The 288,358-nt window shown below is 39.8% G+C and overlaps 1 protein-coding gene and 1 pseudogene across 9 annotated transcripts; one reads left to right on the top strand and one right to left on the bottom strand.

The window, feature by feature from the left end:
- Window positions 1-122,512: 122,512 nt before the first annotated feature.
- On the bottom strand, window positions 122,513-251,843 carry Tdrd3 (tudor domain containing 3). Of its 9 annotated transcripts, XR_383170.3 has the most exons (15): window positions 251,173-251,843; window positions 210,903-210,987; window positions 209,199-209,264; window positions 195,785-195,945; window positions 193,181-193,322; window positions 190,560-190,631; window positions 187,138-187,287; window positions 182,322-182,462; window positions 181,673-181,829; window positions 180,734-180,859; window positions 161,415-162,262; window positions 156,251-156,376; window positions 144,495-144,581; window positions 128,500-128,624; window positions 122,514-122,764 (listed from the first exon to the last, which is right to left on the bottom strand). XR_383170.3 is itself a non-coding variant. In NM_172605.3 (14 exons), the coding sequence occupies exons 1-13, from the start codon at window positions 251,211-251,213 to the stop codon at window positions 128,508-128,510; spliced, it is 2,232 nt and encodes a 743-aa protein (NP_766193.3). In that variant the 5' UTR covers window positions 251,214-251,438; the 3' UTR covers window positions 122,513-122,764; window positions 128,500-128,507. The 9 variants fall into 9 exon arrangements, 8 of the variants coding, with proteins under 8 accessions (NP_766193.3, XP_006518974.1, XP_006518973.1 ...); NM_172605.3 differs by lacking the exon at window positions 144,495-144,581 and having other exon boundaries at window positions 122,513-122,764; window positions 251,173-251,438; XM_006518911.4 differs by lacking the exon at window positions 144,495-144,581 and having other exon boundaries at window positions 122,522-122,764; window positions 209,199-209,260; window positions 251,173-251,413.
- Gm33121 lies at window positions 226,331-226,829 on the top strand (annotated as a pseudogene).
- Window positions 251,844-288,358: the final 36,515 nt, after the last annotated feature.

Here is a 288,358-nt window from a genome sequence, read left to right as displayed (position 1 = left end):
TCCTTGTGTATCCTCTCTTCAATCACATGAAATCTTTGTTCTTTCTTCCTAGGATATCCTCAAGGCCTAGAAAACTGTTCTGTGGCTGTGTAATATATTCTGACAAAAGCGACTTTAAAGAACTTTATTCATGTGACAATTTTGTCACAGTCCATCACTGCAGATAAGTCAAGGTGAGAACTTGAACTAGCTAGTTAAATCACAATCCACAGTAGAGAGAGAAGAGCTGCATAAATGCTTATCTATGTGCAGCCTCATCTCTCTATATAGGTCAGGACCTAAACCCAGGGGATGGTACTACCCACAATGGGCAGATCTTCCCACTTCAACTCACATAATTAAGACAATCCCTCACAAATATATCCATAAGCCAACTTGATCTAAACAATCCCTCATTGAGACTCTCTTCCCAAAACTTCTAGAGTCTGTTGGGTTGATAATTAAAATGAACCATTATAGTGATAGAAGGCTTTTTTGTGTTACAACTGAGAGTGGGTGCACCAATTCCAAGCATACTCTCTTTGCTAAAAATACAGCCTATGGCTGCACCTTGAAACTACAAGGAGTACCTTGAAAAGTTGGTCCAGAGCTGGACAAGCACTTCCCTCTACATGGCTTATAACATGTAGAGAAATGAGCACAGAGGTTGGCAGAGATAGCTACATGCAGAGACATGAGAAACAACAGAAACATGAGAGCCAAGAAAACATGGAAACATGGGTAGACTTTGCTTCCTACTGTCACGCTCAGGTTATAGAACGGTTATCTTCAACCTATATGCAGACCAGGAAACAGAGATTTGGGATAACTGCGGATTATTAGCTTTTATGTGGTTGATGAATAATTTTGAATATGAATGCTAAGACATCATCTAGGAGCCATTCGAATGTCACAATTCAGTTGAGAGCACAAATTTCTTATTGACACCTAAGAAACTGGTAAGATTACCAGTTGTTGTTCTCCTGGAATGGAATATATGATTTTGATATCATGTTTATCTTGCATTATTGAAGAACTGAGTCCAGAACAATTTTAACATGGCAATAAGTCTGAAAGTTATCTTTTAGATAATAAATCTACACATGAACACTAACATCATGTGAACCTAAGACAACAGTGACTTGAATACAATTAAGGGGAAAAAAAGATCAGAGAGATGGGAAAGGAGTATGTTAACAGAATTGACAATATCTTGTTCATAGTATCTTGATCTGCTTTAACTAGTGACTAATAGTAGAGTTCGAAAGTAGATTAAAAATAAGCTGAGCATATAAACTAAACTGTATCAGCTTGATAAACTATTATCAGCCTAAAATAACAAGATCCACTTTAGATAGGTCTTAACTCCATTGAAAAATGTGACCCCCTACAAAGTCCAATTGCTCCTGAATACCATGAGTAGCCCTACCTTTGTGTGAGAGAAATCTGTGGACTCAGGGCTGACCTGCACTGCCTCTGGTATTTGATAGTTTTAAAGAAACATTTGAGGTACCACCATTGAGAGGAACTATGCATTGAGTGGCAAGTGTTTTCAGACAGACAACTACATGCTACAGATTTATTTTCACTTGTGAGTCAGAATCCACTGCCACTAGCTTTCCTGGGTACACTCTCGGGACTCTGCACCAGCGTCTCAATAATGCTGCCTGCCCCTTTCAACATAACACATTATGGTGACAAGAAAAGCTAATCCCCATGAGATAGCAGTGCTGTAAAGCCAGAGACCTGTTTCTCGCCTCCATATTTACAGTTTTGTTCCGTGGGAAGGCATGGCACGACACTCATTCTTGTCAGTCTCTCAGGGACAGCAGCATCCCACAACCCTTCCCTGCTCAGCTACTCATTTCCTACACAAGCAGTACGCCCAGAGAGCCCTGAGAAGCGGGGAGAACACAAGCGAGAAAACGTTCTTGCTCTACATCTCAGTGCTATTTCTGACTAAAGGGGGCTTTAATTTTGTAGTGTGAGGCATTATTAAATATCCTATATAAGCTAATTATTGAAATCAACAAAATTAGTTAGGTAATTCAGTATGCTTGTTACTCTGAAAAGCTTGTGCACAATAGATAGTGATACTTCACACATAAACATAAACTCTAATTACAGTAATTACAATGCTGGGTAAAAACAAGGTTTGTTTATAAATGCCTAATAAAAGTGAGCATCAAAGCATCCCAAATGAACACACTGGGCCCTGGGTAAGCAACAAGTCTCTTTGTCAGGTTATTTACAGATGCCAAGAAAACAACGTTCCTTGCATATTTCCTTTGGCCTTAATGATCCTGTCTTGCTGCAAACAGTTAAAGCTAAACTTACATTTTAAACTGGGGGTGGGGGGGCAGGTCAAAAGAGAATAAATTGATGCCTGTGTTTATAAACCAAAACTAATTTTGCTTAATTATCTCTGACAAGGCTAATCAAATGAAGTCAGTTTTATGTCATGAGACATCTTGCTCATCTGTTACAAAAACAGGTTTGGGCCAAGTGAGGGAAAAACAGAAGTAAAGTGAATATTGTTTATAAGCTCGCTTCAAGGATGCATTGGAAGTTATATATAATGCCTTAAGTAAGTAGGGTGCTATCTAGAGAAGAGAGATTAGGAAAAAGTAAGATGCAAGAAAAAAAGAACAGCAAATGATAATAAATGACTGATGATGGTTCTGTGATTTAAAACAAAACAAAATAAAACAAAACAAAACAAAACAAGAAAACTTCTGTTTAAATGTCAGCATTATCACTGGCGCTACGATTTACATTTAAGTGGTATCAGTGGTAAGGGGATAGGATTCAGAAACAATTCCAGAATGCTACTGGCTGCAGCTGGAGGACTTTTTCACAGAGATCTCCACTCAGATGAAGCTGAGGTCCTTGACCTTGTCACAGAAGAGGATTTCGGAGTGGGCCTGCATAAAGCATACCTAGAATTTAGTGAGACTGTTTGTTTGCTTGTTTGTTTTTTGAGACAGGACCTCAATCCAGGGTTGCAATGTAAACCCATGATCTGCAATGGCTAAAAAGTGGATTAAGACACTCCCTTTACCACAAACAGTTTTGTTGGTGAGATTCCTACCAGGTTTAAAGCTGAGAAAGAAGAAAGGCCACATCACTTGCATCTTCAGCACAATTCATTGTTATTTTGACATTCTTATATGAAATGTCTCCATGTAAAATAAATTTGTCTATGAATAAAACCTTCACAATTCCTACTAGTTGTGCTTAAACTCTAGACTGTTGGCTCACAGAAGTCAATCAGAATTTGGAATGAAGGACTCTTTTACCTTCCTACATCCCTTTAATCTTTTGCCTTCCTATCCTGCCTCAAATCATACTTCAATTATGCTGGTCATAAGATGGCTGAGCTCATGAGAGAGAGAGAGAGAGAGAGAGAGAGAGAGAGAGAGAGAATGAAACTGTCAGACATAACGAAACAAATTCAATGGGGTGATTCACCTTACTTTATGTGAGGTGGGGGGAATTTTGGAAAGATGGTAACTACATAGATTCATGCATGTAGATTATTATTCAAAATACAATCACATCACTTTCTCCTTCCCCTTCTCCCTTTGGACCTTCCCAAACCCCTAGTTCCACTCCTTTATTCCCCTCCTTTCATATGGATGGCCTATTTTTCTTGGTTATTAACATTCCATGGTGTGTGTGTGTGTGTGTGTGTGTGTGTGTGTGTGTGTATGCAACCTACAAATTCTACTTTTGTGTATGTGTGTATGGTTTCTGGGCTCACTATTTTGTATTGGATTATCAGTTGATTCATCCTTAGTAGTCTATCTATCTATCTATCTATCTATCTATCTATCTATCTATCTATCTATCTATCTCTGTGTGTGTGTGTGTGTGTGAGAAAGAGAGAGAGAGAGAGAGAGCAGTTATTACTTGCCTATAGTTCTTTATGCAGGGTTGTAAGATCCTTGTAAGATCTGTTCCCCTTCTGAGTCGACAAATCTGCTACTATTGCTATTATTTCAGTCTTGTTGATGCAGCCATTTCGATGAAAGACTGTTTTACAGCAAACATTCTGTCATTCTGTATCTCACAATATTTCCACCCTTTGATGAAGGGTGGTAACTACATACATCCGTGGGTATAATAAAAGATTTAAAATGCAGATAGAAATTATTCTAACCTAGCAAAGTGGTGGTAGTAGATTCTCTTCTAAGACCCATGACCTCACCATCCCTGGGAATTTAGCTTAGTTTCTAGGCGAGGCCATGAATAGCTCTTAAGTTCATCTAGACAGTTGCTGGGTAACACCCATATGTGAGCGCTACCGATTATACCTTTAGGGATATCTGGCCATGTTGCTCATGGCACAGATTTCACTGTTTGAGTGAGGCTGTTGACTGCTTTCTTCTTTTGGAGGCTTGCAAAGTATTTTCTGCTACCACGAAAGCTAGACCAGAGGAAGGAGGTTTCCAGATTAGATTCATTTTGAATTATAGATATCCCAAGAAGTTAAAGATAAAATAGAGTGCTATAAAGAAGTAGTGGGAAAGCTAAAATAGGAAGATTAAACTGGTCATGGTAAGAAAAGGTAGAGAAAAAGAGATAATTTTTTAAATTAATTTATTTATTTATTTTACTTATTCCCTTTACATCCTGCTCATTCCCACCCTTCTGGTCATCCCCTCCCACAACTCTTCTTCCATTCCAGCTCCCTTAACCCTGTGAGTTGGTGGGGACCCCGTGGGTATCCCCCGACCCTGACACTTCAAGACTCTAAGAGGCTAGGCATTTCCTCTCCCAGTGAGGTCAGACAAGGCAGCCCACCTAAAAGAACACAGCCACCTACAGACAACAGTTTTTGGAATATCCCTGATTCCAGTTACATGGGACCCACATAAAGACCAAGCTACACATCTGCTACATACGTGCAGAGATGGGCTGGGGAAGCTAAGTCCAGCCCATATATGTTCTCTGAGAGCCTGAAGGGTCTAAGTTAGTTGACTCTGTTGGTCTTCCTGTGGAGTTCCTATCCCCTTTGGACTGAAATCCTTCCTCCTATTCTTCTAAAAAGATTAATTAGTAATAAGAGTTCCCAAGCTCCATCCACTGTTTGGCTGTGGGTGTCTGTATTTGTCTGAGTCAGTGACTGGGTGGAACTTCTCAGAGGACAACATACTCCTGTCTGCAAGTGTAAGAGTATCCTAAGTAGTGTTAGGGATTGGTGCTTGCTCATGGGATGGGTCTCAAGTTAGGCCTGTTATCAGTAACCATTCCCCTCAGTCTCTGCTCCATCCACACTGCCTCCATTTCTTGTAGACAGGATAAATTTGGGGTTGAAAGTTTTGTGGGTGTGTTGGTATCTCTATAGCTCCGCTGGGGTTCCTTCCTGCCTGATGACAGGAGTTGACCTCTTCAGGTTCCATACCCCAATACTGTGAGTCAAAGCTAAGGATACTCCCATTGATTCTTGGTCACCTCCCTTATCCCAGATCTCTGTCTTTTCCTGGAGATGGAACCCACCTTCTCATGCCTGTGAGGTGCAGACTTCCATTCATTTTCATGGTCATCTAGCCATCTCTCCTGTCCTTCACCACACCTGATCCTGAATCCCCCATTTCCCTCCCCATCTCTCTTCATTTCCAGTTCCCTTGCTCTGTCTGCCTCTTGTGCCTATTTTATTCCACCTTCTAAGTGAGATTCAAGCTTCCTCATTTGGACCTTCCTTCTAGTTTAGCTTTTGGGGAGTCTGCAGAATAAAGCATGGTACCTGTATTTTATGGCTAATATCTACTTATAAGTGAGTACATACCATGTATGTCCTTTAGGGACTAACTTATCTCAATCAGGATGATATTCTCAAGTTCCATCTATTTGCCTGGAAAAATCATTATGTCTTGGTTTTTAATAGAGGAATAGTATTCCATTGTGTAGATGTACCACGTTTTCTTTATCCATTCTTCAGATGAGGGACATCTAAGTTGTTTCCAGTTTCTGGCTATACAAATAAAGCTACTATGAACATAGTTAAGCAAGTGTCATTGTGGGATGGTGGAGCATATTTTGAGTGTAGACCTAGGAGTAGTACTGCTGGGTCTTGAGGTAGAACTATTCCCAGTTTTCAGATAAAATACCAAATTGAGTTCCAAAGTGGTTGTACAAATTTTCACTCCCACTAGCAATGAAGAAGTATCCCCCCTTGCTCCATATCTTCACCAGCATGTAATATCTCTTGAGTTTTTGATCTCAGCAAATCTGATAGGTGTAAGATAGAACCTCATAGCTGTTTTCATTTGCATTTACCTGATGGCTAGGGACTTTGAACATTTCTTTAAGTGCTTGTCAACCATTTGAGATTTCACTGTTGAGAATTTTCTGTTTAGTTTTGTACTCCAGTTTTTAATTGGGTTATTTGGATTGTTGGTTTGTAAATTTTGGATATTAGCCTTCTGTCAGATGTAGGGTGGTGAAGATCCTTTCCCATTCTATAGGCTGATGATTTGTCCTATTGACAGTGTCCATTGCCTTATAGAAACTTTGAAGTCTCATTTATCAATTGTTGATCTTAGAGCCTGAGCCATTCTGTTCAGAATATTGTCTCCAAAATGCACTCAAGGATATTTCCCCACTTCCTCTTCTATGAGATTTAACCCCTTCATGTTAAAAGTATTAAAGAAATCAGGGATACAGGGCACATTCCTAAACATAATCAAAGCAACATACAGCAAACTAAAAGGAGTGAAACTTAAAACACTTAAACTAAAATCAGGGACACTCTCTCCCTATCTATTCTATATAGTACTTGAATTTCTAGCCAGAGCAATAAGGTAACTAAAGGAGATCAATGGAATACAAATTAGAAAAGAAGTCAAAGTATTCCTGCTTGCGGATGTACAGAAGCGACTGCAACACTTTTTTTTATTATGTATTTTCCTCAATTACATTTCCAATGCTATCCCAAAAGTCCCCCATACCCCACCCCACTCTCCTACCCACCCATTCCCATTTTTTGGCCCTAGCGTTCCCCTGTACTGGGGCATATAAAGTTTGCCTGTCCAATGGGCCTCTCTTTCCAGTGATGGCCGACTAAGCCATCTTTTGATACATATGCAGCTAGAGTCAAGAGCTCCAGGATACTGGTTAGTTCATAATGTCGTTCCACCGATAGGGTTGCAGATCTCTTTAGTTCCTTGGATACTTTCTCTAGCTCCTCCATTGGGGGCCCTGTGATCCATCCAATAGTTGACTGTGAGCATCCACTTCTGTGTTTGCTAGGCCCTGGCCTAGTCTCACAAGGGACAGCTATATCACGGTCCTTGCAACAAAGGCTTGCTAGTGTATGCAATGGTGTCATCGTTTGGAGGCTAATTATGGGATGAATCCCTGGAAATGGCAGTCTCTAGATGGTTCATCCTTTTGTCTCAGCTCCAAACTTTGTCTCTGTAACTCCTTCCATGGGTGATTGTTTCCAATTCTAAGAAGGGGCAAAGTGTCCACACTTTGGTCTTCGTCTTCTTCAGTTTCATGTGTTTTGCAAATTGTACCTTATATCTCGCTATACTAAGTTTCTGGTATGATATGTACTCCACTTATCAGTGAGTACATATCATTTGAGTTCTTTTGTGATTGCGTTACCTCACTCAAGATGATGCCCTCCAGGTCCAACCATTTGCCTAGGAATTTCATAAATTCATTCTTTTTAATAGCTGAGTAGTACTCCATTGTGTAAATGTACCACATTTTTTGTATCCATTCCTCTGTTGAGGGGCATCTGGGTGACTGCAAAACTTTTACCAGAGAACTCCTACAGAGGATAAACACCTTCATCAAGGTGGCTGGATAAAAAATTAACTCAAGGAAATAGATTTTTATAGAAACTACCTAAAATGTATTTGTGTATAAAACAAATTTAAATTTAGTTACCATATGATGGTGAAACAATCCATCACAGACATCATATACTACCAAGAAAGATCAATACCAGAAATGAGCTACATCTTGTTGAGTCATTGACCAAAGAGAACTTATGTACTCCCCCAAAATATCACAGGCTATTTGCAAAGCTATTGGTTATTTTTCACACCGTGATGTCATTAGCCCTATTGCTAAAGACACCTCTTACTTCACTGAACACTGAGAAATTGAGCAGGAACTCAGCTAGAAACTTGGTCCCTATTGATAAACATTAATGGTGCTTGAAAGTTCTTTGCATACTACTGTCAATTTCAGCCAGCTACAAACCTGTGACCTATATGGTAATACAACTGCAAGATATACTGATTCAACTATGACCCAATATTATGGGAATAACTAACCACTTTTTAAATTAGATTTTAGGCCCACTCCATGAAATGGACACTGATAAATTGGCCAAGAGCCATAAAGTAGTTAAATCATGAACATAGGAGGATACCTACTTCCTTTATCAAGCTAAAACAACATAGCAAGCAAATGGCCCCTAATGACATATTTCTATTTTTATGGACCAATGTCCTGCTTTCCTCTTATCAGAGAAGTCTCCTCTTGCAGTAGAAGGTAATTAACATAGATACCCTATGACAACTAGACAATCTCAGAGAGTGAGCAACTTTGGAGAACTCATTCCTAATGGAATGTCTTCATCAAACCTATCCCCTCAAGACTTAGCAATTTATGGGGAAGAGAAGTTGGAAAGGTTGTAAGAGCCAGATGTAGCAGATAACTCTAAGGAAACAGCATCTTCCAGACATAACAGGACTAATACACATATGGACTCACAGAGACTGTTGCACTGTGAACTAGACATGCACATGTTCAAACCAGAAAAAATTCACAGCATCAAGAAGGATAGGTGGACACAATGCCCCATTCCTCACCAAGAAGCTATTTGCCATTGGCACCTTCTGGGAAATCAAAAGACATTCTTCTCCAATGGAGTGTCTCTGTGTATATGAGCCACACTCTAAGTCTGACCCCATACCCAGGAGTAGTTGAGCAACACAAAATGGACTCCATGTTTCTGTGAATGTCTTGTTTTGATTTGGTGATTTTGGTTCTTTTCTTTGTTTTGCTGGGGTTTATTTTGAGAGAGAAAAAGACTGTGACGTAATGAAGTTGGGTGGCTAGAATGAGAGAAACAAACTTGGAGGCATTGGGAATAGAAAAATATCAAAATATATTATATGAGAAATTAATAAAGCAATAAATAAATATGTAAATAATGAAAAGAGACTACTTTTTTTAAAGGATTGAGACTAAGATGTTTATTTGCTTTTTCCTATTAAAAGAAATCTGACCCATTGGTGTATTGGCTGACCCATCTTGAGAAGAAGGTAAAGAAGACAGATTTAACGATTTGTCAAGAAATAATCTAAGACTATAAGAAATGAGTTAGTACAACTAGCCAACCATATGATATTTCTATTGATGAAAGATGGGAAAATATGGAATCAGTAGGACAATAATTGCTCATGTATAAAAAGAAGTTAGCCAGGATTTCTAGATCTACTAATTCATGATATTTAATTTGTTAAAATTAATCCATTTCACAAAACTATAAATGAACAATAAATGAAATACTTATTCTGCCTTTGTTCTGTAAATATAACCCTGAATAATTACATGTCAGATGCAGGAAAGGGGCTTAGACTGCCCAGGGGTGCAATAGTGGCATAAATATTATCAGGATTACCAACTCCTTTCTCAGACTTCAGGCCCCACTACACAAGTGGAAACTCAGGCTTTATGCTATAAATCTAGCAAACATATCATGGCTAATATGCTCAAGGGCCTCAGGGATTGATTCAAATACTATTTATCACTCTGCTAAATGAACATAACAGCAAACTGCTCTCTAAATACAGATCTCAATATCTATAGATTTGTGCAACTATCAAACTCCATTAGAAACATTTCTTTTGTGGTAGATGATGTTAATCATAGAAAGTCACAACTGACCTTACTTACCTGAAAGAAGATCCCCATAATTAAAGAAAGTAAGTACCACTAGGATATCCTGGCACAAATGAGTCTTCTTCACTCATCACCTGCAGGTTCCATTACCGTGGACCATCACAGAAGATGGGGTAGAAGGATTGTAAATGCCACAAGTTGAGGAGGACCTGAATAAGACTTTGCTTATAAACATGGCAGAATCACGGCACACATGAACTCACAGTGCTTGTGGTCACCTGAACAAGATCAAGCTAATCAATATGCCATAATGTGGTGGGTAGTGACTCGCAAGCCCTCACTAGTATGGTTGACAGCTTCTTGGTGAGGAGTCAGCTTTCCTTATGGGTATAGCTCCTAATAGACTAACCACACTCCAGTGGATGGCCTCACATCTGAAGGATTATTTTCAGTTTTTTTTTTTTAAAGACTACACAAAATTGAGAGGGGTAGTCAGCTGGGGATGGATGTCAGAGTAGTTGATGAAAGTAACAATGATAAAATGATCAATGATCAAATACATTGTACATAATTCTCAATAACAAATAAATACTACATTAAAAAAGCACATATTCTTATACTTGCTAGTTTATGCTGCTCCCCCTCCAACAAACTAGCAGATCGATATTTTGAGAGCTAATATCTGCTAACAAAAGCAAAGGCAATCAGACATTCTGTGTTTCCTACACTCTTGTCAAAACATCAGCCCTCTAAATTCCACTGCTGTTTTTCAGGATATAGAAAGTTAAGAAAAACATGAGAAGTTAGAGAAGAGAATACTGTTAACAAAATCCAGACAATAGGAAACTGCAGCTTAGATCATCTGAGCTCTTGATTGAGAAAATTGTAAGGAAAAGAAAAGGGTGAGATGTCATATGTGACTGGGAATCTAAACACATCAGTGTTCTTATAGAAAAAGGCTTAGGCATGATTCACAAAGACATAATCTCAGGAAGCAAATTGTAAAGTAAAATGCAAGGATATGATTTCTATAAAATGTAGAATACTGGATACCTTGACAGGCATGCATGTTTGCAACCTTAACGCGTTTCAGAGGTGGCTGGAAAATCAACATCTCTTGTCCTAGGTGAAAATTTAAAAGTATTTTCTTCTTTAAAAAAAAATTGATTAGCTATAGCTACCAGAAGAATGAATATGAAAGTATAAGAAAGTAGCAGTGGATTCACAGCAGACAGCAGGAGCTGTATGAAGACTCTGACACCTAAGGGGATGGAACTAAGATTCAAAGCTCACCTTCCACCTCTGGAGAAGGCCTAATTAATACTGAGGTGAAGTCCAGCAGCAGGCAGTTAGCAGAAGGTACCCTCTCTGCCCTATCTCTGTTTGTTTCAATTTTTTTGTCACAGCATATTTTGAAGGATTGGGCTACTGTGGATGGCAGGATCATGGAAAGGAAAATTTATCCTAGGGAAATTCTACTTTAAATTGACATGAAGAAAAACATTGACCTCAATGCTCCATCATGTCCTGTGAAAAACAAGAAGCTGGAATTGAAATCTTTCACAGCACTTTATTCTACTGGGTGTTTTTCTTTCTGTATGCCTAACTTATACAACAACAAAATATTTTGTATGATAACATGTTGTTATGTATTCTGTAACAATATATGAAAATACAGTTTGATGAAATGAAAGCCTGAAGCAAATATAAATGCAAATGCTTAACACAAGACAGAAGAAGATGAAAAGGGAGGAGACTAAATTACTTGAGTTGAACTAAAATTTAAAAAAAAGAAAAAAAAAAAAAAGAACATGCTCTGGCTACTTCCCTTTGCTGATTCCCACTGTCATCCCTGAATACTAACCCTCATATTACACAAGGACACTGTTATATCTTCAACAATCAAGACAGTGTGGCTTCTACAGCCCCATGGGATTCTATGGAGGTCTTTTCATCATCCTGCCTTTCTACCTCACAGGAAACCTGGATTGAGAAGAGGAAAAAAGGGAATCATACCACTTACCTGGGCCAGAAGAAAGATACACAAACTTTAAGGAGTTCAGGGGATCACTTACTATGGGCAGAAGTGCCATGAGATGAAGAGAGAGCCTTTCCATAAAGAAGTTCCCCTTCTACTCAGGTTACAAGATCTCAGTCCCAGCGCACAGAGCACAGACAGTTCAGGACCTCTCCCCCCTGTGAGAGAATTTCCTCCAGAGGCCTCCATCCCCTTCCCCTGCCCCTTGATCTTCCTTCCCTTGCAGCACTTACTGTTGCTTGCTCCCCCCATTTAGTTGGCCTGCAGAGGTTTTCCCTGGTCCTTTGGGTAATGAATAGAAAACGCACTTCACATTTTTCCTGGTGATCTAGGCTTAATGGGAAATGTCCAAAAACCAACCAAATAGTCTTGTGATGAGAAAGACAAGCCTCACACTGACACCCTCCCATTATTATTTTGTTACAGGTGTAGCCCATGCATCTCCATCTTTAAATTACATTACAAAATCAGAAGTTAGTGACTTGAGATCTGTGAAGAAGGGTAGAATATCCAGAAACTTAATGACTAGAGCCCCTTGTGCATATCATACGTATCCTATAGCATGTGTGTTTTAAAACATATTACCGTGCCTTAAGAAAGCCCCAAGAAAAACAGCATTAAAAGGAGAAAATACACAGGACAAACAGGGGGACTCTGAGATACAGCAAGGTTGATTTTTAGAGCATAGTTTTACCCCAATTCTAGGCTGATGTCGACTACAAACTCTCCATGGAGAATTATGTGCCACACACCTGCAGAAATAGTCTTAGCAATCCAGAAAGAACGAAAATACACCCAGAATTAGACCCAAGCTTTCTGAAGCTTAGTTTAATCTTCTTGAGATTATTCCCAAGTTAAGAAAAAAGTGTTTTCCTAAAACTTTGTTAAAAGAAAGTGGAAGGGTTTCTTTAACTTTTCACAGAACTGGCAGGATCTTTGTAGTACCTAAATTCTAAGAGGCACACTGATACAGGTACTGGAGTTTTCTAGTTTGTTTCCCCCTTGCAGTAATAGACATCATGACCAAAACCAAAATGGGTTAAAAAAAAAAAAAAGAATTATTTCATGTCACTTATTACAGTCCATCATGAAAGGAAGTTAAGGCAGGAACTCAAGGCAGGACCTTCAGCAAAAACCAAGAAGAAATAGTGCTCACTGACCCTTTCCCAGGCACACACTCAGTTACCTTGCTTATGTAGTTTAGGTCCATCTGCCTAGGAATACCACTGCCCAAGATGGACTGGAACTTACTATAGCAGTTAGAAATCAAGAAAATGTCCCCATAGGTATACTAGATATACCCACAGGCTAATCTGATGGAGGCAGTCCTTCTGCGGGTTCTTTCTTCTCGGTTGTGTCGAGGTGAAACCAAGATTAGCCATTGCATGGGGATATAAGTGAGATGTGGGTACAGTCCTCACAACCACAGTCTCAAGACAAGACTTCCATAAGACAGGGAATACCAGGAGTACCAGAAGAAAGAAGGTAAGCAGTTAGGTTCTGAGAGAAAGACAGGTAGCTTGCTGAAGGAAAAGAATTGTGAGCCAGGTACAGACATGAGTGTTGGTAGTAAAGGGAAGAATTCAGAATAACCAAAGGACATTTTGTGTGCTTAGAAAAGCTTTGAGCATTGGAATTTTTAGAGTATTCTACAGTATTTGAGGCTGGAAAAGATGGAGATTTCACCAAGGAAGGGGTTTGAGAAGCCCCAGCACATGCTTACTCCTCAGATATGAAGAGATGGTCATATTTATAGTGTATTGTTCTGGTGGAGAGAATTGTTAAGAAAAGCAAGTCTGTCCAGGGCTACACAGAGACACACTGCTGAAAGAAAGAAAGAAAGAAAGAAAGAAAGAAAGAAAGAAAGAAAGAAAGAAAGAAAGAAAGAAAGAAAGAGAAAGAAAGAAAGAAAGAAAGAAAGAAAGAAAGAAAGAAAGAAAGAAAGAAGAGAGAGAGAGAGAAAGAAAGAAAGAAAGAAAGAAAGAAAGAAAGAAAGAAAGAAAGAAAGAAAGAAAGAAAGAAAGAAAGAAAGAAAGAGAAAGAAAGAAAGAAAGAAAGAAAGAAAGAAAGAAAGAAAGAAAGAAAGAAGAGAGAGAGAGAGAAAGAAAGAAAGAAAGAAAGAAAGAAAGAAAGAAAGAAAGAAAGAAAGAAAGAAAGAAAGAAAGAAAGAAAGAAAGAAAGAAAGAAAGAAAGGAGAGAGAGAAAGAAAGAAAGAAAGAAAGAAAGAAAGAAAGAAAGAAAGAAAGAAAGAAAGAAAGAAAGAAAGAAAGAAAGAAAGAAGTAGAGAAAAAAGGAAAAATAAAGAAAGAAGAGAAAGGGAAAGAAGAAGAAGGAAGGAAGAGAGGAGGGAGGGATAGAGGGGAGGAAGGGAGAGGGAAGAGAGGGAAGGAGGGAAAGGAAAGGAAAGGAAAGGGAAGGAAAGGAAAGGAAAGGAAAGGAAAGGAAAGGAAAGGAAAGGAAAGGAAAGGAAAGGAAAGGAAAGGAAAGGAAAGGAAAGGAAAGGAAAGGAAAGGAAAGGAAAGGAAAGGAAAGGAAAGGAAAGGAAAGGAAAGGAAAGGAAAGGAAAGGAAAGGAAAGGAAAGGAAAGGAAAGGAAAGGAAAGGAAAGGAAAGGAAAGGAAAGAGCAAGACTAGATTCCCAAGACAATTTTCCAGGCTGGCCCAAGCTCCACGCTGGTTATTCTCTAGGTAGAGAGATAAAAGCAGTACCACAGATGTGACAGGTGTACAAGTGAAACCAAAAGGAAAAGAAAACAAGCAAACCTGTGCTGACTGACTTTGTCCTTTTCCTTCATGTGTCTTTTACCTTAAGACAGTCTCTAAATCTGAAAAGTAAATAACATATCTCTCATGAAAATATACTACACATAAACTTTTAGTTTATTGCTTAATGTAAAAGACTAAAAAGTAAATTGAAGTTAAAAGAGCATGTGTTTTCAAACCAGTCCCCAAAGCTTTTCCATATAAACATGTTCACCTCTTGCTGCTTGGTTGTAGAGTAGGGGAGCCTTAGTTTAAAGATTGATTTAAACACCTTTAAACATCTATGAGTAATAGATTCTATGTTTGTAAAATCTTAATAACTATTCTATCATTGGAGAATCAAATGAGAATACAGTCTCCCTCCATGGAACAAAATGTCTTCTACTCATCTATTTTGATTTTGTTTGTTTGGTGCATAATTGTGCATATTTATGCAGTGCCATATGATATATAGATGCATATATACACAACTCCTTGATCAGATCGCAGTATTTAGCGTGTCTGTCCTCTATATTTGTCAGTTCTTTGTGGTGTAGACATTCAGAGGTATTGCTTCTACTTGTGTTGAAACATATAATACACCTGTATTAACTTTAGTCACCTTCCTCTGCTTCAAAATATCACAATTTATCTCTAAAATCCAGCTCTAACTTTCAACCAGCTGACCAATTTCTGACCATAATCCCTAGGCTCCCATCCAACCTCTTATAGTGACAATTCTATACCACACTTCTGAAATGAATTTTCTTAGATTCTACATATGAGAGAGATCATGAAAAATATACCAGATTTATGCCATTTATATTCATCTTTCTCTTAACAAAAAAGAAGACTATCTTTATTCAAATATATGTGCATATACATATATTATACATATAAAATATATTTATAAAGCACCAAAATTCTCTTTCTGAAATTAAATGTGTGTGTTGGCTAGTTTTATGTCAACTTGACACAATCTATAGAGTCTCTCCTGAGTTATCTTTAATCTTTACATTAGTAGCCATTTATCTAACAGGCCTGGGACTCCAAACCAGCTTGTCTGGGGCACTTGTCTGTCAAATCTAAATTGACTATTATAAAGTCTTATTAATAGACATCAGAATCATAAAAATAAACCATTTCTAATGCAACTAGCCAATTAACAGGAAAACATTATAAATGAAAATATGTTATAAATTTGTGGTAAAAAGAAATCAAGTCTCACTGTTAATTTTTCAATTCATAAAGAAAACATGGAAAGAGAAAAAACTCAGAACAGAAGAATATTATATATAAGTGAAGTGTTTAATACGTTACTGAAACATTTAAGCTGTAACAAATACAAATGTACAAGAGCACAATATAAACAGATCCATGAATTATCAGGAATTAAGTGCACATGGAACTTAGTATGTAAGAACGATAGCATTTACATGACAAAGAAATAACTTATTCACAGATTATCTGGGAACTTAAGTACCAGTAAGGAGAACTGCAATTGAATTATCTTACCCCTTACAACACAGCAAATCCAAGGTAACACAGATTTAGCTGTAAAAGACAAATCAAAAAGAAATACAGACGCAATAATTTCATAATCCCACACTGGAAAAATAACTTCTTTCCAAATTTAACTCAAGCAAGAAAATAAGATCAGCAATAGTACAGAAAAAAAGGTAGATTAAATTATAATGTTTTAAATTTGATACATAGAAAATTTTAGCATAATTTAAATCAAAAGACAAATAACAAATTGACTAAGAGTGCAACATAGATTATAAGTAGTGTAATAAGATTCATTAAGATATAAAAATCTTTCCTAAATCATCAAGAGATACCTACTATCATACAAGACAAATAGTTAACAAATACATGAAGTGTCAAAAATATTAAAATAGAATTTATGTGATTACATCTATGTAGAAATGTTTACATTGTTAACTAAGCTGTCCTGTGGCAGAGAAAAAAACATTAAAACAATTCAAAATTAATGTGCAAATCAAGCTTTTAATTGCTTAATACAACATTAGAAGCAAGGGCCTAAACTGGAATTTCTTCCCCAGCCCCTTACAACAGTTCTTCCCCATAGCAAAGCATCAGTAAGGACAATAGATCTGCGTGGAAGGGGTCCCAGGTAAAAGGCCTTAGAGACCCAAGACTTTACAAGGCAAATTAGGAGCTTCTATGCTGTGGTCAATAAACCCTGATGCAACAATGCCTTAATGCAACAAGGATTTCTCATTGATATAAGTGTCTAACATGAGCCAGTAGCTCTTCCATAACACCCAAAAGTCATGCAAAGGTCTTTCTTCCTTTGCTACATTATCCATGAATAGCTACATTGCCTTAGGCAGGAAAAGTGTATTCTCTTTTTTTCAGCCATCACTGGCCACTTCAGTGATATGAGTCCCCTGAGATGCTGAGACCTTTATGATGAATTTCAGCCATGTTTACATTTCCTTGGGAGATTCTGTGACTGGAAGACTGAGTGCCACTGCTTCTCCAACACATTCTTGTCACTGGAAGATAAGAAACATTTTCTGATCTTTAGATAAAAATTCTTTAGAATAATTCACTGGCTCCCCGCCCCAATTATTAAGGGGCTAAGGATACATGTTAGTGGTAGAATATTCACCTGGGTGCATGAAACCTGAGTGAAGTATGTACTTAAAATTTTTAGCAAATTAATTAAAAGCAGGTTACTTCCATTTTTTTTAAAGGCAGACAAGATTGAAACTAAACACAAATATTAGCGGTTGGATCCTAGTCAGCTTGCTTTGCCCACATGGCAGAGGCATTTGCTCTTGTCTTCCAGGCTTCCCTGGTACTTGGTTGGGCTGTCTTTGCCAAAGGGATGTAAGAAGTGTATCATGTCAAGAGCAAAGCAATTAGACAGCATAGTGCAGCATTCAGTTCTTACAGTGGTAGCTAGGAAGCCTACAGTTTGACACAACAGAGTTACAAAATTCTGGAAGCTGGAAACTCTGAGTCAATATTTGCAAGAAAGCAGCTGTGGAGGTTGACCAGATGTCCACTGCACTTGCATAGATGAGAAGTCATACTGCATATGTTAAGTCACTGTCACTGAGAGTCTATTTGCTACCATAGCGTAGTCTTTTCTCCACCGACAAAACTGTTCCCAGCTTCAGAATAAATCTAAAAAGTCAGTTTTCATGTAATTCAGTTATCTACTTGTATTATCTATTCTATATTATAGTGAATGTAGATGGAAAACTGGTGAGTACTAGATGTGATTAGTACTTTTGGCTACTTTATGGGTTAGTTTTCTATCACCTTTTCTATCACCCTATTTCACGCTAGCATACATCCAACACTAGGTAGGAAAGTAAGAATATTAGAGGGGATGAGGGGGATGATATCATTAGACTAATCCTGCTGATTAGGGTCCTTGGGACGAGTTTGATCTTCACCATCAGGGTATCTAATTTATTCTCATCTCTTTGTTTACAACTACCTGACAACTTAAACAACAGCAATCAGCAACCATCAGCAGTATCAGCAGCAGCAAGAACAGGAGGAAGAGAAGAAGGAGGAGGAGGAAGAGAAGGAGGAAGAAGAGGAAGAAGAAGAGCCTTTCTCAGGGCTCTAGCATTTATATCCCCTTTAAAGTGTCCCCAGCAACCCAAAAATATATACTTGCAGAAATTATCTGCAGCTGGCAAAATCACACAAGAAAATCATACAAATTGTAGTCAGCTGCTGTGAAGCAGCCCCATATCCCACACCTGGGATTAAAGCAAAAAACATATTCCTATAATCCCCCCCTCTCTCTCTCTCAAAAACAAAATGAAAATCAACACAAATGAACAAAACCCAGCAAGACAAAAAGTATCAAATCAAATCAAATACTCACCACAAAAACATTGAGTTTTCTTTGTGTTGAGCAACTACTTCTAGGCATGGGGCTTACCCAGGAAGGTGGTTGACATTCCCAGTGACACTCCAGTGGAGGAACCTGAGTTTGCCTTTCCCAGGAGGGACTACTTGTGATCCCTGTTAAAGGTGGAACTTTAGTGCCCTCTCTCACTACTGGGAATTTGTCGGATTTGGCAGGTGAAGTCCTGTCAAAGACTTTGTGAGTTCATATATGTGTTTCAGTCTTGTTGTATCTGGAAGTCATGGTTTCCCTATGGAAATGAGTATGTGGGTTCATCAAAAAGTTGAAAATTGATCTGTGAAAAGATCCTGCTATACCACTTTTAGGCATATATCAAAAGCACTTGACATCTTACTACAGAGATACTTGCTCACCCATGTTCCATTATGTCTAGAGACATAATGACCAGAAATCAGAAACAGACTAGTTCTCCATCAAATTATGAATGCATAATGAAAATATGATACAGTCACACGATGCAATATTATTCACCTGTTGGAAAAAAATGGAATTATGAAATTAACAGATAAATGGACGGAGCAGACAATAGTCAGCCTGAATGAGGTAATGCAGACCTAAAAAACCAATTTTGTATGTTTTTTCATATATTGAAACTTTAGATATGTGTGTTTCGATATAAATAAGCATAAATATTAGGTGTAGTAAGGAACTAGGGTAGGGGATCTTCTAAGGAAAAGGAACTAGAGTACAGATTTAGACAGAGATAAAGGGGAAACTAGAATAGAAGGATTAAACGAGCTTGGGAAACAGAGGACAGGGGAAAGCAGGAATACAGGGCAGGATGACTGAATCTAAAAGACTTTTGAACTCAGATGGAAACCAACTATTGCAGAAGTTTCCTAAAATATGTATATATTTGAAAGGAATTTACAGGAATTTTAATGTCAGTAACATTCAAGATGTGTGGCCCAACAGTTCTGTAACCTGAGCAAGTGCTTGAAGCCAGATTTTCTTAGCTCTGATATGCTAGTTGGGAAACTGGATAAGTTACTCAACTCACTCTGCTTCTGTTTCCTGAGAAGTGCAATGGGGAGCTAACTCAACAGAACCTCCTCTCCATCTGCTGTGAGAACACAATGTGCTGACACAAGTGTGTAACCTGTCTGGAATGGTGGATGTTTGCAGAATTAGGTAGCTTTAGGAAAATTATAAGACTTTAAACACAGTGGTTACTGAATGATATTAATAAACTAAGAAGTAGTCATTCCCCAGTAGTTTCATGACAAAGGGAACTAAGAACAAAGCTGAGTAGCTATGGCACCATCAATGCCAATCCATTAACTGTTCCTGTGCCTCTTTCATTTAAAAAACCAAAAACTTCTTTACTGTTCAAAAAGGTCTATGATAAGTGCAGACATTAATAGTCTATCAAATTCATGTCTATAAGAGGTACTGCCTTGGTCCCTTCCGCCCTACTCGAGCACCGGGGTACCTTGCCAGCAGAGTTGCCCGACACCAGCAAGGGCCCACAAAGATTCCCCACGGGATCCTAAGACCTCTGATGAGTGGAACACAGCGTCTGCCCCAATCCAATCGCGCGGAACCTGAGACTGCGGTAAATAGGGAACCAGACTACCCGGGCCTGACCTGGGGCACAAGTCCCTTCTGTCCCACTCGAGCACCGGGGTACCTTGCCAGCGGAGTCGCCCGACACCCGCAAGGGCCCACACAGGATTCCCCACGGGATCCTAAGACCTCTACAATGCGAATCGATCCATACTTATCTCCTTGTACTAAGGTCAAATCTAAGTGGATCAAGGAACTTCACATAAAACCAGAGACAATGAAACTTATAGAGGAGAAAGTGGGGAAAAGCCTTGAAGATATGGGCACAGGGGGAAAATACCTGAACAGAACAGCAATGGCTTGTGCTGTAAGATCGAGAATTGACAAATGGGATCTAATGAAACTCCAAAGTTTCTGCAAGGCAAAAGACACCGTCAATAAGACAAAAAGACCACCAACAGATTGGGAAAGGATCTTTACCTATCTAAATCAGATAGGGGACTGATATACAACATATATAAAGAACTCAAGAAGGTGGACTTCAGAAAATCAAATAACCCCATTAAAAAATGGGGCTCAGAACTGAACAAAGAATTCTCACCTGAGGAATACCGAATGGCAGAGAAGCACCTGAAAAAATGTTCAACATCCTTAATCATCAGGGAAATGCAAATCAAAACAACCCTGAGATTCCACCTCACACCAGTCAGAATGGCTAAGATCAAAAATTCAGGTGACAGCAGATGCTGGCGTGGATGTGGAGAAAGAGGAACACTCCTCCATTGTTGGTGGGAGTGCAGGCTTGTACAACCACTCTGGAAATCAGTCTGGTGGTTCCTCAGAAAATTGGACATAGTACTACCGGAGGATCCAGCAATACCTCTCCTGGGCATATATCCAGAAGATGCCCCAACTGGTAAGAAGGACACATGCACCACTATGTTCATAGCAGCCTTATTTATAATAGCCAGAAGCTGGAAAGAACCCAGATGCCCCTCAACAGAGGAATGGATACAGAAAATGTGGTACATCTACACAATGGAGTACTACTCAGCTATTAAAAAGAATGAATTTATGAAATTCCTAGCCAAATGGATGGACCTGGAGGGCATCATCCTGAGTGAGGTAACACATTCACAAAGGAACTCATACAATATGTACTCACTGATAAGTGGATATTAGCCCAAAACCTAGGATACCCAAGATATAAGATACAATTTGCTAAACACATGAATCTCAAGAAAAATGAAGACTGAAGTGTGGACACTATGCCCCTCCTTAGAAGTGGGAACAAAACACCCATGGAAGGAGTTACAGAGACAAAGTCTGGAGCTGAGACGAAAGGATGGACCATGTAGAGACTGCCATATCCAGGGATCCACCCCATAATCAGCATCCAAATGCTGACACCATTGCATACACTAGCAACATTTTATCGAAAGGACCCAGATGTAGCTGTCTCTTGTGAGACTCTGCCGAGGCCTAGCAAACACAGAAGTGGATGCTCACAGTCAGCTAATGGATGGATCACAGGGCTCCCAATGGAGGAGCTAGAGAAAGTACCCAAGGAGCTAAAGGGATCTGCAACCCTATAGGTGGAACAACATTATGAACTAACCAGTACCCCGGAGCTCTTGACTCTAGCTGCATATGTATCAAAAGATGGCCTAGTTGGCCATCACTGGAAAGAGAGGCCCATTGGACACGCAAACTTTATATGCCCCAGTACAGGGGAACGCCAGGGCCAAAAAGGGGGAGTGGGTGGGTAGGGGAATGGGGGTGGGTGGGTATGGGGGACTTTTGGTATATCATTGGAAATGTAAATGAGCTAAATACCTAATAAAAAATGGAAAAAAAAAAGAGGTACTGCCTTAGGTTAGGTTTCTATTGCTGTGAAAAACAACGATGACCAAAGCAACTTGAGGAAGAAGTGGTTTAACTGGCTTACATTTCCACAACACTTTATCATTGAAAAAAGTCAGGACAGTAACTGAAACAGGGCAGGATCCTGGAGGCAGGGGCTGATGCGGAGGCCATGGAAGGTTTATGCTTACTGGCTTGCTCTTCATGGCTTGCTCATTCTGCTTTCTTATAGAACTTAGGATCACCAGCCCAGGGATGGTCTCACCCACATTGGGCTCTGTCATCAATCACTAATTTTGAAAATGCCTTACAGGATTGCCTGTAGCCTGATCTTATGGAGGCATTTTCTTAATTGAGGCTTTTTCTCAGTGACTTTCGCTTGTGTCAAGTTGACATAAAACTAGCCAGCAGAGGGACTTTTTTGTGGGGAAAAAAAAAGGAAATTTAAAAAAAAAAAAAAACTGATTGTAAAACCCATGGTCAGTACATCAACTAGAGTTAGCTACTAATTTTAACTTGTTTAATTAATTTTAATGGTTTGATTTTAGAAATGGATAAAATGAATTCGAGAAATATTAACATTAACCACCTTTAAAAGAAACAATGACAGGGCTAGAGAGATGGCTCGGTCAGTAAAGAGCATGCTACAGAAGCACAAAGATCTAAGTTCAGATCTCCACCATATATGTACAAGGGTAGCACAGTGGCTCACACTGTAATCCCACCAGTGGGTGGGTGGAGACAAGAGTCTCCCTGAAACTCAGCTAGCCAACAATCATGCTGAATAGGAGAGTTCCAGGTACACAAAGATGAGGAACACAGCTCAGATACCTAGAACCCATAAAATCCCAGGTGGGTGTAGCATCCTGCCTGTAATTACTGCCTAAGAGCATAAACACAGAGAATTCCCAGAGCATGTTGCCTAATGTAACTAGTCCTATTGGCCAGCTCTAAGTTTGACTGAGATTCCAAGAGACACTGCTTCTGTGAGTAATACGAAAAAAAGGTAGAGAATGACTTTCCACATCAGCCTCTGTCCTCCATGTCCACATACATGTACAGGCATACACATCCATGTGAATCAAGTGTGAATACAAAACAAACACATGTGAAAATGAGAAAACACCAATCAATCAATCAACAGATGTAAACTAGCCCAACTGGACTTTATATTCAACCATATGATTATTACAAAATGTAATACACTGAAAAACTGAAGGAGAAAAATAGACTCGATGGGTAACTATGAACCTGGAAATTAATAAATCAGAATTTTAAGCATGAGTTTAGCTCTGATTTGCATTATGTAAACCTTCATTTATTATTTTGGGATTGCTCGTACTCTAACAACAGAAAAAAAAACCAGAGCAATTTGTAAGGATATCGATCCTACCTGCTGCTGGAAGATGCAGAAATTGTCATAAAGTTTGCTGGAATGGCAAGAACCAGAATATTTTTTAAAAAGCATAAAACCATAATACAGTGTTCTATTCATATTTTAATAGCAAAGTCCAGCATTGCTGTGAGCTAAAGAAAGAATAGAATCACTTGCAATTGAACAATTGATGAAATTTCCCAAGCTCAGCTGTATCTCATTACACCAAATCCTTAGTTACTAAGGTTTGCAACCATTATAAGAAAAGATTACACTGTTAAAAAGTATGCTGACTTTCCCTCGCCCTGAATTATCTCACCTGCTTGGTTCCTAACATCATTCGAACCCTTCTAAGGTTAAATAGTGTGTGTGTGTGTGTGTGTGTGTGTGTGTGTGTGTGTGTGTGTGTGTGTGTGTGTGTGTGTGTGTGTGTAATCAATGTTCAAAGTGAGATTGAAGTTCACAAAATGTGAAAAGCTATTCTCTTTATGGCAGCAGAATTCTATTCCACTGATTCTTTTTCATGACATTTTTAAACAGCTCCTGTTTTATTTAAACAAAAATAAAAGTCTGATGCCAGGATATTGGTATTATAAGGGGCAGTGAAAATTATTGCATTTCACAGTAGACTCTTTCATTTGAAGTGGTGATCGAACCAATTTGAGATGTTTATTCTTTATTCTACAGCAGAATCTAGAGACCTTACACTGTGCTTTTGTGTGTAAAAACCACTCGGCTTCTACAAGTTTACAGAAATTTTATTGTCTAGTCTGTGAGCCCATAAAACAGCATCCAACTACACGATGAAAAAATAAAGAAGGCAAAAGCATCAGCTCCAGCTGTCAGCTCTGTATTTTTTCCCTGTAATTCATGTCAAATTCATCTCCTAAATATAGACCTGATAATGAAATTAATTCATTATTTCAAACATACCAGAATAAAGTAGGAGAGGCCAACAATAGAGCAAAGACCAATTTGAGATCCACATAAATGTGCTTGATTTTGACAAGCAGCCACACCTTAATCTGGTTTCCCCAAATGATTCCAAGCTATTAAAGCAAACAGAGTAGGAGGCAGAAGTTTGTGCAAAGAGAGACTGAACAGAAAGCTGTACACTGGTTAAGAGTCAAGTCTTTAAAAATGTAAACTCATGCAAATGAGTTTTAACTTTAATCTACTGAATATTTCAAGCCAGAGTCCAACATATTAAAGTGAGTGTTTTGGAAGATATTATGCCTTACAGTCAGAAATAGGAATCAAAATGCTAATATTTAATCTGGGAGACATTAATGAAGCTAGGACAGACCAATGACAATGAAAAGTAGAAAAATTAAAATATTAAAAATTTTTGATGTGTGGATGCATCCAACAGTCAAGAGCCACTTTCTCGGAAGCTGAGAATGATAACACAGATAGGAAGTCTCCAACACTCAGAATTTGCATTTTGTCTATCACACTGCATAACTTAGTGCAGAGAAATGCTACTGATAGGAGACGTCCAGAACATCAACTATGTGTCAAGCAGTGTTTGAGAAACTAATACAACACTGAAACAAACTCTACTTTAAAAGGGTGAATAAACAAACTGTGGTACATCCAGACAGTAAAGTTTTATTCAATAGGAAAAGAAAGAAAATGATGAATATACGAGCTATTAAGCCATTAAAAGATACAGAGAAAGTTGAAATGCAAATACGTTTAAGGGAAAACTGCTGTTGTGCAGCTATAGTCTATAAATGGAGACATTCCTTCCTAGAGAGAAAAAGGAACCTTATGAGACTCAAAAGACAAAACTTAGAGGACACAGGAAGTTCACAAGACCTGCAAGATTCACAAGGACTCTCCCAGGATTATATAAATAGTAACATATACTAGCAAGAAGAGCCTCTCCCACCAACAGAGCTGCTTCCAAGCTATACAGGGAGCCCCTAGAATTGCAGCCAGCATTGGGGGGTCACAGTACTTCACTGAACTCTTTAGTGATGCGTACCCCAGAACTCTTGACTCTAGCTGCATATGCATCAAAAGATGGCCTAGTCGGCCATCACTGCAAAGAGAGGCCCATTGGACTTGCAAACTTTATATGCCCCAGAACAGGGGAACGCCAGGGCCAAAAAGGGGGAGTGGGTGGGTAGGGGATTGGGGGGGTGGGTATGGCGGACTTTTGGGATAGCATTGAAAATGTAAACAAGGAAAATACCTAATTTAAAAAAAATGTTCATAGTGGAAAAAAAAAAGAAAATGTAAACGAGGAAAATACCTAATTAAAAAAAAAAAGAAAAGAAAGGCTACATTATTTTAATTATACTTCATTCTGTGAAAGAAAAACCTGTGAAGACCATAACAAGAGAAATGGTGAGAAGCATTTGAGAATTCTTCACAGCATTTACTCAGTTTGTGAGCCTAAAGCTGTTCTTAAAAAGTCAATCCTATTTAAAATATAATCACCACTTATGAGAATTAACACTGATCAATAGTTGGAGAGAGAGCGATAAGTTGGAAAACAGATGGTTTTAGATATTGGAACAAATCCTCCATAACACTACAATGCTGGATATATGACATGCCACACTTGTCTAAAGCCACAGTTAGACAACAACAGAAATTAGTCCTACAGATTCTGGACTTTGGGTGATTATAATATATGAGTTCACCAATTGTAACAAACCTATCAGTCTCATGTCAACAACTGATAGGGAGACAGAATAAGCAGAAAACCATATCTGCAGCAGAATTCTGTGCTGTGTAACTATCTAAAACTTCCTTAGCAATGTTTCCAGGGGAGAAGAGTGACAAACATTCATATATTCAAGGAGAATAGGTTCATGTTTTAGAAGAGAAACACAAAGTGTACACAAAAATGAACCATCTGATTGCCAGTGTAGTAGCAGGAGACTAAAGAAGTGGTTACTACTATATATAAGTGGGTGGCATTGACTATCAATAAAGTTACTATTACACATGTGAAAGAATGTGTGTGTGCTAAAAATTCTTGTTTGACTTGTGATCAGGATCAACCCTTTGTGAAGTTTGTTATAGGCTGTGACAAATAGTAGTAGTAGTGGTGGTGGTGGTGGTGGTGGTAGTAATAGTAGTGATAGTAGTAGTAAATAACAACAACAACACTAATAACAACAATAATAATAAACAGGTATAGTACATATGTTGTATAATATTGATATAGTATATAACAGTATGTGTGTTATTTATAGTATATAATAAATTTTAAACATATATGTAAATATTATACATATTCTGTGAAGGAAAAATAAAGAGTTAGGAAACAACATGGAGAAGAAGAGCTACTGTGATCATGGAAAGCCTCACTGATTCAGTGATATTTAAGCAAAGACTTAAAAGAGGGTAGTATTGATATCTAGAAAAATGTACTCCAAAAAAGTGATGGAGATTATGCCAAAAGTCCCTTTACTTTTTGCTCAGTTTCACTGAGGAAAAACAGATATTAGGTCTCTGGAGAAAAGACATGCTTGATGTATTCAAGAAATGGAATGAAAACTGGTATTACTGAGATGAAGACGCAGAGAATTCTGGTCACACAGGTAGACAAAAGTAGACTACTCTGGGGATAGAACAGTCAATCATCATGATCAAATTCCAGTTTTAACCAGTTTACCCCCTTGAGCTGCTGTGGTAGTTTGAAAGAAAATGGCACCCATAGGCTCATAAGAAGACTCACTATTAGGAGGTGTGGCCTTGTTGGAGAAGGTGTGGTGGTGTTGGAGGAAGTGTGTCACTGGTGATGGGCATTGAGTATCTCAGATGCTAAAGCCAGGCCCAGTGTGGCACTCTTTTCCTGCTATCTGCAGATCCAGATATAGAACTTTTAGCTACCTCTCCAGCACCATCTCTACCTGAGTCATGCTTCTGGCCATGATGACTAGGATTAAACCTCTGAACTGTAAGCTAGCTCCAATTAAACGCTTTCCTTTAGCTGTCTCCTGAGAGGCCCTGCCAGAGCCTGACAAATACAGAGGCAGAGGCTTGCAGCCAACCATTGGACTGACACGGGGTCCCCAATGGAGGAGTTAGAGAAAGAACTGAAGGAGCTGAAAGGGTTTGCAACCCCATAGGAAGAACAATATCAACCAACCAGACCCCCTATAGCTCCCAGAGACTAAACCAGCAACCTATGAGTACACATGGCTCGAGCTGCATATGTAGCAGAGGATGGCTCTGTCAGACATCAATGGGAGGAGAGGTCCTTGGTCCTGTGAAGTTTCAGTGTAGGGGAATTGAGGGTAGGGGGGACGGAGTGGGTGGGTGAGTGGAGGAACACCCTCATAGAAGCAAGAGGAAGGGGGGTGGGATAGGGGGTTTCCAGGAGGGCAGGAAACCAGGAAATGGGTTAACATTTGAAATGTAAATAAAGAAATATCCAATAAAAAAAAGAAATTTAAAAAAAAAAACAGTTGCTGTGGCCATGGTGTCTCTTCACAACAATGGAAACTCTAACTAAGACAGCTGCTATCTGGAAAAAAAAAAGGCATTAGGAAAGGAAAAGGTATAAAACCATATCTGAACCAAGAAGAATGATTCAAACTTGATGACAAAGCTGTATAGCAGTTTCCTATAAGCTGAAACATTCTTTTCAGGGAGAAACAAGTTAAGACTCATGAACTTCTAAAGGAAAGCTTGTGAAGATTCAGTAAGTAAACCACTTATAAGTCTCAAGAAGTCCCTGAAATTTACCAGATGTCCAAGCCCCATTCCTCCACAATGTTACAATCTCCTGTTGAGTAGAAGAGACTCTGACATGTCAAGTTGCCTGCAAGTCATGCAGAAAGCTTGAGAGCTCCAGTTTCATGTGTCATAATCCATACTGGGGTGGGCTCTGGTAAAGTATCTACCAATAAGATCCACATCCACACTCCTGTAAGTAAAAAAATTAAAACTTACAGTAATAATAATCAATGGTTAAATAAGTTGACCTTTGATGGACTCTTTCTTTACTTTGGTCTATCATTGCTTCTACATGTAAGATGAATAGACATATATTTATACCATCCCCAGGAACAATGTTATATAAAAGACAATTATCCAGGCAAAATATGATAGTCTTTGAAATAATATGGTAAGGATGTTGAGAAGAAATTCTGTATACATGGATATACAGAATATTCTGTTGCCTTGGAGATGAGATGCCAAAGAGAGACATCAAAGACAATTCCAAATTTTTGGTTCCAGCATCTCAAAGTCTTGAATAAGTATTCACTGATCAGGAGATGAATTTAGAAGAAAGAGGTTGGAGAGTGGGAGCAAGATTGCATATTGGGTTTTAGACATATTTATGGTTTTGCTGGCTATTGAGAAAAAGATGTTAAGGGGACTCTTTGAGAGAGGATTCTGGAGGTTGGAATTGATGTCACAGATTTGGGAAACATTGGCAACACAAAAATAAATAAGGCTATAACTAGATGAGCACACCTAAAGAACAGAGGTGAACACATGGAAAGATAGACTTTGAATAACTGAAGAAAGGGTAGCAAGGAGCAATGATCAACTAATGGTGAAGCAAAAATTGAGTAGAGTAACTCTCCAGGTGTGGTGGTGTATCCTTGTAACCCCAGCACAGGGGTCACTGAGAAAGAAAGATGGCGACTTAAGACCAGCTTAGGCTAACAGCAAGACTCTGTCTCAAAACAACATTTAAAAATGAAGAACTAGAATTCCTTGTTGAAATTAATATCAAGACATTAAGAGGCATGGGAAGAGCCATTGTTGTGAAAGGTAACAGGGAGAAACCCGACCAAAATGGATTGCAGAGGAACAAAGGGAGAATTGAAATCAAAGCCTGTAATGAAAGGCTTTAAGTAGTTCTACCGCACCTGGAAATACAGACGCTTGATTGTAGCTAAAATGTTATATGGGACTAGAATTATACGTTTAAATTTAAGATAATTATAATTTGTTTGGATAGTAGGATTGATATAATAAAAAAAAATGGAATCTACCACCAGGTAGAGACATGTCATGTCTCATCCCCTAGGAATTAGCCTAGTTGAGCAGCTCAAGAACTCGGCTAATCAACCATCTTTCTGAGAGAAGGGACCACACCTATATATGGACCATGCATTTTTCTCTCCAGAATTCTCACCACCTGGCCTAGCTCAGTCCTTACAAATCACCATGAGGTTCAACTGAGTCATCTATCCTTTCTGAGCCCTCAAAATAGGTTTAGTATTCCTCTTTTTCTTCTCTTCTGGCTTTTTCCTTCAGATGCTGGCCAGAGAATAAGTATGCTTTTAAATTCCACAATGTGGCTAACATCCAGGCTGGCTTATCTGAATAGTATGGGTTGGATTTTTGTTTATTTATTTGTTTGTTTGTTGTAAGTTGTCCTGGGTGGTTGAGAGTACTTTCTGTGACTTTTGTCACAGAGCATGTGAGTAATAAGCCCCCAGAGGAGATCCCAAGACTTCTCTGGCTCAGTTGCGTAACTTTTACTGTCTCGACAAGATTAGTCACTCCAGAAAAATAACCACAATTTTTTACATACAGGTTCATTGGCATGAGAAAGACTAAGTTGCCAGATGACTGGCAATAAATAAATACTAAGTGCAATGAGAGAAACAGTACTATATGCACATCTTCAAAGCAAACCTAATCCGATCCAGGAAGAAACTGTTCCAGCCCCACATCTTTGCCACCCAGATGGTGCTATGGTTGTAGCTTCTTCCATTCTCCAAGTAACTTATTTGAGACTTCAAGGTCTTCTCAAGCCTCATCTCAGATATATCACCTACGCTTAATATGAGACTATTGCTAAATATACACTGTAGTTCCACTAAGCCAAAGAATAAAGATATAGTGATGTTATCTATAAGGTCTAGTATAGAGCTCAATAATAGTTAAAAGTTGTTTCTTAAAAAGACCATTGGTTATCTTCAGAAAGTAGCACCTTTTATTTCAAAATTCTAAATGTCAGTGACACTATTCACCCAGAGCAGCTCCATGGAGATCACTGTACCATCAACTACCAGCAGACGGATTTGTTAAGTTGAGCAGTGTAGTAGTAGTAAATCCATTGTCATAGCAAGTAATTCTAACCATTGAGTGTCTTTTGTTCTAAGATGCTCCAAACCTAATAGCTTTTTCAATGATTTGACCAATAAGCCTGGATATCATGTCTAAATGAATAATTTACTTCTCGAGTCCAATATCACCATTATTGTTGTAGGTGATTCACAATTTGTCTTTGTTTGGAAAGATTACAGTATAACACTAGGAGGTCCATAGTGTGGACATGATGCAGCGGGCTGCTGGAGCACTGCTTTCCCTGGCCAAAGTGAATGAAAACCACTCAGAATTCACTCTGTCTGAGTCACAGCTGTTGGACATCTCTGTGTCACCATTGATGAGCTCACTGGTTTCACACGTCATTTGTGATGTTCTGTTTTTGATTGGCCAGTCATGACAGCCATGGGACACCTCCCCTCTCCATGTGTGTGTGAGTGTGTGGAGAACTTAGAAACTGACTGTTGCCCTTTATTTATGCAAAACCACCTCAGAATCCAGTTTACCCTATGCTGTCCAGCTTCTTCCTTGGGAAAGCCTCTCCTGTTCTCTCTCCTCCCCACTCACTCCCTCACACCTTTCTGTTCCTCACAGTCACCTGCTTCCCTCAGAACCGACTCTATGGGAAAAGACAAAGCTCTGCCTACATAGAAGACTTCTTTATTTTAACCAAAGTTACTGTTGTTTACAGTGAGTTGGGGGAAAAACGGCTTTCCTGGACCTTGCATCAATGGGATGCCACATTTCATAACTGTTTTTAATGTTTTTTTGGGGGGGGATACAAACAAAAACAAAACAAAACAAAAGAAAACATTAAAAACAAAGTGACTGCTGAGCTGTGTGATTTGTGGCTGTCCATTCACAATCTCACGGGAGCCAAGAAGTTTGCAGTTGTGAGCAGACCCTGTTCACTGGAGAGTCCTGTAAACATACTGTAATGATGTCTCACATGGAAATGAGAGAAGACACTGGGTCAGCAGCAAACTGTAGTTTTTAAAAGTGTTTTTAGTTAAATGTTGAGGAGGAAAAACAAGAAAGGCTTTCCCCCAAAGTATCCTGTGTGAACCTACAACGCCCTGACCTCTTTCTCTCCTCCCTGATTGTATGAATAGCCCTGCGATCACCTCTTAGAACTGGTTTTAACCTTTAGCTGCAGCGGCTGCGCTGCCACGTGTGTGTATACATGACATTGTACATTGCATATACCCTTGAATCTCCACAGTTTGGTCCACTTCCCAGCTACCCCTTTATAGTATGGCAAGTTAACAAGTTGATGACCTGCACAAAGCTAGACACAGCTCTTTAATCTCTTGCCAGACATTGCCCCTCTTGATTCGATGCTCTACAAATCTCTGTAAAAGGCCCTTGCTGTCTCAGCAGCCAATCAACTTAGAGTTTATTTTTTTCTGGTTTTTTGTTTTGTTTTGTTTCCTTTCTAATTGAGTTGTGAAAAAGTTCTAGGTTCAGCGAAGTTCCTAATGAAGAAACACAACTGAGATTTTTTTTCAGTGATAAAATCTGCATATTTGTATTTCAACAATATAGTTAAAAACTTGATGTAAATTCCTCCTTTTTTTTCTTTTTTGGCTTAATGAATGAATTTATTCAGTATGCAATCTTTATACTATATGTTCCATGTGTTAAGCAAAAATGTACATTAAATCTTGGTAAAAAATTACAGTAGAAGATTTCTACATTTGGAGCAATGTTATTTCCTATCTTCTATCTTGAGAATGTTTTACCAGGTTGCAACATTAGTCAAATTAGTATAATATCATCAATTAGTGGAGCAGCATGGAATCAAGAGGTAATCAAGGCCCCCTTGGACAGGATTATAACAGAATTGGAGAGAAAATTTAACTCTGAGGAAAAACACTGAAGAAATATGTTTTTTTTTAATTGAAAGCAGACTTCCTCTGATGATGTTATCAACATGAATACAGGGAAACCCTTCCCATCAATCAGTGTGTCCTTGGGGACTTCCCTAGGGAAAGAGAACCAGTGGGAGAGACAAAGTAAGGCATTGGCTTATAGGATTGTAGGGCCCGGCCCGGCTAGGTGAGTGAGAAATTCCTGGGGCAGACTGTAAGGAAGGGCCAGCTTATGTGATCATGCATAGCTTCATGCTGATTCTACAGGGAAAAATTTGTCTTCACCAGGGAAGCTTCATTTCTGCTCCTCGGCTATTTCAGTGGCTGGTTTGGATATAGCCACCTGATCTAAAATAATCATCTTTGCTTAAAGTTCTTGTGATTTGGTGAGTTTTGTTTGTTTGGTTTTGTTGGGGGTGGTGGTTTGGTTTGGTTTTTCCATAAGATCATACTATATTGCTTAATGTGTTCCTGAATTCATATTCCTGCTCCTTGACCATCTAAGTTCCTAAAGTGACAGATGAATATCACATTCCTGTCTCTGGCTATGGATTTTAACAAACTCTTCAAAAAAATCTTTACAGAAAAAAAAAACATAGATATTTCAGTAAATAGCTGGATACTACAGCCTATCCAAACTGCATAGTGGTTGCCAGGAGCTATTACCTTTCACTGGTAAAGGAAAAACACCTGGAAGTTTCAATTGAACTCATCACTTAATTACGTGAAGATCGATCACTTGCCTGCAAGTGCCTCACAGGTGAGTTGAATCAGGAGCGACAGGAATTACAGCTCCCTTTCAGCCTCCCTACAACCTCCTCTCCAGGAGTCCCGTGTAGCTTTCAGAGCATCATTTTTAGAGATGTAGCCATTCCACTGGATTCCAGGCAACCTTTCCTGCACTAATGATGCTCTCAAAGGGCCTGGGAAACAATGTGAGGAATTTTCTATTGCCTAAATAGGACTCCAGCAAGTGTAAATTCTAGATGAGGAAAATAGGCATTAGGCATGCTTGGGCCACCCTGTGACGGACTGGAGACAAAATTCCATTACTCATCTCTTTGATCCTGAGGGAGTTTAAGTCACGAATAATTAGTGTCTGTTCAGAGCCAAAAAGTAAGCTGTCTTGAAAGCTTTCCTTGCCCATTGCAGTCACCCAGGTGAGTAACTGAGTGTTTCTTTAAGGAAAAAAGAAAGGCTTGTAGTATCCTTTGTGACTGGGTAGCAGAACTCTTCCTCCAAAGATTCCAGTCTCCCTTCTATTTATGAATCTCTATTCCTGTGAACTGGTTCAATCCGGGGCATCATTTCAGATTCAGACAGGAACCCAAACAGCAGGAGGAGGAGCCATCTTCCAAATTCCCTCTAGGTTCCTCCTCTTGAAGTTGCTCTCAGGGGCTGACCCCAACACAAACTCTTGGAGGATGAACTCAAACCCTATCATAACTGTATCAGACCACCACTCAGCTTTGTTGTAACTACAGTAAGACTACTGCTAAAAAGCCCTGGGAGCTCTTGCTTCATTCATATCACGTACTGCCCATTTATTTCCATTCAAAAGACACCATGACCAATCAGCCAACATCAAAAATATCAGTACACCAAACAATTCAGATGACTATTTTATCACTACACTTTATAATACTCACCATGGCCACTTTGTCTCATCTGCCCACTTGACCACTGACTCTGTCCGTTATCCTCATTAAATTCCCATTTTCCGCATTGAGTTCTGCTCAGGGTCCCTGAATTCCTATTACTCCCCACTGGATTCACAGAGTTTATTTCTACTCCAGTGCTTCCTCTCTCTTCTCCAACTTGCAGGAAAAAAAATTACCACAAAGCCTTTCGGGGGGGGGGGTTGTAAAGTTCTTGCCACTAACAACACATTCTCAATGCCCTATTTTCTTAGTCTTATGGCTAATGGAAAAGGAAAATTACCTAGTGTATAGTAATTTTCTTACATATATTTTTTAGTGTGTGTGTGTGTGTGTGTGTGTGTGTGTGTGTGCATTCAGACCTCAGCATCAGCATGGGAATAAAGGATAACTTGTAGCAATATGAACTCTTCTACCTTGTGAGTTTCAGACACAAATTCATGTCACGGAGCTTAGCAATGAGTGCTTTAGCCCACAGAGGCCTCCATCTGAAAGCTTTATTTCTGCATGTCACAAGATAAACTCTCTCTTTTATAGCTTGCCACTTTGCCACTTTACCATTCTGTACTCATACATAGCTATCTCTCTTCCTAGCTGTGAGGATACCTACTCAATCTTCAGTACCTAAGTAACACACGTCACTTCTTTTGTGTCTTTCTAGGGTTTTCTCAGTGGAAATACAACTGCTACCTCCTTTGGAACCTAGATTTTCCACTGAAGTGATATCATTTGGGTACCGGGTATTTGCACTGCTATACCAGAATACTAGGAATTGGGTACCTATAAACAACAGGGGTTCCTTTTTCCCAGAGTCTGGAAACTGGAGAGTTGACAATGTAGGAGCCTGTGCATCCAGAACAAGGCCCCTATACTCTTTCTGGTCTGAAGACAGTTATTTTCTCATTGCAAATTCCATCATTTATACCACCAGCTCTCAGGCTCAGGGAAAATCATAGAAGAGTGAATTGAAAGAGTTTAAGAACTGAACGTTGAAGAGAATGGTGCAGAATGCTATCTTCTAGCCTTGACATAGCCAAAAGTCATGAACTCACAGCAGCTAAAGTTTTGTGGTCAAGCTCTGAACAAAACATTGGGCCTGTTAAGAGACAATTGTGGGGCATTACCTCCTAAGGCTGAGTTGCTTGTTTCCAAGAGAAGCTAGGGGAAGTCCAGGGGTTCTACCAGGTTTTAGTGGATATTTCTAAATGTGTGTTGACAAAGGCAGACCTGGATAAAATCAGTGGGTCACAAGAAAAGAAAGAGAGAGAAGGAAAAATAGAGAGAGAAAGAAAGAGATAGAGAATTCCAGAAAGACATGAATGTATGAATGAGACATGCAGGCAGAGAGGGGATGACAGTGTTGGAAGAGAGATAAGGGAGGATTAAGGAGTCATAGTAAACCAAAAGCAAAATGCAAAGATTTCTTTTGTCTTCATATACAAACAGATATGTAATACATAACACCACATATAATATATATGTAATGGTTAAATTTCAAGTAAAATGTTTAATTACATAAAAGACTCATCTCCTTTAGGGATGGCAGTAGAGAAAATAGGTAAGAAACAATGTCCTGTGCTAATACTGTGTCTGTACATTTTCTTCTAATTGTATCTTATATTTGTTTACTCTCTTGTCCATTTTCTTCTACTAAGCTGTAGGCCTTAAAGAACAAATCAAAGTTTCATTTGTAGTCGGGCCTGCAGTACAGTAGATGCTTAAATTCATGTTGGATGACCTAATGAACGAGTCACAGGAAGGATGGTTTGCAACCCCAGAATGAAAGTTCATGTGTCTGGAAAGACATTTCCCGTTGAACACTTCTTTCCGATTCAGAGAGTTGGGATTGAAGGGCCTGGGAAGATCACATTCTCACCCCAGGCACAAATCCCTCTTCTTCCTCCCAGGAAACTTTGGGAGAGAAGGAGTTAGGGATGGCAAATGCTCGAGAAACTCCCATTCCTGAGCTAATCAGGCCTATGGGACACCCCCCAGGGAAGCAGGTGACTGACTGCTCTGCTCTCTCCTCTCTAACCTTTATAGTTTTTAATTTGGGTCATCTTAGACCAGGACCATGAGGGCCATAGTTATTCAAGTCATCACTAAACTGCAAAAAGCCACAACCAAAATTACTTTCCAAGTGAGAAATAGCTGAAGTCCAAAGACTACACCCTCACTGATAGAATGCGTCCAGGAGGGGGAAAAAAAGGCAGGAACATTCTTATCAAATTGGATTTTCTATGTCCCAAAGGCAGTTTTATTTTTGACAGGGTTCAATACAAAATACTTCCACAGATGAAAACGTCTGATTCCTAGCATTGCCTTTACCCACAGTCTGTGGTAGGGAAACATCAAAAAGCCACTGGGTGCTCATTAAAGGCTGCCCTTGAAAATAAGATACCACTCTCCACCAGCCCACTGTAAATAGAAAGACTGAGGAAAGTCTTCAAGGGTTTTAGAACCAAGCAGTTATCCAGCCAGCCGCTGCTGGCTGCCAACAGCAACCGTCTCTCAAATGGGAATGTGCACTTGGCCGCAGATAAAGAGATTCTGTGTACCTGATGCAGCAGATGATACTACACTGCAAATCAGCTCCGGTTGAGGCAGCTTTTCTTTCTCAGGGAAGCCAGGCTGGGAATTCGTAGGTGGAAAGCAATTAACCTTTGAATACAAACATGGAGAGTGGAGCTAGAATTGACCTCAGGAAGAGCCGATTCTATTGCCTTGTCAAATGAGAGGCATCCTGAATCCTCCATGGCAACTCTGTGTACAGGGAGAAAAAAGGCTCTCTCAGGACATGCCAGGAGTCACTGGACTGCTATGTTCTCCTCAGATCAGTACAGCCTCCAGGCCTGCATCCTGTCTGTGCTCCACAGCAGCTGGAGACACTCAGGCCACTACAAGTTAAGCAGGATTTGAAGGGAGAGAGATCTGTATATCCTAAGCAGGTCGGTAAGTGTGACTAGGCTACAGCTCTCCAAGAAGCACAGACCTTCTGGGTTGGAAATCCAAGTTACAATATTGAAGAAGTTACTCAAGTAAGACATGGATAACCAAATTTGTTCCTTGGCTCAGTCAATGTCTATCTGTCCACGATTATTTTTAGCTTAATATAACCAGATATTATAAATATTATAAAATATAGATATAATTAGCAGGGGTATTATAATCTTGTTCTTGGTCCCTGGAAGCTTACAGTCTAAAAGGTTGCAGGTGTATACCAGAAACAAACTTCTAATCTATTTCCTTCTGAATCAGAGAGAGCAACCAAGAAAATACAAGATGCTATCATTGAGAATGAAGCCTTTGTTAGTTTCAACAAGATGGTGTTATATGTTTCCTTCCAGGTTGTTTCACCCTGAATTTCTAATTGTAGTCAGGCGGTGAAGAGAACCTCATCTTATGGCCTGGTTCCTTTGGAATCTAGAAGGGTGAGGTTCTCCTGGGTATCTTGGGGGAAAGTGAATGCATAAGAAAAGAGAAGCTGTCTCTTTGTTATGAGACTCCAGATACTCAATATTATACCCCAAGACCTTCAAGGACATGATAGGAGTATCTATGAATCCTGCATGGCACTGTTGGGAAGCCATGTTAGTGAAGCATTTGGAGTGGACAAGAGGACTCTTTCATGAAGTACAAATGGCTGAAATGTAGGGAATGTCCAGGATAGGCAATGCTGGGAACACCTACAGTAGTATGTTGGGGCTTGTCCTGTAGCTCCTGTGCCCAGGAGACCCTGCCTAGGAACCACCAGGACTTTCTGTAAGATACCTTCTATGCTACCTAATGTATAGCCAGCAGCTACACACATGTACAGGTATATGAGTGTGAGACAGGATACAAAAGGACTCAAATTTAGCATGCTACTATGTATGTGACCTAAATCACACTGCAGCAAAGTTCCTGCATTTATACAAATCTTTAAAGCAACCATATGATACCTATCATTGAATAAAGTGACTTCCTTATGTGCTCTCTTGCACACATCCCTAGTCTCCTCCTTTGTCTACATTCGATAAGAGTCAAAGACTTGGTATTACTTACCTCATATCTCAAATACCTTTCGTAGGAAAGAACTAGCAGAACTGTGGGCATCTGTCTCCTCTGTTAAGTGGTAACCTACAGCCCAAAACCATTCAATACGTCCCACAAGGAACATGTAATTATTCTTCCTTTCTATGGGTTCTAAAGGTCTCTCCATAAATAAGACTAAAATAAAAACTGTTCATTCTTCTCGTCCCCTCGTTTTTTTTATGATGCTGTTTTACTGCCTGGTATGTTTTTCTCACTACCTTGTGGTCTGTGTAGTTGTTATTCTAATATACCAAAGGTCTGAGTTTGAGCTTCAGATGCTATTAACAATGTATTTCTTGCTACAATCGTATTTGATATTCATCTAACAAGTGTGAGGCCTATAATACAGAGGATTATAGACATTATCAAATCCCTTTGAAGATTACATTTCCGTTATTCACAATGTCTTTTACTAGGAAAGTACTTTGCCTCACAGAGTCCAGAGATGACATACAGGTGGTTATTACCAAAGGGTTGAACATTGCATAAAGTGAAAATATCAATTTGCAGTTGATTTCCAGTAGTTGTTTCATGTTTCTCTATTTGATGCCTGAACATAAAATATATTCCTCTGTACTGTGAATGAGACGCTGTGGATGGGATGATGATAAGGGAGAAAAACCATCAGATAAGCTATTACAGAGTAGCAGAAAGAAAAAAAATGCCTAAGAATGAGTATCAAAACTAAACTGTCTTCAAAAGTGTGTTGAGTCAAGGTACAAGGTTACAAGATTATATGACCAAATTACAAAATTCCAAAATTAATGTTTGATTTTCTTTAGAAACTTGAAAGTCAACTCAATGAACAGAGTAGAGTGACTTAGTAGCCTTTGATGCCCCTGCTAGTTTCTAGAAAGAAGCAATAATGCAAAGAGGAGTAGACTCAGGGAGAACAAAAATGATCTTTAAAGCTAATCACTCCCACACTTTCTGATTCCTCTGCCAGCAAACACACCACACGCTTTGGGGAGAGAATGCTCCTGGTAGCTGGCATGATGAGAGAAAAGATGCAAATCACATAAAAGTATGGTTACTGAAACAGTCAAATTAAACAGTAGGCACCAAGTGGCCCCAAGATTTAGAATCTGACCTCAGCTTGTATTTAAAGCAATCTTATAGCTGCTCGATAGTAATCATCTCTCAGTTGCAGCCCCGAACCTCAGGCTGCCCCTGTCTACTTTGTTACTGTTTGCTTTCCTGTATGTGGGCAAGACCTAAGCATAGGAATAAGTGGGCATGGACTTAGGCATAACCCACAGCAGTGCATGCAGAAATGCACATATTTACACATATTAAACATGCTTAGTGAATACTTATAGTTCATTGGGAATATCTGTAAATTTCTTGACTACTGAGATGTCCACAACAGTAGCTGTAGAAAGCAAGGGATCTACAGATACTGATTAAAAGCAAAAACATAGTGCAGAAGAAACACTGAATTTTCAGACAGAATGCCTGAATTCAAGTTTGGACCCATTTCAATCTCTTTTCCATAAAATTGGGATAGTATTCCCTCCTTGGCTCTGCTCTTCCCTTACAGGCCTCCTGACAACAATAGTAACTGTTTCAGTAGGAGTAACATTGTCATTCAAATGGGCATCAGTCGCAGGAATAGTGGCAATACCATGTGGGGATTACACTGATTATACGTAGTATAGTAGGATGAATTCATCAGCCTGTTCCATTTTCCTAGGAGCCACATAATTGGCTAAACACACGGAAAGAAGACAGAATCCAAACTCCAGGGATCAGCAAATAGGAAAGAAGTCAATAGAATAAATGTTTATGCATTTAGATTTACATCATGGTTTCCATTTCTTGTCAGATGGAAATGGTCTCCCATGGGAATAATTATCTGCCCTTCCACATGTCCCTTTCCTGGGCCATCTACATCAAACACATTTCTTAGCCTGGATAACTTTTACTTCCTTTCTCGTTAACTTGGGTTCATCTAAGTCAACAAAGAATTCATTGATTCACCGGCTATACACCAAGCACTACATGAAACCTTGGATTTCCAAGATAAAAGAGTCCCTCCTCTCAAAGAATTTCCTCCTTTTTCCAGGAAAATAATTTTTAAAAGCCTCCAAAGGGACCACTTTGAAGATAGCTGTAAGCCTACTTTGTGACTTAAACACTCAGTTTGAGATGGAAGTTCTCATATCTAAAACTTTTCTGAGACTATCTGCATCAGGAGAGCAAACACATAAAACAAGATGCCTACGACAGCTGACTGCTAGCTGTGGATATTAATTATATTAACACTTTAGCGTTGCTTTACCTCTAGAGTATTTTATTGTAAAAAGTGAAAGAAAAAAAAAAGTCAAACAAAACCTTCAATGGAGTTAGACCACTCTAGCTCCAAATGGTCCAGCAGGAGAGATTGATAAAGCTATGAAGTTTCTCAGTTTTCCTGCTGCTAAAATTAAGAAAAAGCACTTTACATAGTAAACTAGGTTGCTATGCCCATTAAGTTCTACTTCCTTTTTTTCTTATTTCAAATTTTATTTGTTTGTGTTTTCTTCAGAATTTTTAACTCACTATTGAGTTCTATATTCATGTCCTGAATTGTTTTTCTTATGTTATTCAACACTGTGTGTTTTCTTAGATGCCCTTTTCTGCATTTATTCATGTTCTTTTTGGGTTCCTTGAAAACACTAAAAAAAGTTATTTTTAGATCATTGTCTTGTGTGTTGTTTAAGTTGCTACCTAGCTTTATGCTAACTTGACATAAGCTAGAGTTATCTGAAAAGAAAGAACCATTATTGAGAAAATGCCTCCAAAAGTTCAGGCTACATGCAAGCATGTAGGGCATTTATTTTCCTGGACTCTATAAGAAAGCAGGCTTAGAAAAACATGAGGACCAAGCCAGTAAATAGCACCAAATAGCCCCTGCATCAGCTCCCGTCTCTGGATTAAAGTCCTGTTTTAGCTCCTGTTTGAGTCTGATAATGAAATACAATATGGAAGTATGAACCAAATAAACCATTCTCTCCCTGAGTTGTTTTTGGTGGTGTTCCATCACAGTAACCATAATAAGACAGTTACCTCAGGGAGCAGATGGGGAATGGGACCATAATAGCCCATGGTTATGGAGGAAGGGTGGAGGGAGCTTCAACTCCAGACACTTCAAACATGAGGACAGCATGAGTTGACTACCTTCCCATCCTAGTGCCATAGACCCAGCTCTCCTAACATCAGCCCTAGTAAGAACTGATGACCCTGACAGGGTCAGGCTTCTTTTCTTGTTCGGCCTTACTAACCATTCCCTTACCTCCAACTCCTGAGTATGTAGATGAAGCATCTTCCAACACTCCTGCCCTGACCAATGGTACACAGCCACACTAACCTTGGCCCAGAGACCACTACCTACCCAGGGACGTACCACCTGCTCCCCCATCTCCCATTAAACAAAATCAATTCTCCAAAGTCTTTCCTGGGTGTTTTTTGGTTTTTTGTAGCTGTGCACTCATCACCAACCAAGATCCTGGCTGTACTCTCCCACCTGCTAAGATTCCCTCCTTCCAGTCCAGCCAGATGCTCATGGGCCTGGCTATCACAGGGAGGGAACCAAGGGTGGCAGTTGGGGTACTAGTTTTTGAAGGAGATATATCACTCTGTGTGTGTGTGTGTGTGTGTGTGTGTGTGTGTGTGTGTGTGTGTGTGTGTGTGTATGTGTGTGTGTGTCTGTATGTCTGTGTGTCTGTGTGTACATATGTGTTTGTGTGTGTGTGTGTATTTGCAGTGGGACCTCAACACCTGCAGTTAGGTGGCTAGTTGGGTCTTTCGGAATGGATATCTGTCCCATGATCATTTTGATCTCTGTTGTTACCCAAACCTGGCAATTTGGGAACAGCTGGGTAGGACTTGATATTTTCAAATTTGAGGTCACTGGATGTTCATATGCAACTGGGATATCAGAGCTGGTCCTAACTGTGGGGTACAGCTTTTGATCATGGGAACAAGCCCTCCTTAAGGTTAGCAGGTTCTTACTGTGAAACACACACAGAGTGGTGCTTGGATGGTACAGGACTTGGGAGGTGGGATGGAAGGCTACTTGGAGAAAGGTAGCATGGCTTAGCATCCAGCCCACAGATAAGTGAAACATTAGGTTTTGGTGACTGGGCAATACAACCTGAGGAAAGCTTATGGACATTAAAGTAGGTAGCACATATAAAGCCTGTGCCAGGGTCCCAATAAATAAAGCTGTATAACACTTTTAAAGTGTTAGATTCTATTATTTCATGTGAAAGAGTGCTTAAGAAAAATGAAATAATTTTATAAATGGAAACTAGATTTCTAGAAAGATCTTTTAGAACAGACTGTATACAAATCATTTTTTTCTTTTAATTTGACATCTTTCCTTCATAGCCTCACAGAGCGAGCAATAAGCTCATTAAAATTAAGTATGCTTTAATAAAAGACGTTTAAAGTTTGCCAGTAAGATGAATCATCACAGAAAAGTCCAAACTCCTAACATAACACAACCCTGTACTTCTAGAGATAAAATGCTAACAAAATGAAAAATTAAAGTGCAGATTAAACAGAAGATTATATAGCATATATAAATAATTTGATCAGCTAATACAGTCATTTGAAGAAGTTGCTTATAATTTAACACAAACCAAATAGAAAGTAGAAAGTGCAGATTTTCACATTTGAAAGATAAGATCAAGAGAATAGAAGCACCACACCGGGCAGTGGTGGCGCACACCTTTAATTCCAGCAGAATTAGGAGGCAGAGGCAGGCAGATTTCTGAGTTTGAGGCCAGTCTGGTCTACAAAGTGAGTTCCAGGACAGCCAGGGCTACACAGAGATACCCTGTCTCAAAAAAAAAAACAAAAAACAAAAAACAAAAAAACCAATATTAAAAGAGAAAACGACTGATATTTTCAAATTGATAAGACTCACTTAAGAATCTGATTCAGAACAGAGACAAAGTTTGGACCTGAGACAAAAAGATGGTCCATCTAGAAACTGCCATATCCAGGGATCCATCCCATAATTAGCCTCCAAGCGATGACACCATTGCATACACTAGCAAGCCTTTGTTGCAAGGATGGTGATATAGCTGTCCCTTGTGAGACTAGGCCGGGGCCTAGCAAACACAGAAGTGGATGCTCACAGTCAACTATTCAATGGATCACAGGGCCCCCAATGGAGGAGCTAGAGAAAGTATCCAAGGAGCTAAAGAGATCTGCAACCCTATCGGAGGAACAACATTATGAACTAACCAGTACCCCAGAGCTCTTGACTCTAGCTACATATGTATTAAAAGATGACCTAGTCGGCCATCCCTGGAAAGAGAGGCCCATTGGTCAGGCAAACGTTATATGCCCCAGTACAGGGGAATGCCAGGGCCAAAAAATGGGAATGGGTGGGTAGGGGAGTGGGGGGGGGGACCTTTTGGGATAGCATTGGAAATGTATTTGAAGAAAATACGTAATAAAAAAAAAGAAAAAAGAAAAAAAAACAGACAGCTACCTTCAGTAATGGATTTGGGTAGCACTAACAGATCAAAGCATGTGATGACATTTAAAATCACAGATTCAACTTGTCATGCATTACTTCCATTTTGAGGCCATTAGCTGAGGCAAATCAAGAAGCAAGCCCAGATTCAGTGGGGTGGCAGAATATATTCTTCATGCAGATCATCGCAACAGTAATGACAAGGAAACAAATGCCAACAAACTATATGAAAAACAAACAAGACTTTCATAATAAAGTGAGATAAATTTTGTCTGTAAAAAAAAAAAAAAGAAAGAAAGAATCTGATTCAGAAATGACATATATTAAGCAAAAACAAGAGGGAGAAAAACACAATGAAGCAACTTCAGACTACCAGATGGAGTAGGACTAACCAACACGGAAGGAGAAAAGACAAATTACATAAGAGGAAACTACCAAAGGAATCAAAGACAATTTTAACATTAATAATGGGGTCTGGAGGAAAATCAAATCACATTATTTAAATGATTAGCAAAATACCCAGAATGATTGGAGAAATGAGAAAACTATTTCAATAAATTTGAGAGTGCTTGCTGCCAAGAGAAAGCCTGAAGAAATGTCTGAAAAAGGGACAACCATTAAGAAGTAAAATTCTCAGAAGGAATGTTCCGGATTTAAAAATTGAGTAAGTGATGGTTAAAAAAGCAAAAGTAAAACTGTAGTGCTTCAGTGGCTCACCCTAAGGCAACTATTGACATGAACGCTTTTTCAGACTAAAGATTTTAACTCTAGACTCTCTGTAAGACACTCAACGAAATCGTCAAATAATTACGATCATTTTAGTACATTATCAGACATCTTACACTGAGCCCTATTTATTAGTAGAGTCATAGAAGAGAAGCAGATTTCTCTCACTACAGTTATGTGCCGTGTAGCAGGTAGCAGGCAGTTAGCATTCTGAAGTGATGATGACTAACGCACACAACAAACATGGATACAGTAAATTCTAATTTAAGATTACATTAAAGTGTTAACAGAAATAATGTAAACAAATTCAAGATATACTCTGAATGTATAATTAATTTGTAAATAAGCCAAATATGAAGGGGAAAGTCATAGGATAATAATATATCTATAAAACAACCAGAAAAGCAACACAATGGTGGGGGTAAGTCCTTATATGTGAAGAATAACCTCAAATGGAAAAAATTCAACTCTATAATAAAAAACAGAGTAGGTGAAGGGATACATAATCAATCATATTTTGCCTATTCAAGCTCAATTCTAACTCTTATGACATATACAGACTGAAAATTAGGGGATGGATAAGGGTATTCCATGCAAATAAAAATTAAATCTAGAAAGATCATCTATAATTAAATCATTAAGAAAAAAAGAGTTCAAACTGACATCAATAATAAGTGGCCTAAGTTAAAATGAAGACATTCCAAATTAATTGCCCCAAAATAGGCCTCATCGGGCTATTAAAAAGGACAAATGAAGCCCATGAGGAAGGAAAAAATATATAGATCAGATTAGAAATAAGAAATAGAAAGAGTAGAAACAAAAATCAATAAAACTAAGTAGTGTCTCCTCAAAACCATAAACACAATTAATAAACCCTCAGATGAAGAAAAATACAAAGAAGGTTCAGATAGAAACATAAATGAAAATAGAAACTATAACTGAGGCTTTTGAAATGTAAAATAAAAGAATTATTACAGAATGATTATGAATAATTATATGTCAATAAATTGAATGAAAAATTATTTTAAAAGAAATAAACTCGTAGAAAGATATAACCTACCACTATTGAATAAAGAAACAAAATAAAAGCTTAAATGGGCAAATAAATAAAGAGGAAAGTAAAGAAGTAATCCGAAACTTTCCAAGTCACACAGTGGTAATGCATGCCCTTATTCCCAGTACTTGGGTCTTGCGCGCGCTCGACTGGCCAGGAAGAACGACGCTGCAACAGGATCCTTCTGCACACGTTTATTGGGAGAGCTTGATTGTAGAGGCGAAAAGACCCTGAGCCCAGAACTGGTGCTGCTTAGGCCTAGGAGAGGCGTGTCTCACATCTGATTAGTTAACTTGTCTTGGCAAAAGAACCTTCACTGCCTATGTATGTGTGGTGGCCAGCAGTAGCCAACTGCCACTCTGCAACTGCCACTCTGCAACGGCTTCCCACACTTGGGAAACAAAGGCAGGTGGATCTCTATGGGCAACAGACCAGCCTGGTCTACAGCATGAGTCCCAGGACTGTCAGGTCTACACAGAAAAATCTCTGTCTTGAAAAAAAAAAAAACAAAACAAAAAAACAAAAACAAAAAACAAAACTTTCCACCTAAAGAATACATAGTTCATAAATGAGTTATACCAAAAAACAATCGAAGGAAAATTAATGACTATACCTCTTTCTAAACAGTTAGTTAGAGGGAATATCCCAAAGATATTTAACGAGGCCAGCATACCTAAGCCAGACAAAGAAATTGCAAATAGATAGATAGATAGATAGATAGATAGATAGATAGATAGATAGATAGATAATAAATAAAACTAGACAAATAATATTATAAAACTTTCAATAGAGTACTAGCAAACAACATGACAACACCCCAAAAGAGTTAGACATTATAACCGAGTGGAATTATCCATGATATGCAGAACTGGCTTCATATATGCAGCCTAATACTAGGAATGTAGTCGGCAGTAGAACACATGCTTAGCATGTATGAGTTCCTTATATTCAATCTCAGCCCTGAATAAAGCTGAATAAAAGATAAAAACACATGATCATCTAAAATGATGCAGAAAGCACTTGTCAAAGTTCATTGCAGTTTCTTAAAATTTTGACAGTTCATGTGTAGTAGTTATTTAACATAATAATTCTACCTATACAATAAGCTCCAGATAACTTATCTATCCCAGCATCTAAGAGATAAAGACAAGAGCAGGATAATGAGGCTAGCCCAAATTCCATATCATATTTGAGCCTAACCTGAGATACAAAGGTCCTTGTCTCAATAAATACAAGAGAGCTGGAGAGATGTCTTAGTGGTTAAGAATACTGACTTGTTTTTCTGGAGGTCCTGGGTTTGATACTCAGTACTCACATAACATTCTACAATCATCCTGAACTCCAGTTCGAGAGGATCCAATGCCCTATTCTTACCTTGGGCATTAGGTATGCATGTGGTACACACTTACATGCAGGTAATCCATGTACAAATTTTTAAAGAAAAGCAAAATAGGGAGAGAAGAGGGGGAAGGGGAAGAAAGGGAAGGACAGGAAAAGAAGAAAGAGGGAAGGGAGAGGGGAGAAGAGGAGCTAGTATAATCCTATTTCGTTCTGGAAAGAAATGACTCTCATGATCCTCAATCACTGTGCATAAATTCAAATGTCTTCATTTTGCTTCTCAAATGTGTAAACTTGAGAGCAGTGGTTCTCAACCTTCTAATGCTTCACCCGATAATATAGTTCCTCCTGTTGTAGTGACCCCCAACCATAAAAGTATTTTATTACTACTTCATCACCATAATTTTCCTAGTGCTATGAATCATAATGTAAATATCTGATAAGCAGGACACCTGATATGTAACTCTTACGAAAGGGTCATTTAACCCCAAAATGGTCATGACCCACAGTTTGAAAACCAGTGGTTTTGAAGGACATAAAGTTATACCTGACTGATCCAAAGTGCCTCCACTGATCATTCGTATAAACAGAAAAAAGCAAAACCAAGACTTCCAAAAGTTCATGAAAAAAATCAAGAAAATATATAAATATTGGGTAAATGAACGAACACCCTCTCCTCTCTCTAACAGTGGTTGAGGACAAACGATTATCACAAAAAGATGAAGAACTATGAATGCCTGTGAATTTCTAAGGGGAAAAAAACCCTTTATGTCACAGTCTTCCAAATGTTCTAGAGTGCATGAAATAAAACCAGCAGTGTCTCATTGATCTCACTGAGTGTTGAGAATACATTTGAATGCATATGACATCCATTAAGACTTAGCTTATATATTTTCTACCTATCACACCCTCAGAAGCCACAAGAACCACGTGAATTTGAATTTGCTTATGGAGAAGCTGGGGCCAAAGTGTGGCACTTACTTGCACTAAGTACTAAGCCCATAATGAGTGCTTTATAGTGGTACTAAGTTTATAGCACACAGTTTGTCGTATTCTTAACCTAACTTCTCACCTAAAGTTTCCTGAGTTGCTTTGTTAAACACCTTTCTAACCCCTGGGAGTCTATTTATCTAGTCTGGGGTGAATTCAGGGCCCCAGCAATTTTTTGCAGATTCTCCAAGAAATTCTAATGTGTGCCTTCAGCTTCTGGTTACACCTATGAGTGTCAAGTCTGACCACCAATGTGGCTCACTGCCACCAGGGACATTAAGAAGAGCAGAGGCTAAAGTACCCTCTGCTTTTCTGGAGACCACTGTAAGGGCAGCAGTTAGAAGTCTCCCTTCCCTTCAGGAGTACAAAGAAGCTGCTTACAAGCTTGCTTACCTAGCCTCAGATGGCAGCATCCTTCACGTGGAGCAGCCTTTGAAGAGCAGGAAGCTGTCCTCATTCTATAAATTAGACTTGGGGGGGGGGGGGAGACAACAAGGGGAGAAACAGAGTCCCCCATCTGAGCTAAGCATGAAACATATTTTTGCTTTCAACACTGCTTTCCTAATCCTCAAAATTCTGAGACTCAGGGGGATTGTAATTGATTTGTCAAGGTCAAAGGACCACAGAGAAAGAGCCCTGGGGACCTAGTACAACCTGTTTTTACTATGCCACATTGCCCTCTAGGGTGGCAGGAGTTTATGGCAGGTGCTGGAAGTAAACAAATTTGAAATACCTGAGAGCAGAACTTCACTAGTAGACCTAATTGGCTCTGATTGCACCTTCCTCTCTGCACTCCTTTTTGTGAGTACCACCAGCTTGGCACGGAACTCTTTCTGCCTTTTGTTAATTGCTAGCTCATGTGTTTTCAGCTAATTGCCTTTACAAGCAAGCTCAGGCAAGGCAAAGGCATTCCCGGATATTTTTTAATCTACCTCTGCTCTAAGTTGCCTTAGAGCAGTGCTTCTCAAACTGTATGTGTGAATCTCCTGGGGCCCTCGTGAAAGTGCAGATTTCAATTCAGAAACTCTGGGCGGCATGTCAGACAGTTCAGGATTTTCTAAAAAGCAACAAGGGGATGGTAATGCTGCTGGTGAGAAGGTCTCTCAGAGAGTCGCAAAGAGCTAACCATTCTAAATAAATGGTGTGTTAAGCTCTACCTGATGAATTACCGGTTATGCCTGTGGCTAACATTTGCCATACACTTTATTTCTAACTGACCAAATTAATAATTAATAAGACTTGTATAGTCATCCAGTGTCCATTCAGGGGCTCTTTATAGATTGATTACTTGATAAGTGATGATCTACATACAACTGCAAGTGAAGCACCCAAAAGAATATTAACTGACCAGATAATTGTTGGTATGGATGTGTGTACCTGTACCTGTGAAGGCCACAACTGTTTTGCTCCTTGAGGGCCAGCTTCCTTTTCTTTGTAAGGGTTTCTCTTACTGCTCATATTGGCCTGGAGATTTTCTATTAGGCTATCCTGGCTGGCTGGAGAGCTCTAAGACTCTACCTGCCTGGGTCTCCCAGACACTGAAATTGTAGGTCTGAACCACCATGCCTAACTGTTTTACGTGGGTCCTGAGAATCAACCTCAGGTCCTCATGCTTGCTCTATAAGCAGTTTATTCGAATAGCTATCTCCCCAGCCCCGATGATTATTTTAACTTAGAATAGCATCCTACCCCTACAAACACGATGTTGTTTCTGTTACCATTAGACTTCTTCATGAGTGGTCATGGTGCCTTTGGGGATGCCAAGTCTGGAATTCGTCTGATAAGACACCTTCGGTAACCTCTCCAACTTACTCAGAGAAGTCATTAAGAAAACAATGGCCTCAAAGAAAGCAACCCTGAGATGAAGACTATGCTGACATTATACTTTTCAAAAATTCATCTCTTTTCAATAACCATCTTAAACAAGACTCAGAGTCCTGAGACAATCTAAAAAACAGTCCAAACAGGAACTCATTAACAAGAAATGAATTTACACATGCCACACAATTGCTTTCTTCGTCACAAAGAAATATCATACTGTTAATTTCATAGTGGAATCAAACAATGTATATTGTAATAAGCATGATGAAGTTCAGCAAATACTCCAAGATATTGTAAAGTCTGGCATGCACTCTCATCCTTCAGTGTGTCTTTCCTTTCTAGAGAAATTGACTTTTCTTTGGTTTTTCCAGTCAAGATTTACTCCCTTTCAATGACAGCAGAGTTAGAGGTAACAATTTATTCACATGCTCTTTTGTAAATATTTGTTATATGAAGAAACTGATCTGTAAGACAGTCAAGACCAGAAGATCTGATACTTGGTTCTCTAAAATAGGCGAAGCCAGGTGAGACAGGTTCTCAAATCCTCCTAATTAGATTTTTCCAGGCTAACTTCACAAAGAGAAAGAGGTAAACCAAAGATGTTGTTAATACTTCGATGTGCTTTAGGAAAGGGTGCCGTGAGCACACCAACAGACTGCCACTCCTGAGTCCCCATAACCTTTGGGTGATACCTGTGCCAGTGTCTATTAAATCACATGCCACGCCTCTTGACGTGTAAGTGATCCACTTATAACACCCTTAAAGGGATGGATTAATGGATGGATTCTACTGCTCCAAATAAGCGTGTGTTATGAAGATTGAGGACTAAGTTAGACTTAGTAGATAGTCAGTAAATGCCCCATGCATTTATAATTATAATAGCCAGCTTCTGGCTATTATAAATAAGGCTGCTATGAACATAGTGGAGCATGTGTCCGTCTTACCGGTTGGAACATCTTCTTGATATATGCCCAGGAGAGGTATTGCTGGATCCTCCGGTAACACTATGTCCAATTTTCTAAGGAACCGCCAGACTGATTTCCTGAGTGGTTGTACAAGCTTGCAATCCCACCAACAATGGAGGAGTGTTCCTCTTTCTCCATATCCTCGCCAGCATCTGCTGTCACCTGAATTTTTCATCTTAGCCATTCTGACTGGTGTGAGGTGGAATCTCAGTGTTGTTTTGATTTGCATTTCCCTGATGATTAAGGATGTTGAACATTTTTTCAGGTGCTTCCCTGCCATTCGGTATTCCTCAGGTGAGAATTCTTTGTTCAGCTCAGAGCCCCATTTTTTAATGGGGTTATTTGATTTTCTGGAGTCCGCCTTCTTGAGTTCTTTATATATATTGGATATTAGTCCCCTATCCGATTTGAGATAGGTAAAGATCCGGAAATAAATGTTTTTATTAAAGTGAAGTTCACATAGAAAGGCTTAACATCAAAGTACAATATCATTGCTAAATGATTCTAACAACAAACTAAGAACAAAAGATGAGACAAAACAAGAGAAAATATACAATGTATTTCAAAGTTATTTCATATTCTACCCATAATTGCCTTTAAAGAACTAATAGGTTTGGCATCCTGTTAAGTGGGTTACACTCAATAAACTCTCAGGTTATGGTGAGCATATTCTGTAAATGAAAATACTCACTTCATAATCCTATTTTGTATGATTACACTGTGAAGGCCCACAGAAACACCCATGGGACTTGAGGTAATTTCCACATTTTACACACTCACACTTCCATTCGCAGCCTAGGGCATGTTAGAACGCAGCCAATGTTCTCTGCATCGCTTTGCTTTCTCTCTGCACTGAGGTCTGGCACATTAACAGTTCGTATAAGTGATCGTGGTCTGGGGTGTCCTCTGGTTTACTGTGGACTTTGAGGTTTTGTTTTTCCAAAGTCACATGCTTGTCTTTCTGTTATTTATCACACATAGCTTTGGCTTTAGTGTGTAATCTCCTTCTAGATGCCTGCGAGACCTGTTAGAAAGCAGGAAATGAATGAGGAAAATACTTGTGAACAGTGACAAGAGCTGTTTTTGGTTGGTTGGTTGGTTGGTTGGTTGGTTTGTTGGTTTGGTTTGGTTTGGTTTGGTTTAGTTTTTCAAAAATTCATACATACCCTAATTCTGGTTTCACTCATTTATATTTCCTAGTAAAATCCAAAAGCAAATATTACTGCTGGTGGCGCAAGCAACTTTCCATATATTGACAGTAGATTTTAGTCTATTTCAAGATGGGTCCCTGATTTAAAAGAAGGTATCAATGCCTTTGATGCCAGACAATTCTTAGACTCCCTTCAGTCAGTCAACTACTTGATAAATTCCAAAGGCTCAAACAAACAAAAGCACCTACCCCAACCATAGCACATCCCCCATATACTAACTGCTTTGCCCTTTAAGTCATGGATGATCTAAAATTCCACTACTAGGGCTCCTTCTCTTGGCTTTAAGTTGCCCTCCACTAAGACACTGATAGTATTTGCCTTATGAGCTAGTTGCATATTTATATGTTCTAGATAATCCATCCTTCCCCCCAAAGAGCCACCTCTATAGGTGGCAATGTAGGAACACTGGAGGAGATCATAAAAACCTATGCCTGGGAGGAAAGCTGAAGCAAGAAGGCTGTTATTATGGACCCAGGAGTCAAGATGGCCTCTTCAAGGTTTGACCTAAAGCCTCAGCAGGGCAAGGTTTGTACAAATGAAATCATAAATGAAATAAAAATGTTCTAAGTAGGCTAGCCCAGAGCTACTGTACTGATGCTATATTTAAAGTCTAGACCTTTATGACTGTGATTGTCCTTTCACTCCCAGGAATGGTTCAGAGGAAAGTCAGACGACTGGAAAACAATTCGCCTATTGGAGAATGTTACTGTGACAGAGAGCTTCTGTAGACAACTGATGGTCTATTGTAAACCACCAGTAAATAAATGTCCTGGAGGTTAATTTCCAGGTATGTGATTGCAGTACAAACATAGGAGAGAAAGGTGGGGTAGACTGTTGGGCTTGCAGCCAAATTCTTTCAAATAGCATGGACCTTGCTTAAGCCATGGGAGTTAAGGACTCTCACTGGTCCAAGACAGGAACACTGCTTGGCCACCTAGAGACCTGAAATTTCCTCATCTGTATATTCAATTCCTACTCCCCTTTTGCTACAAGGGGGTTTCTTCCAAGTTGATAGGAAGGATATGTTCACTTTATCTACGCCTGGTTTATACTTCCTCTCATCCTGAAAACATTCAAATCCATCAAAATCCAAGCTTTGTAAGAAATCCATTCCTTGGTCCACCCCATTATAATAAGCCATTTGACAACTATGTCATAGGGAGAGCAGATTCCAGAAAAGGGAATCAAGATTCTGGATAAGCTAAGATCAGTTGTCTAGCAATCTTTTCTAAAAGCCTGTGACCTCTCACAACAGTGATGTGCTGGGACCAATTCACAGGTGCAAATTCTACCTGCCCCCTGTATTCAGTAATGTTATCCTGGAGAAAAAGAAAAAGAAACCATGTAGCATGAAGGTGGCAAATGCTATATATCATAGCTTCTTTTCCTCTCAGACAGCCAATTTACCAGCACACCACTGTCACATACGTCTTCATGATTTGTATTGAAACAGATATATCATATACCAATGCACAGTGAAGCACTACAGGTAACCTTGGTATTCTTTCCTTCATCAACACAAACACAGGTGAGAAACCCACTAGACATGTTTAAATATATTATTCTATATTTAAGAAAGAAAATAAAGCAAGACATGGTCATTACTATGGGTCAAGTCCATATCTCATATTCTATACAAAATATGTGTCCTCTATAATCACTATGAAGCTAAACATGATTTAGAGGTGTCTTTAAAAATCTACACATTTGCAGGGGGGATATGAAATAAAAGCAGGTAGCTTTCTTTAAGTACATAAGACATAGTATAAAGCAATTGTTGTTATGCAGAAGACTGACAGTATGTGAGAAAGGGTGAAGGGAAGAAACAAGGCATAGAATAAAGGACACAGGAGAGGGAAAGGGGGAGGATATAAAAACAAACAATTAGATATCTGAAGGGACTGGTATTGAGCACAAGATACCCCAAGACCAAGTTCTCAGTACAAAGGAGACTTATTTGCCCCAGAGAGACAAAGGGAGAAAATGAGAGACAAACACAGGAGATAAAGAATGGGGGAAACAGGAAAGGGAACAAGGGAAAGGAAGAGAGGTATTTATCCAAAAGGGACAAAGAACTACTTCTAGAGAGGAGACAGACATGGCCCATAGGCAAATGACCATTTATAAAGAAACCATGTGTTAGGATGAGTTGGTTAAGTTTGATTAGGCATGTTAATTAAGGTGGCCAAAGGAGGGGGCGGGGTGTTGGACTTCAGTTCTTTGATAGTCAGCCTCAGGAGGAGGAAGTGGCCAAATACAGGAATGTACTTGGGGGACTATATTTAGGCATGTATTCTAATGGTTTTTAGCAAGGCAAAGGAAATGGAGAAGAAGAGAAAGGCCAGTCAGAGACATGTTTGCCATGCTTAGGCTGTCTAGAGCCTCTTAAACATCAATCAAAGATGATATCCCTCTACTGAAAACAAACAAAAGACATATTAAATAAATACAAACCCTCTCATTCACTAAACCAATTGTGTCCAAATGTATATACATAAACATGCATATATATACACACACGCACACATATATATATAAAACATTAAGTATAAACAATAAGACACAGTCCTGACTCGTGCCTCATGAACTGTGCAACTTTGTTAAAGAAAAGCTTGAGGAAAATGTCACTAAACATCTGATTAACTAACCACAGAATGAAACTTCTGCCTCAAGCTCAAAACGTAAGGCCCAGAAAGGTAATTCATGGACCGTGAGGCTCAGTGGCACAATGCTTACATACCATGTACAATGTCTGGGTTTGAGCTCCAAACATAAAAACATAAAAAGAGTAATATCTCAATCAAGACCTGAAAAGCAAAACAAAAAATACTGAACTGTGAACCATAATATTCATTGTCAAATTGACTGGATTTAGACTCGGCATGGAAACACATCTTTTGGTACTAATGTAAAGGTGTTTGCAGAGAGTTTTTACTGACGAAGGAATAACCACCCTAAATATAGGTGATTCCACCTTATGGGCTAAGGTCTCAGTCTGAGTTAGAAGAGGAAGAAGTAACCTGCTCCCCGCTATTCGGCTGTCTGTTGCCTATGGATGCAAGGTGACCAGCTTCCTCTTGTTTCTGCTGCCAGCCATTCCCCACCACCATGGACTGTATCCCCACAGAATGTGAGCCAACATAAACTCTTCCTCCCTTACGTTGCTTTTAGTTCAGGTATTCTGTCACAATAACAAGTAAGTTAACCCCCCCAATAGAAGCAAAAAGAGGGGGAGAAAAAAATTGTTGTAACAAGTTTTACATACGTGGAAGAATAATTTCCCATTTGCCTGCATTATGAGATGAAGAATGAATGCCAAGAACTTCTCTGTTTTTCATGGAGACTCTTCTTTCACTGTTTCAAACGGGCAAAGCTTGGTTTCCTATATACAAAACCCTGTTTCGTTACTCTGAAAAATGATAGCACATTGCCTGTGGGTGCTAAAAGCTGTTTCTATGTCCTTACTTTAATTAAGTATTCTCTGACTAAAAATGAGTCTCTCACAAGTGTTCTCAACAGATTGCCCCTGCAGAATTCCAAGTAATACATTGATTTTCGATGTTGTAAAAGGTATGTAAATTGAGATCTAATGTTGAAGCCATTTCCCTTAATCCAGTTTTAGTTGCTTTTATTTCTCCATTGCAACATTCATGTCTCCATTATCATCCAGTCTTTCTATCATTAATTTATTCATGTAGGTTTATAGCACATGTTCTATCTGTTAAGAACAGCCTTGGGTACTTGGAATTGATAGAAGTTGAAGCCAGAGCTAAAAATCAGAAATAAACTTTTGTTTTTCTTGAGAATTTACTTGAGAAAAACTTTGTTGTTAGGGGGATTTGCTATATTCATCTTGGTTACTTTATTTTCCATTCCCATTTAGAGGATCAGTACTAAAAAGCATGAAAGACTAGAAGAGGAAGAAACAAAAACAGCCATCTTCCCAACCAAGAAAAGTCTTCGTCTAAGATTTAGTGACTAGAAATGTGTCACGCTGCAGGATAGTTTTAATGACAAATGCAGAACATTATCAAGATTTGTACTTCTCCCTCCTAGCTGAAGTCTCCAACTGAAGAGACTCCTTAAAGCAGGTCCAGCCTCTTCATTCTGCTACTATTGATACCATTTGCATAAGTACCTGTCATTATCCCCTACCCGGTGCCTTCTTTCCAACCTTGAACATTTCTTCTGGATTCATTATAATTAAAGAGCTAATGTAGCCGTTCAAGTTCACATTGTCAATGACCATGTAATCATCCTCCCGAGTGGCCGGAATTCCTCTCTCTTTATGAGGTTACAATTAAATTCCTTCCAGCCATAAGGTCAAAAGAACCTGGAACAGTTAGCCTTCCTGGTGACTAATTTTCACACCTGCATCTCTGACACATATAAAATAAGACCTCTTAACTGGAAGGTGTCAAATTAAGAAATAATATACATTTGACTACACCTCAACTGAAGTCAATTAGACATAAAAATTAAAGACTGTGGATTCTTTTTCTGTCGCTGGAAGTGATGCTTGACACACTGGTTATCAATTTAAGACACATCTGTGTCCCTTAGAAATGTTAAAGTAATTTGTGGGTTAGAAAAGATTTAAATAGCTCAAAGCCTGGGAAAGTACTATCAGAGAGATTAAGATAACTTGCTCATGTCCGCTCCTGCTAATAACATCTATCACTTTATTTTTTTTTCCTCCGTCCCTAGATTTAGACTTGTCTAAAATGGAGTTAGCCACACTTCTGCCTTTTGTATTTTGTACAAGAGTCAGATTATTAGATCACTATGTCTAGCTGAATGCAGAGAGCAGGTTTAGCCTCTGCCTCTTAAGATGTATCACTGGCCAGTGAAAACTTCCTCTTTGTCATCCTGACAACAGCTGTGCCCCCCCCTCCTGAATTATTTCAGTTTTCTTCTACAAGCATCACACACCGCTGCCGATTCTATATGCCTTTGCCTTCCAGGACCAGAGTTATTTTCAGCTCTGACGTTATTTTCTAGAAGCTTTGCAAATTTCTGTTCCATTCAAGATCACTGTCGTGTTCCTGTCAATGCACCTGAAGGAGACTGCCTATGGTGGCTTCTATGCCACTAAAGACAGTAGCTATTATTACACAGAACAGACATGAACAACTATGCTAATCTTATTGTATATGCTACCAGGCTTTGAGCCGTTTAAATTCTCTTCTGGGGAATACGTGGTATTTATTATGCAATTTCTTTCCATCCTATCTGCTGCCTTTTCTATTGTCTGTTTATCAGTATTCTACTACGGTCCACAATCAGATCAACATTTTGAGTGTCTACATATTGACCACAGTGATGGGATACACACTGGGTCCTCAGAGCTCAGTATCATTGTGCTTGAAAAGCAACCAGTAAGTTAATCACCCTAAAAAATTCTTTTCTGGCTGATAGCAAAGGATGGGCACTTTGCTAAGTATCTGGAATTTGATGCAGAAAAGAGCCATGCCCTAGGCTCAGCAGCAAAGCCCAGTCAGTAGACTTGCTTGCCTGCCATACATCAGGTCTTGATGTCCTACCCTTCTGGAACTTAAGATCTGCTATGTGTGACTACAAGAGTGGTGATACCATCACCATAGGCGGCTCATGATCCTAGAACTCCAGGCAAGAACTGACAGCCAACTGCTGTGGAACTGAAGTGAGCAAATGAACTCACAGGATGGAAAGTCGGCTTCTAAGTGAACCGCTCACAAAATTCAGGAAAAAATATCCCTTCTTTTCTAAGTATGTTAAGGAACCTGGCCTTCTAAGTTAGAAAATTCTACAATTGTAACGCACACTCTAAGAAGTAAAAAACAAAACAAAACAAAACAAAACAGCAACAAAAAAAAACTTCCTTTTAAAAGTTTTATTTATTTATTTATTTATTTACACCCCAAATGCTACTCCCTCTCTTGGTACTCCCACAGAGTTCTTTCCCCTTCCCCTTCTTCTCTGAGAGGATACCCCCACCCCCAGCTATCCCCCACCCAGTTATATCAAGTCTCTGCCAGATTAGGTCCATCCCCTCCTAATAAGGCCAGACAAGGCAGCCACGGAGACTGAGCTGCGTGACTACTACATACATGTCTGCCGAGGGTGGGGAGAGGACGAGAGCTTTGTTCTAGCCTGTGTATGTTCTTCGGTTGGTGGCTCAGTCTCTGAAGGCCGCCAGGGGTCCAGGTTAGTTGACTCTCTTGGTTTTTCTGTGGAGTTCCTATCCCCTTCAGTGCCTTCTGTGCCTTCAATCCTTCACCCAGCAATTCCCTGACCTTCATCCGATGTTCGGGTGTGAGAATCTGCATCTGTTTCAATCCGCTGCTGGATACAGCCTTTCAGAGAACTAGGATCCTGTCTGCAAATATAACAGAGTACCAATAATAATGTCAGGGATTGGTGCTTGCCCATGTTGGGCTGGTTATTGGGTGGCCCATTCCTTCAGTCTCTGCTCCATCTTTTTCCCTACGCGTTTTCTAGATGGGACAAATTTGGGGTCAAAAGTTTTGTGATTGGTTTGTGTCCTATCCCTCTAAAAGAGGGATCCTGCCTGGTTGTAGGAGGTAGCCTCTTCAGGTTCCATGCCTCACTGTTAAGCATCTGAACTAAGATCGCCCATATTGACTCCTGGGAGCCTTCCCCATCTCAGATCTCTAGGACTTCCTAAAACTTCTCCCCATCCTTCCCCCAGACACTGCCCTCCCCCAGCGCTAACTTTCCACTCATTCTCTTGGCCCTCTGAGCCTCTCTCCTGCTTTTCCCCACACCTGATTCCCCTTCCCCCCACTCGCACCCAGATCCTTCCCTCCCTCTGCTTCCTATGACGATTTTGTTTCCTTTGTTGTTGTTGTTGTTTCCTTTACAAAGTGTGAAACAAGCATCCTCACTTGGGTCTTCCTTCTTGTTTAACTTCTTTGGGTCTGTGGAATTTACCATGGGTATTCTGTAATTTATGGCTAATATCCACTTATCAGTGAGTGTATTCCATGCATATTCTTTTGGGTCTGAGTTACCTAACTCAGGATGATATTTTCTAGTTTCTCTTTTTGCCTGAAACATTCATGATGTCCTTGTTTTTAATAGCTGTATTATATTTCATTGTGTTAATGAATCACACTTTCTGTATCCATTCATCAGGTGAGGACATCTGGGTTGTTTCCGGCTTCTGGCTATTATAAATAGAGCTGCTATGGACATAGTGGAGCATGTGTCCTTGTGGTATGATGCAGCATCCTTTTTTGTATATGCCCAGTAATGGTAGAACTGAGTCTTCAGGTTGAACTATTTCCAATTTTCTGAAAAGCCACCAGATTGATTTCCAAAGTGGATCTAACAGTTTGCAATCCTACCAGCAATGGGGGAGAGTTCTCCTTTTTTCCACATCTTCACCAGCATGTGTTGTCACTTGTGGGTTTTTTTGATCTTAGCCATTCTGATTGATGTCAGAATCTCAGGGTCATTTTGGTTTGCATCCCTCTGACTAAGCCTGTTGAGAACTTCTTTATGTGCTTCTTGACCATTCAAGATTCCTCTGTTGACAATTCTGTTTGGCTCTGTACCTCATTTTTTAATTGGGTTACTTGGTTTGTTGGAGCTTAACTTTTTGAGTTCTTTATATATTTTGAATATTAGTCCTCTGTTGGATGTAGGGTTAGTAAAGACTCCATTTAATCATAAGGATAAACTAAATTCAAGTTCCTAAGCCCTAGGGGAGCTTGTTATAGCTGAACAATTTCCATTGTAAACAGTTGTCTGAGTGCAGATATCTCAGGGGCAACTTTTAAGGAGACCGTTGTCTGAGTTCAGTCATCTCTAGAACAACTTCTCCATCCCGCTGTCAGGGTTATGTTGGGAGCCGCCCCCACATTCGCCGTCACAAGATGGCGCTGACAGCTGTGTTCTAAGTGGTAAACAAATAATCTGCGCATGTGCCAAGGGTATTTCTTCACCCCATGTACTCTGCCTTCCCCGTGGCAACAACTCGGCCATGGGCTGCAGCCAATCAGGGAGTGATACGTCCTAGGCGGAGGATAATTCTCCTTAAAGGGGACGGGGTTTCCGCCATTCTTTCTCTTGCTTGCGCTCTTGCGCTTTTGCTCTCTGGCTCTGGCTCTTGCTTCTGGCTCCTAAAGATGTAAACAATAGAGCTCTTGCTCTGGCGCTCTGGCGCTCTGGCGCTCTGGCGCTCTGGCGCTCTGGCGCTCTGGCTCCTAAAGATGTAAGCAGGGGGCTGGGGGTTTTGGGGCTTGCACGCTTGCCCCTGAAGATGTAAGCAATAAAGTTTTGCCGCAGAAGATTCTGGTTTGTTGTGTTCTTCCTGGCCGGTCGTGAGAAAGCGTGCAAGAGTTGGTGCCGAAATCCGGGACGAGGAAATCCGAGACGAGAAAATCCGGGACGAGAAAATCCGGGAAGAAAAAAACCCGGGACAAGAAAACTCGGGACGGGAGTTAACCATCACCGGCGCAAGGAAGATCCCTCATTCCGGAACCAGAACTGCGGGTTATGGTAATGAAGGTTCCTGTAAAACAGACTGTTGAGAAGGATTCAACTGCGTGAATTCAGAACTCTTCAGCTGGGGAACGGTGGTAATAAAGTGTTCCCGCATCACAGACTGTTGAGAAGGATTCAACTGCGTGAATTCAGAACTCTTCAGCTGGGGAACAGGGTACCCGTAAGTATAGCTTTACAAGGTAAGTCTGGTCTTGAACTTTCTAACGAAATTCAAGACAGTCTATCAGAAGTAAAGTGGGGAATAGCTTTACAAGGTACGCCTGGCCTTGAACTTTCTAACGAAATTCAAGACAGTCTATCAGAAGTAAAGTGGGGAATAGCTTTACAAGGTAAGTCTGGCCTTGAACTTTCTAACGAAATTCAAGACAGTCTATCAGAAGTAAAGTGGGAAATAGCTTTACAAGGTATGTTTGGCCTTGAACTTTTTCTAGTGTTAGGAGCCCTTTTGTTCCTTTTCACATGTTATCAAGTGGTTAAGGCAGGGCTAAAAATTCTAGATGAAATTCAGGACAGTCTATCAGAAGTAAAGCGGGGAGAGAGAGTAGGAGCAAAGAGGAAATATGGTACACAAACTAAGTATACAGGCCTTTCCAAGGGTCTTGAACCCGAGGAAAAGTTAAGGTCAGGTAAGAATACCTGGGGAGAGATTGGAAGGAAGGAGAAGGAAAAAGAAAAGAAAAAAGATCAATTAGAGAAGCCAGTTCTTAGTAGTTCTGAATCAGATGAAAAGGCTATTAGGGCCTGGAAGGCGCTCTCCCGAGCAGGTGAAGCCACTGGACAACTAACAAAGATCGTCCAGGGACCTTAGGAGTCCTTCTCAGATTTTGTGGCCAGTATGACAGAGGCAGGCTCTTGCAGCCTACAAGGTCTTATTGTCCACCCTGGAGTTGTAGATCAGGATTATAAAGGGGAACTTCAGGTTCTCTGTTCTTGTCCTCAAGTTGTCTTTTCTACAGAATAGCTCAACTAATAATTTTGCCAAGTCTACATGGCTGTTTTTCCTTCCTCTGGTATTCCTTGAGCCGCCAGAGGGATCGGTTCTACTGAAAATGATTCTGATTACTTAATAATGCCTTTAGATTGTTGTCAAATTTTATCTACTCATGTAGGGGTAAACCCTCGTGGCGTCAGGCCATTACAGGTCTGGCAAATGGATGTCACGCATATTTCCTCCTTTGGGAGAAATCAATATTTACATGTTTCTATTGACACCTGCTCTGGTGTAATGTTTGCCACACCTTTAACAGGTGAAAAAGCCTCACATGTGATTCAACATTGTCTTGAGGCATGGAGTGCTTGGGGGAAACCCAAACTCCTTAAGACTGAACAAAAGTTTCCGGGATTGTGTGTTACTTCCATTCAGTATGAGAAATTTACTAGGGCAGCTAATTTGTCGAAAAGTCTTTTTCAGTATATGTTACAGAATTGGATGGCTGAATTTGAACAGATCCTTCGGGAATTGAGACTTCAGGTCAACTCCACGCGCTTGGACCTGTCCCTGACCAAAGGATTACCCAATTGGATCTCCTCAGCATTTTCCTTCTTTAAAGAATGGGTGGGATTGATATTATTTGGAGATACACTTTGCTGTGGATTAGTGTTGCTTCTTTGGTTGGTCTGTAAGCTTAAGGCCCAAACTAGGAGAGACAAGGTGGTTATTGCCCAGGCACTTGCAGTACTAGAACATGGTTCTTCCCCTGATATATGGTTATCTATGCTTAGGCAATAGGTCGCTGGCCACTCAGCTCTTGCATCCCACGAGGCTAGTCTCATTGCACGGGATAGAGTGAGTGTGCTTCAGCAGCCCGAGAGAGTTGCACGGCTAAGCACTGCAGTAGAAGGGCTCTGCGGCATATATGAGCCTATTCTAGGGAGACATGTCATCTTTCAAGAAGGTTGAGTGTCCAAGTGTCCTTCTCTCCAGGTAAAACGACACGGGAGCAGGTCAGGGTTGCTCTGGGTAAAAGCCTGTGAGCCTAAGAGCTAATCCTGTACACGGCTCCTTTACCTGCACACTGGGGATTTGACCTCTATCTCCACTCTCATTAATATGGGTGGCCTATTGCTCTTATTAAAAGGAAAGGGGGAGATGTTGGGAGCCGCCCCCACATTCGCCGTCACAAGATGGCGCTGACAGCTGTGTTCTAAGTGGTAAACAAATAATCTGCGCATGTGCCAAGGGTATTTCTTCACCCCATGTACTCTGCCTTCCCCGTGGCAACAACTCGGCCATGGGCTGCAGCCAATCAGGGAGTGATACGTCCTAGGCGGAGGATAATTCTCCTTAAAGGGGACGGGGTTTCCACCATTCTCTCTCTTGCTTGCGCTCTTGCGCTTTTGCTCTCTGGCTCTGGCTCTTGCTTCTGGCTCCTAAAGATGTAAACAATAGAGCTCTTGCTCTGGCGCTCTGGCGCTCTGGCGCTCTGGCGCTCTGGCGCTCTGGCTCCTAAAGATGTAAGCAGGGGGCTGGGGGTTTTGGGGCTTGCACGCTTGCCCCTGAAGATATAAGCAATAAAGTTTTGCCGCAGAAGATTCTGGTTTGTTGTGTTCTTCCTGGCCGGTCGTGAGAAAGCGTGCAAGAGGGTTATATTCCTAGGCCTAGGAACAAACACCTATCCCACTTCTCCAAACATTTTCGTAATTGTTTGTTAACTGGTAAACAATGTAGACATTGCTGTTATCTAAAGCAAGATATATAAGTTGTAAAAATATATAATCAATTCCCTGTTGTCCTCTAATTAACTATATGCAGCTGACCTTCTCCTTTGTCCTCTTATCATTCTTAGTTAGCTCTGGACCTAACATCTAAGAGAATGAATTAAAAGCCAGGTGCCCAGGATACTGCCCAGTCTCTAATGGGTCCCCCCTTGCTTAACCCATGTCAAAATACAATTGGATAACACTGCAGCTCACCCCAGCTAACCCCAGCTTCCTCTTTGCCTTTTGTTCACATCCTTTAAACATGTACATCCTCCTTTTGGAGATGTGATTTAGATCTCAAACTGGCCACCTCCCTGAGCGCTCAGAAAATAAAGCTTTCACTTTTAAGCTTCCATATCCAAAGTGAGTTTTTTCAGCTTTCACACTAAACCCAACAAACATTAAAGAGACTCTATTGCTAAAGAGAAACCAGGAACTTTTCACTGGGACAATAAGAAAGTTTAATGACAAGACTACCCATCCAGGGCTCCAATTTATAAAATGTGGACTCATTAGAAAAACTTGCATTTGAAAAGAAAGTACTCACCAAGCTTCTAGGACAAACCATTCTAATAGATCCATCTGGAGAAGTGTTTTCCCAGATTTAACCTCAAAGGCACACAGAGCCCACCACATCTGTGACCCAAAGGGGCCAGGCTTTATTGGGGGATAATAGTAAATTTCAGTATCTTCCATGTGATACTGATTTTTTTTAAGCATACAAATAGGAATATTGCAGATGTTTGCACAACAGTTTCAGAAAGCTGCTAAAGCCACACAGCATGTTATAAGATCACACTAAAGGCGTGCAGTTCCCAAGTAGGCTGTACATGTCTATGAAGGTTAAGTCTTAAACTACAGTGGATACTGTGAGATATTTGAGATGTCAGAAATGTGAAACACCAGCTAAGGAAAGTAACAAGCACCAAGTGGAGCCAGCCAAAGAGAGAGGTCATAGTTGTCAAAGGCAGCAGTGATGGGAGGATCGGGGTTGCCAAAACCCACTGAATCCTGTTAGATGCTAATATGAGCTGATCACTGGAGACTTGGAGCTGCAGTTCAGTGTTTGCCTTGCTGAGTTTCCATTTCGTCTTGCAATGTTGGTTTCCTGCTTTGCAACAATTCTTCCCCTCTGGAAAGGAATGTTCACTCTGTGTCATTGGTTATTGGAAGCATGTAATATGGTTTGTTGTTCCCAAAAGTCCCTTGAGTCTGAGAAAGGACTTCGGAGTTTGAATTTTGGATATTAAAACTGTTAAAGTCTTGAGGACTCTTAGAGATGGATTAAATGTACTTTTTTTACTATATGTGTCTTTTAGGAGACCAAAGGTGGACTATTCTTCAATAGAGCAATATATCTGATTTGTAGTGATAAGGAGTAACTTACGGTGACTAATCTTATCAACATAGATACCCCCCAGAGCTCATGTCTCTAGCTGCATATGTATCAGAAGATGGCCAAGTCGGCCATCATTGGAAAGAGAGGCCCATTGGACTTGCAAACTTTATATGCCTCAGTACCGGGGAACGCCAGGGCCAAGAAGTGGGAATGGGTGGGTAGGGGAATGGGGGAAGGGTATGGGGGACTTTTGGGATAGCATTGGAAATGTAAATGAAGAAAATACCAGATAGATAGATAGATAGATAGATAGATAGATAGATAGATAGATAGATAGACAGAAAAAAGAAAAAAGAAACATCTAAGGCACCTGTGTGTCTGTGAGGTATTTCAAAAGTAAAGAGACTAAACCTGAATGTGGATGTTGCCAACCTATAGACTGTGTTCTCAATAGAAAGAGAACAAGGAGAAAACTCTTCTAGTATCACCACTACCCTTTTCTCTGCATCCTCGTGCCAACCAGCATTCTCATGTTCCTGTCACCAGAGCTGAGAGCCACTTTCACCATCATGCCTTCCCAACCTCAGTCAACTGTGTTCTCAAGTCATAAACCCAATTAAGCCCCTTCTCCTCTAATTATGTCTTGTCAAGTATCTGGTCATATCAGTGAGAAAGTTAACTAGTATAGTAACTAATGATAATGTACAATTTTATGATCTCATATATCGTGAAGTTGAATTTAAATTTAAAAAGCATGTTTCAAAATTTTAGAAAAGAATATTTTTAATCTGTTCCATTAGGCATGCTATGACGCAATTTTTTATACTAAGGAAGAGGAAGAAGAGGAAGGAATGGGACAGGAGGAGTGGTAACACTTCATAAAATTATTAGACTTGTGGACCATGCTACCAGAGGAACTGGCACAGAATTGATGAGGCAAAGCAAGTTCAAAACCAGGAAATCTTAGAACTTAAGACTTGTTTCCATGACTTCCTCAGGAAACATACTCAGAGGACCTCCAACCAAGTTGTCCCAGTCAGTCAGTCCTGTACCCAGCATCTGGAACTCTCCATGGTAATGAGGCATCTCAGAAACCTTTGACTTCATTCAATAGACATTCTCTCCCTGGATATTCTCACGCCTATCCACCAAAGCTATATACCCCTTAATTCACCCCGACTAAAATGTATCCATTCAAACCACCCCCAAAAAAAGAAATCCGAGCAAGCTAAGATCATCTCTGAGAGCTGCTTCATTAAAGGTCATCAGAGAAGGACTTTGTCTAAAAGAGCTGTCTTCCCCCTCTTGTACCCCACGTTTGCTCCCAACCATGCTAGGATCCTGCTCATCCTGGACTCCTCTTTCCCCTTCCAGCCTGGCTGGCAGCAGCACCTGACACCCCAAAAAGAGAGATAGACTGCAGACCCTATCCATTCTGGACTTTGCCATGTCCTTGCTGGACTGAAGTACTGGCAGTGCCCAGACAACCCAGAAAGGAGACACAGAAACATAGCATTTATCCCATACTCCACTTCTCCACTATGGACTGGCATACAGAGGCAGGCAACACTTATGAGGGAAATGTGGTCTTCAGACCCCATCCAATCTGGATGTCATCTTGTCCTCTCCAAGACAGTGCATCGGTGGTGTCCAGACCCCCAAGAGTAGAGGCATATCCCGGCACCACAGATTAATCTAGAATCACCTTTAACAGTCTTACTGAATACGTCACTATATTTCTCTCTGGAATTTTCCTTGCTTTGTACACCTCAGAGATCTGTAATCACAAAATACTAATAACAGAAAGGGCATTTAAAATATTCTATGAAGGTTTTAGAAGACAGTGAACTGAGATCATATATAAAGAGCTCAGAAGTACAGAAGTTGTAAGTAGCATACACAAGCATCCAAACAACAAACTGAATACCATAGGGGAACTATCAGGCTCCATTTAAATCCCAGAAACCTGAGGAAAAATGTATTGAAGGAACCTCCAAAGAGCCAAGCAAGACCCAGTGATAGTGCCCCAGGCCAAACAAAGGTGCTCAGGAGTGTGATCTTCTATATAGTTTACAATTAAGTGACATAAAAAAATTTAAATGCCAAAATATTTCTATGAAAGTAAGAGACATAAACCCGTGAATAGACTTCGGTCCTCCCAAAGATCATAGGAAAATTCAGTCTTATTATAACAGCTGGGAGTGGAGCAAAGAAAAAAAGAGGGCAAGTCCACAAAATCAGGGAAACAAGAGAAGGGACAAGAAGTATAAATAATGAAATACATGAACTTCATGGTTTACCCAGGATCTATATCATCAACAACAACAACAACAAAAACAGACTTAGTGTTATATGGAAAAACAAACAGTGTGATATGGAAAAAGACTCAGACACCCAATAGGGTAGAGGATAGATATTAGCTGGTTTGAGACAGCAAGAGCAAAATGAACAGGGATATTGCCAATTCCTTTTCCTCCTTTGCTCATACTCCCATTTCAGAAAGAATGTTCCCTCCTCACATACCATATGTTGGAGTTACACAAACGGCCAAAACTCAGCAGACCTAGCACCACCAAGCATGTTTTATCACAGAGAACATGAGGTTTATGCCAAGCCCATGGGAAACAGCTTCTCTGTTACCACATGTGGGATCTCAAGTACCTCAACTGTTCATGTAAGATGGGGCTATGAATCCTAACATCATTGGGTAGTTGTTATTTATATTATGTGGATCATTTAATATAGTGCTTGATGTGTAATAGGTATTCAATACGTGTTTGCTTTCACCCTTTAATTTACAAAACAGACCCAGTACAACAAGATAAATAATAATGCTACAAGAAGAGTCCAGAGTTTGTTTAATGATGTATTAAAAGTGCATTCATGATTACCATACATTGGAATAAAAATGAGATTGGTGCTCATTACATTTTTGTTGTACTGATTTGGGGCTATTACAGCAGGGCATCTCAGTCTAGTTAAACTGGCCTACTCTAAAGATGTTTAACCCCATGTTTGTTCTCTAAGGAATATAGTTTGAATAATAATACCAGATGCCTGTATCAATGAAGCATGGCCATCTTCACCTTCAATTTCTTTAGGCCAGTCTGCAAATATGAACAGAAACTGTCTCATTTGGAGAAAGTTGAGATAAGTTTTAATCACAGGAGATTTCACCCAACTATCCACCTCTTAACTGCCAAACTAACAAATGTTCCCTTTTGTTTGGAATTTTCTAGGTTTTAGCACCATCCCAGACAAAATCCGATACATGTTGTTACTACACCACAGAGTCTGTTCAAGGACCTTTCCTTAAGATTCCCATGAATTGGGCATGCCTGGGTCTCCACTAATTCAGGCATGAGAGCTGATTGGACTTCCTTGATCAATGGAAAGTTACCATTACACCTTAGTCTTTAATTGATATAGCAAAGCCTCAAAGAGGAGAAGTCTTTTCCTTGTAAAACTAAGCTCGTGAGGACATGCTGTGTCTCCTTCTGGGATCTGCTTTTAAATAGGATTATGGAATAAAAGAAGACAGGGAAAGAATTCGTCTAGATACTCACAGCTAATTAGACCACCATACCAACTTAACTTTGCAATGAAAAGCTGTCTTCTGAAGCTGAAAGACAAGCGGTGAGGCAAAGCACCTGCTTAGCAATAAACACAGGTACAAGGCTGACTTAACAGATGAAAATGAAAGGCAGCCACCTAGACACAGTGAAGAATTCATTAACATTAAGCCAGTCAGATTCCATTACCATGAGCTTCCACCAGCACAGAAACAAGGTGGGCATTAGCTAAGTCTTTTTGATCATCTGGGTAAATGAAGATTTTTAACATGAAAGCATCCATTGCTATAAGATCTACTGGTCCCAATTACACCAGCCAGGGAAGTGATTCTGGTGCACTATTGATTTGTTTCTACGTGCCAAACCATTGATGTCATGACTGGAAACTCCTTAACTGATGGGCATATTTATGTAAGACATTAAAATAAAATTAGTAGAGCTAATAATCAAGCAATTCAAATGTACAAATAAATACTTCAAAATTTGAAAGTTTTCCTACTCCAATTTGTGCTACTTGCCTAGGATGCTGTTTATCACATAGAGTTCACTGACAACTAAAGCTTAATTTAGATCTGATAAAACTGAGCCCATAAAAAGGAGAAGATAGCCTATGGTTGTTTTGTTATTTTGTTTGGATTTTGTTTTTCCTTTCTTGTTGTTGTTGTTGTTGTTGTTGTTGCTGTTGTTGCTGTTGCTGCTGCTGCTGTTGTCATTTCTGCTCTGTAGTGTGAAAGAGATTCTCTCTGTGTAGCCCAGACAAGCTTAAATCCACTATCATTCTGCCTTAGCCTCCCCAGTACTAAAGTAACAAGTATGTGTGCCACTTAACCTGGCTTATCTTTTGCTTGATTGCTTGTTATTATCACAACTAGATTTAACCATAATAAGTGTGTTTTAGCCAACTCCCTGATGGAGGTTTACTAAATTAATTATAATCTCATTGCTTGTGATTCTATTCTTCTGAAGACTTGAGTATCCTCAAGACTCTTTAGTTCAAAAATAGTAAATGAAAAGTTCCAGAAAACAAACACTACAGCAAACCCCACAGAATTTCAAATGCACACTATTCTGGGCAACATGATGCAATCTCATGCATGGGTCTGTTCCAGCCAATACAGTGAATCTGGTTAATTCTAGAGATTTCCTGTGGCTATATTGGGTTATTTTTCCTTAAGGAGTTTCCCTGTCAAATGGAATTTTTCAGTTGCTTTCATGAGGAAACTGTTACACACAATCACTTGGTTTTCAAGTTGACTGTCCCCACTGTTGGAATACCTGTATGCAAGTAACTGTTGCCTTAGCTAATCATTCTCTCATTGCTAAAAAAGTGTGATGCAAAAGAGGTATCAGGATATAACAAGGGAGGGCAGATGAAGTCAGGTGCTATCTGGAGACATACTGCAGGCTAAATAAGAAACATTGCTGTACAAATAGATTTCTAGGCTAAGTTTCAGGCATCCAGTAGGAGTGTTGAACATTCCCCTAAGACAAAACAGACCACTGAGTGTGTTGCAGTAAATCTCCTCCCAAATATGCCCCAGCAATGAAAACACAACACAGTTAATAACATGCTGCATGCCTAGATTGGGCAGATCTACCGCTATACTATCATCTTCCACAGCTTATGAGAGCCCTTAGAAATTGTGGATTCTCCAGGCCATGTGCTTCTGCTCTGCTTTTCTTCTTCCTCCTCCTCTGCATCCTCTCCCTCTTTCATTTTCTCCTTCCTCTCACCTTCCACTCCACCCTTCTTTTTATTTGCCCAGTCATCAGCTCTCCTTTGTTTTACAAATTAAGGTGGGATGCAGGTTTATATGAAATCACCTGAGTTCTGACGCATTCCTTGTCTGCAGCCACTTACAGGAGAACAGAATTAACATCAAATATAATTAGCCCAAAGGCTATCCACCACACTCTTTTTAAAAAAAAAATATTTTAATTTAATTTTATTTTATTTACATGTCAAATGTTATCTCTTTTCTGTTTCCTCTCTGCAAACCCTCTATGCCACCTACCCTTACCCTGCTTCTATGAGGGTGCTCCCCACCCACACACCCCCTCCTGCCTCACTGCCCTAGCATTCTTCTATACTGGGGCATCAAGCCTTCACAGGACCAAGGGCCTCTTCTCTTATTAATGTCAGATAAGTCCTCTTCAGCTCCTTCAGTCCTTCCCCAACTCCTCCACTGGGGTCTCTGTGCTCAGTCTGATAGTTGGCTGCTGAGTCCACTCTTACTGATGAGTACGGGAACATGGCAAAGTACTAGAGTTGTGTTTTGGGTGGGCCTGGGTGTTATTCTTGTGAACCAATCCCCTAATGGATAAAGGAGTCAATCACTGGGTGAGTAGGCAGGACGTCTGGGTTGGACAGAGGAAGAAAGGAAGCAGGAGAGAGTTAGGCCCTTTTGGAATGGGGGCAGCATAAGGGTAAGATGTACCTGCTAGAGTTACCTGGTATCAAGGTGGGCAAGGGTACACCACCAGAGGAATCAGATTTTAATAAGGCTTACAAGATTAGGTTTTAGTTGTTGCACCCAGAGATTGAGTTACCATTGTTTCTGACCTAAGTCTGTATTACATTTTCCTTCGTGTGCTGGCTTGTCTGGTTTCAAGAGAGAAAGGTATGGTGGCAAAGGGTGGGTTTGCCAGATGTGACCCACAAAGGTCATGGGGGATTTGAAGCACGGGGTTGGTGTGGTAGCAACTGGCCAGTGAGAACCTAGCAAGCTATGTGGAGAGACTGTAGAGTTCTGAGTCAGAGTCTCTATGAGCTAAAAACTGTTTGGCCATTGTGCATCAGTGCATGGTCAGCCAGGCAGCCGGGGCAGAGAGTTGGAGGCACAAGCACAGGGACGTGCTGGTTCAATTTTTAAAAAATATTTCCCACAACAGAGTTATAAACAAAATACTAGAAAATATAATGTGAATTAATCAATAGTAACCAAGGAAGCAAAGAAAAGGTAGAAAAACCTGACTTCTCAGGGCAACAGTAACGAGAAACTTTATAATCCATCCTTTAGAGCTAAACTCTTATGGCTCAGAAGCTGGCTGAATACTGCTTAGAGAGCAACCCAACACCAAGTTTTCTTTGGTCAGCTGGATAGGCAATTCTCCCTGTGTGTGATCATCCCAGTAAGATCAGCTCTTACTCCCTTGAGGAATTAAATGTGATACAGAAAGAAAAGAAAAGAAAAGAAAAGAAAAGAGAAGAGAAGAGAAGAGAAGAGAAGAGAAGAGAAGAGAAGAGAAGAGAAGAGAAGAGAAGAGAAGAGAAGAGAAGAGAAGAGAAGAGAAGAGAAGGGCAAGGCAAGGCAAGGCAAGGCAAGGCAAGGCAAGGCAGAGCAGAGCAGAGCAGAGCAGAGCAGAGCAGAGCAGAGCAGAGCAGAGCAGAGCAGAGCAGAGCAAAGCAAAGCAAAGCTGAAGTAGGATTTACCTGAAAGTCTACTTACAAGGACCCCTGACAATTCTAAACCTCCCTTCTTGTCCCTAGACCCTGCAGTTCCAGTAAACAGGCAGCTTTCACAGAGCTGAAGATTTTTAAGAAAACTTAAATGACTCTCCAGCAAATACCTAATGATACTGGTATTTAATAGCTCCAAACAAAACACATTTCTTCACAATAACTCCTAGCTAAAGCCACTTCTCAGTTAGCTTTATTCTAGGAAAGGGGATAACATTTGAAATGTAAAACAAACAAACAAAAAAACAAAAAAACTCCCCAGAACCTTTGGATATCTCCTTATGTATCAATAGAGAGCCAGGGAGCACTGGCCATTTGAGAAATCCTCCAACATCCAAGAAGCAAAACAGACAGATTGATTTTTATCAGAAATATTTCAGATCAAAAGTGTTTCAGGCTTTGGAGTTTTGTATTGTAGACTTTCTGAATATATATATATTCAGAATATATATATATGACACAAGTCTAAATATAAAATATACTTAAAGGCAATGTTTAAATGTTTTTTATGTGCCTTCATTTTTAATTGAAAAAATGTATTATTGACAAAATATTTATTGAAAAACAATTATTTGATTATGCTTTCCCCATCCCCAACTTCTCCCAGATCCTTCAGACCACCCACCCAACTCTACCCCTCTGTCTTTCTGTCTTTCTCTCTGTGTCTCTGCTCCTCTCTCAAACAAACTGACAAAAAAGGAAAGAAAAGAAAGAAAGAGAGAGAGAGAGAGAGAGAGAGAAAGAGAGAGAGAAAAAGGAAGGAAGAGAGAGAGAGAGAGAGAGAGAGAGAGAGAGAGAGAGAATGCATAAAGCTACAGCATGGAAACCCTTGTAATATTCAAGCAAAAGAGCAGTAGAACGAACAAACAAACAAAAACAACAGAGCAATATGAGGTGTGCCTGAATGTCTACTGCATCTGTCACATGAGGTGAAATGTGAAATGTTCCACTTGTGGTGTCATATTGGCATGTAAAAGTTGGAGATTTTGAAGCATTCCAGAGTACAGATTTTCAAATAAAAGATTCTCAAACTATACTAGAAATAGAGAACTTTTAAGTGCAAAATCTGTAACCTAAACAGAAGATCTCAAACTGTACTGGCTAGTTTTGTGTCAACTTGACACAGCTAGAGTTATCACAGAGAAAGGAGCTTCAATTGAGGAAATGACTCCATGAGATACAACTGTAAGACATTTTCTCAATTAGTGATCAAGGGGGAAAGGCCTCTTGTGGGTGGGACCATCTCTGGGCTGGTAGTCTTGGTTCTATAAGAGAGCAGAAGCAAGCCAGGGGAAGCAAGCCAGTAAAGAACATCTCTCCATGGCCTCTGCATCAGCTCCTGCTTCCTGACCTGTTTGAGTTCCAGTCCTGACTTCCTTGGTGATAAACAGCAGTGTACACTGAATAAACCCTTTCCTCCCCAACTTGCTTCTTGGTCATGATGTTTGTGCAGGAATAGAAACCCTGACTAAGACACAAACCAACTAAGAAAGCTGAAATATGCTAAACTGAAAACTAAGAGATCAGAGATGTTTAAATCTGTGGTTTGAATTTTGTCTTAAATATATAAAAGAAATAGAAGACAATGACAGAAAATAAAACAAAACTATGGAAATAAACCTAAGAGATTCTGAGAGAACCTATCAGAAGATCTAACCTAAATCCTATTTCCATGAATCAAAGGAAGGAGGAAGAACACAGAGATCCATCAAGTATTTCTTAAAGCATCTCCATGGTTTTGCAATCCACCCACAGGAGGAAACATCTACAGGGCCCATGTCTATTTTTAGCAGAATTCTGCAGGAACTGAGTAGCAATTATTCCTTTCAATACATATGCATGTCTCAACTTGCTAAACTCACTGCACCCCAACATCTCCCTGACACCAACTAAGAGCCATGCACTGTTATATTTATAATTTTAATAGTATACTGTGTTATACTAGCAATAAAAATCAAATTATCTTTCTATATCTGTGGAATAAAAAGAAAAATTAAGAGAAGTGAATGCTTCAAAAAAAAATTTGGTCTCTCATGAACACTCCTATATATCCTGCCTGGACAAAGTTATTTTGGTCCTGATCCTTTAATAAACCTGTTTTGTCTAAACCTAATTTTGAATAATCTGCTTGTGTCATCCAAGACATTCTCTGTCACTGGGACACTAATAATTTGCATTCAATGCAATCTTGTGTACTTCTCTATCATTCCATTGGTCTCAGAGTACCTCAGGGCCCATTTTAATACGTGTGAACAGGTTATTCTGGAGAGAGTCCAATCCTCAGCCTATCAAAGTCTATGGCCTTGGTGTCTTTGTAGATGTCATGTTAAGATGAAATCACAACAGGATGGAGTGAGTCCTCAATCCCTAAAAGAAAAGGGACAAGAAAAAGGACAGGAGAGATGACTTAGGAGTTTACATGCTTGCTTAGCACACACAAATAACCAGCTTGTCATCCTCAGAATCCATATATAAATAACTGGGTAAGCATTTTCACCTACTACACCAGGAACTTCCACGTTAGACACCCCCTCCCCCCAGTTCTCCCCCAATCTCCTGTTTGCTATATTCTCCACTTCTCTGAGTTTATGCACTGCCCCCTGAGTTCTATTGTCAAGCCCAAGGCTGTCAATTGAGGCCTGCTGTACTAGGAACATTCTTCCCAGTAGACCCACCTTCCTAATACTCCACCAGGAACATCCAGATATAACCAGATGCCTAAAGAACAACATAAGAACACAATCAAGAAAAGCCAGGACAGGAAGCAGGGTCGGGGGAGGGTATAGGGGACTTTCAGGATAGCATTTGAAATGTAAATGAAGAAAATACCTAATAAAAATTGGAAAAAGGGAAAAAAGAAAGAAAGAAAGAGAGAGAGGGAGGGAGGGAGGGAGGGAGGGAGGGAGGGAGGGAGTGAGTGAGGGAGACGGAAGGAAGGAAGGAAGGAAGGAAGGAAGGAAGGAAGGAAGGAAGGAAGGAAGGAAGGAAGGATGGAAGGAAGGATGGAAGGAAGAAAAGTCAGGGCAACGTGGCACCTCCAGAACACAGGTATACTACTACAGCAAGCCCTGGATATCCTAATACAATAGAAGCATGAGAAAATGATGGTAAAGCTAATCTTATAAAGATGACAGAAGCCTTTAAAGAGGAAATAAATAAATCTCTTAAAGAAATATAGGAAAATATAATTAGTTGGGGGGGGGATTAATAAAACTCTCCAACAACAGAAAATGCAAATAGACGCAATAAAGAAAACACAAATTGAAAAGGATCCTGAAGATGGAAAACCTAGGGAAAAGAACAGAAAAAACAGATGCAAGCATCACTAACAAAATAAAAGCGATGGAAGAAATAATCTCAGGCACAAAAGATACAATAAAAGAAATAGATATGTCAGTCAAAGAAAGTGTTAAATCTAAAAAATTTCTGAGACAAAACATCCAGGAATTCTGGTTATTATGAAAACAGCTGATCTAAGAATAATAGAAAGAGAAGAAAGTAAAGAGTCCCAGCTCTAAGGACCAGAAAATATTCTTAACAAAGTCATATTTCCCCAACGTAAAAAAAGAGATGCCGATAAACATATAAGAAGCTTACAGAACAGAACACCATATAGATTGGACCAGAAAAGAAAATCCTCCTGCCAAATAATAATCAAATCACTAAATCTACAGAACTAAGTAAGACTACTAAAAGCTGCAAGGGGAAAAAGGCCAAGTAACATACAAAAAGCTCTCAATCAACATAGATGGAGAAAACAAGATATTCTAAAAAAAAAAACCAAGTTTAAAGACTATCTACACACAATCCAGAAAATACAAGAAATAAATAATTCACTCCAGCAAAAAAAAAAAAAGGGAAGCACACACTAACACCACCAACAGCAAAATAATAGGAATTAACAATCATAGTTCATTAGTATCTCTCAACATCAGTGGACTTAGTTCCCCCATAAAAAGCAAAGGCTCACAGAGCAGGTGTGAAAAGAGGATCTATCATTCTGCCACATACAAAATATGCACCTCAGGAACAAAGATAGATATTACTTCAGAGTAAAGGGATGGAAAGTTTTCCAAGCAAAAGAATGCAATAAGCAAGCTAGAGTAGCCATCCTAATATCCAATAAAATGTACTTTCAATGAAAATTAATCAAAAGAGATTCGAAAGGTCACTTCCTACTGATCAAAGGAAAACATCCACCAAGATGACTTCTCAGTTCTGAACATCTATGTCCCAAATGCAAAGACACCCACATTTGTAAAAGAAATATTATCAAAGCATAAATTGCACATCAAATCCTATTCATTAATAGTGGGAGACTTCAACACTCCTGCCTTAGTTAGGGTTTTACTGCTGTGAACAGACACCATGACCAAAGCAACGCTTATAAAGACAACATTTAATTGAAGCTGGCTTACAGGTTCAGAGGTTCAGTCCATTATTATCAAGGCAGGAGCATGGCAGCGTGATGCAGGAGGAGCTGAGATTCTACATCTTCATCTGAAAGCTGCTAGAAGACTCACTCCACATGCTTAGGAGGAGGGTCTTAAAGCCCATGCCCCCACTGACACAAGTCCTCCAACAAAGCCACACCTATTCCAATGAGGTCACACCTCCAAGCAGTGCTACTCCCTAGGCCAAACATATTCAAACCACCACAACTCCACTCTCGCCAATGGTTAGGTCATGGAGACAGAAACCAAACTGAGAAATAATGAAACTAAAAAATGTTATGAGTCAAATTGACCTCCCAGATAGCTACAGAACATTTCACCCAAACAGAGAGGAATATACATTCTTCTCAGAATCTCATGGAACCTTCTACAAAACTGATCATATAATTGGTCACAAAGCAAGGCTCAACAGATACAAGAAAATTGAAATAATTTCTTGTATCTTATCAGACCACCATAGATTAAAGTCAGTCTTTAGAAACAACGAAAAGTCTACAAACTCATGGAAATTTGATAGAACCCATCTAGGAAAGGCTTTGGCAAGCAAGTGCGTTTCCTGGATATGACCCACCATTTTGCATAGCAATCATGGGTGCACTCGGGAAAGGCACAGCCCCAGAGACTTCATCCCAGGATTATTTCTTGTTGCTGATATTCCTTTTCTGTCATTATAAGATAACCTAACAATTCCTGGGCATCAGCAAACCCAATTGGGCAAATTTTCTGCAGATCAACATGAAGATGAACTTCCATGAATTAATGCTGTTTATGTGAATTAATGACTTTATAGAATTCCTGATTTGATTCAAATATTTTAGGAAGAAAGTTTAAGGAGATGGTTTTAGTTGTTTTGCCAGAAAGATATAATGCAGTTAGAATAAAGAATAGAATGTACCCCCTCCTCATAGAATAGTAAGTGAAGAATGCATAATTAGGAATACAGTGAGCTTTCATAAATTACACTAAGTAGAGAAACAGGCTTGAGACAGATTTGTGATCAAAGAAAAACATTCATTCTAGGTCAGGTCCAAGGATGAGGCCACAGGTGTGCACTATGATAAAGAAAGGCTATATTTAACTGTTGCTTTGAACTTATAATGGACTTATAGAATGAAACTGCTTTAAAGTTACAATTGACATCTTTCTGTAACTCCCCTTTTGTGTAACATTACATCTATGAGGTAATTTTATGAAGAAGTTTTGTCTAAAAAGGTATAAATTGTCAGAAAGAAGAATTTGAATGACTGTTGGTGTTCTGCTCCATCTACCAAATGTATATATGTCTTTCTGTCTCTAAGTATGTACATTCATACATATGTAGTTATATGTGAATGCATATAAGTATGCATGTGTGCTGTTGAAACAAGTGGTTGGATCCAGTGTGTGTGTGTGTGTGTGTGTGTGTGTGTGTGTGTGTGTGTGTGTGTGCACCTGATTTTCTTCCTTTCTTTTCTCTGTGACTTTTCCAAAGGTCATCAGCAAGAGAGAGTTAAATTGCCAGAATCCATCAGCTTTTGGCCACAGAACAATTAGAGTTAAATTGCCAGAAACCATCAGCTTCTGGCCCCTAGACCAATAAGAGAGAAAGGCAAGAGGTCATCAGACTTTGGTATTCATTCGATGCTGTGTCCCACATAAGTATCTGATCCTGCCTGGGATATCCCACAGCAAAAACTGAACAACTCTATACTCAATAATCAATGGGTGGAGAAAGAAATAAAGAAAATTTTTTTAAAAAAGAAATAAAGAAATTAAAGGCTTTATGGAATTCAATGAAAATAAGTGCACAACATACCCAAATTTATGGGACACAATGAAAGCGGTGCTAAAAGAAAAGTCCATAGCAATAAGTGTTTTCATAAAGAAATTAGAGAATTCTCATACCAATTTAAAAGTACACCTGAATGTTCTAAAACAAAAAGAAGCAAACACACCCAAAAGAAGTTAACACCAGGAAATAGTCAAACTCAGTGCTGAAATCAACCCAATTAGAAACAAAGAGAACAATTAAAAGAATCAATGTAACCAAGAGGTGGCTCTTTGAGAAAATCAACAAGATAGACAATCCCTTAGCCAAACTAAATAAAAAGTAAAGAGAGAGTAACCACATTAACAAAATCAAAAATGAAAAGAGAGGCATAATAACAAACACTGAGTAAATTCAAAGAATCACTAGGTTTTACTTAGAAAACCTGTACTTCACAAAATTGGAAAACCCAAATGAAATGGAGGATTTTCTAGATAGATACCACTTACCAATGTTAAATAGAGATCCAGTAAACTTTTCAAATAATCCTATAATCCCTACTCAAATAGACTTATTAATTAAAAGTCTCCTAACCAAAAAGGTCCAGGCACAGATTGTTTTAGTGCGGAATTCTACCATACTTTCAAAGAAAAGCTAATACCAATACTCCTCAAACTATTCCACAAAATAGAAACAGAAGGAACATTGACAAACTCATTTTATGAGGCCACAGTCATCCTGATTCCTAAATCACACAAAGACTCAACAAAGAAAGGAATTTTCAGACCAATTTCCCTAATGAACAGTGAGGCAAAAAATACTCAATAAAATACTCAGAAACTGAATCCAGGAATACATCAAAATTATCATCCACCAAGATGATCAAGTATGCTTCATCCTAGAGATACAGGGATGGTTCAATATATGAAAATCCATCAAGGTAATTCACCATATAAATAAATTTAAAGAAAAAAATTCGTATGGTCATTTCATTAGATGCTTAAAAAGCATTTGACAAAATCCAATACCCCTTTATATTAATCATCTTGGAGAAATCAGGGATACAGAGGCACACCTAATGATAATAAAAGCAATATACAGCAAGTCAATAGCCAAAATCAAATTAAATGGAGAGAAACTGAAAACAATTCCACTAAAATGAGGAAAAAGACAAAGCAGCCCACTCTCTCCCTATCTACTCAATACAGCACTATAAGTTCTAGCTAGAGCAATAAGACAACTAAAGGAAATCAAGGCAATGCAGATTGAAAAGGAAGAAGTCAAAGTATCACTATTCACAGATGATAAGTTAGTATACGTATGTTGCCCCAGAAATTCTACCACAGAACTCCTACAGCTGATAAACACCTTCAGCGAAGTATCTGGACACAAAATTTACTCACACACACAAAAAAATCATTATCCCTCCTGCATACAAGTGATAAACAACTGAGAAAGATATCAGGAAAACAATACCATTTACAATAGCCACGAAGAATAAAGAACATTCTGATGTAACTCTAACCCAGCTCCTGAAGGCGCTGCATGGCGATAACTTCAAGCCCCTGAAGAAAGAAATTGAGGCCGATATCAGAAGATGGAAAGACTGCCATCCTGATGGATCAGTACGATTAACATAGGAAAAAAATGGCCATCTTGTTAATAGAAATCCACAGATTCAATGCAATTCCCATCAAAAATCCAACACAATTTTTTTACAGACCTTGAAAAAACAATACTCAACTTCATATGGAAAAACAAAAAACCCAGGAAAGTTAAAATAGCCCTATATAATAAAGTAACTTCTAGAGGTAGCACCATCCCTGATTTCAACCTGTATTCCAGAGCAATAGTAATAAAAACAAAAAACAAAATAACAACAACAAAAAAAGAAAAAAACCCATGGTATTGGCATTAAAAAGAGACAGGTTGATCAATGGAATTGAATCAAAGACCCAGAAATAAATCCACATACCTATGGACACTTGAAAAAGCCAAAACCATGCAACAGAAAAAAGAAAGCATCTTCAACAAATGGTGTTGGTTTATGTGGATGTTTGCATGAAGAAGAATGCAAATAAACACATATCTATCACTTTCCACAAAACTCTAGTGCAAATGGATCAAAGACTTCAACATGAAAGCAGACACTAAAACTAAAACTAATAGAATAGAAAGTGGGGGTCTCTCCCAATCCACACCAGCCCCGGGGTACCTTCATCTGGAATAACAAAAAACCTAGGATAGCAAAAACTCTTCTCAAGGATAAAAGAACCTCTGGTGAAATCACCATGCCTGACCTAAAGCTTTACTACAGAGCAACAAATCCATTTTTATCTCCTTGTACTAATGTCAAATCTAACTGGATCAAGGAACTCCACATAAAACCAGAGACAATGAAATTTAGAGGAGAAAGTGCGGAAAAGCCTCGAAGATATTGGCACAGGGGAAAAATTCCTGAATAGAACAGCAATGGCTTGTGTGTAAGATCAAGAATTGACAACTGGGACCTCATGAAACTGCAAAGCTTCTGTAAAGCAAAAGACACCGTCAATAAGACAAAAAGGCCACCAACAGATTGGGAAAGGATCTTTACCTATCCCAAATCGGATAGGGGACTAATATCCAATAAATATAAAGAACTCAAGAACGTGGACTCCAGAAAATCAAATAACCCCATTAAAAATGGGGCTCAGAGCTAAACAAAGAATTCTCACCTGAGGAATACTGAATGGCTGAGAAGCACCCAAAAAAATTGTTCAACATCCTTAATCATCAGGGAAATGCAAATCAAAACAACCCTGAGATTCCACCTCACACCAGTCAGAATGGCTAAGATAAAAAATTCAGGTGACAGCAGATGCTGGCGAGAATGTGGAGAAAGGGGAACACTCCTCCATTGTTGGTGGGATTGCAAGCTTGTACAACCACTCTGGAAATCAGTCTGGCGGTTCCTCAGAAAACTGGACATAGTACTACCGGAGGATCCAGTAATACCTCTCCTGGACATATATCAAGAAGATGTCCCAACCAGTAAGACAGACACATGCTCCACTATGTTCATAGCAGCCTTATTTATAATAGCCAGAAGCTGGAAAGGACCCAGATGCCCCTCAACAGAAGAATGGACACAAAAAATGTGGTACATTTACACAATGGAGTACTACTCAGCTATTAAAAAGAATGAATTTATGAAATTCCTAGCCAAATGGATGGACCTGGAGGGCATCATCCTGAGTGAGGTAACATAATCACAAAGGAACTCCACAATATGTACTCACTGATAAGTGGATATTAGCCCAAAACTTAGGATACCCAAGATATAAGATACAATTTGTTAAATGCATAAAACTCAAGAAGAATGAAGACCAAAGTGTGGACACTGTGCCCCTTCTTAGAATTGGGAACAAAACACCCATGGAAGGAGTTACAGAGACAAAGTTAGGAGCTGTGACGAAAGGATGGATCATCTAGAGACTGCCATATCCAGGGATCCACCCCATAATCAGCTTCCAAACCCTGAACCATTACATACACTAGCAAGATTTTCCTGAAAGGACCCAGATATAGCTGTCTGTTGTGAGACTATGCCAGGGCCTAGCAAACACAGAAGTGGATGCTCACAGTCAGCTAGTGGATGGATCACAGGGCTCCCGATGGAGGAGCTAGAGAAAGTAGCCAAGGAGCTAAAGGGATCTGCAACCCTATAGGTGGAACAACATTATGAACTAACCAGTACCCCAGAGCTCTTGACTCTAGCTGCATATATATCAAAAGATGGCCTAGTCGGCCATCACTGGAAAAGGAGGCCCATTGGACACACAAACTTTATATGCCCCAGTACAGGGGAACGCCAGGGCCAAAAAAAATGGGAATGGGTGGGTAGGGAAGTGGGGGGGAGGGTATGTGAGACTTTTGGGATAGCATTGGAAATGTAATTGAGGAAAATACATAATAAAAAATATTAAAAATTTTTAAAAAAGAATAGAGATTCTACTCAAGTGCTATTTAATTTTTAAAAAAAAAATTATGTACACTTGTAGCTTCAGCACACAGCAATGTTAACATCTTCATGTTTGTCAGTTTGTGGTTTTATGAAACTCATAAAATTATTCTATAAACAAACAAACAAAAAAAGAACTCAAGAAGGTGGACTACAGAAAATCAAATAATCCCATTAAAAAATGGGGCTCAGAGCTAAACAAAGAATTCTCACCTGAGGAATACCTAATGGCTGAGAAGCACCTGAAAAAATGTTCAGCATCCTTAATCATCAGGGAAATGCAAATCAAAACAACCCTGAGATTCTATCTCACACCAGTCAGAACGGCTAAGATCAAAAATTCAGGTGACAGCAGATGCTGGTGAGGATGTGGAGAAAGAGGAACACTCCTCCATTGTTGGTGGGATTGCAAGCTTGTACAACCACTTTGGAAATCAGTCTGTCGCTTCCTTGGAAAATTGGACATAGTACTACCGGAGGATCCCGCAATACCTCTCCTGGGCATATATCCAGATGTTTCAACCAGTAAGACGGACACATGCTCCACTATGTTCATAGCAGCCTTATTTATAATAGCCAGAAGCTCGAAAGAGCCCAGATGCCCCTCAACAGAGGAATGGATACAAAAAATGTGGTACATTTACACAATGGAGTACTACTCAGCTATTAAAAAGAATGAATTCATGAAATTCCTAGGCAAATGGTTGGACCTGGAGGGCATCATCCTGAGTGAGGTAACACAATCACAAAAGAACTCAAATGATATGTACTCACTGATAAGTGGATATTAGCTCAGAAACTTAGTATACCCAAGATATAAGATACAGTTTGCAAAACACATGAAACTGAAGAAGAATGAAGACCAAAGTGTGGACACTTTGCCCCTTCTTAGAATTGGAAACAAAACACCTATGGAAGGAGTTACAGAGACAAAATCTGGAGCTGAGACAAAAGGTTGGACCATCTAGAGACTGCCATGTCCAGGGATCCATCCCATAATCAGCCTCCAAACGATGACACCATTGCATACACTAGCAAGATTTTCCTGAAAGTACCCAGATATAGCTGTCTCTTGTGAGACTATGCCAGGGCCTAGCAAACACATAAGTGGATCTGCTCACAGTCAGCTATTGGATGGATCACAGGGCCCCCAATGGAGGTGCTAGAGAAAGTATCCAAGGAGCTAAAGGGTTCTGCAACCCTATAGGTGCAACAACATTATGAACTAACCAGTACCCCAGAGCTCTTGACTCTAGCTGCATATGTATCAAAAGATGGCCTAGTTGGCCATCAGTGGAAAGAGAGGCCCATTGGACATGCAAACTTTATATGCCCCAGTACAGGGGAACGCCAGGGCCAAAAAGTGGGAGTGGGTGGGTAGGGGAGTTGGGGGGAGGGTATGGGGGACTTTTGGGATAGCATTGGAAATGTAATTGATGAAAATACCTAATAAAAAATTTTTTAAAATACCTAATTAAAAAAAAAAAGAAAAGAAAAGAAAAAAGAAAGTGGGGACTTTCCTTGAACATTCTAGCAGTGGAGACAAATTTCTGAACATAACTCCAATAGCTCAGGCACTAAGATCAACAATTAGTAAGTGGAACCTTATGAAACTCAAAAGATTTTGCAAGGCTAAGGACACCATCAATAGAACAAAATGGCAACCTACAGAATGGGAAAAGATCTTTACAAACCCTACTGTTTGACTGAGAACTAATATCTAAAATATGTAAAGAACTCAAGAAATTAGACACCAACAAAACAAATAACCTAATTTGAAAAATGGGGTACAGAGCAAAACAGATAATTCTCAATGAAGGAATCTCTAATGGCTAAGACACACTTAAAGAAATGGCCAATGTCCTTGTTCATCAGGAAAATGCAAATCAAAATAACTCGAACATTCCACTTTACAATCATCAGAATGGCTAAGATCAAAAACTCAGGCAACGGAATATGCTGGCAAGGATGTGGGACAAGGGGAACACTCTTCCATTGCTGGTGGGAGTGCAAACATGTACAGCCACTCTGGAAATCTGGTCATTTTCTTTTTCAGAAAACCAGGAATATTTCTACCTCAAGATTCAGCTATAACACTCCTGGGCATATACACCAAAATTGTTCCACTATACCACAAAGACACTTGCCCAACTATTTTCATAGCAGCTTTATTCATAATAGCCAGAAACTTGGAACAACCTACATGTCCTCCACCTAAAAGAGAGATAAAAAACGATGTAGTTCATTTACACAATAAATAGCTACTGAGCTATTAAAAACAAAGGCATCATAAAATTTGCAGGCAAGTGGATGGAACTAAAAAATATCCTGAAGTAACTCAGACCCAGAAAGACAGGATGGTATGTACTCACTTATAAGAACCTTAGCCATAAAGTACAGGATAACTATGACGCAATCCACAGACCCAAAGAAACTATTTCTCACCCAAGAGAGAAAGCATGAATTTCACTCAGAAGAGGAAATAAAACAGACATCAAAAGGAACTGGGTGTGAGATGGTGTGAAGAGGGAAATGGGGATGAGGATCAGATGTGGGAAGAGGAGGCTGGAGAGGACTGGAAGAGAGAGCAGAAATCAATGGAGGGCATCTTTGGGATTAGCCAAAGACTTGGGATGGGAAAGGCTCTGGGGAGTCTATGGGAGTAACCCTAGCTGAGACTCCTACCAGAGAGGGATATGGAGACTGTAGTGGCCACCTCCTGTAGCCAAGTGGGACTTCCAAAGGAGGGAGAGGGACATCAAACCACACACACAACCTCCAATCTTTGTCCTGCTTACAAAGATGTGCAGACATAAAGATGGAACAGAGTTTGAGGGAATGGCCAGCCAATGACTGGACCAATTTGAGATGCATGCCATGGGAGAGAGCGAATCCCTAATACTATTAATGATAGTTTGTTACGGTTGCAGACAGAAGCCTAACATAACTGTCTTCTGAGAGGCTTCATTAATCAGTGGAAGGAAACAGGTGTAGATACCCACTGTATTTGTCAGAGCTTGGGAAGCTTGTGCAAGAGTGCAGGATAAGACTGAATGAGCAGGAGGGTCAAGGATGTCACAAGAAGACAAGCAAAGTCAACTAAGCTGATCTAATGGGGGCTCACAGTGACTGAACTACAAACCTAAGACTATGCAGGCATTGGACCTAGGTCCCCTACACATTTGTAGCAGATGCACAGGTTCGTCTTCATGTGTGTCCCCTAACAATTAGAGCAGGAGTTGTCTTTGACTCCGTTGCCAGATATTGGATCCCTTCCCCTCCTCACTGGACTGCCTGGTTGGGCCTCAGTAGGAGAGGATGCTCTTAGCCCTGTTAAGATTGGATGTTCCCGAGTGGTACCCAAGGGGGACCTCCCTTTCTCAGAGGAGTAGGAGAAGGGGTAATGAGGGGTGGAATTTCTAAGGGTGGAACTGGGAGGAGAAGAAGAGGGAAGAGGGACTATAATCAGGATGCAAAGTGAATAAATAAAATAGTTAATTAATGAAAAATAAGTAAACGAAACTGGGTGTGTTAACATTTATTTATAATCCCAGGGGAGGAGAGGTAGCAACAGCAACATTCCTGGGTCTTATGGTCAAGCCAAAGTAGCCTAATTTGTGGCCTCCAGGTCAATGAGAGAACCTTTCTCAAAGTCGAAGGATGACAAACAGGATGATGGTACCTGAGGTTGTTCTCCAGTGTCCACAAATGTGCATAAACATGCACTTGAACCAATATGAACACACACACTCACACCATTCACATATGCACACACAACTGGACGCATAGAGACTAAAAATTAAACATGAAAGACATTCTGCAACAAAAAGGGTAAATTTATACCACCAGCAGCCATCCACTGCCTACGACTATAAAAAGCTGGGCCAACTTCCCAAGAGGGTGCAGAAAAAGTATGTCTCTCATCAGCACCTAGATTTCAGGCTTCTCACTTCCAGAACTGTGAGCGAATAAATTTGTTGTGTTTGAAGACAGTTGATTGTGACACTCTTGGAGCTAGCTCTCAAGCACAAATAGAGTCTTCTGGCCCCATGATGGAGTGTTTCTCATTGGAAAAAGCCAGATGAGAACAGCACAGGCTCTCATTTAGTGTTTCAGGATGACACAGCTTCCTGCTGAATTCCTTTGGTCCCTAACAACATCAGTCAGCAAGCCATACACCGTTTATTACCAGCTAGGTCAGGTGGGTGCAGAACTGCACACTTTCTGGATGGTCAAATGCTTTAGCACCCACGGTGGCATTAGGAACCAGGGTCCTCCCACACACCACAGATCATCAGCAGTCATCACAAGCCGCAAAGATCATAGATAGTTAGAGCTCTGAGCAGCCAGAAGGAAAGAAGTTCCAGGTGATCTGTCGGGGTTACTATCCACACATATGGGCAAGAACAAGAAAAACATTCCGGAAAGCAAGGTTGAAAGTATGGCCTCAGCATCTGACAAAACAAACAAACAAACAATAACAAAAGCCATACAGAGAGCTCCAGGGTCTATAACCAGAGGGAGTCCTGAAACACTCCAATCTTCCCTTGGGATTTGAAAGCCACCTCAGGGAAAGTTCCCACCAAGGAAAGAGAGAAAGCAGATGTGGGTCAAGTACCTACCGGAACTGTGGGGCTGCTGTGTTGTCAACAAGAAGAGGCCTATTTGCCTGTAAATACCATGTTGATTGGGAAGATGAGCTTCTAATTGCCTGTTGGTTAGCACAGCTTTGATGGTTAGTTCACAGTTCAAGGCCTCTCCCCCTTTTCAAGCGTGTAGAAACTGCTCCTTCGCTCTGCATTTGGCCTGGTTGCCTTATTTTTTCTTTTCCCCGCAGAAAACATGCTTGTTTGTTACGAAATGACAATGCGTATATTTACTTTCATTGTGTTGAATCATTTAAAATTCTCTTAAATCATTTTATACTTCTAGGCGTACAAAGGCACACTGATATTAAAAGAGTAATGAATTTGGACTTTCATCCTGTGGGGTTTTTTTCTCTGCCCTTTTAAGTAGAGCAGTGCAAATCTAAGTCCAGGCACTGGTTTCGACATACATAGCTGTTGATCTAAATGGCAACCACGGGAAAATAATTAAGGAAACAGTTTGCCATATGATGGACAATGAAGGGTATACAAATATGATGATAGAAAACCATTTTGTTTTCAGACTCGGAATAGAGAATTACCATAAATGGGTAATACATTAATACATTTTAGTAACCAAGAAATTATATATTATTACCTTGATTGGAATTTTGTTTTCTTGGGTTTTTTTTTCCTTTGTTTTTCAAAATTCTAATCATTAGCACATATGTAAAAATTATATTTACTTTTGTTCAGAAACAGAATCTTGTTATGTATTGATAGCCCGTTTCTTCCATTGTTTCTTAAAGGAGCAGAGAGTAAACTATTAAACTCAGGAAGGCACAGACTCCACTGCAACTACCTCAGCACTGCAGTTATAGCACCTTAAAGCCAGGGGCCATGCAAACAGAGCATAAGTTGTGTGGCAGTGAGACTTTATTTGTAGAACACAGGTGGTGGCTGTCTGACCCCTCCTTCGGGAGAATGTGTTTCAAACTTGAATGCGCTTCAGGATTAGCTGGGGGTTGCTAAAAGCTGACTCTGATCTGCAGATCACAGGGCAGGCTCTCAGGGCTTCTGCATTTCTAACAGCCTCTCAAAGACACCACTTTTCCTACGCTGAGTACAAAGCTTTTGAGGGCTGAGGACAGCGCAGATTTTACTAGTTACAAGATAGACTAATAGGTCTAAGCAGGGGAGATGGCTCAGCTGATGTGGAAGAAGACTTGAGTTTAGATCCCCAGGAATCAGGTAAAAGCCAAGCTGGGCAGCACTTATCTGTAATATAAGGGCTGGGTTTGGGAGATAGAGACAGGCAGATAGATCCCTGAAGTTTGCTGAATTGATGAATTCCAGGCTCATTGACAGAACCTATTTCAAAAACTGAGGTGGGAAGCGACAGAGTAAGTTATTCAGTCTACAGACTACATACACACACATTCATGGACTGCCACCACATACTCACACATACACAGTACATGAGAAACTCATGAAACAGGCCTCGCCAGTTCATTTACCCACACACTTCATTCTGATAATGTTCTTTTTACTTACTGGCTTTTTACTATATACTGTTTTTATTGAAAAAGAAAGACATTAAGTGGAGGATTAAATCGCTTTAAATATTAAAAAAGTATTTTATTTTATAATCATGCCATAATTAAACCATCCTATATGCTAAGCAAACTATTTATAAAAATACTTTCCTTGAGAAAAATAATTTGCTGACTTTTAGATGAATCCAAAGTCATTTATTTGTTAACTTAAAAGCATTTACTGGCTATTTTTAAGATATAAAATTAACAATGGCTTGCAATGCAGGAATAAAGAGAAGCTAGTATCTGACTTCAAGATCTTAAGCAGCTCAGGCAAGCACACGCACAATTACTTTGATTAAAAGAAATAAATGAATCTCAAATTAGTTTTGCCTGGACGCAGTCATATCTTTTCACTGAAAACACAACTGTTTGTGATACTGTGTCACGGACTCATCTAACTTCTAGTAGGTCATGATAACTACACAAAAATTCCTTTAAAATGTGCTACAGATTGTAGTGTGACTTAATTGGGGTTTGTTTCTATTGCTGTGAAGAGGCACCGTGTCCACAACAACTCTTATAGTGGAAACCATTTAACTGGGGCTGGCTTACAGTTTCAGAGGCTTAATCCCTTCTCATTATAGTGGAGAGGCATGGTGGTATGCACGCAGACAGTGCTGGAGAAGAAGCTGAGAGTTCTGCTCATGATCTGCAGGCAGCAGAAGGAGATGGTCACGCTAGGCCTAACTTGAGCATATGAGACCTCCTCCAACAAAGCCACACCTCCTAATAGTGACACGCCTTATGTTGCACCATCTCCATTGTGTACCATGAGGAAGGGGAGAGACCACAACAGTTTATTATTCACACTACATAAGCGGGGGGGGGGGGGGGGCTGATCAATCATAGCCACCAGACAAGGACTTGGGAGCCTTATTTCTTGGGAGCTCCAAGTTGGGGCTGAAGCAGGGTTTATAAGCATAGAAATCACAAGCATATGAGCCAAGTTACAGTCATAATTTTTACCAACAAGGACTTCAGGGATTAGGGACCTTCCCAAGTGTCCTATCACTGTCAACCGACACTAAATTGTTAGTAATTTTTGCCCAATCAATCAAATTCATCTGTTCTTTCTGTTGTTAGGAATGTGTTTTGAGGAACTACTGTTGCTTAGAAAGGGAGTTGATCAGCTTAGGTAAAATGAAGGCTGAAGTCAAAATGGCAGCACTTAAGTTCCTTTGCCTATCCCCAACACCCATGGCCCAAACATTCGAACACATGAGCCTTTGCCCTGTGCTAAAGGCTCACATCAGGAACAAACCATAATGTAATCCATATTTCTCAGGAATCCCTCATCTGTACCAATCCTAATGTTGGGCTAATTGAGATACTTCAAGTCTACCAGTGGCCATCCCAAACTAAATATTCCAAAACAAGCCCCTGATCATCTTACTTGCCTACCTTGGTAGCAATTCTTCCCTGCCCTTTGCTGTGGTGTTTCATCCTTGACACTTTTTTTGTCTCTAATCCAACAAATTCCCTTTGCTTTACATACAGAATATATCTCTAATCTAATCACTTCAGATTTTACATACCTTGTTTTATTCTTTCATCTCATCTCTTAGATTCTATACCATCCTCAACATGGAAGCCCAAGAGATCTATAGATCCTTAGATGTAGTTAAATACTTGTCAACTTAAAAATTAACGTATCTGTTCATTTCACTATGATAATCTTTGTGAATTAGCCCCAAGTCATTATTTTATGAATTTGTTTATTCCCTTTTAATCATGATGGCTTCCTTGGGATTAATAGAAGATGCTAACCACTTCCTTACCTTAGGACCATTGCTTAAGCTATCTTCTGACTTAAACACAGCTCCCTTGAGCACTTTCTTTTCTAATGTCTTTATCTCCTTCAATTCTTTATTGAGATGTCATCTTCTTAATAAATCAGAGCAACTTCTTGCCTTCTTCCTTTTCCATTTCTAACTCATTTATTCTGCTCTCCTTTATGTCATAGGTTGTGCTACTTCCTACACTAGATAACTTGTATACTTTTTAGCACTGTCATGTACGTACACTGCATGAGTTCCACAGTATAAGACAGAATCTTCTCTGTCCAGTATTCTCTCTAGAGCTCCAAGGTAAGTATCTGGTACAGAATTGTTAATGTATGAATAAGTCCTATTCCACAGGATCTTGTCTACTCTTCAAAGACTTATCACTAATGTGGGAGTGTCTGAAAGGATCACCCATGAGTTCATAGTCAGCTCAGAACTTTGTCCTTTGGGGAATCCTGTGTCCCTGATGCTTTTTCCGGAGACAAGGTCTCATACTGTAGCTCAAGATACAAATCCCATGCCAGCTCCTCAGGTTCCAATGTCATAGGTATACATTGGCATGTATGGAAACTATGCACAATGCTTCCAGAGACAACTTCCAACTCATCTCTACTTGTAAACCTGTGGCCACTCTCCCACTCCTGCCTTTACCAAGGATGAAGCCCAAAGCTCTAAAGCAGAAATGCTCTGCTATATTCCCTGACACCTTCACTGAACTGGAACTTTCTAACCTGTGAACACGCTTGTCCTATGAACACTACAGCAGGTAGAGGTCTTTGGACCACTGTCCCACACACTCTTTTGAAGATCCAGAAATGGTCTGAGTCCCTTGGCTGCATGTAACTTAGGGTCAGACAAGAATCTTTCCCCTTCCCCTAACAAATTTACCATTCTTCCTAAGCTGATTCTTCTAAATTGAGCTGACTAATGGTCGGACAATGTAAATTTGATGATTTGTTATGTTCTATCTCTGATATTTAGGTTGTTTTATAGGCTCACATCAGAAACATAGAACCCAAAATGCTGAAGTCAAATGAAAAAGCATGTAGGCTAGACACTACATCCTTAGCACAAATATTTGTAGTTCTTTGAAAGAAAACCACTGAATGAATAAGGAAACCGTCTCCGCTATATATTATTCAAAGGCAATTTGAATATACATATCCTTATACATTATTAAAATGCACTTTCACAATAGCAAATAAATATGCCAAAATACTGCTATGCTAAAGGATATATCAATATTGAATGAAATTCATTCACAATCTTTTATTAGAAAAAGACTTTTAAAGCCAGACTGTATTATTTGGGGGAATGTACATTTGGTACTCTTGTCTTTGTTAAATTACATACATCTGAATTCTTTTCTCCCAGCTGCTCTACGCAGTATTTCTTCTCTCAGAAGAGGCAATATAAGTGCATCGAAGTGGTTCTGGTAACAGTGGGCTGTGCAGTGGAGGGCACCATTGCTTCTTTTCAATTTCCTTGTCAATAAAAGAAAGTGGTTGGCAAGGAAATGTTAACTGTTTGATGGATTGGGCAATTACCCTGGTCTGACCATAACACACTGTATGCATTTGATGAAATAGCATGTTGTACCTTATAGCTATGTACAATGATTGTATCAATTTAAAAAGATATGTGTGTGTGTGTGTGTGTGTGTGTGTGTATAAACAATAAATCAGAGAGAGAGAGAAAGAGAGAGAGAGAGCTGTAAAACAAAAAAAGAGAAGTTCATCACCTGTAATACTTTTCCAGGCATATGTCTTTATAGTTTATGTTTTAATATGAAACCTTATAATTGTAAGGGTTGAAAATGAGTCATTCTTAGCACATTCAAACTCAAGATTACATAATATGCTGAAACTTCAGTTCACCCTTAAAAGCTCAAAAACAATTGCTCCAATACAAAGTTATCTGTCGTATCTACCTTTAGGCAGTCAACTAATAACCAGCAAAATAATGGTAATAAAGTCACTTCAAATCTAGAGCCCTGTGCAGGAAACAACGTGGAAGCAACGGAAAGAAGTCACCACACCTGAAGGAATGGGCTAAGGAAAGGTTTCCCAATTGAAATGGAGCTGTCCCCAGTCTTAAAAAGGAAGTTGCTAACACACAGGTGGGTAGGATCATAGACTGGATGGAGGTATTCTGGACAAAGAAGATAAAACTCTAAAAATAATATATCAGGAAAGACAGCACATTGAGGAATGAAGTAACTGAGAATGGCCATGGCACATGGATAAGGAGAGGGTGGTGAAAGGAGGTAGGTGGGGGAACTTCAGCTCCCATGCGAGGATTTAGGTTTTATCTAGCAACATGTAACTCCACAGGGGGATTTTAGACAGACATGAAATTTGTTAGATGCCTAGTTTTTTAAAGCTTATTCTAATGCCATCATAAAAGGTGAATCAGATGACAAAGAAGAAGGCAGAAATATTATGAGTTTGTGTACAACGACTGTAATAAAGTACAAGATGGAGTAGCTCTCCCCAGACTTAAAAAGGAAGAAAAAGGAAGCTGCTATTATACAAGTGGGTGGGATCATAGACTGGATATGGGGTATTCTGGACAAAGAAGACAAACCTCTAAAAACAATAAGGCATGAAAGATGGCAACTTTGCTGCAGTTTTCTACAGTACATTTGTTTACAATTTTTTAGGCTGGAATTCAGAGCTCAAAGAGCATTTTTACAGGAATTCTTTCCCCCAGGAAGCTGTAAGCAAAAGTCAATGTACAATGTACAGTAACAAACCAATGCATGATTGCACCAAAATCCAACTTGAAGAACCAATGAGTGTATTGACCTCACTGACAGAGCATGAGCAAGAGGTTAATTCCAGTAGCAAGGGTGAGGACAAAGCAGCAGCACCACTGGAAGTCTTACTGCAAGCATAATGACTCTCCCATTGCTGTGTTAATACATCCCCCTTTCGTATAACTTTGTACACCCATTTACTCTAGGACTTCCCAAGGTCACATGCCTTTAGAGCAAAATTCCACATAGCTGATGAGGAAAACAAGAGAGAGTGATTAATACTTCAGGCTGAGTTCCAAAATCCCCCACAACTCTCCCCTTATGAAAGAACATCAAGAGGTCAGATCTTGAGGGTTTCTAAAAAATATTCACCCAGCTGTGATAATGATGGCTATTATTCTTTTAGGATAGGACTATGTAGCCAGGAGTGAACAGGGGGCTTCTCCTATGGCTTTTCTCCCTGCTTGTGGATGACTGTCTCCCGCCTTCTCATCTTCCCTCCATATACACTTCTGTCGTATCACATGCTTTTTGCTGAAGGATATCCATCAGTGGAAGACACCACTCACATGGCCTCATTTTACATGACTGCCTGTTTAACACTTTATCTCTGCATATTGTCACATTTGGACTTACAGGATCTTAGGATCTCCACATAAAATTGGGGTCAGGACTCAGCTCATCATGGCTAGATTAGGTAGTGTGTTCTGCAGTGGTTCAGGGGAGACATGATGAAGCCGTTCAGGAACAATGGGTCACATACATCTTAAAGAGTCAGGCTTAAATCAAAGAGAAAATAATTGTTCCTCTCATCTGCTCTCTATAATCCTTTTACTCCCCAGAGCAATCATCCCAATCCTTCATCTCTTTCAGAGGGCATCTTTCTGTTTATGTCTAAAGAAGGCTCATACTCTGACAAAGGAGCAAGGCAACTCTCTTCCAGGTTCAGAATTGACTAGAGGCAAGCACATAGTCAGATGGCTAAAGAACAAAGCATTGGCTTGGTCCCTGGACTCCATAGGAAGCTCCCAAATAGTTAATCCTGAATTAGCTTACACATCCAGTTAGTTAGTCATCCAGTCATCCCACGGAATCCCAAATTAAATCAAGCTGGGATATCACGAAAGCGATTAAGGATACTGCTAATGGGATTAAGGAATTGTTATTTATTATGAATTATGGGGCATCCAGGTTATACATTTTTAAATATGTATTTATTTTCTTGTAAGAACATAGACTGGAATGCTGATGGGTGAAACAACAAGATGCCTGGGGTTTCTTCTAACTCATAGGAGCAGGGAATGAGTGGAAAGTCTTCATGGGACAAGATTGGGAGTTGAACCTGGGTCGCATGTGCCTGCTTTTCATTATTATTCTTTTCCTATTTTTGCATGTGTTATAATTCTTCATAATAAAAAGTAAAAAAAAGAAAAGAAAAGTAAATGTTATTAAGACCAAAATATGAGTGGCTTCAAAAGGATGTTGTGAAGAGTGGCAAGAACTAAAATAAGAATCCAGAGTCCTTCAATGGTGAAGACATGGTTCTTTAGCAAGAACTGTGTGGTGACAGACTGTGAGCACTGGGCTCATAACGGTGTCTAGAAAGGACAGAATGCCTGTCCTTATAGAGGCTACCTTCTAGTGACACAAGGACCTTTATCAGGTGAGTCTGAGGACAGCAGAGAAGTATACCTGTATACTTGGTATACTATTATATATATAATATATATACACTATACAAATATATAATATATATACACTATACAAATATATAATCTATATACACTATACAAATATATACAATATATATACTATACAATATATAGTGTACATATATATATAATATATAGTATACAAATATACTATACTATACTTGTACTAATATATACATATATTATATATATATATATAAATATATATATATTTGTATAGGGTGGACTTAGTAGGATATGAGGGGAGTTTCAAAAAGCAGAATAAAATGTGCAGGGAAAACAGATGCAGCAGCTACAGTGCTTTTGCATACATTAACTGAATGAAGAACGTACAGTGGCTAGGTGATGGCGGCAGTAGAGATGAAATGACCGCACAACAAGATAATCAGTACATTTGAGATAGCAGAATCAAATTAAATCAGGCTGTAATCATTGTATAAATAATAATGAAAATGATAAATATTCTTTCTCTAAAGCAGTGCGTCTCAATCTTCCTAATGTTATGATTCTTTAGTACAGTTCATGTTGAGGTGACCCCCAACCCTAAAATTATTTTTGTTGCTACTTCATAACTGTAATTTTGCTGATGCTATGAATTTTAATGTAAATCTCTGTGTTTTCCTGTGGTCTTAGGTGACCACTGTGACAGGGTCATTCGACTCTCAAAGGGGTCACAACCCACAAGCTGAGAACCACTGCTCTCAAGGAAGGAAGTTGAAAGAAGATTCTAGGCTCAGAAAAATAACCAAATCAAACAAACACACAAACAAGCACTGGTCAGACTGCATCATGTAAGAAATAGGTGCAGTTGCTCTGACTCCCAGGCGACCTGGAATGAATGTTTGTCCATATAACACAATATCCACCAGTCACCTAGGTGGTGCACATTTATATTTATTTCCTTCCTTAAAGTCTACTCCAGATTCATTTTAGTATAAAATATCTCTCTGAGTATTAATTAGAAATCATTTTAATTGTCAGATTCTTAAAACCTCACCGACACCAACATACAAATAGCAAGAATGCCCTTCCTAATCTTACTCATTACTTGTTGACTGCTTTGACTCATTATTCCATACGTGTTCAATATGGCTGCTGTATCACCAGATATCACATTCTAAGCAAGAAGAAGAGGAACACTATAGCGCCAGGTGTATCAGAGAAGCTCAAGAATCTTCGAGTGCCCCAAATCCTCTAGCAGGCAGTTCTCAAGCTATGGGGGTGGCATTTTACATATCAGATATTAACATTACAATTCATAACAGTTGTGAAATAACAATGACATAATTTTATGGTTGCTAGAAGCAGGGAAGTTACCACAACAGAGGAACTGTATTCAAGGGTCACCAGCATCAGGAAGGAGGAAAATCAAAGCTTTAGCAGAATTCAGCTTGCAAATTGCTGTATTTTAAATGTGAAATGTTCCCCCAAAATGTCAAGTCGCTAAATGTTTGCACCCGAGTGGATTAGATTGTCAAATCTTTAGAAGGTGGGAACGTGCTAGAGAAAATGAGCATCCAGTTCCACTTCCTTTCTGCTCTCTGCTGCCAGCCCCTGGGCACAGAAAGACCAGCTGCCTCTGCTCCTGCTGCCACCCTCCCCTCCCACCATGACGGACTGTGCCCTCAAAGTGTGAGACAAAAGGAAGTCGTTCTCCCATAAGTAACTTCTTATCAGGTATGTGGTCACAATGACAAGAAAATTAACTAATCCACATATACAGGCCAAAAATATGTCAGTTGGCCATTTCTAGTTACAAGCAAGACTGTGGAGGTGTATCAGCTTGACTGAATGTATAACTAAAGTAAGCAAAGAAAACTCACACTGAAAATGAGAGTGAGTAGCCAACTAATATCTCCCATACCATGGTTTTTTGCTTTTGTTTTATTTTTGTTGTTGTTGTTTTTACCTTATATAATAGTTCTATCAGCCCACTACTTATAATCCATGGCCTTTTATCCTCATTCAAAATGTATGAGTGAGCAATTTTTAACATATCTGCTAAGTTAATTCCCATCTAATTTCATAACAATGCCATCCCTCCAGAAAACATCTCATAGCCGTGAGCACGCCTCCTTCCTCTCAGCTTCCAACACATCTAACCATACCTGCTGTACCTTCTCATTGGACCAGAGATCACACTGACACAGACTGCAACAACACCATTGTATTCTTAGGATTACTTTAGTTGATCAATTATGCCTAATGTTTGTCTGTTTTGTGTATCTTTCCACATCTTTTGTATTTGTTTGTGGTGATTCTCTCTGTTCCATATTCTATAGCACACAGATTTCGTATTTTACCATCATTATATGTTTTTCCTTTTTACAAACATCGTTATTGTTATTGTACCCATATTTACCAATCTATACCATCTCCCAGTACTAAATCTACATGAGAGGCAGCTGAAGTATTTTGATAGCCCAGTACCCACCCTTTGCCTTCTGTTGATAACAGGTCTTGCCTCCCATTTGGAGAGTGTATGTGGCCTTGCCTGATCCCTATTCTATCACGCTGGCACAGGAGGCAGCTCCAGTGACTCTGTTACCTTGTTACCGAAAGGTAAAACTGTAAATGCCAGGTGAAAGGTTAAATGACCTGGTTAGATGTCAGAAGAGTCTCCTCTTCCTGTCACCAAATCCTTGGGGTTTCCATTGCTGCTCTCCTGGGAGACTTCTGAGGCCACTTTGCCCTTCTCTTACTCATACTATTAATATAAATTCTTCTTTACTATTTTTTTCCTTCTCAAATGCACCAAGGAAGCCTAAGTAATGAGAGCAGATATTTAAGGATTATTGGTTGAGTGACTGTTGCTTTGACGAATGATTAAATACAATGCTGAGGGACCTAAAACCAAACTACAGTAAGATTCTGACTCTCACTTGTGGCTCACGTCCTTGAATTCCCTACGTTTTTACTTCGGAGGCAGCAAAATGACCCTCTTTGCCAATCTCTTCATCTTAAATGTCAGCGATTATGCTTTCAGGTCTGATTTAGCTGTTCGCTCGTGCTGTTCCCATCCTGATTTCTCCTCTGCTGAGCCTGTGCCCTCCTCATCCTTTTACCTGCTTGCCTTGAAAGGCAGCAGCTCTCTCCAGCAGACAGCTATCAAAGGAATCCTTCTCACACACATCCTCCTGGATTGTCAGGATGACAGTCTCTTGGGGCTGCTCTATCACTGACTGCGACTCTGGATGGCACATTTTCCTCTTCTTCAGGTTTGTCTCCTGGATTTACAGTTTGGAGGTCATCTTTGGGACTCTTCTGTTTATAGCTGAGCTCTCAGTAAATGCTCCTGGAGTTCCCACTTCAACCTGAGAGGAGTTAGGAATAGAAAGAAACTGTGAGGAAAAAAAAAGGGAGAGAGACAGAAAATGTGAAGAAATTTGAATTCAACTCTTTCTCATTGTGGGACAGAACAAGGACAGCCAGCCAGGTCAGGGGCTGAGAAGCCAATGTGAACACACCTCATAGTATTTCCTCTGTTATTCATCCCGTAAGACTGCTTTCTCCTCTAGAGTTCCATATGATTGAAAATATGAAATATGTCTGCTTAAATTCGGTACCTATTACCTTTTATTATTCTTTAACCTCAACTGAAAGATGGTATAAATAGTTTTCTTGCTAACAGACTCTGAGCTGGGATTTGCTGAACCAGACATCATCAGGAATTACCTTGGGAAAACAGTTGATGAAGCAAGGAATAAAAACAGGAATGAAGCCTGAAGAGGTAGCCAGTAGCCAAAGTGCCCTACTACCCATACAAGAAAACCAGGTATGGAGGTACTAGCTTATAATTCTGGGAAGGGAGAGGCAGATGGACACCCCAGAGTCAGTGGGTAGCCAGCCTAGTCCAATCTATTAGTCCCAGGTTCTAATGAGAAACCCTGTGTTATAAAACAAGGTGGGTAGATCCCAAGAAACAACTGGAAACTGACCTTTGACTTTCAAACAAACACTAGCAGATACATACACACATATACACACACACATGCAGAGAGAGAGACAGAGAGAGAGAGACAGAGACAGAGAGAGAGAGAGAAAATAACTTAAGTGGACAAAGAGAAAGATCAACTTGCAAAAGCCATCAATAGCATTAGACATCTCTATTGGTCTAGAATACCCCGTCAGAGTTGTTCCAGCTAGGTAGAGATGGCCATCCTAGGTACTGGATGTGGCCATCTTCCAAAAAGAAAGTTCCTTTTGATCTGAGGCAGCCTTGGGCAAGTTGGGTCATCAACCCTAGGGATTGGCTGAACACTAAGCCTGTCTGCTGACAACCCCCGGACACCAAGTCCCTACTTGAGTTTATGTAGAAGGTGCACCTACCTAAAGCCTATCACAGACATTACCTGCCCTTTGGACAAAATAAGGTCAGAGAAACCTTATTTCACAGGATATACTGTCTTAAACAATTCTCCCGATCCCTGGCCTTGGGGAGTTTAAAGTCTAGTAGGCAAGTCAGCTCATAAATCATGATGATGATGTGAAGAGCAAAACAATACATAAAGAAAGAAACAGACATACCCAGTGGGGGTGTTGTGGGAACCTGAGAACACCCAGAAGACCTGGCTGCCTCAGCTTAGGGAAGTCTCCGTAGACAGGGGAGACTTCCCTAGCCACAGAGCCTCCTGTTAGACCAGTGGTTCCCAGCCTTCCTAATGCTGCTACCCTTTAATATAGTTGTGGTGACTCCCAACCACAAAATTATGTCATTGCTACTTCATAACTGTAACTTTGCTACAGTTACAAATCATAATGGAAATATCTGTTTCCAGATGGTCTTAGGCAATACCTGGGAAAGGTCTTTCCACCCCCTAGGGGGTTCCGACCCACAGTGGAGAGCCACCATATTGGAGGACTCTGCTCCCTTTTGTCTTCCAGTCTGCATTTCCTCGTTGCTTTAGTCTCTCCCTCCCTGCCAATATCTTTTGTAGGGACATAATCCTCTTCATTTCTCTTCTCACTTATTCAGCCGTTTTCCTGATTTGCTTTACCGTCTCCAGAGCAATTTCTCTCCATCTAAAGAGCTAGTCCCTCAGCCCGTTGTAAGTTAAGCTTTAAAACCTAATTGTTGTGCGACATTTTTGCACATTGACTGTGATTGCACACCTGGCAAATGGCATTTTCAAGGGATCTGTAGACTTAATGGGTTCAGGTTTCAAATATGTACATAATTAAATTTCTGATCTTAATAAAAAGACATTACAGGCTACATGCTAAGTAGAAACGAAACCGTGGAGAGGGCGGGGGGAGTGGGGACCAGAGTCAGCTAAGAAATGTTTTCTGGTGAGATTTCTAACAGGTTTTACTGCTAGCCCTCAAAGGTTATGTTACAAAATTTACAAAGGGACTATCCTCCAAAGATGCGATATTTGAGACTTAAAGTGTTGTGGCCTGAAATTCACAGAGCAAACGGAAAAACGGTTTATGGCGTGCTGACTTCATGACTGGAGGGAAGTAACACGGTGCACTGACAATAATTGGAGGATTGTAAGCCTCCTCCAAGCGCCTGGCAGCCTTCCATGGCTCTCAAGCCTCCAACCCTGGGAGGAGAAGATCAGTGATAATCTGGGCGTGCCCAGCCACAGCCTCTTCCCGGGGGAGCTTCCCACACACGGAGAGAGCAAGTGGGAACAAACTTCAGCCCCCAGCACATCACCAAGGAACGCTTTCAAGCCGGGCGCATTGACAGCACACTGGAGGCATAGTTTTGGCATGTGAAAAATGGAAAGTTCCCGAAGCGCTGCCGTCTCTGCCAAGAAAAGCCTGTGCAGTCAGGGTTATGGGCTTCTGAGCCCAGGGGGCGTCACAAGATGGGTGGGGAGGTTATCAAGATCCAACAATTAATGCTGCCTCCAGTACCTCCTCGCCTCTGAAACGGGGCGAGCCCCATCAGCCTTTGATGCTCTTTGAGAATCTGGAAGCCAAGGCATTCACTCAGGGATGCAGAGTGATCTCTGCTGCTCAGCCACCTGCAGCGCTTGGGAGCCGCCCCGGGAAAAGATTCATCCTGTCAGTGGCAAGACAGCTTCCGACTGGTTTAACCTTTGGGATGGAATCCCTTGGCTCTGGAGATGAAATGGAGCCTAAGCACACGGCCCAAAGGGGTGCCAGAGCTCTGTAAATCTGAGAATTACTCCTGGTAGTGAGAGGAGGAAGCAGATCATTAAGTTTCCGGGGTTCTGGCATGGATCCCTGCTGCCTCTGAGCTAAAAGTCACGCTGAGTGCCCCTGTGAAGAGAGCCATGGTACACCAGAAACCAAAAGCAGATCTCAAGCCCGAGTCCCGACGGCTGTTCCGGGAACAGAGACTGACTGGATAGGTGCCTGGCTTCCTGCCTAGGTTATGAGGAACCTATGGGAAGGGGCAGCTTCTCCCCACCCAGTCACCAGAACCCGAGATGCTCTCATTGTGCTACAACTCTAAACTCGTTTTCGTTGTTTGAGAATAAGCTAGTTATTCAGTTATACACTGTGCCTGTTGTGAGTTTTTCACATGTGACCTTCCAGTCAGCCTTCAGTTGGGTACGTGTCCTGTGTCGGGTGGTAGGAGAAGATTTTTAAAAAACCAAATTATTAGACATAAAATTACCAAATAATAAATAAAGGTTTAAAAGAAGAATGTGGGACTAAGGTTAAAGTAATACACACACGGAAGATTAGTTTGTATTTAAAGTGCTTTTCTTGTAAAGAATCCGGAGGAATTACTGTGTTCAGCATGTCAGTGCTCATGGTGGGACTTTGAGGGGAAACAGTTGGCAAGAATTCTAAGAGAGGGAAAATAACAGCCACTGTGTATCAAATGGTGAGTCCGTGCTTGTTAATGACACAGTAAGTGGCTTACTTATTCTTTTTCTTCAATGAAATAACAGCAGTTATCTTCAAGTGCAGAAACCATGCACAGAGGAGTTAAATGACCTGGTCAAGGACACACAGCAGAGACCTAGATGTTGCAGTTTTGTCGTCCCCTACAGGCAACTATGTGCACTTCCTCATCTCTTCTCGCTGCAGTTTAAGGAGCAGATTTTTTTAAGTTACTAAGCTATTGGTTGAAAACCTCTCCATAGGACATGTTTATGGATTATCGGTTGCCAAGGCAACCAGGACTCTGTATTCTCAGCTCTGCCTTCCAGGGCAAAGGCAGTGTGCTCTTTTCTTCCCCTTGATTATCCCTTACTGATTTCTCTCACTTCTCTCTCCTCTGTTAAGTGGTTAGACTCTTCAGGGATGTTTGAGTTTTTGCATCCCTACCACAGATGGCTGTACCATGTATGCTATATGTATTCAATGAATATTTAAATGATTGGAAAAAGATGAACCAGAGAATTGGGTATAAAGCAGGAAAAAAAACCAAGAACTAAACGGAATCAAATGCAAGAAGTAAGACTGCATTTATTGAGTACTTACCATGTGCAAAGTGTCGTGATTTCTTTAGTTCAGAAATTATTTAGCATGATCTGCTTACCCTTAGAATAAACTTGTAAAATAATGCCGTAACATTTTCCTCTCATTTATAGACAAGGGGATTAAGATGGGATGGGTTAAGCAGATTGCCTGGCTCACACGGAGACTAAAGCATAGCACGGAATCTGAAACTAGGTGTTCTGGCTCCCAAGGCCAGGCTTTTTCAGTCTCTGTCTTTCAGACTCTTTTAAAGATCATCTGTCTTGTTAAATGCTTCCTCTAAGTTCAAAGCAATCTCCTCCTGAGTCGCAGCAGACCTTCACTCTGAAGTTCCATAAGGACAACCTCGAAATGCTAATCCTATTAGAATCTAGCAGAGTCTCTGAAGTCTGTGGTTGCTCTGGCTTGCCCCTTGAGTGTCCCTCAAAGGCTTTGCTGCCAACCTGGGACGCGACTAGGAGATGGTGAGACCTTGAGCAGGGTAAGACCTGTGGGAGAAAGTGTGGCTGCTGTCAGCGTCCTCTGGTGGGGAAATTGAGGATTGCAGTCTCTTCCTCTTGATAACAGCTTCCAGGAGGTGAGCAGCTTAAAGCCACACGGTCCCATTATGAAGCTACGTCTCCTCACAGGCCTAAAGCAACAAAGACACCTGAATGTGCAATGACACTGCTGGAATCGTGAGTCCAAGTAAACATCTCCTCCTGTTAGGCTGGCAATCTCAGCTTTTTGTGATAGCCATGGAAAGTTAACTAGAACAGTGAAGAAAATATGAATTAGTAGCTAGCTGATACCTACACGGATGGTAGTTAGATGGATAAATTGATGGTTAGGTGGATTCATTAATACCTTGCTTATCTTGATAATAAAGCAAGGATAATGGCAAGAGCAGAGATGAAACATTTACTCGTACAGCAAAGAAGTTATTCTATTTGCTCAAATCGAAGCATAGCATTTTCAAATTTAATTGGTTTTATAGTAAGCATAGAAGTAAAATTTATTTTCATCTTCATATGCCTTGAAATGTAATTAAATAGTTTTAAAGATATTTAAAGTACATATTTAGCCACTTAAAATGGAACGACGATTGGGTTTAACAATGAAAGCCAACATTTTCATGCAGTAGGTTGTCCAAAGAATTTATTGAGAGAGAAAATTGAAGATACATCAAAATATCCCGTAATGTGCTCTGCCCTGCATGTTTGTTCTGCCTTTTTGTCCTTTCTGTAACACTTGAGTGCAGCAATTATGGACTAGGAATGACGAGCTTGAAACATTGACTGGAGAACAGATCTGTAATCTGGTGACAGGTGAGTGTGCAAAAGGCAGTGCCCCTAATGTTTTGTAGAATGCTAGGAGAAACATTTACATTAATTTGTAAATGGGCATATGCACAAATGTAATTTGTCTCACAAATTACATGACAGTCCTCCGCAATAACCACAATATAGCTCCATAATTCCATATCTGAAGCATTATGGACTACGTGTGCTCCAAATTGAGAAATATCAGGACATTGGTAATACATGCTATGGGTAGCATCTGGAACAGCACTCATCTTTAACATTAATGTTCCACTCGTGAAAACAGGAGCAGAGTCACACTAAATGAAGTAAATACATTCCATGCAGTTTTGCATCATTTCAGGTGTGATTTGGCTGCTGAATGGCTTTGTCTCAAACTTATTAGCAACCGAATATCCAAACCTCTTGTCTTCAGAATTGCGGGTGAAGGTGGGGGTGGGGGTGGGGGTGGGGGTGGGGGTGGGTGTTCTATTTCTTGATTTTTTTTTTTGCATGCATCATTAAACCTGGGAAACTGTACGGAAACAGGCACATATCAAACCGCATAGAGGAGCTAGCACACATTCATTCATCCGTTTGTTTGCCCTTAATTCGACCAGTGTGACACAAGCTACAGAAAACAAGCCAGTTAGACTTGGCGATGCATTTTTGATATGAAGCTGATGAGTCTGAACCTGGGGGAAATCTGTTTCTAAAAGGCCTGCCCATCTTTTCTCCTTGGGACAGAGCTCTTCTTGCTGATACTGGCCCTGTACACGCAGCGTATTTGCTCTCAACAGAGTCCTAGCGTTGGGTGAGCACCGAAAAGAAGCAATTCCGTGGGGTCTGAGCAGAATTCTATTTACTCTAAGGGGCTTTCAATGAGCCAGATGAGTAGCTTTTCTGAGGTTTAAAGAAAGGAATGGGGCGGTGGGGGCAGGGGGAGAAACAGTGAAAATTGAAGATAGTGCCACAGGACAGTGCTTGGGGAGAGCGAGAGGCAGGAGCCACAGTTGACAAATGCGTCCTAGATACAGGTTGGGAAACTGCTTTGTCACTTTCTTTCCCGGCCTCTAATTCCCTCTCGTCATTGAACTAAAAGAGTAGGTGTGCCAGACTGAGAGGACAGGCTTGCCCTCTCTCAGGTCACATCGATTTTCCCACTCCATAATGGGTCATGCACCAGGCTGCTTAACAGGGAAACTTTGCGCCCAGGACCCAGGGCGATGGAAGAAGGTAGGCAGGGTCCTGGGCAAGCCTGGAAAGAGAAGTTTAAAGCAGCGAGAGCCTTGGTGCCTACAGGGTGAGATGATAAATCATGTCAGCAAGGCTAGATCCAAAGAGGAGACAGAAATATCACAGGGGAAGGAGTGATTCGTCTTGTGGGGAGACGGCCTCCACAGCATTCGGAAGGCTAGGTTTTGTAATCCCACAGCCCACGCAGGGCAGGAGCTCAGTGAGCAAGGACAGTACCTCCTGGGAGTACTGAACTGAGAGGCTGAGTGAAAAGGAACTTCAGAGCCGACCCTGAAGAAGCAGGTAAGAGCAATCTGCGTATGGCCAGGCCTGGCCACTCAGTCCCCGCCTCCCGACACATACACACAGCTGGCCAGCACAGCCACCAGGTACTGGTCAAGGGACCTGACCTTCTGGTTCTATGGCAATCCTCGTGGGCTGGCTTCTGGCCCAGGTGCCCATGGAGTAAAGCTTCCCCAATAGCTACAGTTTCTGTACTAAACTTGCTGCTTCTCCTGGGGTACCTGTGATTAAAAAAAAAAAAAAAAAAAAAAAAAAAAAAAAAAAAAGGCAAGCCTGTTGCTAGGGCAATAGCATACAACACAATCTTCCCTCGACCCAGAAAAACCTCTCCACAAAGATAGCGGAGACAGAAACAAATCAGTTTAATTGGAGAATAAACATGAAGTCAGGCCGTGGCACACACGAGGTGGTGGGCAGTTCAGTAAGAAGAGGTAAAGCCAATCACATACCGCCTGTTACACAGGTCTCAAAATTAACCACTGGCCCTCAAGTCAGAGGACTCAACTGTACCGGGTAACAGCTGGTAACTGTTGCTTTGTTGGGTTCAAGCAGAAGAAAAGACAACCTTTATCTGGCAGGTGACAGTTCTGGAGTTTGGAGCTATGTGCTGCTGAAGTGAGGCTCCTATGGCCTTGCAGAGACAGCAAGGGTGAGAATGGGTGCCATCTCCTTTGATGTGCCTGAGTTTCAAAGAAATGAAGCCCAGGTCCTGGAGAAAGACACTCCCCAGTCATCAGACTCACAAAAGACCTGTTTAGTTTCAAAGGATGCTCAGACATTTCAGGTAAAGAAAAGAATATTTATAATTATAGGCTTCTAACATAAATGGTCTAGGATAAAGGGGAGGGGAGGGACTCTCATCGCTTATTTTTAACAGGGAGAGTTTATGCTATCTTTTTTAATTTTCAACTGTCTTTGTAATCCTACTGCTAGGTATTGTTATTTGTTGTTGTTTTGGGGTTGGGGGGCGATCATTCTCTGGTAGATTCTAATAGGCTACTCAAAATAGTGATTTTTGTTTTTGAACATGGAAACCAACTGTGAGCTTTGTGGCCTATCCTGGAGATGAATTAAAAGAAGCTCTCAGAATCCAAATCTCTGGAAAGAAGTGGCAGTGGCCTCTACAAAAGGCTCTGGAGGCTGCTGATGCTCCTTCAGGGGAAAAACTCACTGTCTAAATTACAACATCCAACTCCACCCAGTGAGACAGATCAACCCTGCACAAGATGCACAGATATAGATAGTTTGAAGGAATTATTTTCTAGATTCTCACATCTCTTTTCTCATTTTTTTTTAAAAAAGGTCTGTTAGACTATGGCTATGGTCTTCTCCACTACTTCTTTCTCTTCCAAGTGTTCCTGGTCATAGTCTCCTTCTGCATGAATGGGAAGACACAACATGCAGGTCTGTGCTTTCAGGTAGTCAATGTCTTAACCGGATCTACAAGCTTTTACTAAAACTCTCTGCATTCCCAAATAGAAGCACGTATTTCTTCACTACTCAGTCTTAAAGATGGTGCTTTCTCCCCTGGGTGTGTACAGTCCAAATACTCCTAGAAGAAATAACTCTCAAGCGATGGTCCTGGAGCAATGGAGTTTGACAAAGGAGTCCAGGTGACATCTCTTTTTTTTTTTTCCATTTTTTATTAGGTATTTAGCTCATTTACATTTCCAATGCTATACCAAAAGTCCCCCATACCCACCCACCCCCACTCCCCTACCCACCCACTCCACCTTTTTGGCCCTGGCGTTCCCCTATACTGGGGCATATAAAGTTTGCAAGTCCAATGGGCCTCTCTTTGCAGTGATGGCCGACTAGGCCATCTTTTGATACATATGCAGCTAAAGACAAGAGTTCTCGGGTACTGGTTAGTTCATATTGTTGTTCCACCTATAGGGTTGCAGTTCCCTTTAGCCCCTTGGGTAATTTCTCTAGTTCCTCCATTGGGGGCCCTGTGATCCATTCAATAGGTGACTGTGAGCATCCACTTCTGTGTTTGCTAGGCCCTGGCATAGTCTCACAAGAGACAGCTATATCTGGGTCCTTTCAGCAAAATCTTGCTAGTGTATGCAATGGTGTCAGCGTTTGGAAGCTAATCATGGGATGGATCTCTGGATATGGCAATCACTAGATGGTCCATCCTTTCGTCACAGCTCCAAATTTTGTCTCTGTAACTCCTTCCATGGGTGTTTTGTTTCCTATTCTAAGAAGGGGCAAAGTGTCCACACTTTGGTCTTCGTTCTCTTGAGTTTAATGTGTTTAGCAAATTGTATCTTATATCTTGGGTATCCTAAGTTTCTGGGCTAATATCCACTTATCAGTGAGTACATATTGTGAGAGTTCCTTTGTAAATGTGTTACCTCACTCAGGATGATGCCCTCCAGGTGCATCCATTTGCCTAGGAATTTCATAAATTCATTCTTTTTAATAGCTGAGTAGTACTCCATTATGTAAATGTACCACATTTTCTGTATCCATTCCTCTGTTGAGGGGCATCTGGGTCCTTTCCAGCTTCTGGCTATTATAAATAAGGCTGCTATGAACATAGTGGAGCATGTGTCCTTCTTACCGGTTGGGGCATCTTCTGGATATATGCCCAGAAGAGGTATTGCGGGATCCTCCGGTAGTACTATGTCCAGTTTTCTGAGGAACCGCCAGACTGATTTCCAGAGTGGTTGTACAAGCTTGCAATCCCACCAGCAATGGAGGAGTGTTCCTCTTTCTCCACATCCTTGCCAGCATCTGCTGTCACCTGAATTTTTCATCTTAGCCATTCTGACTGGTATGAGGTGGAATCTCAGGGTTGTTTTGATTTGCATTTCCCTGATGATTAAGGATGTTGAACATTTTTTCAGGTGCTTCTCTGCCATTTGGTATTCCTCGGGTGAGAAATCTTTGTTCAGTTCTGAGCCCCATTTTTTAATGTGCTTATTTGATTTTATGGAGTCTACCTTCTTGAGTTCTTTATATATATTGGATATTAGTCCCCTATCCGATTTGGGATAGGTAAAGATCCTTTCCCAATCTGTTGGTGGTCTTTTTGTCTTATTGACGGTGTCTTTTGCCTTGCAGAAGCTTTGCAATTTTATGAGGTCCCATTTATCAATTCTCGATCTTACAGCACAAGCCATTGCTGTTCAATTCAGGAATTTTTCCCCTCTACCCATATCTTCGAGGCTTTTCCCTACTTTCTCCTCTATAAGTTTCAGTGTCTCTGGTTTTATGTGGAGTTCCTTAATCCACTTAGATTTGACCCTAGTACAAGGAGATAGTAATGGATCAATTCGAAATCTTCTACATGATAACAGCCAGTTGTGCCAGCACCATTTGTTGAAAATGCTGTCTTTTTTCCACTGGATGGTTTTAGCTCCCTTGTCGAAGATCAAGTGACCATAGGTGTGTGGGAGGGCATCATCCTGAGTGAGGTAACACAATCACAAAAGAACTCAAATGATATGTACTCACTGATAAGTGAGGTGACATCTCTTTCACTGTGACATCAACCACATGAACCTGTCTGTCTCAGAGTTGGGAAGTAAAACGGCTGTCTAGCAGGGAGGTTTACTGTGTTGATTTCATTTGGGGAAAAAAAATAAAGTTAAATGTTTCTTGAATCTAGTAACTTTTTTCTTTTTGATTAACTGTTGCAACAAAGACATTTTTTTTTAACCAATCTTTGGAGAAGTGTGAACACTGGACAAGATCTGAATGAGTTAAACCCACAGCTCACAGGCTTTGAAGGAAATATATAAATACACGTTTCTAACAGGTATTTCTCTACTCATCATTTACACATTTCTAACATGGCAGAAATGATTTTCTTCACACCTTATAAACTTCTAGTGCAACTGATGTAATTATTAATCATCATTGTCAACTTGATTGGGCCTAGAATCACCATGGGAACATCTCTGGAGTATTTACAGAAAGATGTAATGTAATGGAGGCCGGAAGTCCCACCTTGAATTCGGGCAGAACCATTATCCCATGGCCAGAGTCCTTTACTGAATAAAAAGGAGAAAGCTATCTAAGTGCCAGCATTCAGCTCTCTCTGCTTCCTGACTCTATATGCTAAAGCCTGAGTCAGAATAAATCCTTTTATCCATACATAGATTTTTGTCAGTTAATTTTTATATCAACAAGAAAGGGAATGAATACATCTGTTCTTTATCAGATCTTTTGAAGGTTGCTTGTTTTGTCAGGTGAGACCAGTGTCTTAGGGTTTTACTGCTGTGAACAGACACCATGACCAAGGCAAGTCTTATAAAGGATAACATGTAATTGGGGCTGCCTCACAGGTTCAGAGGTCCTGTCCATAATCATCAAGGCGGGAAAGTGGCAGCATCTAGGCAGGCCTGGTGCAGGCAGAGCTGAGAGTTCTACATCTTCATCTGAAGGCTGCTAGTGGAAGACTGACTACCAGGTACCTAGGATGAGGAACTTAAAGCGCATACCCACAGTGACACACCTTCTAACAGTGCTACTCCCTGGGCCGAGCATATACAAACCATCACAACCAGGCACTAGTGGAGCAACCCAGGGAATTCTGCCTTTCCTGTCCTGTGTGTACATTAGGTTATTTCGTCTCTCACACCATAGATGGACTTCCTGTTCCCAAGGTCACGTGGCAAAATACTTCCACAACTTCTCAGTCTCACTTGTTACATATCTACTTATCTGAAGAGGAACCTGGGTTAATCCACCAGGCCACTTCTTGAGCCAGTGAGCTGTGGATAAAAAAAAAAAAAAAAAGTCATATTCCATACAATATATTTGAGGATTTCAATGTGTTCTAGTCACCAGACTTCACATTTGCTGTTCTCTTTTCTCATACCGTCACCAACCTAAGACCAACAGAAATCCACAATCCTTGAGTCAACTTAGATTGACAGGCTCAATTCACTGAACAAGATCACATGCCAAGCAAAGCACGGAATGTCTTATTGACAGGACGCCAGGGGAGACTTCACATGGATAGTGAAATAGATCTGGGACTTGGGGTTTCTTCAGGTTTAGTGAGCACAAGGATCAGAAGATGATAACTATTAAGAATATGACTTACTGCACACGGTGTTCAAGAGGAAGGAATATGCCATGCCAGACTGCACAGAATTGAGGTAGTCATAACGAGGTTAGCCTCCAGCACAAGATGGGGAGGAGGGAAGAGTTAGGAAGGCACACCTGGGAGCCACGACTGTGGCTTGTCCAGGAAGGAATAGGTGAAGCAGAGTAAGCAGGATGTGTAGGTTAGGATTAGCCAGTTTGTCTCAGTTCAGCAGGATGCTGGATACAGGGACAAGCTGCCGAGAACAGAGAGTGCCTACAACTGTGGCTGTTCGGCTTTGGAGCATTTGGGATAGAGGGTGAATACTTCTTAAAGGTTAAGTGGGCTTTTGACTGGCCAGTTCAAAAGTAAAAGGCAAACTCAATATGATCTGCTATTAACCCAGCAATGGACAGCACTTATTAACAGCAGTTATTAACCCCGCAATTGATGTCCAAATATCACACACAGAAACTAAAAGCACCGTGACTAGAATAGAATAGACTCTGACTGCGTGTTGTACAATGCCAATGGCTTAAGAAAAGTGGGCTTCACCCAGCAAGGGAGATTTTGAAGAAGAATGTCTTAAAAGGATGTGAAAAGGCCAGATGGGGTACCTCAATAATAATCTGTAAATAAAGAGATAGCCAGGAAGAGCCAATGGTTAGACCAAGCCATATTTGGTCACTGGTGTGGCTTGAACAATATTCTGTGAACTTGGGCTTGACTGACTGCTTAATGGTGTGTAGAAATGACTATGAGTTAGTTTGTTTTTATGCTTGGCCTTGGTATCAATGACCATATCAGATGATGGCCTCTGTGAAATTATTTATCAGCAGTAAAAGCGGGAGTCGGGTAGCTTTGGATACCCAGGGAACAAAGTTTGAAAGAATGCTCTTTGATTAAATTCACAAAGCCAAGAAGTGACAGAGCCCTCACTCCCAGCAAGTCTTTACTGCTGTGAATGCTATATTCCTCTTAGCACTGCATGGTTAGGAGACAACACCACAGCATATGCCTGGGGCCGGGAAACGCCAAACTGAAATAAACATTCCCTTCCTTAACTTGGCTGTGTATTTTATCACAGCAACAACAGGAAACCTCAGCTAAAAGTGTCCCAAGCTCAAGACAACTAACTCCCTTAGGCCCTCCTAATGCTGGAGCCAAAAGCTAGCCGGAGCAACTCTGGAGAGCAGGTCTCAATCTCCCTTCATATCAACTGCCTGTAGATTGTCAATACTCAAGGTGAAGAAGGGAGGCTAAGAAGAATTACTGTTTTTCTGTCTCTCTGAAAGAAATAAAAATGTTTGTTATTGTTGTTGTTATGCTTTTGTTTGTTTTGATACTGCATGGTTAGAAAGAGTGGAAACTAGTGCTGAGAAAACGGATATGGGCAGTTTGTGTTATTCAGCTTCCCACCTCTGTGTGAAAACCTGAGATAAATGAACTTAAAAAGATAGAAGGGTTATTTGGGCTCAAGGCTTCAGTCCAGGTGTTGTTTGAATCCATTGCCATGGGTCTGTGGCAAGGCAGAACAACATGGCTGGATCATGAAGAAGAAAGAAGCTGGGAAATACGAGAGGAGCCAGGGGTCAAAGATCCAGGGTTCTGTCCATGCATGCCTCTAATGGCCTACTTCCTCCAACTAGCCTCCAGCAACTTACACTTCTACAGCCTCTCAATAGCCAAGGTTTGTATGCAAACACTTGGGAGCCATTCCAGATTAAAAACATAAACACACACACACAGAGTCAAAAGGCATCACAATTCATTTTTTATTATTATTTTATTTTATTTTCATTTTTTATTAGATATTTTATTTATATACATTTCAAATTTCAAATGCTATCCCGAAAGTTCCCTATACCCTCGCCGTGCCTACTTCCCTACCCACCCACTCCCACTTCTTGGCCCTGGCGTTCCCCTGTACTGAGGCATATAAAGTTTGCAATACCAAGGGGCCTCTCTTCCCAGTGATGGCCGATTAGGCCATCTTCTGCTACATATGCAGCTAGAGACACGAGCTCTGGGGATTCTACAAGTGCATTTAAGAAGATCCACAAGCAATCCACAAACAGTGGGATGTTGCTCTGACAATATAATTTTCTTTTATGTGTGTCACAGACTCTAATCCAAACGTGAAAGTATCAGCACTTGAACCCAGAAAATCCCAACCGAGAAAGAGGACGCGACTCTGACACCCTAAGATACCCACCCCAAGAACTGTGCCTGTGGGGACTCATAGGATTAAGTCTCAAGAAGTGGTATAAATTGTATGAAAGGGAACAGTTTCTGCTAAGTATATTTGGTTTCATACACGGAGCTTATTTATAACATATGGTGCATTTTTTATGTCTGTATATGCTGCATTAATTAAATTAATTCATGGAAGAAAGCTCTTTAGATGACTTAATCTTTAACCTAGCCAACCCAAGATCTATTTCTACCCACGTATCCTCAGATCCCCTCAGCTTATTACCAGAAAGATAAAGAAATGACTTTTGAAAAAAGTTTTAAAGGAATACAAAGAATAGGGACTACTGTATGCAAGAGTTATTTCTTATGATACACTGATTTCAGGAAACATTAGCAAGGCTCACGTGAAAATTGAATGCTTCATACAAAAAAGACTATAAAACATTTCACCCTGTATTTATCACAATTGTCTTTTGAGTTCATAAGTTTTGTTTTTTACATTAGAAGCTGATACAACTTGTTAAGACCAAGTGGACATTTATTCTGTATACGAATAAATCTTGAACAATAGTTCCAAGAGATTTTGGATGGAATATCTGTGTTTCTATGAGTGTTCAGTGTGGTATTTTTCTGTAATGTATATATAATATGGAAATAGGAGGAAATTACATCGCATTTAAAGCCATGCCATGTCAAATTTTGAAAAATTCAGAATATGGCACAAATATCATAGCTATTGGCATATGAACTATATTTTCCCAAGAATTAAAAAGCTTCCATGAGATTCAAAACAATTAGCATATTCAGGAAAAATTAGATACCAGAACTATGTCTGTTAACATTTTAATCTAAAAATAAACACAGAGAAACAACTAGAAAACTAGAAAGGCCTCAAGTAGATGATGGCTTCCTGTTTACAAAAGAAAAGAGGGTCTGTTTAAAAAGAAAAGTGCCTAGAACTACTGGAGAATTTAAGACTAATCATAGACACAAACACACACACACACACACACACACACACACACACACACACGCACACACACACACACACACACACAGAGAGAGAGAGAGAGAGAGAGGATAGGGAAAAATATTGTAAAAATCTAAAGTAATCTAACTGGATGAAAATGACAATGATTATAACAGTTTACATATATTCTCCCCAAATCAGGTCTTAAATATAAATATAACAATTTAAAAACCCAGGACTCCAAAAACACGGCCATAAATATTTATATAAAATATTACCTACCAAGGACACTAACTGTGGTCATTGTGTTTTTACCATAACCCACTGAAGATAGAAACATTATAACCTAATTTTTCAAATGAGTGCAGTTTGACATTATCTTAATAAGTTACATAAAGGGTATGAAAACAACCCGCATTAGAATCACAATTGCTTTTTAAAAGCAGTTTTATAAAGGTTTAACTGACATATTTTTAAAAAGCACACATTGAAAATATTTAGAAGGCTCTATTTGATGATCTGGACATGAATATGTATATACAGGGAGAAAAACAAGATAGCCGACATGCCCACAGTTCAAAAAGTTTCTTCATGTGCTTTGGTTATTTTAGTCTTCCCTCCAGCAGCCACTTATTGGCGTGTCACTTGTCACTGTGGGTTATTTTGCATTCTCTAAAGTTTTCTGTGAATGTAGTCATAGCATGCCTCCTGACACCTCTGAGTTCAGACCTCTTCTACTCGGCATAGTGATTTTGAGATTCATCCAAGGTGGTGTGGTCCTCAGTGATTCATTCTTTTTTATTGGTTTTTTTTTATTCCTTTTTATTTTACATTTCATTTATAGATAGCCTTAATTTGTTTATGCATTCTGCATGTTAATGACCACGGGCTTGTTTTCATTTGGGACCTATAACAAATTAAAATATGAGGAACTCTCTTATGCAAACACAAGTCTGGGTAAAGAAGTAAGGGTAGACTAAGTGATAGCAAAGATTTAGCTTTCTAACCTCTTAGGTCTCACTATACAGCCATGGTGGCCAGATGGCCTAGAACTTTATATATAATGTAAATGTTGTTTACATATAATGTAAATATATATATTTAGTGATAGAACTTACTATATAGAAAATACTGTCCTCAAACTCAGAGTTCCATCTGCCTTTGCTTCTGCCTCCTGAACACTGGGATCACAGAACATATTTAACTCTGTGTGTGTGTGTGTGTGTGTGTGTGTGTGTGTGTGTGTGTGTGTGTGTGTGTGTGTGTGTTTCTGTGATGCTGATTTCTACAGAATTCTCAGATGTATCACCAACAACACAATCCACAAAAGAACAAACAGTTAAATTGTACTTATTCCAAATTAAGAACTTGTCTTAGAAAATACTATTAAGGAAGTGAGAACATAAATAAGTGTGATGTAAGTTATGTAATACTTAACATAAGAGAAATATTCACAGCCTTATGATCATTTTTGAGACCTAAAATCTTTATATGGGTAAGAACTAAAAATATCTACATATCTGATAAAGGACTTATATGGAGAATATGTAGAGAATTCTCAACATACTGAAAATGACCAGAAGTCAATAGAAATAACAACTAGGCAATGAAATGATTATGATTATCATTAGTCATTAAGAAAATGCAAACTGACAGCATAAAGTGATTACTACCACACACCTCTTAATATGATCACGTTTGAAAACATCTGTCCTCACAGGAGAAGATGACATTGGACCTTGAATGAACTTAGTGGGAATGTGAAGCACACTGGCCCTGCTCAGCTCACATTTAGGCAGTCATGGTAGTGAGACTCCGTGGATGCAGCTTCGGACATTCCAGTTTCCAGCGTTACCTGGGTTACCTCTCAGTACTCCATTGTCTCGGATTTTTCTCCAGGCAGCAATCTGGACCAATTTGTGGCCCATCTGGTTTCTATCTTCTAAGAGATTACTGTGTCCTTGCCTGGTGCCTATGATCTTGAGTGCAACATTTCATACATTTTAACTATTTCAGATGAAGAAGTTAGCTCCTGCCCCCATGGCTCTCTTCTAAGCATAAGCGCAATTCCTACAAACACATAGACTTGCACAAGCTGCATTTCTTTTGTGGTGAATGAGCCCCCTGAAGTTAGAATGCATCATTTCAGTCCTTTAAATTCTGTTCTTTGCTTACAAAATCCAAGCTATTTAACAACCTGAGCTAATGATGGACATTTCCCTTCAAGCCAACTGACATAAAACAGTTATTAATTTTAAAAACAATTCTACCGATAACAGGTAGCCTATGCTCCAATAGGTGGCCCTATACTCAAGCAGATACTTGCAGCACTAACTGAATTTAATAATTAAAAAAAAAAAAAACATGGCCATGAAATTGGAGGAAGGAATCATTGTAGTATGTCTGGAAGGAGTTAGTGGGAAAAGGGAGTAGTTATAAGGAAAATAGTGTATTCATGTATGAAATTCTCAAAGAATATAAAATATGTAAAATGGGGTATAGTTCCTATTCTTTCACAGGGTACGTTTTTAAAGGTTTAGAGTGTGTGTGTGTGTGTGTGTGTGTGTGTGTGTGTGTGTCTGTGTGTCTGTGTGTCTGTGTGTGTTATGTGGTGTATGTCACATGAATAGGTGCCTGCAGAGGCTAGGAGAGAGCATCAGGTCTTCTGAAGCTAGAATTACAGGAGGTTATGAGCCCCCCAACACGGGGAGAGCAACAAGAGCACTCTCTCCATATCCCCTCGTGAGGATACTTTATGGCGGAATATCTAAGGTAATTATTTAAAAAAAAATAAAATTATTAAAACATACAAATTCCCAAAGCCTGGCAGTCAGCCTCTCACAGTTTTATAAATGTCGTCCAGATGATAGGGTGAAGTGGAAACTTACGGTATCTTTGGAAAGTCAGTTGTGTCAGATGGTGTTTTTCAGGAGTGTTTTCCTGAAGTAGACACAGGTGAAGGGATGTGCTGCTAAAGCAAACACATGAAAGGATGTGTGATAAAGGATTCTTCACTAATTCGACACGCATGAATTGGTTCACCTTACATTGCAAAGCTGAGCTCCATTTGTTATGACTCCATAGAAAGAAATGCACCAAAAAACTTCTGGTGCTGTTCTGGTGGCCTTTTTGCTGCTTCTGCAGATTGGGGCTGTTTGGTAGAGTGATGTCAGCTGATACAGACTCACGTGGAATTTTGCTAAGAGGCTCACGTGATGAGGCAAGACACATGGAGGACACATTGTGTTTGGAGGGAGTATAAATAACACCCAACGGACAGTGATGGGAGGCTTGCATAGCTAGCTTTGCAATACACTGTTGGTCTTTTGTCCTCGATGATCTTCACTTCATTGAGAGAGGCACAGGCAGGGAACTTCTCCCAGCCTCCCTATTGGTCCTGGTTGCTCCCACTGACTCATACCGACTTAGCAGAGGCCTGGCTGTTTCTGAATTGTTGTGCCACCTCTGCTGATTCATGTTTGCCACCCAACACTACTGAATTGAACTGATGATTCATGAAATCCTTGTGAGTGGATTGAGCTGCCACTTGCTGATGCCTGTGAACTGCTGAATTTCTGACAAGGCAGAAAGGATTTGCCCCAAAGGACAATTTCTAAAGAATCCATATTAAAATTATAGTTGATAAAAATGTACATCTACAATAGGGCATGGTAAAAAGAACCTTTGCTTCTTTCCGACTTCCATCTATCCAGTTGCTATAACAACTCTTCTCTGAGATTATAACCAACTTCTTTAGGAGTCCAAAGTAGATTAGTGACGAACAGCTCTCCAAGAATTCCCCATGCCCTCAGTGCCACATTAGGACTGGTGAGAAATCCAGCCCTGTGGACAGACCAAATACTGGATTCTCTGATTCTATAGTGTGAGATGCCACATTTGGACTACCTGGATCATATCCTGTAAGCCAGTCTAATAAATCCTCTTTGGATACATGTTATATATATATATATATATATATATATATATATATATATATATATATATATATACACACACACACACACACACACACACACACACACTAGCTCTTCTGTTCCATTAAATAACTGACTAATGTACCTTGTAATTAATAAAATGAGCTGTTATTTGCAAAGAGGACAGGTGAAAAATATAGCAAGAAAATCCCCTCATCTGATGTCAGAAAAGGTCATGCTGTGTCCAGAGACTGCTGACAGGAGTGAGAGCTATCTTAAGTTCAGACCCTGGGCCAATGAATCTCTGTCAACCTTGGGGTTCTTCAGGTTAGAAACAGGCATAGATTAGTTTTGCTTTGAAAAAGGAGATCCAAGAGCCCCTTTATTCATCACCTTGACAAAAGCAGTTGATAGTGACCACATTTTCTTTTAAGTTCCAGGTTCTCTCTTCACACTGGTCAGCAAGCCAGGTGACAGGTGAGGAAGCACCCTCCATTTCTCAGAGGTTTCCACTGGGGTATGGACGCAGAACAGACCTCTCTCTGAGTCACCACCTCCATTAACCGATCTTCACCTTCAAATTGTGTAAACTATGACACAAAATCGAACAATTTCCTCTGTAGTCAATAATGACACTGAGGTGGCTCTATGTTTTTCTTGCATATACAAAACTATACTTAGCACAGGCAACCTTGTCTTTTTCTTTCTACAAACATGGTAATGAATACTTTCATCTTCAGTGTTTTACTTCAAGATATTCCTAGCATGGTAGATTTAAGAATAAGTATCTCATACAATTTTTACTTTGAAAAAAAGTAAACAAATTAAAGATATATTTATACTTGAGTGACTAAGAGTCAGATATATTCCCTGGTAGGCAGACTGATAGGGAGGGCCATGGCTAGGTTAAAAAAAAAGGTGGTGAAATTCCAAGATGGTTGGCTTCCTCCTAAACCCCCTGACCTAAGACAAAAGCCTCACAGCTTAAAACAAAGGGCTTGGAGTCTTTTTCTCCTGCCAGTAGGGCTCCTGCTGAAGGTCTGGTTTAGTAAGTTCAAGGATATCCTTTATATAGCAGTTGTAGGCCATCCTGTCTTTCTAATCAACACTAAATTTAGAGAGGAAAAATCTTCAGGGACTTGAAAATCCAGCCCTCAAGAAGAGACTGGATTTTTCAGCTTCTCAAGACACCACCACCACCACCACCACCACCACCACCACCACCACCATCAGCAGCAGCAGCAGTTTTGTGTTTGTGTGTGGGGGGTGTCTTTTTCTTTGTGTTTGCTATATGTATGTGTTTCTCACATGAAAGTAGTTCTTTCTTCAACTACTACCTGATTCTGTCTGCTCCCGTCTAATGTATTGTCAAGAACCTAATCAAGACCACTAGATGATAGCAGTCACATAAAACCACCTAGCCAGCAAACCCTTACCTTGCTTACACAGGATAAGGTCTCATGGTGCAGTGTGTACCAAGGGCTAGTGCTGGAAAGCTTCTGGCTGCTTGGCTACATCTGCCATGTCTTTCTGTCCTTCCTTCCATACTTCTTCCTTGCAGGCAGGTGAGATGGTATGGGACTAGTTACGATGAGCTGCTTAAGTCACAAAGTCAGACTCCTAAGAGCAGTAAGGAACTCGATAGGAAATGCTTTATCTACTGATACAGTGAGCCTTGGGTGTTGTCACTGTGACCTAAGGCTGGAAGATGGAGTACACTACAAACTCCTCCAATCCGGGGCCTGCCCACAGTCTATCTCATGTAAACAGACGTGAAAGTTTTAAGCAGGGAGGAAATGGAAAGTAGTCAGTTCTGTGGTCAACACCGCTGACCACACTTGGTACATGGCTTAGAAAGAGAACACACTGGGCAGCTCTTGGCACCTCTTGCCTTAGTTTTCCTTATTAGCTCACTGTCGTTCCTCCACAATCTAACCATGCTTTCGGATGGTTCTATTTGGGAAAATGGCAAAAGTTTGAAGATTCAACCTGTTTCCTCATGACTTGACCATAATGTTCTTTAGAAAAATAAAATTCCTGTCTGTGGGTGAAAAACATCCTAAAATTGAAAGAATGCTTTTTTTTTCTTTCTAAAGTAGAGAACACTAAAAAAGTAATACTTTAATCTGAACAGTTTAGAAGAAATGTTGGTCAATAAAACAACATTAAAGGAATGAAGTTTCTAAAACATCGAAGGAACATGAAAAGGGTAACAGATACTGTAGAATACAAACTGACTGAGGGATCTTAACCAGGAACTCTCAGATAGCCGAGATAGGGTTGAATCTAAAGCCTAGAACACAGTACTTAATACATATTTACTGCGTGATATTATTAACTGTAAAAAGATACTCCGCATTGGTAAGGAAAGAAAAACCTAAGCTGAGACTACAAATGTGAAAAGCCAAAGGAAAAGCAGTTGGAAAGCAGAGAAAATGAGAGGAGATGAGACACAAGAGGAGATGAGACACAATGCAGAGGTGAGGCCATGAGAAAACCCCATCGGCTGTGAAGTCAGGAATATACAGTGAAAACTATCATTCTGTATGCAAGTCAAATCAAAAATAAATTTAAGGTGCAACTGTATTAGTCAGGGTTCTCTAGAGAAGCAAAGCTTATAGAACTTATATAACTTATTATAATGACTTAACAGGCTGTGACCCCGCTAATCCAACAATGGCTGGCTATGAACGGAAAGTCCAAGAATACAGAAGTTGCTCAGTGCACTAGGCTGCATTTCTTTGTTGGTCTTCAGTAAATGCTGGAATCCCAAAGAAATAGGCCTGTAGCTTCCCACCGTGAGATCTGGATCTTCCTACTTCAAATTAAGCAAAATATTCCTTACTGGTGTGCCCTCTACTTTTGAATTTTAGTTAATTTCAGATGTAGTCAAGTTGGTAGCCATCACAGCTATCAATGTGGCAAGAGACATCTATAACCAAACCAAACTAAAAGAAAAAAAAAAAGAAAGAAAAGAAAAAGAAAACAAACAAAAACAAAACAAAACAAAACAAAACAAAACAAAACAAAACAAAACAAAACAAAAAAATAGGGAAAAGAGGGGCATGCATGTAAAAGCATTGGCAGACGCTGACAGTGGCGGTGTTTCCTGTGGCGTGTCTGCCTGTTCTATCCAACACTTCTACTCTGTGGTCTTGGTAAAGTTGACTTAGCCTTCCTGGAGGCCATCCCCTACTATTCTGTGGAACAGAAGCAGTAATCCATGCTACCCAGAGCTCTGATAAGGATTAGAAGAAATTTTAAGTCAAAAATCCTTTGCATTGGTCTGGACATAGAAAAACTTTGGCAATACCAGTGATTATTAATATGCACGCCAACTACACATCTAAGCCTATGGCTGCCCTAACAAGCAAATAGTCACATTGGAAATGAAGTTTAGATATATTCATCCAAATATGTCTTCCTGTGTCAGAAATAGACACCCGTCCTTCAGTGCCTACAAGCAGCCTCCAGCAGTCAGTACAAAGTTAGACTAACTTCTTATGATAATTTAAACTTTTCTTTGTGTCTTTGGGTCAACTCAAGTGCTAAATGTTGGTGATAGTAATTACTAGTTAACATGATTGCCTTCTATGGAGAATCTATGATAGATGAGCTCTGTGTTAGTACTGCTGTGCCCAGGTAAGGGCAAAGATGCAGTGTTCTAAACCAGAGGATCTCCAACTGTGGTTCCCAGCCACACACACTGTTGTAGCAATGAATGACAGGGGGTTGTAACAAATCTGGCAATAGTAGGTTTCGGCATGCTCAATGGCCAATCATTAAGTCAAAATCAAATACACTCAATGAATCTGAGGCAAGCCAGGCAGCACTTACCCACATTGTACCACGTAACTTCACTGAAGCCTTCTTTTTGAACACACACCCTTCATGCTCTGTAGTGTCTATGCCTGAACAGATTCCAGAGCATTACATGTTGAAAAAATATAAAAGCAAAATTCTAGGCCTTTAGGCCCAGGCTTGGGAATGTGACCTCTGTGACTCAATGCTCCAAGGCATGCTAATCATAAAACAGATAGCGACATTCCTCCACCCACCTGCTTCCTGGGTTCAAAGAGTGTTCATTCAAAGAAAGTCACCCTGACCCACCCTGACCATTGCTGGAACCCGCTATGCAAATGTGCTATTGTTAGGGGCTCTTAGAAACTGTCTTGAGAGATAACCCGAACAATTACCAGGTATTCCTTGTGACTCTTGTGACTTTGCACTTCCTTGGGACTCTTAACTGGTATCTTTGGTATTTTCCAACAACGCCCTCCCCACTTCCTTGAGTTGTGGTTTCTTCCTTTAAATACCCCCTTACCCAGCTACTCGGGGTGCCACGGTCCTCTACCCCTGCGTGGTGTATGACCGTGAGCCCGAGAGCACTCTTGAATTAAAAGTCTTTTTGCAGTTTGCAGCAAGACCGTTTCTCATGAGTGATTTGGGGTATCGCCTCTCCTGAGTCAGAACATGGGGGAGTCCTCACGTTGTGGGTCTTTCAATGTTAAGGAACTGTAGTGTTTTTAACACACACACACATACACACACACACACACACACACACACACACAGAGAGGTTTCTGTTGAGAGAAACGTAATGGTTTAATTATGGAAAGAGTGTATCTCTGGATACACTCCAACTGTTGTTTACAACCCCAGACAATGCTGTGACAATGTGTGAGAGGGTTGTAAGAACTCTGGGGACAGTAGGTTTCTGAATGCTCACTGGCCTAACATCAGTTCAAACTCAAACACACTCAATGAATCTGAGGCATACTAGGCAGCACTTACCCATGTTGTATTGACATAGTGTATAATATATTATTACATATATAATACTTTAATTTTTAGACTTATTTTTAAAATCATGACATCAGTTTTGGTGTGGGATCATGGCAGTATTTCCCCTGATTTCTGAAATGGCCCTAAACAGACTGCCATTCTCTATTATACATTTATGCAAAGTGGCGGTTGCAGCATTGACACTTATAAATCAAAATACTGATCAAGCTGGTAAATACCAAAGCTCCTCTATATCCTTCAGAGTCACATACTCAGCAAAGATCATATCTTTAATTATCAATTCATCTCACCTTTATTTTTAATAAATGGTAAAATGAATATGTATCCCAAAGAACTGTTATAAAATATTTGTCAGTGAATGTCTGGATTATATACCAGTGTTTAAGTTCTCAGGAGAAAGGGGTCGAAACAGAGTAAGCCCAAGAACCCTTGCCTGCTCTAAATGCTCTCAGACTCCTTTCCTAAGTCCTTCTGCCCCTTCTCTTATTAGATTTTCAAACTCTTCAGAACTACTATAGGCAACCTGTAGACACACATTAGAGTCATTTGGAAATCTTTAAAAAGAAAATAAGAACTCAGACCTACCCCACTGTGATATTCAGAAATAAAAGCCAAAAGGTACTGCCAGTCACAAATACTAGCAAAGGTGGGTTGAAAACAAAGACTTAGTAGGCCCTGAGAGAATGTAAGTTCTTCACTTTCGTTCCCTCCTCCTCCCTTCTCTTCCTCTCCCCATCCTTGCCTCCCTCCCTTCTCATTCGTCAACTTAATTGATCACTTCTGGCTTCAAGCTGGTATAAGAAATCTGTCCACTGAATGAAGAGTTTGTAGCTCAGTAACTGTTACGAGCTCCTCCAGAACACGCCTCCTCTTCTGTCAGGAGGCTGCAGTTCAGATGCATATGCTCTGCCTCCCACCCACCCACTGGCTCCTCCTTCTAAAGCTAAGGGACTCAAACCTAGAACACTGGTGGAATTTCTGCTTACAGGACAAATTGTCCAATGCATGTACGTGTGACCTTAGCTTCATTTTCTGAACACACTTCATTGGGTAGCCCTCACCTACCCGATGGGAACTTCCAGGTACCATGTGGGGTCACATGTGCGAAGTCTGTTCTAGAATGAAGCTGATCACAGGGAAATCAGAAATGATAAATACAAACATCAGTCTTTCGTAGCATTTCAGAAAGATGCATCACTAAATTAAACCAATCCTGAAACACTGCTGATGTAGCCATCTGGTGGGTCAGTCAATACCCTTCTGTGATCCGGGGCTATAGGATGGCTTCTTTTGTTACTTGCAACCAAATACATCCTAAGAACGCAAGTCAAATGTAAAAGAAAGGGTGTAGCTTCTTTCAAACTACACCTGTAAAAACTGTGAGGGTGCTATAAACTACAGACTTACCTGTTCAACTCTTCTGCTGTATTTGATAGCTGTTACCATATGAATAACTGCTAATTGTATAGATACAAAATATGGTAAGCTATACAGTCAATATATTATGTAATTATAGGGGGAAGGCTTCTATAAGATGTTTTATAAAAAGAGATTAGTATGGGGCTAATGTCAGGTCAAGAAAATAACAGACAAGTGAACCAGAGCAACTTATATAACAATGCAATGCTTTTATTGATGGCAGAAGAAGTTTTCCACTTGTAAAGATATTTTGCTCTATCGAACTCAGTATTTCCCCCCATTGCCTTGTGTAAATTGAATCGTTTCCCTAATATCTGCCTTTTTTTTCTTTCTCCAAAAATCATATCCAGCATATTGAGTCTCTCTCTGAAGAAGTGGAAAATCTATCAGTGGGCTTCCAGGATGTTTCAGTCAGTGGCTCTTCCTTCACAAAAGCCCTGTTTCAAAAGGAAGAAAACAAAATTAAACCTCAGATGACCTCTTCTATACTTTATAAAAAGCAGAACTCTGCTGAAACCTTTTTAAAAATATCAAATGTTCATATAAATATCAGTAATCTCAAACAGCATGAGTTAGAAAAAACAATCTCATTCATAAACTTAAATCTCTATAAAAAGCAACATTGTAACATCAAAATTTAGGCTGGGCTGTGGTAGCACACATCCCTTTAGTTCTAGCACTTCAAAGGCAGGCAGATCTTTGAATTCAAAGCCAGCCTGGTCTACAGAGTGAGTTCCAAGACAGCCATGACTACTTAGAAAAGCCCTGTTGAAAACGCAAAACAAAACCCCAAATTCAAAAACATTCAGAATTCTTTTTCTTTTGGAAGTGTGTATCTGTGGAGTTGCTAGCTCCTTTCTTATTAGGTACTGACTGCAGGAACTTATGAATTAAATGAACAGCTCCTTCACAAAGGAAGACATAAATGAGAAGCAGTCGGCCAGTTGGGCTCTGCACCCTATCCTACCTTCTTCAATACTTTCTTAGGTCTGAGACGTCTGACATGAGGCAGTCCACCTAGGTCATTTATCATTTACTTTGGTCTGTCATTTGCACCCTCCCTCTACCTGTTCCCTGCCTTGTTAGATAACTGTATTTTTTAAAAGTTCATTTTCATTTCTTTGGATGAGTGTGTGTGTGTTTGTGTGTGTGTGTGTGTGTGTGTGCTCGCACACGCACATGCAGGTGTCCTCAGGGGATACAATAGGGTGTTAGCTCCTCTAAAGCTGCAGACACAGGAGCTGTGAACCTCCCAATAGTGATGATGGGAACTGAACTCAATCCCCTATAAGAGCAGCAAGTGCTCCTAACTGCTGAGCCATCTCTCCAGCCCCGGGTACCACAGTATTTGAAACCACAAAAATCAGTGATGATAACACAAGAGCTGGGCTAAAGAATGAGAGATTTGTTGGGTGAGCATCATGAATGAAACAGTGCTTGGGCAGGAATAGGTCATCTACCACTGGAAACATCTGGCTCCCAAGTTTTTCAAAGTAAGCAGACTCCTGACCAGAAAATAGATCCCTCCGGTTCTTGCTTTTCTTTAATCACATAATTATGTATGTGCATGATGGAGGGTGGGGTAGCATGTGTGCACCATGGCATACATGTGGATCTCAGGAGACAAGTTGGCGGAGTATGTTTTTCTTTTCTTTATGTGTTTGTGTATGTTCCAGAAACTCAGAAACAGAGACCCACGTGGTCAGATTTGCGTGACATGCGCTTACCCACTGAACCATTCTGCCTGCTTGAGCTTTGGACACTGACACTCTTATATAATGCCAGTCCTATTGGCATCCCAGGCTAACAGCTCTGCTTGTAAAGATTATTTTCCTAATTCTTGACATAAAAAATTCTGCAAAGACAATGCTGCACAAAGTTGTCCAAAAATAATCTACATTTTAACATATACCTTTTACTAGCTAAAAATGGTGTTAAAAGTTGGACCTTCAAGACGAAACAGTCACAGAATCTACAGAGAACTATTCATTTCAAGGTTAATAAACTGTGAAGACTATTCTTCCATTAAACAAGAACCTAGGACCAAAGTTCAGAATGTGCTCACAGTACACATTGCTAGTCTTCATAATACCAAGGAGGTCCGGCTCATCTGCCTCAGTTTCTCTCCATAGCTCAACATGCAACCTGAACGTAGGCAGTGGATGAACCAGGCTCTCTAGTCCTGCTGACAGCCAGCAGCAGCATTTCTTAAATTCTGGAGTGATCTTATTCTCACTCGGAAGTTCACCATACTAAGCACATCACATTTGTAATACAATTTGTAACACAAGAATCAGTAAGTATCCCTAACGCAGACTTTGAGTTCATAGCCTACTGGAGCCACTTGCTGGGGCCTACTGTGCAGCCTCCTCTCCACGGCATTCTCAGACTCCACCATACAATAGGCTCAGAGACTGGTCCTGTGGATTGGATAGCCCCTGCACTCAAGTCATAGTATAAACTCCTCCTATTGTCCAAAGATCAGCCCGTTTTACTGCCTAAAGAGCTGTATATAAACTCAAATTTTAATCCACTCCCATTTCTAAACTGCATAGAACAATTACAGTCGGGGCTGGTGAGATGGCTCAGCGGTTAAGAGCACCGACTGCTTTTTCAAAAGTCCTGAGTTCAAATCGAAGCAACCACATGGTGGCTCACAACCATCCGTAACAAAAATCTGATGCCCTCTTGTGGAGTGTCTGAAGACAGCTATAGTGTACACACATATAAATAAATAAGTAAATAAGTAAATAAATAAATAAATACATCTTTTAAAAAAAGAATATTAAAAAAACAACAACAACAATTACAGACAGTGTCCAGGAACTAGAATTTGGGGACTTTGGGGGCTGAATCCCCTCGAATCTCAGGTCTGACTTATCGGCACCTTTCCTCACACTTGGAGCTGTTCTGTCACCCCAGTGACTCCCTTCTCTCACTGGGCCCTGTCTCAGAGCTGTGTGTCTCACGAGTCTCTCACTGGGCCCTGTCTCAGAGCTGTGTGTCTCATGAGTCTCTGGTGCTGGCCTTACAATGAAACCCAGGTGGCTCAGGTGTGTCTCCATCCTGGAGAAGCAGGCAAAAGGGTTGTATAATGAGTTTTAAAAAATGTTCCTGGGAAATATCATGCAAGTACATAACTAAAATTCTTTGTCATTCATACTTCAGGAAAATACTCAAAATATAAATGAGTAGAATTTAAAACTATATTTTTGGAAGTGATAACAGAAATGCCTACATTATTTCTCACCATCCTAAGTAATTGTTGAGAAAAAATAGTACTTGAGCACATATAACTTCATATTTATATTTATGGAAAGTTAAATAGCTCACTACCAATTTGCATCCTCTTATTGGATGTATAAATTAACAGAAACTTAAGGGAAGTGAAAAGAAAAAATAAGTCTTCAATTTTGTAACAAGAACAGGAAATACATATCTTACTGCTGAGCTTCCCATTTAAGATCATTTCTCAGAAATATTTTATTATATTACATAGGCTTTAAGAATGTATTTTTGAGTTATAATACAAAATTTTTCCTAGCTAACATTTCATGTCTTGCTCTCTTTACGTTTACATGAACTTTATGGCAAAACTTTCTTCCCTGAAAACAATCCAAGCCAAGCAAGCGTCTGGACCATGAGAAAGACTGACTTATTAATTTTATTTTGTTGCTGAGTACAGAATCCAGGGCCCACCACATGCTAAGTATGCAAGCCCTACCAGAGCTGTACCCCAGCATTCGAGATGAAGTTTTAACTTATGGGGCATAAAAAGTAAGCCTGGTATACTTAAATTGATTAGGAAATGTTTGCACTGTATGATTTGATATGGCTAACCACAATTACCTCAGGCTATGGTGTATAATGTATTTTTAAGCAGTATACTCTTTTTCAAAGAAAAATTTCCATGGAACCTAAACATACAAAATACATGAAAGAAACTTCTGGAAGGCTAGGAGGGCTGAGCCCTCCCCACTGGGTGCATGGTACCTTTCCCTGCCTTTCTACCTCCAGCCCGCTCCATCCAACCCATTCCCACCAACCCAACAGCAGCTCCAGAGATCTGACCCACTGAGAACCTTTAGCTTCATCAAAAACTGGTTTAAGTGATTTAAAGATCCCCAGAAAGGAGAAATAGGATATCTATTTCCATTCACTTTAAAGTGTCATTTAATTGTAAACACAAGGAACTTATTTTAAGGGTATATATTCAATCTTCTACAGTGTTTAAGCTCCTTAAATCCTTGTATATACTTTGATTTTGCTTTGAAAAAAAAATCCAGAGAACTGGTTCCTGTGTGCTACAGAAAAACGCCTAGAGTTATGCAGCAACTCCTCTTTGATCTGTGTGTGGGTCAGGACTCTTTGCTTGATAGCCTTGTTCTGAGCTCTAAGAAGAGGCAGTGATAAAAGGGAAAACGCTACGCTGGCTGGCTCTGACGGGTCAGAAGTCAATTAACACTGGGGTTTGGCTTAAGGCAGACTGAGATATGAAGTTAAATGTTAGAAAAGTTCTGTGTTTATATTAGAATATTATAAGTAGGTTCAAACATAAGTTTGGGGAAGCTGAAGGACACATAGCTCAGGAACACTGAATTCATTCGGTACCAGGAAATGTGAATAATTTATATGTTTAAGGACATTTCAATACATTTAAAGCATTATTTAACTTACATCAACATAAAATTATTGAGATAATTTCCTTTCCCTCGCTCCCTGAATGTTTTTTCCTTCCACTCACACCATACCCCAATTCATGCTCTCTGCACTTGAGAGACTCCACAGCCATTGCTGGTCACTGATCAGGAGAAAAATAGATCCTGACAAAATCCTTAGCAGAACTAATTGTAAAAGGAGGAACTGAGAAGAAAATTGTCATTCTTGCTACTGAAGACACTGGGAAGAAAATATAGTTAAGTCCAGAAGAGTCTGCAGGACAATAAAAACCCAATGGGAAATTCGCTTTAATTCTCCCAAAGTTCTAGCATAATGGGCTGAAAACAGTAACAAGGCAGGCTGGTACCCAAAGGTGAAAGTATTTCCCTTCAAAAATATATTAAGAAAAAAAGGTCTTTGTCAAGTGTGTGATGTCCAAGACTTTGCTAATCTCCTGACTTTCTTTTCTGCTCTCTCTCCCTAGTGAAGATGATTTTCAGACAGCTGTTCCTTCTGAAACGGGTACAAATGCATCTAGGTAAGCAAACAGCCTCCAAGTCAAATTAGAGTAAGAGTCATGTTGTCTTTCTGACTCCTGATGGTACACTGAAATATCCCCTCTTCCTTAAATACACTCAAGTGGGTCAAACAGTATAGGCACACTGAGAAATGAGGCATATGCTCGCATATTTGTGGATTCTAGCTCTGTATCCTCAGATGCGAGTATTCAAACGGATTAACTGGAAAACCCAGAAGAGAGAGAAGGGACAGCGGGAGCATGGTGGGATGGGAGGGGGAAGAAGTACACAGGGGGAGTTGGAGTCAGGAGAGGAAGGGGTAGAAAGAGGATAGAAATACAGTAGTCATGTATGAAATTCCCCAAAAACAATAAAAATAAATGTAATAAGACTATAAATGGGAGAGAAACATAGAGAGACATAGGGAGAGAGAATGGGGCGGAGAACAGAGAAGTGTAGCGGTTTGGACCAGAATGTCTCTAGTAGGCTCATAGGTTTGGAAAGGATTGTGCGGTTGTGGCCTTGATGGAATGAGCACGGCCTTGTTGAAGGAGGTGTGTCCTTTGAGATGGGCTTTGAGGTCCAGGTCCAGTTTCTTTCTCTGACTATCTTATGCATCAGATATGGACTGCCAGCTATTGCTCCACCGCCATGACTGCACACTGCCACACTCCCTGCCATAATGGTCGCACACTAAGCCTCGAGAACTGTAAGCAAGGTCCCAATAAATGTTTCTTTTATACCATGCCTTGATCATTCTATCTCTTTACAACAACAGAACAGTAACTGATATAGGAGGAGTGGAGCAATGGATTTCTAGAAGGATTTATGGGCAAAAGCTGGTGGGAAAGAGGCACATCATACTGTCAGCTGGAAGCTGCATCACATGATCAGCCTTTTCTATCTGCATCATGAAACATCAGTAGCTGAACTTGTATTGAACACAAAGTACATATTTCGTTATATGAAAACTATCTGGCAAATGTCAATTTTACCTTTCACATTAGTTCCGAGCTCGAGGAGGTTGGTAAAACTGCTGCGTTGGCCGAGTAGACCTTCGTGGCTGTCCATCACCTCCTCTGCGGAACTCAATGGTGTGATCATAGGTGCCTTCTTCTTCCTATTTGCAAAAAGAATGATTCAGTATGTTCAAAGTAGCTCTGCCTTTCCTAAGTTAAATGTGGTTTATAATCTTCATGTTAATATACCTTCATAAGCTGTCAACAGAGAGAGGCAAGGGTAAGGGGTAAAGGCAGAGATCTTAAAGGAAATGATTTCCAAATATCACATTAAGTGATGAAAAGTGAGGAAAACAGAGACGATCAAATATAATGTTCTTGAGTATTTCTTCTGAATACATTTTATTAAAGAAGGGAGTCTTCCTAAGATACCAAAAGGGTCATTGAAGAGCCAGAGGACATTCACCAACTATCTATCCTCACTTGATGAAATCTCCAACATTAAGAAACTTACATCTATGGACAGAGAAAATAATAAATTGGAATGGAGGTGGGGTTATGCAATTTAAATATACAAAAAGCTTCATGCAAGAGAAAGCATAGGAAAGCATTTATCCCGCTCTCTTCCTTACTGTGAGGGGGACCTACTAGCTCCAGAAAGAACACAGGGACATTAGGAGACTCTGATTAAAGAGCGAGCAGAGGAAGTATAGAGTTCATTATAACACTGGAGAAGGTCTTACAGGCAACAAAATATCGTCAAAAAGCACACTGGTTTCTTACTGAGTGCTGCCGCCCTGGCTTCTGTTTCTCTCTGTGTGTGCTTTCTAAAAATTAATTCAGCTATGAATTAGGTACCCTATCAGAAATGGGGGGGCAGGCTCTCAGCTTTATTTATGCAAGAAATAGCATCTATTTTTACTGAGTAGAATTTAAATTCCTACTAAATTGTCAGAGTACAATAATTTGCATGATTTTGGAAATTGATTCTTTCTGCCTCCTCCTCATGTTTTGAAGTCTATTTTTTTTCTCACAGCTTTCCTTTAACTCTAATAATAACATAGGAAGTTATAAGAAAGTCGGAGTTACGTTTCTTGAAGTTTCATGTATCCTACCACTGTACTGCAACCGGCCAGAAACAGGGAGATGATAGACATTCTGACTGAAGAAATTCTACTTCCTCACAGTGACAGTTAGTAGTACACAGATAAACGCATGAACATCTTTCTCCTTATGAAGCATCCTCCACAGCATTCAAAAGAAAGCAACAAATTCATTATTTTTAGGAAGGACACTGAAGTCCAAGAACTGTAGAAGACAACTAAAATAGATTTAGTTTGAATTCAAACACTACTGTTTAAATGTGTCTCCATCTGCATGTAGAAGAAATGAGCTCTACGCCAAAAAATTAATGATCATCTTCAAGGACCTGTCATGCCACAAAGAATAGTGAAATCTAACAATTCATCTGATGTTAATTCAATTGCCACTTTTTAGAGAAAAGTGTCGGATAGGCTCCTTTCCCTAAACCCCTTTCAGAGGTCAATCTCAAACAGTTTGGATCTGGAACTCAGCACAGCAATTAAAATGCAGGAAGAAAAGTTGAAACATTCTTGGGAAAGGAGAGAGCTATCATTTTATTATTCTGGTCACTGTTCTGAATGATGATTATCAAATATTCCTGCAAATTTGAAAAGGAGATATACTTAATTTTATGACAAATGACAACACTTAGAGCTATGCATATTAACTGAAAAGGATGAAGATATATCTGGTACTTTAGGAGAGGAAGTAATTATCGCAGGAATCAGAATAGAATGTTAATTTTCTCTACACTCAGCTGCAGAACTGGCTGAGAACATCTGAAAAGTCCTTGCTTTACAATGAAGCACATCGTTAGATGTTAGACACTGCACGTGCTGAGCAAGTGCCTAATAAAAATGATATTGCTATTGAAAAGCTGTCTCTTCTGGCCTTAAGAGATTCAGACTGTGCTCACTAGAGCCAATTAGTGTTATAGACATGACCAACCATGAAATTTCCTTCACATAATTTGATGTCTTCACAAGCTTTTTATACAAAGTAGCAGTCAAAAACTGAGATTCTCATAGCTTACTTTTCAATTACTGTCAAAGGCAGTCTTTGCTTTCATTAACTTTTAAGATTCTCCTGCAGTGCAGCTGAGGGCAAGCATTGTTTACATGCAATACCCCATACAGTCTGCAGGAGGAACAGTGAGTGTTGACTGCATCCTGGCCTTACCTCAGACAGCATAGTTCTAGTTATAAATGAGGCGCCTGACCTGTCTCTAAGGAAATCTATCCATTGCCATAGCCTATCATCTTCCTTTAAGCTTCAAAACTCTATTATAGATTCCAAAAATTATTTCATAGTTTATGACCATATTAACAACAACAACAACAACAACAAAACCTGACACTGAATTAGAGCCAGTACCATCCCAGATTTTAGATTGGATGGACATATCTGTCAACCTTGAGAGATAAAGTTACAGAACTCAATACAAGAAGTCCTGGTGGGAATATTTTGTTTCTGACTCTCAGCAAGTTTCTTTATAAGGCTTAGAATAACTTCATGTGATAGAAACATCCAATGTGATCTTCACCTAAGCTTTTCAGACTTCATATTAGTTATTAGGATTCTAACTTTCACTTACTTCAGCTATGTTATCAAATAAAGCCTGGTTTCAAAGAACAAAAATTCAAAATGAGCCCCTTTTCACACTTATATTAACTAGCTCACTGAAACCTTTTATAAGCACACACACACACAAACCAGATACACACACACATACACACAAACACACACATACTCACAAACCTGCAGGAACCAATCTGGCAAGCACATATCAAATGTATTTTGAAGCAAAGCAAAATAACCAAGACAGATGACATTAATAATTTTAACAATAAAAAAATTGACAATTTATAAGTACTTTTCTTCTGTATACTGTGTCTTTGGCCTCTCACTGCATACTGTGTTTGGAGAACACACATCCAGTTACATATGTTCCACCTGTAAGTGAACTGTTCTATGAAACTTCACTATAAATTGGTCACTTGAAACCCACAAGCAGAAGTTTTAAACATGCTTATATGACATGTCCTCTGTAAGAGAGAAGCTGATGGATATGGCAGCTTTCTAGGAGCTGTTTGGTCTTTCTGTACAGCAAAGGACACCAGCACTTGAGTGGACAGTCAGTCCACAGAATGAGAAAGGGTTTTCTAGCTATATAGAGAGTTAGGATCTAGAATAGAAAAGATTTCTCAACTTAAATATCACAACAAAAAAAAATTTAAATGAGGCATGCATCGACCTCAAGAGAGCTCTCAAGGGATACAATACAAACAGCTGAGAAACATCTTTAAAGTGTTCAACATCCTCAACCATCAGGGACTTGCATATTAAAATTACGCTTCTCTTAGCCCAGTCAGAATGGCTAAGACCCAGAGAAACAAATAATAGCAAATGCTGGCATGGGCGTAGGGACGCACACTCACTCACTGCTAGGAGAAGTACAACCTGGTGCAGCCACTAGCAAAATCAGTATGAGGCGTCTCCAAAAAAGAGCTGAAAACTTATCTACCACATGATCCAGATGCACGACTCTTGCCAATACACTGAAAAGACTATCCCTTACTATAGAGACACCTGCTCCTTCATGTGCACTGCTGCTGGGTTCACAACAGCTAGGAAACAGTCTACATGTCCATCAACTGGGAAATGGATACTCAAGATATCACATATTCAAAGAGTCGAATATTACCCAGCTATTAAGAAAAATGAAATTATGAAATTCAAAAGTAAATGGATGGAGCTTAAAGCAATCATCTTGAGGGAGGTAATCCAGACCCAGAAAGACAAACATTTCATGTGTTCTCTCATTTATGGATGCTAGCTTTGAATTTTTACCTAAGCATTTCATTAGGAATATCCACAGAGGGAAATAAGGGTCCATGGAGAGGGCAGAAAAAAATGTAGCAGTATAAAGGGTTAAAAGGAAATTATGGCACAGAAAGGGGTAAACTGTGGTGGAGGAGGGCAGGGAGGGTAGAAGAAGAAAATTGGTAGGGATAAATAAAACTAATGACTTCTGTTTTCAGAAGCCACAATATGGAAACCTACTACTATAGAAGCTTCCTAAAATGTATCTATCTACATACATTTTTTTAAAAAATTGGAATGAGGATGTCCTGGAATAGGGGAATAATGGTCCCAGAGGAGACCAGCTAGCAAACGAAACACTCAGTGGCAAGAACAAGGGTTCTCGGGAATCCTTGGCCAGAGCCGTGCCAAAGGCCACCAAACACTGTGGGCTGCTGCCAGTGATCTCGGTTACTGCCCCCAGCCCACCCCACAGGGGCTTGACAGTAAGCCTGCACTGCTGAGGGCACTACATACTTGAATCACAGAGCATGGGGAAACCAAGGAAGTGCTGACTGGAGGCTTCACAATGGATTTAATAGACTACATATGAAGTTCAATATATTTAGTGATCCTTGAAATGTAAGCTATTTTACATAATGCTAATGCGTATATGTCTCTTGTAGTGATTCATATGCAAAAATCTACTTTACAAACCACTAGGCTATACTTTGCCTGTCTGGTCGGATCATAGTTATAGGAATATAACCAAATTTAAGACGGAGCCTAAGCAAGCAGCCTTTGTAAAGACAAACACGCTTTTACAAAACATTACGCAATAGGCCGCAAACTTACAAGTAGAAATGCTGTAAGTGATCTGTTCATAAATTGATCAATTAATATTGTACTGTATTAGAACAGGTGGAAACTGAAATGAAGGATGACTCAGCTTTTATTTCCGTGAGGTTTGTGCACAGTCAGCCTCTATGTCCTAAACACTTACATCCTACCGCCACAGTCTTTAGCATTTGCCTTTTTTGAGACATGGTCTACTCTAGCACTGAGAGCTCTAACACTGAACAGCGAGGCCCATGATATCTTAGAACTTCAAACTTAGAGGGCAAAATTGTTGTGAATAATAACAAACTAAGGCGTTACTATTTATAACGTAAGTAATTAATTCCACAACCTGAACGAAGGCCCAGGCCCCCTTCACGCTCCTGGCTTCCCCTCTGATATGCTTCCCAACAGTGAGACAGACATCACACACTTCAGGACTCTAAAGGGCACTGGAGACCGTATGGACAGAGTTTTGTCGGTCTTGCATTGTTGCTAATTTAGAGGCTAAGTGTGGTGCTCCTTTTCTTCCAAATGAAATCTTGTGGCACTACCAGAGTAAGACAGACGGGCCCAGGGTAAGCAGGGCTGCTGTGCATATGGGTGAGCAGTGCCCTTGCCCTTCCCTTTCTCAGGGCGGCCACGCTTTGGAACCTGGGAGGCGCAAACATTACAAACTCGACTCAGCTTCCCTTTGGCCATATGCTACAGAGTACAAGGTGAAGTGGCTAGGAAGGACAGGGACGGCAGCACTGTCTCCAAGTGTTCACATGCAGGAAATCTAGGCCCTATAAATCGCCTCATTTGTTAAAAAGAGCTCACCTTGTGTAGCCAAGTAGAGAAATTTTTAGGCTCAAAAATATGAGATAGCTGTTACAATACAAAACAAGTATAGCAAATGTTATCCTAAGAATGATTTAGCTTAGGATTAAGGACTTTTTCAGAAAATAAATACCATTTTAAAATAAAATGGGCTAGGAAATTTATCTCCCTCTTCCATTTTTATGCACCATATCTAGTAATATTTTATTTAAAGTAAAACATTTTATGGCTAAAGAGAAGGAGAGAACTGAAGAAAGAAAAAACAAATTCAAAACCTAATTACCAAACAACTATTTCTAAATCTACAACACATACATAATAACACTGCTTTCACTCTGACAAAATACAGAATTTCAAAAGGACTGTGAACCGTTTCACTGAACAAATCATTCTGACTTTTTCTTTGTAAAGACTTTATCCCCATGAAAGGTGTGGTGGAGGACAGCCGTCATCCTGGCAATGGAAGGCCGAAGGAAGCAGGGCCGATAGGCCAGTCTCAGCTACGGAGCAAGGAGGAGGCCAGCCGGAGCACAAAAGCTCTTCCTAACTAACCAAAGCATGTAAGTGCATGGATAGATATGAATAAATAAGTGCCAAACAAATTTAAATTTCTTAAAATTATATTAAGTGATACTTAAAATCATATCGAGATTGAGGACTCTATAGGGCAACACAAAGTCATCTGAATACATGCGCAGCTAAAGGTTTCTACTCCACACTCTGCCAAATAAAGGACAACATTGTAGCACAGAGTGACAGCCAAAGCCAATACAGTAGCACCATCATCGCTGTGCGGACTAACAAACACCGGTAACATCGCTGTGCGGACTAACAAACACCGGTAACATCGCTGTGCGGACTAACAAACACCGGTAACATCGCTGTGCGGACTAACAAACACCGGTAACATCGCTGTGCGGACTAACATCGCTAAGGTTTTCTTCCCGTTAATGCAAAGTAAACCAGCTGCTTTGAGCAGTCTAAGCACCCAGGAAAATTCACCACAACGTCAAAAGGCTGCACTGTGTCTTAAGCCAGAAAAAGGAGCTTCTGAAAAGAAAGAGTAGGAAACGTAAATAATAAACGTCATGGGCCCTCTTCAATACAACACTACCTTTATGCATATCTACAATTTGAAATAGATTGGGGGTATGTTACCTTTGGTGTGTGGCATGTGTTTATTTGTAAGGTTTTTATAATAAAGTCTCCAAAATTAAGAAATAAAAAATGTAGCCGGGCAGTGGTGGCGCACACCTTTAATCCCAGCACTCGGGAGGCAGGCGAATTTCTGAGTTCGAGGCCAGCCTGGTCTACAAAGTGAGCTCCAGGACAGCCAGGGCTATCCAGAGAAACCCTGTCTCGAACCCCCCCCCCCAAACAAAAACCAAAAAACAAACAAACAAAAAAAAACAAAAAAAAGAAATTAAAATATGTGGTTGGATGTTTATAGTACTGTATCGTGGCATTTTTCATGTTACTTAGTATTTACACTAGTTATTTGAATTATTTCATCTCATCATTTTCTAGAAGAAAGTGATGCTCTGAATAATTTGTTCCCCAGTATTTAGTGGCCATCTTTCAGCAAGACTGCTCACCTATACAAACTAAAGTCTTTATTTTGAACAACACGGCACTTTATTAATGTGTCTTGCTTCGGATAGCGTTAACTTTGACTGTATTAGATCCTCCTTTAATTTGCTAGTAGTTTAATTTTTCTAGGTTCATTTTTAAAACATCAACATTTTTCAGCCTTACTGAGAATATTTGAAAACTGAGTTATACATATTTAAAGTGTACAACGAAATGAAGCACCTACATGTACCCTGTGAAATGGTCACAAGCCAATGAACATCCCATCACCTCATGGTTGCCATGCTCCTGCTGGGTCGCTCGGTCCTGTCTTTTCTTGTGAAAACAGTGAGAAGCCATTCAGTGAGCACTGCGCAGGAGCACAGCACATGCATGCTAACCATCACCACCAAGTCGCACAGCCACGGGGCCCTGTCGTTCGCTCTGCACAGTGACAATTTGATCTCTTTGAACATCTCCTTATTAACCTGACCCTTGATCCTGGAATCACTGTCCTATTCACAGGTTCTTTTAATTAACTTGGACTGTATTAGATCCTCTGTGTGGATGAAATCACAAACTCCCACTTCATGTAACATACTTTTTAAAGATTTTTTTACAACATGAGTGCCTGTGTGTGGATTATGAACCTGGGGATGGATCCTGGGTCCCCCTGGAGCTGGAGGTACAGGAGGCTGAGCTGCCACATGGATGACGGATCCTAACTACTGAGCCTGTAATCAACCACAGTGTTTGTGTGCAGAGCAAGAGCAGTAGGCGCTCTTACCGTGCAAACATTTCTCTAGTTCTGAGCATAACATCAAGAGTCCCATGCTGTATGACTGTATGATAGCATCAGCACAATCGTCATTTAATGGCCACTATTTTTGATGAAATACTACAGCTAAATCTAAAGGATTATCCCTTAGAAAAAGAAAGAAAACCATCTCTCTTGAAACCAACAGGCTTAATAGGCTACAGACTTTCCAGGAGTCTGACCAGGAAGTGTATACCTTCTCTAAAGACATCAGCATGTGGAAAGCTTTCTATAAGAGATTCTGTATGGCAGCAGGATTCTCAAGAGCTCTGTCTCTTTAACCAGGTCTAAATCTTGGCACAGAGTCCATCATGTCCAAGGCACACGACTTCACTATCCATGCCCATCACGTTTTGGGGTAGGAAATGGTAATGGTGTGAGTATAAGAGAATTATATGAGAAAATAAAGATGCCAACAAATAGGCGATGCATTTGACATTAAACCAAACTGAGTAACTGTTAATCAAATACATGCTTCCTTCAACTGAACTACATAGATTGAGATACTCTGCTGAAAAGTAAATAGAATATGCATTACATTCTCTATATACCACAGTAAATATGTTACGTTATATACTTTATAATGAGCACTAATTACAGGTGACCAGCTCCTGTTGTACTCTCATAATTTATATTATTCTTACAATTTACAATAATAGGATAATATAACATAATTTAAGATAATAAAACTAATTCTTTCTGTGGAAGCAGAAATTGCCAGACTGCTTTTACTGCTTAAACACCAAACTGGTTTTTATTGTAAAAATTCCTTTAAGGGACCAACTGAAACAGATACATATGGTATGCTACAGGGACATGAATACAGATTTTAAAAACTGAATTAGAAAAACAACAAGAATAACATTTTATGCCTAGTTGATAAATTATAGGACACATCTCTGCTTCTTAAAATGTACTGTAGTCTGAGGGAGGAAAGGGACATTTAACGGAAAATGCTTCATAAAATTATCAGTATCATATGACAGAGAAGTGATATAAGCCCCTGATGTTTTCTCTCCTTTATTAAGAATTAAGGAACTTAGATGAATAAAAATGTAATCTTAAAGCACGTACAACCTCAAGTATCAAGCCAAATTCTTGGTGAAATACACACAACAAAAACTTGTGTGTGACAAACCATGGTCATTTCTCCTGAGTGAAACAAGGAAACATACATTTAAAACCACTCGTGTAGGCTGGCTCAGTCACTTCGGCTGCAGCCTGAGGAATGAGAGGTGGACAGAGGCACAGCTTTCCCCATGGCACAGGAATTGAGCTGGCACCTCCCTGAGATCTGGGCCTAGGCACTGGCAACCCTGCCTTTCCTACAAAGGAAGGCAGCACTTTTACAGCTGCTGACTGGGTTTTCCGGTCAGGACTACTTCCCCCTCCATGGATCAGACTAGATGAATGATTTTTACCTTTCCTCATTCTTTCAGTAAGAGTCACTTGTCCAATGTCATTATTTCCAGAATCTCCATCACTGAATATTTTTAGTACTGACTATTCTACATAACTTGCTCTTTGGGATATCATTTCAAGTATGACTTGTCTAGAATATACTATTAAATATTTCTCATGAAGAAAGTGCTCTCCTCTCCTTGACAAATATATGAAGCAGTTGCTTTACAGCTTTTATCAGCTGCTCAACCAGTTTATTCGTATTGTGCTTGACACTGAGTGAAATCCTTACAATGGACTCCCAAGGCTAACTCATAATTTTTTGCATACTTATTGAGGACTCTTTTCCAGACCTAAGCACAAAGCTCTAGATTAAATATAGCTGAGGTTTATGCAGTAGGAATAACCTCACTTTGGCACAATACTCTTCTTACTAGTATATTGTGAATAATTATGCACAACAGATTGTATAGCCTTCGGGAGATGTGTCAGCCTCCATTTTTGCAGAATGGGTGGAAATCAGAGCACTACTATCCAACATCTAGGCAGGCAGGAACAGTACCACTGAACCTTGATGTAGCTGGACTAGCTCACAATACCTTCAGAAATTGAAAAGACATCACAGCAAAGATTAAAAGAAGAGCAAAGATTGTTCTTCTAGCAATGGGCAGCATGAGAAAGGAAGAGGTTGGCAGTCTATCTACCCCATAGTTCCAACTCTTGCCTGCCCTTGAGAAATACTGGCTGATACTTCTACCAACACTCATCTTCATTTCTGTACTTAAATAACCTAAAGATTTACTCATGTGTTTGATCTTCTAGAGGAATAAGATAACTCAGTTGACTCTTTGTGAAAACATTGGTTGAAAGACATTTTGTCAGACAAATTTATCAAAATACAAGCTTACCACATTGATGAAAATGAGTTAACCTAGCGTCCAGCTGGGAGAGTGCACATCCTTTACTCACATCCAGAGGTGAACTGTGCTCTGTTGTTGCAGAAAATGTCAAATCTAAATTAGTCCTTCACCTTAATAGTGTGAGGAAATTTAGGTAAGTTAAAGGCTCAGAATTTGTGCCTGCGATTTTGTGTGTGTGAAGTGGGGATACTGCTATTGACTTCATAGGGATCCTAGTATGGGTGTGTTGTCTGTCTGTATATGTGCACCACACATGTGCAGTGTCCACGGAGGACAGACAGCATCAGATCCCCTGGAACCAAAGCTACAGATGGTTATGAGAGAGTTCTGGGAGTTGAACGTGGGTCCTCTGCAAGCACAGTTAGTGCTATTAATCAACATTACTAGCAGACCACAACCAGTGTTTGTTTTCACTTCATCTACAAAAGTCTTTTTCCTCTGTGTAATATAAAATCGCCTCAAATGAACATAAGTTGTGTGTATTAAAAAGTAAATAGGCAGTAAATAGGTAGATGAAGTGATACATGTTTGTAATCCTATCATTAAGTAAGTAGTCAGGAGGGTCAAGAATTCAAGGTCATCCACAGCTACAAAGCAAGTTTCAGGCTACTCTGGGCAATGTGCGACTCTGCCTCAAAATAAATAAATAAGTAAGTAAGTAAATAAATAAGTAGAAAGAATTATTAAAAACATAGCAAATAGATCAACTGGATTAGAGGGAACAGCCAGCTAATGGTGATGGTGTCTAAATCCCAGGGCAATTTGCGAGGCAAATGATAACAATGACACTCAACATGAAACCAGAGCCTTACTTTACAAACCTCTTTCATAGTATAAAATCCATGATTCAAATCCCACTTTCATTATCTCGGAGAAGGGCATGTCAGTCTTAAAAACTAAACTAAAGAAACAACAACAGTTTTAATAAAACTTGTCCATGGTTCAATACTAATTTGTCAAAAACCCAGGTAGAGACAACAATCCAGTCACTGTCAACAGGCAGGGGAACTCAGTGCATGACTGGCTGAAAGCATCCTGCTTGAGCCAAAGCAGAAGGCATCCACTTATGAAAGCTATAACAAACTATAGGTTTCTGAGGTGTATAGGAAAACAGTTTAAAGGAAAAAAAAAAAACTTTAGGACTTTGTAGCTCAGGTTCTACTAATTACTAATGCAAAGGACTATCTGGTTCAAGAAAAACTAATTTTATTTAAGATTTGTGAAACTTATATTAGACTCACATTTTAAGAGTCCACGAAGATCTCCATTTTATTAGTAACACTAAAATAGAAAAGTTTAATAGGGCAAGGAAAGAGTGGTATAAGGAAGTCATTTGGTTTCCTTTCAAGAGATGTAATTTAGGGCAGGTGTGCAGCTCCTAGCTCTAGTGGAAGCTGCTGCTGCAGTTCAGAGAATCAGACCTCACTCAGGAGATGAACACTGGCATGGCTGTTCCTTGCCAAGCCTTAAAGGGACAGACCTCAAGCAGGCATTTAGATCTGAGTGATGTTCACTGAGCAGTTTCCATTTGCTCACAATGACCTAGGAGTGCGTCTCTTTTTCTTGGATATTTCAGAACACATGACTGAGACTGGAGAGGTACATATGTTGCCCAGGCTGTGGTGGACTGATCTTCATGCTCTGCTCGTCGATGGCTTTGAGGAATGGCCTAGATGAGGCTACTTCCATCAGGATCAATACTAATGAGGTTTAGATAATTACAGACCTCATGTTTTAACTTGGTATGTATACTTAATAAAACAACAGTATTTGTAAGCTAAATTTCTTAAAATAGAACACAAATCAACCACATGGCTATCTACTCTGAGCACATTCTGCTTCACTCTACTAAGGTACCCTAAAGAAACACCTTATCCACAGCAGCTGTGGCATCTAAATGAATTAACATAAGTAAAGAACTAATTCCTTAAAGTGAGATATAGTTTCTGAATCTCTGTCTCTCTGTCTCTGTCTCTGTCTCTGTCTCTGTCTCTCTCTCTCTCTCTCTCTCTCTCTCTCTCTCTCTCTCCCTCCCTCCCTCCCTCCCTTCCTTCCTTCAAGACAGGGTTTCTCTGTCTAGCCCTGGCTGTCCTAGAACTCGCTCTATAGACCAGGCTGGCTTCATCTGGATCAGACATCCACTTACCTCTGCCTCCCAAGTGCTGGGATCAAAGGCATGTGCCACCACAGAACAGCTCGCTTTTTCTTTTATTAGTTTGAGCCAAACTAGTCTACTATTTTATCCTAGTGACTTATAGAGGGGATGGACCTAACTAATGACAAACTAGCTCTTAATTTGCCTTTAAACACGCAAAATTATTTTTACAAGTTGCCCACATTAATAACCAACATAATATCAAAAACAGAGTAAGAACTTGGTCTAAGCATCATGTTTGTTCTTTTTTCTTCCAATGAAAAAAAGAAACCTCAAGGTAGTCTTCATAGAGACAAGTTAGTCATATCAAACACACTACTTTTACTACTAATTTTTTCAATATAAAAAGGTTTTCTCTTCCTTGGTATCAGCTGAGATGGAGCCTAACTCCTTCAAGGCCATGACTACTAGAAGAAAAAAAAAAAGACCTTAAGTAGTCAAGTTCACCAAAGCAAAGTATTTTCACAACAAATTCTTTCTATTTTCAGTTCTAAATTCTAAGATATTTACCTCCAGAAGTTTAGATGAACATAAATATCTCTCTACAATAAACTTCATTCACAAGTTCCTAAATTTACTCAAGAACTGCCACTACGGCACATTTTAAGTAAGGGAGGTTTTTCAATTTTATATATTTTTTTAAAAATCCCATATTTAGTAGCTATTTTACTGAGTGTTAAAACATCAAATAGCAAGGTCTCTAAAGCAAGATGTCTTTCTAAATTCTTTAGTGAAAGATTATAAGCCAGTGCTTCTCACCCGTTGGTCACCTCCCTTTGGGGACTGGAAGACCCTTGCACAGGCTCACAGCATAAGGAACGGTGAGATCTGATGCTACGTTACTCTAGGTTGTTCTTAGAAAGCATGCCAGTATCTCGGCATGGCAGCACTTAGAGATCAATTGTCCATGATGGGTCTACTTTCCTGTGACACACAGAAGTTACTATAAGGTGATGTATAAATTAACTCTAATTCTCTCATCATTTAAACAAAAATCTGTTCAAAATAGGATTTTGTAGTTTTCTATTTGTATTCTACTCTTAAACTCTATGGCTACAGATGGACAATATGTTATCATTATAACACAGGAATGATGACGAATGTGTATGGTATTTTCCTACACTTTAAACTGTTCCATGTTAGGAAAATGTTTCTTCATGAACGAGTCAATAATATACATAAATCAACAGGCTAGGTTAAACTTGATGAGATTAAAGCTTTTCTGTTTTGCTTTTCTTAATTATTTATTGCATTTAATTTTGAGTTGGGTTTCCTGCTACCTAGCTTGACCTCAAATTCTGGAGCTCAGGTCATCCTCTTGCCCCAGCTTTCTTAGTGACGGGCTTTGGCGTGCATTACCACACCCAACAACACAGTCGTTTGTAAAAGTCATTTGTAAAAAAAGTCATTTGTAAAAGTTATTTCCTATCTCACTTTCTTGCTTTTTACCTGAGATACACCCCCTGCATGCGCGCAACACACAGATACCCCACTACCACTGCCTAAGGAACAATAAATAGAGCAAACAGCAGAATTTAAATCACCTCCCCCTAACACACACATCTAGCATTTGGTATTGAATGGGTTGATATCTGGTATGCTCCAGGTCTCGATTCCCAGCACTCACATAGCATGATGGCTCAAAGCCATCTGTTAACTCCAGTTCCAGGGGAGTTGATGCCCTCTTCTGCTTCAACAGGCACGTCATACATATTGTGCACAACCATACATGGAGGCAAAGTACCCTTACACCTAAAATAAAATCTTAAACAGGAGACTGAAAGATGTTAATATTCTTGTGATCATATTAATATTACTAGCAAATTCTGAAAAACTATTTCTAGAGGCATTTTCTAAATGTCCTCTGGCCACATATGGTCAATGCCCTAGAGACTTTCAAATGAGTTCCCAGTAAGAACCTCGACTAAAAACTGGATGAGTGGCAGATTGCTAGCCTGTGCTTAATAAACACAGAAAGGCTGTCTCGTTTGTACATCAAATGTTTTTCAGACAAGTATGAAAAGACCAGAAAAAGAGGATGAACTGTCACAAAGCAATTCTTGTTCAGTTTACTTGCTTTTGACTTTTCCAACTGAATGTACAATGGAAAGTTATAGGAAAATTATAAGAATAAATAAATATATATATAAAACAGCTATGTGTAACTTTATTACTTTAAAACAACTATGCTGGTATATTTTTATTCAGGCCTAGAAATTGTTTTTATTCACTAACATATATCATAATACTTCATTGTGATATTTCTGTCAGGTAATATTTCAGCATTTTTATTTTCAGACACTCACGAAGCTTTCAGCTTCTTGCTTTAAGGATGGTACTGTAATCCTGTTATTGAATCCTTGGAGACATTAACAACTACAGAATGACTGGCTGTAAATTTGAATACTCTGAAATCTTGGAGTGGGAGGTAGGGTGTCAAAAAGCCCTTGTCAATTCTCCCTGCCTTCAGCACTGTATCAAGGTCCAGATTTCCCTGCGTCCTTGACAGCATGGATGTACCATTAAACCTTTCCACTGACTGGTAAGTCTAAACTGTGGTGTTTATTGTGTCATCCTGCACTTGTCACCACAGTTCCGTTATAAAAGATGGCACCGATACTTCAGCAAGAAACCATATGAAGTATAACTCAATGGTTCAAGGCTAAAAAAAAAAGCAGAATTCTTAATAAAATCAATCTAGTAATGGTATGGCAATCAGGCATTAATGGCAAGCAAACAGCAAGTAAATGGCTACTGTTATTTACAGTGCCAGACCAAGCATTCTTGGACTGTAGGAGAAGTTGGACCAAGCAGAACTCCATGCTTTCCTTAAGCCCTATAAGGATCACTCGGTCTGAAGTGTGATCCAGAAAGCATATCATAGTCCGAAGTCTCATGCATCCTTCCTGACTGAACACCCAGAGAGGCCAGCATTATCAGCTAAGGTGGCTGAGGGGAAGGCAGCAATTTCCTAACAGAAGAAGCTGTACCATGGACACCTAAAAGAGCTGACCAAAGCCAGAGCTATCAAATCTCTTATCTCTTCTCCACAATTCTCCTCAGGTTAACGATCTAGGTTTTCAGTGAGACCTCTGAGGAACTTATTTCCACATAGAAGATGAGAGGGAGGAACATTTGAGCTCAGTTTTCCCAGTCAACCGTTAACAAAGGAGGTGGGAACAAGACTAGAAGGCCTTCCCTCTACCTACGTCCTTCTTGTCAACACTTCCTGAATCTTCATGCATTAGACTTACTCTTTGATGCTCATAAGCATGCAAATTCTGAGATTAAAGAGAGGTGAAAGGAGGGTGAGAAGGGATAAGACTACCCGCAGTCCAGTGTGAAGATTAGTCCATGTAGTTTTACACTGTGAGAAACATGCAGAGGGCAGGACCAATGGTTCCTATGTGGAGAGGGCAAGGGAGAAGCAAAAGTAGTGGAGTCATCTGGACAGCTTCAAGACGTCAGAACACTTGAGAGGAACAAGGAGGAGGCCAAGCCCACAGTGATAAAAATCGTCTCTACAGATGTTGGGAGGCTACAAATCACATTTATGTAGACCATATTATTTAATCCTCACAACATTCTGTAGTAAATTGAGACTCAGATATGTCAGGTAACTTACCCAAGGTCACACAGGCAGTAAGTGGCAGAGCCGGGACTGGAACCCAGGTCTTCTGATTCCTCCTGTGCACTCCCAGCTCCCCTGGAGCTGAAGCAGGGGCAAAAAGGGAGGTGGAAGTAATTTGCCCACAACCAGCCCTGCCCTGGCCCTTCTTTCAGAGGCTGAGCAGAGCAGACATTTTACTCTCTTTCTGCAACCCTTTCCATCAAATCCTTTCAGGATAGAGCACAGAGAAAGAATCTCAAAGTGTTTGCCAACCTTGGACTCAAGAATGACAATAAATGCCAATGCCCAAAGTTACATCTCCCTACACGTTGCCACGTAGGTAAAATCGACTGAAATCTTAAAACATCATAATTCTCACTTCAGAAAACAAAGTCTTAGTTTTGACAATTAAGTCTTTTTAAGGCAGTTTTGCTCACTGTTTGGCCCATCAGGTTCCCTTACATTGAAATTACACTGTAAGAATCATTCTGAAAACTGATGAAGAGCCAAAACACCAACCTACCAGTAGTGTCCCATGGGGAGAAACCACTTTTCACCCATATAGTGATCTTAACTCAGTGGTTAACGCCATATTTAAAACTTATAATCATTAAAATGAAAATCCATGCATTGTCTTTCATATCCCACATTTTCAACAGAAACATGTATTATTATTTTGATATAACCTATATTCTTTTCTATATTATGTCTAAAATACTTTTAGTGCTGTGTTTTAGAATTACATTTCTTAAGACTTTCTACTATCTAGCTTGGAGAATAATACTTTAACATCTTCTAAGAAAATATATCTTAATTTCTTACTTGCATTTCTAACAAAATATAAACAAATTCAATGAGAAATTGTATTTCCTTTTCTAATGTACTAAGAATAATAGGAAACAAATCAAATTGCATGTGCCTGTGCTACCTTTTCATCATTTCTGGACCATTTTACAGCTAAGTGTGCACACATTTCAGACCCTAATTGTCTGTCTTTATGAGAACAGGTAGGGTCACGTGCAAAGCATGCATTTATACAGAGCACAGCAGAAACTATAGGAAGGTCTTTGAGCCCAAAGCCATGAGCTGTTTTCTAAGCCTCCAACACTACTTAAATCAGACAGCAGAAGCACAATCTAAGCTGTAAAATATCCACTCGAAGAGTCAATCACTTGATACCTTCAAAATGAGAAGGATAAAGGGAGGACAGAAGAAGAGGGTAAAGGCTTGAATAAGGAGGAAGAAGAGAGGCAGAGAAGGGAGGTAAGCATGAGGGGGAGTCACCTAAAAGATACACAAAGTTTAAAGGATCAATATCCTGAGCTCTTGATCTGTTTAAGACTCGTTTCATATTTAAAATACTGATGGAGTCTTTTGGACATCTTATCAGAAAACATGTTTCTGTACTTTTTACATATTAGTGCAAACTTTTTTTAACCTAAGTCTTCTAAGATAAGTGCTTATTATATAGTCCTAAGACATTCATTAAGTGGTACTAAAAATAATTGTCAACATTTAAAAAGATTATATGATCACAATTTTTAGAGTTTGAACCATACAGAGCTAAATTAAGCTAAATTCTAATCCCATACTTTGCATAATAAGCTCTTTGTAAGTCATAACTCAAAGGAGTGACCCTAATATCCTACTTATACCATCTGAGAAAATAAAATGTATTTATTCATAATTTTTAAAATACCAGAGATTATCAAAAAAAAATCAAGAGTCTCAGAAAACCAATATTGCCTTCCAAGGTTAATTTCTCTACACTATCCCTTCATGTGACATACGCTCCAACAGCTGTAACCCCAAGCCACGCTGCCAGACTGTCATTTCAGAGGATCATCTTACCAGTACTAGAGAGAAGACCTCCCATGTCACATAAACAAGCAACCTATTTTCCAAAATGATTACAGTCTTTTACACAAAAATAACACAGTCCTTGGGAGAAATTACCATATGGAGCTGTGATGTTGAAGGAGTTTTTGATACTGCAATTATATTAATTACTCAGTAATTACTGACGTTCACTGTGTGAGTCCCAACTCAGTTTTTATATAAATGTAAAACTCTGATGCTATCAGCTTTAGGAAAGGTTGTACCTACAGTATGTGATCACTTATTATTTCTATGATTCCTTTTGTTGGATACCAGCTGTATCCAGCAGCTAGCTCTGACTTGCTTTTTAAGTATCGGCAAGGTGGGTATTTTTTAACGTAAGGATAGCCTTCCTCCTCCAACAGAGACAAACTAGGAAGTGAAGCTCTGGATCATGCACTCATCTGATTTAAGGAATGGCGCAAGGAACACAAGGACAGAGACCCTGGGAAGAAGACAAGAGTCTCTTTCCTAAGCGGCTCAAAGCAACAGCTTCTAATGAGTCAAAATGACAATGTCTGAAGACCTGGGAGAATACACTAAGCTGCTAGAAAGAGAGCCATGCTTGATGGCTTTGCCGTCCCATCAGCTACCTCTCCACTTAGAAACACCCAGGTGAATTAACTGATCTGAACAGTTTATATATATATATATATACACTGGTTATATGTACATACATATATATGTATGTATATATATGTATATATATATATGTATGTATGTACGTATGTATGTATGTATGTATGTATGTATGTACATATAACCAATGGTAGCTTAACAAAATAATAGGAAGCCGGAAATGGTGGCATACGCCTTTGATCCCAGCACTTGGGAGGCAGAGGCAGGCGGATTTCTGAGTTCATGGCCAGTCTGGTCTAAAAAGTGAGTTCCAGGACAGCCAGGGCTACACAGAGAAACCCTGTCTCAAAAAAAACAAAAACAAAAACAAAACAAAATAATAGGAGCTAGATTGTTGGAGAAAAACACATATGAAGATACCTCATTGATTGTAGGAATATAGAAATATTATGGTCAGTTCAGAAAAAGCCATATTAGGAATGTTACAATTTAAAAAAAAAAAAGGAATGTTACAATAGAAATCTTCCCAAGGAACAATTTCTTAAAATTGATATATTAAAAACTTGCAGAATTAGATAAAAATTAAAATAAAATCATCCTCCTTATGCAATAAAATCCAATTGCTAAAAACATAAGGACAGAAAGTGTCTTAAGACTTTTTTAGAAAATATATTTTGCCCTTTGTTTAGAGAAGGTAAAAACCTTGGGATGTTGGAGAACACTGGTTTGATATATTTAGGGGCCATCTTATCGATGGAAATAGGAAAGCTGGAGAGAGAAGCTGCACAGGTTCTCGGGAAAGGGGAACTGCAGAGTTCCATGAGCAAGTGAGTTGGTGAAGCTCTGTAGTTTAACTCTGTTTCTTGGTAGACGTAATGTTCTTATTCATTTGATATCAAATCAAGGAAGCTCTGTAATAAAAAACAGACTTGACTCACATTTTTCCAAATTTGTTTAAGTACTCATGTTCCCAGAACAGAGTTGAGAAACCTAGACTGTTCAGGCGGGAGGTAGCTCAAACACAGGGACGCTTTCTTAGGCTGCTGCTCTGAGCGGCTTGGCTAGAACCTCTCCCTCCATTGTCAAGGCAACCGAAAGCCTCTCACAGGTGCAGCAGCCCCTCTGCCTTCAGCCCCTCTGCCTTCTGAGTGGAGCTCCGAGCCAAGGACAGGTCATGAAGGAGTCAGTCATTCCAAGCTAGAGTGCAAGGAGCACTTGCCAGGAGTTTCCAAGTTTATTGGCAGCTGCAGCACCAAAGTGTTTCTCACAGGAAAATAGGACAAATCTGCTCTTTGCTAGAGATATGATGATAGAACCTTATGTATAGGATTCTATAACAGATAGAATTGGTCCAGAAAAGTATACCCAGACTGTGACTTAAGTTACAAACAATCAGCCTACCAGACTGATTAAAAAAATTGAGACAAAAATCAAAGAAAGAATGTTTCGAAAACAGAATGAAATCAAAGATTGCTGAAAATATAATAACATTAAATAAGGAAACACAAATAACATAAACATTTAAAAGAAATGGATTATTCATAATTCACTCTACTAAAAATCAAATACGTACAGTATGTTCACTGTTCAATATTATCAGGATTTACCAACATCACTAAGGACAGACCGAAAGCTGCACTGACAGAATTCAACTGAAAAGAAACTGAGCCTGTGGCACACAGTGAGGGACAATATTGTCTGCCATTATAGATGCAGGTGAAATTGTCCAAAAATTCACCAGAAACTTAATTCAAGAAAATCAGACCTTCCAATCCAACAGAATCTATAAAATGAACTATCATTTAATATTGTTAAGGCACATTCCTAACATAAGGCTGAAATTTCAGGGACACAGAAATAAACTTAACAAAAATATCATTCATATTTATTTATTTTGCTACTTGATTTCCTCAGCAATAAGGAGATCAGCAAATATACTCTGCATATATTTGAAATGGGGTGGTAGAACTCACAACAGTGAAATCATGGCTTCAAGGCAAACAGAAAGGCAGTATTTACAGACAGACTCTCCTGCTGATTCAGGCGTCAGAGGGAAAGAAAGTGCACGTGACAACCCCAGGGACTTCAGCTGTGGCCCTCACCCACTATACCCATAAAAACTGCTTTTATGGAAAATGTTAAAAATTATATTCACTAAATGATAATCATAAATTAATTCCTTAATTAACCAACATAATATATTCATAAGCCTATACTTTAGGTTGGCATCGGTAAAGGAGAAACTTAAGCAATAATAGATTAATGTGATGTCTCCTAGAATTATTCAAATATGCAAAAAGGCAATTTTATGCTAACCTGATATGTGATATTAATATTTAATTTCTACCATAAATTACTTTATAAACTCTAATTAAGTTTAGGAACAAACCTGAGGAGTATTATTAAAATAGCTTTAAACTAAGGCATCAGGGCAGGGTAGTACCTGCCATGTTACTTCACTTTGGGAGGAATCTCATCCTTCAGAAAAAAACAAAAGAATGCAATAATACAATCTATACTTTTACTGATCAATAAAAGGCATCTCAAATTAGTCTAAAACTGTTTGAAAAGGTCTTTAAATAAGATTTAAAGAGATCACAACATTTTTTAATCAAAATCTTGACATACTTTTTCATAGATCCTGAAAATTATATAATCTCAATGATGGCATAAAATACCTCTGTAGTACACTCTGAGAGGGTTGTGGCTACGCCTCAAAGTCTTCATAATATTCTATTTACTTTATCTTCTACCAATGATTCTGAGTTTCAAGGGTTACGAACAGTTTTAGGACTGTGCATTTGTGAGTATGGGGTATACTAATGGGTAAATGAAGCCCCTCCCCCATGTTGGCAGCTTTCATATCTCCAGGAACGGGCTGAATTACAGCCCACAACACCTGGTAGGGATCATTATGATGCTAGGTTATAGATAATAAATAAATAAATAAATCACATCAAATGTAATAAACGTATTAAACGGAAGCTTAAATACCATTTGCAGTTCACCTGTGGAATAATGTGCTTACAGCATGCATGGATAAGGGTCCAATCACCAGCATCATGAAAATTAATTAAAAACATTAAAAAGAAGACACACAGATGAGGTTCTGGGTCCATAATTTAAAAGGATGTTTTAGGTTTAAACTAGACATACAGTTGTTTCTGACCTTATACCAAAAAAGAAAATGAACACTGTCCACACGGTAAACCTTGCAAGTTTCCCAAAATATGGTGAAAAAACAAACAAGACAAAACCAAACATACTTTAGTGTCTTCAAAGGCCAAAGCAAATTTTGTTTTTAGCACTCATACAGACACTAACTTATCAAAGAATTTATCAGCAAGAATGGCAAGTCTATGATCAAACAGGCATTTGGGCTAAATACTAGTTGTCAAAGCCTCACTGTTACATAATTCTAAGTGCCTTTGAAGTGAAAAATGTGGATAACAATTGTCGTCCTTTTAATGTCTCCTATGACTTTGATTTGCTGTACAAGCTGCACATCGCCTAATTAAATGACTCACATGCCTTGTCCTTACCCACTCAAGGCTTCTTTAGCTCACTGCTCCGTCTGCCCCAACGCCTCATCTCCCCTATCAGTATCTAAGTTGGGGGTTTCCTTGTTCCTCTAGGCTTTTTTTCAGGAAAGTATCTTTAGTGGAATTAATGACTTTTTATGAATGCTATTTGAGTTTGAAAGAGTAACTTTTAAATGTGTTTTCCATTCAAAACTAGAGTCTAATTCCATAAGTGAGGGTAGTCATGCAGAATAAGTAGTCCCCTGTGATCCTGGATGTGTGAACTTCCTGTCTCAGCCTCCTGAATGCTGGGATTTCTAGCATATGACACCCAGCCAGGCTAAGTTTTATTGTTTAAATAGGAAGCAAGGTGAATCATAGTACAATATACCTATACTTCTACCTACTCAAGACTGTTTAAGCCCAGGAGAGTTCAAGGCCAGCTTGGACAACATGACAATATTTTGCATTAAAAATCCGAAATCAATTTGCTGAAAGGACCCTGATATAGCTGTCTCTTGTGAGGCGATGCCAGTGCCTGGCAAACACAGAAGTGGATGTTCACAGTCAGCTATTGGATGGAACACAGGGCCCCCAATGGAGGAGCTAGAGAAAGTATCCAAGGAGCTAAAGGGGTCTGCAACCCTATAGGTGGAACAACAATATGAACTAACCAGTACCCTGGAGCTCTTGACTCTAGCTGCATATGTAGCAGAAGATAGCCTAGTTGGCCATTAGTGGAAAGAGAGGCCCCTTGGTATGACAAATTTTATATGCCCCAGTACAGGGGAGTGCCAGGACCAAGAAGTGGGAGCGGGTGGGTAGGGGAGTGGGGGGGTATGGGGGACTTTTGGGATAGCATTCGAAATGTAAATGAAGAAAATACCTAATAAAAAATTATATATATTAAAAAATCCAAAATCAAACAAGACAATAGATGTAATCATGAAATAAATAGAAAAATAGAGAAATGTATTTTTATTTTCCATTAGTATTTTGTATGCCTGTGTGTGTGTGTGTGTGTGTGTGTGTGTGTGTGTGTGTGTGTGTGTGTGTATGTGTGTGTATGCTCTGTGCACATCCGCAGCTGTATGTATGTGCATACGTGTGCATGTATGCAAGGAGCCTGGAGGTAGATGCTGCAGTCTTCTATCACTTTACACTTTAGTTTTGGGGACAGACTTTTGCTGAACTTCACTGGCTGTCCAGTGAGCCCAGGACTCTCCGGTCTTCAACTCCTAGCCCGTGGATTATGTCTGGGTTTTGACGTGGGCGTTAGGGAGCAAGCGTCAGGTCCTCCAGCTTTTACAACAAGTATTTTATCCACTGAGCCATCCCGTCAGCTGCAGGAAAAGAATGACTTTAATACATAAGTGCATTATTATATTTTCTTCAACAACAATTTTGTCTTTAAACTAAAGTGGAATAAACAATCACCTACTGGTATCTTAGTTTAAGAGTTTAAGAGGTTAAAAAAAAAGAATTATAATGAAAATAACTTCACGTACCAGAAATATGCTTCTTACTTTTGTATACAGGGTGGGGATTTTTGTGGGTATATATACATACATACATACATACATACATATATATATATATATATATATACACACACACACATATATATACACATATATACATATATACATATATATATGCATTACAGGAATACTGCCTTTAACCTGGGAGGTATATAAGGAGTATTTGCTGAGTTATTAAATGACCCCATAGAAAAACACAGGATAGGATGATTTCCAATAACCCATCTGCTACTTTCCAGAATTACTGCCCAAGACCATGTGCATGGTAAGGTCGAAAAATTAACCATTACCACCATACCATGGATTGTCTGGGTGGAATAACAGCAGTTCCTGACAGAAGTACCTGTTGTGAACACTTTTAAGAGAAGCCTTGGATACCAGCATGCTCTGAAACACCTCTTACGACATTAACAGTCTTACAGGCTCTAAGTCTTGAAGGCACTTCAAAACGCAGGAGACAGCAGTGCTCAAGTGTAAAGTTCAGAAACAAGTCCAGGAAAAAGAAGGGTGAATCTGTGTAACACAGCCAACTATTTCACAGGTTTTCCAAACTGCCTGTGGCATCTTTATACTGGTTTCCTCTTATTAGTTTTGGAGTTCAAAGGAACCAATTAGGAAGGGGCCTGCGGTGAGGACCATTAGCAGATTTTCTTGCTAATGTTTTCTCATACAATAGAGAGGATTAATGAATATAATGGGTTTTTCCATGTATTTTCCATAATGCATCAACTATCTTGCTAAAATAAGGAGAGCTCTATAATGTTTCAATAACACACACATGTGCATATCATACAAAATACAAACACAAAATAAAAAGAAGCTTATTTTCTATCTATTTTATTTTAGAATGTTTACTGTTTTGTTTTGGGACACTATAAGAGTCCTAAAGAAAGAAGAATAGGGGAAAATAACTGGAGCATTTATATACTTAAAAATGATCTATAAATAACATATATATCACAAGAAATAAATAGGAAGTTCATTACAAGATAGATATTAAAATAAAACTTATTTTATCTTATTATTATTTTTAGATGCCCATTTTTCTAATGAGACAAAGGGAGGGAAGGAGGGAATGGATTTGTAGGAAGGGAATTGGGAAAGATCTGAATGGAGTTGGGGGAAATTGAAATCAGAATAGATTGCATGAAAAAATCTATTTCCAATAAAAAAATAGAAAATAAAAAAAATACCCAACAACATCTTACAGAGTAAAAAGATCCATATAAAATCTAGTTGTAATAAAAACAAAAGTTCAAGGTTAAAGCAACAAGATGTTTAATAAATCATTTTCAAAGAAAAGAAGTATCCATTCAAAATCAGAACATGTATTTTGAGTGTCTAAAATATCATCCCTGAATATGTTCTAGAAATAAAATGGTGGGCACATCCAGATTGGAAAGGGAAATAAATAAATATTTGGCCACCAACTTAACCCCTAAACCTCATGAGAAAAACATTAACACTTAGATTTAAAGCATTAGTTTTTATTTTAATTTTCCATACAACCAAACTATTAACTCAGTCTTTCTGTCTCTTAATATTTCATGCTGTTTGCTTGCTGATTCATCCTTACATAACTGAGAAGCAGTACAAGCAACTGGTTTTTATAAAGGCTTTTTTGGTTTAAATGCAAGCTATTTTTGATTGTTCTGCGCTTTACTGGAAAAACATACCTTTGCTAAATCATCACTGGTATTTTTGAAAATCTTAAGAGGTGATCTTCCAACATCTTGCGCCAATAACAAACATAAATCTTAATCAAATAAACATAGTATTTCACATAAAAATACACACATATGTAGTGCAAGAAGGCAAAAGCTGAAAGTTCAAGATTCCACAGTGTAAGTGAACAACCATGCTAAGACCTCTTAGCAGTTCTCTGCACCTCTGCAGCCCTTTAAATCTGTACAGTGAGTCGGTCAACTAAGGCTGCCTTCCTGTTGGTACAGTAGATGTTTTGCTTATAATTTTGTAGAGTTTTGATTAATTTAACCTTGAGATGATCCCAAGGTACAGAAATAAATGTGCTCTTAGACTGCAACACAACTACTCTCAGAGCTAAGAGAATTCTACCTTGACTCTACATCACATGTACTGACATCTGCATAGATTGTATTGCTGCAGTGAATTCTTATGTATGTACCTATGCACACATAGATATTGCTTAAATGGGGAGAGAAGAGAAATGTTAAGCTGGTGGCATCTATATTTCAAGGAGATGTTTCTCTCAAGTAACTATTCTTGCAGACAGAAGAATGGCTGCCTTTTCCTCAACAGTGAGGCCCACAGTCCAAACTGCATGAAAATTAGTATATATTAATCTATGCAAACTCTGCACACAGGAGGGAAAGAATGGCAAAACCTTCAGAAGATGCACTGATTTTATTATCCTGCTTCTGACAAATAGTTTAGGTGTCTCATTCCAGCTTTAAAATATGTGAAAGTAAATCATAAATGAGTACTCAACAGAGGATTGTGGCTCCAAATACAATCAGCAAACCAGCTCTGACATCTGATAAAGCCATCATACAGCCACACTTAAACAAATAAAATTCAAAGTAAGGGTTATGAAAACACTTAAGGCAGAAAAGTGACAGTACTGTAGCCCTTCAGGACCACACCCCTCTAAATGAGGGAATGTCTGTGGAACAACAAATGGCATCAGGTCTGACTGACTGCCCTAGAAGAGCAAGAAGACAGGAAGAAAACCAAATACTTCCTTTAGGAGAACAGAGTAAAATCAATCCCTCACTAAGATTTCTAAAAAAATAAAAACTACATTACATAAAAATGCTACTTTGAAGCCGGCATAAGAATGTACACCTGGTCTGACAGGTAGAGGCAGAAGGATTGGTTTAAGGTCATCCTTGGCTACATGATGAGTACAGCCTGGGCTCTATGAGACCACCATATATCATGTAAGACTCTAGATAAAGCAAGTATAATTTACACATTAAAAATATGACTTCCACTTAGACACTGAATGCTATGACTAAAAACAACTGGGAGCATATAAAAATAGCCAGCTGTAATTCAACTTCTAGAAGTACAGAGTGAGTAAATAATAAATTTTACCATTAAAATTGGGTTAGAAAGTATTAACAGAAAATGGGGGAATGAAGATAGCTGCCACATGAGACCAAGTAAGCTATGTGAGCTATGTGAAACCAAATTTTCCCAAGAGAGGAGAAATATAATTTAAATAATGATGGTATATCAGTCTTTTAGAGAAAAACTTTGAAACTTTAGAATAATGAAGCTGAAGGGGATTCCCTCTTAACCCAAGGAACCAACAATATCATACTATAAGGTAAAATGATAAATTACCTTACAAAATGACAGCTTTTCTTGCATAAAAAAGGGCAAATATTCATGCCTCTGAATGTGAATGCTGCAACTGAGTTTTTGTTCTTGCTTTATTTATATTGGAGGATGAGGACACCAATAAGAACATTTCAGAAAATCCTTAAGCCACCAAGTCTGAAAGCAGCTCACAAAAGGATAATGCAGGGACCCAAGATGAGGGATGAGGGCCCTGGCAGAGGGACGTGATTCTCTGCTGTGTTTGACACTTTAGGGAAGACAGCGGGACAGCACTTGTCTATGTCTAATGTACTTAGATGTGGATTAAATCCCTATAGAAAGTCAAGAAAGTGCTATCAAACACATGCTCTATGAGGCCAGAGAAATCCGAGCTTAACACGGTCAAAGTTATTACACAGCTTGGACAAACTGGTAATAAAATAAATCAAGTAATTACTATTGTTGAAATATTTAGTTGCTCTGTATATATGCATATATGTAAAGATATGCATGTGGTAAACAATGTACAAAGCTGTATATAATTTAAAATGCTTTTCTTAGTTGTATAAGTACCTAAAATAATAAACAAAGCATGTATCCTATAGAGAATGAAATTTGACAACTTTTGGGCATAATTTAGACAAATTTAAAGTAACAATTTGAAAAAGAAAATATGCATAAAACCCAATTTTACACATACAAATATTTGTCAAACATGGAAGCAAGGGTATCTATTTCCAAAGCATGATATAACAACACAGTATACATGGAATTAATTGCAATGCATTTGTTTTAAGTTCCAATAAAGTTGCAATCTTTAATTGGAGTAGCCATTTTCAAACAAACTCAGTATTTTTCACTTGCAAATTTTGTATGACTATGTCTAATCTCTTAGAGCTATTTATTTTCTTCAAAGTAGCCTTTGTACAGAATTTGGATCACGTACCCATGCCTCTGTCTGAACAGGCTTGATATTGCTCAGTAGCACCTCTTCATAGTTGCCGTAGTCCGTGAACTTAACGACCGCTGTCATACCCGAAGAATGCAAGGCTTCAACTTCTGCTCGGTAAAACTGAAGGCACAAAAGAAATTTGAAACAGGACATCAGTGCTGCCTATAAAGACAGTGTCTAGGTAACAAGTTCACATCCTTCTAAAAGCTGGGTTCTCTAAGCATGTACCAGGAAAGAGCTGGTTCCTTTTGTATTATAGTAGCAACTAGTACATCTCTTGTAAGTATTCCGTTAGTCCCTGATGTTTCCTTCTTGTGTCTGGGTGCTAATAACTTTAGAGCAACTCGCTGGGGTGTTATACAGTCTTCCCTCCCTTCCTCTACTGTTTTAGACTCACCATTATGTTGGGAGTTGTTTGATTATATGTTTCAGTCTTTAAACTTTTCAAGTTACCTAAGTTCACATAAATTCAGCAGTCATCCTGTGTCCTGAGAAAACAAATGCCTGCTTAGCAACTCAACTGCTTCACCTTTACTTCCTGTGATCCCATAGAGTAACTGAAAGGGGGCAGGATTCAATTCGTCTGGCTTCTATCTTCCAACTCTCTAAAATACAACCCTGACACAGACTTGAGTTTTTAAAAAGCCTTATAAGAAACCTAGCACCAAATAAAGCCATATATTTAATTTCTTTTTTAAAAAGTAGCTTCAGTTTTATAAAGGTTATCCATGCTAAAACAACAGCAACAAAACTTCTCTATAACGTGGAAATCAGTGTGATACAGTTGTAATGGCCTGCTATTTAAAAAAAGCTGAGAACTCAGGAAAAGTTTCCTATGACGATGGAACACATTTAAAAACAAAGAATTTTCAGCCAACTCAAGTATATCCAGGGGAAGTTAGGAGCCGTAAACATGCACACAGCAAACTAATACAAGTTTTAAAGTAATTATGATATGACATGACTGCTCAACAAATAACAAATTAGGACTAGTATAATGAAGGGTCTACTAACAGTTTGTATTTCATGCATAGGTAAAAGATTTTAAGTGGAATGGATCACACACAGTACTGCAGTATCAATGAAAAGCTTTGGAGATCTGAGATTGCAGACAAGGAAAACAATTAGAAGGCTATTATAATATTCAAGTCCAGAGGGAGAAATTAATTGAGTTAATTTTAGTGTAATGAGAGATGGAAAACTGCCTCACATTCTCAGTTCTTCTACGGAAATACAAGTATTGTAAGGAATTATGTAAACATTAGAATATGCCTGTTGAACATCTCCAAAACATAATCATAGTAAAACTTAAGCTATGGCTTCCTAATGGTAGTTATAGCACATTTTTTCCTTATACTTCTATCTTTGCTTTTATCTTAAAAAAAAAGTGAAAGTTGTCTTAAATATGCCTCTTTTTTGGATTTTGTTTGTTTGTTTTCGAGACAGGGTAGCTTTGGGGATAACTATGAATAGTGTCAATTTTTAATACTTGAGTATAATCTAGAATCCAAAGACATCCATCTAACAGAAAGTATACATCCCAGTGTAAGTGCAGTGATCGCCTTAAAAGATCTTCCAGTTGTTCTAGCACACTATAATAGCTCAAAATATTTTGAATGTCACAATAGTCTGGACTATCATTATAAACCTATTCAACCTAGGCAACAAATGAATTTAGCACATTGTTTTTTTTCCTAAATTCTTAATCCATCTTTATTTCAATAAAGTACCTATTAAGTATTGGCTTCCATAATGATAAATAACTAGAATGTTTCATTGAAAAGAAATGTTGTCTTTGATCCTACACACACACACACACACACACTGATTCATTTTTAGACAATTATAATTAAGATTGAAGTTTTATTAAAAAGTGTGCCAAGTTCTGGGAGGCATTTGGGGCATACAGAGTCAGAACTAACCAACCTACATATCCCCAACCTAGTGCTCAGCAACTACTGAGTTATGGTTTGTTTAACACTCAATTTTTGCAGAAGGAACTTGTCTGCCAATTTCAGTTGGAATACACACAGATCTGTTCTTCACTGTTGCTCCATTTATCTCTGATTGATAATTTCTATCCAGATCTTTTCTGTGTTTGGCAGTGGACAAGAATACCAGGAGATACCCTTTTCAAAGAAGGTGGTTTTAGGCTTGCCAGTGGTTAGCTAATAGAGGGCTGCTATCACTAATAGAGGCATAAGTTTTATAGGGTGTCAATGAAAGACTGCCTTATTTACCACGTCTTTCCAACATGGTTAAACTTCAACCCGAATCTCTTCATTCTCTGGCTTTAGTACAGATCAACTCATAACACCACAGACCATCCAATATAGAAAACAGTGCTTAACCTCACACACAAGTCTGACCTGGGAGCATTTTTCTAAGGTCTACAATGTAAGCTTTACAATCATTTACAACCTTTTCCTTGTCTCTGAATGATGAAGTAGGTAAATATAAAGAATCTTTCAATATTCAAATCAAGCATTTTCTTTTGATCTCTATGGGCAACAGGCATGTACATGCTTAAAACCATCTGTAACTTTAGTTCCAGGAGATTCTGACCCCCTCTCCTGACCTCTGTAGGCACCAATCATATATGTGGTATACATATATACATGCAGGCAAAAACACTCGTACACATAAAATAAAATGACAAAAAATATTTTCTAATAAAGTTTCCTGCAGTAACTCTACCAATGAAGTAAAAGACTTACACAGTGAAAATGCTGATAGGGAAGGAAGGAAGGAAGGAAGGAAGGGAGGGAGGGAGGGAGGGAGGGAGGGAGGGAGGGAGGGAGGGAGGGGGGGAGGGAGGGAGGGAGGGCAGACAGAAACCAATCAACCAACCAGAAAATGGAAAGACCTTCCCATGCTCATTGAAAGACTAATACTGTGAAAATGACTATTCTGCCAAAAGTAATATTACACTGCTAAATAAACAATATTAAAGCAACTTCTAACTTGTTGAATTCATAGATCAAGCTGAGAAGCTATTTTAGTAGATATAGACTTACACAGTTATCCACAACTAGTTAAACTTCAGAGAATAAGAGACCATAAAATGCTAATCCCTAGCTGTAACACAAACACTGCACCTGGCCTCCCAGGCCACAGCGAGGGGAAGCAGCCCAGGGTGGGGGATGACTGCAGGAAAACATTACCTTCTGGACACAGCAGGGCTATGTCTGAACTCACAGCAGTTGTGACAGCATGTACAAAACCTGTGCAAGCCAGAGCCACACCAAATCCCAGCAAGGAAAGGTAAGTTGGGCACACAGTCCCACTCCAACTCCAAGCCTTGAAGCTAATGGCACAGCCTTTTAAAGTTTGAAATTCTATTTTAAAATGGGGCATGAAACTAAACAGAATTCTCGAAAGATGAAAAAAAAATGGCCAAGAAACATTTTTTTAAAATGTTCAATATCCTTAACCATCAGGGATATGAAAATTAAAACTACTTTCATTTTATCCCAGTCAGAAAGGCTAAGGTCCAAAAAAGCAAATGACAGTTAAGGGTCAAGATGAATGAGGGAAAGACAAACGGCCACTCTCTGCCGATGAGAGGACCGACTGGTTCAGCCTCTGTGGAGCTGAGTGGCAGCAGATCTTCCTCGATACGCAGCCATATGATGAGACTTAAAGGGCAATGAGAGGACTCTGCATCCTGCTAGAGACACCTGTTCGTCCGTATTCACCAACGCTCTACTCACCGTAAGAGCTAGGAAGAGGAAACAGCCTAGATGTCTATCAGCTTAGGAATGGGGAATGGAAATTTGTTACTCAATATTATTCAGTTATTAAGGGAAACAAAATTATGAAATTCACAGGTGGGCTGGTGAGATGGCTCAGTGGGTAAGACCACCCGACTGCTCTTCTGAAGGTCAGGAGTTCAAATCCCAGCAACCACACGGTGGCTCACAACCATCCATAACGAGATCTGACTCCCTCTTCTGGAGTGTCTGAGGACAGCTACAGTGTACTTACATATAATAAATGAATAAATAAATCTTTAAAAAAAAAAAAGAAAGAAATTCACAGGTAAATGGAGGTAAACCAGACTAATAAAGACCAATGTCACGTTTTTCTCTCGTTTGTAAATATTAGCTTCAATCATCAGGTATGCATGCTTCATTTGCAATACCCAAAGAGGTCTGGAAGTTAGGAAAAGCCAACAGGTAGAAAGGGAGGTAACTGGAAGGAAATATAAAATAAGAATAATGGAATAACAGGAAGGAACATGGATAAATGACAATAAAGACCTGGATGGGTATAATATTTTTTTAAAGATTTATTGATTTATTTTTTTATGTGCACTGGTGTCTTGCCTGTGTGTATATATCTGGATGAGGGTGGAGATCCCCTGGGGCTGGAGTTATAGTCTCCACTGATGCCACATGTGTGCTGGGAATTGAATCCTGGTCCTCGGGATCTGCTGAGCTATCTCTCCAGCCCCCGTGTGTAAGAAAATTTTAAAAACAGGATACAAATTTGGGTCGGTGGGAAGCAAGGAGTGGATCTGAGTGAAGTTAGGAAAGGTGACAGACACAACTAACGCACACTGCACAATCCTCATTCAACTCATAACATTAAAATCAGCATTCTGCGTTCCCTTCCTCTGAGGGACCCACCTAGTCTCCCAGCTCTGAAAAGATTCGTATCACTCTATTCTTTTGCCTTTTTCCCATCTGCTCATTTCCCACCATGGCTTCTTTCAGTCCCTTTTAGCCAGCAAATAAGTATTAATTTATTTACTACAAGGTGAAGACTAGCTTATATACACTTTTCTAATTTACAGGCTGAATATATTCTCTTTCAATGAAAACTCACATAATTTCGCACCACTGAAATAATTTTCCTCCTTGGAAATGAGTAAAATTTGCAAGAAAGTAAGCACCTCTAATTTAGCAAATACTGCGTGAACTATGGCTGAACTAAGTTTAATCACTTTTCATATGGTTCTCGAATGTAATCCAAGACAAATTCTGCCTAAGCATTCACCAAAAAAAAAAAAGTTAAATATTTTATGAATTACCTACCTATAAATCTCCTTAAGGGCTCAAAACAGATATGTTTACAGAACAAAACATACAGATAATTTCAAGAGTACCACGAGAATATTGCATAACATGTAGCAGCGTGTTTGCGACAGTCATACCTTGTTGTCTTCCCAATAAAGTGCAAAACATTCATCGCCAGGTTTCCACACTTTTGCATACTCCACAGGAATAGATGATTCTATCACCTTTTCAGGCTTAATTGGCCCAGACCTTCTTTTGGGCCCACTATTATAAAATATTTTATCATCGTAGGGCACAGCTGTGACAGGTCCTGCTGACTTAATCGGTCCTACGCGCCTTCCTTTCAGAGGCGGAGCTGTCTCTCCATTTGGAACACCAAGACTATTGCTCTGCACAGGCCTCGGGTAATCAGTGTTTACACTAAAATGTTTCTCAATTTTTAGACCACTAACAGCTTCACTATTCATTGTCCGTGGTTTCCTCTCATAACAGTGATCAGGATGACCTGTTTGGTTTTCTCTTCTCCCACGTCTTTGATTATTGTAATCTACGAATTCTGGAGGAAGTGGGTTTTCTTTGGCCTCTGCATACAAAGGGCCTCTTCCTGGTCTGTTTTGCATAGAGTTCTCTCTCTTTTTAAAAGCACCATCGTTGTGCTGAAGGCCTAGAGGATGTGAAGCGTCTTTAGTTCTGTCATACCTAGAATATGGCCTGTCACACTTGATCCTCTCTTCTGCCCATACATCAGAACCTGAGGAACTACTCGGCCTTTCGGAGCCTCTATTTCTAGATAATACGCTGTTTTCTACAGTTGACTTGGAAGTTGGGGTGTCTTTTTGAAAGCGAGGTGGCCTCTCATTTCTTGGCTGCCTGGTATCGTTTCGAGGAAGATGTCTTGACTGAGTGCCGTCCTTCATCCCATTTTGCTCGGCATTCCATCCTCTGTGCTGTCCTTGATGAAGGTGCTGTGGCTGTGACTTAGGTTCTAAAAGGCAGAAGGACACGATGCATATTAGAATTAAGACAGCACTGATAGTTACTCATTTTTAAATGCCTAAACTTACATAGGAAGACAGTTACTATGGTAACATCTCCTATCTCCATACTTTGTTACCTTACCTCTCAGCATCCTCTGAGTTCTAGTTATTTATCATGACGTCTTCCTAGTTAGCACATTAAAAAGTTAAGCAATGTTGTGAATCAAGATAAAAGTAGTTTAACAGCTGCAAATTTATTCTATGTCAAGTGAGGCTATTATACACACACACACACACACACACACACACACACACACACACACACATATAAAATGCCTACAGCATTACCAAATATATGATTTATCTTTGATGAACATGTTTGGGGTTTTTTTTTTTTTTTTGGTTGTTTGTTTTGACATAAATCAGTGTCAAGATACAGGTCCTTGTACACCGCCTGGGATAACCAGATTTCCAAAGATGGGCATTAATGACATTTGGTTGACCTATTGCCTGCATTGCAAGAAAACTACCGTCATTGTTCTCCAGGTGTTAAATCCCAATTCATTATGTAGCTTTATGTTTCCAGTCCTTGGCAAAAGAATTGTCAGATAAATTGCTTAGGTCAACAAGAATAAAAAAGATGTTTTGTTCTAAGTCACAGATAATAAATTGAAATTCAAAATGGCAAGATGAGCAAGAGAATAAAAGAAAACTCATCATAGCATATATACTATACTTGAAATTCAAAGTAAAATGAATTATTTTCTAGGTAAGTTTCTATATGCAGGCCAACCATCTATTAATTATGACAAAAAGAAATACCCAGGCCTTCAAATGCCTGCCAGCTAGATTTATGAGACACTTTCCCTAAGAGTATCTATCTTATCAACATATTCAAATGGCTTATTTTTTAACACATACATAAATACATATATACATACATTATGTGTGTGTGTGTGTGTGTGTGTGTGTGTGTGTGTGTGTGTGAGAGAGAGAGAGAGAGAGAGAGAGAGAGAGAGAGAGAGAGAGTGTAGTATATGATATGGCATGGGTGTGTGCACATGCCAGATCCCCCGAGCTGGGATGACAAGCAGATGTAATCCATGTGCTAAGAACTGGGAACTCAACTGGGGTCCTCTGAAAACCCTGCAAGCACTCAACTGCTGCATCATCTCTCTCTCCCTTAGTCTGTTTTGGAGACTCTTGCCAACATTAGGATTTGTCTAGGAATAAAGACTTAGGGAACAGAGAAAACTGGTGCCACACATGATGAATATGCTCAACAGAAGGGCATATCAGAGACCCAAGCAGCAGTGGCTAATCAGGGTATGCCACATAAGCACCCTTCACACAGTATCAGAATACAGAAACATGGATGCCTAATTAGCAAAACAGGCTAAGGCTCCTTCCTTATAGAGTGTACTCAGGAAAATTTTATTGCTAAAATAAATCAAATTTGACTTGTCACAAGATAGATGTGGAAACATATTTGGGGAATAAGCTTTTGGGCTTGCTATGTTTAGGACTTGTTTTCCTTTAAACTGCAAAAGAATCTCAAGATCTGCCTGCCTTTGTAAACTTGCCTGGGTTGGATCCTGTCCTGAGATTACCATTCCAACCGAATTTTCTGTCTTAGGTTGACCCTGAATTTGGGAATCTACCTGGCTTTATAAGCATAAACAAAAAAAACTTAGCTGGGTGGGATTCTTGCCTTGGGATCAATCTAAATGTCCTTCCTTAATAACTTTCTGCCAAGCTGGCTCTCAGTGTAGCTATCTCTTTAGATCTGTGAAGCTCTTTACACAATTCATATTGAATCCTTACATTTTGTGTAGTTGAGAAAGTATATATTTTTAATCTCATGTTTTTAGGATTCCCACTGCCTTAAGGGCTGTCCTGAAGGTCACAGCATTCTACCATCTCGCTGATACATTAGACACACCCTCACCTCCCAGACTCCAGCTGTCTCTGATTACCAGGGAGCATTAACCTTGGCAGAGAAGACATTCCTTGAAAATATTTACATTATTATCTAAACAACCTTTACACCCACAGTAAGCATCAGGGGAGGGAACCAAGTCATTCCGTCCTGTAAGTGGCTTCAGTTTTATAGTCAGAATCCAGGTACTTTCTGCCACTCATACAGAGAAGCAGGAATACAAACTGTAACACTCCAAACAGCACCAGACACTAATCTATAACAGATCCAGTAATACAAATGTATATGAAAAAATAAATTCATGAGCTGTTAAACCTTAGCCAAAAGAAAATAGTATTAAAAAAGTAGCAGAAGCATTTGAGGATTTTTTTTTAATCTTAATGCTTCTGATTTTAAAATGGAATCTTCCTGGAAATACATGGAACATTGAAGATTACATAGCAGAATACAGGAAAGATTAGCAGAATATGATGAATAGTATTGTAAAATAGACAAACCATGAACACAATAACAGCTCAAAAAAAAGAAGAAGAAGAAGAAAAGGTAACCAGGAGCATTGCTGTGAGCTAGCATGAACTGTAGTGAATACTGTTATGCAGGTCATGCATTTTAAAATTTATGTTTATAACAACTAAAATGGTTACAGCACTGTATTAAATTCAAGAATCATCCAGAAAGAGACTATTGTCAAAAATCAACTACTTCAGGCTGGAGAGATGTCTCAGTGGTTAAGAGCACTAACTGCTCTTCCGAAAGTCCTGAGTTCAAACCCCAGCAACCACATGGTGGCTCACAACCATCTGTAATGAGATCTGATGTTCTCTTCTGGTGCATCTGAAGACAGCTACAGTGTACTTAGATATAATAGTAAATAAATCAAAAAAAATCAACTACTTCTATCAGTATTAAGGATGCTGAATTAAACAGGCACCTTACAGTATGAATACTTCTTTGCAAACTATTCAATCTACAGTGGCAGCTACACCTTCATTTTAAGGTAATATTTGAATATCCATTAGCATCTGACTCTGTGATCTATAGCCAGCTAAGCAGATAGGCTGACTGTAGCTCTTTCCCTTTCCCGCAGTCTCATTTCCAGCTCTGCAGTGGGCCACTGCTGCAGCTTCCCCCTCCCCTGCCCTCCCTTATACCCGTGGATTGCACAGATCTTCCCCTCCAAACTTTCCTGCCCCACACTGTTGCTTTATGCCAGCCCCCAAGGCCAGTGGGCATTCCCAGAGAACTTTCAGGCCACACAGGCCAGGAGAGGAGGCAGGCTAATTACAGATTTCACCCCTCACTCCATTCTTCTAAATCCAACCTTGCAGTCTTATCCCCAGCTCTGAAGCAGACTACTGTAGCCTCCCCTACTGTCTGCCTCCTACTCTAGTGCATCCAAACAGATCTGCTTTAGCCTTCCTCCCAACTCATCCTATTATCCCAGGCCACAACTCTAGAAGGCACTGCCTGGGAACCCACATGCCACTCAGGCCACAGAAGCAAGGAGCTTTTCTGAAGATCATGATTACTCCCTCTTCTCTACATCCGATCCTTCAGACTCACCACCACCTCTGTAGGTGACTGCCTGTTAGGGCCACTCCACACTGTCTGACTCCATTCCCAGGGGACTAGGTACATCCTACTGGAACACCCTGCTTTGGAATCTCAGTCCCCATCCACATTCTTGACTGTCAGCTCTCACTAACCAGGAACAATTTTACCCCAAACCCACAGAGTCCACACCTATCAGGATCCCAGAAGTTGTTCCTACCAGGCAACACACTCTAAGAAACAGAGAGAGCAACAGAAACCAAAGAACAAGACACCCACCAAAAGAGACAAGACCAGCTATCAGTACCTAGAATTACAACCTCCCCATACCCAGATGGCTAGACACTGGCATATAAACATAATTAATGAAGGCCAGGCTAGTATGTCTCCACTGGAGGCCAGCAAAGCCATAACACTGGGCCCTGAAACCTGCAATATAGCTGAGGCATGAGGAAATGACCTCAAAATACCCTTTATGAATATGACAGAGACCCTTAAAGAAGTCTAAGAAACAAACAAAAGTGGAAGGAAATGAGTAAAACAATTCAAGACTTCAAAGTGAAAAAAGAACCAACAAAAGAAAACCCAATCTGGGAGAAAACTGGAAATGGAAAATTTAGGAACACAAACAAGAGCCACAGAGGCAAACCTCACCCACAGAATACACAGGATGAAAGAATCTTAAACAGCAAAAGTATAATGAAGAAATGGATACCCCATTTAAAGAAAATGATAAATTTAAAAGACTCCAGCTTAAAACATCCAGGATATCTGAAACACTATGGTAAGACCAAATCTAAGAACAACAGAAATACAAGAAGACACTTAGCTCATACACACAGAAAATATTTTCAACAATATGATAGAAGAAAAATTTCAAGCTTAACAAAGAGCTTAAGAATACAAAATAGCAAACAGACTAGACCAGAAAAGAAATTTACCATAACATATAATAATTAAAACATTAAATGTGAAAACCATGAAAGAATATTAAGAAGTGAAAGGGGAAAAGACAAAGTGACATATAAAGGTATAAAGAGGAACACCTGATTTTTTGATGGGATCTCTAAAACCCAGAAGATCCTGGGCAGATGTTCTAAATATGCTACAAGACCACAGCTGCCAGGCCAGACAGCTATATTCAAAAAACCTTTCAATGACAAAAATTGAGAAAGGGGAATCAATACACGATAAAAATAAATCTGTCTACAAATCCAGCTCTACACAAAGCATTAGAAGAAAAATTTCAACCTTAAATGATCAATCACATCCAAGGAAAACCAAGAAGTAACTACCCCAGGTCGGCAAAGTAAGAGAGGTGGTGGGGAAACACACCAGCAATTTCAGATTGTTAACTCTGAACATCAATGGTCTCAATTCACCAAAGAAAGACACAGACTAACAGAATGGATACAAAACCAGGATCCATCCTTTGGTTGTATTCAAGGAACTTTAACATTAAGGATAGACATCACTTCAACGTAAAAGAATGGAAAAAATAGTTTAAGGAAATGGATCTAAGAAGCAAGCTAATTAATGTAGCCTTTTTAATATCTGACAAAATAAGACTTCAAAACATACCTAATTAGAAAAGTTGGAGAAGAACACTACATACTCAACAGAAAGAAAACTCCACCAATAGAACATTGCAGTTCTTCATATTCGCCAAACACAAGAGTACTCAAGTTAATTAAAGAAACACTACTACAGTTTAAGTCACATACTGACCTTGACACAGGAAGAGTGGGTGACTTCAATACCCAAATTTCAGCAATAGAGAGGTAATGCAGTCTAAACTGATAATTCTAGAGCCACATGATATAATAAACCAAATGGACCTAACAGATATATACAGAACTTTTCACCCAAACACAAAAGAATATACTTTCTTCTCAGAACTGAACAAAGCTTTCTCCAAAAATGAAAAGAGACTTAAGACACGAAGTAAATCCCTACAGAAACAAGAAAGCTGCAATAACACTCTGCATCCTCTCTGACCACCAGAAATTAAATCTGTGTACTAGAAACAACAGAAAGGTTAGGAACCCACAGAAATCCAACAACTCACTACTGAATGAAAATGAGTCTGGACTGAAAGAGAGAAAGAAATTTAAAAACTTTCTTGTATCAAATGAAATGAATACAGAACATACCCAAACTTATGGGACACAAAAAGGGCTGTTCTAAGTGACAAGTCCATAGCACTAAGAACCTACATAAAAAAAATCAAATCAAAACTGAGTGACCTTACACTACCAACTAAACAGTGTAACCTAAAGCTCTAGAGCAAAAGGACACTACACCCAAAAGGAGTAGATAGCAAAAACAATCAAACTTAGGGCTGAAATCTATAAACAAGAAATAAAAATTAAAAAAGAAAATACAAAGACTTAGTGAACCAAAGAATTGGTGTTTTAAGAAAATCAGAAAGCATGTCAAATCCTTAGCAAATTAACTAAAGGGCAGAGAGAGATGATCCACACTAGCAAAACTAAAGATGAAAAGGGAACAGCAGACCCTGAGGAAATCCAGAGACTTTAAAAACCCATACACCTCCACCAAATTCAAAATTTCTAAAGGAAGTGGATAATTTTCTCAATAAAACCATTTATCAAAGTTAAATCCAAATCAGATACGGTTAAACAGACATATAGCCTCTAGTACAATAGAACTATTCACTAAAACTCTCTAAACAAGCAAAAAACAACAACAACAAAAACCCCAGGCCAACAGTTTCAGTGCAGAATTCTAGAGTTAATGCCAAAGCTCCTCAAACTATTCCACAAACTACAAAGAGGAGAAACACTGTCCAATTCATCAGACCCAGCAAAGAAGCAGGGTCCAGACCAGTTCCTCTATGAACATAGATGAAAACATTCTAAATAAAAGATTTGCAAACTGAACTTAAAAACACATCAAAAATACTATCCACTGTGATCAACGGGGCTTCATCACAGAAATGCCAGAATGGTCCTATATCTATCTATCTATCTATCTATCTATCTATCTATCTATCTATCTATCTATCTATCTATCTATCTAATCTATCTATGTGTGTATGTATATATGTATATATATGTACATATATATCAATAAATGTAAATAATAAACCATATAAATGAATTGAAGGTGACTAGGGAGGGACTCCAAAGAGGAGAGGTATGGTTACAAGCTATGTGTGGGGTAATGTGCAAACATATCACAGTAGAAGCCTCCTAAAATACATATATACACATGAAGGTGATTCAAAACAAATGACCAAATGATGGGGAAGGCAGTGTGGCAACCAGACAGCTCATCACCAAGAGATGTGTACAGTACAATTAATTACACCTAATTGAGTTGTCACCCAAAAGGGTCCCATGTGAACCCTCTTCCCCAACCCTTCTCCCTCCCCCCCACCCCGCCTAAAAAAAAAAAAACAAAAAACAAAAAACAAAAGCTGGACTGTTCTCAAGACTATCGGTTGCCCTCCATAAACCATCAGCCAGACTCCAGTGCTGAAGACAACACCTACATAAGTCACTGAACATGGCAATGTTGAACTGGTGACTACATAGAGCCTTCGTCATATTTGCTAGTGTCTTTGGTATAGGAATGTACTCTGCAGGCTACCAAAGGAGAAGTGTAAACACCAACCCAGCCACAAATCCTCTGATCTAAAACATGTCCTGTCTGCAAGATCTGCCAATGCAATGGTAGCTCACATTTGTGAGAATAACTAACCAATTTCTAATTTGACTTAAGGGGCACGCTACAAAATGACACCCATAATACCCAACACTGCTTGGGTGTCCAAGAACCTGAGACTTGATAGGCTAGAGAACTAGTGTAAAACCAAATATACAGGTCTAAAAACAAAGCACTACATGACTTCTAAAGACATTCTGCCATACACATCAAAGAGTGTCTCGCTCAGCCGTCGGAGAAGCTTCCTCCTGTAGCAGACAGGAAGAAATACAGAGACCCACATCCAGACATTATGAAGAAAGTAAACTACCTTCCAACACTTAGCCATACATGAGAGGTTTCTGTCAAATCCCCTCAGGTCCCAGGGAACCTGTCAGTGTGGATGCTGAAAGAGTGTAAGAGCCGTAGGCAATAGAGAACCCCAGAGAACGACCCTCTACCTCAACCTGAACGAGGCCCACAGGAACTCACTGAGACTGAGGCAGCATGCACGGGGACTAAAGGGCTCGTCATCAGTTTGGGTCCTAGAATGTAAGAAGTGGACACATTGGCCCATTCCTAATTCTGAAGAAAACTCCAACTGACAACCACCTGCGCATGAGGACGTAGTTTCCTCTCAGGAGACTGACTCTCAAGGGCAGGCTCCGTGCCCAGCAGTAGATGGCAACTGAAAAACTGAGCTCAGTGGTTCCCTGTCTCATGGTGACATGTCAGGTATCTCTGTCATCTAAAGAAAATTACCTTTTACTTTATTCTAGTCTCTTTTGGGGGGGGGGAGGAGTGCTCCTTTAGCTCTTTGGGTCCTTTGTATATACTATGGCCTTCAGGTCAGTGTTCTTAGGGGAGTCCAGTGTGTGCATGGAGTGGGTCTCTTTCCTGTGCTCTTTCCTTCTGTCTGTTTGTCCAACTCTCATGTGTTAGCTTTGCTTTATCTCACCTTATATATAATGGAGTGAAAACCAAAATCATGATATATTATATGAGAAATAGAAATGTTTTTAAAAGGAATTTTTTTAAAAACTGAATCTGTGTACCCACTACTTACACCTATATCTTGAACACACGGTATTATTTATAAGTGAAGAGTCAAAGTAATATGCTTCAACTGAATCCCACCCAGAGAGTGTGGAGCCTTATAGCTACACTAAACCCTTACTGGATCTAAAGCCCATGGCTTCTCAGTATGCCAGTGTGCATGCCCACAAACGCTAAACAGAAAGCAGCCAGTGAGATAGTTACTGTTCACGCTAGCAAGGTCCAGAAAGTGCCAAAGCCTCTTGGATGCCTGAAAGCTACATTTGGATGTCAGGACTGCTAAACGCTGCCCTAAGACCATCAGCATTTTACATTCAAGCAGAAAAACTGAAGCCACTGGGAAAAACTGGGCTAACGTTTAAAAGCTTTAAAAGTCAGCACCTAGACGAAGCATAGTACGGAGGTTGTATATCATAGGTCGGCCATCCAGTGCTTCTATAATGTTAGGCAAGATATTTAACTTTTCGTAGTCTCATCTTAAAAATCAATAAATACACAAATAAATAAATATGTACTTCAAATATCTGTAAAATATTCAGAGTAGTATGTCTTGAATAAACTCTCAGTAAATATTATTTTGATCATTATCTATAACTATGTTAATAAGTTTATGCATCAATATCCAGGAAAGCCCTAGACTTCAATGAGACGCCTGTGTCTATTTACACCACTGCTGCTGCTTCTTCTTTTCCCCCCTTCGTTTTTTTTGAGACAGAGTTTTTCTCTGTAGCCCTGGCTGTCCTGGAACTCACCCTATAGACCAGGCTGGCCTCGAACTCAGAAATCCGCCTGTCTCTGCCTCCCAAGTGCTGGAACTAAAGGCGTGCGCCACCACTGCCCGGCTACACCAGTGGTTCTCAACTTTCCTAATGCTGTGACCCTTTAATACAGTTCCTCATGTTGTGATGACCCCCAAACATAAAATATTTTCATTGCTAGTTCGTAACTGTAATTTTGCTACAATTATGAATCATAGTATACACAGGTATGTTTTACTATATTCTTTCAGGGTTCATGACCCACAGGTTGAGAACTGCTGATATATTCATTCTTATTGCCACAAATGAACACTGTTACTTAGAATATTAACTTTAGTTTTCTGCTTGTTCTGTTCTTGTAAGTAGGGCAGGAAGAATGCTTTATTAAAAACTTTAATAACAACGTTATAAAAGAGAGTATTCAGATGCATTAGAAAATAAAATTTATACTCTCATACTGTTTTCACTTAAAATATAAAGAATTTATATAAAAATCCATGTATCTGGATACAGAAAATGTGGTACATCTACACAATGGAGTACTACTCAGCTATTAAAAAGAATGAATTTATGAAATTCCTAGCCAAATGGATGGACCTGGAGGGCATCATCCTGAGTGAGGTAACACATTCACAAAGGAACTCACACAATATGTACTCACTGATAAGTGGATATTAGCCCCAAACCTAGGATACCCAAGATATAAGATACAATTTGCTAAACACATGAAACTCAAGAAGAATGAAGACTGAAGTGTGGACACTATGCCCCTCCTTAGAATTGGGAACAAAACACCCATGGAAGGAGTTACAAAGACAAAGTTTAGAGCTGAGATGAAAGGATGGACCATGTAGAGACTGCCATATCCAGGGATCCACCCCATAATCAGCATCCAAACGCTGACAGCATTGCATATACTAGCAAGATTTTATCGAAAGGACCCAGATGTAGCTGTCTCTTGTGAGACTATGCCGGGGCCTAGCAAACACAGAAGTGGATGCTCACAGTCAGCTAATGGATGGATCACAGGGCTCCCAATGGAGGAGCTAGAGAAAGTACCCAAGGAGCTAAAGGGATCTGCAACCCTATAGGTGGAACAACATTATGAACTAACCAGTACCCCGGAGCTCTTGACTCTAGCTGCATATGTATCAAAAGATGGCCTAGTCGGCCATCACTGGAAAGAGAGGCCCATTGGACACGCAAACTTTATATGCCCCAGTACAGGGGAACGCCAGGGCCAAAAAGGGGGAGTGGGTGGGTAGGGGAGTGGGGGTGGGTGGGTATGGGGGACTTTTGGTATAGCATTGGAAATGTAAATGAGCTAAATACCTAATAAAAAATGGAAAAAAAATGCATGTATCTTTACATTTTTAGAGACTGAAAACCCTCACTATCCTATCACTAGAGATATGAAAATGTAGAGTAATGCTACCTGCACACACAGCAACTGCTGAAGTCTCAGACATTACTTTTTAATATAATGCAGAAACTGAAATGTTCCATACACAACAACAGTCTCTACCCTCAGGAGCTGTAGCCTACTTCGAGATTAGAAGTATTTCCCAACATCTTTCAAGTCAGTGAACACAGCTGGCTCGTTCAGTTCAGTGCCACAAGCTTTTTTATTCTTTTATTCTGGTGTGTTTTTTAATTATAAAAGCTTTTAATACCCCTCAAATTTTGGAATACAACTCTTTATTTTTCAAAATTAAAATATAACTACATAATTTTTCTCTTTTCCCTTTCCTCCTTCCAACCACAGTCATGTACCCCCACTCCAGTCTCAAATTCATGGCCTCTTAAATTGTTGTAACATACATATATATACACATACATACATACATACATACATACATACATACATACATACATGGACTGAGCAGATTGATTTTATATTTAGGAATATATATATTTATATTTAGTGGTTTTATTTAATATAAATGACTATCAATTTGAAGATATTAGAACACACATTACATACTCTTGTATATATAAAGTTGTATGTGTGTATGTTTGTGTGTGTGTGTGTGTGTGTGTGTGTGTGTGTGTATTTTTTTTACAGAGATTATACCGTGTCTGTCCAGGTCGTACTCAGTTATTTCCTCCAGTGTTTCACAACCATAGATTCAAGCAAACTGGAGACATTCAGTAAATACTTGCTCAAAGAATTACTGAAAACTTCAAAGTGAGACAAACCCCAAGTTTCAATTACCTGATTAATGCGTTCACCTCTGCTAAGCTAAGGGCAAAAGAGAAAGTGCCACCTTGCGTTCTGCTTTCTGAGGGTGAAGAGTGCATTAGAGCACACTGGAGCACACTCAGATGTGCACAAATGATTATAGGAAAGACTAGTGTAGCACACATACAAAGTAAGTGTCTAACACCGCTCTCTCCCGTGCATAGAAAGAGCTGAGCTGCAAACCAAATAAAGAGCTTCTCCCGCTTCCTAGTCTTTGTCCCCCAAACTCACAAGCACCTCAGTTTCTTCATCTAAGAAGTAACCCTTATCACAGAATTAGGGAAACTTAACCTCAAAATGCATAAGAGCACGTGGAATTACAACTATCATTGGGGGTAACCGTAGCCCTATCCCTGAGCAGAGTTCTGATGGGAAAACTAGCACAGGGATGCTTAGCTCTTTATTTCTTTCAGATACTCATGCGAGTTAGTGAACACTGAAGCAGACGATGTCAACACTGCTCGTCACTACACACAGGCACAGGACAGCACCACAACCCTCTCTATGCTGTGGTAGCTATTTATAATTGGAAGAGGCGAACAACAATACACTCATGTAGTAACTAAAGTAACCTAAATTAACCAAAGTCTCAAGGGAGATAGATTATTATGCTAAGACTTCTGCTCAGAACTTCTGCTTTGTATTTTAGTTGAGCCCCAAAGAATAAGAAATGTAGAACAAGAGCCGAGCATGGTGGCACACGCCTTTAATCCCAGCACCCAGGAGGCAGAGGCAGGTGGATTTCTGAGTTCGAGGCCAGCCTGGTCTACAGAGTGAGTTCCAGGACAGCCAGGGCTATACAGAGAAACCCTGTCTCGAAAAAACCAAAAAAAAAAAAAAAGAAAGAAAGAAAGAAAGAAAGAAAGAAAGAAAGAAAGAAAGAAAGAAAGAAAGAAAGAAAGAAAGAAAGAAAGAAAGAAAGAAAGAAAAGAAAAGAAAAGAAATGTAGAACAAGCAGGGGAGAATACTCCAAGGAGAAAAACACACAGCCATCTCATGTCTAACTAAAAACATCACCTTTACTGCTTTCAAAGGGAAAAGTACTGTGTGTTCCAAAATCTCCAAACTGATACTCATTTATGCTAAATAAAGACACCAAATCCAGAAAAGTGATTACACATAAATTACCATTTCTTTTAATCTGATAAGGCCTTCATTAATTATTCAAAAATATACATTGCTTTCTTAGGCTCATTAAATTCTATCAAAGGTACAATACATATTAAACTAAACACCAAGCTTAAGATGAACAAATTTATTAAAATTTTAATGCCCAAAACTTGCTTAAGAAGTAAAACTCCATTGTTAGGAAGTTATAAAGCATATCATTGTTATGAATTAATAAATCATGAGCATTCTGATAAACAATGTAACCGACAGCAATCCATCCACAGTCCGGCTCCTCTCCAGCCAGGGCCAGGCCTGAAATACACCCCACACTGGTGCTCCTTGCAGGTGTAAGTACATAAATAGTTCAACCTAGAGAATGTGCTCGATATTTAAAAACAAATAAAGGCACTTTCGTCTATAGTTATAACAGCACTCCGAAGTATAGATTAGGAAGTTGAAACAGCTGAGTAAGGCCAAGGAAACATTAGTAAACAGCTGGATATAACCAGCCCATCAGGTCCGACACAGTCAAGCTACCAGCTCTAAATCATGGATAAACGTGAGTTATCTTTACAAGTTTCTCATAAAACTCTGAATTATCATCAAAGTATTTTTGCCAGAGATACTTTTAACAAAAAGTACCATGTGAACAAATCTGTATAAAATGAGAACACATCTTTTGGGGAACCTTGGTTGACTCTTCTCCCTTCTCTCCAAACATCACAGGAATATGGACAAATATGTCACAATTCACAGTAAATCCTGAAATAATGAGAACTTAAGTGATGCTCCTAGCACAGTCTCTGCCCCCTCTCCATCAACTCCCAGCAGCCACTCCCCTACACCACAGAAGAGTGTACTCTGGGGGAAATGAGGGCCTTGCTCCCAACAGCTTCAGTTCTGGATGCTCACCCAACCCCTGCAGTGTGTGCATGTGTTCTAGGCCTTTTCCCTCTGCCATCTCCTCAGGTCTCGGCTCAGAGACCATTTTTACAGTGTCATCTCAGCAACCCTTAGGATTAAGTCAGATTCCTTCCCGTGTACACCCTGGCTTGAGTTCTAAACCGGCCACCTCACGACCTTTGTGAGAGGCTGCAATCAGGGTTGTGCGGGACTCAGCTTGAGCGTCTTACAAAAGCTGAGTTTTAAAGTTTCATGAAAATGTATGAGTTAGTTTTTAAATCACCGATAGCCTGAAATCAAACGTGGTGGGCATAAGTATACACAGCAGCAGCAAAATGCAAAGGCCAGCTTTCCCAGCCTGCCTGGTCCTTGTGTGAGAGCCAGGTGTGAGCCACCTAACAGTGCCCTCCCCTTTCCCTCAGCATCCTCCTCACTCTGCTCCCACTCACAGGAGCTGCTCCAGTGCCTCCGCTGGCTCCGCACCTGGGTCTGACTGCTTATTGATCTCACTCCTTGATTGGACAGACTTATTATGTCTTAAAGCTGAGCTCCTGACTGCTCTTTCCAACATAAATACCTGCTCAGAAATGCCAAGTCAAAAAAGTTATGAATTGGAAAATAAAAAATATCCCAAATCCTAGCTCCTTAGTTCTTATGAGTTCTTTAGTTCTTTTCTCAAGCACGTAGAAATCACAACATCATTTAGTGTTGGCAAGCCTTTCGCACGGCTCCTGGAGCACAGCAGTTCTCAGTACATAGCATCCCTCATTTTATATAGAGAAAACCCTACAACAGTAAAAGGGAAAGAAAAGCTTATGTTTTAGTAAGTTTGTGTTTAGTAAAACAAAATATCTAAGAAAATTATGTATATATTACGCTCACAATAAAATGACATTAATTTAGAAAGCAGTCTCTTCAACAGAGGTAATCTTCCACAAGTAACTAATACTAATTAGTTGGCATGCAATTCCCATGCAGAAAATTTTAAAACTTCAGAGGAATGTATGCTTAGAGCATTGTGAATTAAGAGCCCAGCTAAGTGTTCTAATGAAGCTGGAGTCTGGAAGGAACGCACAGACCCATATAATCTCTTTCCAGGGTATTTTATACTCTCTTAACACCTAAGTCCTTTGGCAGTTTGGCTGCTAGATGTCTGTAGCTTATGGCTAACTAAATAATTACTTTAAGAAAATATCTACCTAGGTAATACATGTAAAATAATTAAGATTTCTACAATATGCAGGCTGGAAATCACAAGAAATTAGTCGTTAAACAACATGTGGAATGAAGAAGTATTTATGTGGCTGCCACTTCCAGGTCACAGTTCCTCAAGGACTAGAGATGTAACTCAGTTTTCACATATTTGGCTCGTGTGCATGAAGCACTGGGTTCATCTGCCTGCTGCACTGAGAAGGAAAGGCTTTCAAAGCCAATGCTAGAAGACATGGTCTAAGAAGTGATCAGGTACTTCTGTGGAAATATTTAAAAATAAAACTGAAGAAGTGGTAGCATACCTGGATCTTCTAGAGGAATTACATATATGAAAATAAAGGTATTACTAATTTGTATTAAATTTAACAGAAAAAAAACTTATCCTTAAAAGATAATATGTCTCCTCAATAAATTTAAAACACTACAGAATCTGATACACCTTCAATATTTGTCAAACAAAACATTGGAAATATTTGTATTCTATATTTTGGCATAATGGTATGAATTAAGGATGGGTTATAAGTATAAGTAAGTATTCCTGTGATCTTAGCATGCCTACAGTTTGACTGTTATCTGTCTTATAAGGTCAGAAATAAAATCTCCCACTTTCCAGCATGATGTCATAACCCAAAAAGATTCATATTTTATAGCATTTTGAGTTTGATAACTTTAATTTAGAAGTACATAACCAAAATGACACAGGAAGTCACCCAGAACCAGCTTCTTGCTGGGAACCACACTGGCCACTGGGAAAGGCTGTGAGGCATCTCTTGATCAGTGATTGCTATGGGAGGGCCCAATAGTGTGGGTGCTGCCAGCCCTGTGCAGGGGATCCTACAGAAGACAGCAGGCTGAGCAAGCCATGGGGAGCAAGGCAGGGAACAGCATTCCTCCACGGTTCTGCTTCAGTTCCTGTCTACAGGTTCCTACGGGGAGTTCCTTTCATGATGCACTGTGAACAGACCCTTTCTCCCCAAGCTGCTTGCGTCCATGGTGTCTATCACAGCTCTAGAAACTAACTGAAGACACTGGCTAAGCCAGTTGACTTTTGGGAATCCTAAAACTAAACAAGATCCTGAGACAGCTTGACGTGAACAAAATCAAAACACAGATGCTAAGGAAAACTCTGGTATTCAAGGATAATATGAGAATTTTTTGTGTGTGTATGCATGCATGTACATATATGTGTGACATGCACATAAGTGCATGTGTACATGTTGGTGGAGTATGTTATATGTACATGTATGTGCACATGCATGTGTGTGTGTGTGTGTGTGTGTGTGTGTGTGTGTGTGTGTGTGTGTGTGTGTGATATGTGCAAGTTTGTATATTACTGAAAATTGAACTCAGGGCCTCAGGCTTACTGAGCAAGTGCTGATCACTGAGCTATGCCTCCTAGTTACAAACATTTCTTGAAGCTCTAAATCTATACACCTCTATAAAGACCCAAATACCAATGCTGATATAAACCTAAACCAAATCATGGAATCATAACAATCTTCAGAAGCTTATCTATCCATTATACATTGTGAAGATTATCCTGAAAAGCTTCCTAGATGTTCCATAGAAAAATGTTTAACATCTGTCATCAGTGAAGATATCATATTAGAATATAATCCAAGTAATATAATCTAAGCCTTAACTCCAATTAAAAGGAAACAATGAAATTGTAAAATCAGATACTAGTCTCAACTGCTCTTTCCTATAAACTCCATTTCAGTTAAAAATGTTGTCACTTAGTAAAGTATACTAACAAAAGAATAACAAAACATTATGTTTAAAAAATACACTTGAAAACAACCACAAATCAAGCTTTCTCGTCAATCCTATGGTCTTCACTGTATCCATGAACTCACGGCCAAGAGAACAGAGAAAATCTATAAGCCCAATGACGTCTGTCTATGAGTATATTCATTTCTTGTACAGCTTTCTATACTTATGTGTGGGAACACAGATCTCTCCTCTGTGGCGTCCATATCGTTAGAGCCTAGGACAGCAGGCTGCAGTTGATGGAAGCAATGTCTGATCAGACAGTACTAACCACGACACAGGCAATCAGCAGCGACTCCATGGCAGCCTGACTAAAGCACTGCCTAACCCATTCACACAGCTAGTTGGCCTCATTCTGACAATAAAGTTTCCAAATAAAGGTCTAAACATCATTACAAATTCCAAATATGTCTGAAAACGTACTGCCATTTATGAGACAAAACAATAATTCAACTTTGGAGCTTAGAAATGCATATTAAGAGGATTTAACTATTTACTTAGTGAATGTTATCATTTATTTAATATAAACTTTAAAATGCATGAAATAAGAAGGCTTAGCACAAAATATCATAATATGATAATTAGATATGATCTGGCATAGTTATAAACTACAATAATATTTCACTTTCATATGCCAAGTCACAGATGAATTCTACCCTCAATCCCACTAAAAAGAAATGAAATCACAGTCATGATTTAGGCGACACCTTAGGATGCAAATGCAGGAGTTAGAGAGGAACGGATCAAGAGGTGTGACTAGGCCCTTGGGGCTGCAAGGCTTAGGATCCTGAGAAGTCAGTCAGGAAACAGTGAGACGGGAAGATGCAGCAGACTCCCCTGCTGACCCTGTGGAAGCATCTTTACACTGTCCACGTGGCAACATGAAGACTGTTTGCAGGAGCTGATAGCAGCCCCGGCAATAAGAAGCAAAACTAAACCAACCACCACACAGCACATCAGTCCGGCACATGTGAGGAGCTGACTTCACAGCCTACAGCCCAGGAGCCTGTGAGAGGAACACCGACACCAGCTCAGCTCACAAACTCAATGGAACCCTTGGCTGCAGACTGTCCAGCCATTTGATGCACAGTAATAGAAACAAAGGTGCCAGTCTTCTATCAGTAAACACTGCTCTCCTGAGTTATCCTCTACAAACTATTTCAAACACTCATTTTTTTCAAATATTTTCAAAATGCCTTTTCTATAATTTATATATTATAATATATATAAAATCTATACATCTAAACTATATATGTAAAAGTAAGTATATATTTGCATATATAGTTTGTATATATAAAATTTATATATATAATGTAAAATCCAATGATAAACTCCAGTTTTCATGAAATATAGACCAATTTTGTATCAAAAGCGTTTGCAACCAAAGAGTATACTTGGAGGGACCCATGGCTCCAGCTGGATATGTAGCAGAAGATGGCTTCATTGGGCATCAATGGGAAAAGAGGCCCTTGGTCCTGTGAAGGCTTGATGCCCCACTGTAGGGGAATGCTAGGGCGGGGAGGCAGGAGTGGGTGGGTGGAGAAACACCCTCATAGAAGCAGGGGTAGCGGAGATGGGATAGGGGATTTCCAGGATTGGGTGGAAACAGGAAAGGAAATAACATTTGAAATGTAAATAAAGAAAATATCCACAAAAATAAATTTAAAAATAAAAGTATTTTACTTCTAAATTTATTTGGCTGAATTAAAAAGCAAATCTAAAAGATAACATGATTTTAATCATTAAAATTTTAAAGACAATATTTGAAAATATTTCTCATATTCTAAACTTGTAAAAAAATACATCTTTAACACACTTATTGGCCCTTTCAGTATTTATGTTACGCATTACTGTACATCATGGGAAACAGTTGGGAAAGGATATTTCCCAGTAACAGATTCATACACTTAGGTACATGTGAGGAAAACAGACAGACCAATCTCAGAAATGATGTAAGCAATATGAAGTCATGCTACAGTAAATTTTCCAACTCAACTATCTGTTTGTACATCTAACTTTCCATGTGTTAAGGGTTGGGTGGAGTACTTTGGTAATATTACTCCACATACAATTAAAAGCTAAGTAAGCTGGCCTTTGTTCTCAGAATGCAACATCAAAACTTTCTCCTATGTTTTGGCGACATGAAATTCACTATAAAAGGTCTAAACAACCATCCAGAATAGAAATAATTTTGTACTACTGTGAATGAGGTGGTTGTTTTAAAAAGAAACTGATATATTTTTTTAATGTTGTTTTCAGGTTAGCCTACCTTCCACATTCAGAGTTCCCATTTTAGACTCCAAGAAATCAAATAACGTGCTTGGTGCTGACGGTCTTGCGGTTCCCAGGTCTTCCTCATCTTCTGATCGTCCTCGACCCCTGCCTTTCCCTCTTCCTTAGGTTGAAAAGCACACACATATATACATACGTACATAGCGTGTAAAAAGCAAAAGAGATCACTAAAACACAATCAGCAACCTTGTAGCTAACGTACAGATATTTCTTCTCACCGGCTTCGGTGAATCTCTTTAACAATAAAAATGCTTTAAATAAAGCTGTTAAGAAGTATCTTACTACTTTATATGATCTATCGAATATATGTCAAATGAACATAGAACTTAGACTTGAAATAAACACATATCACTTTTTTTAATTTAAAAAGATTTTACCTTAAAATGAATTTTCTTTCTACAAAAAACTAAGATTGACTTATCAAGCTTAGCATAATTATATCTGTGCACAGTAAAACACTGTCAACACTGCTGTAACTTAAAGGCATCTTACACAGTCACAGAAATTTTAGAATATCAGTCTACATACTAAAATACATATGTATGGTTATTTATACTATGTACAGGGATATTTCTCAATCTATTTCTCAAACAATACCAGTTTATCCAAGTAAAAGATACTGTTTGGTTAATTTTAGGAAGTTCAGAGAGTGGTAAGTCTTTAATAAAAATGGCACAGATCTAGACATAACCATCAAAACAAGTTAGCGTGCATCATGGTCTCTCTCTTACCTCTAACAACTCTGATTAAAAAGTCACTACTAGACACAGTCATACAGAGATGAGAAGCAGCCTGCATGACCTGTATGTCTCCAAGCCTCCAGCTTCTAAGAACCAGTGTTACCTAACGCTATAGCCCTCAAAGTATAAACCTTGGCCTTGGTCCTTCCCATATCTTGCTGGCACATGAACTATACCTCTAGCAGGAGGGCCCACAGCAGGCTTCTGTTTACTGCTGTTCAGAAGGACATTCAGTGCTGCTTCTAAGTTGTTGGCATTATCCATCAGCGCTTGCCTTGAGGCCTCCTTACTGAAGCCCATTTCTGTTATGTGTTTCAGGGCTTTCTCATCAACCTGAAAGGAATAAAGAAACAGCTATGCTGAGGACTTACATAAAGCCAGCTATCCATTTTAACTGTCTTTTACTCAACGTTTCATTCATAGCTATAGCGAAACTGTCACACTGACACAACATTCTGACTTCCTGTTTTCCCACACTGACAGTCAAGGAAGAATCTGAGTTATAGTAAATGTCACTGAAAATCCAAAACAAGACAAAGAAAAGCTTATGCTATATTAGAATAAGCTCTTAAGAAAATAATATGGCAAAGAAAACATGACCTCATACATTTTATAGTAAAAACAAACAAACAAACAAAACAAATAATTACACTTCCCCATCCACAGCAGGAAAAAAAAGTAATTTATATCGCACCTAACAAAAATACAAAGAAGAAATTTAAAAACAAACAAACAAACAAAAAGAAAAAAAAAACAAGAGAAGCAGCAGCTATTCAGAACATATCCTGTTTCTTTTGTGGCTGCTCCGTTCCCCGTTACACTTACCAATTCTCTATAGACACCTTCGTTCTTGCTCTCTGACTTGGAAGCCTTTTCCTTCTGTAAAACCTCCCTATTTCGGTGACCAGCAGCACCAATATTGAGATTACTTCTGGCACCACCTCCACCTCCTCCAAATGTCTTGGTCTAGATAAGGAAAAAATAAAATAGACATAAGTAAATAGCATTTTTAAATAGCCATACAAACAAAGATATTACTTTAAAAACCGGAAAAGTTCATCATTTAAAGCTTAATTATTTTTCACAAGTAAAAAATAAAATAACTGACACCAATAACAGAGCATAAACATCTATAACCCATAATATTTTCTTTCCACAAGTCCAGGCAGGGCAAAAAGAAAATTACTAGATTTTAATTAAGTCACCAAAACCAATCTATATGTGTATCAATGCAGATGAAAATGAGATGATATAAAGACATCATAAAGATTAGTTGTCTAAATTACTCCAGTAAAATATTTGAATACATCTTGGATCCAAGCCCTAGAACCATCTACAGCTCAAGGTCTAAACAAAGCACTCAACTGACCCAATAGCCAATTAAAGCATATCATGTCTGTTGTGGATCATGATATAATCTTAGAAATTAAACAAAACATGAACAAAGAGTATAACTCATTTGTTAATTCCTTGTTTACATTCATCATATATGTCATTATTTTGCTGATGTATTTGAATAAACTTGAAACTTGATTTAGTCTCATTAATCATCTCTTTTCAAAATAATTATGAGAAAATAGAACATGGAGACCACTGACTTGGGAAGATACAAGATCATGGCTGAAAGGCATCCCACAGCTGACTCATCAAAAGAGAAATCTTATTACATAATATTTTTCTGTCTGATACCTTTGGTAAAATTAAAAGCAAGTTAAAACTTGATTTTTTTATTAACAATAATTTTTGAAAATATATTTTAAATAAGAAAAGCACATTATAAATGATTTTATTATACATTATATATTAATATATTATAATAAAAAGCATCTTAATTTATTCAACATTGAGAAATTATGTTGAACTAGATAAAAATGTAAAGTAAAATGTAAAAAATGAGAAATTAATACTAGACATACATTAATGAACAACATTTTCATTACCTGAATATGTTATTTAAATCTGATACAACTTAAAGGTAAAACTGAATCTGGACATTACTATACAATTTTGGGTTTGTAGAATTTCTGCAAAAATAAAAGTCTTTCTTACACACATGTCTAACTGTTTTAAAAACGCGGTTTATATAGACATGAGTGAAGCTCATGAGGTGGGCACCGCAGCACAGGACACTCAGCTTTGAACTGTCTAGACAAGCTAGTTCATGGCAACCTCTGCTCCTTCCCTCAGGCAAACCACTTTCCCCTTTCATTGCTTCTCAACCCAGTCCTGTGAGGATTAAAGGACATCACCAACAGTGTTACCTCAGCACCGATCCCACAGGGCAAAGGCTCCAGTGCACATCACCAACAGTGTTACCTCAGCACTGATCACATAGGGCAAAGGCTCTAGTGCACATGGCAATTACTACTTTGGTAGAACACAGTTACCTGGTGTCTAGAGTCTGACTTGTTTGAATTAAGATTTATATTCCACAACTCCAGAGTTCTTTTGCTTTTGGTGACAATGAAATACACCCATTTTATTTCCTTAACATTTTCTTTGCATTTTGTGGGTTAAAAATGGGAGAGCGGCATTTTCAGTTGTTTCAAGGATTTAAAATAACTTCAACTCCCGAGCCATAAACTATGCAGAGCAGTGTGGCCACATCATGGTGGGTGGATTAGGCATCCCTAAGACCATCACAACTGCCTATCACACTTTTACACCTCATGGTCCAGCTAGCCACTCACTGCTTTGCCTTGTCCCTGTTGATTACGCTTGCTCTCTTACTTTTACAAACTCCAAATATTTACCACACAAGTGTGAGTGTAGAGGGAGTCAATAACCTCAATGTCCCAGATCAATCAATCAATAACCATCAACACTTTTCAAGTAACTACCCTTGGTAAGCACTCCTCACTCCCTTACCCATGACATACACCCAAATTGTCTTATTTCTCTCTATACTAGTGATCAATCTGGAGGAATTGACTTCTATTCCTCTATCCTCCAAAAGTAAAACCTTATCGTGTGTGTTACCTTTTTTCTTTTCTACAAACACTCATTCCTTTGGTGATCTGATTTAGCCCAATACTATCAGTCTTAGGGTTTTACTACTGCGAACAGACAAATGACTAAGGCAACTCTTATAAAGGACAACATTTAGTTGGGGCTGGCTTACAGGTTCAGAGGTTCAATCCATTATCATCATGGTGGACACATGGCATGGTGTTCAGGCAGGCATGGTGTGGGAAAAGCTGAGATTCCTACATCTTGATCTGAAGGCCACTAGGGAAAAACTGGCTTCCAGATAGCTAGAACAAGGGTCTTAAAGCCCACACCCACAGTGACACACCTACTACAATAAGGCTACACTCACTCGATCAAGGCCACACCTCCTAATAGTACCATTCCATGAGCCAAGCATCAAAGCATCCAACTACACAGAACTCTCAAATGTAGGCTATCTATGCTAAAGCTCTTCTCAAATTACACTCCTCTAGCTCACTCTTTATTAAGCATTACAACAATGTATCTAGTATGCATCTCAATATTCATGTGTTCATAATGTAGTACCAGAGTGCCTTCACTTGCACATGCCCCACTCTAATCCTCTGGATTTTAAGATATCCTGACAATATCTCAGTGTGAAATCTTTAGTCATTCTTTACTTCTCTGATTCTGTAATTCCCTCTCTCTCTCTCTCTCTCTCTCTGAAGCACCCCTAATTTCAAAATTTCTGAAGCCACCAAGTTTGCTCAGCCTATGGAGAGTGAAGAAAGATACTGTCACTTCTTTGCCAGAATCAATTTGGTAATCTCCCATCTTGTCTACAACTCCAATCTTCCTTCTTTATAACCCATCTCAATGAAGCAGTCAGAAGTAGCCCTTTTAGATATAGATTGGCCGATGTTATTGCTGTGAGCAAAAGACTCAAAAGCTTGAGATTTCTAAGGACAAGTCAGTGTCTTTGCAACAGCTTGTGGGTGCTGCAGCAGGCCTCCATTACCCTGCTCCTGCCTCTCGCACAGAGCACCTTCCTGGTTACAGCCTTTTCTGCAGCTTCCTTTTTTCTATAAATCGTTCTTCCTTAGTTACTTTTCTCACCTCCCTCAAAGCACTGATCAAGTTTCATTATCCTGAGGCATACAGTGTGTATGTGTGTGTGTATACACACACACATATATATATACATATATATATATACATATACATACATATATACACACAGTATATGTATATGTATATGTATAAAATTTCTGTGTGAAATTTATCTGTACATTTTGTTATTTACAATGTAGATGGTCCATAATGTACATGTCAATTTACTCCTTAAAATTGCTACTGGGTAACACTGGATAAGTCCTGAGTTAGTTAACTTAGAACTTCAACAATTTCATACACAAATTAAAGAATTCTGAAAACTGTTTCTGTCCTAAAAAAAGGTATGATTCTTTATACTTGTGAAGAAAACATGATTAATTATAGCAGTGACGTACATTATATAGACATTTGTAACACAGCAAACCAAACCTTAGGAAGACAGCTTAAGATGCACATGAATCCTTGGAACAGGTTATACTACACATCCTCTTCTAAATTTTAGAATCTAAAACATCAGATAATATTTTGGGGGAAATGAATATATTTCATATAAACTACATAAAAATATACTTAATTTGATGGTCTTAAGTGCCTTAGAATGAAAAGCATACTGAAGAATACAAATACCTGTGATAACTGTCACAATGGGGTGTCCTAATCCGTGCAGGGTGTAGGGAGGCTGTGGAGGTTTGATACGACCGATTACAACCCCCACAGCAGCTAACTTGACAGCTGAGGCCCACAGGGCACAAAGGTACATCAGCTTAGCACTGTCAGCACGACATGCTCTGGGCCCCCTGGTCCAGAGGGTTTGGTTTTGGTCCTACTCTGAACTGGACGTAGGAAGACAAGAGGAGGAACAAGCAAATGTCAAGTTTCCTAGGGAAGCTTTCAAGTTAAGTAGAAGAGTGATCACTCACAAACCTTCATTGTATTCTGAGCACAGGAAACAATTTCAATTTTAATGAATAAAAATTTTACCCAAGAAACTCACAAAAAAATTCATATCAAACTAAAAAAAAAAAAATATCAACCAGCAAAGAAAAAAACAGTAAGCAAGATATTAAAACCAGCTTGGCCAACTATGGTCTAAGATGGAGCGCATGTGTGTGCACATACATGTGTCATCATACAGCCACATATAATCCTATGAGTAACATGTTTGCTGTAATCTAGTTAACATAAAAAATAAGCTAGCAAGACATAATTCTGATGCACTAATTGATCCCAGCTCAGAACTCATTCCCCAAAATCTCCCTTTTCAGAAGCAAGCATTACAGAGGGAGATTATCTTGAGAAAGTAGAAACGAGCTCAACTAATAACAGGAAACCCTCTGCTATGATGCAAAAGGAAAATGTGTTTAGTTATTTCACTGAGAAAGAAATGAAAGGAGGGGTACTGGGTGGCTTACATGCCAACAGAAATATTTATAAGATTGCCAAGGTGCCTTGGGATGCCCGGAGGAATTGGCCTCCTCTGCTTGTCCAATCTGTAGAGAGGAGTATGAGCACTCTGGGGATTAGTTATGTGAGCAGCAGTGATGACCAAGGGAATTACAGAGAACACAACAGAAGTTTACGAAAACCCTCGTCTTACCTCTTTGCTCTTTGCAACCTCTGCAATGGCAGCAGTTCTTTGCTTTTCAAATTCATCATTATCATTTGCAGGCTTGGCAGGCAGGGAAACTTGTAATGTCTTTCTTCGATCAAGCTCTCTGCTATCCACTTGGACGTTAGATGCACACTTCTGAAAAAAATAAATTCATCTCGCTCAGTAATTCCAAGAGAAATTCCAAGAAATACAATTCTTCATAAGAACTATTTCCTCGAAAGAAATATTCATATTTCTTATCATTGGTAAAGGCAAAACTACCACTCTATCCAACAGACTTAAAACAGATAAAAAACCACACACACACAAAAACTATGAAGCTGATTACAATGTTACTTTAAATAAATCTAAGTTAAAGATTGTATCTGTGTATGTACATACATACATACATACACACATACATGCATACATCACCTAAATGAGGCCACACATTTACAAAACAAACTGGACTGCAAGACCCAAGTTTCATTCTAGGGTAATAACTTAAAAACTGTTGTAGATTTCAAGCTATCTACATTAATTAAGACCAGGTAAATTTGATTTGTAATTAGAGTTCAATTTTCACATCACACCACAGTATCTTGAGTCAGGCAAAACACTTAATAACATGTAACAAAATGTGTTGGAACTTGTAAGTCAAAGACTGAAAACATGCCCAATTAAGATACAAAGTTTCCTTGTTGTTTTATTTAAGGTTTATGCTTTTAATATCATAATTTAAAACAGGTGTCTCTATTTGCAAACAACCCCTGAATTCTCAGCTCCACGCGAGTTCAATCCTCTAAAGTGACAGGTTTTCCTCAGCTTATTGCCTATATGAAAGGGAGAAGAGAAGATATTCTCAAGTGTGTTACACAAATACAGTATTTTTCCTCCAAGATAAACATGCCATTTACAGCAACGCAGAGAGGGCTAGCACGATGATTGTAGCCTACCAACTACTGCAATATGCCGCGCAAGCACGTCACAGTGAAGAACAGTAAATACCATCACTGAAACCAAATCTTCTGTTATACAGTCCTCCATTTATAATAATACACATTTCAATGCTGTACAGTAACGAAATCATTAACTGTCTCTAGAAAAAAGTCACTTTTATATCTTAAGCAATTTAAGAAAAGAGTTTACAAATGTCTCAGGAAAAAGTAAAATTGTACAAGTATATTAGTTATGATTTTCAAGTTTAAATTACTATAATATTTTCACTCTGGGATCTTTTATTACAAACAGAATGTTACTAGCATGGGCCACAACACTGGACTTTCTTTTTTTTTTTTTTTCTTCCATTTTTTTATTAGGTATTTAGCTCATTTACATTTCCAATGCTAAAGAGATGTCTTTGGATCTCTGGTAAGAACAAGAAACTGATACTGCCTGTCCAGTCTCTCTCTCTTTTTTTTTTTTTTTAGATTTATTTATTTATTATATGTAAGTACATTGTAGCTGTCTTCAGACACTCCAGAAGAGGGAGTCAGATCTTGTTACGGATGGTTGTGAGCAACCATGTGGTTGCTGGGATTTGAACTCTGGACCTTCGGAAGAGCAGTCGGGTGCTCTAACCCACTGAGCCATCTCACCAGCCCTAACACTGGACTTTCTATCAACCTTTATCTTTAAAAGGGGAGAGGGGACATGCCCATGATGCAGAAATGACTCTAATTTAATTCTAAGTATAGTTCATAACAATTATTTTAAAGATGCCAATCAACTGGTCATATCCCATATCTTCATATCAACTAGGTGTCTTTTTAGTACCAAAGTTTCAAACAAAATTCAAATAACATACACAATAAAATGTTGTGTTTCAATTTCAAATTTTTATGTCCCAATTTGCCTTCACTTTAGCCAGCATTCTGTAAGAAAAGTACAGAGTAAAACAGTTTAAAACTGTAGTGGTGGCCAACAAGGCAAAGCCAAGGCCACAGGGAGTGCTCTCAGCCTCATCTAGGGTGAAGCAAGAGAAGGGCAGGACACTGTGGAGGAGACAAGTCCAAGTTAAGTACAGAAAGGAAAACAAGACAGAGGCAGCTCAGACCTTCCTCCAATCTCCTTTACAGTAGGATACGTGGTGGTGGAAATGAGAACTGCTCCCATGCCACCATGTCTGAATGCCCAGACCCCAGCTGGTAGAACTGTTTGGGAAAGATTAGGAGGTGTGAGCCTGGTGGAGGGCCTGTGTCACTGAGCATCAGGTTTCTAAAGCCCAGGCTATTCCCAGTTAGCTTTCTCCCTCCCTCCCTCCCTCCCTCCCTCCCTCCCTCCCTCCGTCTTTTCTTTCTTTCTCTTTCTCTTTCTCTTTCTCTTTCTCTTTCTCTCTCTCCCCCCCACCCCCCACCAGATAAACATGTAATCACTCAGTTACTGCCCAGAATCACACCTCTCCCTCTCCCTCTCCCTCTCCCTCTCCCTCTCCCTCTCTCTCTCTCTCTTCCCCCATCCCCTACCAGATAAACATGTAATCACTCAGCTACTGGCCAGCATCACGCATCTCTCTCTCTCTCTCTCTCTCTCTCTCTCTCTCTCTCTCTCTCTCTCTCTCTCTCTCTCTCTCTCTCTCTCTCATCCCCTACCAGATAAACATGTAATCACTCAGCTACTGGCCAGAATCACGCTTCTCTCTCTCTCTCTCTCTCTCTCTCTCTTCCCCCATCCCCCTACCAGATAAACATGTAATCACTCAGCTACTGGCCAGAATCACGCTTGTCTCTCTCTCTCTCTCTCTCTCTCTCTCTCTCTCTCTCTCTCTCTCTCTCTCTCTCTCTCTCTCTCTCTCTCTCTCTCTTCCCCCATCCCCCACCAGATAAACATGTAATCACTCAGCTACTGGCCAGCATCACGCTTGTCTGCCTGCCACTATTTCCTGACATGATAGTCTTGCACTCTCTGAAACTTTAAGCCTCTATTAAATAATTCCTTTTAAATGTTGCCTTGGTCACAGTGTTTTGTTACAGTAATAGAAAATTAAGACTAAGGGTTAAAAATTAAGGACTACACATCTAATTACTTATTTTTTTTATAGAAGAATAATCCAAGCTGCTGTAGTTGAAAACATCAATATAAAACAAAATTAGGTGTCTAAGATGAACAATTGAATGGAGGCTAAGCTGAAGAACAAAATTTGGGGGAAAGTTCTGGCATATATTTTTTCATCTCTTTACTTTTAAAATTGTCATTTAAATACTGTTTTCCATTAACTTATCTTAGCTGTAATTTGTTCTACATACATAATTCTTAATTGCTTCAATCTCTGGGATTAGGGCAATATTATTAAATTCCTTGACCTTCATGTTTCAATATAATTCTACGGCATCTGAGGAGCTAGTTTGTCACATAGCCATACCCAGCTTAAGCACAATGAAGAACATTCTCTCTTGACTGAATCCACCTGCCAGGAGCAAAGTCCTTACCTGCCCAAAAGGTAGAAAAGGAGGTGGGCCACCTTCAGCTCCAATATTGCTTCTGTTATGCTTTAATAAGCTCTGTTTAAAAACAAAATCAGTCATAAAGCATAAAGCACATATATAAACACACTAGCCCCGCATACCAGAAGTGCAGAGCTTACAGTAGAATCTTGAGACACAACAGCCTCCTTTAAAGCATTTCTAACTACAAGACAAGAAATACTTTATTCTTTATTTCTGTAAGCTGGGAAAGTTCTTTCCTCATCTCTCCTGACCAAAATACATTCAAGTTTAATTTTTAGAAATATTTGTCAAGCTGGTGTTCTTTGGAGAAAGCAGACCTCCTCAAATAACATCAATTCATAAAAAATATGCTCTGACAAGAACAATTTTACTTTGAAGCACATAACCAATAGATGAATAATATCTGAAATTTCTCTACAAAAATAACATTTTTAGAGTTAATACTACTAGAAAAAAAGCTATTACTGATAAGGGTGATTTCTAGTACTTTAAATACTAGGATCCTATGGTTCATAATATGTAAAGTCACACAATAACATTTTTCAAATTATCTTATACTCATTCATACTATGAAGAACTATTCAAGCAACTGAGTTTTTAAAAGTTTTGCTGTACTTTGCATGCATATGTGTATGTACACGAACACACTATCACACAACAAGCACAAGTGTGTAAAGGGAAGAGGACAACTTGTGTGAGTCAATTCTCCCCACGCCCTTGTGGATCCCAGGAATCAAATTCAAACCATGAGGTCTGAGCAAACACCTTTCCCTGCTGAGCCTCTGATGAGTATTTAACAGAGGAAAGCTTCCAAACTCTATGAGTTCCGGGTTTTTTTAAGCTTGGCTAATGAGAATCAGAAAAACAACAAAGCACTTCCTCCCATTCTGATGCCCTCCATAGGGCCAAAGGCAGCTCAACAGCATTCCCTCTTACCCTTCCCACTGGCGGTGTTAACATGCATCTGTCAATTATTAAATATACCTTCCGAACTTGAACCTTGTGCTAATTAATATTACAGATGTTATGATGAAAATACAATGTAAAAGAGTCACAAAGTATTCTTAAAAATTCACCACGTACTGTACTGTTTAACATATTCCAGAGCTCCTGCATTCTGTAAACGTGCATACATTTCATGTAAACTACAGAGTGAATAATAAGCCCAATGGCAACTTAACGTCAGCCTGATGAGCAAAGGGGAATGAACTGGGACAGGGATGCCGCATATCTTCACAATCTACATGCACGTTATCAACCTCTTTCCTTTAAAACAGAAGAAGCCAGGCACACACACGTGATTGTCCAGGGCCCTGAGCTCAGTTTCGATTCAGTTACAAGGAAAGGATTATGTAAACAGCTATAAATCAATTCAGTTTGCACTTAAACATCCTTTAAAGGCTAACATAAATTAACATTTCTTGTTAACATGAAAATTTAAAAACAACTCAGACTCCTATTTCTTGCACTGCTGAAGGTACAAAAGCCAGACCTAAGCTCCCTTTACACACAATGAGTGACCTGGCCAGTATATAAACACAACCCAGCCCGACATAGCATAGGATCGCTATTCCTAAGGGAAGAAGTAAATCCAACCTGGGTGTACAATGCAGAAAGCATAGCATAGCATGGAGGATTCAGTAGAGAATAACAACCTCACAACAAGACACTCGCATCACTGTGCCATGGATAATGCACATGGAAACGAGGAGTAGTTCTATTTCACATACACACACACACACACACACAGAGAGAGAGAGAGAGAGAGAGAGAGAGAGAGAGAGAGAGAGAGAGAGAGAGAAAATAGGTACTATGAGAAGATGACCACTGTAGAAGTCAGAACCTTATTAAACGAATAAAACAAAACTACCATAAAATCCAGCAATTCTACAAGTATGCATGCAAAATAACTAAAAGGAGCTACTATTTGTGCACCCACATTCACAGCAGCTTTAGCCATAGTGACCAAAAGATAGGAGCAACACTAATGCCCACTGACAGATGAATAAACAAAATGTAGTGTTCATAAACAATGGAATACTATTGAGCCAATAAAAGGAGGGAAACTCTGACATCCTACAATATAGATATTATCTTACTCAGAATAAGCTGGACACAAAAGAACAAATACTATTATCATAACATGTCTAAGAGATACTCCAATAGTCAAGACCATAGAGACAGAAAGTAGAATGGCGGACAAGAGTGTATGCACGCTTGTCTGTGTGTCTTTGTTGGAAGCTGAGTAAGTTCCTACCTGACTTAATGGTTTTAAGTGGAAAGATTCTTGCTGGGATGTTGGAAAATTATATAAGCACTGATCTGACATTTCTAATATAAAGGATATCTAATATGTCCTTTTCTTAACTAACAAATTTCAAACCTGTCAAGATACTGTAATATTAACATTTAAAACATGAGTAAAATGTAATAAGTACTGAAAACTGTCACTTCCTTTTGAGGAAGAATGGTGTCAGAGCACAGCAGATAGTTTCTCTACTGAGGATCATGTGCTATCTTAGTAACTCTGACACAAAAGACCACTGCTGCCACTTGCTGTGGGAAGAGCGCCTATGTTCTAATAGTTTGTATTGCACACTTACTCTCTGTAAAGCCCACTTGTCAATTAGGTGTTCCACTTCACCACCAAGAACTGTGGTGTTAGAGTCACTTAAGAGCAGGAATCCGTTCTTTATGTCCACAGTGCCAGAGAGCTTCACTTTTGTGCCAGGTGGTGTGTTCAGGCTGATGCAAAAGAAAAACCAAAGGAGTTAGTAATTAGAGCTGCACTGAAACTCCTCCACAACTGAAAAGGAGCCGTATGACTTAGTCACAATATACTAACATCTAAACTAATTCCAAGAGGACTAGCTATGAAGTAAAAGTGCATCACCATAAATGAAGACCAAGCAATCAATCAGTCCATTCATACATACATACATACATACATACATACATACATACATAAGCAAGGTTCAGTTTCCACAAGTTACAACAAATGTGGACAAGAAATAATCTCACTCCACAAAGCTGTGGTTAAAAAAAAAAAGGAAAGACAAGGGAAAACTTTTCTTTTTAAAAATGTATTTTCTGTCTGTGGGTCTTCTGTGTATATGTATGGATGTATGGAGTCAGGACCATGGACCCTGGAGTTACAGATGGTTGTGAGCCGCCATGAGAGTGCTGGGAACTGAAATGTAAGAGCACTTTTCATCACTGAGCCCCCTCCCCAGCCAGTAAAGTACTTCCAACTGTAGCATATGAATACAATGCCCCCCTTTCTTTCCTATAAGGTTTTGCTCTACAGGACAAATATATATCATTATTAAATTAAATTTTAATATAGAAAAATATATTTAACCAGTAATAAACACAGAAATGTATCACCTATATGAGCCATGGTAATCTATAAAAATCCTTTTGTTAGTCATCTAGCCATGTTAGCCATCTGAACACGAGAATTAGTTATTCAATAACTTTAAAAAGACTCTTTCAAATCTATGATCTGGCTGGGGTGTTGGGCCGGATGGTCTGGGACCTCAACCAGTTATTTAAAGGACATGAGAAGAAGCCAAAGGCAGGGTGTGTATTGAAACTGACAAAACGGGGAGAAGGCTGGGGCCATCAAGTTTCTGCCCGTTTACCGCCAAGAGGATGCCTGAGAACCTATACCACGCTTCCTATTAATGACTTACTCTTCTCTCAAAACCCCCAGATTTTAATCCCCAATTTATATTTCTGTGCAGCCTATATAAATTACACAAAGAGTGAAAAAAAATAAAAAATAAAAAGACTCTTTCACACTGACTCAGAAATCATGAGCATTAAGTGTAACGAGACTGATCTACTAAAGGCCAGTGTTAATCAGATGCTTGGTAAACCTTGCATCACAAAATCTTGCACAAAAACCAGAGGAAACTTGGCTAAAGGAAACTCAGGATAAAATTCACCTCATCATGTAGGTCTGTTCTAAAGTAAAAGCACAGATATAAATCCCACTCCATCTCTTCCCACATCCAGCAAGAGGAAAGGCTCTCCAAATAGGACTCCTAAAATAGTCTGCCGTGAAACACTTGGGATGAATTAGAAAATTATTCCACAATGGCTTCATTATTCACATTTCTCAGGCTCATGAAATTCATCACATGCTGATACATGCAACATCAAATCAGTGAGTATTAATACCACAGCCTTTTCAAAGATGGCTACTAAAAATCATTAGGGAAAAGAAGTTAGAATGTGCCTCATTCTCAAACTTCAAAGAAGCCATACACAGTAAGACAGATTAGACATTGTTCTGTGTATCAGGTAGGTCTGATATGTGTATCATTGCATATTATCAGTCCTATCTCAATAAAGCCATTAAAATTGTCCTGAGCCTCACAAGCTTAACATTCCTAGTCATAACTCAAAGCTGATGAAAGGAAGAGTCACAGAGAGCCTTGCCTTGCCTAACCTTGCCTTACAGAGCTCGGGAGTCAAAGGGCAGTTGCTGAGTACAGTGTCCCATCCCCGAGATCAGCAGTAACTATCAGCAACACAATTACACTAACACATCTCTGCTAATTCCAGGCAATCAGCATGGGTAAGGAGTGGTAGTGGATTTAGGAGGAGTTGGGAAGGGGAGAAAATTATCAAAATACATTATATTAAATGCTCAAGGATTTAATAAAAATATCTTCTAAACATTTTTTTAACAAAAAAATTTGTTTAACAAAAAAACATATTCTTAAACAAAATAAGAATTTGGAAGGTTGCGCATTAAATAATTCTTTCTTACAAAATAGGAAGCCACAAACCTCTTTAGCCTTAATTATCTCCTCAGAAAGTATATTAGCCTACAAACTTGACTAGAATCTTAAACAGTGTACTAACACACCACATAAGTACAGCTGCTAATCTGTTGGGGAAAAAAAAACATATTTAAAGATATGCTACTGTTTTCTAAACAGTGAATTTCCAAAGATTTTCTGGAAAAAGAAATCATGCATATATATCTTAAATTTGTTTTATAGTTACGACAGAATGAAGGATAACTACCTTCGTCCCTAACTGTCTGTCAGACAAAACAGACATGAACACCCCAGAATCTGTTATGGAAAAGTACAGCATTCACTTAAGACTCCATTCCTGCTTTTTCAAGTTCTGACAATGAAATCAGGTTTGAAAAGCACCCTCAGGTCCTCTTAACAAGTTATATGAGTCACCTTATTTTTGAAATATAACTGAATTCTACTGCCGTACAACTTGTATGCCCATCCGTCATCTGCACGCGGAGCATCCTTGGCGCAGCTTGCGATTCCTCGTTATCCTTTGGCGCAGCAACATTGCGGACCTTCTGAATTTGTAAGACACATGGACCTTCAAGCTGTCACACACAAGAGAACAAAAGTCATTTGTTAACCGCTGTTCTACTTTCAATGACACAATTTTCCTATCTTTAATTGTTATTTATTATTATTTATAGAGATAGCTTCAATTGAAGTCAAGACTGAACTCACTTTATTAATTCACAGAGGTAAAATTTCCACTTTCAGATAATTCCAATGCACGAAAGCACTAAGAAAGCAGCTCTGGTTTTGAATAAAAGGTCAGAGGTCACACTTTAGTCTTATGTGTCTGAAACAGTCCACATAAACCCTATTCCCTCCCCTTTCACAGGAACAGGAAGAAGTTCAGGAGACAGACTACATGACAATATGTTAAGGACATCAACTTATGGCAGTAATTCAAAGGAATGCTTCCTGTTCAAACAGCAACTTTACAATGCTCCAAAGTGTAAGATGCATAAAGTTCAAGGAGTGTGTTTCACTTATTTCTACACTTCCCTTTGAAAATGATATTAAATCCAATGATATATGACAAGGAGAGAAAAAAAATGTTCTCTCTTGCCAACTTTCAGTCAAAGTACAAAATAAATCAATGGTGTAATTAGCTATAAAGCTAAAAGTTTTATATAATAATATGCTGATAGCAAAACTGGGGAAATACAGTTTAATTTGCTTACATCTAAAAAAACAGATTTAACAGAAATGAACATTTCCACATAACAAAATAGATCTTTAAGTTAGCATCATAGTTTAGGGATTATAAAAGGGCTATTTTAAAATTACAGGTTTTCAAATAAATATTTCTGTACATAAAAAAAATTAAGACACACTTTCAGAAAACAAAGAACAGTTGGCAAACAGTTACACATTATTTCCTCAAGTAAGTAAGTCTCTAAACCAGACACCTACTGCTCAGCACTAACCAATGTCACACGTTCAGTTTTATCTCGTCTAATCATTCATCTAAGCTCCAGCTATGAAAGGAAAATTCTGTTTCTGGGAAAGATGGTAGACTAGAGGCAGCTGCCAAGAGAGCCAGTAAAAGAAGAGTTAAAATAAAGGGAAATAGGAGTTATTACACAAGGGAAGAAATGCCTCAGAAGTCCACCAAGGCAGTGACAGGATCCTGGGAAGGAGGAACGGTAAGGACAGTTACTCAGAGCGCACAGGGAGAGCAGCAGTCTGCACTTCACTGCAGAACAAGGCAACAGAAGCAGCTTACAAAGACAGCTTCCAGTCAGGGAGATGGCTCGGTGGGTAAAGGTGCTTGCTGCCAAGCCTAAAGACCTGAGTTCCACCCTGGGAAACCCCCCACATGGTACAAGAAGAGATCTCCCAAACGTTGTCTTCTGACTTCCACACACATGCCATGGTATACGCACACATACACAATACAAACATACACTATTTTTTTCAAATTATTTTTAATGTTTTTATAAAATATTTAAATTATTTTAAAATTGTTATATACATAATAATAAATGTAAAGAGGTCTGGTCCTCACTGGTAGTATTAGAGATTATAAAGGTCAGTTACTCGATATGATCAAGAAACCAAACCTAAGAATCCATAGATAGAGCTAAGATAAACACTAAAAATATAAAGAATCTATTCCATGAAATTATAAAAGGCATTTCCCTAAAATTTAGGGGAAGAAATAGACATTCAATACAAGAGACATATAGAATTCAAATTATGCATAGACCCATAAACTCTACAATACACTAGAGATAGTCCAATGTTTAATCACAAATTATATTACATAGCCTCAGCAATACAAAACAGCAGTAGGACAATGAAGTGGCACAGATACAGACACACACACCTATGGACTGAACCACAGGACCCAGAGATACGCCCACTCAGTGGCAGATACAGGACCCAGAGATATGCCCACTCAGCGACAGATACAGATACCTACTTATTGCTACAAATTGTTCAAATAAGATACTAGAGAAATGATAAGCTCTAAAACAAAAGTTGATGGAAAAGCTGGTTTTTCACATGTAAAAGAATAAGACTAAATCCATCTCTGAATCCATCTCTCTGTTTAAAAGAAATCAATGGAAATAGATCAAAGACTTTAACATGAAATATAAACTCGGAAACCACTAAAGAAACATAGCTGAAGCAACTTGAAGCGCAGAACTAGACAAGGCTTTTCTGAAGAGAACTCCAATAGCACAGGAAATAATCCCAAGAGCTGACAAGTGTGACCTCCAGGAGCTGCTGTAAAACAAACCAATAATCCCTAGAGTGAAGAGATAACCAACAAAGGGAAACAAGACTGTCACCTGAGTGTCCGACATGTAATTACATACATATGCACACATGTATATAAAATGCCAAAATTAAACACCAAAAAAAAATCATCATAAATAAATGGGCCAATGAACTAAATAGACAGTTCTCAAAGGAAAAATCCAAATGGCCAATCAATACCTGAAAAAATGTTCAACATCATTAGCCATCCAGGAAACAAGGAAACACGAATGGCCAATAAGTATTGTTAAAAGTATTCATTAACTATTTTTTTAAATATTCTGATGGACTTAGTCACCAGGGAAAAGCAACTCATAACTACTTTGAGGTTCATGTCAAGAATCTCAAGGTTTTTATTTATTATCAAGAAATCAAATACAGCACATGCAGGTGAGGATAGAGGAGAAAGAAACGCACTCAGCACTGGTGGGAATGTAAGCTGTGCAACCACTGTGGAAATCAGTATGGAGGTTCCTCAAACACCTGAAAATAGATCCACCTAGCAGGGGACACTGCCACTGCACTCCGAATATACCCTAAGTCAGCACAGCACAGGCGGCTTGCATAAGCGGGTGAACAGCTGCAGTATTTACCACAGGTAGAACATTCAACCAGCCTACTTATCCATCAACACTGAACAGATAAAGAAAATGCAGAACAACACATCACAATGGGATTGTATGCAGCTGTAAAGGAAGTGCAATCATGGTGTTCACAGAAAAACTGATGCAACTGGACATCATTATGTTCAACAAAGCAAGCCAGGCTCTCAAAGAAAGACACAACATTTTCTCTCAAATACAGAACCTAAATGTAAAACTACACCTGTGTAAGATTGTGTCTATTTACATGTTTGGCTGGAGGTCATGGGACTAGCCATCTTGGGCTAATCCATAAGAATTTACTCTGTCTGTTTCTTCCAAATTCTAGGCTCAGTGGTTGCATGCTGTCGCTTAGCACAGACTGACTACACTACAGAGTGTGGTGAATTGTCCACACTGAGGCTCTTTCTCTCTCTCTTCAGATGGGCAGTTTGCAGCATTTGATTGGTTCCATCACATCATACCCTATAAAGATGTCAACTGTCAGTGAGCTTATGTGCAGCTTCAGTAAAAATTCTCGCACACTTTAAGAGATTTAGTAATTTGATTCTAAAATTTATTGGGAGAAAAATAATAACCTAAGGAAGAACATATTTTACAACCACAATTTCAAGAAAAAATTGGTAATTTCAAGTGTCATAAAGGTACCTTTCAAATAGATCCTGTATACTCTACTGAACGCAATATAAATGATGCAACTCTTTGTAATGTAATTTGGCATCATCTTATGAAAGGAAAGTGTTAGCCCTACCATGCACTAACTCAGTCCCTGAGTTCATCTCTTACTGTGTGCTGCTTCTTAGAAGTAGTGTATATTTTCAAAACTAGTATAAATAATAAAGTAGCCATCCAAGGAATTGATACATATTTACTAAATTGCATACACAAACCAAAATGTACTTAAAGTCAATGAACAAACTCAGAATTCATGCAATTGTTTCTTAGTGTAGGAAGGGGTGGGGACAGAACACCCGAGCAGAGCCATTCAGATATTCTAGTGTTTACCTCAGAAGAAGCTTCAGGGGGACCCACTTTAATACTAAACCTCAAAGATCCCTAAATGTACACACATCAATATTTTAAATCATTTATGCTTTAAGATTAATATTCTGTTCAGTGAAATTTCTTAATTGAAAAGCTAAATCTATAAACTACACAGAACGAATACACTCAAAGCCATCTCACAGAGCAAGTTTGATGCCATAAGTGTTAGTAAAATCATTTCTAAGAGGGACAATAATGGAAAAGCTACCCTTAAAACTATTTGGCAATTTCCCTTGCCAATATCAACAACCAATTAGATCTAGCTACAGCCTGAACCAAGAAGAGATGTGCAGCCGCCAAGACCATGAGCGTCTGAGCACACTGGTCCAGCGCACAGCAAGTACCTTGTTCTGGGCTTTGTGCGCATCACCTCACTGCTCTGAACACAGCCTCGTTCTGCCGCAGCTGCTCCAGCAGAAATCCAATCTTCCTGCTCCCCCCTCCGTGACTCTTCTCTGCACTAACCAGGCTGAGACGATGGCGGCATGCTGCAGCTGCACACCGAGGAAACGCTAGGACGCTTGTCTGCTTTCTCACCCTCTCCAAGTATCTTAGAATAAAAAGTCCCCAAACTCAGAGAGTTTAGGTTCCAGTGCTCACAGACAACAGCCACATGTACCTTCCATGCACAATTATCAGTCAAAAAGTTTGATTAGGCTCAATTTCTCATAATTCATATTATAAAACAGCATATTCTATTTTAAAATAAAAATAATATTGAATATGAGATGTATATTGTTTTATGTATATCTACTAAATATATACACATATACTATATACACATGTGTAATATACATATATATTTTAATACCTTGCCACAGAAAGATGTGTATACAGAGTATGTGTACTGTAAGGTTTTTTCCCCAAGGATTTACTTTTATTTATGTGTACATGTTTTGTCTACATGCAACTTCACACATATCCAGGTGCTCAGAGGCCAACAGAGGGTATCATATCAGGGAGCTGAAGGTAGCGGTGGCTGTCAGTCACCTCACATGGGTGCTGGGAACCAAACTCCAGTCCTCTGCAAAAGCAGCATTAACTGTTGAGCCATCGCTCCAGCCATGCAAATGTTCTCTAAGTCCAATCACAACTCATCCCATAGTTTGAAAGCCAACAGTCTAGAGAGAAAAGCTACGACTATGAATAGCCCTCCCTTTTATATGGACATCTGACATAAAATCTCACTTACAAGTTCTTTGTCTCTTTCTCTCTGCACAAATGTACACTCGAAACTGCTCCAGGGCCACTGAAATGGCTAGGTGAGTAAGGCACTCGCCATGAAGCATGAAGTCCTAAGGCCCACACGGTAAGAGGAAAGAACCAACTCGTAAAAGCTGTCCTCTGACCTAACTACACACACACACACACACACACACACACACACACACACACACACACACGTGCACGCGCATTAAGTAAATAAGTGAATAAATAGAGTAATTTTTTACCTACTTGAATAAAAAAATATTTCTGGAAGTTAGGAAGATGGCTCAGTTGTTAAGAGCTCTGACTGCTCTTTTGGGGGACCTAGTTGAATTTCTAGCACCCACACCCACATAGGGGCTAACAACCATCTGTAACCTCCATTTCAGAAGAGCTACCCCTCTCTTCTGCCCTCTATTGGCCCCAGGTACACATGGGGTACACACACATCCATGCAGGCAAAACACCCACACATATGAAACAAATAATCAGATAACTACCACTTGACAGATAACACATCTGTAAGCCTAGCACCTGCGAGGCTAAGGCCCAGAGGATCAACCAAGATGAGGCACCCTTGGCCGCACAGCCAGTTTCAAGCTGTTCTCGTATATATGGCAAACCTCTCTCAAACAACAGTAAGAATAAAATAAACAAGAATGATTTTCTAATGCTATACTATAATTAACATGCAAAAATTGTACCAGGAGCCAAGGCAGGCGCTTTATAGACATTGTTGAATTCACCTGTGGAATTACACAGCCCATTAAGATTGCTCTCTATCTTCATGTAAATATACATGACAGCAAGCCAGGCGGTGGTGGTGCACGCCTTTAATCCTGGCACTTGGGAGGCAGAGGCAGGTGGATTTCTGAGTTCAAGGCCAGCCTGGTCTACAAAGTGAGTTCCAGGACAGCCAGGGCTACACAGAGAAACCCTGTCTCAAAAAACCAAAAAACAAAAAAAAAAAACCTGACAGCCCAGGGAAAGAAATAGTTTGCCAGAGGTCATCAGCAACTGTGACACAGAAATAGATGCAATCGTGGAGCTGCCTCCCTCAAGCACGCTGACCTTCTACTGCAACTTCTACAGCTAACACTGAAAGCAGAAGTGACATCCAGAGCAATGAGAATATCATTCTTTGAGGCCTAACTGGAAATGAGGAGAGAGGCTGCACTTGAGTTGGAAACTGCAGACAATGTGGCAGGTTGCCGACAGCTGAAGGACATTGGGTGCTGCAGCTACAAAGGCTGAGCTCACCGTGGTAGTTTCTGTTAGTGGGGCTCCACAGACTGTATGTACCAATAATAAAGACCAATCATTTAACGTTAGTCACCGGAGATCCTCAAAGCCTCAAAAAGAGAACAAAAGAAGGTTTTGCTGAAAACAGCTCTAAACAAGACTTGATGTTCCAAAGATGGAGAAGCAGAGGCCAAGAATGTCTGATTCTCAAGTGATACAGAAAGAGCAGGCACACAGAGCATACAGAAAGTGACCATACAGAATACACGGACAGACAGACAAGACTGCTTACGTGAAGACAATAACGATGGTAATGTATTAATACAAAGAAAAGTATAATGTGGTAGTATATTTACTAAGTGACTATAAAGTGTTTGCCCTTTAGAAATGTTAAAGCCTTCAAAAACCTATCTTGAGGCCAGGCAGGATGGTGCACGACTTTAATCCCAGTACTGGGGAGGCAGAGGCAGGTGAATCTCTGAGTCAGGAATACACAGAGAAACCCTGTCTCCAAAACTTAAAAACAAACAAACAAAAAATATCTTGAATAATCTCCCAACCTTGAAATTCCCGAACAACAAAAGCAACAGTTGCAACCAAATGGCCCTCACTGCTTTGAGTAGTTTCAGCAATGGACCCAGGACAGGACGGGAGCAGGTGAAGATTGCACGCAGAGGCCCCACTTCCCACTCTGACCTTTATTGCTCCTGACAGAACTTACTTTTATTTATTTATTTATTTATTTTTGCCTATTCACTTGACATCCTGCTCACTGCTCTCCTCCTGGTCACCCTTCCCACAAGCCTTCCCCAACCCTCCTCCCCTTCTCCTTTGAGCAGGTGAGACCCTGGGTATCCCACCCTGGCACTTCCTCTCCCACTGAGCCCAGACAGGGCAGCCTAGCTAGTGGAAGAACACATCCCACTACAGACAAAGCTTTGGGCCAGCCCCCTTGGGCTGCAGAACTTATTTTTTTAAGTGCCATTGTTGTTATTGTTGTTTTAGTTTGCAGAATGTATCTGACTACACTTAGAAGGACTGCATTACTAAACCCTAGTAAATAAAACACAAATTCCTAATTTTATTCTTTTTTTCTAAAAAATATAAGAACAAGCTTAATTTTAATAACTCACTCACTAAATGGAACACTAATAAGCTGATATTTACAACAGACTACATTAACCAAGAAGAAAGAAAAGAGCTTTCCATTAAAACCTGAACCTTTTACCTGTTCTGTTCTGTTCTGTTTTTTCTTAAAACTATTCACTGTCTAAACTTGAGAAAGAGGACAGTTCCTTCTGAAATTTAAGGCTAGGCCGCCATCTTGTGGCTCACCGTGGTATTGCTGAAGCTCTGACCAGTCACTTCAGCTTGCAAAAATGAAGCATTAAATCAGCTTCACATTTTAAAAAGTCGTATGCAACTGTCAGGATGAGGACTTACAATTTAAAAAGAAATAACTCTGGAACGTGCGTGCTGTGTATCAATTTCTTTCAGGTTGAAACCTTGCCTCCTGGAGGGCGGCTCAGGAGACTGCGGGTAGACCAAGCCCTGCAGAGCTGAGAGAGCTTAATGAGGCCCTCCCTAAGCTGAGGGGACAGGAAACTGCCTGGGAGAGGCTGCTCAGAGTCCTCACTTCTCTGAATGACAATGAGTCCAGGCGCTTGGAGAAGATTCTCCAACCTGCCGAGCCACCTGCAGGGCATTCAGACAGCATGCTCACCGGCCCAGGGTGACACTTCCGTGAAGCCATTGCCTTTGAGCCAACACTTGCTCCATAGGCAACTGGCTCAGATAGTTCTGCAAGGAACCACAACAAACTCCTTGGTTTACCTAACTGGACATTATTGCTCAGTAATTGTTACTTGATTGGTTGGTGGTTTATAGGGAACCAGAAACAACCAAATGAGACATTGGTATCCCTCTCTCAGGACAGTCTCCCTAAGCTATCTGACACTTCCTGTTAGGCTTCTTCCACAATGTGCAAAACCCTCCAGTAACTGCACTGAACACAAAGCATTCAAACTACACTATCTCTTATAATTACCAAGCCTACTTTGTTTTAAACATCTATGAAAATAACAAAAAATTAAAATTGAACAGAGAAAAATATTAACTATACTGCACTTACATTATGACTACTTCCCATGGTCTCCAGCTTGTGTACTACCAGCTGTCCCAAGACTTCAGAACATCCTGTCCTTAAAAACCTAAGAGATTTCATGAGATATAACACACACACACACACACACACACACACACACACACACACACACACACACGTGTCTCTGTCTCTGTCAGTTTGCCTCACTGCCTGCCTGCCTGCCTACCTCTCTGGGTCTCTCTCACACACAACACACACAACACAACACAACATACACCACACACACACACATTCACTCACTCAGTCTCCAACATTTAGGGCCTGGTTGGGGGGGACCTATGGAACATGTAGCCTGGAGTGCCTATGGGGAGCCTATGGAACATGTAGCCTGGAGTGCCTATGGGGAGCCTATGGAACATGTAGCCTGCAGTGCCTATGGGGAGCCTATGGAACATGTAGCCTGGAGTGCCTATGGGGAGCCTATGGAACACATAGCCTGCAGTGCCTATGGGGAGCCTATGGAACATGTAGCCTGCAGTGCCTATGGGGAGCCTATGGAACATGTAGCCTGGAGTGCCTATGGGGAGCCTATGGAACATGTAGCCTGGAGTGCCTATGGGGAGCCTATGGAACATGTAGCCTGCAGTGCCTATGGGGAGCCTATGGAACATGTAGCCTGCAGTGCCTATGGGGAGCCTATGGAACATGTAGCCTGGAGTGCCTATGGGGAGCCTATGGAACATGTAGCCTGCAGTGCCTATGGGGAGCCTATGGAACATGTAGCCTGCAGTGCCTATGGGGAGCCTATGGAACACATAGCCTGGAGTGGGAAACCTGGAAGAAAACCTCTGTCTACCTTTTCAACCACTTTCCAAGTCTCTACTTGAAATCTATGAAACTATGGTCAAACACATGGTACATAAAAACTTCAAAATAATGCCACAGATGGAATGAGAAGGGGAAAGCGTTAATATTCTGCCTGGAGTCCACCCCCACGGTTACCTGGCAACAGCCAGGTAGGCCTGACCTACTATACAAGGGGTTGCTTGCCCGTCCTCTTACTCTCTTGCCTCTTGCCCTCTTGCTCCCCTCTCTCTCTGCACTCCCCTGCTCCCTCTCTCTACATGGCCATGGCCAGCCTCTACTTCTCTCCTCTCCCCTCTCTGCCTCTCTCTGCCTCTACTACTCTTCCCCTCCCCATGGCATAAATAAACTCTATTCTATACTACACCATCATGAGGCTGGTCCTCAGAGGGAAGGAATCCTTACTTAGCAGGGGCCTGCCAAGGCACCATTCCCCCACACCTCACCACACGCCCATAGAACATGTCTTAATATTTATCTTTTTACAATCACAACAGAAAGCCCTCAGGGAAAATATCATAATTACTAATAAAGTAATTTTACCTTTTGCAATTCTATATTCTCTCAAAATAATTAATGATAATAGCAATGACTAAGACTTCAGCTGCAAAATCCAAATGAAGTATTTTTCTGAAGGCCAAGACATCTTGAAATGAGATTAAATACATAGTAGACTACAGACCGGATCAAAAATCTACTAGCTTTCCATTCTCTTTCTAATCTGAAATTACCAAATCATGAAAATAGTGTTATCTTAGTCTTACTAATCGTAACAGCAACAACACAAGCGTTGGCCTTTTGGGAGATGAAATGTAGCCTCCTCCCATCCACCTCTGAAGAGAGTGGCTGATCTCTCTGGAAACGCTCCAGAACACTGTGAAGTATCTGAGGCCCAGAAAGGAGCTGCGGAAGACACTTTCGGGAGGCTTTTTCAAAATAAATCCCACACAACAAACGGAGGAAATTCCTACAAGATGCCGGTTCCCTCTTCTCCTTGCTTCTAACTACTTGGGAAATGTTCCCAGTCCTCAAGCATCTGTCTTCGTCTCCTCTGCGATGGGAGTGTCACAGACAGACTGGGACTCGGCAGAATTAGTCACACCAGGGCTAAGGCCATCGCTGGTCCTACCACAAACACCAGTCTGGCTCCAGGACGGTCAGGACTAAATGCAGACAATGAAGATCGGTCCCTGTGCTTGAGTCCTTCCCTGAATTCTTCTGGAGAGCTCAGTAACGAGCAACCCAGCCGAGGTCATTAATTAACATTTGGGCGCTTTTAGATGTCAGAGAAAAACAAACCATTCTGAACATAACAAAGTCACCATGTGGACTACACGCCATTGAACATTTCAAGTTCAGGATCATTTAATATTTCAATGGCATAAAGGAATAATACTTTAATAATATAGATATTAACCTCTAGAAAGATTAAGTAACTTGTCAAGAATCACTAAATTTAACAATTAGAGACACCTCTGGATGAGGCAATGGCTGTACTTGTGTCTTCCTGGTTTGTTATTGGTCCCATCATATTCTCCACACCTGATCTGACTCATGGCTTCCCCGCCTCTTTTTTTTTTTTTTTTTTTTTTTTTGGTTTTACGAGACAGGGTTTCTCTGTGTAGCCCTGGCTGTCCTGGAACTCACTCTGTAGACCAGGCTGGCCTCAAACTCAAAGATCTACCTGCCTCTGCCTCCCGAGTGCTGGGATTAAAGGCGTACGCCACCATGCCCAGCTCCCCCCTCTAAAGACGTATACTGTAAACATCCTTTTGACGTTTTGACATTGGCTGAAATATTGTAAAGTTGCTTCCCACATCTGCTCTGTTTGAGAGTTAACGTAATCTAGCTTGCTCTCTTTCCCTCTCAGCTTCTCCCTTACCAATCTTTCTTCCTTTCTTAATATAAAAGGTAAACTAAAGAGTATTATTCCATACTAAAATCCAGCAACTACGCTTCATGTCAGAAGCTGCTAGTGAAAGAAAAATATAATCAATAACAGAACATAAAAAGAACGATCTAGCAATTTCTATTCATTCTATATATAAATTAACATCATATTTAAGTATGCTTTACATAATAATTTACACTGCAAAGTAAACAGCTAATGTTTAATTTAAAAAACATACTTACTAATATAGCCCTATAGCTTATTTACAGATTAAGATAAAGCTTATTTTAAACTAGAACTGTAACATATGTAATTTAGTGTTAGACTATATCCTTATAACAAACAGATACTATTACCATGATGAAATGCTAGGCAGTAAATCTTTGTAATAAAGTTACAAAGTATAGTGAGTGGCATTAATCTTCAGTGTGCACTAGAAGTTTATCTCTTGAATATTTAGCCTAAATACAGCTGCATTTAAATAGAGTATGTAGAGTTCTAATGGCCAACAAAATGAGTACAATCTATGTATCAGCTTTTAAATTTTCTATTAAACCTGTTTTCAAAACCTTTTCATTCCTGCTGTGAGTGGAATTGTATTTGGTCTCAGCAGCAGCTAGTCAAAGGGAAAATATAATCAATGAGGAAGAACAGAAAAAGAAATACCTAGAAATTCCTATTTCATATAAAAGGGAATCTTTAATCTATTCATTCTATGTATAAATTAGCATCACATTTAAGCATGTTTTAAGTGATAATATGTATCACAGAATATTCTACATTATAAAGTTTTGTTTATTGTTATCAACTGCCTTCAAAAGAAACCTTTAAAAAATACTGCACACAACTTTAGAAGCAAAACTGTGCTCAGAAAGTGACCAAGACAAAGAAGGTCTCCATCTGCTGGTGAGCTCAAGGCAGCAGCAAGGTGAGCTCTGAGTCTATGGACACAGAGACAACAGGCAGACAGTAAACACTGCTACAGTGAGCTCTCATTGTCTTAACTCAACTAGATAGAGATGGCATGGACTATGGTGTGATTACTGTCCACCACAGCCATCCACAGCGGCCACCCAACCTGCAGTTAGAATGTGGGGGTTTTCCTAAGGATGCTCCCACCCAAGGCCAACATCTCCTAATAAGGATTAAAATGCAAATTATCAGGTTTCATCTTCATGCTACGGACTGGAAACTCAAGCAGGGGTAGGGATAGTTCAGAGACCAAGTCAAATTCAGCAGAAAACTACATCTGAGAACAAATATTTCTGTAACAAAAAGTCAAAAAAGAAAACAAATTGGAGAGAACTTTGTAAAAACACACTAATAATCAGAAAAGAATACTTGAAATTAACAATAAACAAAAGATCCAAGGTAAATGGGGAAAGAATCTGTGGTAGTGACGAGTGTACAAAGAATGATGGTGAGGAGAGTGACCCCTGCTCTCCACTCCCTCTGGGGAACGTAAACATGACACTGAGACTATAACACAGCCAAGAAACTCGACTAACATCGATATAGGACCAACAGCATAGCTTAAATTCTTTACTAAAATATTATACATTTATTTTCAAATTAAAAAATAACTCAACAGAAATGTGCAGGAAATTTCATCCCTCACTGATTATTTTTAAAAGGTATTCCTGCATTTAAAACTGAGGCCCCTGAGAAAATCCATATGAACACCTGTCTATAAGCACACAATGAAACAGACCCAAACATACATCTTTTCCAAACGAATAACCTCACAGCCATATGCTTTTATACTCATAAAGGACTGAGCAAGCTTAGGAGCAGTTTACAAAGGAACCTACAACACAAACAGAAAAGAGGACTTGTCGGGCACGTTGGTAATGCGACAAGAGTCACATGCCAAGCTAATACACCATATTCATAATTTCTAAATGGAGTTTTTAACATTTAAAATTCACCAGAATTTTACTTTTAATAACGTTCAACAACAGCAGGGAAGGGAAACAGCAGCCTAAGTGTGAGGCCGTGCAGCCTGTCTGTCAGGTCAGAGTGCACACCCCAATGTGTAATGGCCGCCAGCGGAGCGAGAGGCAGCCTCCTCTTTACCTTCTCTACCTTTCCACCGTTGATGTCACTGGGAAGGAACTTCTTGCCAATTGTTCTCAAATCTGTCTAAAATAAATATTTTATCATTAAAATAGAATTATAGAAAATTAAAACTAAATTCAGGCTTAGGATCAAAAGAAATTACTTCAGGTTTGTGGAACAAAAACTAAGCAAACATCTTTAACTAGTAATAAACTATAGTTGCTATTTTCAAATAATGTACTGGCATCTGTGCATTGCTCCAGGAAACAAACAGTGAGAGGCCGAAGCAGCACATTTCTTTGTTACTCTTCTACCTTAGTCATTCTTCTCCACTGAAATCCCCAACAGTACATCACTATGTCCTACTGAAAGCTAATGCCGTATCCAAATATCAAATGATAGCTCTGGACTACAATAAAGCTGTGTATGTTTTAATAACCAAATCCCATATATTCTTAACATCCAGAGCCATGAAAACCTATCACTGCACCAGCCTAACACCCCTAGTGCAGCAAGCAAAGGCAGTGACAGGGAAGGGAGCCGCTGGGCAGTGGAGCGGCAGCGCCTGCCCTAAGGCTCTCTGTCTCCCTGCTTGCTATGTAACCTACAGCGGTGAGGGCAAACGGTGAGGAAACGGTAGGTAGGTATGTGTAATTCAGCACACCATCACACACAGAAACTAAAGCATAGCGGCTGCTCACAGAGGTGACAGGAGCATCCTGACCTGTGACAAGTCCATATACAACGTGGGGCTCTTCAGGACTATGGGAGGGGCTGTCTTCAAAATGAAAACCTAAGATTATGTGGAAGGTCATTCTATGGAATATGGATCTCAAGAGAGATAATAAGACTGTCTTTTATACTTACTAAGCACTGAATAGTGTGCAACAAATTAAGACTGCACTTAATTGTTTCTGAATAATTCAAATATTTGAACCTAAATTGCATGGAAGATTTTAATGCTATTTCTTAATATTTATATTTTCCTACTTACAAATGAAAACAATAATACTTGTCTTTTTCAACACAAAAATCTGAGCATAAAGAAAACATCTAACCCTGAGATACAGAGGGTGGGCAGAGGCTCAGTGGTCACCAGCACTTGTTGCTCTTGCAGAGGACTTGGCTTTGGTTACCAGCACCCATATGGCGGGTCACAAGCATCTGCGCTGCAGCAACCTCAACTGACTTCCCAGGCCGCCAGGTACTCATTTATACAGGCAAGCCAACCACGAGTACACAGAAGGAAAGGAAATGATGTTTTCAAATAAATTAAGGCTACAGCTAATCTAACGCAAACCAAATGGAAAACTGTTTTAAAGAATTGTCAGTTCTTACTATTATGAAGCTACTCAAAGTATGGATTCTACAAAAAGTTGGAAAGTGGACTTTTTCCTTTTCATTGCATTGTATATGATATTTACAACTAGCTAATATTAGGTCACTAAACTTAACAAGTATCTCTGTAACTTTTTTTTTCCATTTTTATTAGGTATTTAGCTCATTTACATTTCCAATGCTATACCAAAAGTCCCCCATACCCAGCCACCCCCACTCCCCTACCCACCCACTCCCCCTTTGTATCTCTGTAACTTAAGAGACAAAAATTAAAGATCTCCTCTAAGTCATTTACTTATCATAAAACACAGTTTATGATGAATTTTTCATTGGTATAGCTTAAATTTTAAAAATGTCTAAATAAAGTTAATAAACGTAACCTACATTGAGAGCAATCAGGATGATGTCATTTATGCTGCCTTTCCCAGGAGAGCTTGTGCAGGCTTCAACGCCTTCATCTGAAAGGTACCTGTTAAATAAAATAAACAGCATAATAGTACCTACATTTAATAGTAAGCAAAATTTTATAATATCCAGTTTTATTTTCTATTTAATACTAAGAGCAAAACATCCTAGTCTATATGCTATCCTAAGAATACATACATATTTTTCTATACCCTTAATGGGATAATATATAAAAATAAAATTATCCATATGATTTGTGGGAAAAGCCACTGAGTTCTAAGTCTGCCTGTGATGCGCTATCTTAGTTTCAGTAGAAATGACACGTTATATAAGTTTAATCTGCTTACAAAATTTCCAAAATGATTTTTAAAAAATGAACAAAAGCTTCCTTGGAATTGTCTTCCCCAGGGAAGAGCACAGTAATTGATCATCCAGTAATTGATCATCCAGTAATTGATCATCCAGTAATTGATCATCCAGTAATTGATCATACCAGTACCAAATACCAGTCAGTCAGTCCTGAAAACATGCATACAAGTAACGTTATGCAGGCTGAGCAGTTTATTTATGCATTTAAGAATACATACGCATATACACATATGTATGTAACAATAATTAATGAAAATAAAGACCATTTATTTGCAAGAGAGCAAGGAGGGGTGTATGGGAAGGATTAGAGGGAGGAGAGAGGGAATGAGACCATTATACTTTAATCTCAAAAAGAAAACATGCATTGGTTTTAAATGCTGCCTGAGTTAGCAAGAAGGCTCAGTTAGACAATGCACTTACAGAGTGTCCAGATAACTCTAGTTTGATCCCTGTCACCTATGAGGTTTAAGAAGAGAGCCAGCTCCCACAAGCTGTCCTGACTACCATGCTTGCACTATCGTACAAGAGTACACACACACACACAAAATAATAAAATTATTGGTGTCACTTAATTACCATTCAAAAGCATTTCATTCAACTTCAAAAACAACCATTTCAAATCAGCAGTCAGCTCCAACTAGATGGAAAATTGCAGAGCAGCAGAGCTGAAGGTCACTACCAACACCTTCACCTCAGGTTAAGAGACAGACACACCCAAACCCTGAAAACATCTGGAAGGCAGAAAGCCAGGGTAAAAGACAGGCTATTGTTTCAACCTTACTTGCTACATCCAGATGTCAGGGCTCAGGAACACCCACTATAACCAGGATGGCCAAAACAAAGCCAGCTTGCCCTGATCTATCTCTGAGTCTGGGACAATCCATAGGCCTCCTGGCCAGCAGCCCTGCACACTGCACAAGGCCCTACCACCAGGCAGCCATGACCCAGCTTCAGCATGGGGACCAGGGAGGCAGTTACTGTCTCATCTCATTTCCGGCCCTTGTGCTTTTATTAAGCCAAACAAAGCAGGCTTCGGCTCACACGGGCACATGCACTCCGATACGTAGGAGCTTGTTGGGTCATCCACAGAGCAGCACATGCTCACTCGTGCAGAGATGCGGTGTGACACTGTGGCTATTTCTCTAATAGTGAACAGTCACAGCTAACCGTTTCAGGTGAAAGTAGAAGGGGTCTTTTATGCCATTTCATACAGCACGGGAAAGGGAAGAACACAATCAGACCCGCAACTAATGTCCTTACCAGCGGCTGTCAGCTGAAGGTGTCAATCACTTATGCTCCTGTTTTGTCAAGAGTTCACTAATCATATATATATATATATATATATATATACACACACACACTTTATATAGATATTCACATATATAAACATATATATTGAATTGAATTGAATAGGTATATATGAATAGGTATATATGCGTGTTTATGTACATATACATGTATATCTCCACTCACTGAGATGATCAATGTCCACTTATGTGTGAACTGAAACTCAAACTTCGAAAATAACAGGACAGAGTCTATTAGTACATACAGACAGCACGTAGTCTATTAGTACATACAGACAGCACGTAGTCTATTAGTACATACAGACAGCACGTAGTCTATTAGTACATACAGACAGCACGTCGGCTTTAAAATGTCAATGAGAAAACCATCCTCTGAATTAACAGGGGCTCTATCAACCTAGACACAGGAGCCATGTGACAATGAAGCAATAGCCTTGTCTCTGAATTAAATGTCTTCGTGGGACTTTTACTGCAGCTTTGTGTTTTGGTTTCTTGAGGGATGGGGGAAGACGGTTGGCAGGGGTGTGTCTCTGAACTATATTTTTTATTTGCTGCCACACTGAGTCACTAGCTCCTATATGATATGTAGACATCAGATTGAAAATTTAATATGTAATTCCTGATGGAACATGAAGATAAAGTAACTAAATTCCAATAACTCAAGCTACTGTGGGCACAGCAAACATATGAAATGTAAAAAAAAAAAAAAAATCACTTATGCTCACACTAGAACCACTCAATACATGGAGACTGCAGAGAGCAAGTTTCCACCTTCCCTCCACTGCAGACAGCGCGGCCTTGACAATATGGTCTCCAATAAACCTTTGTTCTGCCCACGGAACAGTCTACTTTACAGGCTTTACTGTGTCTTGCTTAAAAACATCTTAAAAATTCAAACAATATACAAATAAAAACAAAACAAACATATAAAAAGGCAGGCCCATAAGAATAACAGATTATTCAACCAAAACTTTTAAGACCAGAAGGGCATTGAAGGATTCCCTATTGCCAAACCATATTACTGTTATCAGCAAAATTATGTGACATAACTGAAAAGAAAATACTTTGCATGATAAAAATTGACTAAGGGTTTCTATGACCACTTAGCAAGCGCTACAGAAGATACTCTGTGGTGGTTTGAACTAAGAATGACCCCCACAGGCTCATCAGGGAGTGGCACTACTTGAGAAGGCTGAAGAGGTGTGGCCTGATTGGAGGAAGTGTCACTGGGGGCTTAGAAACCACAAGCCAGGCAGACCCGGCATCACTCTCTATTCCTGATGCATGCGAACAGAACGGAGAACTCTCAGCTCCTTCTCCAGCACAGTGTCTGTCTGTGTGATAGCAGGTTCCCTGTCACGATGATAACGGACTAAACCTCTCATCCTCTGAAACAAGCCCCAATTAAATGCTTTCTTTCAGAACAGTTGCCATGGTCACGGTGTCTCTTCACAGCAACAGCAGTGTGATCAAGATAGAGTTGAAAGAATCGTTTGGCAAATCCATCCATAAGTACACAAGAAAGAACAAGCCACACTAGAACAATTGAGCTGTGTAGATGTCCAGTACCTGATGACCATACAATGGAATTGTGGTACCTCTACATAATGGAACTTCATTCATGTCTAAAGAAAGTGAAATGACAAGGAAAATGGACGGGACAGGAATTAGTATACAAAGTGAGGTAACCTAAAAACACTTGCTCTGTCTTATACACGGATCTTCAAGATTTTCAATTTGTGTGCTGAATTTGGAGTGTTCATAGAGGCCTGAAAAGTAGACGGTCCATGATAGCGGGAAGGGTGCAAGGACTTAAGGTGGCTGAACAAAGCAGAACACATGACAAAAGTAGACAGGGAAGTCTGTGGGTTAGAGGGTCAAGTGCAGACGGGGAGGTGAGAGACAGGCAGGAGGGCGGATACATGAGCACGCTCACATGAGCGCTCTCTCTCTCTCTCTCTCTCTCTCTCTCTCAGTCACACACACACACACACACACACACACACACCAGAGGGGGATGAGTGTGTGTAATTGAACGAAATGTACATAAAAGTGAATGAAAAGACTTAACAACAACAAAAGGATGAGCACAGGTATCCTGCATGGATGAGAATTTTTCTTCCCAAGGGAAGCATTGGTTATAAGATAAAAATCTCAGAGCAAGGGAGGTCCCAGCAACCTCACAACAACACAGTTGCTGCTTTTAGTTGCCTATTATACCGAGATAAGAGCTTTTCCTAAGGACATAATACACTTCAGTTGCAGGACACAGAAATCAAGCTGGAAATACAACTTTTTCTATGGTTCTATGGTTTCTATGGTTTACATATAGATGGCCCAAAGCTAGCTATATATATATATATATATATATGTGTGTGTGTGTGTGTGTGTGTGTGTGTGTGTGTGTATACATATGTATATATATATATACATATATATATATATATATATATATAAAAAGAGAGTGTGTGTGTGTGTGTTTAAAGTCCCTCTGAGTATAAGTCCTTGGTGGTAGTCTTAATTTAGTAAACTTCTCTCAATACAACATATATTTCATTTAATAATAAACTATCTTTAGAATTGCTTTTCTCAGTGTTAACTTTTTATGATTTATGTACAAATCGAAGATATTTTTGCTGCTATATTAATCTGTTATAATAATTTTCCTGCATACACATACATTCACAACACATTAAACATTAGTGTCTTTTACATCAAATTTTAGTTTGTTATAAAAATAGACACACTTAAAGTCAAAGAAATCATCATGAAAGTCATAGTACACAAAAGGCCTAACTTCAGAAAAATAGTCTGTAGCAGAAATAAGACAAATGTGCAAAAACTTATTTACAACTAACTAAACACTACAGAGTATCTATTATCCTGAAAAGCTAGTTAAGGAAATACAAAACAATATGGATACTTAAAATTAACAACCTGCTGGTCAACTTTAAGAATTTCAATGGCCAGAGTAAAAGTTCTAGGGGAAATCTTTTACAAAACTATATCTAAGGTAACATTTTAAAGCATTTAAAATTTGGAAACTAAAAATCAAAAGTTGTTGTTGTTAAGGACTGTCTTTGAAGAGCTGACCTAACAGGGATAATTATGAAGACTGCACTACCGGAAAAGACCACAAGATGGCAGCATCGATTCACTAGTAAAATACTGCATTGCTGCTGGAAAGCAAAGCCTCAAATAAACGTACTAAAGCAGGCTAGGACATTTCATTGTTGTTGTCGCTGTTGTTGCTGCCAGGAAATAAAGAGAAAATAAAATGAACTGTTGGAATTTCCGAATTTTTGTTTGATATAAAAATCAAGTTTAGAAGAAACTCCTTTAGTAGACATTCAAAGGTACAACTGATAAAACAAAAAACAGTCCATGAAAAGATACATTTGTTTACTTTGTTTCTACACTTATCCTTTGGAAATGCAGAAATTTATGAATACAGTGTGAGTGTGTGACTGTGTGTGTGTGAGTGTGTTGCATAAGTGCACGTGGGGTTCCAAGGTTGGCATGGGCACACTGTCCTCAAAGCCCACCATAATAGACAGGTACTGTGCTGAGCCTGGAGGCAGCTGCTCTGGTGCTAGCATGTCTGAATGCCAGGGTCACAGGCAGGCAGTCACATCTGCACTGCTTATGTCTGTCTGAGGAAGCCCAGCTCCGGTGCTCAGATCTGTACAGTGAGCACCTAATTGTGTTCTGATGTGTAGTAGCTACAAAGATGCTTTCTTTCTCTTTCTTTCTTTCTTTCTTTCTTTCTTTCTTTCTTTCTTTCTTTCTTTTTTGGGGGGGGGCATATTTTCTTTATTGACATTTCAAATGTTATCCCTTTTCCGGTCCTCCCCACCGCCCCCAGAAACCCCCTATGCTATTCCCCCTCCCCCTGCTTCTATGAGCGTGCTCCCCCACTCACCCACTCACTCCCACCTCCCCGCCCTGGCATTCCCATACAATGGGGCATCAAGCCTTCATAGGACCAAGGACCTCTCCTCCCACTGATATCCAACAAGGCCATCCCCTCCTACATAGACAACTGAAGTCATGGGTCCCACTATGTATACTCTTTGGTTGGTGGTTTAGTCCCTGGGAGCTCTGGGGGTCTGGTTGTTTGATATTGTTCTTCCTATGGGGCTGCAAGCTCCTTCAGTCCTCCTTTCTCTAGCTCCTCCATTGTGGACCCTGTGCTCAGTCCAATGGTTGGCTGTGAGCATCGACCTCTGTATTTATCAGGCTCTGGTAGAGCCTCTCTGATACAGCTAGCTGTATCAGGCTCCTGTCAGCAAGCACTTCTTGACATCTACAATAATGTCTGGGTTTGATGACTGGTGGGGCAGTCTCTAAACTGGTCATACCTTCAGTCTCTACTCCACACTTTTTCTACATATTTCCTCCCAAGATGATTTTGTTCTCCTTCTAAGAAGGATCAAAGTATCCACAATTTGGTCTTCCTTCTTGAGCGTCATTCGGTTTGTGAATTGCATTTTGAGTATTCAATGCAATCACCATCAAATTCCAACTCAATTCTTCATAGACTTAGAAAGAGCAATTTGTAAATTCATTTGGAGTAACAAAAAACCCAGGATAGTGAAAACTATTCTCAACAACAAAAGAAATTTGGGGGAATCACCATCCCTGACCTCAAGCTGTATTAAAGAGCAATAGTGATTAAAAAAAACCTGTATGGTATTGGGACAAAGACAGGCAGGTAGATCAATAGAGTAGAACTGAAGACCCAGATATGAGCCCACACACCTGCAGTCACTTGATCTTGACAAAGGAGCTTGAAGCATCAAGTAGAAAACAGACAGCAACAAATGGTGCTGGTTCAACGGGCAGTCAACATGTAGAAAAATGCAAGTTGATCTATTCTTATCTCCATATACAAAGCTTGATCAAGTCCAAGTGGATCAAGGACCTCCACATAAAACCAGAGGCACTGAAACTAATAGAAGAGAAATTGGGGAAAAGCCTCAAACACATGGGCACAGGGGAAATTTTCCTGAACAGAACACCAATGACTTATGCTCTAAGATCAAAAATAGACAAATGGGATCTCATAAAATGGCAAAGCTTCCGTAAAGCAAAGAATACTGTCAATAAGACAAAACGGCAACAGACTGGGGAAAGATCTTTAACAACCCTACATCCGATAGAGGGCTAATATCCAATATATATACAAAGAACTCAAGAAGTTAAGACTCCAGAGAACCAAATAACCCTATTAAAAAATGGGTACAGAGGTAAACAAAGAATTCTCAACTGAGGAATACTGAGTGGTTGAGAAGTACCTAAAGAAATGTTCAACATCCTTAGTCACCAAGGAGATTCAAATCAAAACAACCCTGAGATTCTACCTCACACAGGTCAGAATGGCTAAGATCAAAAACTCAGGTGACAGCACATGCTGCAGATACTGGAACACTCCTCCATTGCTGGTGGGATTGAAAGCTGGTACAACCACTCTGGAAATCAGTTTAGCGGTTTTTCAGAAAATTGGACAGAGTACTTCCTGAGGACTCAGCTATACCACTCCTGGGCATTTACCCAGAAGATGCTCCAACCGGTAAGAAGGACACATGCTCCACTATGTTCATAGCAGCCTTATTTATAATAGCCAGAAGCTGGAAAAAACCCAGATTCCCCTCAACAGAGGAATGGATACAGAAAATGTGGTACATTATACAATGGAGTACTACTCAGCTATTAAAAAGAATGAATTTATGAAATTCCTAGGGAAATGGATAGAACTAGAAAATATCCTGAGTGAGGTAACCCAGTGAAAAAAGAACACACATGGTATATACTCACTGACAAGTAGATATTAACAACAATGCTTTCAATATTGTTTCAATAATTGTTTCTCTCTGATACCAAAATAAAAATGACATTTGAAGACTAACTATAAAAGATAGGTAACAATACATCATAAAATCATTTCCCTATTTAAAATATTAAAATGCTTTCCATACCGAACCAACCCATGAAGATTCTAAGCCTGGAAGGTTTATTAGAACAGCTGAGCAAATAATAATTTTAAAATATATCCTATAGAAGAATACAAACTGATCCATTCCTATCTCCTTGTACTAAGGTCAAATCTAAGTGGATTAAGGATCTCCACATAAAACCAAAGACACTGAAACTTATTGAGGAGAAAGTAGGGAAAAGCCTCGAAGATAAGGGTACAGGGGAAAAATTCCTGAATAGAACAGCAATGGCTTGTGCTGTAAGATCGAGAATCGACCAATCATAAGATTGCAAAGCTTCTGCAAGGCAAAAGACACCGTCAATAAGACAAAAAGGCCACCAACAGATTGGGAAAGGATCTTTACCTATCCTAAATCAGATAGGGGACTAATATTCAATATATATAATGAACTCAAGAAGGTAGACTCCAGAAAATCAAATAACCCCATTAAAAAATGGGGCTCAGAGCTAAACAAAGAATTCTCACCTGAGGAATACCGAATGGCAGAGAAGCACCTGAAAAAATGTTCAACATCCTTAATCATCAGGGAAATGCAAATCAAAACAACCCTGAGATTCCACCTCACACCAGTCAGAATGGCTAAGATGAAAAATTCAGGTGACAGCAGATGCTGGCGAGGATGTGGAGAAAGGGGAACACTTCTCCATTGTTGGTGGGATTGCAAGCTTGTACAACCACTCTGGAAATCAGTCTGGTGGTTCCTCAGAAAATTGGACATAGTACTACCGGAGGATCCCGCAATACCTCTCCTAGGCATATATCCAGAAGATGCCCCAACTGGTAAGAAGGACACATGCTCCACTATGTTCATAGCAGCCTTATTTATAATAGCCAGAAGCTGGAAAGAACCCAAATGCCCCTCAACAGAGGAATGGATACAGAAAATGTGGTACATCTACACAATGGAGTACTACTCAGCTATTAAAAACAATGAATTTATGAAATTCCTAGCCAAATGGATGGCCCTAGAGGGCATCATCCTGAGTGAGGTAACCCAATCACAAAGGAACTCTCACAATATGTACTCACTGATAAGTGGATATTAGCCCAGAAAATTAGAATACCCAAGATATAAGATACAATTTGCTAAACACATGAAACTGAAGAACAAAGACCAAAGTGTGGACACTTTGCCCCTTCTTAGAAGTGGGAACAAAACACCCATGGAAGGAGTTACAGAGACAAAGTTTGGAGCTGTGACGAAAGGATGGACCATCTAGAGACTGCCATATCCGGGGATCCATCCCATAATCAGCTTCCAAACGCTGACACCATTGCGTACACTAGCAAGATTTTGCTGAAAGGACCCAGATATAGCTGTCTCTTGTGAGACTATGCCGGGGCCTAGGAAACACAGAAGTGGATGCTCACAGGCAGTTATTGGATGGATCACAGGGCCCCCAATGGAGGAACTAGAGAAAGTACCCAAGGAGCTGGGGGGATCTGCAACCCTATAGGTAGAACAACAATATGAACTACCCAGTACTCCCCAGAGCTCCTGTCTCTAGCTGCATATGAATCAGAAGATGGCCTAGTTGGCCATCAGTGGAAAGAGAGGCCAATTGGTTGTGCAAACTTTATCTGCCTCAGTACAGGGGAACACCAGGGCCAAGAAGTGGGAGTGGGTGGGAGGAAAGTAGGTGGGGGAGTGTTGGGGGGACTTTTGGGATAGCATTGGAAATGTAAATGAAATAAATACCTAATAAAAAAATATTTCCTATAAGATTTCATATTTGGTGTATCACAAAAACCACAGTAGTCAAGGTAACTTAACAATGTTCTTCATTTAGTAAACTTTCATAAAATTCAAAGTGTATGCTGGGTATTATTTCTTTCATCAAGGTTATATTTTATGACCTAACTCAATATTTTCATACTTTAATTTAGAGGAAGAGTGTAGCTAGTTTCAATAACCCATCTTTTAATATATGAAATGGTTGCATAGTTCTGTCTCCTTTCTTGACACAAATGTGATATGGCTCCAAAACCATACACTGTCCAAGGCTCGGCTGGAGCTTACTACCCTGTACTTGAAATTGACTTCTGTCTTCCAGCACCCATGACTGCAGAGGCCCTGCCAGGGCCTCAGGAAAGCAAGCCTGCCTGCCTGGGATTAAGCTCAAGGGGACCACAGGTTCAGGGCCCGTTTGCATCTCTGGAGGCAGCATGACAAGTCACCTGTCTGCACTTTAGTGAAGCAGGGCTGTCTGCACTCCACACTTTAACAAGCAGGATCCGTCGGTTTCATCATTTCATGCTTCAATTTATCTCCTACAAAACACAGAAATACTAGAAATACTGATCCGTAAAGTTGTTCTAATAATAAATGAAACAAGAAATACTCAGTACATTGCTGGAAGAAAACAGGCTAAGCAAATACTAATTCTGCTCTGTACTGAGAAGCGTGGTTTCTTAAAGAGCCGGGTTGGTGAGTGTATTTTTGTTTTAAGCCCTGGTGAGGGATATGAGGCTGCTTCACAGCAGCTGATTACGATGTACCTCGTGCTGGGGGGGGGGGGGGGGGGCTCGGTTTTGTACGTGTGTGACATTTGGAATTCTGGGAACGTTTGAGAGGGCATAGTTGCCAGAGCCCTGAGGGGGACCTGGGCATTCTGAGGAGGCTGCTGCTCCTGCTGTGGTTTGTTTCGTGGTCATGAGAGAGGAAGAAACTGGATATCCTGACAAGGAAGCCTGGGCTTACCTGAAGGACCTCTACAGAAAGTTACCTCCCCTCTTACCTTCTTTCTCTCATACCTTGGGTTGGGGGTTGGAAGGTGTGTCGTGAACACGCTTGGCCCATGGGAAGTGTACTGTTAGGAGGTGTGGCCTTGTTGGAGGAAGTGTGTCACTGTGTAGGCAGGTTTTGAGGTCTCCTAGTGCTTAAGCTCCGCCCAGTGCAGAAGAGAACCTCCTCTTAGCTGTCTTCCAGAAACAGTCTCCTTCTGGCTTCTTTCAGATCAAGATGGAGAACTCTCTACTCCTCCAACACCACACCATGTTAGCCTGCACACTGCCATGTTTCCTGTCGTGATGATAAACTATGAAATTCTGAAAATGTAAGCCAGCCCCAATTAAATATTTTCTTTTATAAGAGTTGCTTTGGTCATGGTTTAACTTCACAACAAAACAAAACAAAAACACCTAAGACAGAAGGAATTGGGGTTGAAAGGGTGATGGATATAAAAACCCAGTGAAGTTGCACAAAGACAGCAGGACCGCACTCTTCCAAGTCCAATACCACTCTTTATTTTGGAAAATATTTTCAAAATTTGACACATAAGGATTATTTTTAATGAGGAAAAAAATGCCAAACAGTGAAGGGAATTTCTTCAAAGGTTACTACTAAAAACTAAAAAGTGTACACCTTTCTCTGTACATGTCTGAGCGACAACTTGCTTAGATTCTTCTCACATTCAGGCCACTGAGAACTGAAGAAATGTCAGCTACATGGAAGTTATTAGGTATTTGTGTAAGTCTTTCAACGTATTTATTATTTTCCTATATTATATGTACAGTGCTTTTGCCTCCACATATGTCTGTGCAAAACAGGTGTGCAGAGTCTAGAAATGCCAGAAGAAGGTGTCATGCCCTAGACCTGGCATACAGTTTTGAGCTACCATGTGGGTGCTGGAAACCCAATCCCAGTTTTCTGGAGAACAGCAAGTCCTCCTTACCAACGCATCCTTCAGTGCCTCTTTCAACTTCTTAGATATGGAGGGGTGCGTGGGGGTTGTATCTCTGTTGGTTTTCTTACTCCCACAATCTGACTCTCAACTCACTATGTACACCAGGTCGGCCTCAAACTCACAACCAGCCTGGTTCAGCCTCTCAAGCTAATAACTAGAAAACCACTTAGTCTGCTAGAAACAACTATTTCTGCCCTAATTTCCTATATAAAGTACATGAATCATAATTCTGCTCAGTCTATCATTTATGGCAGTAATTATGGCAAGATATAGATAGTAAGCAATGTCTAAAATTTTATAGTAAAGGAAAACTGGGTATTGCACAGTTTACATTTACAATTTATTTAGATTCATACTATTCATCAAACATTTTAGAACTGAAAATCTGCTACTCAAATCATTATGGGCAATTCTAAACATCTATTTAAATTTACCACAGACATTCATATAATCTATCTAATAACATAGCAATTCCCCCATAGAAGACTTATGTAAAAAAAAAAAAAGAAAGAAGCACAAGATTAAATTCAAAAAGGGAACTTACTTAAGTACAATATGTGAAATACATGTATAACTATTTTCAAATTTAATTTCTTTAAAATGTACCTTAATATAAAATATTCATGTTGACTAAATTTCTAAAGTCAAAATGCTACAAATAATTTAATGTTTCAAAATTTATTTTAAAATAGAATTTGACAATCTCCATTTATCTTTTTGTAGAAATAAATGAACAGTGGTCCACAAAAATAGACAAGCATGTTCTATGTAGTCTTTGGAAAATGTGTCTTAATTTACTTGAAAACACAAAAGCTTTCACTGATGGTAGCAAGAACCATGAAACCAGCAGGGCCTGGTGGCACACACGATGAATCCACACTACCGCCCTGGGGCTCTATGCACTGGAGTCTAGCCCGACTCACAGGGTGAAACCCTGTCTCAAAAAGATACCAGGAAGAGGAGAAAAGAAACCATCCATTCACCCCAGATTGTCCAGGGGCTCTCTAACTCTAACTAAGAAAAAAGGCAGAGAAGCAGAGGGTCCTCGGACACAGGAACAAGACACAGAAGAACAAACAGCCAATCACACAGCACCACAGCAAGTGCCCAGAGCTGGGAGGCCTCGCCACCCACCGCGCCCCCTTCCTGTCATCTCTGAGCAGCTCCAGAGCTCCAGAGCTCCAGAGCTCCAGAGCTCCAGAGCAGCTCTGGAGACCCTTCATCTCAGACATGTGGCCACCAGAACTGGTACAAAATTACTGTTGCAATAGATAGTCACAAACCAGTAGACTACATGATTTAATATGTCCATATAAATTTAACTGTGGGGAAAGTACTGATTCAATTAAATTTTAAGAATCAAGATCAGGCTGGTGAGATGGCTCAGTGGGTAAGAGCACCCGACTGCTCTTCCGAAGGTCCAGAGTTCAAATCCCAGAAACCACATGGTGGCTCACAACCATCCATAACGAGATCTGACTCCCTCTTCTGGAGTGTCTTAAGACAGCTACAATGTACTTACATATAATAAATAAATAAATAAATAAATAAATAAATAAATAAATAAATAAATAAATAAATAAATAAATAAATAAATAGAATCAAGATCACCCCTTAGGATTTATTAGGGCTATTTTCTATTCAGTGTAAAATGCCTTATTGCTTCAAGTGTTCAATAAACTTGGCTGGTAGGTGTAAGCATATAAATAATTTAATTTTTATTTTACTGGAATGTACAATTGAGAGACTTTAAAGTTTAAAAGTCTTTGGATTTTAAAAGAAATTGGCTATTTTAAAGGACCTGAAATTTTAATGTATTTGAATTTGTAAAGACTGTCGGACTTTAAAAGTTATTTAAGTTTTTAACATGAGATCTTGGGGATAAATAAGAAAGGAAAGATTGCAGCTTAACTGTGATGTGCTTCTGTGTCAAGTTGACAAACGGTCAGTTGCACTTGCTGGTTTTGTGTGTCACCTCAGCACAAGTCATCAGAGGAAGGCGCTTCGGTTGATGTAAGGCCTCCATGAGATCCAGCTGTAGGACACTTTCTCAATTAGTGATCAATAGGGAAGTGGTCAGCTCGTGATGGGTGGTGCCATCCCTGGGTTCTATAAGGTGGCAGGCGAGCAGGCCAGGAGAAGCCAGCCAATAAGCAGCACCCCTCCATGGCCTCTGCATCAGCTCCTGCCTCCAGGTTCCTGCCCTGCTGCAGCTCCTGTCCTGACTTCCTTCAGTGATGACTAGCAATGTGGAAATGTGAGCTAAATAAACTCATTCCTCCCCAGCTTTTTTTCAGGCATGGTTTTTGTCACAGAAATAGAAACCCTAATGAAGACAGATAATACAGAAGGCAAATAGTAGACAGGAAAGGCTAAAGGGGACAGGAGGAGAAGGAACAGGGCAGTGGCAGGAATGTTTACCAAGTATACCTGTAAAAAATTAAATGGATAAATGAAATTTAAAAATAAAATAAAATGAATCCCTATAAATTTTTTAAAGTGGGAGGAGGGTGGCGTTGGAAAACAAAGATGTATTTCAGGAAGCTGAATGGGGGAGAGGGAAGGGAAATATAGAACCATTAAAATCTTTATTCTTACAATGTTTCATTTTGTTAGCAAATTTTACTTCAATATATTACACTTTAAGTGGATACAGTGAGCTAATATAACTTCAAAATTAAAAATTAACTCCTTCAGGGTTAGCTATAAACAGTTTCTGAGGCTGCAAACTACTTGGACTTGTTAAACAATGCTATTACTGTAAAAACATCATAAAATGCATTTGTAGAGACCTGGGTTATATACCTACTACACAACTATGTTATTCAGTATGTGGTTATATTTAGTGTGTGTATAAAATCGTGTGTGTGTGTGTGTGTGTGTGTGTGTGTGTGTGTGCGCACGCACTCGCCCACAGAGGTGGATGAGGCACTGAAAAGTCGATTGCTACAGGTTGAATTTCAAAATGTTTAATTCTGCTCTAGTGCAATCCACGTGACATATCTCTCTATTAGAAAGTCCTAGGGCACATTAGGAACAAGACAAAAGATTAAATTAAGCAACGAAAAAGTAGTGTAAATGGTAGGCAAGATATATGAGATATATGAGATAGAGGAGGAGGATGACTCTTCAACACAATAACTGTCTTACAATAATAGGATACCATAAAATAATAAATAGTAAATACACAAAAACAAAACCATGTATCATTACCAACTATCCATTATTTAGCAGTATATATAACTGTATGGGCCACAAACTTGTAACTTAGCAACATAGCAGGTTTGATGACAACAGACAAATGTACTGCAAAGCAGCATGACTTTCACAATAGCCTTGATATCATAAATCAACAGGAACCTTTCACAAGGACACCATCAATTATACAGTCTGCCATTGACCAAACTCTAAATGAGATGACCAAAAGCATGTATGAGAACCTGAACAACCCCGAGTCCTACACTCACATAACAATCCCAGGAAGGGAAGAGGGAAGTTATAGAGAGGAGATGGGCAGAGTAGAGAGTAACAGTACCTCCCAGGGCTTTAAGCAGTTACTAGTGGTATTGCAAGAACCCAGTGAAAGGCAAGTTCTCAGCACAATAAAGGGAAAGAGAGGAGGGGTACTTAGGCTCCTAGCTGGATTTTCAGAACACAGAGAAAATTCTACAAGCAGCAAAAACTACTCAATAGAAAAAAAGGCTGGGAATCGCATGGCGTTGTCCTGCCTTGGGTCCAAGACAGAGCTCCAGTACAGACTCAGTCACACCCCTCTTGTCATCTCATAAAGGAAGGGGTCAGAGGGAAGTACAGCGGGAGGCAGGAGGAAACTGCAAGGAAATGGTAAATCCTACAACTCTATACATTCATGACAGATACAAAAACTATCAGACAAATCATACAGTAGTGCAAAATTCCTCGTAATAAAACACAAGAAACCAGAGTTGCCTAAGGTAATTTTAGCTGGATCACTTCTTAGAAAAGACTGGAAAAAAACACTTGAATTGTATTTGAGCACTCCGCCGGGGGTCGGTGAAGTATCCCAAGATGGCTGGGCATAAACTTGCTCTAAAAACCATTGATTGGGATCTTTTGTGTAGATCACACCCCCAAACCAGAAGGCAACTGGAAATGCCCTGAAGTCCTGGAATGAGACCTTCCACCCCAGGTCGGCTAGTCTGTCTGAGAAACCACCTGCGATTGACTGGGCTTTCTACAGGGCCAATGTGGCCAAGCCTGGCTTGGTGGATGATTTTGAAAGCAGTATAATGCCCTGAAGATCCCTGTGCCTGAGGATAAACACACAGCCCTGGTGGACAGGAGGAAGAGGAGGATGTGGAGAGCTGTGCTGAGTTTGTGTCTGGACCTCAGCTCAGGACCCAGGAGTGTGAGAAGCAGCTGGAGAAAACGAGGAACACAATTCCCTTTGACCAGCTGACCAGTGATGACTGGAATGAGATCTTCCCAGAAGCCAAGCTGGACAAGAAGAAGTACCCGTACTGGCCCCACCAGCCCATGGAGAACCCATGAAGCAGCCTGGGACGGAGCCCTGGCCTGTATTTCATTTAAATAAACCAGTACTATTCTATATTTTATTTAATAAATTTATTTGGCAACAGAATTTAGCATTTTACAAGGTAGAAAGTTTACATAAAATTTTTCTATACCCTTTGACTTTTTAATCATTTATAAAAATATTAAAACACACATATGCTAGCACCTGTCCCTGGGAGACTACTCCTAATATCTTTATGTTCTTTCAAATGAATGAATGGCTAGTAATTTCTAACTACTTACTACAAAGCCCTGATGAAGATTAGCTTATTTCTATGATCAAGGCACAAAGTTTATGAAACACTATATTTGGCCACTTAAAACAATTTAAACAGAAACATTATTCATAAGTACTAATCTACATTTTATATAAATTACTATATTCACATTGAGAATATAACATATTAAATTCTTTATACCTACATATAATTTATGTGTCTGGAAAAAAACAAATAAAATAACTAACACCCACAAGAAGAATTTGTCTTTTCTAAGTATTTTTAAAGTTCAAAGTCTGAACAATAAGATAACTACCTTAGAGTAAAAATTATTTAGAAAAAAACCTAAAATATAAAAAATACTATGCTAAATGCCAAATAAAAATGTGAAGAACTGCAGATAACTAAGAAGATGCTAATTTTTATATGGCTTGCTAGCTAGAGCACAATAATTTTCCATCAGAAAAATAAGAGTGCTGGCTACAAGACCACATGGGTCCCTTCTCACCAGCTCTGTGACACAATGAACAAGGTGAACATTCAAAGACTTTAAGCTAGGTTTACCACTCAAGTAAAAGCAGCCACATCAATATTCTACTTTAAATGTAAAAAATTATAGAATGTAAGGAAATTTCAAGAACAATTAAATTCTAGTAGAAGATGACTACTAGATTAGTGATGACCAGTCACTAATTTTTAAAGATGATGTTTTTGCCACTATAAGAGAGAAAGCTCTTTTAAAAAAAAAATCCGCAATAGTTGGAAGAGAAATCCTTTTACCACTTCAGACTCTGGTTGCAAATGAGTGTAAAAGACCCTGTCTCTCCCATTCTTCATACATTTCTAGACACTCCAAACCTTCAAATACCAAAAACAAGTTAGGGGAACTAAAAAGTCCTTCTAGGCACTCAAGAACTTGAGCAGTCATCGGTGGAGTGGCCCTTAGGAAACCCACAAGAAACCTAAGAAGCACATGACAGGGTTGAAAGAGATCCCTAGGCACAAAAAAAGCCTAATTCTCAAGCAGCAGGGGAGGAAAACTCAGAGATAAGGATCACCCACATTTTCAAAGCTGGCAGCTGAGCTCTCAAGACAAAGCCTCCCTCTGATGGTTTCAGGCTTAGCACAGGTCTCATGGGGGGTGGGGGGGGGAGTTAAGGCTCCAAACTCAACGCATCTGCAACCAGTAATGATTTGGCTCCAGCTAATACAAAGGAGCTGAACAAACAGTAAATAAATACAAAGCCCTTTATAACAAAACACATCACTGTCACACCTCTGCAGAAAACAAACGACAAGGACCAAGACTTACAGTGCTGACAGCACAAATGAGCATGACCAAGAGATAAGAAATAAGCAATCCCTAACTTCCCATTAGAAAGAATTCATTTCAGGAGAAAGTAAAATCATATCAATAAGATACTGCAAAGAGTCCATCTACAATCTGTAGAGGACCACAATAAGGAATGTATTTTTAGGTATGAAAATACAATCAGTGAGAGATTCCTAGGTAAATGATAGGAGATTTACTAGTAGCAGACTCAGTACAAAGAATGAAAGAACTTATTCAGCTCAGCAAATTACATGATGAGCTCAGACACGAAGGAAAGAATTAAAAGCACTTGAAAAAGGAAATGCAGAGATAGAAAACTTTTCACTTAGAAATATATAAGAGAATTTTAAACTACCATTACATCATACATTACACACAAATTTAAGACTTTAGAATATTTCAGGCAAAGTCAAAATATTATAAAGGTCTTATATATCTACTAGATATGAGAAATATTGTTAAACAATGGCAGGACAATGGACAGAAATAGATAAATAACATTATATTGAAAAGTCCTTACACTGTTCATGAAGTGTCATTACTTTAAACAGACCTTGACGACTTAAAACCGTGATATACAAGGTAAAGGAGCAACGACTTAAAAAGACAGGTCAGAAAAGACAAGGAAAAGCAAGGTAGAAAGCATGAGATGATAAAGAGAACCACAAAAACAAAATAGTAAGAGATTACGCTAACAGAATTAGCCATGATATTTAGCGAGATGACAATCAGACACAGGTAATTTTCCTAAATAATGATTTATACATTCTAGGTTTCCACCTACTAAACACAAGAAGTCGGGCAAAAGAACTGAGAAAAGTTCCTCATACTCCAGTTTTTCAGCTACCAATGCATTAAGGGTCTCAGGCAAACTGAAAGGAGCACACTAGGAGTGAGGCCAAGCTTTGCGGCAGCCAGGGAAACCAGCAGCTTGTCTGCCTCCCGCTCCTGTGTTGAAACTCTACTCCTGGTGTGCTGGCATTTGTACACAGGGCTTTTGGAAGTTACTTAGCTCATGGGGGTGGAACCCTCCTGATGCGACTGATGCCATTAGACACACTGCACGTGTTCTCTTCTCCCTGTCCTCTGATATGTAAGGGTACATTAAGGAGTCCACTTGCAACCCAGGAAGAGGCTCCCCACCGGGCACTAACTCCACCACATGGCTCTTGTAGGTCCCAGACTCCAGAAATTTGAGAAATAAATTTCTATTACTCAAGCTCTCTAGTATAATGAATTTTCTATTATAAACTCTGTAACAATGTGTGTGTGTGTGTGTGTGTGTGTGTTTAACCAGAATCCTTTGCCACACTTGTGAGAAAGAAAATTTGTCACATAAAACCTTTCGGCAAGAATTCCAAGTAGCTGGCAGCTTGCAGACGCGCCCAGGTGATTCCCCCTCACCCAGTTAGCCCCCTTTTCTGATTTCTGAGAAAGTACATCCCATCACTCCCTCAACTCCTACTTCTTATTTTATTCAGTTTAGAATCATTTTTCTTTCTTTGTGTGTGAACTGTCCTTACATGTTTTCCTGATTTCTTGCTAAGCTTTTGTTCATCCGTCCCTTCCTTTTGAAAGATTCTTTATATATTAGAGCTAAGAAAAAGTCAGACTAAAAAAAAGAAAAACCACAGCACACGCTCTGTGAAGACTCACACATAAGAGAGTCAATGCTAGCTGCTCTCTAACTTTAGTGATATTTCTTAAGTAACACGTGAATGAAGCTGTAATTAAAACATGCTTCAGCAATAATTATAAAATATTTTTTCTCTAAGAGTGACTTTGCCTTTTTGGCAGCTGTTTGGCTGGGCTGGAGAGATGGCTCAGCTGTGAGGGTACATATATACCTGTACCTGCATATGTACCTTTTTATATGGATCCTAGGAATCTGAATTTAAGTCACTTCATTTACTGGGCTATCTCCACCCCCATTTTCTTGAAAGCCTTTACACTTTAAGGTATCTATTGCTGAGTCATAATGAAGTCCTAAAATGGGTTGCTTCTAACTTAAAATGAGGCCACGCTAAATCTTAATGGGCCACTTTTGAGGCATCCAATAAAGTTAATTGTTAAGCAAAACACATGAAGAAATAGCACTGCTACCAAAAGCAAAGGCATTATCCATTAATTTTATTTTTGAATAGGAGTCAAAAACATGGAATGTCTCGCAGAATTCATTTTCCTTAAGAAAACCTCAATCAAATTTATCTCAAAAATAAAAAGGTTTTATTTAAATTATCCTTAATTTACAATGTATCTCTTAAACTCTGAAATAAAAGCCAAAGTGATATTTATAAGAACAACTGATCTGACCTTCTTATGGGAACTATTTAACACTTTCAGAGGGTCACTAAACCAGACTGGTTGCCACTGAATCCATAAAGTATTCATTCAAAGTCCGGACATTTGAGGAAAGAAAATAATTTTATATTTTTCTGATATTTCACAATTTTATACATAATTATAATTCTTATAAAATTATTCTACAAATGTCTCATATTCATTGCATTGGTCTGTGTCTTCAGTCCATATAGAAAGCATTTAGGGGTTTCATTCAGGGGTTTAGTCCATTGTCAACATGGGGGCATGGAGGCAGACATGGTACTTGAAATGTAGCTGAGAGTTCTACATCCAAATTGGAAGGCAACAGACAGAGAAAAACACTGGGTCTATCTTGTACATTTGAAACCCCAGAGCCCACCCCCAGTGGCACACTTCCTCCAGCAAGGCCACACCTACTCCAGCAAGGCCACACCTCCTAATCCCTATCAAGTAACACCACTGCCTAAGAATGAAGTATTTAAATATATGAGCCTATGGGGTCCATTAGTCAAACCGCATTTCCCTCCCTGCCCCTAAAGGCCTGAAGTCATATCATAATGCAGAATCGCATCAGTCCAACTTCAAAAAATCCCAACAGCCTATCACACTCTCAACACTGTTTAAAAGTCCAAAGTTCAAAGTCTCTTCTAAGACTCAAGGCAATCTCTTACCTCTAACCCTTGTAAAAATCAAACTGAAGCAGATTACATCCTTCCAACATACAATGGCAGAGGGTGCATAGGGATGGGAGCCTAGTGAGGAAATACTAAACCAAAGCAAGGCCCAAACCCAGCCAACAGCAAACTCTGTATTTCCACGTCTGATGTCACCAGAGGGCTCGTCAGACCTTCTACTCCTGCAACAACACACTTCTTCCCCTGGGCTGGTTCGACTCCCTGAAGTAGAAATTTCTGGTTTCTTTAGAAACTCAGTTGTATCACATGATATTTTGCTGGAAGCTGTCTAGTGAGCGGATGTTCTGCTGAAGCAGACGTGAGAAGGCATGTGATATTTTGAGAAGGCATGTGATATTTTGAGAAGGCATGTGATATTTTGCTGGAGCGATGCTTGAGAGGGTGCATGATGTTTGGATAGAATATAAGTAGAATCTGGCAGACAGTGACAGGACACTCTTCATTGCTACACCTTGCAATGCTTTGCTGGTCTTCATATAGAGAAATGCCCCGAAGAACTTCCCGTTGAATTCTGGATGATTCTTGTTGCTTCCACTGGGGCTCACGAGGATTTGGCTGAGCCTTGTGGTTTCTGCTGGATGGAGCAGGTGCTACTGTTTCACGTTTGGAGTTTGTTATTAGACTGGACTTCTGGTAAACTGACGATGAAGAGTAAAATCACCCCAAAGAATTACTTCTGAACAGGTTCCCACCCCTTTTTTTCCTATGAACCTTCTTCTTCCCTACCTCTGCTCAGTGAGCAAAAAGAGAGGTACAAGTGTTCTAGAACCTAAAATAAAATAGGTTTAGAAAAGTCTAAGTCTACAACTTCTTGTTAGAAGCTTCCCTCAGCAGGTATTCCAGGGCTCTGGCATCTCCAACATCTTTGGAACTCCAAGGCAATCCGGGTTTTAGCTTCACTTAAAGGCCTCTCTAGGACACCCCTGATACATGCCTGGCCCTAGTGGCTTTCCTTAATCACAGAAGGAGATTCCATAATCCACTTCTTATATCCTTGATCCTTGATTCACGAGCCAGAACCATGCGGCTGCCAAGTTCTGTAGCTTTGCTGGGGATGGAACATGGCCCTTATTCAAATACATTTTCACCAGCTTTCTTTTTCAAGGGTTTCCTTCACTGCCTAAGCTCGGTTGTCCTGAAACATGCTTTGTAGAACAGGCTACTCTTGAACAGCCTCCCAAGTGCTGGGATTAAAGGTCTGTGGCACCACACCTGGCCCTAAGTTTTCTTTAAGTCCTTTTCATGAATTGGAAGCTTTGCTGTGTGGGGTCTTGCCCTAGGGTTAGTGTCAGGCTTTTTAGTCTGTTCATCTCCATGAATACAGGACTTAGCATCATTACACTTCTTGGTGGCTCTTTTCTCCTCAAACTGTACATTTTCTACTTTTCCTTGCTCCACTTGCAACTTTTCATTTAAAGATCTGCAAAGACTTGCTACTAATAACCAGTTGGCACAGACACTACTAGGCTATTTGAAATCTCCTCTACTAACACTGTTAAACCAAAACTCTTCAATTGAGCCTCAGGCAGTCTTTTCTTTCTTTCTTTCTTTCTTTCTTTCTTTCTTTTTTTTTTTTTTTTTTTTTTTTGGACAAGGGCAAAAAGCAGTCACATTATTTGCCAAACATCACAAGAACAGTCTCTACGCCACAAAATAAAATTCTTCTCCTCTGAAACACCTTAAGCCAGGCCATCATGATACACATTGCTCTTAGTACCACTGACTACCCTGCTTCTGCTAGTATGGCCAATTAAGCCCCACTTAAAGCATTTAACTGTTTCCATAATCCAAAACCAGTTCCAAAGAGCACATATTCCACCAACAAGAAGCATGGTCAGGCCTGTCACAGCAATAACCTACTCTTGGTACCAATCTCTGTCTAGTCAATGGTCTCCTACTACAAAACACCATGACCACAGCAACTCTTATAAAGGAAAGCATTTAACTGGGCTTGCTTACGGTAAGAGGTTTAGTCTATTGTCATCCTGTTTGAAGCATGATGGCATTCAGGCAGACATGCTGCTGGCATGTAGGTTACAGTCCTACATCCAAAGTAAAAGGTAACAGGCAGAATAAAGCACTGGGCCTGGCTTCAGTATTTGAAACCTGAAAGCCCACCCCAGCGACACACTTCCTCCAATAAAGCCACACCTACTCTAACAAGGCCACACCTCCTAATCCCTGTGAAGTAGGCTCACTCTCTAATGACCAAGCATTCAAGTATATGACGCTATGGAAGCGATTCAAACCACCCACAGGCTGCTTAAGTTAGTACATTCAGGACCTAGCTTCCCAGTAATAGTATCTGCCTACTACTGATTCCATTTATTAAAGGGATAAGTATGCTTTTTATCACTGGGTTATTTTCAGCCTCAATACATGAACTGCCTTTACTGTAAACATTTAAGAAGCAGTACTATAATTTCTATAATCAGAATGATATTAAAAATTCAAATTGTGTAATGAATTCCAGTGACTAGATCTCTACAAGTTAAAACTAGTGATTCTGGAAATTTGAGAGTCATATCTTAAAAAAAAAACAAGGATGTTACAAGTAAGCTGGTCCTTAAACCCTACTACAAAACATCATCAACCTTTAACAGATCAAAAACATTAATTTTCCTTGGATTCAATTTCAAATAAGCATTTTGATGATCTCAAGTAAGGTAAACTTAAATATGATAGATTACCAAATATGTTTAACTGTTCCAACAAATTTTATTCGGGATTAGTGATTGGGAGTTCTCTTAATTGTTTTTAATTTTGTTTTATTCCTGGATGACCTGGAACTTTCTATGTAGACCAAGCTGGTCTGGAACTGGCAGTGACCAGTTTACCTCTGCCTCTACATCCTGAGTGCTAGTACTAAAGGCACAGGCTATTGTACCTGGCGAGGACTGCTGTTTTAATTTTTTTTCCAAGCTCTCACACACACTTTTTCCTGTATTAAAAAGCTCTAATTCAATGGTCACATTGACGGCCCTAGTTAAACTAAATGGAACACAAGCAATCCAAAAGCCATTAATCTCAAAAAGGAATGCACAGGGAAGGAGGTGCACTGGAGGAATGTAGGGAAGGAGACGTGGGGAATGAGTAATCAGAATGCATTACGTACATGTATAAAATTGTCAAAAAACAGATTTAATTTTAAATTTTTCTCTTAAAAAAAAAAGCATGTATTTCAGCAAAACAAAATCCCCTCTATTTTAGGCATTCTAAACCATGTGAAGTTGTTCCTTTGAAATCTAAAAGTAAAGGCAATGCAAGATTTATATCTGCCCCAGGGCACAATGGAAAAGCTCTATTGAAATCAGTAGACCATTTCACAAAGGCCACTGACAAATCTGCATCTGACAAAGTACTTGCATTTTCCAATCAAATACTAGAGGTTGACTAATTTGTCCTCACCCCTCCTGTCACTAAGCTAAGAACAATGGTCGTGATGGTTTCCCCATACTGTGTCTGACTAATTCTGGAATAAGGGGCATGCACTACCTGGTCCCATCTCTGTATTTTCTCACAATGGAGTAATGCATCTATGCCACTAATTACAAATTAGTCACAGAAGACACCAGCAAACTTTACGGTAAAGAGCTACAAAGTACAAACTATGGACTTTATAAGCCATCTTATTTGTTACGAATACTTAACTCTTCCTCTGTAGCATAAAATGAGACATGGACATGGGTACGTTAATTCTTATGGATGTGTCTAAATAAAACTTTATTGACAAAACTAGGCAGCAAGCTAGATTTGGAACTTTGACCATGTTTTCTGATTCCATATTTCAGGTACAATTATATAATCTCCTTTTCCTATAAAGATAGTCTTTCTCATTCAAAAAGTTTTCTTTTAAAAAATTAACCCTGTTCCATAAATTTTCATGTCACATAACTGGTTCCACACAGTTCATTTTGGGGGAACAGAATCCCATTACTCAGAGGAAACCAAAGCTTACAAAAATAAAATAAAAATACTTATTAATGCAACATTTCAATGAAAATATGAAATCACCTTCCTTCACGTTCTGAGATTTACTATTCATACAGTAAGGGATTGGATACTCACAAATTCCTATCAAACTTCTGTTTCCAATGTACAAATAAAATATCAAATGTTCTGTCTTCCTGGCCATTTCATCTTTGAGAGATTACCAAACAGTACTGTAAGTTAGAAAATTTCAAATCCTTAAAATAGTCCTCTCCAAAAAAATTTACAAAATAAAGGGAAAAACTGATATATGCATAGAAATCCATGTATGTGCAAGTCATCTGAAGTTACTTAAGTGGGGACAATCTTGAAACACAAAACATTGAGGCTCTACCATGTGCTCATCAAATGCCAAGCAGTGATCCAAGCAAGATCTGAACTCACTCCTAGTCTTCCTAATTACACCACATGAGACCTACCACCATTGATGCCATTATATGGATCAGCAAACAGAGAAAAGTGGGTACTAAAGAAATACATCCAAAGTTATAGCTAGTTACAAGTTGAACCAGGATTGACATCAGCTTAGGAGAATTGCGCTTCTGATCCCATACTCTTAACTACATAGTTCAAAAGTAGACATACCTGCTTGCCACCAGGAACCCCATAGCTGACACATGTGGTGCAGACCCAGGTAGGTAGACTACTTGCATCCCCCCCTTCCCACTTCCATTCCGCTTGCCCAAGCCCCAAGACTGTGTGTGTGCCAGAGACAGAATCCTCCTCTCAGCCCATCTCCTTCCCTTTTGGACTCATAGGATTCTGGCTTCACTCGATACCTGGGACCTTGCAGCCAGCAAACTTGGCTGTCAAGAGTGTCGAGATAGAGCATAGTGGTACAAAGTGGTGCAGGAAAGATTTAATGGGGAGAGGATAGAAGAGCAGGGTACATGAGCCACTATGAAGAGGGATAACACTAAAGCCATTTTGAAAAAAATCATAAACTTTCTACTGTACAACTTTCATAAAATATATACATGAGTTTAAATGAAGTTATTCTATAGCAGGGCAAAAGTGACCCTACAGGATACTATAGAATAACAACTTAAAAGCTCAGTATCAGTAATGGGTTACCTTCTTCAGAGTTGTTGACAAATCAACCCTCATACCCCCCAAATATTACAGGTATTTCCAATGCTATTGGTTACCCTCCAGAACTTGACAGTAAGACCCTATTACTGAAGATTCTTTTGAGTCACAGAACATTTAGAAATCAAACCAGTACTGACCTAGAAGCATCATCCCTCAAGGTTTTCTTTTATAATGCTGGAAAGTATCATGAATGTACCAGAGGAGAGAAGGAATTACCAATCTTACCCAGCTGTGAAACCTGACAGCTACAACAATAAGGTGCCTGAGAAGGCAAGCTCACTGACACACTTGTAGCACAAATACCATCATAGTAACCAAACGCTTTCTGCTTGGGTTTAAGGCCCAATCCAAAACTTGAAACCCATACCTGGCATTATTATCAGGGCCAAGAACCAGTGACTAGACAGGACAGAGGCTCTAGGGAAGAACCCAGTACTATTACTCTGATAAATGGACACAGAATTAAACCAAGTCTTGATGGCTTAGCATCACAGAGATTAATGAATTTCTCAACTCCCATCAGAGAAGCTTGGAGTTCAGTAGATTGCAATTAGCACTGAGACCCACAACAATCAATGTACAGAGAATAAGAGACGATACAGACAGCTGAGCCTTAAACAGAACATCTATATCTCAACTCTACTCCCAAGCCCTGGTTGGTATGATGGCAAAGAGGGCAGAAAGACTATAAAAGCCACAGGTGGTAGATAACTACCAGGAAAGTGTTGCCTGGATACTGCAGGGCAGCACATATGAATTCAGAGTTCAGATGCACAAGACCTGTACAGAACCAGAAAAGACAAAATTCTAGCATAAAGACAGGGGGTGGATAGTAATTCCTACCCTTAGCAAAGGAGCTATTGGCAAGTGATTGTAGTTAGGAAAAAGAGAGTTGGTTGTAAGGCTCTGGGGGGTAGACCACTCACCAGTGAAAGGCACACGTTCAAAAGTATATGGGCAGCATAAACTACTTTATGGGTTTAAAGATATATAAATAATAATTAAAATTAAAAATAAGCAGTATAAAGTTGGGTGGGTAGGAAAGAGGGGATGGATGTGGGAGAAGCTGGGGAGAAGTAAAGATGATCCAAATGCATTGTACAAAATTCTCAAAGAATAAAAAAGGAAGAGGAAAGTAGATGAAATGTAATTGAAAATCAACACTAAACAGTGACATTTTTGTTATTATTCTTTTGTTCAACAATCTCTCATGATAATCTAGTTTTGTTATAGACTTGTAATTATTATAATCAACAAATTCTTATAAACATTTATTCAAAGTAATTTATTAATCTGTTTCATACAAATACTGATTTAATTTCCCAAAGCTGGGAACACTTTTATAGTACCGATTTCTTGATGGCCTGTTAGTTTATATTGGTAGTTTAGGAATAATAAATAAATAAATAATACTGTTGAGAGAGAGATAAGGAAGTGTCTATAGAGAGGATACAAGGCAGACTATCATAGCAACAAGCAAGGTAAATATAGCAAAAATATTCTGCCAAACACTAGCCTATCTTGAACTTTGAAAATATGTCTTACAGAAAAGTATTCTTCAGGCTGTATTTTACACAATTCCAAAAGAGAAATTTCAACATCAAGCCAGTCATTGTAGAAATCCTTTATCTGCAACACTCTTGCCTAAAAGATATGCTAGGGCAATGGTAGTACAAGTTTTATGCAAGTAACCAACCAATGTCTGATTTAACTGAAGACCCATTCCACGAGATGGAACCCATACCCAGCAATGCCTGAGACAAGGTAGACAGCCCAGAGATCTTGGGCAAAAACAAAATAATGCTTCTCTTAAAACAAAATGTAGTGATAAAATGACTCCTAATAATACTCTGCCATACTCAAATCAATAAGATGGCCTTGTTCAGTCGTCATCAGAGAAGCTTCCTCCTATAGCAGATAGAAACTAACATAGAAACTCCAGATACTCCACAAAGAATGAATGAGACACCCTGAGACTCTCAGCCCTACATGGAATATCTCCATCCAATCCCATCGTCCCTTGGAGCTCAGTGGAAGAGGAGGAGAAAAGAATTTAAGAGACTGATGGGATACAGGACACCACGAAAATAAGATTAGCATGAGCAAATCATGTATGATATGAATTCACAGAGTGACACATGCACAGGACCTGCACAGGTCTGCACCAGGTCCTGTATATATTATAGCTTCCAGTTTAGAGTTTATGGGACTTCTGAGTGTTAGAGCAAATGGATCTCTGATTCTTGTGCCTTCTCTTGGTTTGTCCTGTCCAACTTCAATGAGATAGCTTTTGTGTTATCTTACTATATTTTATTTTATTATATTATATTTCAGTAGTATCTCTTAGAAGCCTGCTCCTTTCTAATAAGAGAAAGAAAGTGGCAGGATCTGAATGAGAGGAGAAGTGGAGATCAGATGGGAGGAGTACAGAGAAGGGAAACCAAAATCAGGATATAATATGTGAGAAAATCTATTTTCAATAAAAAAAAATAAGAAGAACATCCTAGATACACAGAAACCTGTACCTACATATATTTTCCATATACTTTTGCTTAAAATGTTACCAATAACTATTAACAATTCAATTTATACAAGAAAACTATTGTAATAAGGAAAGCATGTTAAAGACTACCAGCAATCCAGTTCAGACTTATTTTTCATGAAAACATGAAACAGAACTAATTCAAAAGGTAAAATGTAGCCAATATAATGTGGCCTAGTATTAATTCATAGCTAAATGTAAGAGAACTTATGAAATATTGAAGAGATCTCATAAACCTTCTATGTAATGTATCATACTAGACATCTACAGTGAGGTGTGTAATATATGATATAGGTGTTATATAAAATATATATAATATATATACTTACTTATTCATTGTCAGTTTTGAAATGGTCATATATAGGACTAGCCTCCCAAGTACTGAGATTGCATATATGTACCATCACTAATATTTATAATCCCCTTTTATAAGCAAATAAGTTAAGCATGAGTTATCACTTTACTTTTTATAAATATCAAATAAATTAAATCAAAAGTGTAAAAGGCTCCCCTAAAGTCAGGCTTTGTCTATTCCTACCAATTTGCTCAAATTTAACATAATTCAAAGAGTATCACTGTTTCAAAATTTCTGTTTCCAGATAGAGTAGAACTGCTTCATGTGTGAGCCACAGACCAAATCAATGCCAACCCACAAACTCTCTTACTGCTGGGTGACAGAACAGGTACAGAAACTGGGGTGAGCACCGAACTGTAAAACAACCTAACACTATTGTACAACTTGCAAGACATTTATCTGACACACTGGAAATATGTTAAGTTGACAGATAACTCGAGAATCACTGAGCTAGGCCACAGTTCTCAGAATGTCTTTCAGGTGGACATGAGATTAAAATTCTTAGAAACAAAGGATATGACGCATATCATCTCACCATCAAAAAATGGACTCTGTGGCTTTCCTCTGTCCTCCCCTTTCCTGAGCACACTTCTCTTTGAAACTGAGATATGACAGCTGCTCAGGATTGCCCATGCAAGCAATTACAATATTCTGGAATGGTCTTCCTTGACTCTAATGTGCCAAAGAATCGCCAAGGGAGACCAGTTAAAATACAGAAGACAACTGAGCAGGTGTCTGGAGTCCACCATACTGACAGGTGCCAAGTGATACCAGACACTACTGTGTGGTTCACATGTGGGACCAGAAAGGTGACCAAAACATAAAGCAGAACTGTCCCAGAACACTGAGCTGTTTTATGACAGAGAGGAAAATGGCTGGAACTTAGACCTCTTTACTATGAGACCGCTGCTGAGCCCAAAGTCTAACCCTAACTAACTAAAGTAGGCCATTTAGTGGTGTGTGCCTCACTCAGTCCAGTCTGTATATTCATGTAAGGCTAACCGTACTCATTTAAGGATAAACAAAACTCAAAGCTCTGTTGTGCTTTTCAGAGAGCCAGACTTCAGTGTACCGATTGATTTGTGTCATGATCATTTGCATATTAAGTATATCTCGTTATCCCATACTTGTTAACATATATTCAACACTGTATTCTTCCATTACAGCAAATAAATCCCACCTTAAACTCTCAATTTTTAAAGAAGATACACATACTTATATAAAAATAACATCTTTCTTTAAACCAACTCTGCAAAATCTTCACAACTGCTAGAATATTTAAGGAGTACAATACTGGTAACTGAGGCAGCAGAAAACAGATAAGAAGGTGTTCATCAACATATCAAATATAAGCCAGGCAGGGGTGGCGCACACCCTTAATCCCAGCACTCAGAAGGCAGAGGCAGTCCGGATCTCTGCGTTAGAGGCCAGCCTGGCCTACAGAGGGCGTTCCAGGATAGCCAGGGCTAAACAGAGAAACCCAATCTTGAAAAATAAACAATAACAAAAGCCCACAAAGTCAAAAACTATTTTAGGTGGCTACTTTGCACCAACAAATATGTAGACATGAACAGAAAGACAACTACTAAAATTTCACTGTATCCATGTAGCTATAATGTGTTTAACATTTGTATTTGAAAACCTTCAATGTGAATCAACTTTTAATTATCAAAGAAACAATAAAGACTTTCTGATGAATGTGTAATTGATTAAATAAACTAGGACAAAAATGGTTTAAAAACAAAAACAAAACAAGAAAAACAAGCAGAAAAGGTCAGTAGAAAAACTGCCAACAGCAACCAAAACAAGGGAAAAGGTGTATCCCCATCTTGCTCACCTGCAAATACTGCAACTAAAGACGACTCAGCCATCCTGGGTGCTCACTCTACCCCTCCCACCCCAGGTCAAACACAGGACACGTAGCCAAATCTACACAAGCCGCAGGAATCTCAATTGCTATGCTTAGCATATGCTTTTCCCCTTCAAAACTCCTGTTGGAGTTTAATCTCCATTCTGGAGTAGTAGAGGGTGGGCACGGAGTTTAGGAAAAGGACCTGTGGAAGGGACTAGAGTAGATAAGGTTATCTGAAACCTCCATGATTACCAGCTGCTTTCTAAGAAAGGGACATGAACACACTCAGGCCGTGGCTGCCTGCTGTTGCCTATGACAGCCTCCATCACCTCAGGCCTGCCATGAGCAGAGGCACCACCTGTCCTCTATTGGACTTGGGCACTGAGTGGAGACAGAAAGAGAAGCAGAAGCTCCCTGCCCTAGGCAGCAGCACAGAAAAGCTGGTTTCCGTGGCTCAACTCGAAGTTGTTTAACAAAAGAGCAACCTTACACTTGATCCTTTCCTTTCCGAAGTTTATAAACTCATAAGCCATCAAGTATGACTCTACTTAGAAAATTTTTCCACCAATATTCAATATTTAATGTTTTATATTAGGTATTTTACAAAATTTGCCAAATTAACTTCCAAGCTCTGCTAAGTCAATCCCAAGAATTTAGTAAAAAAATTTTATTTATTTTTGTTTACTTATGGAGGTAGACAAGAGGATCCTAATTGGGGGGATGAGACAGGATTGGCCTGGAAGAGACCTCAGGTGGCTGGGAGCACATGAGAACAGACCCTAGGACACAGCTTCAGCGAGAAGAGTCATTTAATTGGGGGCTGGGGGGTATGTTAAACTGTTGGGGTGGTAGGGCCTTTCGGCATATCCCAGCTATGTGAGGAGGGAACCCCCTCACATAGCTCACAGGTGCTGCCACACACGGTCTTATAAGAGGCGAGGTAACCTGGCTATCAGGCTACATGACCTCCTGGGGTTGGGGGAACTGAGGACAAGAGGCAAGCAATCCAACTCCTGCCAATCTCAGGAGGAGATGTTCAGGGCTTGTACGCGCCTCAACCCCACTCTTGCTCTGGGGCAGCTCCTCAGCCCCACAGTAGGGCACATAGGTCAGAGGACACTTTTGAAGATGAAAGAACAATTTTCAGGAGTTGGCTCTTTCCTTCCAACACGGGAGTCCCAGGGACCCAACTCAAGTCATCAGGCTTGCCTGCAAATGCCTTCACCTGAGTCTTCATGGCAGTCTTCTGAAAATCTACACTTGGACTTTTCCACTTGTACTTTTAGATCTAGATCATGTGGGGTATGGACACATTTTTAAGGAACTTTTAGATTATTTATGACTCAAAACTGCTCTATCTCTATTGTTAGTAAGTCAATAAAATACTGACCAAATCATATGATCCAAGAACTCTTAAAAGCAACGTCCATTTTCTGCTAGAATGAATGGCTTTATAATACACTGTAAAGCATTTTCCCTACCTGTCAGTGCTTAGAGAACATCCTCTAAAAATGCTAGGACTTTTCAGTACCTGAACACAGCTTCTCACTCAGAGATTGGCTCTCAGGTCGATGGCGTCCAACAGAGATGGAATATTTTAAAGAAGTAAGTGTGCGCATCTGAGACTGTAGGTGGGAGCATGCACCCGGGAGCAGGCGCTCCAGACTCACTGCGTCCTCTGGAGCTGGGTAAGACAGTGTGCAAGCAGGGAGGTACTTATAACAAGTCCTTGAAACTGAACTCAGCAGGGGGTGTTCTTAACACTCTCGGCTGCCCTCCAGCCCTCTGACACATGTGAAAGTAAATAGAAATAGAAAAACTCACTTTATAATTTTAATACACTACACTATATTGAAATTTTTATTTCAATATATAAATAAAATATTGCAAACTTTACATTTTTACCCTAAATTTTCCAAAATCACTACATGTTTTAGCATACCTGAACTTGGACCTAACACATCTGAAGTGTTCAGTAGCCACATATGGCCATTACAGTACTAAAATGTCCCCAAAGGCTTTTACATTGAAGGCTTAGAACTCAAAGCAGCCATGTTTAAGATGAGGTCTTTGAAGAAATAATATTTTTCTTTGGTTTATGACCCAACCATCTGAAAAATATGATAATTTTCTAATAATCTCCATAAAAACTAAATTATAACTGATTCATGTGTGTAAGCCTGAAAACTAGAATCAATTCCTTACCACTCCCATTGTCAGCTTTTGTCACAGTTATGAGATAACATAAAACTTCTAATACCCTTTTTATAAACTCTTTACACCTTGAGAAGAGATTCACAAATATCCCTGAAGCCAATCTATTGATCACTATCTCAACTATCACCACCTACTCCTGCCCAGCTCCAACTACTGCAGGGCAGGGACTTTACAACCCAAAGAGTGAGTGAGGTCACCTCTACCTTAAACCCCCATCCCCTGACTAAAACTCCCCAACTCCTATTAACTACAAAATCAAAGTTAAATGTACTGATTATAAGTGCCTGCCACAACACAATGTTCAGTAATTATTTGTTGAATAGACAAATTGATGGATCTACCTGCTTCTCCCTAGACAAAAATCAGACACAGCGTTAAGACAGGTTGTACAACAAGCAATACATATATATTATTACACTGGAAAGTTCTCCAGGCTCCCAACTCTGGGTTAATTGCTTTCAGATGTTTTTCAACACCACTTGGCAAGAAAAACAATAGTGCAGAATATGTTTAAATTCTACCTGTCATACATCACTAAACTCCAACACAATCACAGAATCTTGCACACAGGAAGTAGAAATATTTTCTAAGAGTACTTCAGAACTCTCAAAACACATGAAACCCAAAAAGAAGGAAGACCAAAGTGTGGATACTTCACTCCTTCTTAGAAGGGGGAACAAAATACCCACGGAAGGAGTTACAGAGACAAAATGTGAAGCAGAGACTGAAGGAATGACTATCCAGAGACTGGCCAACTTGGGGATCCATTCCATAAATAACCACCAAACCCAGACACTATTGTGGATGCCAACAAGAGCTTGCTGACAGGAGCCTGATATAGCTGTATCCTGAAAGGCTCTGCCAGTGCCTGACAAATACAGAAGTGGATGCTCACAGCCACCCTTGGTCAGAGCACAGGGTCCCCAATGAAGGAGCTAGAGAAAGGACCCAAGGAGCTGAAGGGGTTTGCAGCCCCATAGGAGGGATAAAAATATGAACTAACCAGTATCCCCAGAGCTCCCTGGGACTAAACCACCAACCAAAGAAAACACATGGTGGGACTCATGGCTCTAGCTGCCTTGTCGGTCATCAATGGGAACAGAGGCCCTTGGTCCTGTGAAGGTTCTATGCCCCAGTATAGAGGAATGTCAGGGCCTGGAATTGAGAGTGGGTGGGTTGGTGAGCAGAGGGAGGGGAGAGAGCAGAGGAGGTTTTCGGAGGGGAAACCAGGAAAGGGGATAACATTTAAAATGTAAATATAGAAAATATCAAATTTTAAAAAATCATTTAACCAATTAAAAAAAGAGTACTTCAGTACATACAGAATTGCTGGGGCTATGTTTCTTTATATTAACTTATTAATGTAGACACTATACCTCTAATACCACAATAGTAAGAGGATCTATTTGTGTCTACCTTAAAAACTACAAAGCTGCAAGGCATGTAATGAGGGCCTATACACACAGGAACGTGCACACGCACACACACACACAGCACAGATGCACCCTACTGAGGTTACAGTACATACTAGGCCGAGTCCTTCCCTTCCCATCATCATGACTTTCTTTTCTGTTCTCTTCATCTTTGACTTGACAACCTCTTAATGTGTCACATTATCACACATTTCTTTTCCCCTCTTTCTGCTTTTCTTTGTTGTACTATGGTTCCACAAGCATTTGCCACATTTTTCTGTTATTGTTAGAATAGTCTACTTATTGTGCAAATGACACTCACCTACCTATAACATTGTAGACCTTAAGAAGTTTTCGACTGCAGGACTTATGTGTAATATAAATCATCAAAATGCTAATATTCTCCTCCTTTTGTCAGAATGAGAAAACATACGCTAAAGTAAGCTGGTGTGCTATTTTTATGATTCTTGAACTGTTACTATGTGGTTTTAGTTGATTTAGCAAATGCTGCTGTGTGAAAGAAGAAATTTATTTCCAACCTGCTGAGGCAGCAAGTTTCTTTATAGACCTCAAGCTTGAGGCAGTCAAGCCTACAGGCAGCTGAAACTAGATTTATAGGTGAGTCACCAAAAATGACTGCAAACAGCACCTTAAAATCATACAGGCTGACAAAATACCCAGTTTACACCATCAATAGAAGCAGCGAGGGATGTGTAACATATTCTAAGGCAAAACATTAACAAAGGCATACCACCTTTCAACATTTTAACTTTGCAAATAATATAAACTAGAGAGAGATGACCAATGTGCACTACAGTGGGAAATATCTTAAAACAGAAGGGACTGTCGAGCTGAGTATTGTGGTCCGTGCCTTTTTTCCCAGCACTTGGAAGATGGAGGCAGAGGTAGGCAGACGTCTATGAGTTCAAAGCAAACCTGATCTACACAGCAAGATCCAGGCTGGCAGCCAGAGCTACAGAGTGAGAACCTGTCTAAAAATAATAATGGTAATGAATAAAGGAGGTTTCCAATAAGCCTCCCTGAAAACCAAGTAGAAGTAACTGATTTCTTACAGTGTTCTTCAGCCTCTAAAAGATATTATGATTTTGATCCTTCCCAAGAGAGCACACAAGAACATTTTTATGGCAGTGGTAAAAAGAAAATGTACTTTATAAGCCAGATGTGGTGGCCAACACCTTTAATCCCAGCACTAAGGAGGCTTATGCAGGTGGAGCTCTGGGAGTTCAAGTTCAGCCTGCTGATGGGCATACTGAGTTCCAAGACAGCCATAGCTACAGTGAGACTGTCTCAAAGAAAAATGAAGTAGGAGGGAAGGTAGAGAAAAGGGAAACAGAAGGAAAATTCATTTCTCACATTTATTTCAGAAATAAAAAACTAGTATGCACGTAATATGTAACCAGTAACTATAATAAACTTTGTAAAATGGTACACATCTGTAACTGGCTATAATACCAGCACTAGGAAAGCTGAAGCGGAATTCCCAGTTCAAGGTCAGCTTGGAATACACAGTGAGGCCACGTGGGAGAGGAGGTCCAGTACTGTGTTCACCTATGTGTAAGAGTTGCTACAGAGTAACATGGATGAATAAAAATTCCTAATATCCTTTTCATAAATGTATTATGCAACTACTAGCACTAATATAAGCAGTTATATTGATGCTACTAGCCACCAAAGGTTGGTTCTACCTGTGCTGTTGTGACAGGTTGTTTTTCACCTAAGATTGAAAGCTCTCATTCACCAGCAGTCTCCTGGGGAACAGTGGGCCTCTAAGAAAACAGAAACCAACCAAACAAGAAGAGCACAGAGGGTCAGCTGAAGAATGACAAGCACTCTTTATTGTGATAACTAAGCTTCTACTGGTGGGCTATGAAGGAAGAATTTTAAACCCCAGCAATGACCCTAGACCTAGATGTACAGAAGAGTAGAGTCCCTTGGTACTCTACATTCCATGTGCACTGTGAGCCTATGGCTGCTCTCCAGCACCAGGGCTGTTGCACTGTATAAGCTGCAGTTTCTTAGTTGTAGAAAAGTAACACAGATGTACTTGGGACAGAAGATGCTAGTGTGGCAGCAGTAGCCAAAATGAGATGACCCAAAGGAGAGGTGAGAGAGACTCTGGGGGGGCAGGGGGAAGGAGATCTTTAACATCATACTCTATCTCCTCCAGTCTATTAAAAAAAAAAAAATCAGTTACCTGGAGTGTTCCGTGGTTAAGCCATCAGTATTCTGTGTTTCAAAAATATATTTTTTAAATTAAAAAAAAAATTGTTTTGTTTGCTTTGCTTCAGACAAGGCGTCTCTCTACAACCCAGACTGGCCTGGAATTTAGAGCAATCCTCTAGCTTCATCCAGGGACATCTGTGAGTCACCATGCCCCGCCTAAAAAAGCTCCATAACTGCTTTATAGATCTTCAACTCGAAACTGCTTAAGAAAACAAAATACACAATATAGTGTTTTGCTTTTTTCAGAAATTCTTAAGACTTCAAAACATAGGTTTAGGTGATCCAATTAAAATGACAAGTTCTTTCATTGTGACACTAACCACCTCTCAGACTAAGCTTCTGTCCCAAACACAAAACAGCAAACAATTCCACTTCTAAAGGTAGGACTTAATTCTGTCTTTGTTGACTTGGGTTTTTCAGACAGTCTCAGTATGAAGCCTAGGCTATGATTACAAAGACATAGGGCAATGGGTTATTCTGAATCAACCATTTAAATGAGAATTGGTCACCACAATGCACTACAAATAAGTACTGAATTTTGTTTTGTTTTGTTTTGTTTTGTTTTGAGACAGGAGGGTTTCTCTGTGTAGCTCTGGCTGTCCTGGAACTCACTTTGTAGACCAACCTGGCCTCGAACTCAGAAATCCTCCTGCCTCTACCTCCCAAGTGCTGGGATTAAAGGCTAAGTACTGAAATGTTATTCTGAATATTTGAGCATAGTCTTGGTTCCACCACTTAGAATTGGGAAAACTATCACTCTCTTGTGATTTGGTTAAACTACACATTAATTCTATAGACAATGTGGTCTCACAAACATAAATTCAATGATTACATTCTTCCTAACATATTTAAAAGGAGGAAGAAGAGAAGGAAGGAAGAAGGGCAGGGCAAGGAGGGAGGAAGGGGAAGGAGGGCAAATGGCTCAGATAAGAAACTTGGGTTTGGATCCCTACCAAATGCTAGGTGTGGCTCAGGAACCTGTAACGCAAGCCCTAGTGAGACAGGATGACAGCAGGAGCATGCTGGGTGTCAGTCAGTCCCAAACCAAGGAGCCAGCTCCAGATTCTGTGAGGAACTCTATCTCTAAAGAATACAAGAGAGAATGATGGAGGACTTCCAGTCTCCTCTCTGGCTTCCAAATGTGCACACACATGCACAAGCACACATGCACGAACACACACGTATGCATACATGCTAGACACATTCACCTCACATGCAAAATATTTAAAATATTGTTAAAAATAAAAGATGGATGTGTACAGTAAGTAGAAACAGACAATTCCCTCCACAGATAATTGAGGAAAACAAGACACACGACATGTCTACACAAATATAAAGCCAAATCCTTTTTATGATGTTGTTTTATGCATAGAATTAAGCATTACAAAGGATTGAGGTGCCATTTTAGATATTTTAACAAACCAAATTACTACAAAAATCCCTAAAACATTTTCAAGTGAAGCCCATGACCCCTAATCCTCTGTGCCACAAGTCAGAGGTGTGAGGCTGTTGAAAGGATAGTATTACTTAATTTATATTTTAAAGCCCTGAGTTTGGCCGGAATATTACTGAACATCTGAGACTTAAAATACTCATAAATCCAATAAATTTCAATAATAAATTGGTCTTCTGCATCAAATTATCAGCATAAGCCACTCACTATTCTTTCCCTATTTTCCATACAGGAGATAAAACAGATTAGTAACTGTGTAGATGTTTTAGCATGTCATTTTAGAACCTACAACTACTTTAGTACATAGCACACTAGAGTCCAAAGAATATTTTGTTTAGAGTCAACAACCACCCCAGAGGGGAAATCTGGATGTCAGAACACTATGGAGTTATTCAAAGCTGTTCTCTAGTCTAAACTTTTCTTCACAGCACTCTTATCTGTTTAAACCTTTGAAATTCATGGAGCATGCTTAAGTCTCTAATTAAAGGCCTAGTACAAGCCACATCACTGAGGAGAGCCCATGCCTTCATTCCTTGGCACAAACTTTGGTGAACATGGGTCAGGATTCTAGAAAACTCCTACCCACCTTAGAGATGTAAGAACTTTAGCGATCCCAGCCTTTATCTGGACTCTTCAGAAGCAAAACAGATTGGTAGAAAGGAATATGTAAACCTAACTTGTAGTACAAAGTGGCAAATGATAAAATGTAACATTGCTGGAGATTTGTAACAATCTTACTAAAGGAGGAACCGGACTCTGCCTGGGCATTTGTGACTGACCGGGCCATTCCAAGGTCAACTCTTCCAAATGAATAAGACCCTATGATGCAATATATTTCTAAGTATCTAAGATACCACAGAAAAATAATATAGACTTCTCTGCCCTTAAGGAGTTAGTTATAAAAGTCCGGATAAAACAAATTTAGAATCTTCTGGGATCCTAATAAACTAACAAACCTTCTTATAGGATGCAGCCATGTTTCAGAATTTACGCAAAAGGCCATATGTGTAAATAAAGGGGTATCACTAGTTTATAAGAGTAAGACTCAGTGTAATGTAGAACTCAAATAGATGCTAAGTCTGGTGTGATCCAAACCTGCAATCCCATCATGAGTTCGAGGCCAGCCTGGGCTACATAAACTAAAATGAAGACAGACTTAAGCTTATTCTGGACAGCCTTGTTAAAAAAAAAAAATCAAGAAAATGAAAGGAGGCATCCCATTGAAAGAGGAAAATAAAACTGAATAAAGTGAAATTTTTAACTTACAATTTGCAGTAAATGGGGGGGGGGGCGGGGGGTGAGGAGGTCTGTACTTTATAAACAAATACTAAGTACACAGGACTGAACCAGCCTAGTTACATCAACATTTATTTCAACCACTTTCTAGCCAGGTCATGGGAGAAAGTTACTTAATTCTTTGCCTTCATCTTTACACCTGTGAGTAGGGCAGGAAAAAAAAAAGGCCTGTCAAGTCAATTAGCAAAGCATTCACAGCAGGGTTGCTTTGTCTCTGCCCTATTGGTCAAAACTTTAAGATCAAAGTAAAATTCCAACCCTTTAAGCACTGGCTTCCTCCTTCTTGGCTTTAATCCTCAAATACCTCCCTACTTCCAGTTACCTCTAGGATCTAGTGTCCTTTCTCCAAAATGAACACATTCCTAACTCTACATCTGCAAAGTCTTTCTTCACCATCTGCCAGAACCCACTTCTCTCCTTCAGTCATCAAGTGCTCGGTCTGTCCTTCACGCTTTGCTAACACTGCGATAGTTTTCTTGATCTCCCTTCTCACTAAAGTGTAGTTTCAGAAAGCTGGGACGAGTAATCTGTATTTCATCCTCACCCCTACCCATCAGCCCAGAAGGTACCTACGCCAGGCTGGGGAAAGCGACGCTGAATTAAACTGGATGTTTACAACTGGTGTGGCTGCAATTCCAGAAACTGCTTAATGTCAAGTAATTTGTCATTGCTTTCAGATCCCCAAAAGTCACGGCTGGAAAAGTATTTTTTAAAAAAAGATCAGACCAACACCATCCTTTCCAGAAAAGTTCCACGGGGCAGCCCCGGCACGAGTAGCCGGGACGGTCATTCTCTGCTTCGCGAGTTGAGCGTGCAGCAAGGGCAGCGGCGCTCCGGTCAGCGCGGTAGTTTGAAACGAGGGCAGCGGGCCGGCTCCGGCCGCCGCGCGGGGCTGGGCTCCGTGCTCCCGCCAACTTCCCGCAGGCCGCCGCCTCCCGCGTCCGCCGCAGCGACACCCTCCAGGGGCGGCGGCGCGCCGTGCTCGGCCCCGCGGGTGCTCCTGAGCGGCGCGGCTCGGGGCCTGGCCGCCGCCCGCTCCCCGGCCCCGAGGCCTCGCTCTCTCCCCGCGGGCCGCCGCCGCCGCTGCCGCCGGCGCGCCGCTCCCGGTCGCAGGCCGCCGCCCCTAGGGGAGCGGGGACGCTCGCCCAGCTCCGCGTGGCGCCGGGGGCGGAGCCGGCCCCGAGGGCCCCCGAGAGGACGGGGGCGGGTGGCCGTGGCCGCCTTCCTCGCCGCATCCCCGGCGCCCCTCTCCCGACCTTCCCCGGGGCCGGACCCGAGCCCGGGGCCGGGCGGCCGGCGCGACGCGGCACTTACCAACCCGCCTGGGACAACGCGGCGCCGGACACCTCGGCCATGGTTAGCTGTTCAGGCTCGGGGACGGCGGGGGTCTGAACTGAGGGTGGGGGACGGGCCTCCTACTGGAGACCCAGAAAAAAGAAAAAGAAGAAAGAGGGGGAAAAAAAGAAGAAAGAAAAGAAAAAGAAAAAAAAACTCCTCTGTTCGACTGTGCCACTGGGCATGCTCAGTGAGACGGGCGCTTCCGCGTGCGGGTTCCGCTCGCCGCGTTTTGTGAGCGGCCGCAGGGGCCGGCCCGGGCTGGGAGCGGCGAGCCGCCAAACGCGGCCTGGGCCGGGGATCGGACACGGCGCCGCGGGGGACGGCGCTAGGCTAGGCTGGTTGGCGCCGCTCCTGCTGCCGGGGACCGGGCTGCTTGGTCACTTTCTAAGTTGCACACACATGCGGGAGCCGCGCATCCCAGGGACTAGGCTGCCTCACGGGGCGGGACACGGACCCCCGCGGCCCGGGCGGCGGCGCATCGGGGATGATGCTACCACGGCCACGTTTGGGGCGGTGCAGCCCAGCCCATTCTGCACCCGAGCTGGCTGTTGTCACCAGGGCCCGCTCCATTCGCCCGGCCTTGCGGTCGGCCGAGGCTCAGAGACTGCGGCTCGCACCCCACTCTGGGTCCCCGCAGGCAGTTGGGTGAGCGCGACACCCTAACCCTGCACTTAAGGGAGTTGGCTTTGAAACTGGGCAACAGGGACAAGACTTTTTTTTCTTGTCACCCTCCTGCTGGGCGTAGCCCTAACCCAGCGTGGCCCAGCGACCTTGGCACCGGCACCTAACCGGGCTAGCACCGCCCTACGCCGTGCCCTTTGCCGCACGCGGGAGGACCGGGGTGCACGGCGTGTCCCCGACTGGGCACGCGCAGCGACGCCACCGAGCTGCGCCGGAACGCTCCTATCGTGATTGGGCAATCAGGAGTCACACAGCCCAATCAGAGAAGAGGTTTCTGGGTCGGGGCGGGCCTGTTGGTGCTCCTAAAAAGTTTACTCCAGAATCTGGGTCCTTCTCCTCCTGGGACGGTGGCGCGGAGGAGGAGAGTCGGGGGCAAGTTATTTCCCAGTGATTCTGCAGACTTACAGGCTATTTAAGAACTTATAGTCGATAAAATTTGCAGTGTAAATAAAGAAAACATCTAATAATAAAAAAATAACTTATATTCGGTCTGCAACCCGTCGCGGTGGCTGCTTCACCTTTACTGTCACCGTCACTGAGCCAGACTTCGGAGAGACTGCAAAATTGGCAGCTGCTCCTGAGACTTAAAAGCAACTTATTAGAGAAAGAAGGGTATTAAGCATCCAGAAGTTAACTGAAATCTCCATTTTCTCACTTTAGCTGTTCACAGTTCTAAAGTCACTATGCCTTCCTTGGGAAATATGCTATGATGTCTTTCTGAACACACATTTGCTCCTACGTATAATTAAATGTGTACAGCATGTTCAGAAACTGGAATAAATTTCTTTCCTAGTATTTGCAGTGGTAGAAAATGTTTTAAATCATCCATGAGCAGCAAGTGTGTTTATATGTACAAGCTGACCTGAACACAGAGGGGGAAAAAAATAAATAAAAGTAAATGGACAGCTCAGGTTAATTGCCAACTTTGTTATTAAATAGACCATAGCAAACATAACTTTTTTTTTTAAGATTTATTTATTTATTATATGTAAGTACACTGTAGTTGTCTTCAGATACACCAGAAGAGGGCATCAGATCTCATTACGGGTGGTTGTGAGCCACCATATGGTTGCTGGGATTTGAACTTCAGACCTTCAGAAGAGCAGTCGGGTGCTCTTACCCACTGAGCCATCTCACCAGCCCCAAACATAACTTTTTATTCGTGTAAATTAAGTGAAAGTTATAATGTCCCAGTAACCAGAACTATTGAATAAATAAGCCTTTAAACTGGTTCTCACATTCAGTGTGATACAATAAGAATTTACCATTGCAGGTGCTTATGACTAAAGTTAAACATTGCACAAAATACCAAACCCACTTCAAGAGTGTGATTCCTACTGGAGGAATTTGTTATAATAAGAGCATCAAAAACTAAAATCATGACATTAATGGCACATTGAATTTTTGAAATAAACTGGATAAAAGTCCATAGGAATACAAAATCTTCGCATAGCAGTGTATTAAAATGATAGTGTACAGCAGAGGGGGAAATGCCTTTATCCTTACAACAAAGAATGCCTTAAACGAGTCCTGGAATCAGTCGCTCAGCCTGATGTGTGCTCCCTTCCACTAGACATTAACGTCTCTTAAGAAATACACTTACCAGTGTTCTTTTAACTTTAGCTTCTAGGTGATGGTTCTCAGTCAGGTGCTGGGTCAGAAGCTCGTGGGCACATTTAACAATGTGTAGGGACACTTCGATGCTACAGCCTCGGAGAGTGCATGAGGTCAATCGGATTTGGTGGGTAGAAGCCAGGGTTGGAGACAAACAACCTGCAATGCGCAGGACACTTGTGGAACCCTCAAAAATTTGCTGGTGTAAAATATCAATAGTGCAATATCAGGACCAGGCAGTGGTGGCACACACCTTTAATCCCAGCACTTGAGAGGCAGAGTCAGGAGAATCTGATGTTCAAGGCCAGCCTGGTCTCCATCGATATTTTCAGGCCAGCCAGAGCGACATACTCAGACCCATTGTCACATACAAACACGAAGAGATAAAACAAAAGTCCTAAATCTAGAGAAATTTTATAAAATTTCATAGCAAATACAGAAATTTGAAAATAGACCAAATATTGAATTTCAGTGTGTTAATGGAGTTATCATTAGATACTATAATGAAATCTTGGAAATCCTATGCCGGTGTATTTATTTATGATGAATTATACTATAATGTATTTGCACATACTTTATATCCATGTATGTATGTGTATATATGAGATAGAGGAGAAAATATGGCAAGATATTAAAAACAAATCCATCCAAGGGTCCTGGTGCATAGTTTTTGTTTTTTTTTAACTTTCCCCTAGATTTTAAATATTTCCAACTTTTAAAAAAGCCAAAATGAATTATACTAACAATCCCAAAATTTTTCATTGAAATACTGTTCTGTAAAGATAATCTGATACCATGGAAAATGATAACAGCTGAGTAGATAAATTTTATCTTGTATCAGATAAATCATTAATTTACTGTAAATACAAAGTCCTCAATGAGCTGAATTTGAAAGGAAAAATCCTAAGAATTAAAAAAAAAGAGGTTTTTGGTAGATTAAAAAAAAAGCAGAGGATATTAAATCTGTTGGGAATAAATAAAGAAATAAATTGACATCCAAAAAGAAGTGAACAAAATCACTTGGATTCCCCTGTAATTTCAGTGAAGGAAAAAAATTCTCATACTGAAAAGGGCAGAAGAACATAGCTGAACAGGGATGAACGCTAAAACTATGATCTACCTATGATCTAGAATGCAGACACACCTTGGATTACAGTTGGATCTGGCTGGAACACAGACGTGCCCTTAGCACACATTTTTAATCTCTACCAGTGAAGATAAAGGTTAGTTTGTAGAAAGAAGCAGCCATGTTTGAAAGTGATGTCTAATAGAGAGGAAAACAAAGTGACATGACAAAATGAGATAAGCCTAATGAGAACAGATAGGAAAGAGAAAACACTTAAGAGCAACAAGAGGGGCAGGTGTTTATGGCAGTTTGGTCAGGGCAGTTTTACAGAGACAGGTTGCAGAGAACACACTAGATACAGGTGAAGATTGAACAGGCCAGACAATGAGAAGGAAACAGAAAATTAGAACATATTGCCCAAGTTAGTATGAGGGCAAGCAAATAGAGCAAGTCAGTCACAAGTCAAGAGAAGACAGATTGAATCAGTCAGTTTGAAATATTAAATTGTACAGATGATAAAAGCTTCCAGACCTAGGCCTAGGGAGAGTTAGTACAGAGAAAGAAATGCTCTACACTCATACCAAGCCACGTGTTCACACAGCTTGAGTCCAGATAAGGTCTGGAAATTGCCCCACTGAGTCTGAGAGGTTTACACAGACATCGATCTCAGCTAAACAGGGCTGGTTTATTGAGCTCATGATCAATATAGGGACAAGAAAGTGAACAGTTTAAACAGAAGAGAATAAAAGTGCTACAATAGTGACCTTCAAACATGTAAAGCTCTCACATACAAGAAATGTACACTTGTGTGGTCCTCAGCCCCAGGATATGGTACTGGGAATAAAATGAAGATAATTTCCGCTTAACATAAAAATGGTCTGTTCTGCCTGCCGGTTTGTTAATCCTGCTCCCCTAAATGGACCGCCTTGGCTGGCCTCAGTGGGAGAAGATGTGCCTAGCCCCACAGTGATTTGATGTGCGGGAAGGGGGGAGGATTAACTGGGTAATGACACTTAAGGAAGAGGTTCCTCGTTCTCCAAAGAGAAGGAGAAGGTGGAATGGGGGAGGAGCTGCATGAGGGGAATAAAATTGGGAGAAGGAGGGCTGATGCTGGGATATAAAGTAAATAAATAAATTTATAAATTAAAAAAAAATTAAATACAATGAATAAAAATTGTCTAGATTCTTTTGTTTCCAATCATGCCAAACATAATTTTTAAAATGTATAAGAAAGGTGATAGTTCGATAGAGCCCCAAAACTGAAAAGGTGGTTGACATTTAAGAAGAACTGAAACCAAACAGGCATGGTGGCAAGGTGTTACACATGGGTAATATCAGCATTTAGGATGCTGAGTAAGAGGACTGTGTGTGGCAAACCAGATCTTATGGGTTCAGGCTCACATCTTAGAGAACCCGACCTAAGGTTGAACTCAAGTTAACTAACAGGCCAGTACCGAGCACCAGTTTCCAGGTTATTCCCCACCAATCTGCACCTCCAGGTGCCCCTGCACTTCACTTCCTAACAGCGAGCAATCGGAGGAAAACAGAAGTTTATGGTTAGGTTCCCAGCACCAGCCAATTATATTAAAGGCCATCATGCTCCCCTCCCAACCCACCAATCAAATGTGTGCCAGGCTAGACAGCCTCTCCTTCCTCTATAAATGCTTGCTGGAACTGGGCTCAGGGCCACATCCTCCCGTCCTGCTGCATTAGAAACGGTGGTGTGGCCCAAGTTGGAGCTTGAATAAAGAGACCCTAATGTGATTTCATCAGAATTGACTCTTTGGTGGCCTTTTGGGATTCACAAACACTTCTTGGCACAGCATGTGAGTTTGAGACCAACTTGTGATATGTAATGAACACTGAGTTTAACAAAACAAAAACCTAGAGACAACCCCCATCTGGTGTCACATGGTCTGGGCAGGGAGTGAGCCCCAGATGACCACCTGTTCTTCACCCTGTAGCTAGGGTGGGGACACACAGGATGAACAAGGCATATAACTCCATAGGCAACTCCCGGGATGACGCCAGACAACCAGATATACTGAGTAGCACAAAAGTGAGCAAATAAATAGTGGAGATATGGAAGAGAAAGAGAAGCAGAAGGATGTGTGCACAACGAGAAGAGCCAGAACTTGAGACTCAAGAGAAGTGAGGAACAGCCTGATAGGAATAGCCAGTAATACCGCCTAAAGCCATGGTGAAGTCCTGGCCTATGCTGCCACTGAGGGTATTTAATCCCTGGTTCACCCTAAGTAAGAACGTAAGCATTTATGTCCACCATAAAATAAAGCAGTTTGGACAAGCAAGGACCTTCTTCATCAAGGAACGCTGTAGGGGGTGAGGGTGGGGGAGACCTTTGTCGAAAAGAGCCTTGCCTAAATCTTCTAGAGAAGGCCTTCTCTTCTTCAGGCCCTCTGTACTCGCTCAGAATCAAACCTGATTCTGCCCCAGCAGGGGCTCAGCTATCCCCTTCCTTGTGCATAGGGGAAGTGTGGATCCCCATCTCCAGTGGATCACACAGTTCTTTATCACCTATCTTCCCTCTCCTCTTCTCATTATCTTACTCCAGCCCCCAACTCCAACAAGCATTCCCTGGAAACCCAGGAGCTGCTCCTGCCAGCCAAGCAGGTAGGTTAACAGCAGATCTTTACCTCTCCTTCAGCTCCTCCAAGTCCTCTCCCCAGCTCCATGATAGATCATCCGCAGCAGCCTCCAGTCCACTTCAGAGTAGATCACATAGATAATCTTTTCCAAAGAAAGGAAGGAAAATGAATACACAACTTACATAAGTTAATAGTACTAAGTGCCTACATTTTTAAATGGAGACATCTCATACTAATAGCATAACAGCATACCAGAAAGTTCTGGAACAAATAGAAGAAATCACACTCAACAGAGTAAAAGGCAAGAAATAATCAAATTCAGAGTTGAAATAACTAAAATAGAAACAAACCAAAAAAAAAAAAAAACTAAAAGAATCAATGAAACTAAGAATTTATTCTTTAAGAAACTCAAGAAAATTAACTAACTTTTGTCCAAATTAAGTAAAAGGAAGAAAGAATATCCAAATTAGCAAAATCAGAAATGAAAAGGGACACATAACAATAGACACTGAGGAAATCCAGAAAATCATAAGGACATATATTTAAAAACATATACTCCATAAAATTGGAAATTCTAAAACGAAGTGGACACTTTTCTAGAAATATAACACGTATCAAAGTTAAACCACTTAAACAGACCTATAACCCCTAGAAGTCACCCTCCCAATGAAAATTAAAAATGTACAGTGTCTGTGTCCCATGATGAAAACCACAAACAAAAACAAGACAACAGAGAAAAACACCAGTATATCTAAGCACACTCATCCACTCCTGGACTTATACAACCAGCCAAATGTGACTTCCTGACGGGGGTTGGATACCACATCAACTCCCTTTCTGGCAGAAAAAGCACCTTATTTTTCTCACTCTGCCAGATGACAGTCAGACCTTTCTGTCTGTCCCTCACCCTGGGCACTTCCTCCAGGGTCACCCTTAGAACGTCTTCCAAGGTTGCAGCCTGCGGGGCCTTAGAACGTCTTCTTCACGCAGCCACTAGGTCCTCACGGTCCACAGTGGTAGCTGCCAGAATACAGAATACCAGAACTGAAAAACCAAGACACAAGGTGGGACTCAACCCCACAATCTCAGAACTGAAAAACCAAGACACAAATTCAGCGGTGACACACTTAGATACTTAGACAACGGACAACATACAAGACTCACACAAACAAACGTACCTCCAAGGGGTATTCTCGGGTTTCTGGCCACTCCCAAACCCCAGACGAGCCCCCCAAAATGTAAGACCCCCCCTTTCAGGGACCCCCACTCTAGTCTCAGGAGTGAGAGAGCACCCAAAGAAACACAAGAATCCATTGCTGTAATCACATGAGGCAGTTTAATGACGGAGCTCCAAACCGACATGCATCCCACACAGGAGATAATGGATGTTGGCCACAAGTCTCGAAAGCTAGGGGGTTTTATGGGGTAAGGGGCTTAGGGGTGTGGAATTTAGCATAGCACCACACTATTGGCTTATTCAAACATCAGCAGAAAAATTACATGTACGTGCAGGGTGTCAGAGTTCTGTGAGTTGTTGACTCGGTTTAGATAGCCCTGTTATGTCCTCACATTCCTCTTTATCTTTAAGGTTAAGCTGTTCCCAGGAATGTTTTAACTATGGAGCATACCCAGGTTTGTTTTTCTTTTTTTCTCGGCCCCAGTCAGCCTCTAGGCTCACAAACAACCAGCAATTTCTGAGTACTTTATATGACTTACAGGTCTTGAAATTTCATCTTTCTTTCAGTGTCCTGCCTGCAAAATATGCTAGTGCAATGGTAATACAGAACTTTTGGGAGTACTCAACCAATATCTTCTTTTATTTAAAATCAACTACACAAGATTGAAGCCATAACCAACACTGCTTGGGTTACCAAGAACCTGAGAGTATAGTCCAGGAACTTAGGGTAAAACCAAATACTATTGATCTAAGGAAAGGAAAAAAAAAAGTAGTGATGAGTCTTACTTGTATTCTGCTATACTCATTGATCAGTACCTTGTTCAGTTATTATCAGAGAAGCTTCCTTTTGAAGCAGATGGGAACAAATACAGAGACTCCGAGCCAAACATTTCATGGAGAGTGAGAAACTTTGGGAAACTCAACTCTAAATGGGATATCACCATCAAATCCTTCCCCTCTGGGCTCAGGGAACACTGCAGAAGAGGAGGCAGAAAGAACCAGAGGGGATGACGAGCACCAAGAAGACCTCTAAATCACCAAAGCACAAAGGAGTTCACGGAGACTGAGGTAGTATGCATAGAGCCAGGTCATCTGTGTATGTATTATGTATACACATACATATTGTGTGTATATATTATGGCTCACAGTTTAGTGTTCATATGGGATTCCTGACTGTGTGATGAGTGAATATATTTGCTGTCCCTTTTCTTCATTTTGTTTCTTAGTTTTGTCCAACTCTGATGTTTTAGTTTTTGTTTTATCATTCTATTGTATATCGTATCATATCATAATCAAATCATATCAGAAACCTGTTTGTTTCTAAGGAAAGACAGAAAAAGAATTGGCCTGGATGGGAGAGGAGGTGGAAACAAACTGGAAGGAGTAGAGGGAAGGGAAACTGTAATGAAGGTATATTATGTGAGAAAAAAAAATCTACTTTCAAAAAAAAAAAAAAAAAGCCAGGCGGTGGTGGCACACACCTTTGATCCCAGCACTTGGGAGGCAGAGGCAGGCAGATTTCTGAGTTCAAGGCCAGCCTGGTCTACAGAGTGAGTTCCAGGACAGCCAGGGCTACATGGAGAAACCCTGTCTCCAAAAAACAAAACAAAAACAAAAACAAACCAAAAATAAGGAGGGTATAGAAAAGGAACTGGTGGTGCCTTTTGCTTCCCTACAGAAAGATAAAGCTGTGTTTACACTGTGCATTTCAAGCGCCAAACTTTGCCATGTTGCCAAAGTCCTTCTGATCACTGAACTTATCCTTTCAGTGATGTAGGACTGAGACCATGTGTGTGTGTGTGTGTGTGTGTGTGTGTGTGTGTGTGTGTGTGTGTGTGTGTGTGTGTGTGTTTGATCAGGGCATGATCTGATCCGTTGCACAGGGTGAGTCGTTTCCAAAACGAAGTAGAAAATGTCTCAAAGAAAACTTGTAAATTATTGCTGGCACTTCCATAGCTAATGACATTTGCAAGGTTGATTCTACTAGTGTCTGAACTTCCTCAAAATTATCACACTCTGAATATTTTACAACTCATTTATTCTCTTCAAAGTTTGTCATTGATACCTGACACAGTGTGAAGCCTCCTCTTCAGATCTTCTGTGGAATTCATCCTCTGTCATGTATCCTTACTGTTTGGTACTTATACACGTTTAAAGGCAACTGATAGCCTTCTTCTTTAACTAACTTGAATCAGCATTAGAACTAGTGTCTCACAAGAAACTACATGAAAGAAATTATAGATACACCTCATTCTTTACTGTGTGTTTTTCCACTAATGTTAACTACTCAGACAGGTCAATTAAGTAGAAGTTGAAAGTTACATGTATGCTAGCTACATTTCTCTATGGTTTGTTCTCATCTACAATGTCCTTAAAAGGTGAGAAGTTGGAGATGTATGCATTATAGTATTTATATATCAAAACTCCAGAAACACAAGTAATATATGATTTTTTGATGAGTAATTTTTCTTTAATTTCATAATGCTAGATCCAAGATTACAGAATATTCTGACTCCAAAATCATTCCTTCCTTCCTAAATAAAAAAGGAATGGTGTGATTGTTGGCAAGTTCTGAATATGAAATGCCCCCAATAGGTTCATATGATTGTCTCCAGCTGATGACACAGTTCTAGGAGTTTATGGAGACTTTCCAGAGACAATGTGTAGCTAGAAACGGTGGGCGACAGAGACAAGCATTGAGAACCATTGGCTACTTCTGCTTTAAGAGCTCTCTTCTTCCTGGTTACTAAGATAAAAAACATTATGTGCTTGCTCAAAATCCTGTAGGCAAACCTTAACAAAACAAACATGCAAGATATAGATGATAGATAGATACATAGATAGATAGATAGATGATTGATAGATTGATTGATAGATAGATAGATAGATAGATAGATAGATAGATAGATAGATAGATAGATATAGATGGATAGGTGGATAGCTGGATAGATATGGAGATGAAAATCAAGATGGAGATCAAGATATATATCATCCCCCCTTGTCTATTGTGATGGTTTGAATGTCAATAGATTCCATAGGCTCATAGGAAGTGGCACTATTAGGAGGTGTGGCCTTGTTGGAGTAGGTGTGGCTTTGTTAGAGGAAGTGTGACACTGTGGGTGGGGGTGGGCTTTGGGACTTCAGATACTCAAGACAGGCCTAGTCTCTCTCTCTCTCTCTCTCTCTCTCTCTCTCTCTCTCTCTCTCTCTCTCTCTCTCTCTCTCTCTCTTCCTCCCTCCCTCCCTCTCTCCCTCCCTCCCTCCCTCCCTCCCTCTTCCTTCTGCTTGCCAATTCAGACATAGAACTCTCAGCTCCTTCTCCAGTATCTTGTCTGCCTGCATGCCACCATGGCTCCCACCACGATGATAATGGACTAAATCTCTGATCCTGTAAACCAGCTCACAATAAATGTTTTCCTCTGTAATCGTTGCCATGGTCATGGTCTTTTCACAGTGATAAAACCTCAAGGCAACTCTTCTTTAGAGTAAAATTCTATTATCATTATCACAAGAGAGTTTATTGAATGCGGTAAATATTTTTTTCTCTGCCTTGAACTTAATATGGAACACAGAATGGTTTTGAACTCTTGATCCTCCTTTCTTCCCCTTCCAAGTGTTATGACTATAAGCCTGGGCCACAATGCCTGGCTTTCTCTGCTGCACTAGAGAAAGACTATTTGACCCACACAGAGGGGTTTTGTGTGAGCGTCTATTAAGGGAGCTGTTAAGCGGACATGGCTCTATCTAATTAGTATTATGTGTTAAGGAAAGGAAAAAATTTTAAACTTGGCTGATGACCTTCCTATGGTCCAAGTGATACTAGTTTTTATGATGAGAATCACACCTTCCTTATGCTGATGCTCTGTTATCCACCACTTCCCACATAACCAGTCTCATCTCATTTGCAATCACAACTGCATCCTCTATTTTAGCTTGAGGAGATTTGAGAGTTGAGGGTTGACATTCTAATACAAGCAAAGGATGAGAGAGTAAGCAAGGTGTTCAGACTGAAGATGCTAAGGCTCTCCAAATTTTAACAAGAGCAACTCTAACCCCATCACAATGCTTTCAGATCAATGCTTCATTGACTGTTTTTGTGGGGAATTGATGCTTGGGACCATTTTAAAGTTTCTTGACTCTGGGTGAGAAGACAAGTAGGTAACCATTTAGATTTCTTAGACAAAAGTTATTTAAATAACTCTTCCAAATACTCTTCAGAATTCTAGAAAGTCAAATAAAACTATTGCTAACGATCAACCTTTGATAATTTATTCATGTGATCCAAATGCTCCAAAGCTTCATTCATGAACAGACTGGTATGAAGTATCAATAGCATTTAGACTCAGGTTTTATTGTCAGTCTTCATAACACAACCACAGGAGTTAAACATCACATTCCCCCACCCCTTGTGCTCACGTAGGAATCCGTCATGAGGTTTCACAGGAGTTAAACATCACATTCCTACTCCTCATGCCCAGGTAGGAATCCATCATGAGTTTTCAAGGATTCCTCTGGAGCTCTGTAACACATAGGGAAACAACTCATCTCCACTGTCTTCTGATCTGGTTTCCTTTCTACTCACTGATTGATTACTCTGGCCTGTCCAGTTTTTTGTTGTTGTTGTTGTTGTTTGTTGGTTTGTTTTTGTTTTTGTTTTTATGTTGGGAAACAGCTATCATCTATAAAAGTTCATAATAACTATGCAATCAAATTACAAATAAATAAATAAATAATATGTGGTCTTTCAGGAAAGTTTACAATTTGATTCTGAGTGGCATTATTATCTGTTATTAGACACATGTGGGCCAGAAGGCTACAGCCTGGACATGCCATCAAGGAAGCAATGAGTGTAATGGAATAGGGCTGATTCTTAGCTTAAAGGATCATCTATTGTGATATTTCCAATTTTTATTTCTTCTTTTGAGAACTTAAGAAATTGAATTTTTGACCAGAAAACAGAATGACAGAGGAGTAAATTGTCTGAGTGGGACCACTTGGCTGACCACTTCAACATCAAGACTTGCATTTGATGTACACTTTGATGTACAACCTTGGTGTATAACACCACAAAGTGTTTATGCCACCATGTTTTTAGATTAAATTGGGTCTTCTCCAAGTTCTGTTATGCCTGGGACCTGAAGTAGTCCTGCTCACTGTGACAGCACCAGTTTCTCCTGAAGTAAGCTTTTGCTGTGGATGGGAGGTGTCCCCACAGCTCAAACAAGAAACGTTGTGGAACAGGGCTAAGAACCTAGTACCATAATATCTTTATGAAAAACACCCCTAGACTTCTAGCTTGTAGGAGCAGACAGAGTCAAGGAGGTCGCATATAAGCCTTTTATCAGCTGGGAAACATCCGCCTCTAAGGTTAGCTTTAATAACTTACAAAATGATAACATGTAAGAATTGTTTTTATGTGATGGATAATTTTATATGCCTTAATTCTCATCTTTAATCAATGGACAAAGTTGAGCAACAAACCAATCAACTAGAATTTGACAAGCCTAGATTCAGCTCTTCCCCCCACCCCAATAAGGTCACGTGCAACCCAGGCTGAGGTCTAGTTTGCTGTTTAGCTAACGATAATCTTGAACCCCTGACTCCCTTGTTACTGCATCCCAAAGGTGCACCCCCACTTACAGATTTAAGACTTTAGTCAGTGCTGAGGATGCCACCCAGGGCTCCAGGTGTGCTAGACAAGCACTGTGCCCGTTGAACTCATCCCCAAACAAGTGCAATTCTTGCCTTTGAAAGGACCCGCCAAAGGGTCTCACTAAGATAACTTACTTCTCTAGCTTTCCATTTTCTGTTCAGGAGATTCCATTACTTACATTCACAAAAGAAGAAATAAAAATGGCAAAAATCTCAAAAAGTAGTCATCATCCTTAGCAATTAGGGAAGTACAAATTCGATGCAAACTAGAACACCTTAAGATTTTTGGCTCACCTCAATTCAGATGAATTAAGTCAATGAAAACCACCACAAACAAATGCTGGCAAGGATGTGGAAAGAGAAACCCTCATTCACTCTTGGAACTGAGGACTGCTGCAGTTACTTTGACTTCAGTATGGCCAGTTCTCAAAAGGCCAATAGTTAATCAGCCATAACCTAGCCAAGCCACTCTTTGGCATATGTCCAAAGGCCCCAACAGCCTATTCCACAGGTTCGTGCTCACTAATGCTCATATGCACTCTATTCAAATTAGCTAGGAAATAACCTGCATGGCCTGCAACTAGTGTCTGGATGATGAAACTGCCACACATTCATACAATGGAATGCTACACAGCTGTAAAGAAAAACGAAATCATGACACTTGCAGGTAAACAGAGGGAACTAGAAAATACACTGGGGGAGGTAAGTTAGACCCACAAAGACGAACCTGCATTTTTCTCTCTCACCTGGGATTCCTAACTCCAAATCCTCAGTTGTGAGTAAACAAGATACAACAGCTGCAGAAATCAGGAAAATAAAAAGGAAACATATTGTAGCAGGAGCCCTACGGAGGAGGAGAACAGGATGCAGGTGATATGAATGGAGAAATGGAAAAAGCAGGGAGGAGGCTTCAGCTGGGAGGGATGAAAGAGAGCCCAGGAGGACCAGGGAGGAGGGATGAAAGACAGCCCAGGAGGACCAGGGAGGAGGGATGAAAAAAACACTAAAGATTCTGGGAAGACATAGTAGATCATTTTTAATTTACCCCAAGTTACTTATAATGCATACAAGTATACACACACACAAACACACACACACACACACATACAAACACACACACACACACGCACAATTTGTACAATTTAAGTGAAAGTACGCCACTGGGGGTATTAATATTCTCTCTACAAGCCATAGGCTCTGAAACAAAAACCCCAATAAGAGACATGAGAAACCTCTTTTTTGAGTTGTTAGTCAAGAGAGTCCAAGAGAATATGGACATAACATAGACTTTTGCTATTGGTGTTGGTTGCCTCCTAGAAGTTAAAGGTAAGTCCCTATTGCTGAAGGCACTGCACACACACATAGGACACAGAGTATTTGATCTGGAACTGACACAAAGCCTTCCCCATGAGGACAAATTTTCACAATACTAGAGGGTGATATGCAAGCTACTAAGATGGAGAAAAGCAAACAATAGTCCTACCCAGATATGACACCCTCGACCCCAAACAATGACCAGCATGGGAAGATATGCCTAGAGGCATAATAGTGGCACTGCTATCTTGGTAGTAACCAACAGTTGTCAAAACTCATCTCAAAGCTCTCTTAATAGGAAAGAAATTAGGCCTAATACTGTAAACCTAGCCAAATTCACATGGCTCTTGAGACCATGGACTTAGAGGAGGACCTACTACTGCAACTTCATTAAACCAGTATAATTTATTACTACATTCTAAATAATCATATTTATTTTATTTCTAGAGATAAGTATAGTTCTTATCCGCCACCTCCATTAAAGGAGCTTCATTTGTAGGTAAGTGAGACCAATACAGAAAGCCACAACTGTCAAAATGCAGAAAGCAATTTAGTGTGATATACCTAGCCCCAGTTGATACTTCTACATCACAGCTCCTGCACCCAAAGCTCGGGGATATTGAGGATGAGTGGAGAAAAAATTGTATGAGCCAGAAGACCAAGAAATCTGTGAGATCTGTGTCTTCTAGCTATGACAGAGAAATTATACCAAATGACTCAAGTTATTGATCTAACGGAGCAGATAAGAGAATGATGACATGAGGGTGGGGGTGGGAGGGCAGATGCAGAGAGGCAGACCAAGAGAAACTGGGATTATGTGATCTGGAACCTCAGGCAGAGTTCAGCATTGCAGAAGCTCAGCCTGGTTTTGTTGTTGTTGTTGTTGTTTGTTTGTTTGTTTGTTTTTGTCTTTTATATACAGTTGAACGGGGAGGTAAAGTTATTGTATATAGCTGAACAAAGACACAGAATTTAGGGTGTACAGCTGAACAAGGAGGCAGGTTTCAGGCTAGAAACATGGAGGTGAAGAGAAAGTTAAAATAGACATTTTATGCACACACTATCAATGCCCACTCAGACCCAGAGGGAAGGCTTTGTCATTTTTCATGGGTCTAAGGCTTTCAACAACACATACTCATTTAAGACTTCATTGGACCCCTACACTATACCCTTGACATTGCAGCATGACTACCCAAATAAGACCTGAACAGTTCTAACAACAGTTGACTGTCAATGGGAAAATTTCCCTGGGCCTCCACACTAAATGACAACCTACAATGCAATTAACAACTGCTGAGAGAGAGATAGTGTTCCCCAGCCATGAGCCCTTAATTGGTTGTCTGATTCTGAGCGATCAGCCTTAGAAACATATATGTGCAGGAAACACTGAATGTCCTCAGCAGATCATATTATATGTTGGTTTGTTTTACTGATGTGAACATTTGAATATGCTTGGCTCTGGGAGTGACACTGTAACCAAAACTCACATGTATCCTTTGCCTTCTATGTGCAAGACACTATTGTTCAGCCTTATTATAACATTTTGCTTAGTCTACACACTTGTCTCAGTCAGGGTTTCTATTCCTGCACAAAACACCACAACCAAGAAGCAAGTTGGGGAGGAAAGGGTTTATTCAACTTCTACTTCCATCCTGCTGTTCATCACCAAAGGAAGTCAGGACTGGAACTCAAGCAGGTCAGGAAGCTGCAGCTGATGCAGAGGCCATGGAGGGATGTTCCTTACTGGCTTGTTTCCGCTGGCTTGCTTAGCTTGCTCTCTTATAGAACCAAGACTACCAGCCCAGGGAGGGCACCACCAACAATGGGCTTGGTCCTGCCCCCTTGATCACTAGTTGAAAAAATGCCTTACAGCTGGGTTTCATGGAGGCATTTCCTCAACCGAGGCTTCTTTCTTTGTGATAACTTCAACCTGTGTCAAGTTGACACATAAAACCAGCCAGTACAACAAACACTAAACCTCAACATTTTCTTTTAAGCTATAGCATTAGGTTTTTTTGTTTTGTTTTGCTTTTGGCTTTTTTTCCCTAATACCAGGTGTTTCATCAGCAGCTCATATATATATATATATATTTGATCCTTATGAAAATAACTATTTTTCTAGGGTATTCTTCTTTCCAGTACTGTTGTACTGTTCCTGGAAATGCCTGTACCACCTGATCAATACAAAAGAAAGCCTACAAAGAGGTAATGAGGAGTCATTTCAGGACTGCTGCTTAGAGAGAAATGTTTTAAATATAATATTTTATTTTTTTAAACTATTTATTATTATTATTGTGTCTGTGTGTATGTGAACAATGTGTGCAGATGTACACATGCCACAGTATGTGTGTGGAGGATAGAGGACAAATTGCTTCTCTCCTTGAACCTTCCTGTGGGCTGTGAAGACTGAACTCAAGTTGTTAGGGTACTGAGCCAAGAACTTTACCTATTGAGCCATTGAGCCATTGAGCCATTGAGCCATTGAGCCATTGAGCCATTGAGCCATCTCACAAACCCTAAAAATATTTTTAACATAATTACAGTTAAATTCTAAACTTAAAATAAATAAGACTACATTAAGGGCTTAACTCTATAAAGTTAACAATATAGTGCTTTTCATATTTCTTTTAATAAGAAAACCTTGGCTGATATTCTAAAATATTACTTTCACCTGTTCTCCACATAATAACGAATCTCATTTTTCTTAAACATCGGTGAAGGGAAGAAGGAAAAACTGATCAAATGAGATATAGGTAGTTGCTCTTTTAGGTTATTTATTTATTTAAGTTATTTATTAAGTTATGCCAGACAATAGTGTTTTATGTAAATGCAGCCAGATCTTGTAGCTAATATTGAGTTAGACCTGGTGCCCTCCATCAAACTCTTTCATGAAAAGGTAAAAATAACAAATAAATATACCAAAACTACATAAAATGCTTATGCATTATGATTCATGCTAATTAATCATAAGTATTACAACTTATCACAAGTATTGTAAGTTGGCTCTGCAAATAATGTCATTATTGTTGAAACATGTAGGGTTCAAGGCAGTAATTCAAACTGCTTTGTTTCATCAGTTATCAACAAATGGAACAAATGCAGTATTTTGTTGACAGATAATATTCAGTGGTCTATTGGATGTTGAGCTAGAAACACTGGTGAATATTAAAGTCATAAATAATTCAACTCTTTGTTGCATCAGTGTATGACCTCAAAGTCACCCTGTTCAATCCAAAGGCCCTGTAATGGCCCAAAGTTCAGCAAGGCCAAATCATACTCTGCCATATATAGTAACAGACGATAATATAGAGTTTCAACAAAAAAATACAGTTAGCATAATAATGAGGCATTAGCTGAAATGCACACAGAATTGTTGACCTGAAACAAAAAAATCCACAGAAAGGACGTGTTCTGAAGGATGCTGACAAAGTAATTAAAATAACTAGAGAAATAGAACTCACTTAAAACTGAGCAAGTCTTAAGTCCTGTCTTAGTCACTTAACCCCTAACTTACACTCCCTGACCCTTATGTGCTATTTTAATATTCAGTTATGCAGTAGGATAAATTTAGAGCCTTGCCAAATTAAATTCCATTGCTCCTGCTGCAAGCACCTCTTTGCCAGTACCAAACTGCACAATTTCCATAATGGGCAAACATCTCCCAATCTTCCGTGGCCCCTTAGTTATTATGCCCTTAGACTTGCCACTCTTCTCCTGTCTTCCTTTCCTTTCTGCCTCAGGTATCATTTCAGTGACCCCTTACCTGGTTTGTTTAGGAGTATCTACATTTTGTATGTCTTTATTTTTTTTTAAAATAGTTCTCACACTTACACACTGACATCATTTATGTGTTCATGCATTTATTTCTGAGGAGTGAAGTCTGAATGACAGAGACCATTATTCCACCCTTTAACCTCACAGTTTGGTGTGGCCTGGGAATACTGGCTCCACCTTTCATTGATATGAAGTGCTCCTTACTTTCTTTCACACATTTGTTCTGTTTTTGGCTTTTGTTGTTGTTGTTTTGTGCGCCTGTGTGTGAGTGTGTGTGTGTGTGTGTGTGTGAGTGTGTGTGTGTGTGTACACGTGTGCACACTGTTAGTGAGAAGACAATTAGTGGAAAGCCTTTTCTCGCCTTGCGAGGTCTGTATATCTAGCCAGGTCATCAGGCTTGGCAAGGAATGCCTTTACCTGTCTGTGAAACATGATTCCTGGACAGAAGTGTGCAAACGTCCATTAACTCTGGATAGGAAACTGAGGACAAACCAACGTAAAAACATCATCGATGTCCAACTTGCTTAACCATTGAGCTTCTTAGGGTTACTGGTAGGAATATGGGTGGGGAGTTATTACAGGGGTTAAAATCACTTAAGGGTAGCTGCACTACTGCAAACTCACTCCATCATGGACAACAACTCACAAAATCTGGAAACACAGGGTTCGCTACACAACTAACAAGCAGCTTGACGGGTTGGAGAAGAAGCCCAATAGATGAGGTGACTCATGGAGGTGACTCAGTTGGTCTGTGCCTCTTTCTGGCAGCCTGGCTGGTCTGAATGTCTCTCAGCAATCCATACTACTTATATAACCTTAGGGAGAGAAAGTTCTATTGCATCTGGTCAGTTTCAGGGACTTCCTGAGACTTTTGAGGTGTTTACTTGCTGTGTTTTAAGGAGCTTTCCTGAAGAAAGGAATGTATCACTTTCCTTTAGAACATCCTGTATCTTAAGGAGCTTCCCTCCAATGTGGAATATGTTGTCTCAGAAGAAATTGCTTCCTAACATCTCTGGGCCATCTGTCTCACTGACACTTGAGATAGGATTTTACTATGTAGCTCAGGCTAACCTCAACTCATTATCTTCTTACCTCAGTCTCCAGAGTGTGGAGGTATCACCATATGAGGCACAACCTTTATTTTACAATGGATCTCCTCAAAAGGATTCCTTTGGGGATCAAGTGACATTAAATGCATATACTGCCTGGTATATAGCAATAAATTCAAATACCAGTTAATTCCTGAAAAAAATATCTTCATGTATTATCCAACACATCCCAAATGTATCATAGAAAGCAATAAAAGCATGCCTAAAAATGTTAAGTGGGGATTTGCATCTGTTCCAGTACCTTCTGAAAATAACAAAATTATAATCATCATAATAGTTATTAGTGTTACCAAATTCATTCCTTCATAATCTATCTATATTAATGTAAAATTTTATTTAATTAGATGCATTTAAATTATCATATTAAATTTAAACATGAAAATGAATATATTATTACAATTACAGAAGTAATATTATATATAAAAGTTTCAAGATATATTAGTTTTTAATATCTTTATACCTTTAGAGCTGTTGATTAATAGTAAAAAAATATGAAGTGTGGTAAAATAAAATTTTGGGCCTTTTTGGGGGTGTGGGGGATATTGCATTGTCTTAAAACTTGGCATTAAAATTAGCCCTAAACTGAAAGTCGGTATTCCAAAATCTGCATCTACATGCTCACATGACATAAAAGTAAAATCTGGGTTGTGAACTCTGCCGGTGGAACAGGAGAATAAAGCGAACTTCTTGTGCACTCCTGCTGCATCGATCTAGGAGCCTGAAACATTTTGCATTTCTCAGTGTAACTTGTACTGAGGGAGGATTTAGTCTGGATAATTGACTAATAATAAGTTAACCTCATCCATTGCCCTAGACAGAAATACTAATGAGCTGCCAACTGCCTGAGGCCGTCGTCCTAAATACAGGACAGTAGATGAAGGAAGGGGAAACGAACCAGATGTCCTTCCCAGGGGAATTAGAATCTGTTTCAGAAAAGATGAGAAAATGAACCTTGTCTCTTTCATGCAAACCAACCTCTTTGTTTTAGAAGGGCTGGAGATGTAACCTTCTTCCCCACAGGAAAAGGCAAAGAAACTCCAAGAAGCTCCCCTACGGCTTAAAGCAGCAGACAGGAGGTGGAGGCAGAGCCTGGGATACATAGTGGCTCTGCTCACATTATCCTCCAGGATCACGGCTCTTTATCCTTTCTTGTACTTAAGCTTTGGGCAGAAATGTCAAGCAAATAGCCAATAGGGTATTACCTCAAAATGCACATTCTATCCACAAATAGTGAAGGGGTTTTGATCCTATTATATATAAACTTTAAGGCTTTTAAAATTTAAGGCTCTTAGGGAAGCCTAAGTAAATGCATTCATTTTGAAATTTAGACCTTCCAGCCCATGATAACTTAAGCACTCAATATTCTGCTTTTAACAAAATAAAATGAGACTTCCTGTGAGTATTAATAAGTGGAATTAAATGGAAATAAATTAAGACTGCATTGGTTTGATCTTATTTTTGATCATCAGGTCTTAAACCACTTAGCATTCGTCTCTTGTTCTTGTTTGTGGCGATTCAAATGAGAATGGCCCCCAGGGTTCATGTATAGAACACTTGGTCTGAAGCTGGTGGAACTGCTTGGGAAGGATTATGAGGTCTGGCTTTGTGGGATAAGATTTCATCCCAGTTCACTCGCTTTGCTTCATGATTGTGGGTAAAGATGTAAGCTCTCAGCAACTGCCCCAGTGCCATACCTGCCTGCCTGCTATACTCTCTGCCATGATGCTCACAGACTCTAATGCTCTGAAACTGTAAGACCAAAATAAACTTTTCTAGAAGTTGATTTGGTCATAGGGTCTTACCACAGTAGTAGAAAAGTAACCAGCATATATGGATGTTTCTATAATCTTAATCTTACTAACGAAGAAAATCTATATGAGGGGTTAAGCAGCTATCTATTGATAAGTTGTTGTCACCACAGTTGTTGTTTTGAGGCAGTGTTTTAAAGGGTCCTGGCTGGCTTCTCACTGTGATAATATCCTTGCCTCAGTCTCCTGGATTATAAGCATGCACCCACTTTTCTTTAAATGGATTAAAAAGAGAGCTTTCAGATCCTAAACAATTCATGTGACTTAATATATTGGTCACTGCAGTTGTCAATCAGATAGCCCTATCTGTGCCATATGCTGTGTTACAGTGGTGGTTTGAATATGCTTGGACTAGGAAGTGGCACTATTTGGAGATGGGGCTTTGTTGAAGTAGGTGTGGCTTTGTTGGAGTAGGTGTGTCACTGTGGGCGTGGGCTCAAAGACCCTCATCCTAGCTGCCTGGAAGCCAGTCTTCCCCTAGCTGCCTTTGGAACAACAGGTAGAACTCTCAGCTTCTCCAGTGCCATACTCACCTAGATACTGCCATGCTTCCTGCCATAATGATAATGGACTGAACCTCTGAACCTGTATGGAAGCTCCAGTTGAATCTTGTCCTCTGTAAGAGTTACTGTGGTCATGGTGTCTGTTCACAGCAGTAAGTCCTAACTAAGACAGGAGTTGGTACCGGGATATTGCTGTGATAGGCCTGAACATGTTTTTGTTTGGAAGAATGTGGATTTAAGAATTTTGGATTTAGAAAGCAGTGGAATACTTTAAGTGGGGTTTAATGAGCTATCCTGGTAAGAATGTGGAAGACTTTGTTGCTGAGAGTGACTTGAACTGTGAAGCCCTGGCACAAGGGGTTTCAGTGGAGAAGAATTTTAGTATGTGGCCTAGAGGCTGGGTTTTTTGTAGAATTTTGGTGAAAAAAATGTGGCTGCTTTTTGCCCTTGTCTAAAGAGTCTACCTGAGGCTAAGGTGGAGATTTATATTAATTGCATTGACAAAGGAAGTCTCAAAAGAGCTCAGCAGAGACTTTGTTCTCTGGTTAAGTCTCATGAAGAGGATTTTGAACAAGTGTAGCAAGCTTAGAAAGGAAAAATATAAAATATATGGTTTAAGTATTAAAGGAGCACCAGGAAGTGAGATGGAGCTGAATCCTGTGCTCAAGGATATTAAATTGAATTAAGGCAGTGGTAACCTTGGGGAAAGATCCTATCCAGCTAAATTTAGATCCTGGCATGGTAGTAGAAGCCTTCAATTCCAAGAGGCAAAGGCAAGCAGATCTCTGAGTTCAAGACCAGCCTAGGACAGGACAGGTTCTAGATGAGGAAAAGCTAGGTCCAGGCCCAGTTGTGGTGGCACATGCCTTTAATCCCAGCATTCAGGAGACAGAGCCATGCAGATTTCTGAGTTAAAGGTCAATCTACAAAGCAAATTTCAGGACACTCAAGCTTAGGCAATGAGGGAGTTGGAGAACAGAAACCTGGTAATAGAATAAGGGACGCCACATTGCAGCACCAGCAAGCATCAAAACTTAGCAGCTTTGGCCATGTGCCTCTGGCTTTAGAGTCAAGAGTAGAAGAGACTACTGGAACAATTGATGCTGGTTAACTGGAGCTAATTCAAGGCAGCATTGACCTTGAGGCAAATTTAGGTCCTGCTAACTTTAGGTCCACCTAATTTAGGTTCTGGCATGGTAGTACTGAAAGACCCCCGCGGGGAGTCCCTCCTCGGGAAGGTGCGCACCCAGTAGGACGCTGAGACGGAACTCACTGTAACTACACGAGGCTTTAATGGCACACAAACACACAAACAACAAAGGAGTGCTCAAGCCAGCATGCTGGGTCGAAACTCATGCACCACGCAGGGGGCAGAGGAGTTCGACCCCAGCCCAAACTTTTTACAGGCTTATAAAGGCAAAAACCACAAACCAAAAGTGGGGAGCAGAAAGAATTTGCACGGTTACACATGATTGGCTTATTTAAATGTTGGCGGGGTGATTACAAATTAACAGGGTAGTACGTGCCGGCTAAGGTGTAGGGAGGCACAAGGGTTTGGGACTTCTCGAGGTCAGCAGGACACCTGGTCAATGTATGATTTATGGTGGGCTATAGGGAGGCACCGCCCGGGAGGTGCCACCCTGCCAGATGGCCATTGGTCTGTCCTGATAGCTCTGGCTAGTTCCTGCATTCTCTTTTTTATCTTTTATGTCCGGACATTCTTAGCTACAGGGTGGGTCTGGCTGTGCCTAGGGCCGCCTGGGTCTATTCTTCAGCCCTGAATTTCTTGAACTTAGATACCACAATGCTATAAGACCCAAAATTATAAGTTTTTGCTCTTCAGTACAAGACTTTAATTCCAAGATGCAAAGGCAAGCAGATCTCTGAGTTCAAGACCAGCCTGGGACAGAACAGGTCCTAGGTAAGAAAAGCTTAGGTCCCACCATGGAAATTAGCACTGATTAAGAAGAGACCAGCATCACTGAGGTGAAATATTCTGGAAAGTGTTTTCTGAGAGTACAAAGGAGCTGTGTTCCGGAAATAGTTGTACTTCTTGTTGACTTGGTAAAGCATAAGAATCACCCAGGTGGTACTGGTTTGAAGGTCTGAAGGAGTCATGCAGAGCAGCTGAGATTTGAACTGTGAGAGGCCATTGAAGGACAATGGTGAAGATGCAGCCTTAGTTGCAGTTAAAAGCCCAGCACTGAAGGGGTCATGCAAAGAAGTTGAGACTTGGCACCATGCAGAGAGCCTATGAAAGACAACAATGAAACCCTAACTAAGGTAGTTAACAACTACAAAAAGTCATTGTTTCTCCGGGCTGTGGTGGCGGCATGCCTTTAATCCCAGCATTTGTGAGGCAGAGGCAGGAGGATTTCTGAGTTCAAGGACAGCTTGGTCTACAGAGTGAGTTCCAGGATAGCCAGGGCTACACAGAGAAACCCTGTCTCAAAAAACAAAACAAAACAAAACAAACAAACAAAAAGTCATTTTTTCAACTCATCCCTATAATATCTACAGGTGCTTGTATTAATGTAGAGTACATTTTGAATAGGCATAGAAATGTAACAGAGATGGGGAAGAAATAGCTTTCTCATTGGAGGAAGAATATTCAGTGACATAAAGTCAGAGATGATCAGACATAGAAATGACACTATAAGCTCTTTGTTTTACAGCAAACAACAACAACAACCCCCCCCAAAAAAAACATGTTCTCCAGGTCTTCTCCAAGTCTCACTGTAAGCCCACTCCATTCTGCCTCAGTTACCTCAATGGAACTGATATCATCCCCTCCATAGATCTGCACATTGCAAACCTAATACCTGCTCATTCCTTACCATTGGACATATCAGTCTTAGCCTAGCCTTGCCCTTTTCCTCCCTAATACGAATTGGCTCACAGGACACAACAGTATTGAGATTTCTCTTCTAGAGAGCAATGACATCATAGGGACTGACCTATTGAAAGTATTTAAATAAATATACATTGGAAAGACAAAATATATATTGTCACAAGGCATTCTTTGCTAATACTATATAATCCAAGATGCCTGTGAATCAAGTGATCTGAAGATTTGGAACATTTTGAAATCCTTTTCATCAGAGAAATGAAAACAAAGCAAGAAGCACAAAGCCCAGTGTAAGGTAAGTTGACCCTCAGGAGAAGTTTGATGGCCAGCCTCCTACCTATAACCTCTTATAAATTCTCTTCTTGCAAAAGGGGTAATTATCTTAATTGCAAATGTCCACTTAGCAAGCAGCTTAGGGGCCAAAGGTGATTAGCTCTTGCCTCTTCACCTGCAGACCATATGTTCACTGTGCTGTGAGAGAAAGGTCAAATAAAGGGACTGACAAATACCAAAGAAACTGGAGGTAGCTGCCAAAAGGTAGTGATTCCTTGTTGTGTCCGACCAGCAGACCACAACCTGGGTTCTAGCCTGGAAAGGCATTTTGGAAACCTGGAAGAGAAGAGGGGCTAGGTGGCGAGAGAAAAGAATGTAGCCAAGACAGTTACTCTGATCAAGGCTCAAATTTTATTGTTGCGACACTAGTTATGAAGGAAGGGGGAGGGGACCCGATTCCCGCCGAATAATCTCGGGTCCAGTAGAAAGGTGCACGTGTGTGGCTCCTCAGGTTCCAGCAGTGGGCGTGGCAGAACGAATGAGCAGGAAGCTCCACCCCGAGCAAGCAGGTTTCAGGCTGGGGGAGGGGAGACTACATCTCCTCCCTTTTATTAACAAAATTAAAAAAAAGAAAAAGCTGGCCTGAGGGGGGAAAAATTATCTATGCTCAATAGTTCTGCCTGGAATCTAGGGCTAAAGAAAAAACTTGCTTCACTGGGATTCGTTAACTTTTCTTATGGTAAACTGTATCTGGCTTAAGACTGTCCTTTCTTATCTTAGTGAACAACTAACTGAAAAGCCTGGAGCTGTAGGCTCTGACTTTATAATGCTAATTAGTACTTGGTAGGTAACTTTCTAGTTGAATTTTAAGTAGGGCGTTGGAACTTTGGCTAAGTTTGACTGAACAAATGTGAAATACACTATAATAACACTAAGTTTTTGGATGATAGGTGGGAAACAGGGAGAAGGAGTTCGACCGGCTCTTGTAGTACAAGGCCAATTGGCTTTTTTATTTGGGTGGGAGGCAGTGAAGGGCTTGCCCTTTCAATAGTACGTCTCCAATCTCTCTCCCCCCTATTAATTAAGTTAAATAAGGCAACGCTTAACTGAGGTGATCAAATGATTTTCTCATCCGTAGATGAGTGGGCTTTTAACCTTGGCTTGGGTGGACATGGACCCGATTCCTCCCGTGGGTACTGGTAAAACCCACACATGTGGCTCTCGGTATCTTTTGGGGAGGCGAGGTAGAGCCGGAAAATATTTTTTATTTTTAACCAAAATATGATACCAACCTCTTTTAAACCGGGTTTATCTCACAGGAAACTCAGAAATGGTCAAGCTGGACCTTCCCTTGCAGTAAGTATCTCTGCACCAAGCGGTGCCCATACTGAATTTGTACAATCACAAACCAGTATGCACAGTTCTGAGTGCTGTGCAGCTCCTAAAGGAGAATTATCAACCTCAGAATTAGCAAAGCCTAAGCAAGAATTATGTCGTTAGTAACACCACGATTTGTGGCTAAAATAGGAGCTGGAAGTCGTTCCTCCTCATCCCTGTTTTTTCCACAGCCTATTGAGCTAAGGACACCTTGCAGTAACAGCAAGGGTGAAAAGCCAGAGGTCAGCTAAGGGGCTAAGCCTGTCTATCAAAATAAAAACCAATCTTTATTAATATAGAAATATCTACTTTTCTAGCCCTCTTGGTAAACCTAATTTTTAACTCAGACTGAAAACCACGTGCTGGAAATGTCCTGAGACTGGGGGTAACAGCTGCCACCTGTGTGCTCTAGGGGCGCGGGGATGCACATCCGCTGGTCCGCCTCGAGAATGTTGATTTACCTGCTTGAAAGACAAAATCTCGGACAGTGAGAAAGTAGGAAAGCAGAACTTCTTTTGGGGAACTCTAGGTACTTTATTTAAATGCAAACTGTAAAGCTGAGGCTAGTCTCCGGCCTCCTGTCGGGGAGCTGGCTCAGAGAGTAGCTTTTTTGGAGCCTGAGTCCTCAAGCCGACTTTTAAGCAAAAGAGGAATTTTAGTCCTCAAGGTGATACCTTAGAAGATTTAGAATCTGTGTTCATCTAACAAATTAATTTATCTGGCAGCCACTGCGCTCTATCTTTATCTCGTGAAAAAACACAAACTGAGTCTCTACCCCAAATTAGAACTGGATCTGGACCCTTCTATTCATTAGTCAGGGGGTCCTTCCATTTTACTAATGTATTAAGTGAACAATTGCTCTTTAATAGCTTTTTCTACTAGCTGTAAGGCCAGCAATCCTTCTGAGGTTAGGGATCTAGGGGAAGTGGGGGATGTGCTCTGAATTAACTTTGCTAGGTAATTTAGAATATAGGAATCTCTAACATTGGACTGAATATTAGACCAGTCTGAGATTGAGTTAGAATGGCTGGTCACACTGAAGAAAGGAGAAAAATCATTATGACTCTATTAAATGACTAATTTTACTAAGTCTGAATATACAGTCTCTGATGTACTATTGCCATAAAGTTAAAAGGCTAGAAGCTAGTCTAAACTGGAAAAATGACAAGTAAGGATGGATCTAAAACATGAATTTAATTTAGTTTTTTAGTCAATTCAATCAGGACATGAATCAACTTACCTACCAGCTCGTCACACGAATTTACTAATATGCTTCTGCAGCGTTCTGTGGAGAAAACCTGTTTTTCCCTTTTTTAATAAGGTAGTTGTTTTAGGATTAATCTATAAGCCAATAAGTAGATCCCTTTAAGATACTATAAAGCATTTATTAAACTCTTTGACATTAAAATATTAGATTTTGAAAATAAAGGTAAGACTTAAATAGTGTGCATGGGAATGCACTAAATAGTATGCACGGAGATACAATTTCTCTCTTTTTTGTCTTTTAAGAAGTTAAAGTTTTAAAATTTTACAATACCTAAACCTTTGAATTAATAACTAGTTGACAAAACATTTTAAATACTTGGCTGTAAAGGGGCAGTGACTAATTGCACTTTTAATCAATTTTCTTAAGGAGCAGTTGTAACTAGAAGGCTTGCAAAGTTATTAAGAGTTACATGTGCATAATTTATTTATTTATTAACTAGAAATATGCATAAGCAATTGTAAATTTGAGAATTAATAGTATCTGAGGGATGAACAATTTAAGCAATTGCGAGCTCAGAGATATGGCATTGACTATTAATATACAAATTAAGGTTTGATTGTTCAGCATTTTAAAACACCATCTACAGCACACAACTAGATCATCTGTGCTGGAACAGGGAAAACTGTGTCTTAAGACTCCGCCCCACAGAAGCTAGTTGGGCCCACGTGGGCCAACGATCGGCTGGGAGGATGAGAAAAATGACTTTACAATAATCTTTTTTCTGGCCAAAAGAATTGTTTTGGGCACAACCAATTTTTAATTACCAATTAATAACAATTATAAAAGCTTTATTTTTTGTAGAAACTTTTGTAGTAAACTAAAACCCTAAGTAATAAAAGGATATTGTCTCTGAATCTTTTGGGTGAGAGCAAGGATTTAAGGTAAACTTTAAGAAGCATTAGTTAATAAAGTACTTTTCACTTAGGAAACAATATACACTGAAAGATTAAAACTCTTGGCTTCTTGTATAGAAGCAGAAACAATAAAATTTTTTCTTACATAATGTAAAGTTACATTAGCCATACCTAGAGGCAAAATTTTCTAGTGATTACAGTTCACTAGAAGCAAAACTCTTTGAATTTAAGCATTATTTTAAACATCTGAATAGATCTGTAACACTGTTAAAAAGAATTTCTCTTGAACACAGGGAAAAATCTTTTTCAGGCACTGTTTGTAAAACAAAAGAAAGGCCACAAGCTGCTCTGGGGCTGCCCAGAGCCCTGCATTGTCTCAAACGTAAAATACCTTTTAATCTGAGCATCTTGGCCCTCCTGTAATAAGGACCGATTCTAGAGAAACAATATAACTGTCTACGCCTCCAAATTTTGATACTCTTTCTTAAGATGACTTACAGTTAAAACGTTCTTCACAACTTTAGTGTTGTGAAAAAATTGCCCGTACTGCAGTTTCCTGCCAGGCAGCAACTATAACCAAACTGTTTGTCTAATCTATTTACAAAGACAAACATAACTAGATAACTCTGTCACAGTTTTGTATGAAGTGAGCTGTATGAGCGCTCTCATAAGATGATTACTCTTGTAATTATCTTAATTACAGTATACAGGTGAATTAAAGATCTTAAATTTGAAATCAAACTGCAAGCTGCAGTCAATGGAACAATAGCAGTTTTAACCATAATTTTTAAGTTTTTTGTGTAAGGTTAGGATAATACCTGTAACCTTGGGAAAGCAAAACCCAAGTTTAAAACAATTTATTATCTTTAAAATCAATATTAGAAGCATTACTATCATATTACGAAGTTTGGATGTCAATTAATACCTATGAATACCTATTAAAGCAAGCTTTAATGCTTTAGTAAAAGGACATTGCTTTAAATCTTATTTTAAATTTTACTATTTAGGATACGAACCACATTAATTATTACCTAAACTAGAAATATCTTTAGAGACCCAGCCTCTTGGGCTGCCTTATGCCATGTGTCGGAAGGACTCTAAACTTGAGTTATCAAATTTAACACTAACCATCTGTAGCAATGTAACAATTATTAATCTTAACCAACAACTTATGAGCTGATTGTGAAAACACTTAGAGCACATTACCAATAAAAAAGAACCAAATGAAGCAGTTACATTTAGACCAATCAGAGAATAATAATTTTTGTAGCTACAATCATAAAATAAAAAACACTTTACCATTGTCAAACACATTAATCATGAACCATTTATTAGCTTTTTTACTCTGAAACTTAGAGGCTGTGCACTCGCCCTTATTTCCTAAAAGGAACAGTTTTTCCAGCAGGGGCCCTCCCGCCACGTGTCTGATTCCTGGCTGAAACACGTGGCAGCTCTCAGCTTTGCAGATAAAGTTTTTTATACCATCTTTATTATCCAACACAAAACATAGAACATTCATTCATACAGACTGGACACGAACATACATGAATTGAACACGAGAACAGATTGGTGCACCGGACATTAGACAAGACACAAAAGGTAACAGAGTACTCCTGCTATAAGGCCCAGAGAGATATTTCTCTCTGCTTTTTGGGACATTTTCCTCCCTTATGATGCATTTTTTATTAACTGGGGCAATCCGCCTATTCCTTTTAATAAACCCTTTCTTTTCTCACACCTCATGTAGCTTCGGAGAGCTACGGCCTACCGCCTATTACCCAGCTCCTCACTGCTGAACCTAAGTGAACCAGCGCTCGGGTTTAACGCTGTCTCAGCTTAGCCCATACCTTCTCCGGTATGAATTTCCCTTATCCTTTATTTTATGGAGCTCCGAACCAGCAGCGTCTCTTCCAAAAATCCTTTGCCGTTTCTCAGTCCCGCGTTGGTTCGCCAATTGTTGTGTCCGACCAGCAGACCACAACCTGGGTTCTAGCCTGGAAAGGCATTTTGGAAACCTGGAAGAGAAGAGGGGCTAGGTGGCGAGAGAAAAGAATGTAGCCAAGACAGTTACTCTGATCAAGGCTCAAATTTTATTGTTGCGACACTAGTTATGAAGGAAGGGGGAGGGGACCCGATTCCCGCCGAATAATCTCGGGTCCAGTAGAAAGGTGCACGTGTGTGGCTCCTCAGGTTCCAGCAGTGGGCGTGGCAGAACGAATGAGCAGGAAGCTCCACCCCGAGCAAGCAGGTTTCAGGCTGGGGGAGGGGAGACTACAATTCCTTGCTTCAATTCTAAATCAAAATATTCTTAATAAGATTAGCCAATTCTTTTCTTAACTCATGGACCCAGAACCAATGACTTTAGGAAGAAAATTACATACCCAAAGAAACCTTGACCTTTCTAAGCCAATGATGGTAATTATTCCAATACTCCCTTGTAGTCCTGTCAGAGATGTTCTGGGAAATGGTGGAAGTGGCTTATGAGTGCAGGCTCCTTTCTTGACTCTGCCATTGCTGATTCCTGTGTGATTTTTTTTATTAGATATTTTCTTTATTTACATTTCAAATGTTATCCCCTTTCCTGGTTTCCCCTCTGAAAATCCCCTACCCCCACCCCCTCCTGCTGCTCACCAACCCACCCACTCCCACTTCCTGGCTCTGGCATTCCTGACACTGGGGCATAGAACCTTCACAGGACGAAGGACTCTCTTCCCTTTGATGACCCACTAGGCCATCCTCTGCTACATATGCAGCTGGAGCCATGAGTCCCACCATGTGTACACTTTGGTTGGTGGTATAGTCCCTGGGAGCTCCTCGAGTTCTTATATGGTTTCCAGGCGCAGAATAGAGCATCAGCAGCTAGGCACAATATGATTGGTGGAACAGTGGAACCTTTAAGCTGATCGGTCTTTAGGGAATGAGGTGACAAGGACTTCTCTAGTCTGAAGGTGGGCAAGTCAGTCCTGCAGAATGTGTCCCCACCCACAGGTCGGTTCCCACCCTGTGGTCTGAGAAATGGATATTAGCCTCTCCCTTCCGGAGGGGAATGTGTTTCATGACCTTCCCAAATTTCCTAAACTGACCTTTTCAGTATCCATAGGCTCTCAAACATGGGCAGTATATCCACATGTGATTGAAAACATGCATCAACCTCATAGCCTTGGCAGAGAGTTTGGGTAATTACGGGACTAACATCAGAGTTGCTTGTGTGAGGGAATGGAAGGTACCCAGGAAAATGAAGCATTACTCAGTTGGACCTTCATTTGGTCGGATGAGAAGGAAAGTTAGGATGGCTGGAGTGAGGAGAAATACTGTCTTTTTCACCCCTAGATATTAATGTCAGAATATATTCTCCTGGAGACACCAGAAGTCACCTAATAGAAATTTCTTGTTTCTTACAACTTAGTTGTGTCATGTGATGTTTTCCTGGAAGCTCTCTTGTGAGAGGGCATGCGATGTTTTGCTGTATAAGGGGTCCATGAGTCACCAAAGAATGATACCCCAACTCAAATAGCATGTAAATGTCAAGAGTGTTTTATTCTGCAGAGGTCCAGCATGCTGGGGTCTCCCCATTACCAAGCTTTGAGCATCACCAGGTCCCTTCCCCCTGCTTGTCCCACACCAGGGTACAGAGCAAATCTTACTGAAAGTTCTGGTTCCCTTCCCTATATCCAGAGTACCTCCATCCTTGGCCTGCTGAGGCCTCACCCCCTAGATTAGCTCTAAATGACAACAGCCCTATGACCACCTTCCTTCAGAAGTTGGCTGCAATGTGAGAGCAGAAATGGGACACCCCGAGGGATGTGTGGCCTGGCTCTAGGATTAGCTTGGGCAGCGTGCTGGGCTGTGGTCCAGTCCACAGAGACACCCAAGTGAGCTTGTAGGCCTGATTTAAAGCACATTAGGGAATTCCAGGGTAGGTGACCTCTATGTTAATCTGTTGGGACCATCTCTATGGACATTCCATTACCGGGTGTGTTGGGGCTGGAAACTTGCTGAGGAGGACTGGGAACTGTTCCTGAGGAAGTAGCTGAGGAAGTCTGGAACCTGCTGCCTACCCATTGTCCTTGCCTTAGGCAAGGTGGCTGGGACATTCCATTACCTGGGTGTGAAGGCTGGAGCCTGGGTTTTTTGGGGTTTTTTTGTTTTTTTTTTTTGTTTTTTTTTTTTTGTTTGTTTGTTTGGTTTTTTTTGTATTAGCAATGGACTTGCCTGGGCAAGCCTGGACTTGCCCAATTCTTGGGCCTAGTCTCCTTAACTGTCAATTTGAAGCCTGCCATGGAGTCAGCTTGTCTCATCCCTCTCAGCTGAAAAACTCACACTTGAGAGGGTACAAGATGTTTAGAAGGAATGTAAATAGAACCAAGCCACTACGTTGCTAGACCTCCACTGCTTCACTGGTCTTTGCTGGTCTTCACTTAATAAAGAGAGACTGAAGTGGAAACTTAAGAGTTCTTGGGAAACTCAGTCGGATGGTGTTTTGCTGGAACAAACACGTGAAGGAGTGTTTTCCTGAAGTGGACACAGGTGAAAGACTAAGGCAGACTCGTGAAGGGATGAATAACTGAAGCAGACACAGGAGAGGATGTTCTCCTGAAGCAAGCATGTGAAAGGACACGTGAGGAAGGATTCTTTGCTGACAGTACACACGTATTGGTCTGTATTACATTGCATAGTTGAGCTGCATTTGTCAAGACTCCATAAAGAGAAACTCACCAAAAAATTTCTGGTGGTGTGGTATAATTTCTCACCACTTCCTTAGACTCAGGTTGATTGGCAGAGTGATGTCAGCTGAGACAAGACCCTGAAGGACGCGTGATGTTTTGAGGGAATAAATAGAACTTGACAGACAGTAACAGGGTTGGGTGAGCTTGGCTCACTTATAGAGATAGCTGTGCAATGTTTGAGGGTCTCAAGTCTTCCCTGGTCATCACTTCCCTGAGAGAGGCACAGCTGAGAACTCCCGTTGGCACCGGGCCTTCCTGCTGACTAGAGCAGAGGCTGAGGTCTGGTTGTCTCTCCTGGGTCATGCCTCACTGCTGATTTGTGTTGGCTATCCTGACCCTACAGAACCCAACTGCTGCCATGTATCCAGGAAGGGGTTGAGAGTGGATCGAGCTGTCCCTGCTGACCTGTGAACTGATCTGTGATTTCCAAACAACATAGACAGGAGTTGCTCCAAAGAACCTTTTAAAACAGGCCCACTTCCCCCATATCCCTTTCTCACTACTTCTGGTGGGTGGTGGGTTAAAAAGGGAGGTTAAAGCATTTATGAACCATCATTAAAAATAGGATTTGAGAAAAATTAAAGATACAAGAAATGCACAAAAGAATTTCTCATGGTATTCTGGCTGGTCCCGGCTGCTTTAGCTGACTCCTGCTGATGCAGCAACAGAGCCTGGATGTTTCTTCTGGAGAGGGTTGCAATTATTGATGCCTGTTTAGTATCTGCTATTGAACTGGACTGCTGATATCCTGACAATGAAAAGTGGAATCGCCCCAATGAATTACTCCTAAACAGGTCCACAAACCCCTTTTCCTATTAACCTTCCCCCTGCCCCAGAGACCTCTGGTCAGTGGGTTAGAAGCATTTAAGAACCCTAAATACAGTAGGTTTGGGGAAAAAAAAAAATCTTAGCCTACAACCAAGTGTGGACTTAAAATGGCACCCTCTACTGGGCAACATTGTTAAAAGAGTTAAAGACTTAGTTTACCTCTGAATCAAGCCAAACCTGAAGAAATGAGTTGCATAAGCCAACAAGTGTTCCAACACAGACAGTACTTCTCTCAGCATATTTCAAACTGAAGGGGGAAAAGCTCACTCGATTATGTATGCTTTATTTTTAATATCATATGCTTCATTAGCCACAGTCTACTTCTTGAATGATATGGGATATGACCACTTTTCATTAAAAGCAAATGAGATTTAAGGAAAGATAGAACATAGACGACCTCATTCCTACCTGATAACTTTTCAGAAACATGCAGAAATTAATTCAGGAAGCAAACAGCACATATTTCATGTTTACCAAGTTGAACTGATAAACTGAGATTTTTTTTTCCACAGTAGTTGATTTCTGTGACATTACCTTGGCCTTTCCATCTTATGATCAAATATTCTATCCACATCAAAGGTTTGTCTCTGCTGAGCTCCATTCAATTCTATCGACCTGCAGATCTGTCAGGTTCTTTTTGTCACTACAGAAATCAAGATGACAAATACTTCATATAATTAATTTACATTATTAAATAGAAGGACATACTGTACTAAAATATCCCTCGTTGCCATGATACAGAAATATTTACTCATTGTGTCCTCCAAACTGAAATTTTACTGTAAACTAACATCTTGTCAAATTGTTCCAACAATATTAATTATGCTTTTTAAAATAATAAGTTGAATTTCTCTTGAAGAAGCATGAAAGTTTGATCATGGCAAAGCTTTTTAATTATGTTGATTAAATATTGCTTGATATAGGAAATTGCCATGCAGAAATTATATGCCTCTTATTTACATCCAATGATCTATATGGTTTTCATAAAACACAGATGCTACATTTTAGGTTTTTTTTTTTAATATTTTTTTTAATTAGGTATTTTCCTCAATTACATTTCCAATGCTATCCCGAAAGTCCCCCATGCCCTCCCCTCCACCCCCCTACCCACCCATTCCCACTTTTTGGCCCTGGCGTTCCTCTGTACTGGGGCATATAAAGTTTGCCTGTCCAATGGGCCACTCTTTCCAGTGATGGCCAGCTAGGCCATCTTCTGATACATATGCAGCTAGAGTCAAGAGCTCCTGGGTACTGGTTAGTTCATAATGTTGTTCCACCTATAGGGTTGCAGATCTCTTTAGCTCCTTGGATACTTTCTCTAGCTCCTCCATTGGGAACCCTGTGATCCATCCAATAGCTGACTGTGAGCATCCACTTATGTGTTTGCTAGGCCCCGGCATAGTCTCACAAGAGACAGCTATATCAGGGTCCTTTCAGCAAACGCTTGCTAGTGTATGCAATGGTGTCATCGTTTGGAGGCTAATTATGGGATGGATCCCTGGATATGGCAGTCTCTAGATGGTCCATCCTTTTGTCTCAGCTCCAAACTTTGTCTCTGTAACTCCTTCCATGGGTGATTGTTTCCAATTCTAAGAAGGGGCAAAGTGTTCACACTTTGGTCTTCGTTCTTCTTCAGTTTCATGTGTTTTACAAATTGTCTCTTATATCTCAGGTATACTAAGTTTCTGGGCTAATATCCACTTATCAGTGAGTACATATCATTTGAGTTCTTTTGGAATTGTGTTACCTCACTCAGGATGATGCCCTCCAGGTCCAAACATTTGCCTAGGAATTTCATAAATTCATTCTTTTTAATAGCTGAGTAGTACTCCACTGTGTAAATGTACCACATTTTTTGTATCCATTCCTCTGTTGAGGGGCATCTGGGTTCTTTCCAGCTTCTGGCTATTATAAATAAGGCTGCTATGAACATAGTGGAGCATGTCTCCTTCTTACCAGGTTGGGACAACAGTTTAGTTTTTTTTAAGCAACATGAGTTTTTTGTTTTTGCCTTCTTGTATGAATAAGTAATATTTAGGCACACATTGGACCACAGAAGACCAGGGGACATTTGTTCCTTTTTCTTTTTTCTTTTTCTTTTTTTAAAGATTTACTTATTTATTATATGTAAGTACAATGTAGCTGTCTTTAGACACACCAAAGAGGGCAACAGATCTCATTACAGATGGTTGTGAGCCACCATGTAGTTGTTGGGATTTGAACTTAGGACCTCTGGAAGAGCAATCAGTGCTCTTTTTTTTTATTGGATATTTTCTTTATTTACATTTCAAATGTTATCCCCTTTCCCTGTCTGCCCCCCCTCCCAGAAACCCCCTATCCCATCCTCCCTTCCCCTGCTTCTATGAGGGTGTTCCTCCACCTACCCACCCACCTACTCCCACCTCCCTGCCCTCAGTTCCCCTACACTGGAGCATCTATGGAGCCTTCAGAGGGCCAAGGACCTCTCCTCCCATTGATGCATGACAAGGCATTCTTCATTGAGTAGAGTGTTGTTCAGCTTTCATGTATATGTGTGTCTTCTGTTGTTTTTGTTGGAATTTAAGACGAGCCTTAGTCTGTGGTGATCTAACAGGGTGCACGGAATTACTTCAGTCTACTTGTATCTGTTGAGACCTGTTTTGTGACCAATTATGTGGTCAATTTTGGAGAAGGTACCATGATGTGCTGAGAAGAAAGTATATTCTTTTGCTTTTAGATGAAATGTGTAAATATCTGTTAGATCTATTTGGTTCATAACTTCTGTTAGTTTTGCTGTGTCTCTGTTTAGTTTCTGTTTCCATGATCTATCAATTGATGAGAGTGGAATGTTAAAATCTCCCACTATTATTGTGTGGGGTGTGTGCTTTGAGCATTAGTAAAGTTTCTTTTATGAATGTGGGTGCCCTTGCATTTGGAGGGTAGATGTTAGAATTTAGAGTTCATCTTGGTAGATTTTTCCTTTGACCAGTATGAAGTTTTCTTCCTTATCCTTTTTGATAACTTTTGGTTGAAAGTAGATTTTATTCAATATTAGAATGGCTACTCCAGCTTGTTTCTTGGGACCATTTGCTTAGAAAATTGTTTTTCTAGCCTTTTACTCTGAGATAGTGTCTGTCTTTGTCACTGAAGTGTGTTTCCTGTATGCAGCAAAATTTGGGGCCTTGTTTACGTATCCAGTCTGTTAGTCCATGTCTTTTTATTGGGGAATTGAGTCCTTTGATGTTAAGAAATGTTAAGGAAAAGTGATTGTTACTTCCTGTTATATTTGTTGTTAGAGGTGGAATTGTTTATGTGGCTGTCTTCTTTTAGGTTTGTTGAAAGATTACTTTCTAACTTTTTCTAGGGTGTTGGTGTTTTCCATCTATCATCCTTTGTAGGACTGAATTTGTGGAAAGATATTGTATAAATTTGGTTTTGTCATGGAATATCTTGGATTCTCCATCTATGGTAACTGAGAGTTTTGCTGGGTATAGTAGCCTGGGTTGTCATTTATGTTCCCTTAGGGTCTGTATGTCAGGATTTTCTATCTTTTATGGACTCTGATGAGAACTCTGGTGTAATTCTGATAGGTCTGCCTTTATATGTTACATTTTTCCCTCACTGCTTTTAATATTCTTTGTTTTGTGCATTGGGTGTTTTAATTATTATGTGACAGAAGGAATTTCTTTTTTGGTCCAGTCTATT

Source organism: Mus musculus, chromosome 14, assembly GCF_000001635.26.
Source record: "Mus musculus strain C57BL/6J chromosome 14, GRCm38.p6 C57BL/6J".
NCBI classification, from domain to species: domain Eukaryota; kingdom Metazoa; phylum Chordata; class Mammalia; order Rodentia; family Muridae; genus Mus; species Mus musculus.
Note: the sequence above shows the minus strand (reverse complement) of the source record. Positions and strands in the feature narration are given on the sequence as shown.

Excerpts from the sequence above, each read along its gene's own strand:
- Tdrd3 (NM_172605.3), bottom strand. The coding sequence starts at position 251,213 with ATGGCCGAGGTGTCCGGCGCCGCGTTGTCCCAGGCGGGTTG. Across the intron at positions 190,632-193,180 it reads ACAAGTGGGCTTTACAGAGA|AGCTTATTAAAGCATAACAG; the intron begins GTAAGTGTGCAA and ends GTTTTTAAACAG. Across the intron at positions 156,377-161,414 it reads TTTATTGGGAAGACAACAAG|TTTTACCGAGCAGAAGTTGA; the intron begins GTATGACTGTCG and ends TTGTGCCTTCAG.